This window comes from Aotus nancymaae, unplaced genomic scaffold (assembly GCF_030222135.1).
Source record: "Aotus nancymaae isolate 86718 unplaced genomic scaffold, 86718_ANA_hifiasm-v0.15.2.pri h1tg000007l, whole genome shotgun sequence".
In the NCBI taxonomy this organism is placed as follows: Eukaryota; Metazoa; Chordata; class Mammalia; order Primates; family Aotidae; genus Aotus; species Aotus nancymaae.
In genome coordinates, this window is record NW_026988418.1 from 43,329,035 (window position 1) to 43,617,392 (window position 288,358).

Genomic DNA, 288,358 nt, shown 5'->3' on the forward strand with positions numbered 1-288,358 from the left:
ATAAAATATTTAAACTCAAGTGGCATTTAGATCAGCTATAGGATAAGAAAACCCAGCCTGTAGTAAGTGGCTCCACATCATCCTTATAAATAGCAGTTGATCAACTCTACCATGTCTTTAAAACTAACATGGTATGGGCCAAAGCTGGTGATAAAAAATAAAAATAAAAATAATCTGCTTTCTGTTAAAGCTTTTTTTTTTCCTCTTCAGAACTTAATTCTGAGAAGCATGAATACCAATAAATAAATAAAAAATACTGTTTTTATTTTTAAACTTCGCTTTTTCACTGTAGCTCACTGCAATTTGTGCCACATCAGTTTCAAAGCATCAGTTATAGCAATAGCCACCGGGGACCACACAGCACTGGTTTGGACTAGTACTTTGTACACGGACCAGAAAAGTAAACGAGACCTTAAGCTCACCTTCCTTACTTGTATCAAATTATGACTGGTATACTGATCTTCTATCCCTTTGCTTGTGGCAGGAGACAGCTTAAATAAATAAACTAAAAAAAAAAAAAAAGTTGCAATTTGAATGTCACGTACCTGCTTTACTTATACATCTAAGGTATATTTTTCAAAACACTTTATAGGCATTTTTGACTATACACATAAAGACAACCACTCTTCAACTATTCTGCAGGGTTATTTTGTCCTCAAATATAATTCATTATATAAGGCATAACAAAATCAACTGATTCCAAAAATTGTCTGGTTATTTCACTTAGTGGGAATTGTGAAATTGTTTAAAGGGAAGAGCTTTGTTAATATTAAGTTTAAGAGAATAAGTTATAAAAGAGAAGTTTAAAGCGAATCCACTATTTCCATTATTTGAATAATTTCTTTATTTGATTGTTTTCTCATTAAAGCTTCACAAACTGCTAAGAAATTTACGTCAGTGACAGAATAATTTCAAGTTTCACAATGTCACTCAATTGTTACACAAGCTCTCCAAATAGTAGAATGTTATATTTCTCTTGATCTTTAAGAAATAGATGTGTTTACAAAATTCAGACAGGAAATAAAAAATATTTTTTAAATACTGTTATCTGCAATGTTGATAATAAATACACAGTAAAATACCTGACATCCTAGTCAGAAAAATAGACTCTTCTTTTCGGTAATGCATGAATACATGTGTGATAGCCTGGAAAATGCTTAGGTGAAATACATATTTTCTATGGATTTTTTTAAAAGGGTATCTAAAAAATTAAGCCACTAATTCCAGAGTATAAATAACAGCTGTAAGAATTTGTTTTATGTGTCATATTTAATTGAAAACAATGTGAAATAAAGGTTAAAGAATACCTTTATATTAAAAGTCATCAGAAATAAAAGCAAGTTGGCCAGGTGCTGTGGCTAACACCTGTAATACCAGCACTTTGGGAGGCCAAGGCAGGCGGATCACTTGAGATCAGGAGTTCCAGCCTGGCCAACATGGTGAAAACCCATCTCTACTAAAAATATGAAAATTAGCTGGGTGAGGTGGCACACACCTGTAATCCCAGCTACTCTGGAGGCTGAGGCAGGAGACTCTCTTGAACCCAGAGGCAGAGGTGGCAGTGAGCTGAAATCGCGCCACTGCACTCCAGCTAGGGCAACAGAGTGAGACACCACCTCAAAAACAAAAAAGAAAGAAAGAAAAGAAAAACAAGTTTATTTGTTTAGAAATAATCTACTTTTAATTACTTCTAAAATTTAATATACACATAAATATGTTTTGATGTTATTTTGCCACCAATAAGTATACACTAATCATTTTCATAATGAATTAAGTAAACTAAGTGAAAACTAAATGTTTTCTTAACAAAAAAATCGCTATCATTTAGAAATAAAAGCATTTTACACACAGTGTATGTAAATTGTGTTTCAAATGTTATTTTTTGAAATAATGTAAATACTTATTTGGTATTGTTTTAAAATAAATGATTGCAGATATAAAGAAAAACATGCTGAAAATATCAGCTTCTTGCAAAATCAATTTTTATTGAAAGAAAGGTAGAGGACATTGCTATGCTGATAAAAAAAATAATAGATTTAGTCTCCAAATTCACAGTATAATTTGTAAAGACATTAATGGCTTGATTACTTTAATAGGGTAGAGTTAATGACAGTCTATATTCATTGATGGTATGAGAAAACGGAAGACAGGAAGGACACACAATATACATTCATTATTGTCACTAAGAGAACCAGCATTACCTAGTCGTCACTTTAAAAATAACCGTGTTATTATTATACTTTTGCTACACTGTGATATAATGATCCTCACATATGCAATTTGTACATTAACGTACCTTTTTCCTGCTTGTCAAAGGCAGCAGTTGTATGTGAAATCCAAGCGTGACAGCACTGCTTCTCTGGGGCAGTTCTCTATTAAAGCTTTGTATACAAGCAAAATGCTGTGTGTGTTGAAATATCTGTTGCCCACTTTTGCAGCCAAAATTGTTATATTTGTGATTTGAATGCAGAAATACCCACAGTCACTCTCAAAAGGATTTATTTAATCCATGTCCTGATATCATTAGCACTGACAGGTTTTAGGGTAACACTCAGGGAGATAAACAGTTGTGATATATTTCTTCAAAGAATGTGTGCTGTCAGTGAACGTGTCCATAAGCATCAGGGCATATAAACATTCCTCAAGTGGCTTTACTTATCAAGTATAAAATGACTGGGCTAGGAGAGTACTAGGGTTTTGACAGCCTGTGGTTTGAAATTGAGCGTGACCCTTTGTACTCTTAAACAGAATTTGTCTATTTTTATCTCTCTTGATTCAAAAGGAAGCAGTCAATGCAAGTATTGCAAAGTGAGGGCAATTACAATTATAATTATAAAAATCAATTTTAAATCAACATGCCCGAGCTGCAAAAAACACCTTGGAATAAGGCTCAGATAAATTGGCTTCTTTTCTCATGACTTTTCTGGTACCACTATAGGAGAAGTCTGAAGATGAACCAAGTGACAAGAAGTTTGAAACCGTTTGCTAATTTGTTTTCTAAGCCATATTTCTTGGCTAAGTGAGTATGTATTGCATTACTTCCATGAACATGGTAATCATAAAACTACCTATTATCCTTTAACTAAAGGGTCAGTGGTTTTAAGTCTTGGAGGTAAACTGTTATACTGTTTAAAAATACTCTTCTCTGAGGAAATATAATGTTTTATGGCATATTAAATCATGACTAAATCTAGTCTTAAGGAACTTTCCCAGAGAATTAAATGTAAACATTTTGTGATAAAACTCCCACGATATAATATGAAATAGGTACCTTTAAGAAAATGAAGCTTTTTCCAGCTCAGATTTTTCCCTCTTTCTGATGCAATGTAGTGCATTTGATTAGGTAAGTTCACATTGACAAGCTAAGATAATTAATACAAATAAGTAACTGGTACAATATAAATGTTCTTTTTTAAAAAAAGACATTATTGAAGCAGAATGAATTGCTGAGGTATAATCCTCATAAAATTAAGCAAATACCACAAGTAATGATTGAAGTTTAAAAAAGTCCATGTGTGCAAACAACATAGCTTAGCTGATGATTATTTTGTTCTTTTATTTTATTCAGATTCTATATATTGGATTTTTAAACCAACATGCAACCTAAATTTATAGTAGCTCTCCAATTAAGACTGAATGAATAAATGTAGGCTATCAGGAGAACAAAATTCTAATCTTTATCTCACTTCTTGTAGCTTAAAATTAAGGGACCACGGATCATGATCTTAACCTCTTTCAATTTTTTTATCCATTCAATTTGGTAAGATAAATTTTACTTCCAGGTCCATAGGTCAAAATCTTTGCTCAAAATGAGTTTCTTATATATTTACTATTATACACATGCATATTTATCTCACAAGTGAAAAATCAAACCCGCATCTTTTAAAGCATTTAATTTATTAATGGTGATTAACATTGTTATCTCACGCAATATGTCCTAATTGTCCTCGAAAAGAATATCATCTTTAGTAATGTTTTCCTTTGTCATTATAATTAGGTAGTGACTTCTATCCTTCATCTAATTTGGGCAAAGCTCTCTTCATTCAGTCAATGAAAAGACAAAAAGAGCCAAGAGTTGTGTAGCCAAATCTTTCAAGTGCTTTTATTATAGTATGTATGTTACCCTAAAAATTTTTTGACCACCAAACATTGAAAACCAGAGATTTTTCTCTCATATGCAATTTAAAGACCAAACCACAAATATTCACACAAACTAAGTACACACTTAACATGATCTGACCCTAAATATTCAAATAGGAATCAGGATCTGGGTTCTATTTCTAATCATAGTTTTAACCTTATTATATGCTATTAACTTTCATGATAATGAGACTGTATTAGATGATTCCTGGAATCAACTGTAGGATATTCCCGAGAATGAGTAAGGTCCCTGAGCAGGTCCCTTTTGAGCATGAATTTTTTTGTTAATGTGTTTCATTTAGTACATTATCTAAGCAGGATATTTAGAAAAATTTAATATTTTTATATTTCTAAATTTCCCAATGAAAAATGAAAAGGTTAGACTATTAAAGGTTTCCTTTATTTTTTCTTCAGTATAATTTGGATAGCATGGATTTAATTGTGTTAATATTACTTCTCGTCAATCATCTCTAATCATGAAGATGGTCACTTATGGAAGAAAATAACCATTTAAACACTAGTAATATACACATATATTAGAAAAAAATAACCAAAATTGCCCAATGTAAAGTCGATTTAATTGTGCAAAGCCTATGTTTATGACCTCTATAAAACACATTTGAGCTCACAGAACATATGTCAAATATGTTAAATTAATGTATAATATTGATCATTCCTCTTGTTTCTTTTTAAAGGACAATTTTTAAAAAATTACTAGTTTTTCTTACTTTATTATATGATATCCAGGAAAAGGGTCAAAGCTTTAACTTCATTTTGAAAGAAAAAACACCTTGCGATGAGGAGCAGAAGGGAAAAGGTCATTTTTCCTAAGGCAAGATAACAAGAGTTTAATGGCTGTCAAATTATTTGGAAGGAATGGGAGTTTCACTAAGAATTTGATAGTCAGGATCCCTAACATTTATCTTTTTCCTTTTCTAGTGGCCCTGCCTCAAAAGGAAGATGAAAATGCTAAGAAGAAATGTAAGTGATCTTTACTGGTCTGTGACTTTTGTATAACCATAGCCTCTGGCATGTGGCTGCACTTTGCAATTCTTGTCAAAACAGGTAAGGGAATTGAACATTTATCTGAAAGAACCTGTGTGTGTGTGTGTGTGTGTGTGTGTGTCTGCACATGCATGCATGTGTCCAAATGCACATCTGTTCAGAACCCAAAGGTAAGGCATTTGAAGGAAGAGTAGAGAACCTGGGGAAGTTAGGAAAGAAAAAGATAATTGTGCATTATTTTCATTCTGAGATTATTTGTAATGCATAATCATCCTTCCTTAACTTTCCTTCAGCTATTCTATTAATTTTTCCACAAAACAATTTTTCTTCAAAGAAACATGGTCCTTCAGATAAATTGAAAAATAATTTCCAATCTCTAAAGACTTTCTCACATATGATAGAACATTTTGCTGAGGAGAGATAGTTCTTCAGTCTGTCATGAAAATGAATGAAATTTTATTTCAGATCTTGTAAAAACAGCCCCTGAGAACACAGGATACATTTGAGAAGGGGAATAAGACCCTTTCCCTTTACCGGAGTCATAATCTTTTTGAAAAATAGATCACTTAAAATACAGTCATTAAAAACATTCTGTAAATTACACATTTTACACAGAAAAGGAAACAGGATAGAGAAAGATGTATTTTAATGATAGATTCATTTCCTTGTAGAAAACTACTTAAACATAGTAATAAAAACTGGGAAATTATTTCATCCATATTTCCTTTAACCTTTCAGGGCATCTACTCAAGTTTGTTCAGGGAGAGTCATTTTATACATACATAAGCAGACACTGTCAGATTTAAAATAAAAGATGAAAGGGAAAATCAACTTGAACATCATCAATACTCCCTGCTGTAAAATCCTACTCAATCTATGTTTTTTTTTCTTAGTTCACAGAAATGTTTCATATAAAATATGAAAAAGACAACCTTGCCCTGTGCTTCCACCTGATGGTTGCTCTTTCACATCGATTTCACCTACTTGTTTCATCCCAGAAGCTGTGGGACCAGACCCCAGCACACACTGTCAGCAGCAGCTGCCTCTCAGCCAGCTATGCCTAAGGGGAAACGGTGGGGTGTTTGTGAGCCTAGAAGGGACTAGGTTGGTCTGATTCAAAAATCAAATTCTATAGAGAGGCTGACACCAGCTCTCTATAAAATGTCCTACCTGGCAGCCATCTTGAAGGTGAAAAAGTTTTCCTAGGGAACATGCTTTCTGAGGAAATGAGACTTACATTGACCCATAAAGAAATGGTAACATGCGCCGGGCGCAGTGGCTCATGCCTGTAATCCCAGCACTTTGGGAGGCCGAGGCGGGTGGATCACGAGGTCAAGAGATCGAGACCATCCTGGTCAACATGGTGAAACCCCGTCTCTACTAAAAATTCAAAAAATTAGCTGGGCATGGTGGCGCATGCCTGTAATCCCAGCTACTCAGGAGGCTGAGGCAGGAGAATTGCCTGAACCCAGGAGGCGGAGGCTGCGGTGAGCCGAGATCGCGCCATTGCACTCCAGCCTGGGTAACAAGAGCGAAACTCCGTCTCAAAAAAAAGAAATGGTAACATGCTGAAGTTAGCTCACATTTGATATTTGATCTTTTCATTTTTGTGGGGAGGGCGTACTTTGGAAAATCAGAGGAGGGTCACATACCCCAGTCTGATTGGTGGGAAAGGATCCAAGACTTCCTGGAGGAGGTGACACCTGAATAGCCTAAAGAATGAGTTTTTGTGTTCATCTTCTCATTCTTGGCAGAGCACTCCTTGAGGAAAGAGGTTAATCATAGTTTATATCAAATCGAGTACTTTATTCTACACGTTTACTGAGCTCTTTGCTAGGAGACAAACACTCCCAAGAGCAACTTGGGAACTAGGGAGTGGCAGTCAGGAGGGATAAGAGTGGACAAGGGAAATATGAGGGGAAATCAAGGATGAATCTCATGTTTCTAGTTTAGGTGAATGGGTAGATGGTGGATCAGGGCAGCCATGGGCAGTTGTGCAGGTTGTAGATTCACAGATGCAGAAGGAGGGGTATGGTGAAAAGCCTTAATCTTGACCCCACCATACCCCCACTTTATACATAACGTTGGCATGGACTAGAGTTGAGAGAATTGTTTTGATTTCTTGTAAGCAAACCTGTTATTTCTTGAGTAAACCAAGAAATCTACTTTGTTGCTATATTCACTTGGCTCCTTAATTTTCAGACATTGAAAATCTCTACTGTGAATCATTCATGTGTACTCCACATCTTTCCTGTCTTTAGAATATTTTGACACCTCTACCAGAGGAGATTTTAGGATTTCCTGCTTAAAGAAAGCTTGAAAATTAGGTATGAAGCTGAATTATCAGTTATTAATATTGTTAATTAACAATGGGGTTATTGATATAATAGTATCAAGAACACCTCTTATTATTAAATTCATAACCAAGAATTTTCTTTAGTTTTTAGAATTATTTCAAGCTACAATTTGATCATCTCACAATAGTGGTAATTCCTCCCCACCCTTTTTTTTTTAGATGGAGTCTCTCTCTGTCACCCAAGTTTGAGTGCAGTGACACCATCTCGGCTCACTGAAACCTCCGCCTCCCACGTTCAAGCAATTATCCTGCCTCAGTCTCCCAAGTAGCTAGGACTACAGGCATGAGCCACCACACCTGGTTAATTTTTTGTATTTAGTAGAGACAGGGTTTTGCCATGTTGCCCAGGCTGGTCTTGAACTCCTGAGCTCAGGCAATCCGCCTTCCTTGGCTTCCCAAAGTGTTAGTATTAGAGGTGTCAGCCACCACGCCCAAGCAGATACTTTTTCCTTAGGCTACACTTCTACTGTTGCTTTCTAGAAAATATTGCATGGTTTTTGACTTTAGTGTAGGAAGAGAAAGACTAAAGGTCATTAACTTTAACAGATGGGTATAGCCTAAACAATAACAAACACTCTACATTTTTACCAAAAGCAATTTTACCCACATGTGTAAGGCAAGTAAAGTTTGTGCCAGGTGAAAAGTATGAATGTTAATTTTAATGTTTGCAGTCCTTCTTAGACAAGGTTTGCGTAGGTAGAAATGGAAAGCAAAAACATTCAGTAAATGGCATGTTTATTAGCCAGACAATATAGTTTTCTTGCATTTCTAGTTGAGAGCAAGGATAGGGGTGGGATAGAATGAGGAGGCACAGGTTTAGATTTAAATGTTTTCATTATAAAGTCCAAAGTCACTTTCTTCAGGCATGCAGGCTGTGGATAGCTTCAGTCTCAGCATGCAGGCTGTGGATAGCTCCCTACAGAGTCTTCTTTATTTTCATAAAGATCAACTCACCATCCTGTGCACCAAATAACTTTGCATTTGATAAGTGCTCAGTAATTTCTTGATACATATGGTCGGGAATATAAATTCCAAACCAAGGACTAAATATTGTAAAAAATCCACAGACTAGTAGAAAAATCTAATTATGACTAAATTTACTGGAATTATATTTGGCTAAGTGAAATAAATGTCTCCATTAAAAAAAATTAAAAAGGCATTGTTCTGAATGACACAGAAATGTATTTATCTCTTTCATAAAGGTCTGGAGCTTAGTAGTCTAAGACCAGTATGGTGGCTCTATTCAAGTGCTCAGGAACTTAGGATTCCTTCAAATTCATGCATTCATCATCTTTTGGGTGTGTCCTACCTGCTCATGCTCCAAGCTGGTATCCATACAGGCTGCATATGAAAAGAGAGATAATTTTTTTTCTCAAGAGACCAAGGAGTATAGGTCAGCTTACTGTTAAGAGAGCTTTCTGGAAGTGTCCCCAGAGCATCCTCATTTAAAACACCCCATTTAAGTCGTCAGTCACTTCACCATATCTAGCTGCCAACTGCCAATGATTTTTAAAAGTACAATTATAATGGAAGGATGGGGAACAGGTTTTGGAGGATTAGAGTTCTTGGAGAATCACCAAGGTGTTTCCATCTAATTGATGAAGTAAAATGCATTCTTGAAAGATGCTTTTTGCCACAAAGTATTCTTTATTTTTTTTCTCGACTGAGAGAAGACTATAAGAAAACAATATAGGTGGCATGCTAGCAGAGTTCATAAACAGGAATTTTAAACAAGATTTAAAATCTTAACACCCTGAAATCCTCAGAACACCAGATAAGGCGTGGAGCTGGAGGAGAGGAGAAAGATATGATGACAGAGCAGTAAATGGGCATTTCAGCCAATCACATTTGCCTTATATTCACTGTGGTGCATGTGAAGAGTTCCAGTTTGTAGACAAAAATCCTTTCTTTTAAAGAACTATCTTGACTTTGAAAGTGTTTGAATCCATTTTAGAAATATATTTTAAGTCTTAGGCCAGGTGTCGTGGTGCATGCCTATAATCCCAGCACTTTTGGAGATTGAGGCCAGCAGATCACTTGAGCTCAGAAGTCTGAGACCAGCCTGGCCAACATGCTGAAATGCTGTCTCTACTAAAAATGCAAAAATTAGCCAGGCATGGTGGCTCACACCAGTAATCTCAGCTACTCAGGAGGCTGAAGCAGGAGAATTGCTTGAACCTGGGAGGCAGAGGTTGCAGTCAGCCAAGATTGCACCAGTGCACTCCTGCCTGGGCAACAGAATGATATTCTGTCTCAAAAACCAACCAACCAAACAACAACAACAACTATATATATATATGTGTGTGTATATCTGTATATGTGTGTATATATATGTGTGTGTATATGTGTGTATATATCTCTCTCTCTCTCTTATACCAATTTCATAAACTTTTGAATATCCTGTTCACTTACAGTTCCATAATGTTAAATTAATAATTACATTCTATTACTTTTGTAAAAAATATATGTCTATGTTCAATATAAAGAATTGAGCATTTACCTGTTTACTTTTCTATCCTCCCCCACCAAGACTTGTAGACTCTATTTGAAGTCTCCAATTTACTCCAATATTCCCATTTTGTTCCAGTTTTAAGTTTCATGTTTTAATATTATTTTAGAAAAAAATGGAGTAGGCCTGTATTTCAATATCTTCAACAGTATATTCAGCAGGATACTACCACATATACATTAGCAAAGTATATGGTTAGTATCATTAGAGTGAAAAGTCAACATCTGGCCTCACATTTCATGAAAGCTGTAAACTAAATCACTTTGATCTTCACTTTCTTCACTTTGATTCTCACTGGGTATTTACATCCTCTTATGTTTAAATGACCTCATGAACCCATGAGAGTTTCAATAGCCAGTTAAAACACACAGTATGTTTTTAAAAACCAAACATACTTTAATAAGTCTATTAAAAGCTGATTGCATTTCTCTGACTATAACCAGCATTAATTATCCTTCATCTTTCTTGGGTAAAAATTTATAAGAACAGGAAAGGGCATAACCTCAGTCCATCTCTGTAGTAAAGACTGCAACAACAATAAAACATAATGAAATGTGTTTTGGTAAAATGTGAAAGTTAACATTTGAAGCCTTCCCCAGATACTACATGGCTACAATTTGTTTATACTGATCATAAACAAAATCAATTTAGATACTGATATTTAGCTTGGTTTGTATTTAAAATAATAAAGTTTAAGATAGAAGTAGACACAAAGTAAAAACGAAAAACATACAAAAGTTATTTTATGAAAACTTTTAGTTGCAAATTCATCAATTCTTTACATTTTGTGACATTTGAAGGTGTTTCAGTTTGATTTGCTATTTAATCAAAACAATGAAAAACCTTAAGTATAAATTGAATCAGTAACTAAATTTTGGTACAAATCCTTTCCTTTGCTGAGGTAAAAGAATACAAGCATAACCTGTGAATTTAGTAGCTACAGAGCACAAAGACAATATTAGTGAAATTCTGAAGCTAAAAAAAAAACACCCACAAAAGGAGATCTTTCAGGAAATAATCTAATGCCAATACTGCTATTGTCTATTTATCTAACTATCTATCCCTCTATCATCATTTATCTATCTATCTGTCATCTACCTATCCATTCCAAGCCAGAAATTATTTGAGAGGTCTAAATACTTATGGAGTGCTTGAGGAATTTCTTCAAAAAAGTGAGAAAAAAAAAAAGGAGTAGTCTTTTTAGTATTATGAATTAGACCATTCACAGAAAGAAACATACACGTTTATCATATGTCACAACAAGATTATAACATTGATTTCAGTCAAAATATGTGTAACACAAGTATTACAAATTATATTTTTATAAATAGCTGTTAAAACCCACTAATTTTGGTGTGCTTATGCAGCAGTAGATACCAAACACAGGTATGAGCCACCGAGACCAGCCTTTCTTAATCTGTTGAAGAAGCTAGGTCGTTTGCTTATTGCCTAATCATTTTTTTTAAATTAAGATATGTTTATACTTCATACCTATGTTCATTAATTCAATATGAATTTCAAATATTGATATTTTAATTCTATAATTTATGTTTTATATATTCACTGAAATGATTATATAAAAAGACTATCTCATCTACTATTTTATTTAGCAATACAGTTTATATAAAAAAGATTTGGTTCAGCCAGGTGCAGTGGCTTTATTTCATCTACTATTTTATTTAGTAATACAGTTTATATAAAAAAAACTTGGTTTGGCCAGGCACAGTGGCTCACGCCTGTAATCCCAGCGCTTTGGGAGGCCAAGGCATGTGGATCAACTGTTGTCAGTAGTTCAAGAGCAGCCTGACCAACATGGTGAAACCTGTTTCTACTAAAAATACAAAAATGCCTGCAATCCCAGCTACTAGGGAGGTCGAGGCAGGAGAATGGCTTGAACCCAGGAGGCAGAGGTTGCAGTGAGCAGAGATTGTACCATTGCACTCCAGCCTGGGAAGGACAGAGTGAGACTCTGTCTCCAAAAAAAAAAAAAAAAAAAAAAAAAAGAAAGAAAAAAAGAGGACTTGATTCTCTCCCCCAAAGGTTTGATATATTTACCCAGGTTTTAGATAATGAATTGATTTTCAGTTTATGGAAATCAACTTCTAAGATGTCCCCCAATAATTCTGCTCTCTTTTATTCATCTCCCATTGAATGTGGGCTGGCCCAAATGATTCACTTTTAGTAAAAAGAATATGGCAAAGTAAGTCAGCTACCATGCTATGAACTGCCCTATGGAGAAACCCATGTGGCAAAGAGTCAACAACTAGTGACAACCCAAGGCTTGTCAATAGCCTCATGAGTGAAATTCAGAGTAGACTCTGTCCCAATTGAGCCTGGAATCTGTGAGATAAATAACTCCAAACATGTGTGTGTGCGTGGGGGGTATTTGTTACTTTGTAATACATAACAAATATAATATCCAAAACGGAACTCATGGATTTAAACTGGTTGATGGTTTAAATTTACTAAACACTTTACTTTATTGAAGCTCAGACTGCCTCATTTGGGGAAAATGAGGATCTTTGTTCATGACTCTGTTAATTTTTGATAGTCCTGCTAACCACATTGACAAAATTTGTTCTATGGTAATGTTGTATGTCTCCTGACCCAGACTGGATTCAACCATTCTCTAAGAAGCCCCAATATCTTTCATTCAATGGAAAAATGGCATTTCAAAATCACAATCAATGTTATAAGTACAATTGACCCTAGAACAACATGGGTTTGAATTGTATATGTCTACTTACATGCAGATTTTTTTTTCAATAAATAGAGTTGGTCCTCTGTATCCAGGGTTCTGCATCTGCATCCACCCACAGAAAGTTCGGTATTCATTGGATGTGAAACCCACATAGGAAGGGCTTACTTTTCTACAGGAAGGTTCTGCAGATCCATCTGCAGGACTTGAGTATGCATAGTTGACATACATGGGGGTCCTGGAACAAATGCCCTGAGTATATGGAGTAAACACTCCATAATAGTCATTGTTACTGAGTTGGTTATTGTTTTTAGACCCTTTAGATTAGATATATGAGGATAAAATGCCTTCTGAATTTATACTTGACATCCAATTAAAATTCTGGACTATGGGATTTTACTTTGTCTCTTCTATATTACATGTGTTCTTTTCTTCTATACTGAGAATCTGGTTCTCAGGTACACAAGTTATAACATAACTTGATTATCCTAGAATTACTCAGTTTCTTCATCATGTATTTAATGTCTATATATGACAAATACACAACAAACAAACTTCAGAGTCTCCAGGTTAAATGCTTGGGTGGGAAACCCTGGGAAATGGTACATTGTTCTATCCTCAAGTAGTACACTTATTTAAAACATTTTCAACCAAGGACAATCCATTATTTTAAAATTACATTCAAAGATAAATATTTAAAAGACATACTAAGATGAATATTCAAATTAAAGTTTGTTAAAAGCTTAATATTTCTGTCTTTTCTGAAGAGTGAATTAAAATGCTTTTGTTTAAACCTTTTTGCCTGTACTTTTATGGGCTCAGTGAAAAGAGAGACTTGTAGTCTTTACATAGTCACTTGCCTCTATATAACAACTTGGGAATTTTTAGAAATAGTAGCCAGCATTCTTTTATTTTCCAGAAAGTGTTTCTTGTTTCCCCCTATTATTGCTTGTATAGGTATCTTTCCAAGCTAGATCTCAGCTTTGTATTTCAAAGCAAATCATCCTAGCTTGTTACTGGCCAACCCATTTGTTGATTAATTAACATACCTAGAAAATTTTAGTAATGTAATAATAACAACAACAAATGAAATAAATACTATAAATTGTATTTATCTATTGAGCACATATCATCACTATGTCAAGCATTGTACATTTATTATCACATTTAAACTATATATGTTAGTCTGTTCTCATGCTGCTAATAAATTCATACCTAAGACTTGAGTAATTTATAAAGGAAAAAGGCTTAATTGACTCACAGTTCAGCATGACTGGGGAGGCCTCAGGAAACTTACAGTCATGGCAGACAGGGAAGCAAATACATCCTTCACATGGCAGCAGCAAGAAGAATGAGAGCTGAGCAAAGAGGGAAGCCCCTTATAAAACCAGCAGATCACATGAGAACTTACTATCATGAGAATAGCATGAGGGAACCACCCCTATGATTCAATTACCTCCCACCGAGTACCTTCCACTACACGTAGGGATTATGGGAACTACAATTCAAGATGAGATTGCGTGGGGACACAGCCAAATCATATCACTATATATGCAGTCAGTTCTTGTTATTCATGATCATTATATTCTATAAAGTCACTGTGAACACTAAAATAATGCTGAATCATTGCTCCCAGATGAAATACAGGATTAAGTTCTGTGGAGCTCTTATCACAATATTTTTATCAACTAATCATATATAACCTTCTTTTTGTGTATTCCTGTTTAAAGACCCCTTATTTAATATATATTCTGAACTCATTAATACTGATTTCATGGCCAACAGTACTATAACTCATGCCTGAATGAAGCTTATCTAACACATATTTTCTTCATAGGACACATCATCACAGCCTTCTCGTGCTAGGAGACTTTAGACAAACCTTTAGCAATACATTTTAGGCCATTTTAAATAGTGTAAAAAACCCGACAAAAATAGGGAAAACATGACACTACATAGACAGTAAAAAGGACATTTATTTGCAATATGGGAGCTGAAAACAGAATGCAGAATATCACCTTGTTTGATCTAAACTGGGACTAGATCTAATCTCAGAACGTATGTGTTGGATGACTCAAATTTTTGCTCCTACTCTGTGAATTTCCATAAATAATTGCAAAAGCATCATAAGTATTAATTTTGTGAATAAAAATAAATTTTGGCAAGTAGATAAATTTACAAATATGGAACTTGTGAATAATAAGCAATTCTGTGTGTGTGTGTGTGTGCATATGTGTACATTGTACATACATTCCAATAAAAATGTTTTTAACTGGAAATTTGTTTTACTTGTATGCATAATCTACATTTAGAAGAAAACTTGAATATTAAACTTTTAATTAATTATTTTGTCACAGTTCTATTTTTTCTTAATTCCAAGCTCTATTTTACACTTTATCCAATTTTATTGAATAATCTAATTTTTATTCATCACCAATCCTTCAATTTAAAAAAAAAATCAGTGAATTTTAACCTTATCTTTGTGAGAAACTATGGTGTAGATAATTGGTAGAATTAAATTACAATTTCTTAGACTGGGTCTAGACATCAGAATATTTAAATACTGATTAAGAAGTCCTTTAGATGATTCTAACAAGTAGCTAGGATTAGAAACTAGGTTTAAATACCAACACTGGCATTGTGCTACCTAAGGAAAGTTATAGAATAACTTTTTTATAGTCACTTTTTAAAAAAAATTTTCTTTTTTTTCCTATATTTCTTCTTCTAAAAAAAAGAGATACATATGCAGAACATGCAGGTTTGTTAGATACATATATGTGTGCCATGGTATTTTGCTGCACCTATTGACCCATCCTCTAAGTTCCCTCCCCTCTACCCTCACCCCCAAACAAGCCCTGGTGTGTGCTTTTTCCCTCTCTGTGTCCATGTGATCTCAATGTTTACCTCCCACTTATGAGTGAGAACATGCTGTGTTTGGTTCTTTGTTCCTCTGTTAGTTTCCTGAGAATGATGGCTTCCAGCTTCACCCATGTCCCTGCAAAGGACATGATCTCATTCCTTTTTTATGGCTGCATAGTATTCTGTGGTATGTATGTACCACATTTTCTTTATCCAGTCTGTCATTAATGGGCATTTGGGTTGATTCCAAGTCTTTGCTATTGTAAATCGTGTTGCAATAAACATACATGTGCATATATCTTTATAGTAGAATAATTTATATTCCTTTGGGTATATGCCCAGTAATGGGATTGCTGTGTCAAATGGTATTTCTGGTTCTAGATTCTTGAGGAATCCCCATACTGTCTTCCATAATGGTTGAACTAATTTACATTTTCACCAACAGAGTAAAAGGGTTCCTATTTCTCCCAGCCTTGCCACATCTATTGTTTTCTGACTTTTTAATAATCACCATTCTTGACTGGCATGAGATTGTATCTCATTGTTGTTTTGATTTGTATTTCTATGAGGATCAGGGATGTTGAGTTTTTTTCATATGTTTGTTGGCCTTGTAAATGTCTTCTTTTGAGAAGTGTCTGTTCATATCCTTTGCCCACATTTTGATAGGGTTTTCTTTTTCTTAAATTTGTTTAAGTTTCTTATAAATTCTGGATATGAGACCATAGTTAGATGGGTAGATTGCAAAAATTTTCTCCCATTCTGTAGGTTGCCTGTTCATAGAGCCACTGTTTTCAGATATCAAATGAACATTTTATCTCCTGCCTCATAAAATGTTGTGAGCATTAAATAAGATACTATATATTTAATTTTGGGTCCAGAATGATGCACTCAATAAATAAATACACATTTTTCTCTTTTTGTATTGAAAGCCTGACAGGTCTTTCTTCCTCTGAAAGGAATAAAGATTTAATTTCCACAATTCTTCGTAATGTGAAAATATACCAAGCTTACTCCCTATCTTTACAAAATAATACTCAAGTTACTTTAGATGATATCCAGGATTTACAGATTATTTTTGCAGCCCTATCTCCCACTATATTTCTTCATACACTCTACCCACTATTCAAATTGAACTTATCATAGTTCTCCATAAGTGCCCTATATCTTCTCCTGTACGAGTATTTGTTCAAGATATTTCTATTGCCTGAAATAATCAGGATTCTGTAGCTATTCCTGTGAGATCGCATTTGTAATTTATGCACTATTCAAAAATACCTTATTCCAAAGCCTGTTTTCTTTATCCACTTCTTCAGCATTCTAGAGCCCTAAAACAGAACTAACTCAGTCTCTTTAGCACTTCAGTGAGGTTCTACATGCTTCTTTGCTATGGCACTACCAATTCCTCTTTTATATATCATTTGTCTGTGTCTGTATAAGTTCAGGACTAGAACATACATTCATTGAGAGGGGGCACATGTTTTATGCTTAACATTTGTTCCCATCCTGTTTCTGTGATCATGTTGAAAGAGAGGGAAAGACCGATTTTATTTTTTCCAATTCTTGGCCAGTTGTTAAAGAGAAGAGTTTACTTTCTGCAGTGGTAGAGATCATTATAAGAGAATATCAAGGACAATGAATGGTTCAGGGTTAAATTAATTTTCATCCCCTTCTAAGCATGATATTGTCTTTCCAAAAGAATTTTCCACTCATATCTTGGAGGGACTCTCTTTTTAATAAGGAAGTCCATTTCCATACATAGATATTCAATATGTATTTGTAAAAGGAATTAATGTGTTAATTATGCCCGTTTAACCATAATACGGTAGTTGCTATAATGGGCATGGTACATGACTTATCATGATGACACCTTAATATTTATACTGTCAAACCTGCATTTCTCTATTTAGTGTTAAGAAAATTAATTTATAAAAGAAAAAAATCAGAATCAGATAGATTGTGTCTATTCTTTCGCTTTTATTTATTCAATCTGATGAGTCTTTCACTCAGTAAAAATTAATTTAGTTAGATAGGGCTTGATCTCCATGAAACAAGTAATTTTTCCAAGCTCCTATTATTTTCAAGGATATCATATACTTAAAATAACAGTATGTCCTATTATAATCTCTGAAATATTATGTGTATAAAAACATAAATTCAAAATAGTAATGTTAATCTCACACATATAGCAAATGTTCTTAGAACTAAACAAGTTTTTAAAGGTCTCTCTTTTCAGCCAGCCCTAAGTGCAAAGGATATAATATATTTTTAATATCAATACTTTATAATCTGGAAAAAACAATAGATGATAACGAATGCGGGGAAGATATTTGCGAGTAGGCCTCCAGAATAATGACCTAGGCAATTAATTTAAAAAATAATAAAACATGAGAAAAATATCAGTGACATATTAATAAAATACATATGTGATATTATTTTACATATTGTGTATACATACAAAATTTTTATAAAATGGCTTGTTTAGTTTCTAAACTTATAATTTAGGATATACATTGATATAATTCATCTATGAGTGATAAATGATTTTCTTCTTAAAGCAAACAACACATTAGTCCCACTTGCCATTTAAAAGTTATATTTCTACTAAAAGTAATTTTAATATATCACATTATTTTTAATGCCATGAATTTACTTTTAAATTCCATTTACCAAATATTTTCATTTATGTCATATCTAAATCTAAATTATTGATGTTCAAAATAGTATTGGGTTTAGAACCTGTTTATCTTATTGCCCTTTCCACCCCTTAACTGGCAGACCTCTTCCCTTTAACCTATGACAGGATGGATTGAGGATTAAATGAGATAATGTATGAACAGTGCAAGACTAGTATCGTGTCAAATTATTATATGTTACTATTAAACATTATTAGATGTTACATGTTTATAAAATTTAAATTACAGTAAAAAATTTTGTTTCTCTTCAAAACATTTAATGGTCCAAGAATCAAACATAGAATCAAACATATCTCTGTGTGTGTTTTCAACGATGTATCCTGTAAAGAGCAGTTCTCGTAATAGAGGAGGTGTTTCAGAGAATGAATCAAGTGAACTGTTCCGTCATTATATTGTGACAATCAATAATGCATTTATTTGATGTTTTATACTTCTGATCAATATCCTGCATTGCAGTAAGTGATCAAGCAGTAAGTGTGTGTTTCCAGGTTGTTTGGGGTAAAGGGATCAGTTTTCATATTCCTTACATTTAATGGGGAAATAGAGGGAAGATATTTTCAGAATATAAGAGAAAAATAATGAAGTAGATAGTCACTGAGATTTGTGTTACCACTAGTGTCATGGCCTCATTTAATGGACAGTATCTGAGATAAGATAATGTAATAAAAAAGCAAATTATAAATTTATCTAGCCAAAAAACCAACTGAGGTAAATGCAATGGCAAATGAAGATACTCTGAGGCTGAAATAAGTTTATTTTTTAAATTCAATATATTTATTTTTCTTTTATTTTTTTGTATGGCATGTCATTGTATTTTATTTATAATTTTTTTCAGTGTTCTCTCCCTTCTTTCATGTAACTCTTTTTTTAATACTTCATTATTATTTTCTTTAAGGGTTCTCATAGTTTTTAAACTTGGTTCAGTCAATTTTTCACTTCTTAAAATTTTTACACCATTAAATAAGTAGATGCATGCCTAAGCAACATTGAGTAAGTAAATAAATGTGCAGAGGAGGTTACAGTTCTTATTGTGTGCACTCAGATCAAGGTAGCACATGTGTAATATAAGATGAGTTAATTTAAAGTAAATTAAGAAAATAATTTCTTAGACATAGAATTCCTAAAATTATTATCCACCTGCCTATCATCATAAATGCTAACATATATATATATATATACACATTTTTTTTTGAGACGGAGTTTTGCTCTTGTTGCTCAAACTGGAGTGCAATGGCATGATCTCAGCTCACCACAACCTGCGCCTCGTGCCTCAGCCTCCTGAGTAGCTGAGATTATAGGTGCCCACCACCTTGCCTGGCTAGCTTTTTCTTGCCTGGCTAGCTTTTTTTTTTTTTTTTTTGTATCTTTAGTAGATGCGGGGTTTCACCATGTTGGCCAGGCTGGTCTTCAGCTCCTGACCTCATGATACACCCACCCCAGCTTCCCAAAGTGCTGGGATTATAGGCGTGAGCCACCACACCCGGCCATTTGTATTTTAATGAATGACATTTTTATGCAATCATTAGATACTTGCACACTCATTGACTGAAGCTACCAGGTACTTCACTTCAAGAAAATACGTCTGAGAATTTCACACTTGCACACTCATTGACTGAAGCTACCAGGTACTTGCACTTTGAGAAAATATATCTGAGAATTTCATGTATAGTGTTTCAGGAAGATTTTCTTCCCCATCACTAAGTATTAACCACACTTCAACTTTTGAAATTGTACAAGTGTATATAACCCAGAGAGTTTATACAATTTACTAAAAACAAAACCAACAACCACAAATTTTTTTAATAAATAAAATAATATAAAAATATATGGTGGACAAAATGGCTCAATATATGACTGATCATGATAGCTAACTAGCAGGATTGTTTTGTAGCAACTGTACAAAAGGCAAATCTTTGCCTTTGGCCATCATTCTCTAAAGCCCAATAGTTGTATCAAGAGACTCTGCTGTGAAAATTAATTCATTTAAATGTTCTCGAGAGACATTCCAAAAATCAAAGACAGATGGTCAGTAGTAACATTAATTTTTTCCTAATTATAAAGTTGGCTAATTAATAACAGTAACTAACAACTTTAGTAAAAAACATGACAACTACAATAGTAGGTCTTTCATTGGGCGGTCTCCATGTTCCAGAGATAGTGCTAGGCATTGAGTAAATGGCAACACTGACCTTATTTAATCTTCAGAAAATCTCTATGACATAAAATGCCATGATTCTCATTTTACCAATGTGGAAATTTAGAAATAGAGAGATTAAATTTTTTTCAGAGTAGCAAAGGCAGAGAATATCTGAACCCAGGTTATCTGACCCTAGAACATTGCCACCTCCTCACCTAGTTCCAAGACATATGTATTTATTTTCAATCAAGAAATAACGAATCCACAAGATAGCTAACTTCTACAGGAATCTTGGCCATATTACACACTTTTTAATGTACATGAAAACAGTCTAAAATGTTTCCTTAACAGGTAAATTGAAAATGAATAAAGAGAAACAATACAATTGGGGAACATGAAGTTGATAAATAAATCTACAAAAAACAAAGAGAGGAAAAAAGGGAAAGGAAAAGATAGGGAAGGGAAGGGAAGGAAAAAGGAGGGGAGGGGAGGGGAGGAAAAGTATGGAAGAGAAAAGAAAAGGAAAAATATGTTGCCTGTGGATGAAAATCTAGTGTATTGACCTATGACACTGAATTATCAAACAATATTCTACACCAGAGTTTTTCCAAATGTGGGTTTAAAAAAACACCGCAGAATATAAAGTCTCACTGAGATGTACTAAATCAGAATCTTTGAGTGTTAAAATCAGGACTATACATTTGTAAAAAGCACCCCAGCTAATTCCCTATGTCTTGAATTCAGGTTTCCTTTAACTTTCCAAAATAAATAATTTATTTATTTATTATGAAAAAAAAGCCTACCTTTTATGTAATCCTAGGCCCTTAAAAAATTGGCAATCACCAAAATTTTAATTCATGCCTCACTTGGTAATTTTAAAAATTTTGTGATAAAAATCTGTTGAGGATGCTGGGAAAACCGGATATCCATATGCCATAAATGAAACTAGTCCCCTATCTCACCATGTATAAAAATAAAATCAAAATGTATAAAAGAATAAAACCTAAGACTTCAAACTATGAAATTGCTCCAAGCAAACGTTGGTGAAACTCTCCAAGACATGAGTCTGGGCAAAAATTTCTTGAGTAATACCCCACAAGCACAGGCAACCAAAGAAAAATGGACAAATGGTGTCACATCAAGTTAAAAACTTCTGCACAGCAAAGGAAACAATCAACAAAGTGAAGAGACAACTCACAGAATGGGAAATAATATTTGCAAACTAACCACCTGACAAGAGATTAATAACCAGAATATATAAGGAGCTCAAACTCTACAGGAAAAAAATCAATAACCTGATTAAAAAAGAAGTAAAAGATTTGAATTGATATTTCTCAAAAGAAGACATACAAATGGCAAACAGACATATGAAAAGATGTTCAACATCATTGATTACCAGAGAAATGCAGATCAAAACTAGAATGAGATATCATCTCACTGCAGTTAAAATTGCTTGTATCCAACACACAGGCAGTAACAAATGCTGGTGAGGACGTGGAGGAAAGGGAATCCTCCTACACTATTTGTGGGAAATTTAAATTAGTACAACCACTATGAAGAACAGTTTGAAGGTTCCTATAAAACCTGAAAATAGAGTTACCTTATGATGCAGCAATCTCACTGATGGGTGTATACCCAGAAGAAAGGAAAACAGTGTATTGAAGAGATAGCTGCATTCCTATGTTTGTTGCAGCTTTGTTCACAATAGCCAAGATCTGGAAGCAATCTAAGTGTCCATCAATAGATTAACAGATGTAGATTTAAAAAATGTGGTACATATACACAATGGAATACTATTCAGCCATAAAAAAGAATAAGACTTAGTCATTGGCAACAACATGGATGGAATTGAAGCTCATTATGTTAAGTGAAATAAGCCAGGCACAGAAAGATAAACATTGTATGTTCTCACTTATTTGTGGGATCTATAAATCAAAACAATTTAACTCATGAAGATAGAGAGTGGAAGGATGGTTACCAGAGGCTGGGCAGGGTAGTGGAAGGGTGAGGGGTAGGTGGGGATGGTTAATGAGTAAAAACTTCTTTAGAAGAATGAATAAGGTCTAGTATTTAGTAGCACAACTGGGTGATTATTGTTGGTAATAATTTAATTGTAGATTTTTAAAATAACTAAAATACTATAATTGCATTGTTTGTAATACAAAAGATAAATCCCTGAGGAGATGGATACCCCATTTTTCATGATGTGATTATTAAGCATTGCCTGCCTGTATCAAACCATCTCATGTTCCCCATAAATATATAAACCTAATACATACCCACGAAAATAAATTATATATTTTAAAAAATTGGCCAGGTGTGATGAATCATGGCTGTAATCCTAGCACTTTGGGAGGCCAAGATCAGGAGTCTGAGACCAGCCTGGCCAACATATTGAAACCCTGTCTCTACTAAAAATACAGAAATCAACTGGGTGTGGTGACGCATGCCTGTAATCCCAGCTATTCGGGAGGCTGAGGCAGGAGAATCACTTGAACCCAGTAGGTGGAAGTTGCAGTGAGCCAAGATCACACCACTGTACTCCAGCCTGGACAACAGAAGGAGAATCCATGTCAGGGGGGAAAAGATTGAGGTTATGTGATATAGTAGAAAATACCCAAAATTAAGTTAGAAATACTGTGTTTAAGACACAGCTCTGCTTCCTGCTAGATGCATGACATCAGGAAAGTTAATGTATGTCTGAAACTAATTTTCCTTATATTTGAAGTGACAATAAAGTAACACATTGTTATCGTCAGTATCATAAGCAGCAATGTCGGTTCATATGTCTGCTAACTTTAAAATGTTGTTTAAATATGTGTTATTATTAAAGGAATTTGGAAAATATGTTCACCTTGACATGCATATAATTTTGTTATTTATGGCAACAATTGCACATCAACATAGTAGGGTCCAATTCCTTGAGTCAGTTGTCTAACGAGACTAAGGTTTTCTTTTCTTAATTTCTCTCTAAAATAAAACTATCTTACTTCAAATGGACAGAATATATCCAAAGAAAAAGGAAGAAAAAACTGGCACATTAAAATGGGTGGGGGGACATCAAAGGAATATATTTCAGTTGCGATATAGAGAAAAATTAAAATTGCCTCTAGTTTTTATGCCATATGAAAGAAAAAGGCTGAAATGTTAGTGCCATTTTTCTTTAGCTCCCAAGAGCAGATCTTGCACTGTGCACAGTTTTGTGTGTCCTCTGAAGTCACCAGGAGTTCTGCATAAGGAGTCCTTAGAGGGGAAGGCAGTGACAAGTATCTGACTTTTTGCCACTACCTGTTCCGAATTTTGTGTACAGAATAATGAAAGTCCATTATAAAGTGGGGAATAAGAGACATGATTTACATCTAAATTATACTTGGCTGCATTGCCATAAAAAGATGTAGCAATTCAGCTATATTCTGTTGCAATGACTGACAATATTTTTTCTTTATCACAATCCCTTTGATGCTCATTAGAAATAATAATAGATGGTCACAATAATTTTCCTTTTCATTATTTCATTACTTTGGTAAGAACGTCTGAGTGCTTGCATATTTTGTGATAACACACTTTTCCTTCTTCTGATACATCTCTGTCCCTTCTTTTAGAATACATGAGTATAATTTCATCACTCATTTTATTAAATATGATTTCAATTATCATGTCAATAGTAAAATATAAATTCCTTCATCCTTAAAAGAAATGCTTGTTTCAGCAACATATTTTCCCCCAGAAGTTTAATATTAATGAGAGAACCTGAATTTTTCCACACCAAGCTGACAGATTGTGTCATAGATTTCTATGTCAAATTTTCAAGAAATATAGCACTGGAAGACAGCAGTACATAGCTCAAGGCAATAATAAGTCATAAATGGGCAGCAACAATGTTTGTCTAAGGAGTAGATCAGTGTTGTGCTTTAGAAAACATGACCTTCATTTTTTTCTATCTTCTTGTCAGTCATGAAGAAAGTAAATGTTGACCAGTGATAAAGCAAAAAATAGATAATGCTCTCCATTTTCATACATGCCTTTGGAAAATGCACATATGAAATGATAGAAAATAATAATTCAACTAGTCAATTACCTCTATAGTTGAAAGTCTTTTCTTTATTATATTTTACATGCGTAAGAACCAGTTGGGTTCTTATATATATATTTATATTTTATATATATATTTTATATTTATATTATATATATATTTATGGAGCTATCCAACAACAAACTGATAGTATTACCAATTCAGCAGCAAAAACTTAAATAATATTTTTATTAATTATCAAGCAATTTAATTTTCCATATTTTAATCTGTTTTTATATTAATAATTAATGAAGACTATCATTGTCACTTTTTCACACATTCCTGAATACCTGACCAATAGTATAAAAAATTTTGAAATTCGACAGCTTATTGAATTCAGAGTTTTAATTTCATTATCAAAGTTGAGTCTGTTACCAAATCTGCTTTTTTACTAAATTCTATGAACCATACATTCATTGTGCCTCTAAAAGTTTATGTACAAACACTTTGTACAAGGCTGCTCTATTTTCCTTCCTCAATTACTCTTTTACCATTTACCTGAAGCAACAATTATCTAAATTTCATAATCTACTCTCCAAATGTCATTCTCTGATGTTGATTCATTACCATTCTCTTTGTGAATATGATTTTCCATTTCTACAATTGCACTAATCATTATAATCCTAGAAAGGATCTCTTGTTTGAAGGGAATGTGAAATTTCATTTGTCAAAACCATACTACACAGAAGCAAGACAACTACCAGGCATATGACTTGGCATCCAGAGATATCATTAAGCTTCCCAGGGTTCCCAGGGCTCCCAGGCTTCTAAACTGCAGATTTACTACACTGAGGCCCATACTCATGCTTTGCTGTAATGCAGAATGAGTTTTCCATTACCTTTCTGAAGATGTCACGATGGCATTTAACTACTTAGTAGGTTGCTTCTCTGTGAACTTTGGTGAATTTACTACACCTGAGAAGCTGTCACCTAGTGTAACTACAAGAGGCTTGAGTCATGCAAACTGCACCAAAATAAGAGTGAGTTTCATTTAGTATTCATTATTATCCTGAATCAGAGGACTGTTTGTTTTGCAATAAATGCAACTGTTTAGTAAAGATGGAATTATCTTTAAAATTAGGAAATTTTTCTGCCACAGCTGTGGAATGCAATATATTCTGACCTTTGTAGATAGAACAGATTTTAACATTAAATATAACTGGAATAGAGCTATTCATATATATAGATAGATATCAGACTTATAGAGCTACTTATTTGTATATCTTCAATCTTCATGCACTTGCCCAAAAAGAATATTCACACTAGTTCATGAAAGTAAGGCCCATTATGATAAAGTTTAGTTCTAATTGTCCAAGATATAAAATTCACTCAAATAAATAATGACTTTAAGAAAATATAAACTGTATCAATATAGGGCTTATTAAATTTGCTACAGCAGGTAAAAATTAGTAACTAATGGACGTAGCAAAAAAATCATCTTTACATTCAAAATCAACCCTTAGGCTATTGAATGGGAGGGGAAGGAGATAAAATTATTTACTAAATAGGTTACACTTCATATTATTGCTTTCACAAGTATTGCTAGTAAAGCAAACTCTGATTTCACAACCCTGTGCATATTAATTGATCATTTTGCTTTAATTATAAAATACATTACATTCAAGTAATTCAGATGTCCAAAAGAAAAGCAAATAGGTCTCAAAAAAAGCTTCACCTCAATTAGGAAGCAGAAGGCCTACCAGATGATTTTTTTTCTTTAGAAACAGATAGCAAAAAATATATTAAAAAAGAAAGGAATAACAAAATAGATAATCCATCCATGATCTTACTACCCTGACCATTATATAGTAGACTTTTTGTATCTGTTCATGAGCCAAGAGCTAACTCTGATAACCTTGTTGTGATTAATACCAAAGATCAAAATTCAATCACTATAAATATCTGTTCATGGAGGAGAGAGAGGGACTGGCTAAAACACTTTCCCTCACATAAATATAGTTGGCAATGAAATCTATGTCAAATCATAAATTTATATACAATGTTTCCTTGTTTATAAAGCTTAGCTGCTAAAAAGTACGAAATATGCTGGGTATCTAAAATATGATAGAAATTATAATTAAATATAGACTTGGGCCCTGAGGAGGACCAGAAAGATGATTTTTTTTTTTAAGGAGCAGATTGCTATACTCCTTAGTTATAAGCACTATAGACAGATAACAGAAAGAAAAAAAAACAGTAATTTTTTACCTTCTTTTTAAATACTCAGGAAGATCTCTTTTTGTTTACCTATATTTTGATAGTATTTTATTTTGCAGTTTCATATGTTTTATTATCAAATATACCATTACACTTCAAAAAGTACATTGTTTGGAGTTCATAGTGAGCCCAGCATTTTCTAGATTAGATCAATACTGAAACAAAATATAACAAAAATCAACTAAACCTGGGCATTGATTTGACATCAACCTTATCTTTTGATATTGCTTTCTGTGATCTGTCTGCTTCTAAAAATTCTATGCTTTAATCACCATAAGAAAACATGGGTTGGAAAGACTCATTTAGATTTAAGGAACTTTGGCTTTTAGCAGTCATATTGGTAAAATAAGTACCAAGATTGCCTGTTAATGATTACGTCTATATATGTGAATACTATCATCATTTTTTCTCACTTGAGAAATAATTTAACTTTAACTGAAGAATTGAAGGATTTTTAAATAGATTCCTTTATTTCAAAGCTTAAATGAAACAAGGATAAATAAAAGAGACCGTTATTTAAACAATGCTTTGATGGAAATAATACAGAAACATTCTTTCATGTTGGAAAAATAGTTTAGTATTGAGTCTATTGTGACTCAACATTAATCATTTTCATTTATTTAGTGAATGCTATTTAAGCAGTAAGTCCTAATACCTAAAAGGTTCATAAAAATTCAAAACTTTTTAAAACAATAAATAATTAATTTACTTTTTATCACCATGTGCATGGTATTTTTTTTTTAAATTCCCACTAGAACAACAAAGAAACTAAAATATTGAGTAGCAGAATGATGATTAGAAATCTTTTAAAGAATCAGTGAAAGAAAATAATGTCTTCATTCTCAATCGATAATGCCTGAGTCGTATTTACCTGGACCCAGTAGAAACTTGTTCAATATGCCTCTGACCACAGTTTATGACCAATTTCTTAAAAAAGATAAACACAGTATTAATATCATTGTATTAAACAAATATATTCATAATAATGAAAGGAAAATGTATTACTCATGAATTTACATAATACATTGCTTAATACATTGATATTTGAACACTGTTGTGCCTTAGAAAGGTTTCATTTATCCACTGAAATGAAAACATTCATAATGAGCATAAACTGATACAAATATTTTACAAAAAGGTAAATAGTTCATAACGTCTACATTTTTTGAAATTTAAAGAGGCTATAATAGAAGAACTTTTGGACAAACATAATCTAACTACTTTATTATCTAAATCTTGGTCTTTGATAAAGCTCATTTCAAATGTATGACTCTTTAACACATTCAAGAAGTATTCAGTAAATTGAAATAAGGCAACTGACTCATATGAATCCTGGTGAATTCATTTTGATGACAAAAAAGGGAAATTAGTGGTGAAATTATGTGAAGGATCGATCAACAAGATAGCTGCATTGTCAACAGTGCAATGGTTTTGACCATGAAGACAAATTAGAAGACATTTTTGTTCTTTATTTTCTTATTCCTTAGGTTTCTTGCTAGCTGGTTTGCACTGGAGACATGCTACTAATCATGCATATATGATGTAGACGAATGTATGAGAAAGCCCAGGCCTTACTGGAGTGGTAACCATCATGCTGTTTCCGGTCAATTCTAGAGCTATGCAATGCATAGAGCCCTGAGGGTATTTTAACTTTATAAAATTTTATTTTATTGTTTTATAACTTAGTACTACTAAGTAAGAACAGTACTGTGGCCTCCCTGTTCTGCCCAGGTATTACCATGGTCATATTACAAGAATGATTTTCAAAATATTTAAAAACTTACAGCACTGACACCAACCAATTGGAACAGATATCAGGCTTTTCGCCACATGATACAGATGCTTTACCGGGAGAATATTAAGATATCATAGTGACTCAGGTTGCTCCTTAGGCAAGAAACTGGGAACTTTAGGTGAGAAAATGTGTAAAGGAAACATGAATCTCTCAATTATCTGTCAAAATCAAAAGTCCAAGATAAAGTTTTAATATAAAACAATCAAAGAAAGCAACAACAGAAAGTTATATATTTTCCAGAAGGAAATAATCCCAAATTATTGCCTTATCTCCTGACTGACTTTACAAACACACAATCCATAAATATAGCACAGTGTGTAGATTTTCATAGCCATCACTGGTATCATATGAAATACCATCTTTTTTTTTCTTTGCAAAGTAATAGATTTGCCACTTGGGCCAAGTTCTTTGACTTGGTTACTACAACCATATGTGGAGTCTCTACCTCTTAGGGTACATTTTTAAAGTAGCAAGATTCTCATTCTCCATTCCTTTGAAGGCATCATTTGTTTAGAACATAAGCTAAAACTACTTAAATGAGCAATTTAGAGTTGTAGTTTCAAGTAAAAATGACAAAATTTGATATGGGGTGTCAATTAATAATTCATGCATCTCAAGTACTCTCCAAATCCCTCAGCAGCACTCTGTGAATGTTGTAAATTCAAAACAAAGAATTAAATCGCACTTCTGAAAGCTAATAAGATATCAGGTAAAACACCAACTAATTATAGAATGTGGGACTGACAACACAGTAACAGGTATGGTGTGCTTTTGTAATGTTCAAGTGGCTTTGCTGAAGCATTATTCAAAGTTCTAACAATAATATTAAAAAAAAAGTAACCATGCCCTAAATAGTTTGTTTTTTATTTAAAGATTAATATTTTAATTATACAGGAAATTAAACCTTAGTAGATGAATCACATTTCTTGATGCATAAGAATGTTTTAAAATATTAATTCCAAGCATTTCTTGAAGTTTTAGAGTTATACTAGTCAAAATATGCAACACCAGGTGGCTTAAGGTATTGGTTACTTTCGTCTCCTTACATTGCCAGATAAATGTTATCAAGATTCCCACTCATCTATTTTCTGTCTAAGAGAGACTGAAGTTGCTGAAGCTTCCTTTATATCATGCAAAAGTCTACACTTGAAATGGCTCATATTTATAATCCTCTGGACAGAAAAAGGATTAATTCAGAACGCAGGTGTTAATATGTTTAGACCATACCTATGTCTGTATTTCTATGATACTTACCACATTTATTATTAGTCATTTTATGACTGCTCCTATTAATATGCAACAACACTATCCCAAGATGGGCACCTTTCTCATCACTTCACCCTTGAAAGGACTGACACGGGAAAGAAAGAGGAAACTACCTATCTGCTATTAATGTTTTCTGTTCTTTTAAAAGAATACTCCAGATGCCTGGACTGTCAATCTTACACTTGCCACAATCACTGCATTAGCTTAATAAAAAAGAATAATTTTATTACTATTATTTTTTCATTTTTCCATATATCATTTTGAATATTGATATTACAGCAGTCAAAATAACTGTGAAATGTTTCCCCTGATATCCTGAATCTCATTAGAAAGTGATTTAACCCTCCCTTTACAGACAGACCTGAGTGATAGAGCCTGAATATATCTGGTCAGGCCTTAAACAGCTACATTTACATAACCTAGATAAATAATTGTTGGAAGCAGAGCGTTGTTAATGTGCTATAATTGACTTAGAAGGTTAAGTGACCTCTTAGAAGAATGTGAACTTGTGAATTAAGGAGTTCTTTTACTCTCGTGGGGCAGTTTATTCACAACAAGTAACTGTAAATGAGCCCCCTAGCTAGCAAAACTAGATGTAAAGTACGTAAAACTTCAGAATGCCTAGTACTTCATATAGCAACAACGGAAGTTATGTGTTGAGTTTATTCAGGAGATCTTAATGGATCAAAAAAGAATAAGGAAAGTTTGTTTCAAAAGCTGAATAACTATTTTGGAGTTTTGTATTCATGATAATTATTATAAACAGCAATATTTTTAATGCCATTAAAGTTTTTACACAAAACATGGAAAATTCTGAACTTTTTAAGTGGAAATTCATTATTTCTTCTCTACCAAAATTCAGTTGAAATTTGAAGGTACTCAAATCCCATGTTAAAATATTATTAGAATACAAATAGTCATTCAAGGAAGGAGTTGGCTTTAATTTAGTAAACAGAAATTTAGCACCCACAATGAATTAAATTCTGTGTTATCCACTATGGATACAATGATGAAGAAATTGTGGTTTTGTTTTGTGGGTTTTTTGCCCTCCCATCAAAGAGCTTTCTGTCAAGTGAAAGATTCAGTAACTCAGCAGAGTCAATGCCAAGAAGTAAATGCTGTGTTGTGGTTGTACTAAGGAAATTATGGAAGTCAGGCCCACTTCTTTTCCTCCACACAGACTGGATCAGCATGAGTGATATCACTCTCATGTGCTTTTGTTTTAATGTGGGCCTTTGGGCTGGGAGTTACGGTCTAGTGAGGACTAACTTTTCATTACTCAAGTACAGAGCATATACTTAGCCATGGGTTGAACTGTCATTTCTGTCTGGAGTTTCTAATAATATAATTTACAAAGACAAATTTTTTTTAAAAAAGCCTAATAAATCAAAGAAAGAAGCATGGTTGACTGAGTCAAAGGCTTGGCAATAACAACCACTATGAATAGGAAACTGAATAAAAACATGAAATAACATCTGCTAAAATAATAATAAAAATATATTTATTTCATGTTTAATATGTTTAATAACAGGTCCATGAATTAGATATTGTGTTCAAATCCAGATTCACTGGAAAGAATACAAGAGTTGGATGCAGAGTTGCTAGCTGCTCTTTTCTTTTTTTAACTTTTCTATATTTCCTGTAGGAGGTACAATGAAGAGCATCACACTGCTTGATTGGCATCCTCTAAGACTAGATGATTGGTCTACTGAGGCTGAGGCATCAGGTGGCAGAGCATCAGAAGCATTACTATGACTCTTCTCTTAATATCTGATTTCTGAACCTGCCATTGCTATAATATACTTTATATACTTCCAATGTAGTTCTGTATAGCTCAGTGCTACTTAAAGTATAATCTTGCAACCTCACAAGAGATCTTGTTAGAAATACAAATAATCAAGTCTCACCCCAAACTTAATCAGAATATTTACTATATGGGCCCTGGAACTTGTGTTTTAACAAGCCCTCAAGGTGATTTTGATCCTTAAATATGAGAAGCATGACTATCAAAGGGTATATGGTCCTAAAAATTTATTCTGCCATTCATGAGAGTTCTTGATTTCCACAATTAATCATTCAGTTCCCTATTTCCTAAATTTCTTTTTACATTTTACCTTTTTTTAGACAAATTATTCCAATTCTATTACTCATCTGGCTATCCCACCATGTCAAAAGACTCTCTCTCTATATATATATATATATACACACACACACATATGTATGTATATATATATATACACACACATATGTATGTATATATATATATACACACACATATGTATGTGTGTATATATATACGTGTGTGTGTGTGTGTGTGTATATTTATAGTTTCCGATATTTAAAATAAAGTATCGCTATTTTAATAGGCTTTATATAGTAATATCCTCAGCTGAGTTGTGTCAGATTTGAGTAAGAGTAACACTAAAGTGCTCCAAAACCATTTCTTGTAACTCCTATTCCTTCAAATAAATACATGTGTTGTGCATACACTCACCTGAGAGAAAAAGGTCACCATAAGAAGTGGTTTGGGAGCATGTTAGATATAGTGAACTCCAAGTTTCTCTTCAAAGAATCAGAATGTCAGTATGTTCGGCTCTCTTATTTTTTAATTCTCCATTTTAAAGTTTAACTTCCTTGTAGTTTCAGTAAACAACCTTTTCCGCCAGTTCTAATCAGTAGTTCAGATCTGTTCCCCCAGTTTCCTGCTCCATCCTGACTCATCCTGGTCACCTGCTCCGGTCACCTGCTCTGGTTACCTGCTTTGACCTGAGTCACCCCAGTCACCTGCTCTGACCTGTCCTGTAACCATCCTTCCTGTGAAACTACTCACCCCACCACTTCAGCTCATACCCCTGCTCTCTTTAAAATAGCCAATCAGAATTAGCTTAGACTGTGCAGTCTAACTCTAGCCATTAGGGGAATGACACAGCAGTAGGGGCTACCTGCATCAGGAATAAGCACCTGTTCCCTTCCCTTATCCAAGTGTGTGCTTGCCATTGTTCCATCTGTGGGCCACACTCTTCTATAGAAGTAAATTGCCTTGCTGAGGAAATTTATATTTGAGTGCTACTTCTTTTGTGGCATCACAAATTTACATGTAACACAGCACTCTAGTGTTTCTCTTACCCAAATCTGACCCAATTCAGCTGAGGATATTACTATATAAAGCCTATTAAAAATAGGGATATTTTATTTCAAATATAGGAAACTATATATGGGGGGAGAAAGTCTTTTGATATGGTGGGATAGCCAGATGAGTAATCGAATTGGAATAATTTGTCCCCCAAAAAAGTAAAAAGTAAAAAGAAATTTAGGAAATAGAGAAATGGATGATTAACTGTGGAAAGCAAGAACTTTTAAAAATGGCAGAATAAATTCTTAGGACCACATACCCTAAACACTTTTTTGGAACCAATAGAAGATACAACATTATTCATGTATATAAACACATACCTTTAGAGGCAAATAAACATTACCAAGAAGATAAAGCACCAGTAAATGCTCAAACTTCTGTATGCTTCCTTCAGGAACACAGAAGACTTAAATCACACCAACCAAGAAAAAAAAAAACCCAATGATAATCTAGTTTGACAAGGCAAATCTAGACATACTCTTCATTCATTTAGGAAAGATCTAGGAATCTCTTACTCTGCAGCCAGCACCATGTTAATTTAGACAGAGAAAGCAGTGAAGCAAATAGGAGCAATTCTCTCTTCAATTGTAGAGCCTTGTCACTGAGGCAGACATTGTAACAAAACAAAATAAAAGCAATATCCCTCCTCCCTGCACCGGGAAGATACACACTAGATTATAGACTCTGATGGCAGGGGGACCAGCGTTTGTATTTTGGCTCTATCATTGACTAGCTCTTTAACCTCAGACAAATCACATCTCTAAGCTTCAGTGGCTGTAATAAAAAAGATAATAATAGACCCCACTATTGGATTCATGTATCATGAATCACTATATAGTTCATGGTAAATTGCTGACTCATTGCCTAGCACATAGTAAGTACTCAGTATTAACATTTTATTATATAAGTAGATATACTGTGTTAATTGAAAGAAAAATGCAATATGTTATGAGAATACATAACGAAGGAATCTAATTAAGATTCCATACAAATAGTGCAATCTGATACGAAACTAAACCTACCCAGTTTTCTGAATCCTTGTGCTTTCTGTAAACCATATGGAGTTGAGGCTTCCAGGGACTCTCTGTGTGAGACTGCCAGCTTTGGTTTTTCTAATCTGACAATACCAAGGTAACACTGATCAGTTCACCCTAGTTCTGAAGCAGAATCACAACGTAAAGGACTACGCAACTTACATTGCCAGTATGTTCCCTGGTCTTGTTGGCTGGAAATGTTATTTTCATACAAGCACTTTCATTTTTAGTTGAGCAGCATTGAAACTATCCAGATTCCTTGCTGTTTGGCAAATGTTTTAATTGGTTATGTTTTGCTACCCTGGGCACACTATTAGACAAAATTGCAACAAAAGACATCAATAAAAAGCAGAATGCTTCAGATTGTTAAAATCGTGTATGTTATTAATACTATTAAAATGCTAATTGCTGTTTAGAGAAGATTCAGTTGCAATTCTAAAGGAGGAAATGCTTAGGCTGCAGGATCTGAGGCATGGATTGTTTGTTCCCTAAAGGGGAGAAAATTCACTTTTGTTTAATTTATATGAACAAGAAGGCATTCCAAGGAGGTATGCTGAAGTGACTGTAGACCTCCTAGGGTCAGAGCCACCTTCAGCTTCACCCCCACCCTAGGTGGTCCTTAATTGCCACTACAGACTGCCTGGCTATAACTTATTGTTTGCACTGCACATGACCTTGGATGAAAACTAGAGCGCTATGAATTAATCCCTGTAATATTTTGTGTTTAACATCTGTGTTGTCACCAGCCGTTATTCAGAGGACAAAAAAAAAAATAAAATGCCAGATCCATCTCCTACTACATTTTGTTTCGGTCTATGCTATTGTTTCCCAAGGACTCCCTAAATGGATCACTATAAATGAGTGAATCCATTTATTTTCTTTATTTTCTGAAACAAAAGTCTACAGAATTTAGGGGATAATACCAAAACAAAATAAGACTATTTTTGAAATAACAGGAATCCTCTAGATACCTCAATTTCCTCTATCTATATTGCTATCATCTTTCTTTTCTTTTCTGGTATCTGTTTTAAGAGTGGAGGATTCCAAAGCACATATGTCAAAATAAAATAATTTCACATATCAGTTACAGCTTTATTCATTGATGAAATGTAGTCACCACTGGGAGAAATGTAGCAACAACTTAGCATCCAGAAATAATACAGAACACTGTGCTGCATTAAATGAAAAATACCTGCAAGAGGAAGTGAGTTAATAAAAATTCAATTACTCAAATGGGAACTTTTCCAAGACCCCAGGGTTAACACCTAGATTAAACTCTCACTCTCTCTCTCTCTGTCTCTCTCTCTCAATACACACACGTACACACACACACACACACACACACACACACCTGGCTTTATTAATAGTCACAAATGTTTAAAATACTCATTTTCTTTTTATATAAATGCAAGAGATAAAAGTTACAGCTAAAATAGCTTTTATATCATCAAGCTGAGAACTAGTTTTACACAGGAAGCTAACAATCACAGCAACAATAATCACAAAAATCAGAAAGAAAATGACAAAGTGTGTTGGACACAACACAGAACACTTGAAGGCAGACCCCAACACTAGGCTGTAAAACTAAGTAATAAACAGTCACTGTAGAGGGCAGAGTGACTCACAGAAGAGTTAGATCATTAGTCTTTGATTTCATAGTTCTTCTTTAGATCTTCTCTTAGAGGTTATGGAAAGGAATGATCATCTGTGAGGCTATTTAGGGAATGTGAACATAAAAGAAAATAGAATTGCAGATGGGTATTAAGAGACTATTTTACTCTACTTCAATCATGTGAAAAACAGAGTAATTAGCATGAAGAAAAAAATAAGTAAATATGAGCCTAGAATACATCTTATACAAAACTTGAAATATTTTTATAGCTCTAATGTGTATTGAACTTATGTGGAGAGAATAATTTCAGAAAGGTATCGTATTTAGTTGGGGAGCCATACATACAGACTGGGCTCTCTTTGAAGCTAATTGATTCTGGGAAGCAAAAAGTGAGCAGCATGGAAAAGAAATGGTAGAAGAGAGTTTAGTTGGAGGAGAAAGACATCTGGAGGTTTGGCCCTAGTTAAAAATTCATAGGCAAATCCTGCTGGAAAGAGAGTTAGCAGTTTAATGAATAAATTATTATCTAAACACCAGGAGGTTAAAGGTTAACAGAAAGGACTTCCAAAATGATGTCTTAAGTGCTCCTAACGTGACACATAATGTTTAGTTTGCTGCCATTTTTCTGAATGTTAGTTTTGAATAGACTATTGACAAATTACAGATTTTTTCATATATTGAAATTATATTCCAGATGATTTTGAGATTTACTGGTATAATATTCTCCTCATGAGGTAGGATGGAGGAGAAGGAATAGAGAAAAAATATTCTGCTCTGAAATAAATGTGGTGTTTACTAACAGTATTTGTCAAGGTAATGTGTTGTCTTTAAAATGGGACACCTAGTTTCAATTTATATTATGCTTATTTCTAAGACTTCTATTTTTTGAGTTTTATGATTCTCCTTTCTCTATCATATATTCAGATTATGATCACACGTGGCACTTTCTTGTATGGGGTGGAGAAAGTGGGGAAGGAGGAGACAGATTTATGGTAATATCATATAGTGATCCTGATTAGACTAGAGTTTATGAAAAAAAAGAGATAAAGCATTATTGTGATATTTCTTATACCAAATTACAATTTTCCTTCCCCCAATTATTTTTATATTTAAAAATTGTTTTTTCCTTCTTTTTGTCAAAGGCAGCCTCAATAACAATTACCATATTTCAGTGTTTACATTCTTAAGGCCTTCAATATCATTAATCAATCTTTCCATTTCTTTAGTAGATCACAGGTTTTAAAGGGTGCATTTTAATATAACATTCCCATTATAGGTCTACAATTTAATTAAGAGAATATAATTTTCTTATTACTTTTCTGTGATTATCCATACCCTGCTCCCTCTTCCCAGAATACTCACAGGCTCCATTAGATTCTTACGAAGGACACTTTTTGTTTTCCCTATCATAATTCCCATCATAATGTGTTATCGCGCAGTCACTTTTTTAAAGTATATTTCCTTAGACTTACTTAGATTAAGAAAAGAGCAGTAACTAGGGCTTCTACTTCTTAATGAAAGCTTCCTTAGCTTTACGAACACCAGGCCAGATCTCTGAAGTTACTGCTTGAAAAGACCTGATTCTTAAAGCACTTTTATCCACATTTGACTCTCTTGAGGTATTTGTTTTTTCCACTTCAACTCACTTAATTGTATATGTCCTTAGTCAGACTGCCTAAAGGGAATGACTGTGTCTATCTTGGTCACTTTTTACCCCAGCACTTAACACAGAGTCTCAAATAATGCAGGCAAAAAACAAATACTTGTTATATTAATTCAGACTGTACATAATGTAGAAAGCAGAATCAATCCTCAATGTAATAGATTCTGCTTAATTATAAAGTAATAATTTAAAATAACAATAATAATGAGGATGATAGTTAACATTTATCAAATCTTCCCTAAGTGCCTCGGACTTTTCTAAACGTTTTATATAGATTAAGTACCACAAGTCCAAGAGGTAAGTGCTATTTTAATCTGTACTTTTAGAGGAGAAAACTGATCACAGCAAGTTTGAGGACATAGTCTTCAATCAAACACCTTATAAGGGATAGAGGTGATACTACCTGACACTGTGTTAACACTTTTAAGCCGCTGACATTTTATTTTGAAAGGAACTGCTTAATATATCTAAATTACTAAACCTCCCTTGCTTTCCTTTTACTACCTATCATGAAGTAACTATTTCAATAAGATCTTTATTATGCCTTAATATTCTATATTTCTCTTTCTAATTTTCTTTCCGAGAAGTGAACTGTATACAGATGAACTATCTTAATCACTTTCAAGTTATTATGTATGCCCCTACTCATTTGTTAGAAAACTCTTTTCACTTAATTATCTTTTCTTGCAATAAATTGGTTAAAGCACCATATTATTATACATATTACTTCCTTGATTTCTTCCTGACAAGATTAACCCATGATTATTTTAGAAACCTTCAGATTTGCCCTTGCAAACTTTAACTGCCTCTTATTAATTGGTCCCTTCTACACTCCTTCCTTTCTACCACTGACTTAGTTACCTCCAGTTAGTGAGCAGCTCTTCACAAAGTTATGTGATCTTTGAATCCCTCTGTTTTAGAAGACATGCAGTCTGTTATGCTTTAGTTAGCAGGATTATCCTAGGCTATACCTGCCTTCTTCACTAATATAATTACTACCTCACATTACTTCTGATTATCAATAACTGGCTCTCTTAGCATCTAACATACTGGAAATTCTGTGTGCTTGATCCCATTTTTAACTGTGCCAAGTTTTAATAAAATGTGGTTTATGTGGCAAGGATATTTATTTTTCCTATTTTTAATTAGTTTTACACTTAGTAATTAGCAGATCAAGATGCATTTCACACCCCTTAGAAACCTGTAGTTTCTGCATGGTAGAAGATTTAAATAATGTTGTTATTTAGGGAGATGTATATGTGTTCTAACTGATTTTTTCTCCTCCAAATCATAAAGGCTTTGTAAATCACTCTCAACATTTTATGAAAGTGACTTGCAAAATAAGACAGTTAAATGCAAACTCTTAGCTGTCAGCCATCAATAAAATAGGCTCTATTGGTTGGGGTCACTCAGTTGTACAGTGTCATTTGGAAGTAAACAATCCTTGGAAAGCTTTCTCTAGTATCACCAAAGTTTTGGAGATCCATAAACACATTCCTGATATTGATGCAGACTGTCTATTCGATAGCAAAGTCTTTCATTTGAGACATTGAAGATTTATCTTGTTCTTTAAAACGGTATAGATTGCTTAATTCAGCCAAGATATTTCAAAAGTTGGAAATTATATTTCCTCTATACCTGACCAACAATATATTTGTAATTTTGAGTGAAATTTTGTTTCATACACATGAACTGACAATGTCTCTTCTGATCAGTAAAGAATGCAAAATTGTGTTAACTAAATGCCCAACATGTTAAATCTATTTCTAATTTTCAAAACAATTTAAAATGTCTACTACTTCTAATTCTAAACATGTAAAATGCCATAAAAATGTACATTAAACACTCATTACTACCTCTAAAACCTACCTCCATTTATAGCAACCTGATCCATTTCACTATCATTGCTTTCCCATATTACTAGTATAACTAGTTGCCTTATTATACCCAAGATTTATTCCCTGCAGTCTGTTCTCAACATAGAAGTCAAGTGAGTTCATCCCTTCTTTGCTCAAAACCCTAAGGGCTTCCTATCTGAATTAAAGACAAATTCCTTTTGATAACAAGATCATTTTAATCTATGCTTCTATAACTTCTTTGACTTCACCTTCTTCTAATTTCCTACTTATTTACTCTTCTCCTGTGCCATTGGCTTACATGTACTATTTTTTTACTCCTTTTCTTCTCTTCTTCATCTTTTTTTTCCTACAAATATAGACAAAATTATTTCCCTTGTTTTTCTTTCTGTCTAGAATGTTGCTCCCCTCAGAGAGGTCACTTTCTCTCCCACTAAAAGAGAGAAAAACTTGGAAGTAAGTTGGATTTAGAAGTTGTGAACATGTAATTTTTAATAATCTAGGCTCAAATTATGATGGATATTTCTTAATATATATGATTTTTTCAATATCAGTCAACATGAAAATCTGAAGATAAATGCTTGATGTGATGTATGATGCAAACCATCCTGCTATTTTTTTAGACAGAGTCTCGCTCTGTTGCCCAGGCTGGAGTGCAGTGGCACAGTCTCAGCTCACTGCAACCTCCACCTTTTGGGTTCAAGCAATTCTCCTGTCTCAGCCTCCAGAGTAGTTGGGATTACAGATGCGTGCCACCATGCCTGGCTAAGTTTTGTATTTTTTTTTTTAGACAGAGTCTCACTCTGTTGCCCAGGTTGGAGTGCAGTAGGGCGATCTCAGCTCACTGTAACCTTAGCCTCCTGGGTTCAAGTGATTCTCCTGCCTCAGCCTCCTGAGTAGCTAGGATCATAGGCACAGCTATTTTTGTAGTTTTTGGTAGAGATGGAGTTTCACCATATTGGCCAGGCTGGTCATGAGCCCCTGGCCTCAAGTGATCCACCCCTCTTGGCCTCCCAAAGTGCTGGGAATACAGGAGTGAGCCACTGTGCCTGACCACTAATTTTTGTATTTTGTAATAGAGATGGGGTTTTACCATATTGGCCAAGCTGGTCTTGAACTCCTAACCTCAAGTGATCTGCCCTCCTTGGCCTCCCAAAGTGCTGGATTACAGGCGTGAGCCACTGTGCCCATCCAAGATTATTTTTAACACAATGTATAGTTTCCCTTATAATGATGGTTTTAGAAGCAAGACTTCAATTTGGAACTTGACGGAATAAGAGCAGGAGAGAAAGGGTTCATTCTGCTACTGGAGACTGTAATATTGGTGTGTAATTCTGGACTAACAAATATAGTTGAAATTTCCCAATTCTATAGTTAGTCTTTTGATTCCACATCTTGCATAATCATGGTTGGCTGAGGCAGAAGTTTCCTTGATGGTGAAGTTCTAAGGTGTGGCTTTGTGACTAATTGCCTGTGATAAGTCTCTTTGTCTTTAAAGTAGAACAGATTTTGTTCTCTGTGACACTGCTGACTACAATAGTTGGTGTGTTTTTTGAAGATTTTTCTTAAAGTGCAGAAGATTATATTGTTTGTCTATTAAAATATGACTTAATCTTTGTGTTCTGAACATGATACAGAACTTTAGGAACATGCCAGCATACAAAACATTTTTGTTTAATTATGGCATTTAAACTAAACCTCTACTAAGATAAGATAAATGGAGAAAGTCATGTACTAGTAGAGTAGGAATGTACTAGATTGGTTCAAGTTCATATAGCATAAAGGAGTAGTACCTTTTAGAACCTCTTTGAAACTTTTGAAGAAGGAAGGTCAAAAATGAAGCACTGACAGAAACACATGATAAATAATGTAGGTCCCATGGCTGTATATCACAAGAAAACTAAGCACAACATTAGAAAGAGGAAAATGTGTCAAACGTACTCAGTTAACTAAATTACATTACGATTAAGATGTACTATTGTACTAAAACACAAAACATCAAGTATTTCACAATATGATAAAATCTTTTAGTCCTTGCTATTGACTCAAAAGCAAGTGTTCCTTGCCATTTACAGAAAGATAAATTAAGGAATTTCATGTTTATATAATTCTTATAGAATAAAGGGCATGTCATTATTTCTCAATATTATGAGTATGTCAAACATATCTTCACATATCTGTAAATAAAATCTTGAGCAGGTCATCATTTGGACAATGATTCTATTTATTTTTACAATGGATATGCAAATTTAGTTATACATGCATACATATGAACAAAAAATACATATAAACCAATCATCATCATATCTTCCCTAGGTGTTTAATGGGCATCTATTTGCTTTGAAGTTCATTATGTAATGGAATTTAGATAAAAAAGCAAATGGCTTCTCATTGTAAGCAGCTTGAAGTATGTTTAAGAAAAGAAAATATATATTTTTTATGGTTTACTGGCTTACAATCTACTATCTACCATCAGAAGTAACAGAACATAATTTAGCATCCTGGAAATTATATCCAAAACAGATATTGCAGTAATCTATGATGGGTATATATGATTTAGCAGAGTCACCTGAGACTAAGACATGTGGATTCAATATAAAGTAAGATAAACTTGATATGATCATCAAAAATGTAATGAAGTTTGAATCTGCAATGCTAGAATTATAATATTTAAAACAAAAGATAATTATTTTATTATAGCTAAATAATACATTTAGTTATGAATATTCTATAATACACACACACACACACACACATACACAGAGTGAGAAAGAGAGAGAGAGGGAGGTAGACTCTCCTGGAATATCTTTAGGCAAGAATAATCAGTATAACTAAAATACCTGAAAGCTTGCTTTGCCCTGAAAAAGAAAGACAATGATAGAAAAGATCAGGAAATAGTTGGCAGGTATAAAAGCCATTTGACATATTTAGTCTTGATTCAAAAAAAAGTAACTTTCTCATAGAGATGTCAAGAAGTAATATATACTTAATCAAAGGATACCAAGCTATCTGTCAGAGGAGCTGTTCAAGCAAAATTTATTTGACAAGAGGGTTGAAATGACTCAAAGAAAAGCCTGACCTCTGAAATCTGGTGGACCAAGTGAACTTTAATTTCCCTTTCAACATCAAAATACTATGCTTTTGAAATGCACATTAAAATAAGCACACAAGTCAATAAATGCCAGTCACCAAATAATTTGTAAGTGCTAAGAGAGTTTAGAGATGGGAGAAAAAAGTAACTTCTATGGTGGAAAAAAGCCTCAAAAAAGTAATGGGATTTTAATTGAAACTTCAGCGTGGAAAAAGAAGAGTACATGTTGAACTTTCCAATAAAGGGAAGACATTTGATCAAAGATAGGAAAAACCCAAATATGTGTGAAATTTTCCGGGGAAAAATGATAAAATATTCCATGTGTACAGTTTACACCAATTTTCAAAATTCAAAAGAAACAGCACACATTTTAATCTCATAATGCCCCTATCAGGAAATAATGTTACCTATACTGCAAAAAGAAACAAAAACTTAGGCTGGCGAAACTGAAACTAGAACCTGCATTTTCTAACTTGCTTACACGTGTTTATTCATTCTACTTTATCTTAAATGACATTCCATGGAGCAGAGTGTAATTTGTTCTTCATAGTAGATGTATATATGAGTCATACATCTTGGAACTTGCAAAGAAGTTCTAAATTTTGAGCATTGAGCAATACATATGTATTGTCCCACAATTGAATATGTATTTGCATGGGAAATATGTTTCTTTGAAGATATTCTTTGAATCCAGTGATTTCAAAAATGAATAAATTATATGGCATTATGGCTTTCTTCGTGTTGTATGTACAGCTATTACAAAATCTTCTTGTGTTGAAGTTAAAGCCATTCATATAGTAGTAGTTATTGTTGAACTTTTAAGATGCTATGCTTATTTTGTTATGTGGAAGGAGAAAGTCCAAGCCTTCTATTTATGTTTCATATCCCTGAATCACCCATCCCCTTGTTCTTTTTGCCTGAATAACTATTATTCATCAAATCTTAGTTTAAATGTTACCTCTTCAGAGAAGACTTTCTCAGTTTGTCTTATAGATCTCGTAAGTTTCCCTTCTGTATGTTTCACAGCACTCTATATTTCCCATTTGTGACACAAATGATAATTGTAACTAAATATTTTGCTGAGTTATATTTGTTTTAATATCCAGAGTCCTGAAAGACTAAGTTCTAGGAGAGCAGAAACTTCTTTCCTCTATATCCCCGGCAACAGAGAACAACTTGCATCTGTAGACACTTAACTATTTTTGAAGCAAATGAACAAATGAATGAGTGCTAAAATTGAGTGAACCATTAAAAAAGTAAATGTGCTGATGATCTGTTGGTTAGTAATTATTGTTAACTGTTAAGTTTCATTGTAGCATAATTTCTTATTTTTTTCTTAGTAGCTGTTTCTGTTGAAATTTAGTAAGATCCTATTTTCAAAACAATGACAAAAATTAGTATATTTCCCTCAGCACATCTTTTATAAGGTGACTTAAGAAATTGGGATATCTTGTAGAATATCAGGTACTGTAAGTGATGGAATTATGCAGCAGTCACAGGATGGAATTTTTGAAACATTTTTAGTTGAGTATAAAGAAAAGAAACTGAGAGCCTGCTCCTGACACAGGAATAGGTATTTAGTAAAATAAATATAATTTATACATCACATGGGGCCTTTCACACCTGAAAGGAGAGGCATTAGCTGATAAATAATTAAAGTAATTATGTTTATTTTCATTAGTGTAGTCACTCTTACTTAAGACTTTGGCATAGGCTACCTCTCCATAGGATGAACTTCAGTGAAATCATCTTTAAATGAAATCACAGCACTTTATTAATTTATATACATAAATTATAAAATATATACATATAAGCAGTCCCATCTCTAACAACCTTTTTACTAAATGCTACTTGAAAAATTTTTAATACCATTAACTTTTCCAGTGACAAATGCTCTGATTTTCTTCTTATATGTCCACAAGTCTTCACACAAATTTAACAGGAGTTTCCACAAATAATGAGGAAGGATTCCACCTGCATTCATAAATTTAGTCAGTTTGTCTAGGTGAAAGGAACATATATCACAAATATATAATTTTATTTAAGGTATGTGATTTAGAGACTTGTAATAAACTTAATATGCATTAAAGCAGACAAGAGTAAGCAAAAAAAAAAAAAAAAATGCTTTTCCTAAAGATCCAAAGAGTTTTTGATAACTGTTCAGATGAATAATAATCTCACCAGAGGTGACATTTCACATATAAAGATATTAAGCTACATATTCAAAATATCAACATGATGCACAATACTTCAAGCATATTCAGTAACAAGAGTTTTAAAAAATTCTGAAATACATCTCACCAACAAGTACAGTTATAAATGGAAAAGCACAATTTAAATGGCATTTGAAATTAGTTTTATGCATTCTATCTACTATTATCATTTTATCTCAATACACAGATACCCACAGAGATATATAACTAGGTCATAATACAATCTCCACACTTATTACTAATTAATTATGTGCAAATGGAAAGAGTACCAATGGCAAAAATTTGCCATCCCAACAACACTTGAACCACAGAGGGTTATATCGACGAGTGTTGAATTTGTCAGTTCTCAAATTATAAAAGATGAAGTCACAGACAGTATTCATATTACTGCATCATATCTGCAAAAACTTACTATGATTTATTAATGGTTTAGTCATTGGTCATCATTAACCCTATAGAAAGTCAAAAGTGTCAGTCAATTAATCCCTATTAGAGGACTAACCATGGAAAAAACCCTTGGATGTCTCAATCACCTAACATAATAAATTTTTATGATCACATTTACTTACAGTAAAATATACTCTACCAATATGTAACTAGAATATTAGTGAAATATAATGTTACTATATGAGATATGGATGGCAGACTAATTTATTGAGACATCAAAATTATAGTGGCAAAGCATTTTATGTGTTGTATAATTCTTGTAATGTAGCAGTTTCATTTTTCTTTTGTTTTTTTTTTTTTGAGACAGTCTCACTCTGTCACCAAGGCTGGAGTGCAGTGGCACAATCTTGGCTCCCTGCAACCTCCACCTCCCTGGTTTGAGCAATTTTCGTGCCTCAGCCTCCCGAATAGCTGGGATTACAGTGACCCACCACCATGCCTGACTAATTTTTGTATTTTTAGTAGGGATGGGTTTTTGCCATGTTGGCCAGGCTGGTCTTGAATTCCTGACCTAAGGTGATCCGCCCACCTCGGTCTCCCAAAATGCTGAGATTACAAGTGTGAGCCACTGTGCTGGGTCTGATGTAGCAGTTTCATTTGTTTATTAAATCAGCAGAAGTCTAGGAAAATGGTGATGTTTTCTTAATAAAACCTCTCTGCTACCCACACATGAGGATAAACAGTGTGCAATCGAATTTATTTTGTAATGTCATAATTTGGCTTGTATTGAGAAGACGATATAAAACAAAGGCACTTCTGAGCTCAATACTACACTGTTTGTGATGAAACCAAATATTATTTTTTCTATTTCAGGCAGTTGTTTTCTTGGTAATGCCTATCCTAAGTCATTAAAGCAGTAATTGAAAAATACTTGTTAACTACTATAATTGTAGCTTTTATTATTTATCAAAATAAAGGACTGTTCACACAGTATACCTTGTGTCATTTATTAACAATCGTTACTACACTACAAAGCAATTGAAAATTCTTATTTATTTCCATGAAAAATAATTGTAAATGTATTTATTAATGGAGTTCTAATGGATTTTAAATGAAATAGCACAATATGTAAGAAACTCATATTTGCCCAGTTCATCCCCTGAAAAAGCTAATTGGAATTTCTTGAGCAAACATTATTTTTAAAAATATCAAATCCAAAGTAAATACTACTGTGAAAATAAAAGAAAATAAAAATAAATGACTTTTCTGGAAGACAAAGAAATATGTTCTAATATTTGAAAAATAAATATCAAACACATTACATTGCTCCTGGTTGTAATATATAAAATGTGATCTCAATGTACTGTGAAACCTGAGAAGGTGATTGGCTATTTTAGAGTTTCTAAACTACAATAGGATCTGTGTTTTCTGTAAGTCAATGTCATACATTCTAAATTTGAGAATTTTTTAAGGATAGTACAATGCAGTATAATTAAGTTCAATATGCTATGAATAGCTCAGTATTATATGATAAATACAAGAATTACAGAGTCAAGAGATTTAATGTAAAATTTAAGAGTATTTCCTAATTAATGGATACTTTAAAAGTAAAACTAATTCAACAAAACAAAATGAGATAATAAATGCAAAAGCAGTTTTTAAATTAAAAACAATTTAAAGTTTGACAAAGTAGTAGTCAACTCTTTCTTTCTTTTCCCATGTTTAATTATGAACTATTAGAAGCATTATTAACCACTACAAATTAGTGTAAAAAACAGTGGTATAGGTTAGGAGCTACATTTTTGAATTATGTTTGAAGCAGTTGAAAAGGGTGAAGGATTGTGTGGGAAGTGGTGAGGGTGCTGATGGAATCAGGCCAGGTTTTGCTGGACTCTTGCCTATAGTTATGATTAGATTAATTAAATCTTATTATTGGTACAGAATTTATCTCTTTTAGAAGGAATAAAGAATGTCCTTAAAATTTTACTCAACATTTTACCTATCAAAAGCATCTAGGTTACTCCTATCAAAGTAGACACAACTTTATATCTACACTTAGAGATAGGTGTTGATATGGGGCCACTTACACTGTAATGGGCATTTTAATGTAATTGTTAATTCAAGGAATGGTTATGATCTTAAGTGCAGCAGAGTAGAACAAGACATGCTGAATCAAACATATCTTAGCCAAATTCTCACTCTATCATTAACATGTAGAGTGGTCTTGAAAGTTCTATTAATACGCAATATATTATTCATTAGCATGTCTGTTTTATTCACAGCTGATAATGCCTATAACATACCTTAGTGTCTGACACATGCTAGGTCCTCATTGAAAACTTATTCCTGGCATGCCATAACATAGTTTTATCCTTTAAATCATGCATCGGCTCTACTAATGTTTAATATGAAGCAAAAATGAGAGAAATCTTTGGGAAATAGTCTTCTGTAACTCTGTACTTAACATTTGACCCCTTAAGAGGCTTCAGGGAATCTCTAACAGTGTTATATAAAATTTACATGCTTTGTAAATTTGTACATTCTGTGTAAATTTTCCAGAATTTTATGACTTCATTGTTTATTGAGACACCCTGCTTCAAACCTCTTCCATTAACTTGCTGAACTTTTTTGTGCTTCAGTTACATAAACTTGAAAATTATAGAATTAATGAGAAATTAAATGATGTAATATATGTAAAGTACTTAAACAATGACTGGCATATAATAAAGGTGTCAGAGGCATGTGAACCAAAACAACTTCATGTTGAATAGGAGCTGGGTAAAATGAGGCTGAAACCTACTGGGCTGCATTCCCAGACAGTTAAGGCATCTTATGTCACAGAATGAGATAGAAGGTCAGCACAAGATACAGGACATACAGATTTTGCTGATAAAGGAGGTTGCAATAAAGAAGCCAGCTAAAACCCACCAAAACTAAGATGGCAATGAGAGTGTCCTCTGGTCGTCCGCACTGTTACACTCTCATAGCACCATGACAGTTTACAAATGCCATGGCAATGTCAGGAAGTTACCCTATATCTTCTAAAAAGAGAAGGCATGAATAATCCACCCCCTTGTTTAGCATATCATCAAGAAATAATAGTGAAAAACGAGTAATCAGCAGCTCTTGGGGCTGCTCTGTCTGGGAAGTAAGCATTCTCTTATTCCTTTACTTTCTTAATAAACTTGCTTTTACTTTACTTTACGGACTCATGCTGAATTCTTTGTTGCCCAAGATTGAGATGGAATCTTCCTCTGTCGCCCAGGCTACAGTATAGTGGCACAATCTTGGCTCACTGAAACCTCTGCCTCCCAGGTTCAAGCAATTCTCCTGTACCAGTCTCCAGAGTAGCTGGGATTACAGGTGCCTACCACCACAACTTGCTAATTCTTTTTGTATTTTTAGTAGAAACAGGGTTTCACCATGTTGGCCAGGCTGGTCTCCAACTCCTGACCTTGTGATCTGCGTGCCTTGGCCTTGCAAAGTGCTAGAATTACAGGCGTGAGCCACCAAGCCTGACCCAAGGATCATTTAATCAAGGAGTTCAATCTTATTTAAATTAGTGAGTTTTGTGGTACTTTAACTTAACATTTTTATCCTCCTCTTTCCAACTTCATGGTACTCTTGAAAGCCAACAGTTCACAACTGTGGTGACAATGAGCAGCCTAGCAGCAACTGGAGGTGACTAATAGATTTGTAGCTCTCTTAAATTCCCTGGAAAACCCAGATCTCAGAATTTGCCTTTATTTGGCTGGTCTTATAGATGTCCTAATACAATCAGTTTTTTCCCAAGGGAAAATTGTGAAAAAAGAAAAAAATCAGTAGAAATTGTTTAATATCACAGATGCCTGGGGCAGTGATAGCAGTTGAGGCTAAAAAGAAGCTGAACAAATCTTAAAAGGAAAAGCAGAGAATGAGATTTCCATAGGGAGATTTGAAAAGTTCTGACAAACTCCTGGGAATCTTGAAAGATACATCCATTCATATAGCTGTTCATATACCAAAGACACACCTGAAAAGTTTTTAAGATTTCACCCCTGGGTGACCTTGGGGCTTTGTGAAAGCGAATGGTGCAGGTTAAAGAAGAGTTTAAACAGCCTGCCTGAGCATTGAAGGCATATCCTAATACATTGGAGCCCCTTGCCAAAGGCTAGGACACTTGTTGGCTTTCAGGCATTTAAGAAAATCTCTGTCTAATTAATAGCCAATCACTAAGCTAATTAAACAGAAACTTCAATGGCTACATATTACAAACAATATAAACCATAAAGAAACCATAGCTCAGGAAAGTCATGAAACAAATAGCTACAACAGCAAGCCCTGGATCAAAGAGAGAACTTGATTTCCAGAGATGTCACACAATATTATTTAAGATGTCCAGTTTTTAAAAATACAAGACAGAAATAAACAAGTATGGCCTGTACAGGAAAAAAAGGAGTCTCATGTTAAAAGAAGTAAAGGAAATTATAAAACAGTACCTCACCACATACCATATAGAAAAACTATTATAATGCAATGATTTCTTTAACAAGAATCAAGCACAAATTCTGGTGCTGAGAAGTATAATTGAAATAAAAAATTACTAGAGGGGCTCAGAAGAGCATTTGAGCTGGTAGAAGAAACAATCATAGACTTTAAGATAGGTTAATAACAATTATCCAATTATGGAAAAAGAAAGAAAAATAGTGAAGAGAAATGAGCAGAGCCTCAGAGACCTATGACATATAACATTAAGTATACCAACACACACACAGTAAGAGTTTCAGAAGTTGAGGAGAGAGAGCAAAAAGCAGAAAATACAATTAAAGAAATAATGACCCCAAAACTACACTTGATGAAACATATTAATCTACAAATCCAAAAAGCTCAATAAACTAGAATAAACTTAAAGAGATCCATATCTAGACATGTCATAATCAACCTGTCAAAAGCAAAACACAAAGGTTGAATTTTAAAAGCAGTAAGAGAGAAGAAACTCATCATGTATAAGAAATTATTAGTAAAATGGCAGGTAATTGCTAATTAGAAAAAAAAAAGAAATCCAGGAGGCAGAGGGATGACACATTTGCAGCATCAAATGAAGACATCAACCAAGAAATCTGTATCCAGCAATGTTATTTATGAAAAATGAGGGAGAAATTAAGGCATTCTAAATAAACAAAAACTCAGAGCATTTGTCAGTAGTAGACATGCCCTAGAAAAAATATTAAAGAGAATCCCTCAGGCGGAAATGGAAGATCACTAGATGGTAACTCTGATTTATGTGAAGAAACAAAACGACACAAACAAAATTAACTACATGGACAAATATAAAGACAGCATTAGGCTGCATACAGTGGCTCACTCCTGTAATCCCAGCACTTTGGGAGGCCGAGGCCGGTGGATCACGAGGTCAAGAGTTCAAGACCAGCCTGACCATCATGGTGAAACCCTGTCTCTACTAAAAATACAAAAATTAGCTGTGTATGGTGGCATGTGCCTGTAATCCCAGCTACTCAGAGGCTGAGGCAGGAGAATCACTTTAACCCAGGAGGCAGAGGTTACAATGAGCCAAGATTGCATCACTGCACTCCAGCCTGGGCAACAGAGTGAGTCTCCATCTCAGAAAACAAAACAGAACAAAATAGCATTAATGTGTTTTTATCTGTAACTTTAATATTTGATTTAAAATACAACTTTTAGAATAATAGTTATAATTCTGGGTTAATGGACATATTATGTATAAAGTTGTAATTTATAAAATTAATTCCATAGAGTAGAGGAGAGGAAATTTGGTTACATAAAAAAAATATTTAACAAACTAAAAATAGATGAAAACTTTCTCAACCTAGTAAGGTCATCGATGAAAAATTAACAACTAACATCCTACTTAATGGTGAAACATAAGCTTTCGTTCTAAGGCAAGGAACAAGCCAAGGATACACACTCTTGCCACTTCTATTCATTGTTTTCTGAGGTTGCTAACCAGGGAAATTGGGCAACAAAAATAAATTAAAAGTATCAGATTGAAAATGAAAAAGTACAGCTATCTCTATTTGCAGAGGGCATGATCTTGTAAATTTGAAAATGCTGAGAAATCCACAAAAATAATATTTATTACAGCTAATGAACAAGTTCAGCAATAATGTAAGGTAGAAGAGATATATACAAAAATTAATTATATTTTCAATAATTAGCAGTGAATAATCTAAAAACCAAAATAAGAAAACAACTTCAATTACAACTGCATTAAAAAATAAAATACTTAGAAATAAACTGAACAAAATGAGCGCAAATATTATACAGTGCAAATGACAAAACATTACTGAAAGAAGTTTTATAAAACCCCTAAGTTAATGAAAAGACATTTTTGAGTTCATGAATCAGAAGACTTATTATTATGATGACAATATTCCCCAAATTTATCTACAGATTCAATGCAATCTCTATAAATATTCCAACTGCCATTTTATAGAAATTGACAAGCTGATTCCAACATTCATATGAAAAGGGAAGAGATCCAGAATAGCCAAAATTGTCTTGGAGAAAACAAACAAAAAACAAAGTTGCAGAAGTCACACTTTTTGAAATAAATTTGTAATAACTCTTGAATTCACATTTCAAAATTTATTATAAATTTCCAGTAATGAAGACATTGTGGTATTGGGATAAGAATAGGCACATATAACAATGGAGTAGAACTGAACATTCAGAAACAAATCTTTACACTTACGGTGAAATAATTTTCAGTAAGAGTGCCATGACAATTCAGTAAGGATAAAAATAGTCTTTCCAATAAATTATTTAGAGACAACTGAATATTCACATACAAAAGAATGAAATAGGAACCTTACCTCATACTACATATAAAAATTAGCTCAAAATATACCAATTACCTAAATGTAAGAGGCAAAAACTATGAAACTTTTAATAGAAAACATAGTCATAAATCTCAATGACTTTAGATTAAGCAATGGTTTCTCAGCTGTGACATCAAAAGCACATACAACGAAAAGAAAAATAAAGGATAAATTGAATGTGGTCAAAATTAAAACTGTTGTAGAGAATATTATCAAGAAAAAAATATGGAAAGACAGCTCACAGAATGGAATACAATATTTGTAAATATTCTGATAAGTTCTAGTATTGAGACTATATATATAGAACTGTTATAAATCAAAAACAAAAAGACAAGTAACCAAATTTAAAAATGGGCAAGAAACAGACATTTTTCCAAATAAGATATACAAAGAGCCAAAGATCCCAGAAAGATGTTCACTATAAATAATCTTTATGGAAATGCCAATTACGATCACAGTGTGATAACCCTTCAGACCCATTAATGTTGCTACAATGAAAAAGATGAGGATTTGCCAAAGATGTAGAAAGCTGGAACACTCACACAATGTTTCTGGGAACATAAAATGGTGTAGCTGCTTTGAAAAATAGTTTGTCAATTTCTTAAAAAGTAAAAGAGTTGTGTTACCTAGAAACTCCACTGCTAGATACATATCCAACAGAAATAAAAACATATATACACACAAAAGTTGTATGCAATTGTTTGTAACAACATTATTCACAGTTGCCAAAATCTGAAAACACAAATTGTTTAATTGATGAAAGAATAAACAAAATGTGGTATGTCTATACCATATACTATCACTTAGCTATAAAAAAGAATAAAGTACAGATACATGCTACACATGGATGAACACTGAAACATGATGTAATCTATGTGAAAGAAACCAAACAGAAAAGTCATGTACTATATTATTTATATTATATAAAATGCACAGAATAGGTGAATTTATACAGACAGAAAGTAGGTTATTAGTTTGAAAGGGCTAGAGGGAGGATGCAATGAGGAGTGACTGCTAGTGAGAGTTTCTTTGAGAGGTATCTAATTCCAGAAATTAGATAGTGATAATGGCTGCAATATTATTTCAAAATTAAATATTTTAAAAACACACACACACTTCTATAAGATGTGCTAATATTTTTTTTGTGGCTTCATTACAATAATAAAAATATTAAATAATACGTGCCAGTAATGAGATATATGATGGATATAGATACACATTTTTTAAGCTTCAGTTTATAGTGTAACATAAAAGACATATGAGAGAGAATTATATTAAAATATATCAACAGAAATGCTGATATTATGAAGCAAAGGTACAAGTGACTGTGGAAACTGATGCTAGGGATGACTACAAGGGGCATAACTGTTTCAAGAAACTTAAGAAAATAAATTTGAACACACAGAATGACATATTGAATGAAGGGAGATGAATCTGTAGAATCAGAAAGGACTTGAAGAACCTTAAGATTTTCATATTTATCTGTTGAGCAAAGGGAAAGACAGCCGTTCTAGAATTTTAAGTGGACAGAAGAGATGGAGTACTATGATCATATCCATAAGAATAGAAGGAAGGTGTAAGAAATGCAGACAAGGATAGTAACAGTGAAAGGAGGAAAGCCAAGAAGGAAAACATTGTAGTAATCCCGAAGATAAATGATGGAGACTTGAACTGCTACAATTACAGTGACACTAGAATAGTGGAAAGGTAAATGAATCCAAGAACAATTTAGGTGGCAAAAGGGACAAGACTTAGTGATGGATTACACACGGTATTTGGGAAATGATACAAAGTTCCCGGAAATGTGTCTTGACTTCACAACTGAGTTTGTGGGAAAAGATTTGAGTTCATTTTTTGGACATAATGTTATGGAGACTTACAAATGGCAGGTAATAGGTGTTCAAAATATTTATTAAGAGCTATTATTGAACGAATACCAAAAAGGCAATTGGTTGTAACAGACTGGATCTAGGCCTTGATGTAATAATTTTGGCTGTGGTCAAAGATCCTTTTTTAGTACTTGATTATGAAAACAAAAATATTAAGAAAGCAGACATCCTAATACAGAAGGAAAATCATTTAAAACGAAATAGTTAAGTAAGGAATAAATATGTAGTTTTTTAAAAAGCTGGAGTGTTGTTTTAACATTACTTTCCAAATCCTTCTCACTGATGGGTGGATATCTTACCCAGATATAACTATGAGAAATGTCTCCATCTTGTTCTTAAAGTTTTTTGTTGACCTTCTCGATGTCTCATGATTGTAACATAATAAAAATGTCTGCATATATAGTTGTTCAGTACTAATTGCAGAGAACATCTAATATTTCTGTCTAGACATTTTTAAAGATCACTTGTTAATGGAAGTATTAATGGAGGTGAGGGACTGTGTTAAAGGGACTTCCTGGGGGGGCTGAGGGCGTTGTTTGGGGTGCAGGAATTCTCTGGTTTTCCCCACCTCTGGCCCGGTAGGGCCCTTTGTTTCAGTCTTCCCGCCTCTGGCCAGCTAGGGACCTTTGTTTCACCTTCCTTCCTCTGGCAAACCAGGTAGGGCCTTTGTCTCTGATTTCCCTGCCTCTGGCTCTTGGAGGTGGGGGCTCTGTGACTCAGGCTTATAAAACAGTAGCTAATCCGGTAAAGGAGTCAAAGATCAATCAATCCAGAGGAAGTTTGAAAGAACTCTTCACATTGGACAAGAATATGAATAGGGCAGGAATAACTCAGGGATTAAAAACCTGAATTAAAATGACTAATGCAAGTGATATAATATTGCATATTATTAATGTATCATAATTAGACATTTAATGTATTTTTCATATTTCGCTATTATAGACTGACCTGTAATAAGCCTATGTGTGCATCAATTCTAGCACATTTGTGCCAATATTTCATTATTATAAATTCGTGGGAGACCATTTGCTAACTCAAAAGATATGTGCAATTTAAGTCTTTTGATACATATTAAGAAATTTTGTTTACATATAATGCATAAATTTACTTTCTTTCTGATAATATGTGTCTTCAATCATTTTTTTTTGTAACTAGATGCTGGGTTGAAGATTTGTATTGATTACGAACATTTTAAATTTTTGTGTTTTCCCAGTAAAGTCCTGCATAAATTTTTTTTTTTTTTTTTTTTGAGACGGAGTTTCGCTCTTGTTACCCACGTTGGAGTGCAATGGCGCGATCTCGGCTCACCGCAACCTCCGCCTCCTGGGTTCAGGCAATTCTCCTGCCTCTGCCTCCTGAGTAGCTGGGATTACAGGCACATGCCACCATGCCCAGCTAATTTTTTGTATTTTTAGTAGAGACGGGGTTTCACCATGTTGACCAGGATGGTCTCGATCTCTTGACCTCGTGATCAACCCGCCTCAGCCTCCCAAAGATAAAAATATTTTAAACTTTATATTTCATTTTAGTTTCATACATAATAAAGAATGTCAAATAAATTAGTAATATTGAGTATCATTGATTTATTTTAGTTATTTATATTAGCAGTCTAGTATTTCAAAACTGAGAGCAATGATGTCCACTGATTTGTGATCTGTCCCTTGAAATGCTTGCTCACAAAATTGCCTGAAACTATCTATTTGTCAATTTTTGGACAGTTTTTCAATATTTTATGTCTTAAAAATAACACTGACCAATAAGATATTGTAAAAATTTTAAATTTATTACCATAAAATATTTTAACTATCATATCTTTAACAATGTTTGTACTATCATCTTTAGAATCTGTCATAGTCTGTATTTATCTTTTGACATCAGCTTGCATTTTGTATTTGTTTCTTCAAATAAATAAATTTTGCATTTTTATTGAATGGAATTTTTATAATTTATTATTTTATATTTTATCTTTATTATTTCCTTTTAGGACTTTTTTTTAGCAAAACATGCTTATTCATTTTTCTTGTTTTAGCTTTCTCTAAACACTTTATGCTATTAGTTTCTTCTAATGTATCTTTGATATGAATGTTTTGATAGATATACTTGTTATTTTAGTAGAGCAATATGTTTTTATTTGTCTTTGGCTCAAGAATAACTAGAAAAGTACTTTTTATTTTCCAAGTGGTTTCATTTTTACTTTGCTCTTTTGATGGATATTGTTTTCTTCTTTGTCATTCATTTAAAATTTGGTTTCAAAAATATTTGCTATGCCTATTTTCCTCTTGTAAAGATATATATTCATTTAGCAAGGAAAGGGAAGTTCTTCTCCCAACTCTTAGTTTATTATAAAATTGAAAGTTAATGCTGAACCACTATGTCTTTTATCCCAAATTTTATTTGTGAATTTAAAAATTACAATATACAGTGGAAAGAAAAGAAAGACATTTGACAAAATGACTTTACATGATACTGAGATGGCATTTTTTCAATTGGTGTCTAATGCTTGAAATTGAAGCACCAATAAAAAAATGACTTTAAAATGTTTTAATCTCTCTCATTCAGTAAATTAGTTTGTGATGTAGGAGAGGCATAAATTATAAATTAATAAATTGTCAAATTGATATTAAATAATTTATACAATTTCATGCATACTAAAAATAATCTCTTAATATCTGTACTTCTGTGCCATGAAATCACTGTTCACCAAAAAAAAAAAAGACCTTTGGAATTTTATATTAGGTTTATATTATCCATTTTTTTTTGTATGTGAGGAATTAAGAAGTGAAATACATATTTTGATAAAGTTATCAAAATTCATTCTATTCACACAAGAAACACATTCATTGATTAAATTGTCTCCCTTTAATCTGCCAATTTTCTAAATCAACTTAGAAGTTTCAATTAAAATGTTACCAAATATATATTGCCACTTTCTGGGCTTCATTATTAGAGAACTATATCACTTTAAATAACACTGTAATGAAATGGTAAAACTTTTACTTTATCTTAGAAACATTTTTGAGGACTTTTTATACATTTTTCTGATATGTTAACATTTTTATATTAAAATGGATTATAATTTGAATTATTAAACTAAACTCTCTTGTTAAAGATAATTAAGTCTTTCTTTAAATTTTCTGACATCATGATCATCCACCACTTTGAAGAGACAGTGATAGAGGGGAATTATGTACAGCACGGAGCATATGAGTGATACAAAGGATGAACTTAGACACTTCCGTTGCACAGTACTGTGTCTGGTGCACTCATCCATTTGCAGCAGTTTTATAAGGAACAATTCCAGTGCATCATTGCCAATGTCTTAGACCAAGCAATTAAGAATACAGCTTAGCATATCTTAGTTCAGTTTCCTCAAAGCAGCAGTAGGCAACAAAGTGTGGGGAAATTAGTATCTCTCAGGGTAATCAACCTATGGGACACAGGAATTGTAAATATAAACCTCAGACCTTACATAGAGTAATGAGAAAATTCAAAGTATATTCTACACATTTCCTTAGAAGGTCCCCAGCAGGATTGAGCCCCAGTTATCCCCAGCAGTAAACAGTTCATTAAAATACTCTTTCCTGGTTTTTCTTCTTTCTCTGTTTCACTTTCCTCAATGCCTCTCTTCTATTTCTTGGGATCAATCACCTTCTCAATAAAATCCAGGCCACCAGGTTTTTGTTTTGGGATGGGGTCTGTTTCAGTTGAAAGCCAAACTTTTATTTCACTCAAATATTTTAATGCCTTTGAACTTTAATTGGTGATTTGAGGAAAAAAAACAGTACTCGACTTATATTAGAAAAACAAATACATTTGTCTATGCTAATAACTGAGTAAAAATATTATTAATAATTGTGAGTAAAAATTTTATAAATAATTCTATTGATGGACTCTTTATAAAGCCAACTGTCAATGAAGACTTTTGGAGAAATGAAACACTTCCAGATTCTATATTCTAAATAGTAGTGTATAAATTATAGTCTAACTAAAAGGTTTATCAGTTTTGTTTATATTTTCAAAGAACCAGCTGTTTGTTTCATTAATTTCCTCTTTTTCTATTTTGTATTTCATTTATCTATGTTCTAATCTTTACTATTTTATTCCTTCTGCTAGCTTTGGGTTTGGTTTGTTCTTTTTCTAGTTCTTTCAGATATAGTTAGGCTGTTGATTTGAGATTTTGCTTTTTTATACTGTAAACAGTTGCAGCTACAATTTTCCCTCTCAGCACTGCTTTTCCTGCATCTAATAAGTTTTGGTATGCTGTATTTTCACTTTCATTTGTCTCAAGGTATTTTCTAATTTCCTGTAATTTATTTTCTCACTTATTGGTTTCATATTGTCTTCTTTAGTTTGTACATGCGTGATCCTTTCAATTTTCTTTCTACTATTGATTTCTAATTTCATTCCATTATGATTAGATAAGATACTTTGTTTAATTCTACTCTTATAAAATTCATTAATATTTGTTTTGTGACCTACCTTATGGCTTATTCTAAAGAGTTTTCCATGAGCACTTGAAAAGAATATATATTCCACTGTTGTTGGGTGAAGTGTGCTGTATATTTTGGCTATGTCTATTGGATCTAAAGCATTGTTCAAACTCTTTATTTACCTATTGATAGCATATCTAGTTGTGCTATTCCTTATGGAAAATGGCATATTGAAGTCTCCTAATATTTTATATCTGTCTGTTTCTACTTTCAATTCTGTCAATGTTTGCATTTTATATTTTGGAACTCTGATATTTGGTACATATGTATTTATAATTATTATATTTTCTTGGTGAATTGACTTACATCATTATATACTGTCTTTCTTTGTCTTCTGTAATAGTTTTTGTCTGAAAGTCTATTTTATCTTATGTTGTTATAGTCACTGATGCTCTCCTTGGTCACAATTTCCCACCTCTCACTTTGATCTTATGTATGCCCTAGGATCTGAAGTACGTCACTTGTAATGTAATTGAATATAAGTATGTTCAATAAGCTTATTTTCAATAATTTCACTAGAACAGTCAGTTTTTTGCATAAATAACTGCAAAGCAATCTTTGCTTCAACATCTACCTTTGTTCAGTGTCAAAACTTTGATGAAGATTCATTAGCAGTGCTGTTTCTGTAATTTTATGTATCACTACTCTACAGCTACCACAGGAATCTATGCAGGTGTATAAAATAGTTTATTATTATTTTTTCATTAGATTCCCTACATAATTCCTCCTTCAAGTGGTAATGTTTTAGAAAAATAGCTTAGGGAATGAATTCTTTCTATTTATGCTATTACTCTGGGTTTTTGTATGTCTGTTTTGTTTTGTTGGTTCTATTTCAGTTATAAAATTCACTTGACTTATAAAATGGCTTTACTTATCCACACTGAATTTTTATGAAATAGGAGCGTTTGTCAGAATTACCATAATCTGTAAATGTTTTCTCTCTCTCACCCAACTTAGACATATTTTGATTTTATAACATCTCTTGTTTAACAATATAAATCATCTCAACTGAATATAAGATATACCCTTTTGATTTAGTCCTAATCTCCTGAGATTTGGTCATTTATTTATTTCTAGCTACTACTGGCTGCACAATCATGTGCAAGTCTTAGGGAAATTCTAAAGTATATCATAAGGGCTTTTTTAGCAAAAACAAATCTAATATCATTACATATCCTAAATAAATAAAGCTTTAATTTAAAAAATTGTTGAATGCTGGCTTTCCAAGCACCACTAACATAAACTGTTAATGAATAACACAAGACTTAATTCATCTGTTATGACACTAAAAATAAGATGTCCACTTCTTTTAAGCTATGGCCATATTCTAGATGAGGGGTGGTAAGGTCAGAATTTATTAAGAAAGAATTTAAGATGAGTATTTCAATGCAGGGATTGATTAAGAATTGGTAAGAATTTCCTACCAATTGGTAAGAGTTAGTGGGAACAGCAGAGTGAGTATTTTGAAGTGAAATAATCAAATAATCCTATAACACAACTCTCTCTTAATGCTTTCCATTGAAGAGCTGATGGATTTTTCATAAAATTCCTATAAAGAAAAATCAAACCATTTGCCTAGGCAGGAAACTCATGGAAAAGCAAAGTAATGTTAAAAAAGACAGTGGAAGGGCAGAGTTGTATTAATGTAGACAATAGGTACTGTTTTTATTTGCAGTGTTCAGAATAAATGGTGCAGTAAATGATTTTAGTTCTCACAAAAATGCTGTGTGCCTATCAAACTCATTTTGTTTTTCCTTTGTACACTAGCAAGACAGACAAACTACAATTGTCTCTAGTAAGGTAAGGCTCAGTAGTTAAGATCTGGCCAATGTAATGAGAAATAAATGTACACTGGTCTATAAAATGTCTATTGTTCCTCATCTAGAGGCTGAAAAATAAGGCCTACTGCAGCATTTGGAGGTATGAGTACAATGTGGCAGAGCCCTGAAATTGAAGAAGTTTGAATCCTTGAGTGAATGTACATAGATCAGAGCTCCTATCTCTGCCCCACTGTCTTCCCCAACAATGCCATAACATGTGTCAATCACATATAGTATTCTGATATAAAAATAATATTTAATTACATTAAGTTGCTAAACTGGGGAGATTTATCTGATTAACTGTTGTTTGAATATGGTTTGTCTGTCCCACCAAAACTCATGTTGAAAATTGATCCTCAACATGATGGTGTTGCAAGGTGGGGCCTAAGGGAAAGTGTTTGGATTATGAGAGAGAAACCCTCATAAGGTGCTGTGTTCAGAGTAGTAAGCAAGTTCTCACTCTCAAGATACTGAATAAGTCTGCATGAGAATGGATTGGTTCTCTTGAGAGAGTAGATTGTTATAAACAAAGAACAATCCTCAGTTTTCCCCTCTTCACAAGTGTTCACTTCTGCTTTGATCTTTCCACCATGTTTTGGGGTAACATGAAAGTCCTCACCAGAAGCCAGGGCCTTGCTTTTAAACATTTCAACTTGCAGAACTGTAAGCTAAATAAATGTCTCCTCTTTTTAAATTAATCAAACTAGCAACAAAATGGAATAAGACACTTACCTTAACTTACCATGATCTTTGTACTAAATTAAAATTCTTAAATTGGCTATAATTTTCTCCATAATCTAGCCTCTTCCCTCAGGCTTAACAACTTCCTGGCTATTAATCCTAGCCATTCTAAGCATATTTTTTGTTCATTTATTTTTGTTGTTGTTGTTTTATCTTATTTTCACCTCAATAGCCTGGCGCTACTCCTTAGGCTGAAAGTCTATTTTTTCCTCTGCATTCAGCTATCAGAATTCCAGCTATTGAACAGGTTACAGTATAAACCTTACTTCCTCAGAAAATAGTTTTCTGATCAAATCCATCTGCATTCCAAAATGTTAGATTTCTATCAGACCTTTTGTTATGCTCTAGTCTGTAAAAGTAGTCTTAAAAATAAGTAAATTTTAATAGTGTAATTTTTAATTAAACATATGCCTCATCCACTAAAATGTAAATTGCATAAAGACAAGGACTAATTATATATTTATTATTATTATATTCCCCAGAGTCTGTGACAACCCAAATTACTGACTGAGACAAAAAGTCTTAATTAAGGTTTATTAAGTCAGCTTTAGGGTGTGTCTGGAAAAAACACAAGCCACAGATACATTTGGGGCTATTTTTCTGAAGAGGTTTTCAGGAGGTTTAGCATTTATTCATTTCCTTAAAGGTGGGGGAAGCCGTGTAGGAAGACAGCAATTAGGCAGTAAGGTGAATCAATACATTTCTTAAAGTGGGACTTCAGTTAGTGCCCCCCAGTAAGTCTACATTTTACATAACCTCAAGTAAATGTTTGAAGAGAAAAAAGGAGTAAAGGAAAATTCAGTTATGCAGATGTCTCCAGGTAGGTGGAGGAATGATTGGTCCATCTTGTCTTTGTTCTGCTCCTGGGAAGATAAGCTTGTAATGGACATCATCAGTGTAGATTAAAACAGATTCTAGTTTTAGGAGCTAGATTTACAGTGTCGACCTAAAGTTACAATTGTCAGGCCCTTGTCTATGAGAGGCCTGCAAAGAAATTATTTAGGAATCATCTGTGGGAGCAGTTCTCTGTAGATGCCCCAAGACCTTTTACCTTGTGGGAATCTGGTTGATGCATAATCCTAGTAACAGTTATTCATTTGGAGGAGGGCATTGCATGTCTCAGCTTCCAGGCTTGACCTACTCTTTCGCATAAGGAGTTTAGAAGTCCTGAGATTTTTTAACTTTCCTTTACACCTACGTAATAAATAATTGTGGAAGAAAGAAAGAAAACTGAAAGACTGCTGTAGCTATAGGCCAATTAGCTATGTATCCTACAACACTGAATATACCATTCCTCCATTCTACACTCATATTCTTATCACTATCAGTAAACTTCATTAATATAACAAAATTTATCAACAAGATCTTAGTATCACTCTCCAAATATGTGCCCTAAGAAATACATACATTTGCACACCCAGTTTGATCTGGTAATCTTATTATAAAGAGTTGCTGAGGAGGAGATCTAAGATGGCCGATTAGGAACTCACGATTGCAGCTCCAAGAGAAAGCGCAGAGGGTGAGTGGACGCTGCATTTCCAGACGGATTTTTACTGCCCACAGACCAGGAGATTCACAGGGGGAAGAGCACCACAGGTCGCCAGTGCTGCTGGCTTGAGCAGCGCGGCCACTAGGCCTGCACCCTGAGGCAGGGAGCAGTGGCTCCTTCTGCAGAGTGAGTGCAACTGAGTCCCCTGTAAGCCAGCAAGGGGAGCTGAAACAGGGAGTGAAGCCAGGAGATTCCCTGGGCAAAAATGCGCCACAAATCTCAGAGCCGTCGCTTCAGCTGATGCAATGGCTCACAGGGCAGTGGATTTTTACTGCCCACAGACCAGGAGATTCACAGGCAGAAGAGCCCCACGGGTCGCCAGCGCGGCTGGTTTGACTGGTGCAGCTGCTCGGCCTGCACCCTGAGGCAGGGGCAGTGGCTCCTCCTGCAGAGAGAGTGAGACCGAGTCCCTGGTAAGCCAGCAAGGGGAGCTGAAACAGGGAATCAAGCCAGGAGATTCCTGGGCAAAGAAAGCACCACAGGAAACACAACTGAACCCGGGTTGGTCCAGCTCTGTGGGGGAGGGGCGTCCTCCATTAGGATACACCCTGCAGTTCCTAGGGCAATTTGCCGTAACCAAGGCAACCCGCCACTACAGAGACTCCGTCACTACAGGGGCGGGCCAATATAGCGGAAGCAGTTCTAACTACACCCATATAAACAGGACTGCAGGGAAGTTCACAAGGAAGCTGGGCAGAGCCCACAGCAGCTCAGCGAAGCCTCTGCAGGCTGAGTGTGACTAGGCTGCCACCTTGTGGGCAGGGAAAGCAACAACAAGACAGCAGAAAATCATAAAGCCCTAACTCCCTGGGACAGAACACCGGGAGGGAAGAAAAAGGGGGTTTATGAGTTCTGCTGCTGCAGACTTAAAATTACCAAAATCAGAAAGACAGCAACTACAAAGTCGATAGGCAGATAAATCCACAAAGATGGGAAGAAACCAGCGCAAAAAGGATGAAAACACCCAAAATCAGAACACTTCTCCTCCTACAAGGGAGCACAACTCCCCAACAGCAAGGGAACAAGACTGGATGGAGAATGAGTGTGATGAAATGACAGAATCAGCTTTCAGAAAGTGGATAATAAGAAACTTTCGTGAGCAAAAAGAACATGTTCTAACCCAATGCAAAGAAACTAAGAACCTTGAAAAAAGACTTGATGAAATGCTAACGAGAATGGACAACTTAGAGAAGAATATGAGTGAATTGATGGAGCTGAAAAACACAACACGAGAACTTTGCGAAGCATGTAAAAGTTTCAACAGCCGAATTGACCAAGCAGAAGAAAGGATATCAGAGGTAGAAGATCAACTCAATGAAATAAAATGAGAAGGCAAGATTAGAGAAAACAGGGTAAAAAGGAATGAACAAAGCCAACAAGAAATATGGGACTATGTGAAAAGATCTAATCTACGTTTGATAGGGGTACCTGAATGTGACGAAGAGAATGCATCCAAGCTGGAAAATACTCTCCAGGATATTATCCAGGAAAACTTCCCCAACCTAGCAAGGCAGGCCAATATTCAAGTCCAGGAAATACAGAGAACACCACAAAGATATTCCTCTAGAAGAGCAACACCGAGGCACATAATCATCAGATTCATCAGGGTTGAAATGAAGGAGAAAATACTAAGGGCAGCCAGAGAGAAAGGTCGGGTTACCCACAAAGGGAAGCCCATCAGACTCACAGCAGATCTCTCAGCAGAAACCCTACAGGCCAGAAGAGAGTGGGGGCCGATATTCAACATCCTTAAAGAAAGCAACTTTCAACCCAGAATTTCACATCCAGCCAAACTAAGCTTCATAAGTGAAGGAAAAATAAAATCCTTTGAGAACAAGCAAGAACTCAGAGATTTCATCACCACCAGACCAGCTTTACAAGAGCTCCTGAAGGAGGCACTACACATAGAAAAGAACAACCAGAACCAGCCACTCCAAAAACACATGAAATGGTAAAGAGCATCAACACAATGAAGAATCTGCATCAACCAATGGGCAAAACAGCCAGCTAGAGTCAAAATGACAGGATCGAATTCACACATAACAATATTAACCCTAAATGTAAACGGACTAAATGCCCCAATCAAAAGACACAGACTGGCAAATTGGATAAAAAGCCAAAACCCATCAGTGTGCTGTATCCAGGAAACCCACCTCACATGCAAGGATACACAAAGACTCAAAATAAAGGGATGGAGGAAGATTTACCAAGCAAACGGAGAGCAAAAAAAAGCAGGAGTTGCAATTCTCATATCTGATAAAATAGACATTAAAGCAACAAAGATCAAAAGCGACAAAGAAGGACATTACATAATGGTAAAGGGATCAATGCAACAAGAAAAGCTAATGATCCTAAATATATATGCACCTAATACAGGAGCACCCAAATACATAAGGCAAGTTCTTAAAGAATTACAAAGAGACCTAGACTCCCACACAATAATAGTGGGAGACTTCAACAGCCCATTGTCAATATTAGACAGATCAACATGACAGAAAATTAACAAGGATATCCAGGACTTGAACTCGGACCTGGAACAAGCAAACCTAATAGACATTTACAGAACTCTCCACCCCAAATCCACAGAATATACATTCTTCTCAGCACCACATCACACCTACTCTAAAATTGACCACATAATTGGAAGTAAATCACTCCTCAGCAAATGCAAAAGAACGGAAACCATAACAAACAGTGTCTCAGACCACAGTGCAATCAAGTTAGAACTCAGAATTCAGAAGCCAACCCAGAACCGCACATCCTCATGGAAAATGAACAACTTTCTCCTGAATGTAGACTGGATAAACACTGAAATGAAGGCAGAAATAAAGATGTTCTTCGAAACCAATGAGAACGAAGACACCACATACCAGAATCTCTGGGACACATTTAAAGCAGTCTCTAGAGGAAAATATATAGCAATAAGTGCCCACATGAGAAGAAAGGAGAGATCTAAAATTGACACCCTATCATCAAAATTGAAAGAGCTAGAGGAGCAAGATCAAAAAAACTCAAAACCTAGCAGAAGACAAGAAATAACTAAGATCAAAGCAGAATTGAAGGAGATAGAGACATGAAAAACCCTACAAAAAAATCAATAAATCCAGGAGCTGGTTTTTTGAAAAGATCAACAAAATAGACAGACCATTATCCAGACTAATAAAAAAGAAAAGAGAGAATAACCAAATAGATACAACAAAAAATGATAAAGGGGATATCACCACAGATTCCACAGAAATTCAAACCATCATCAGAGATTATTACAAGCAACTCTATGCACATAAACTAGAAAACCGGGAAGAAATGGACAAATTCCTGGACAGTTGCCTCCTCCCAAGCCTAAACACGGAAGAAGTCAAAACCCTGAATAGACCAATAACAAGGTCTGAAGTCGAGGCAGCAATTAAGAGCCTACCACCCAAAAAAAGCCCAGGTCCAGATGGGTTCACAGCCGAACTCTACCAGACATACAAAGAGGAACTGGTACCATTCCTACTGAAACTATTCCAAATAATCCAAAAAGAGGGAATCCTTCCCAAATCATTATATGAGACCAACATCATCCTAATACCAAAACCCGGCAGGGACTCAACAAAAAAAGAAAACTACAGGCCAATATCCATGATGAACATAGATGCAAAAATCTTCAATAAAATACTGGCAAGCCGATTGCAACAGCACATCAAAAAGCTTATCCACCATGATCAAGTAGGATTCATCCCGGGGATGCAAGGTTGGTTCAATATACGCAAGTCTATAAATGTAATTCACCACAGAAACAGAACCAAAAACAAAAACCACATGATTATCTCAATTGATGCAGAGAAGGCCTTCGACAAAATTCAACAGCCCTTTATGCTAAAAACTCTCAATAAACTAGGTATCAACGGAACGTATCTCAAAATAATAAAAGCTATTTATGACAAATCGACAGCCAATATCATACTGAATGGGCAAAAACTGGAAGCATTCCCTTTGAAATCTGGCACTAGACAAGGATGCCCTCTCTCACCACTCCTATTCAATATAGTACTGGAAGTTCTAGCCAGAGCAATCAGGCAAGAAAAAGAAATAAAGGGTATTCAATTAGGAAAGGAGGAAGTCAAATTGTCTCTATTTGCAGACGACATGATTGTATATCTAGAAGACCCCATCATCTCCGCCCAAAATCTCCTGAAACTGATAAGCAACTTCAGCAAAGTCTCAGGATACAAAATCAATGTGCAAAAATTACAAGCATTTCTATACACCAATAACAGACTTAAAGAGAGCCAAATCAAGAACGAACTGCCATTCACAATTGCTACAAAGAGAATAAAATACCTAGGAATACAACTAATGAGGAACGTAAAGGACCTCTTCAAGGAGAACTACAAACCACTGCTCAACGAAATAAGAGAGGACACAAACAGATGGAGAAACACTCCATGTTCATGGTTAGGAAGAATCAATATCGAGAAAATGGCCATACTGCCCAAAGTAATTTACAGATTCAACACTATCCCCATCAAGCTACCAATGACCTTCTTCACAGAACTGGAAAAAACCACCTTAAACTTCATATGGAACCAAAAGAGAGCCCGCATAGCCAAGTCAATTCTAAGCAAAAAGAACAAAGCGGGAGGCATCACACTACCGGACATCAAACTCTACTACAAGGCTACAGTAATCAAAACAGCATGGTACTGGTACCAAAACAGAGATATAGACCAATGGAACAGAACAGAGGCATCGGAGGCGACACAACATATCTACAACCACCCAATCTTTGACAAACCCGACAAAAACAAGCAATGGGGAAAGGAATCCCTGTTCAGTAAGTGGTGTTGGGAAAACTGGCTAGCCATATACAGAAAGCAGAAACTCGACCCCTTCCTGACACCTTACACTAAAATTGACTCCAGATGGATTAAAGACTTAAACATAAGACCTAACACCATAAAAACCCTAGAAGAAAACCTAGGCAAAAAAATTCAGGACATAGGCGTAGGCAAGGACTTTATGACCAAAACACCAAAAGCATTGGCAACAAAAGCCAAAATAGACAAATGGGACCTGATCAAAGTCCACAGCTTCTGCACGGCAAAAGAAACAGTCAATAGAGTGAATTGGCAACCAACAGAATGGGAAAAAATTTTTGCAGCCTACCCGTCTGACAAAGGGCTGATATCCAGAATTTACAACGAGCTAAAACAGATTTACAAGAAAAAAACAAACAAGCCCATTCAAAAATGGGTGAAGGATATGAACAGGTACTTTACAAAAGAAGACATACATGAGGCCAACAAGCATATGAAAAAATGCTCATCATCACTGGTCATTAGGGAAATGCAAATCAAAACTACATTGAGATACCATCTCACGCCAGTTAGAATGGCGATCATTAAAAAATCTGGAGACAACAGATGCTGGAGAGGATGTGGAGAAATAGGAACACTTTTACACTGTTGGTGGGAGTGTAAATTAGTTCAACCATTGTGGAAGACACTGTGGTGATTCCTCAAGGACCTAGAAATAGAAATTCCATTTGACGCAGCAATCCCATTACTGGGTATATATCCAAAGGATTATAAATCATTCTACTGTAAGGACACATGCACACGAAAGTTCATTGCAGCACAGTTTACAATAGCAAAGACCTGGAACCAACCCAAATGCCCAACAATGATAGACTGGACAGGAAAAATGTGGCACATATACACCATGGAATATAATGCAGCCATCAAAACCAATGAGTTTGCGTCCTTTGTAGGGACATGGATGAACCTGGAAACCATCATTCTCAGCAAACTGACACAAGAACACAAAATTAAACACCACATGTTCTCACTCATAGGTGGGTGTTGAACAATGAGAACACATGGACACAGGGAGGGGAGCACTATACACTGGGGTCTGTTAGTGGGGAGTGGGGGGGACAGAGGTGGGGTGGGGAGTTGGGGAGGGATAGCATGGGGAGAAATGCCAGATATAGGTGAAGGGGTGGAAGGCAGCAAATCACACTGCCACGTATGCACCTATGCAACAACCTTGCATGATTTTCACATGTACCCCAAAACCTAAAATGCAATAAAAAAAAAAAAAAAAGAAAAGAAAGAAAGACTCATTCCTGGAAGATAAGATTGTGAACTAGGAAAATGAACATTAAAAAAAAAAAAAAAAGAGTTGCTAGTATCTTTGGTAATCATATGTCTCATTTTGCTTCAAAAAATCCTTAATTTCTTTTGATAGGTATCAGTGGCATTCCTTTCACTCCGAACAGTGGCTGGTTTGGATAAATTATATGCTTATTCTACTGAGATCTGATTTATAATGTTGTAGATATTTTGAAAAAATTATCTTCTATCAGCCATCTGATATAAACTATGCATTTAGAACCTGCAATGAGCCATAAAATATTGTGAATATATTATTAGCTGACATAGTTAAGCCTTTGGAAAACATCAGAAAAAATTTTAAGCCACATTGTTATCAATCAGTTTCTTAAAACGATAATCATGAAGTATGTATTTTAAAGGTTTGATAAAACTTGCCAAAGGACTAGTTTACCCCCCAGTTGTGGTATACATACTAATAGGATATGGAACAATTATGATAACAATCAATCTAAAGGAGAATTGAGTATTTGTTCTAATATTACTCCTTTGCTGGTGTAAACGTTATCTCAAAACTATACGTTTTCAAACTCAAATGTAACATGAAACACATGACCACTTCTACTTTAAATATCCCATTGTATTTCATAGATATAAAAGATCATCATAATGAAAAAAAGGAATGAGCATAACCGAATTTGGAAGGTTTTAAATACCATAAAATTGATATCTCATATCTAACAGTAAACAAAGCATACAATTAATACTTGAATAAAGCTGCCATACTTCTAAGAATTTTTGAAAAAGTGACCTGAATTCATAGGGATTCCAGTGAAATGATTACATACGAATATGCTTAATGGTGAATTTTTAGGTTTGCTTATTGTGTGGTTTTTCTTTTATTCATTAATATATTTCACTAATGAAAAGTAAGAATGTATATTTTGTGTCCAATATGTACACTATTGAAGATATAAAGAAGAACGCAATCCTATTCTCAAGTTATTGTCATTAAATAATATAGAAGCAAACCCATAAAATGTGTATAGGAGATACTGAGGAGGAGTCTTCTTAGAAGACATAAAATCTAGTTACAAGATTTATCAATTCAAGTAGGAGTTAGAAGATTTTCCATAAGAGTGGTCATGTTAGAAACAAGGCAGAGAACACATGCTTTCAAATCCAGAGAAAACTAGTGGCAATTAGATATAGGGGTAATGCATTGTTGGCCAAAATTCTACCAATATTCTACCTATACAAATGCCTAAGCTCCTTGCCATTTGACTTGGCAGTGATTTCCATGAAAAAGTGGTGTCCCCTTTTCCATATTAACTCTAGCATTAGCCATATGATTTATTTTGCCCAAATATGACAATAACAAACTTGACACAAGTAAAAATTTGAAAGGTGCTTTTTAATTTCCATTTTCTTTCTTGAAACACTGCAAGCAACATGAAAATGAGCTCAAGCCAACTTACTCTGGGATAAAAAGTGGTAAGGAGCAAAGCTGAGTGGTCCCATTTGAGGCCATAATACCAGTCGGTCCCTAGCACGACTGTCGCCTGCTTGTAGCCCCATGTGTGAGCCCACAGCAGATCAGTCAAGTCTGACCCAAGGCAATGGAGTGATTCTGATGACCCACTGGCTTCCCCAAAATAATGAAAGGATATTTTATACCAGTGAGAATTGTGTGTGTGTCTGCATTTGTTTACAGTATTAATTTATCAATAGACAACAGATACATTAGAGTGAAAGAGAGGGAGGAGTCAAAGATAAATGAGAGGTTTTCACATTTGCTAAATGTTGATAATTTCAATCTTTTTAGTAGGTTATCCATATTTTCTAACATGCAAGGAAATACACTGTCCATTATCTCTAGAATGTAAATATCAAAGTTGGATTAATGAATTTGAAGCCAGAACTTTGTTCACTTAGTTTAAATAAGATCTATCATCATATAAACATACTTTTTTTGAGAATAATTTTGTTTGATTATTTACTGCCTACTTGTGAAAAAAAAAGAATAATCAAGGAAATGTAACTGTTTTATTTCTGAAAATAATTTATTTTTTATTAATTGGAATAATTATGTAGCTAAAATCATAGTCAAACAGAATACTCCACCAATCCAAGGAATGTTGTCAATACAAAGTAAAAATAAATAAATAAATTCCTAAATGTTAACCTCTGCAGTAGTACAGCTCTCTCAGGCAATTATATTTAAACTCATCAATAAAGATAAGAATTTTTTATGGAATGTGTTTTTAATTACTATATTATAAATAAATTGAGTTATCAAAATAATAGCATAAGAATCATAGCTTCTAAAGAATTATTTATGGAACAGAAGTATTTGGTAGCTATGTTTTATTTTAGTTTTGGGGGGAGTTCTATTTACCAGTGGAATAATTCAGAGAAAAAACTTTCTTCTTTTCTAATCTATTTGTATGACTGCATATACCATACACACCTTTGTAATTTGTAACCATTATAGATCTCCACTTGGCCGATAAATTGTTTTGTGCATAATTTCCACACTGAATTCACAAAGTATTAAAGTGTCATTCTTTGGCTGCTACAATACTGAAGTATAAATTGGGTATTGAGAGCATTGAGAAATGTCAAATGTAATATAATTCCTTCACAATTAACATAGGTAAACTCTAACCTTCAGTATTATCTTCTTTTATATTGTAATCTTATTCCTAGACCTAAACACCCTGGTGAAAATCAATTAACAAAAATCTAGACTAAAATTAATAATCCTAATTTCCCTTAAAATTTTATATACCTACGGCAAAAAGAAGAATCCTGATACTTCAAATTTTGATCATTTTCCCAAAGATGGGATAATAATTTTTATATGTTAGCTCATGATATTTTAGACAATATTTTTTTAAAAATTTCTTGAGCCCTAGAAAGTTAAACAAATGGAAATAAAGGTCCTCTTCCACTATAGAAGAGCGTTGTTTCTTTCTTGCTTCTTTTTTGAAATTATTTCATTTATTTTGAATTTAAAATTTTCAGATTTGTTTTAAATTTAGGCTTTCAGTATTATCAGGATTTGGAAACTTTGAGCTTAAAATGTAGTGGATAGTGTTAGTAAATAAACTTTCCTTTGCACTTGCGGGAATTGTTAATAAGAATATAAAAGACTATGAATATTAATAATGTCCCAAGTTATCAATGAATGGTCTATTCTAGATATTAGAATAAAATTATTATTAAAATGTCTGAAAATTTGAGGAAATGTTATAATATACTGCTCTACATTTGAGATTTTAAAAATAATATGGTTAGGACCCTGATTCAAATTAAGACCAGTTACTAGCACAAACAGCTAAGAAATTTATGAAAATGTAACTTTATCTACTCCCCAAAGATTACTGGACTATGTGTTATGAAGCAAGATCACAACTATAAAAACTACACTGCCGCCTGAAAAGTTTTCACTTAAGTACAACTTTTGAGTTGAAACTTCTGAGAAACCCGCCTTGAAAGTGAAATTATAGATTGAGAAAAAGCCTGTTTGGATATTATTATTAGAAATAATACTAAACAAAATGAAGGGAATTATTATTTGCTATACTGAGCAAGCAAACAGAACACATAAAAATCAAAACACCTTCTAGAATAATTGACAGATTTGTTAATGTTCTCTCACCACATTCAACACATTCCAGCTCCTTGTAAAAAGCCAGTTCTCTTCCCCAGTGTAATTTGTGGTTCATTAACTTTCAGTTGGCTAGAAGTAAAAAATTACTGGAGGGTCAGGTAGGTTTATACCAGTTTAAGAGAAACAATTATTAAGAAGGAATGGTCCTTAAGGATTTAAGCTTTTATTGTCCAGTAAACCTCCTTGAATTAACTTTCAGTGCAGTTTTAGAATGCATCACATGTCTGTCAAAAGGGAAAAAATAAAGAAATATATAATTTTTTACATAAAAGTGTTTTATGTGAAATCCTAGAAACAACCAAATATTGTACCTGAACCACTGCCATATTTTGACCTTATTAATGACTTTATTTTTTTTCTGCCTGTAAATGTACCTCAGCCTCAAAATCCCAAGGCAGATAAAGTAGTTACAACAAGAGATAACTAATTGTGCAAATTTGTTCTGTTGTTAAATCAATAAAATCAAATTGTAATTTTTGCTTCACAGTTAATAGAATGGTATTGAATAGATATATATGATTACAGGCCTGATAATGCACAGCACTTGATTTTCACACCTACGGCTTAGAGTGTTAATGTTGACTGCTGATAGTTAAAAGATAAATCAAAGTCAAATTATGGAAAAAGGGCAATGGAAGTACTGAATTCAATGAAGTTATACCTGTGGGAGATAGGATCAAATGCAGCCTAGCTAAGATTTAAAGGTCAAATCTGTGTTGCTTCAGTTAAGATCCAGCTGTGAAAAGTGTGATGAATTAGTGGTGAACAAAGGAATAGGGTCTTTTCGTATTGTTGCATTTATCTCCTGGATTACCTTGATTGGCAGAAATACATAAGAGCAAAGATTTCTGAAGCTTTCTCTTTTTCCCTATTGACAAGAACGTGATAAGGAAGATTAAGACCTCTACACCTATGAGTGAACTGATAGTGACAAAAACAAAATTATCTATTTGATAACACGAACCTTTCCAATGGTATATGACAGTTTAGACGTCAACAATTACTGAATTCTTTAAAGCAGTCATTTGACTATTGGCAAGTTCCACGTGAATGTTAGTCAGTGATCAGCAGTGGCATGGAATTATTGTAATCTAACGTTTTCTTTCTAGTTACTAGTTTGAACACATTGATAAGAATATAAATCAAGAAATAAGATTGCAAAAAGAAACTTTCTATGAAAAAAACTATTCTGAAATTGAAATTTTAATATGATTCAATTAGAAAATCAACATTGACACAGAAGGTTAAGTCAATGACAGTCCTTCTTTTACAATAACCAATAAAAATATTCAGTGAATAAATATACTTAACCCACTAATGTAGTTCACTCATTTCTAGATCCATTGAAACAAATGTTAACACCTTGAGGTACTTTAATAATTACTCTTGGTCAGATAGCTTTCCTAAGTGTGTTAATACATTAAACAAGTGGTTTAAAGAAGAAAACCTTTGCTTGTTTTCTCTTTTTAAAGTTTCCCGTGGTATACTAGATAACTTTGCATAGCTATATTCTTCCCGGGTAAACTGAAGTTTGAAGGAAAGGCTTAGCAAAATAAGATAAAATAAGCACACTTAAAAACCGACTGATAACATCACCTTCTATTACTTGGATTAGCAGTTTGTTGCAATTATTCATACATATTACTACTACTAAAATTAAAAGCTATAAATGAGCTATAAATGAGTTTACATTTAGTCATTTAGCATTGCCCAATAAGAATGAACCCAAAACTTGCAAATCACTCTTTTAGAAATACTGAAACAAAATAAAACCTTCTTTAAGTTATAAAGAAGGTTCAAAGCATTTTACTGAATATGTGAACTACCTTTTGTTTTTGACTCAGAATTTATAAAGTAATTGGATGTAATTGAAAGGTAGAGCTTATACTCCAACAATAATAAATTTGTAAAAGTGCTTATTATATGCTAGACACTCAGATAAGGGATTTTCTAAAGATGTATTAGTCTCACAACAAAGCTAAGAGCCAGATACTGTTTTTATTGCCATATACAGTTGGGATTGGGTGACTTATAAAAAGTCATATAATAATTGCATGTTTGAGTTGTATTTGTTTTTCATGTTTGTCACTGTTCATGAGCTCTGCTTTGAACCTAGGTTATTCAAAACTAGGATAAGTAGTTCAAAACTACCCTATCCTAAGCTACTAGTATTTGTTTGGACTTTTAAATGTTAAAGCTGTTAAGAGTATAAAGGCTTTTTTTTTTTCAGTATTTGTCTTCTGTTCTACACATATGGTGATATTACATTTGATCTTAGGCCAGTAACTGAGAAGCAATATTGTAATAATAGTTTCATTACAAATCAGCAATGAATTTAGATTAATTATTACTCATAGTGTTATTTCTTATATTATCACACATTCATTTATTGAATAAAGATGTATTTAGCTTTTACTAGGTATATTTCTGGTACAATAATGTTTAGTTCACTTCTAAGTACATGATATGATAGTGAAAAAGACAGACACATTTCTTACCTTTGAAGAGTTAACATTGTATGGAAAATAGACTAAAACTAACTAAATAAAGAAACTTCCCTAGCAATCTGGTAGAAAAATGTTTATTTTATGCTAGCATATACAGACACTGCATGTTTTCTCATTCAGTACCTTGAGCCATGGTCAATCCTTCTGTAGTTCTCTTCTATGTAGCAATGGATGTAATATGGTAGTAGTGAAGAACTGCAATTGGAGATAGTCCTCAGTACATATCCCAGGTTCATTAGCACCTACTTACTAGGTTTATAAGCTTGAAAAAATTACATAACCACTTTAAATCTCAGTTTTCTTGTTTGTGTAACACAAATCCAAAATTATCAGTTCCATAGGGTTAAGGATGAGGATAATATTAAGGATTTTAATAACTAATGTTAAACACTTAAAGAACATCATGAAACACTTAAATTTTTCTCCTTTATATTAAACTTTTTCATTACATTTAAACAATTTTTCTATCATTTGCGGTTGCTAGGCTTGTTCAAATAGCATTTAATATGCAGCTATTGTATGCCATGCTCTGTACTAAGCACTGGAGATAAAGCTGAAAAAATAATAGTAGGAGGAAGAAACACGTAAGACAAATAATTTCAGTATAATGTAGTAATCTGCTTTCTTTATACAGAAAATGAAATCATTATTTTTTTTTTCTCATTCTTTTCTAGGATTCCACATATAATAGTAACCAGCTAGTAAATAGGACTGATTGTTGTAAAAACAAAAACAAAAACAAACACTCAGCCAGGTATGAGTAAGAGAAATGATCTCCTAGTAAACACATTAACTGGAAGGCAGGTTATATTAAGCTATATTGAACTGTATCTAGAAAATAAAAGGATTCAATTAAATAAATATTTTACTCAGAAAAAATTTTTTAGGAAAAGCTTGTAGCTATGTAGATAGGTTTCAAAGTCTATATATTATCAAAATATTTAAGTTAGAAACATATCAGCATTTTTGTTCTTGAAGTGTTTGGAAGGTTTCAAAAGAAGGCAATGTCCAATAATAAAATGCTCCCTTGAGATTTAATTGTTTATGAGAAAGAAAGACTATTATGGCTAAAGAGTTTCTTGCCTTTTTTATACATAGATATTTTTAAATCCCAAAAACAGAAAACAAAAAAATCAAATACTTCAAAATCTGAGCTTATTGCTTAAATCCTTTCTCAGCTTTTATTTTGAGGTTTGCAGGCTATGCAAAATAAAAAAATGATTTCTTTAGATCAAATTTCTTCCTTGTCTAATACATATATCAGATATTACAGAGAGTTTATAGCACCGGAACCTCAAAATTATAGTAAATATATTGTTTAACAATAGAAAAGAGAATGCATTATGTTTCATCATGCTATTCAACATTTCTTACCTAGATAATTCCTTTGGTTTTACTGTTTCTTATCCTCACGTATGTCATGTTAGTGAACTAACAATTATTTTTTTTATAATGTCAAAACACATGACTCTTATGAATCTAATAGTTGGTATTTACTTTTTAAGGTACAAAGAGTTACAATGTGATCTAAGGCCAAAGATGAAATTAAACTATGAGAATTAGTGTGCAGTTTAGATCATTCTATGTAGCCAAGGGCATGCTTTAAAGCTACATTAGGAAATAAAGAATGATCCCAAGTTTTCCACTGTGAGAACAAAAAACTGAAAAGCAATCCAGATCACATATTTTGAATGTATTAATTGCAGTCTTGCCATTGTGTATAAACATGAGCACTTCAAAACACGGAGCTGCATACAATATAGCTTCACTTTCTTTTTTCTGATATAGATTTATTTCTTAAGTTTAAATTGACTGAGTCTCTCAAATCTAAATGGGTGGTAGAAGTATTTGTCTAATTTACAGTTAAGGGACATTTTTCATCTCAAATATAAGTTGGTTAGATTTTACTCATAGTAAACATTAATTAAATACTTGTTGGGTAGAGCCTGAATATTGAAATTTTCAATAGCGGGAAAAATGACACCAACACCACTGAGTACGTCCTTGAATCTAACGATTGACAGTTCATTGAGTTTTGATCCAAATTACCCATACCTGTGCAGTGGTATCAGGAGATTAGAAAGAGGTTTAGGTTTCTGGGGAAAACCTAAACCCCAGAGCAAGGGACTTTTAAAGAGTGTGCCCTCTTAAATCTAAATTAAAAATAAGAGTTAGGATGAATGCCAAATCAGAATGAGTGTGACAGGTTGATTTTGGAAACAAGAAATTTAAAAATTCATGGCTGGGGAATCAAGGTGGAAATATGTTAGGATCAAATCAGTTTGGGAGTTAGGTGCCACTAAATTTTGAGATTATCTTCAAATACATTTGAATATATTTGTTTAGATCTACAATTTATTATGTTTAGTAGGGTAGGTGGAAATTGTGAAACATTTTTCATTTCCAAGTAATAATAGGTATTCTTGGTACCCTATTTTCTGTTAATGACACTGTCACTTTGATGTGGATTCTTAGTCTTCAAGTTATTTATTCATTTTAATAACAATATATGGTGTCCCATGTATCAAAATTCTTTTAGATTAGGGTTACTGTGCTGAACAAAAAAGATGTCACTGTCTTTATAGTTTCTCCATTCATAATGTGATGACAAAGAAAGTTAAATACATAAATAGGAAACAGTAAGTGTTATGAAGAATAAAGGAAAGAGAGTGACTGAGGTCTTATATTCCAAGGAGATAGGTAATCAGTAACAGCCTCTCTGAGAAGGTTGAAATTGAGAAAAATTGGAATCCAATTAGGAAGCCAGTCATGTGAAGATCTAGAGAATGAATGTTCAGTTAGTGTATGCAATATGTGCAGTCTTCGATAAGTCTTTCAGATATTTTTGCAATCTTTCAAACACATTTCATTTAATCCATTCTGCACACCTCTGCCAAATGAATTTCACTAAAACACAACTCTGGTCGTGTGGCTCACCTGCTCAAAAGCTCTCAGGGGCTCTTCAGTGCCTGAAGAGGAAAGAAAGACATCTTAACTGGTGCTTGTGGCTTCGGTGATCTGTCACAGACACTAATTCTGCCCTTCTTTCTACTCTGACCCTTCATGTGGGTTCACAGCCACAAAAGATTATTGACCATTTCTCAATATAATCTCCTTCCTTTTTCTTACTTTTGTAGAATTTTCATAGCCTTTCTTCTGCAAATCAAAATAACAAATATTATCTAAGGTTTAATTCAAATACCTCTTTTATGAAACTCACAGATACTCAAAGTAATGAATGGTCTCTTTATCCCCTGAACTCTGTCATTTTATATCTGCCTTATTGCTTTTCTCTTATAAAAGGAGAGAAAGTATCCTAGCATTTTTATAGCAAGAGAGGGTAAATAATTCTATAAAGTTAATTCACTTCATGTTTTCTTTGGCATTGTTTGTATATTTGTCTTCATCTCCAAACAGGATTATGAGTGTGTGAAAGAGCATCATGCTATCTATCAGGCACTGAACATCCACTGGGTGGAGGCAAAAATCATGGTGCAACTTAGATGTATTGAAATCAAAGAAGTTCTGACTTTCTCGGTTATAGTGGGGCATATGGTATGTATATAAATTATGTGGAGGTATATATGAATTATGTGGAGGATAGCAACATGGTTATTCTCTCAGAGTCCATGGGACTGAGCCTCTGGCTTGGAGAAGCATACTTTCTTCACTGACATGTGCAAGTGGGATATAGGTTTCATATAATGTGGGGATTACAGTTCAAGGGACAAGAACGACCCAAAATTTGGAAATCAATTAAACAATTTTAACATATACTTTTGTAACAATTACATAAATTATTATCTTCATAGCATGAAAATTGGTTGTAGCCAGGAATATCAGAAAATAAAGAGGAGTCTAAAATATACTTCTGTTCCTGCTAATGGAGACAGAATTTGTTCATACCAAGAATTATCTCTAGTGCAAGATTGCCTGAACCTGAATTTTACCTTTTATTACTTACTAGCTTCATGATTTTAGGTAGGTTATATTATCAGTTTTCTTCAGTTTCTGTATTTATAAAAGATGATGATAATAGTACTTATTAAGCGCTTGTTTTAGTTCAGAGTGGTATAACAGAATACCACAGACTGGATGGTTTATAAACAATGGGAATTTCTCACAGTCCTGGAAGCTAAGAAGTCCAAGATTAATATGCCAGCAGATTTGGTGTCTGATGAGGGCCTGCTCCTTGGTTCATAAATGGTCACTTTCCTGCTGTTTCCTCACATGTCGGAAAGAATGAAGGAGCTCTCTGTGACCCCTTTGATAAGGGCACAGTCCCATTCATCAGGGTACCACCCTGATGGCCTAATCACCTGTGAAGGCTCCAGGTGCTAATACCATCACACTGCATTGGAGATTAGGATTTCAACATGTGAGTTTTGGAAGTATACATTCATTCGTTCATCTATAGCAGTAGAAGGTAGTAGTGTGAATTAAGATTAGTCCTATGAAGTAGTGCAAATAATGATAACAAGTAGTCAATAAACACTTATTTTTATTCTTATACATTCAAAGAATAATTTCAGCACTCATTCTGTGGCATATTTTGTTCACTATTCATAAACCAGTTAGAAAACCCTGTCAAATATAATTATGTCATAGGGTAAGGCATGGACAGTTGAGAAAACAGTAAAAGACAGCAAAGAAGGAACTGAAGATATAAAAGCTCTTTATCTTTGAAAATGTTCCAGGATTCATTTTTCAAAGAACAATAAATAAAACAAGACAGTAACAAATTTCTTAACATGGTGCCTGTCAGGTAGTAATTGCTCAAAACATGTTATATATTGTGGTGGGCAGAAAAATACTTTCCCAAATATGTTTCTATCCTCATCTCTAGACCCTGTCAATATAATGTGTAATAGAGTAAGAGGGATTTAATGATGCAAAGTGGAATTAAGGTTACTAATTGGTTGACCTTGCAATGAGGAGATTATTCTGGATTATCCATATGGGCCCAATATAATCACAAGTTCCCTAATACATGAAAGAGGGAGGCAGAAGAGTAAAAGTCAGTGGTAGAAAGAAATGTAAAAATGCTAAGTCACTGACTTTGGAGATTGAGGAAGAGACCACAAGCTAGCAAATGTAGATGACATCTATGATCTAGAAAAGGCAAGGAAACAAATGCTTCTCCAGAGTCTCCAGAAGAAATGCAACCCTGCTGACATCTTGATTTTAGAACCTGATCTCCAGAACTATAATGTGTGCTGTTTTAAGCCACTGAGTTTGTAGTAATTTGTTATAGCAGCAATAGAAAATGAATACAGATACTGCCATCATCACCTTGTTATTATAATCATTTCAATGGTAAGTATGCTAAAAGTGGAGAGATTGTTTAGTGGTTCTTTGTAACTGAAAAATAATAAAGAAGGAAATATGTTTTTTAAAAAAACAAAAGTCATTACAGTTTACTGTAGGGGGAAAACCTTCCCAAAGGATCATTAGATGCAGAATTTTAAGAATAAGATAATGCTGCCAGGTGAGGTGGCTCACGCCTGTAATCCCAGCACTTTGTGAGGTTGAAGTGGGTGGATCACAAGGTCAGGAGTTCAAGACGAGCCTGACCAACATGGTGAAACCCCATCTCTACTAAAAATACAAAAGTTAGCTGGGCATGGTAGTGTGTGCCTGTTTTCCCAGCTACTCAGGAGGTTGAGGCAGGAGAATGGCTTGAATCTGGGAGGCAGAGGTTGCAGTGAGCTGAGATCATGCCATTGCACTCCAGCCTAGGTGACAGAGCAAAACTCCATATCAAAAAAAAAAAGAAAAAGAATAAGATAATGCAGAAACAAGAAGTAAGATAACGCAAACCCCAGAGGGATATGCAACACAGAGTAATATGTGCAATAATTTCACCTTGGTATATTGTAACATCGGAGGAAGAGGACAGGTTAGACCTCATTTAAAGCTCTAATTCTTGGTTTAATGTAGTTGAGGATATTTCATAATCATGGTTAACTAGAAGAAACTTGAATGAATTCTCTACTGAGAATTTCTTCCAGGAAAAAGCACTGGAGTTGGAACTCTGTCAAACAAAACCATACATAGATAGAGCACTCAGTAGGCTGATGGGACCTATATGTAAACAAACTCTAATAGCAAAAATGGGAGGTGAGCTGTAAGCAATGAAGTGGATTCATGCAGCTGTATATAGTCTGTCCGTCCACTTTCCAGCTGCCAGCCCCTCTGCTATGGCTTTTTTTGTCTTTCTCTCCCTCTCAATATCTCTCTCTCTTTCCCTCTTTCTCTTTCCTGTGTAGATCTTGTTATTCTGTTAATCAACATTGTATTAGGATTTGACTAAGTTAGTTACCTGTATCTGCATTCTTTCTGAACTTTATTTCTAGTAATCAGATAGAACCATGTCAGGCAGACCTGCCAATGCTTTGTGACAAGAAAGTAGTTTCTGAGTGTCTAGGTGGCACCTGGGACTGTAGAAGTATCTAGACTATTAGGCAGAGAGCTACAGAATGTCATCAGAATGTCTAGGGCAGAATATGATTGGGTTCAAAACAGTTCTTGATTTCATTCACTGAGCAATCCAACAAATATATTGATTATAATCATCAATATTTTTAGAATGAATTTAGATTAGATCCTACCATTATTCAACGGTATAAACATCAATCAAATTTTATAAAGTATTTCATTATAATATTTATTCTATGCTGTGTAATAGTCAGAGTCATCTAGAGGGATAGGACTAATAGGGTAGATGTATATATGAAAGGGAGTGTATTAAGGGGTATTGACTCACAAGATCACAAGGTGAAGTCACACAATAGGCTTTCTGCAAGTTGAGGAGCAAGGACCAGTTCAAGTCCCAAAACCTCAAAAGTAGGAAGCTGACGTTGCAGACTTCAGTCTGTGGCTGAAGGGCTGAGAGCTTCTGGCAAACCACTGGTATAGGTCCAACAGTCCAGAAGCTGGAGAACTTGGAGTCTGATGTTTGAGGGCAGGAAGCATCCAGCATGAGAGAAAGATGGAGGTCAGAAGACTCAGCCAGTCTAGTCCTTCCATGCTCCTTTGCCTGCTTTTATCCTAGCCACACTGGCAGCTGATTAGATGGTGCCCACCCAGTTTGAGGGTTGGTCTGCCTCTCCCAGTGCACTGACTCAAATGTTAATCTCCTTTGTTGATACCCTCAGAGGCACACCCAGGAACAATATTTTGCATCCTTCAGTCCAATCAAGTTGACAGTATTAACCACCATAAGTCCATCTCTTATCAACGTAAACCCACATACATCTCCTGAGATCATACATAATCTTCAAATAAAGACACTAATAAGGTCATAATTATGCCTAACATAATACAGCTATCCTTCCTACAACTGGAAATGCACCAGTCCCCCACCGAAATGCTATTACATAAAGTTAACAACACTTAAATGCTGATATTAATTCAATAAATTTTATGTCACATCATAAAGGAAAAAGAAAATAAAATGAAGATGTTTTCTTAGTACAAATGTATAAGTGCACAAAAATGTTCTTAACAAAATATGGAGGAAATACTGACAATTACAGTCTTAATTTCTGCAACTGGTCACGTGACTGTAGCTGGTATTGATTACTACTGTCTTCTACTACCCATTCTGCATTCCCTTTGCCTTCAGCAAGCATCTCAGCAGGTTATATATATATATTTTTTCCTGGTAGAGTGACCCAAACCTTCATTCCTGAAGGGTTTATTTAGGTCATTTGTAGTCCTGCCTGGATTGGGCTGTCATAGTTTCCCATTGACCTTAATCACAGGGCATGGTAATGTTAAGAGACGCCCTAATGGATCTCCTGTATTCCATGCATTCTCTTCCTTACCTCTGTTGTGGAGTACATTCGTTTCATCTTAATAGTCCAGGTCAATCACCCCAGCCAACACTGGAACTCCCTTCTTAGCCTGTGGCTTACAGGTAGAAGGAGCCCAAAGTGTCCAGGTGGCAATCTTAACTTTCAGTTTAATGGAATCATTGTTGTGTTTCCTGATGGCAGTGTTCCTCCCTCTGGAACTGAGACCTCTAGGCCAGCAGAATATGACATCACAGGAACAGGAAGCCAAAATTTTGCTAGTGGGTCACTAGGGGTGATGGTGAGTGGTGCCACTTTCACTTACAGCCTTTCATTCCTGGAACCATGAATCTTGGTTATGGGAGAAACAGTTACATATATTGAACGTGATTCAGAGCATACATTTCTTCTGGAAAACTTTGCCCCAGCCCTGCAAAGTATTGTCACCTAGTTGGTGTTGTAATTGTAACTTCAAAAGGCCATTCTACCATTCTGTCAATCCAGCTGCTTCAGGGTGATGGGGAAGATGGTAAGATCAGTGGATTTCACGAGCATGAGCCCACTGTTGCACTTCCTTAGCCATATAGTGAGTACCTTGTTCAGAAGCAATGCTGTGTGGAATATCATGACATGGATAAGGCATTCTGTGAGTCCACAGATGGTAGTCTTGGCAGAAGCACTGCATGCAGGATAGGCAAACCCATATCTATCGTGTCTATTCCAGTGCTGACAAACTGTTGCCCTTTCCATGATGGAAGAGGTCCAATATAACCAACCTGTCACCAAGTAGCTGGCTGATCACACCCAGGAATGGTGCAGTATCGAGGGCTCAGTGTTGTTCTCTGCTGTTGGCAAATCCGGCACTCAGCAGTGGCTATATTCAGGTCAGCCTTGGTTAGTGGAAGCCCATGTCACTGAGCCCATGCGTAACCTCCATCCCTGCCACCATGGCCACTTTATTGATGGGCCCATTGGACAATTACAGGGGTGGCTGGGGAAAGAGGCTGAGTGGTGTCCATAGGACAAGTCACCTTCACAGACACACCCAGGAACAATACTTTGCATCCATCAATCCAATCAAGTTGACACTCAACATTAATCATCACATGCTGACACTAATGTTTTATAATCACCATTTTTTCCTTTCTCTATCAAGTTGTGTGTATTTTCTTCACTATTTTTTCTTGTTCTTAAGTATCCCATGTGGTTTTAAAAATAAACCATTTTTAATTGAGTATTAGACTTGGTAAGAATTTTCTGGAAAATTGCCATTTAATGCATATGCATAAGACCAAGATAGTCTTTACTAATTCTCAGTGAAGCATCTTTCTTAATTAAACTAAATTTACTCCTCAGAGATTAATTTGTATACCTAGCAAAATTTTACCTCAATCAAATGGAGAGCTTTTCAATAAAATAAATTGATTTATTTTATTTGCAAGGTATATTTTGGCTCAGAATATATGTGGCTAATATTATTTCTTTGATACTGTGAAATGATTTCATTTAAAAACATTATAGGTAAGAGCCTATGGCCTTCTGCCTCAGAATATACCTTAGGCATGTAATAATCGACCAATAAATACAGCCTATTGTGTCTTAAAGCTGTATTTCCAATTTGTTGTAAACAATTCCTTTCCTAGGATTTGCTATGAGCAATTTAATATTTTATCTTTCTCTATCACTAACTTAATCTCAGTTTGACTTCTGTTCTTTCTCTAGGAGACTGTTAACCAGTAGTTTAGTCTTTACATTCTGTTTTGCTTTGTTTTTGTTTTGTTTTAGTATTAGATTGCAATGATTTCTCACAATGAATGTTTCTGATTCTTGTTGCCTCATTTGGTTTCCTTTAATGCCCAGGCTAAAATATTTATTATCTATCATATAATTGGATTGTTGCTGTATTGTTTTCTACTTTACAAATTATAGGTGATTAATTTTCATTTGTTTATATCTAAATTCTAGAAAACGAAAGATTATGACTGAAAACCTTAACATTTTATGAAAAATATATTAATCAGATTTATTTTAAAATTTAAATTTAATTAATTTTATTTTAATCACATTTGCTTATTCATGTTAATCAAATAGAATTATATAAACACATATAAAATTGTATGTTTGTATTGCATTTGAGTACACATGCGCTTTGTAAGAAGTTGCTCATTCAAAAGATATTTATTGATAACATCCCATTTTTCAAACATGAATTCTGTCTTGAGTAAGTTTACAGTTCACTAAAAAAGATAAATTAGCATTGTTATTTTTCCATTTAGGTAACCACATATAGGTAGCTTAGGCTATAGAGTCAGAGTGCCTGTGTTTATATTCTTGTTTTATTTGTTTCTAGATACATCACCTAAGGCAACTTACAGTAGTTTATTTATCTATAAAAGGGATATAATTATACTACTTGTCTTATAGAGTTATTTGGACAACAAAATATATTATTAATAATAATAGTCAAAGTAATAATGATAGATAGCACTTATTTATTTCTCATTAACTACTAGGCAGTGTTTTAAATACCTTTCTCAAAGTGAGAAATTAAGTAGATTGCTCCAACTCATGCAAATACTTCAAGAGGCAGAGCAGAAGATTGAGCCTCAAATTATCTACTTCCAAGGGCACTTGAACATTTCTCATCTCATATCTATGATATATTTTATATATATACATATGATATATTTTATATACATATATACACACAATAAAATCATTGTTAATTTGTTATTTGTATATATACATATACATAATATATACATATATGTATTCTCTAAAGGGAATTGTTTTTGCTTTGAATGATAATGATGTTAATGGTAATATAATGATGCATAGTTAAAAATGACATTCTCAACTCTGTTTTCTAACTTTATCAACTACATAAGTAAATATGTAGCGAGAGTGCTTTCTGTTATATTTTGTTTTTGCTGTTTTAGCTTTTCCTTTTGGTTTTGAAACACTCAATACTAGAATGAATGCAAACTGTAAGGGACCTGCTCCTTATTTTTCAAATTAAAACTTTAATTGAATTCGGTACTTGATTGACTATTGTTAAACATTTGTTCTGACTAGCAATATTATATTTTCAAGACTAATAAAAAGAATAAAATGTCACATAAAAATATTTGTTTTGTAAAAATAGTAATTATTTTTCTGCCAACTTATATTTTCTACTTCACTGGGCAATTTTTAAGTGGCTTGCTATATTAGAGAGTAAATTTTTTATAAAGTATTGTTAAGAAGGAAATTTCGAAACTTTATGATAATTTCAAAAAAAAAAGAAAGTTTTTCAGCAACCCATATTTTTAGATTGTATATTGAGTAAGCTGGTTATACAGTTGTGGAGAACTGATTCCAGGACCCTGCTTGGATACCAAAATTCAAAGATGCTCAAGTCTCCTATATAAAATGGTATATTATTTGTATATAAGCTATTCATATTCACATACTTTAGATTATCTCTAGATTATTTATAATATAAAGTACAATGTAAATACCATGTAAATAGCTGTTATATTGTATTTCTTTTGCATTGTGGTTATTGTCAATTTGTTGTTTTTATTTTATTATTCCTAATATTTTTGAACTATTGTTGGTTGAATTTATGTATACAAAGGTCTATCTGTGATATATTAAGTTACATTTTGCCTTAAGCTGCCTCCATAAATGGAAACTTTAACTTAATATGTAAACAAACAGCATCCTAACTTGAGTAACAACTTGTATCGAGTAGTTGAGTCTCAGCCAATCATAGCAGCCAAACGTACAGCCAATCACAGGCGTCCAACTGCTTAGACATGTCCAAAACTGGTAAAAGCCCAGCTCTAACCAGTAAGACTGTTTCTGTCTGTCACTTTCTTTTTCTGTCTGTATCTATCTTTTTCTGTCACTTTCTTTTTCTATATGTATCTATCTTTTTCCGTCTGTCACTTTCTTTTTCTATCTGTATCTATCTTTTTCTATGCTCTGTCCTCATTGCTGGGTAGAGATTTCTGAAGCGTCACTAGTCAAGGGTGCTTCCTAATTCATGAATAGTTTCTTTGCTAAAATAATTTTCACCAAATTTAATTTATCTAAAGTTTTCCTTTTAACATATACAATGGGAAAAAAAGGGCTATCTACACTCAACAAAAACCAGAGAGGTTTAGTTTTTAGAGCATTTCTTTTTTTCACTTCCGCCTCAGAAGACAATAGAAAAGGACAAGTAAACATTTCATTAAAAAGCTATCACTTGTTCCCTAAATTCAACACTACTGAAGTATAAATCCTATTGCAATAGGCTTTGCCAAAGACATGCAGATAGTCTAAAACTTCCTTTTTCTATGAAATGTATTACTTTTGTAACATCTTCAGAGAAACAAAATTTTATTTATTTCTCTTCTTAGAGACCCTACACTTGGAGAATATATTCTGTTCAACAAAAGCAGTAAGAAAACAAGAGACTCACTATCAAAAGAGAGAGAGAAAAAAATAGCCAAAGATTACATGTGAAACAGATAGAGGAAAATATAGTGGGCATATTGTGTTTAATTTTTAACTAAAAATACGTGAATGTGTCAATCTATTTTTTATATCTCCATTTTGGAATGCAAATTTTTTTTAATTTTTACTCAATACTGAGGCACAAAATGCTATAAAATTTTCATAAAGTTGTTTTGAAGTTTTAAAAAGTATCAATGGCACTATTCAAATGTTTAATGAGCATTAAACAGTACTCGTTTGCAATTGTTTTGTATTTCTAATAGATTTAACATGTAAGGTACTTAGAGTTATGATTCTTCCAGACATATTATTTTCTCTATGCAATGCCTTTGGTTTTGAAACATTGTTTCCCATTAATAAAAATGGGAAACTTTTTGTTTCCCAAAAGATGTGACATTTTGAAATGAGGAATGAATATCAGCTTTAAATAAATTGCATATAATTTATAATTTCCAATCTGGCATTTAAATAGGGATCCACAATTCAAAATATGTTCTCATTACGTGGTTTAGGTTTCAGGTATAAGCCATTGTTCATAATCTTGCAACTCCATTAAAATGTCTTGTTTCCATCCTAAATATTAGAACAGATCCTGAAGATATGATGTAAAACATATGTCGTTAATTAGCTAAGCAATAATGCTACATTGTTTAGTTGAAATGAAGGTGTATTTCATTTTGGAAATGCTGAAATTGTCTGTTAAAATACTGTAGCTTGTTTTTTATAATGGTTACTAAATAAGCATTTCTCTGATACAGATTTTTCTTTATAAAGACAATTTTATCGAATATTGTTAATACCTGACATTTATAAACTTCAGGCCACCAACTGCCTTGGATTGTTAATTGGAACTCTTCGTTACTCAAATGTGTTGTTCATATTCCATGTTCCTGTGCTCTTAAAAATACTTATGTTTTTATATATTTCCAAGTTGGTTAAACAAAAATAAAATTATTGAAAGGCCCATGGCACAAAAGATCATATGACTTAAAAGGTAGTCAGTGATTTATGACACTGTTACCGCCCATCATTGAGTAAATGAGGCTTGAAACTGACTAATGTTTCTCTTCAGTTTGTTTGTTGGAAACATTTATAACTTCCTCCAGGGATTTTTCACTGCTATATTTTCAAGTAGTGAAGAAAAAAAACACTGAACTGTTTTTGTTTTTAATTACATTTGAGAAAATATTTTTGACAATATTACTGATAATAGTTTTGGTTTAGTAAAGTTCTTTTACATATTTTGGACAACATGTGTCGATAAAGGCAAACAGCATCAATAATAAAATCTATTTTAAAACAGCAACATTTCTTCAAATGATCAGTTTATTGTTTACTATTTTGCTCTGCCTGTGTCAAATCATAAAAAGTAAGTTAGATTCTCCACATTTCTTCTTAGAAACAGTTCAAGCCTACTGAAATAAAGACACATAGATGACATTATAGTTTTAGCTGTTCTACAAAGTGGTAAATAGGATGGATATGAACTTTTAAAAGTTGTATTACTTCTAAAGGAAAATAATATGTATGAAATAACTTTGATGTTTTTGCTATGATAGTAAGAGATATCTTAATGCACATTCTCAACTTCTGTTTGGTCTTGTTTCATTCAAGTATTATGCTAAAGAGCAGGACTTCATATTTTTTCCAAAATTGATCCTAAACTGTGGTCATGCCTTGATCTTACTGTTCAGGGTAATGGAAATTCATTTACATTAATTTCAGAGGTAAATAATTTATTCTTTGCAAAACTTATAAAGGACAAAAATTCCAGTTCAAGGATTAAGGATAAGAAGAGTTAAGGAAGATGAATTCTAAATATAGCAGCAATGCTTATCTCTCAGCTTCAGTCTTTTAAGAGCCTGAAATAAAATTCAAATGATAATGCACAAAATTTACTTAAAATTCATCAAATCTTTGAGAATTCAAAGTACTGTTATTCTGGAGAACATGTAGCAGAACAGTAGTTACGACTGCAACTCCTGACAGATTTTTATTTGAATCAACCTTTGTTACTTTAGGTATGTGATCATGAGTAAGTTACTGTTTCTGAGGCTGAGTTTAATTTCTAAATCAGGATTATAATAATGGTAGCTATGTTTTTGTTTACTCTCAAGGAAAAATAAAATACAATACATAAGGCATTAGCACAGTGGCAGGCACAATTAAGTTATTAATAAACTGGTGTTCTAAATATATAATAGCATATTGTTTAAGAGCTTGAGCTCTGTTTTCAGGTAAATTTTATTTTCCATCTACGATTTGTTATTGGCTAAGAGCCCTGGGGAAAGTTCTTCAAAATTTTCATATTTAATTTTCCTCATAATGGAAATACAGATAGTAATAGTACCTGCATTAAAGATATGTTTGTATGCGATAATACAAGTAATGCACTTCTATGCCTGGCACATATTAAGTTCTTACCAAAAGTTAGTTAAATTATTCCTGCTGCCACTGTAAGCTATTGAAATGTATGTTTCTTATTTGAGGATACATTAAAGTGTGTTAGAGTGAAAAATATGTTTAACAGGTTTGGCTAGAAGCTGGACTTGCCTACATCTGGAATACTGGAAAAGCAAGAGAAGATATTCTGTGTTGGCTTATTCTTGTGCCTTCAATGAGCCTTGGTGACACTGTTGGTTTCAGCACCAGCACAACACAGAGGTATCAAAACACCATGTCTGCCCTCCTCTGCAAAACAACAACAACAACAACAACAACAATAGATGAAAATGCTAGAATTGTGTGGCCATCAAGGAAAACAGCTCAATGGTGTATGTAAACACCCCTTAAGAAATCTACAGACTATCTAGGGAGAAATGGTTGGAAGTCATGCAATATTGTACAACAAGCAAAATCAGAGAAACACTGTTTTGTGTTTGTTTTAACCCTAGAATAGCCTAGTACACATGAATTAAACTGCTTTTCATAATTATTGTTTCTTCCACTTTTTTTTTCCTTCTGTAAATCTTACAGTCATTTCATATTTGTTTTTAAAACTAGTCCTGATTTCCTCCTCAGGATCATTCACATGTGATGTTCTATGTGGGAAGAGTTGAATGCATTCCAGACCAAAACATTTCATCACCTTTAAGAATGCCAGCAGTGGCACCAACATTTCTGGTTTGCTGCCATGTGGCACAGATGTCTATACAAGCACTAGCAACTCAGGGTGATGAAATGCCACAGTCAGCTTTCCTCCTAAATAAACAATTCCAAGTGGGTGAACAAATAGCATGCTGTTTTAAAAAAGAGATTGCCTCCTTTATTCTATCATTGTTTACATGAGAAAAGCATAAAAATGATATGAAAAACCTGCTCACAATCTGACTCAAAATGACTCAATACCAGACCCAATACATAAGAATAATGGATTAAAGGCACAGCTAAACTTAAATCAAAGAAAGAGAACTATCAAGTGCCAGAAATAAAAGGAAATGCAAAATTTGAAGAATAAACAAAGCATGACTCTGAGGGATCCCAGTGATGCCTGAATCGCACATCAGCTTTAATGATTAGCCTGAAGATTTAACATTTGCTTCTGGAATGAGTTCAGACTCTAGGCTCTAGATATAAGCCTTGCACAGCAGTGAGGACAGTTTTCATCTACCCAGGTTGGTGAGAAAATACATAAAAAATTAAGCTTACTTTTACTCATGTATAGGATATACATTACTCTGGAAGGACAATGTAGAAACCCAAAGGCAAAATAGAATGTAGTTTGGAAACACTGAAAGACATAAGACCCTGGGCAGGGTACCGACCAAACACACCTCATATGGACAATTTCACAGCAAAGGATTTGATGGAAAACAATGCCACTCAAATGAACTTATATGACATTTCACAAAACACAATAGTTAATGAAGTAGACTTAATAAAAAGGCTTTCAGAAAAGTATGCTTAAAATTACCCAGGAGTAAAAGAAAGAAATGAAAAGCATAAGATTAGCTGCCCATAGAAAAAATAGGGCAACTTAATAAAGAATAAAAAAAGAAACTCTAGAAATGAAAAAAAATTAAATTTAGAACAATGGAATTACATTTAAAAACAAAAAAGAATACAGTTGAAGGGTTTATTTAATATGATAAAGCAGCTGAGAAAAATATTGAATAATTTAAATGTAGACCTGAGAAAATAATCTGGAATGCAATAAAGAGAAATAAAGAGCTGCAAAATATAAAAGATAAAATGAACGTGGTATATATAATGGGAAGGGCTTTCATGTCAATAGGCATTTCAGAAGGAAAAAGTGAAGAAAATGGTAAATAAGTAGAGTTTAAAGTGACAATAATAGAGGACTATTTCCTTTTCATGAGTTAAAAAAAATACATGGGTTCTCACTCATGGACATAGAGAATAGAAGAATGGTTTCCAGAAGCTGGAAAGGGGAGGGGTTGGGGGAGGGATGGGAGGAAGGTGGGGATAATTAATGGATACCAAAAAGAATAGAAAGAATGAATACGAACTACTATCTAATAGCACAATAGGGTGACTATAGTCAATAATAATTATATATTATAAAATAACATGAAGAATGTAATTGGATTGTTTGTAACTCAAAGGACAAATTTTTGAGGGGATGGATATCCTATTTTCCATGATGTGCTTATTTCACATTGCATACCTATATCAAAATATCTCATATACCCCATAAATATGTACACTTCCTATGTACCCACAAAAATTTTTTAAATAATTTTTAAAAAAAAAGAAATCCATGATATAACAGACTGAAAAATTCTACCAAATCCTGGCCATAATTGAAAATGTCAAAAATATTCCACTTCCTAAAATATAAAGGTAAAATTGCAAGACCTCAAAAACTTTAAAAATCTACCAAAAGATAAAAAAGATTTCTTATAGAAAAACAATAATTAGAACTATAGCATAGATCTCATTTGGAAAATAAAAATCAGAAGATGGTATATAATTTTAACATACTGAGGTAAAGGAAATGCCAATTTTAACAAATGATCACAAACCATCCCTTAGAAAATTACTAAAGAATTTACTTTGAGAAATAGATAGTTGAATTCAAAAGAAAGTAGTTTTATGCAAGAAGTAGTAGTAAACAAGAAAACTATTAAAATACAGGTATGTTTAAATAAAAAGTAACTGAAAATTTTGTAATCATGACCAATCGGGTGCTTAAATACAAAATGAAAGTAAAATTAGATTATAGGAAAACTAAGACGGGGCATGAGGGAGGTTTAAAGTGAACTAATATCCCAATATTATTCAAAAAGAAGTTAAAACAAACTATATTTTGGTAAATTAAGCATATATGTCAACATTTAAGAGTAATCAATATAAGATTAGAAATAAAATGCAAATCTTTTAAAGTTCAATAGGGGACAATGGGGAAAATTAACAATAGGTTAGTCCAAAAACATCAGCAAAGTAATCAGGAGGATCAAATATTCCAGTTATCATCATACACTAAAATTAATGTAACCATTCTAATATGCATTGGAAATATCTAATAATGTTTAAAATATGCATAATTAATGACTCAATATACTAATTCTCTATATGTATTACAGAAACCTTTGCTATGAATACTGTCATAAAGATATTTATTTCTACATTGTTTATTTTATTTATTTTTGTTAGTTTACTTTTTTGAGACAGTCTCTTTCTGTCACCTGGGCTGGAGTGCAGTGATGTAATCTCAGCTCACTGCAACCTCTGCCTCCTAGGTTCAAGCAATTCTCCTGCCTCAGCACCACCGCATCCTGCTAATTTTTTGTATTTTTAGTAGAGATGGGATTTCATCATGTTGGCCAGCCTGGTCTCAAATCCTGACCTCAAGTGATCCACCTGCCCTGGCCTTTCAAACTGCTGGGATTACAGGTGTGAGCCACCACATCCAGCCATTTTTTCTTATAGAAAGAAATGGAAACAACATAAATACTTATCAGGACAGAAATGTATAAAGTGTGGTATATTGCTATGTTAAAATATAGCAATTAAAATGAATAAATTTAATCTGTGAATATAAACCTACAGCTATATCTGAAAATATAAGTTTGAGTTAGCCATAATGTACTGGTTTTCTATGCTGCCATAAAACTTGCCATAAAACTTACCATATACTTAGACAGTAAATGAGATAAATGTATTATGTTATAGTTCTTTGGCTCAGGAATTTGACATAGATCATAGGCTAAGATTAACATGGTGTTAAGGTGTCTTCCTTTCTTTAGGTCCTAGAGGTGAATCTCCTTCTCGCTCACTCAGGCATTGAAAAAATCCAGTTCTATGTGATCATAGGTCTGAGTTGTCTAATTCCTTGCTGCCTATCAGCCTGGGGGCTCTTGTGAGTGTTTAGTGGCCTCTCTGGTCTTCGCACATAGTGTCTGCATTGCAGAACCTGTCAAACACTGCTGAATCCTTCTCACATTACTACATAAATCTCATTATTTTGCCTTCTATCACTGCATCTCTCAGACTGCAGCCAGTAACATTCTCTAAATTTAAGAACTCATGTGATTATATTGTGACCACCAGAATAAGTCTGGATAATCTCCCCATTTCAAAGTCTGTAACCTAATCACCACTGCAAAATCCCTTTCGTGCTATATAGTAACATATCCATAGGTTCCACCAAATAGGAAATGGACATCTTTGGGGGCCATTATTCTGCCTACCCAAGTTCAACCTCTGGCCTTCAAAGATTCATGCCCATCCCAAATATAATTACCCCATTCCAAGGTTCCCCACATCTCAACCTATTATAGCATCAACTAAAACTTCAACAATCTCAATGAAATTTCATCACCTAAAAGCCTGAAATATTCTTATCTAAGTCATCTAAGTTAGGTATGGGTGAATTGCAGTATAATCTATCATTAGATACAATTTCTTTCCACATGTGGGCCTATGAAACTGCAAACATATCAAACAATTTTGAAATTGCCTGAGCCACACAAATTTCATTAAGAATAATCCTCTGCAGCTTGTATGTCTGCCCTCTGGTTTTAAGGATCTGCCTTCAGAATCACCTTTTTTCATGAAAGGTAGCAGGTCTTTGCAGCTGAGTAGATTTATCAACCTGTTCCTTGCTGTAAGAATATTGGAAATTTAATGTCTTTGATTTATTTGATATTTCTTTGTTTATTTCAGTCCAAGTTGGCAGTGTTCCTTCTGATATAAAAGTTTCAAGAATCTTGTAGGTCTCTCATGTATGTCACAAAGATTCATTCCATTAGATACAAGACTTAGTCACAGATTTGCCCTAATTTAGTATAATAGTATCTGTAAAAAAGTCAATATATTATTAAGCAATGTTATATTATTCCTGGATAATAGATTCGCAGTGAAATAACATTGGCAAGAAGTATACACATTGAATTTATAATAGAATTATATTTGTGATAGATGTTTGGATGGGAAAGAGAAAAATGAATGGTATTTTTTAAAGGTCTTTACTTTTATCTGAGTCTTTAAAAAAATTTACTATTTAGGGCCAGGCGTGGTGGCTTATGCCTGTAATCCCAGCACTTTGAAAAGTGGAGGCTGGCAAATCACTTGAGGTCAGGAGTTTAAGATCAGCCTGGCCAACATGGTGAAAACCTGTCTCTACTAAAAACACAAAAAATTAGCTGGGCATGGTGGTGGGCGCCTATAATCCCAGCTACTCAGGAGACTGAGACAGGAGAATCACTTGAACCAGGGAGGTGGAGGTTGCAGTGAGCCAAGATCACACCATTGCACGCTAGGCTGAGCAACAAGAACAAAACTCTGTCTCAAAAAAATGTACTATTCATTTGGAGGCAAAAACATCATATGTTAACATTTGTTAATTCTGAATGGTAGATATCCAGCTGTTAGCTACATTGGTCTTAGTTATGCCTTGTAATTAAAAAAAATTATAACAACTAAATATATGAAAAGATAATACTTCAGGGAGTTGTTTTGATAAATGGATTTTAGCAACAGCCCTACAAACATTCTCAGCTGAACATTCAGCAGCTTAACAGTGGGCTTTCTGGAGCAAGCCAAGGCCCCTAAAGGTGCCATTTTGCAGAAACAGATGGGCAGATAGGTACTGCCCAAACATTTAGCATATGCTTCTCTGCAGAGATCAGAAATGCTCTCTAGGTGTCATTTTTGCATGGCCTTAGTTAAAGAAGTAGACAATGGTTATTAATCTCCCAGAATGTCATAATTTGTCCTATATGAATTTGTCTAATGTAACTGTTCCAGAACTTTTTTAAACTTTTTAAGAAGCCGGATACACTAACCCTTGAACTTGCTTTTAATTAGGTTTAATTATTCATATTTTCTTTGTTAGATAGGTGATATTAATTTTAAAATTTAATTCATAAATCAATTAAAATATCTATTAATAAATGTGCAAATTATATTAACAGAATATCTTTATTTCTATTCATTAAAAAAATAGATTTAAAGAAACCCCACATGTTTCTAATATTGTCATCATGATACGCTCTCCCTATTACTGGTGATGACAGTGATGGAGTTCACTCTCATAGTCTCCATGATTTCTGTTTGAGAAAAGAGAAGTACCAAATGTGTATCAACAGCAGTTCTCAGTCACGGAAACGTTCCTCTCATTAGCCCAAATCTGAGAGTTGGGAAGAGGCATTTTCAGGAAACTGGCCAGTGTAATTCTCATTTAGTTAAAAAAATAACATAAACTGTAATTCTTCATAGTATTTCTATGTCTATCTTTTCTATTTTGCTGTTCTCTCATTAATAATGAGTGTGAAATGTAGTGACTGTTCTTAATTAAAGAGGGAAAGGAACTGTAGGCTTACTCAATGCAATTTAAGAATATGTCATTTATTATATTATATAGAGATCTATTCAATGTATATAGAGATGTGTTATTTGATAGGAAAATTATATAGAATGTGTTTTATTAAACCAGCATCATCCAATTCCTAAAAAAAAAAATGAAATTCCTTAATGCTTTTTCAGTTCACAAAATTTCTGAGAAACAGGTCATGAATGGCAATCCAGCACAATCCTATACAAAAATAACATTGTGCTATTTAACAAGCTAATCCCATTAACATTCTGGCTTCTTAAACAGTTCCAAATGTGAAAAAGCTAGGCAGAAGTCCACAGAATGAAAAGACAAATGCAGGTGAAATTGCAAAGAAACTGGAATGCATAATGTGGCAAGTTTATACTAATAATTTATGACTTTGCCTCCCTAGAAAATACATACTAGAAACCTTTTAAGACAAATGAATTTCTTGCAATTATTGTTATCCAACTAGTCTACATTTACAACTTTGTGATATTTTTGTTAAATAAATATTTGAAAGCATTTAAAAATGTTTTGATTGGTTGAGTATTCATACTTTTATTGATTTCCAGTTTTATGACAGTCTGCTTATATATGTAATTTTCTGCTGTTTAAAAATTCTTATTCCATGATTTTCATCATTTCTAATTCTAGGAGATTAGTAAGTCATACTTTCATTAAGAGCTCAATTGTAGTATATAGAAATGCTGGAATTTAACTAGAAAGTTCTACAGTATTTGGAAACCTTAAATAATCCAGCAAAGAAACAATATTGATAATATTTATAACATACATTTAAACAAACATTTTATTCGTTTCACCCCAACTACTAAAGACATCTTATATAAAAAGATACAATAACCAGTATTAATCCACATTAATTCTATTCATTAAGAATTCCATAAATAAAGCTTATTTTAGTAACACCTGAAAATATAACTAAAATTCTGTAAGAGAAAATAGTATTACAAGAGTCAATGAGTTTTCCAGATATGCACTATCACAATATTTAAGATTACATTTGGATTTGATTTTCCCTTTAAATTTAAGAATAAATTATAAAAAAGGCCTAAATTCAATTAAGGTTACATATATATCAAGCATCAGTTGTTTCCTTTGATAGATGTTTTCTGATTGCCAACTGTCTTACTAAACAAATCTGCTTTTTCACTTCATGAACACACCACTTACTACTTTGTTGTGAGTGGGACACATTGATTTTCTTTTAGACTATTCATAGTTTCCATTACTCCTAATATTAATAATATTACTAATATTTATCAGCTGTAGTAACAAGCTCCAAATATCAATAATTATGACAAAAACATTTATGTCTTTCTCATGTTGTATTCATCATGGTTGGCTACTGGTCTTCTCCAATTCTTTTTATTTGACTCTCACAGTAAGAAATTCTTATCTAGAACATTCCACCCTCAAGTTTAAGGCAAGGAAACATTTGCTAGAAAGGGTGATGGCATGAAGATTCCAATATATGCCTTTTGGAGAACATGTGCATATAATTTTGTGGGACATATACTATGGGGTAGAATTGTTGAGTCACAGGGTCGATATATAGACTCAGTCTTAATAGATACTGCCAAATAGTTGCATGAGTGGCTGTAATATTTTACACCCTGCTAACTCTGCATGAGTTTCCAAATTCTCACCTACATGTGACAGTTTTCATCTTTCTAAATTGTTTTCATGGAAGTGTAATAACGCATTCTGATTTTAATTTGTATTTCCCTAATGATTATTAATGTGAAGTAACTTTTCAGATATTTATTGGCCTAACCTTTGTGAAGTGTACATTCAAATATTTTGCACTTAAATAAATTGTGTTGGATGATTTTATCTTATTGATTCATAGTAGTTTTAGTATATTATTTGTCTTTTGTTGTACACGTGCATTCATAATGTTTTCTCATATTCGGTGAATTGCCTTTTCATTCTTGCAAGGATGTGTTTTAATAAACAGAGGTTTCCAATTGTAAAGCAGTCTCATTAACCAATTTTTCATCATATTTAGTAATCTCATGTCATGATTAAGAAATACTTGCTTTCCCTATCACAAAGATGTTTTTCAGTGTTTCCTTCTAGAACTTTGTTTTACTTTTAACTTTTACATCTGAAATATATCTGAAATTGATTTTCGTGTATGGTATGAGGTAGGGGTTAAAAAAAAATCCATATGGATATCTAATTTATCATGGACAATTCATTGAAAAAATTATTATTTTCCCCACTTCAGTGGAGTAGTCTTTTTCTCATAAATTAGGTGACTATATATACTCTGTTTTTGGATTTTCTATTTGTTCTAGTGATCTATTTTTCTATTGTAAAAATTGACTCCACACTGTATTAATAATCACAAATATGTTTGGCATGTCTTATCCAGTATTTTAAATATTTTATGTGCCAATTTCCTACTGCTGCTGTAACAAAATACCACAAATGTACTAGCTTAAAATAACAGTTTTGAGAGTGACATCAGTAAGATGACAGAGCAAAAATTGTAGCCCCTTTCCCTCACAGAAATACTGATTTAACAACAGCATATGAACCAAAATACCTTGATGAGAATTCCGTAATCTAGTTAAGAATTTGCAGTACTGTAGGCGAGAACAAATTGAAAACAGCATCACTAAAATGTGTAAGAAGAGCAATGTCACATTACCCACCTCAGCCCGTTCCCCATGGTGAAACAGCTCAGTGCTAAGAGAGAATGCCCTAGTAGTGACTACTCCACAGGTCAGGAGTTGGGACGGTCATGTGTCCAGCCTCCTGCCTATTACAGCACTGCCTTAGGGACTAGTTTTTGTCTCAGCTCACTTGAAGCACTGACCAAACTAGCATAGTTCAGATGCCTGTGGGCCACTGAGAACAAAGAGAGCAACAGTGGCTTACTGTGGCTGGCATAGCTTTGCGCAACTGAGAGAAGGAACAACACAGGAGCCTACCCAGGGAAAGAGGATGAGGAGCAGAGTTTGCATCCGATATTTCACTTTTGTCAGGGATTTTTCCTTGGGATGAAAACATGGTTCAACATACAAAAATAAATCAATGTGAGAATTGGAAAAAATGGCAGATAGAAGGCAGTACTAACTTGCAGGTCCTACTTGCATGAACAGAGCAGCCTGTGGAAACTCACATTATGAACTTTTGCTCCAAGAACTATCACAGGAACATACTAGAAAAGCCGAGAGAATTGACAGGAATTGGATTGCTAAAGGACGTGGATTGCTGTTGCAGGCTCTGGGAGACAGCTAAAAGGCTGTGAGTGCTCAAAGTGTGAAAGTGTGAAAAGAGGATTGTCCACCCCTGAACACACATTGTCACTGGGGAACCTGAATGTCCAGATCATGGAAGAAGGATTTGATCTTATCTGGAGCTGAGATGAGTTTAGAGAGCCAAGCAAAAATACAGGGGTAGAGAAAGTGGGAAGAGCAGTGCAGGCACTCTTAGTTGCCAGGGAAGCCATTTCTGTCTTTGTCTCACATGGTTCCTTGGAGAGGGCTGCAAGTAGAATTCGAGAAAGATCACGAAGAGAAGGAAACTTCCAGTTGAACTTAGTAACCATTTTGGCAGAACATGAAGTTTCCTGGACAGAACCCAGAAAAGGGGGCAAACCAGTTTTGCAGACATGAGCAGAGAAGCCATGGGAGACATGTACCCTGAAATCCCTGATTGCTCTCTCAGTGGGGAGGCTGGTAGCCTAAAGCAAGATCTCAGCCCTGCTGACTGATGCCTTGAAATAACTCTGTGCTGCTGATGGGAGGATGGGGAGGTGGGGGCGAAGATGAGAGTGAGACCATTCCTTCCAGCTGCATGGGAGCTGGCGGAGGCCTGTAACTGCTGGCTGTTCCCCATTTTCCTGGTGATCTGCATGGTGCAGCAGAGGCAGCCATAATCCCCCTGGGAACATAATTGACCTAAGAACCACATCCCCTTTCCCCATAGCAGCCATGGCAAGCTCCACCCAAAAAGAGTCTGAGCTCAGACGTGCCTAAACTTGCCCAACCTGATGGTCTTTTTCTACCTGCCCTGGTAGCTGAAGACAAAGGAAACAAGCTTTTGGAAGCTCTATGGCCCTGCCCACCACCTGATAAACCCAAATACTTATTCAGGCAACCCTAGGGTACAAGCTTATATCCTCCCTATGCTATTCCAGCTAACAGTCTCTTGAATGTGCCACCTCCTGACTGGCCAACCAATACAAAACTAGCACATTAAACACAGATACAACAAAGGACCCTCACAGAGTCTACTTTGCTCCCCTGCTACCTCTACCATAGCAGGTGTTGGTATCCATGGCTGAGAGACCTGAAGATGGATCACATCATGGGACTCTTTACAGACACTGAGCAGTACCAGTCCAGAACTGGGTAGTTCCACTGGGTGGGTAGTTCCAGAAGAGAAATAACAATCACTGCAGTTTGGCTTTCAGGAAGCCACAATTTAGGGGAATGGGAAGACCACATCAAGGGAGCACCCCATGGGACAAAAGAATCTGAACAGCAGCCCTTGAGCCCCGGATCTTCCCTCTGACATAGTCTACCTGAATGAGAAGGAACCAGAAAAGCAATTCTGGTAATATGACAAAATGGCATTCATTTGTTCTTTAATACCCCAAAAGATCATACTAGCTCACCAGCAATGAATTGAACCAAGAAGAAATCTCTGAATTCCAAGAAAAAGAATTCAGAATGTCAATTATTAAGCTACTTAAGGAAAGCACCAGAGAAAGGTTAATATTAACTTAAAGAAATTTTTTAAATATTACAAGATATGGATGGAAAATTCTTCAGAGTAATAGACAGCATAAGTAAAAAAAAAAATCACAACTTCTGAAAATGAAAGATGTACTTGGAGAAGCACAAAATACACTTAAAATTTCAACAATTGAATTAAATGAGTAGAAGAAAGTAATTCAGAGCCTGAAAACAGGGCTTTTGAATTAACCCAATCCAACAAAGACAAAGGAAAAAGAACAACAACAACAAAAAATGAACAAAGCCTGCAAGAAGTTTGGAATTATGTTAAAAAAAAAACAAACTCTAAGAATAATTGGTGCTCCCAAGAAAGAAGAGAAATCCAACAGTTTAGAAAACATATCTAAAGAAATAATTGAGGAAAACTTCCCTGGCTTTGCTAGAGATCTGGACATCTAAATACAAGAAGCTAAAAGAACTCCTGGGAAATTAATTACAAAATTATCATTGCCTATGCACACAGTCATCAGCTTATCTAAAGTCAAGACAAAGGACAGAATCTTAAAAGCTGTGAGACAAAAGCATCATGTAACCTATAACTGCAGATGAGGTTTAGTAGATTTCTTGGCAGAAATCCTACAAGCTAGAAGGAATTGGGGTTCTATCTTTATTAGCCTCATTAAACAAAACAATTATCAGCCGAGAATTTTGTATCTAGCAGAACTAAGCTTCATAAATGAAGAAAAAATAGTCTTTTTCAGACAAACAAATGCTGATAGAATTTTCCACTACTAAAGTGGCACTGAAAGAACTGCCAAACAGACCTCTAAATCTCGAAACAAATCCTCAAAATACACCAAAATAAGAGCTTCTTAAAGCACAAATCTCATAGGACCTATAAAACAACAACACAATGGAAAAAAAAACACACAAGGTATTCAGGCAACAAATAGCGTAATGAACAGAATAGTATCTCACATCTCAATACTAACATTGAATGTAAATGGCCTAAATTCTCCACTTAAAAGATACAGAATGGCAGAATTGATAAGAATTCACCAGTCAAGCATGTGCTGTCGTCAAGAGACTAACCTGACACATAAAGACTCACATAAACTTAAAGTAAAGGGATGGAAAAAATATTCCATGCAAATGGATGTTAAAAGCAAGCAGGAGTAGCTATTCTTATATCAGACAAAACAAACTTTAAAGCAGCAACAGTTAAAAGAGATAAAGAGGGACATTATATAATGATAAAAGTACTTGTTGAACAGGAAAATTATCACAATCCTAAATATTATGCACCTAACACTTGAGCTTCCAAAATTTATAAAACAATTATTACTAGACCTAAAAAATGAGATAGATACCAACACAATAATAGTGAAGGATTTCAATACTCTACTGAAAGCACTAGGCAGGTAATCAAGACAGAAACTCAACAGCAAAACAATGAACTATATCCTAGAACAAATGGACTTAACAGATATTTACAGAACCTTCTACACAACAACTGCAGAATATATATTCTATTCATCAGCACATGGAACATTCTCCAAGGTAGACTTACGAAAGGGCACAAAACAAGTCTTAATAAATTTAAGAAAATAAAAATTGTATCAAGTACTATCTCAGACACAGTAGAATATAATTGGAAATCAACTCCAAAAGGAAACCTCAAAACCATCCAAATACATGTAAATAAAATTACTTGCTCCAGAATAATTGTTGGGTTAACAATTAAATCAAGATTGAAATTTAAAAATTCTTTGAACTATATGATAATAGTGACACAACCTATCAAAGCATCTGGGATACAGCAAGGGTGGTGCTAAGAGGAAAGTTGACAGCATTAAATACCTATATCAAATAGTCTGAAAGAGACAAATTAAGGTCACACCTCGAGGAACTAGGGAAACAAGAACAAACCAAACTCAAACCCAGTAGAAAAAAAGAAATAACAAAGATCAGAGCAGAACTAAATGAAATTGAAACAAACAAAACAATACAAAATATAAATGAAACAAAAAGCTGGTTCTTTGAAAAGAGAAGTAAAACTGATAGACCATTAGTGAGATTAACCAAGAAGAGAGAAGATCCAAATAAGCTCAATTATAAATTAAATGGGAGATAGCACAACTGATACTACAGAAATACAAAAGATTATTCAAGGCCAATGTAAACACCTTTATATGCACAAACTAGAAAACCTAGAGGACATAAATAAATTCCTGGAAATATACAACTTTTCTAAATTAAACCAGAAAGAAATAGAAACTCTGAACAAGGCCTGGTGCTGTGGCTCATGCCTGTATTGCCAGCACTTTAAGAGGCAGAGGTGGGCAGATCACTTGAGGTCAGGAGTTTGAGAGCAGCCTGGCCAACATTGTGAAACCTGTCTCTACTAAAAATACAAAAATTAGCCGTGCAGGGTGATGCGTGCTTGTAATCCTAGCTACTTGGGAGGCTGAGGCAGGAGAATCACTTGAACCCAGGGACCAGAGGTTGCAGTGAGCAGAGACCATGCCATTGCACTCCAACCTGGGCTTCATAGTGAGACTTCACATCAAAAAAAAAAAAAAAAGAGAAGAAAAAAGAAAGAAAGAAACTCTGAACAGAGCAATAACAAACAGTGAGTAAAAATGACAACTGAAAAATTGTCAACAACAAAAAAATCCCAGGACAAGATGGATTCACAGCTGAATTCTATCAGACATTCAAATAATTGGTACCTATCCTATTGACACTATTTCAAAAAATAGAGAAAGAAGAAATCCTCCCTAAAGTATTCTATGAAGCCAGTATCACCCTAATATGAAAACCAAAAATGTATATAACTGAAAAAAAAATACTACAAACCAATATCTCTGATGAACATATAGGCAAAAATCCTCAACAAAATACTAGCTAACTAAATCCAACAGTGTATCAAAAAGATAATCCACCATGATCAAGTGGGTTTTATACCAGGGATGCAGGGATGATTTAATATATGCAAGTCAATAAATGTAATATACCACATAAACAGAATTAAAAACAAAAATCACATCATCATCTCAACAGCCACAGAAAAAGCATTAAATAAAATCCAGCATTGCTTTATGATTAAAACCCTCTGCAAAATTGCATAGAAGGGACATATCTTCATAAAAGCCATCCATGACAAACCCACAGCCAACATTATACTGAACAGGGAAAAGATGAAAGCATCCTGCATGAGAACTAGACCAAGACAAGGATGCCCACTTTTACCACTTCTGTTCAACATAGTACTAGAAGTCCTAGACAGAGCAATTCGACAAGAGAAAGAAAGAAATTGCATCTAAATTGGTAAACAGGAAGTCAAAGTGTCTCTGTTTGTTGATGATATGACTGTATACCTAGAAAACCCTAAAGACTCATCAAAAAAAGCTTCCAGAACTGATGAATAAATTCAGCAAAGTTTCAGGATACAAAATTAATGTACACAAATGAGTAGAACTGGTATACACCAACAGTGACGGCGCTAAGAATCAAATCAAGAAATCAACCTCTTTTATAATAGCTCCAAAAAATAAAAATAATACTTAGGAATATATCTAACCAAGAAAGTAAAAGATCTCTACAAGGAAAACTACAAAACACTGCTGAAAGAAATCATAGAAGACACGAACAAATGGAAACACATTCCATGCTCACGGATGGGTAGAATTAATATTGGGAAAATGAACATACTTCCAAAAGCAATCTATAAATTCAATGCAATTACCATCAAAATACTACCATCATTTTTCACAGAACTAGAAAAAATAATCCTACAATTCATATGGAACCAAAAGAGAGCCCACATAGCCAAAGCAAGACTCAGCAAGAAGAACGAATCTGGAGGCATCACATTACCTGACTTCAAACTATACTATAAGGCCATAACCACCCAAATAGCATAGTACTGATATAAAAATAGGCATGTAGACCATTGGAACAGAATACATAATGCTTAAAAAAAGCCAAATATTTACAGCCAATTGACCTTTGACAAAGCAAACGAAAGCATAAAGTGGGGAAAGGATACCTATTCAACAGATGGTGCTGGGATAATTGGCAAACCACATGTGGAAAATAAAACTGGATCCTCATTTCTCACCTTATATAAAAATCAACTTAAGACTGATAAAAGACTTAAGTCTAACACCTAAAACCATGAAAATCCTAGAAAATAATATTGGGGAAAACTTTTGCAGACATTGGCTTAGGTAAAGGCTTCATGACCAAGAACTCAAATGCAACAAAAACAAATATAAATAAATGGGATTTAATAAAAACAAAAAAGCTCCACACAGCAAAAGAAACAATCAGCAGAGTAAACAGACACCCCACAGAGTGGGAGAAAATCTTCACAATATATACATCTGACAAAAAACTAATATCCGGAATCTACAATGAACTCAAATAAATCAGCAAGAAAAAATACAAACGATCTCATTAAAAAGTGGAATAAGGACATAAATAGACAATTCTCAAAAGAAGATATACAAACAATCAAACACACATATGAAAAAATGCTCAACATCACTAATGATCAGGAAAATGCAAATCCAAACTACAATGTGATAATCTCTTACTGCTGCAAGAATGGCAATAATAAAAAAAATCAATAAATAAGAGATGTTGCTGGGGATGTGGTGAAAAGAATACTTTTACACTGCTGGTGGGAATGTAAACTAGTACAACCACTATGGAAAACAGTGTGGAGATTCCTTAAAGAGCCAAAAGTAGATCTACCATTTGATTAGTAGCATCAATTCCACCACTGGGTATCTACCCAGAGGAAAAGAAGTCATTATACAAAAAAGCTGTTAGTTTGGTGCAAAAGTAATTGTGGTTTTGGCCACTATTTTAATAGTAAAAACCACAATTACTTTTGCACCACCCTAATACTTGCACATGCATGTTTATAGCACCTCAATTCACGTTGCAAATATATGGAACCAGCCCAAATACCTAACAATGTATGGATAAAGATATGTGATACACACACACACACACCCCATGGAATACTACTCAGTCATAAAAAGGAATGAAATAATCAAATAATAACATTCACATCTGGATGAGTTGGAGACCATTATTCAAAGTGAAGTAACTCAGGAATGGAAAACCAAGCATCATAGGTTCTCACTTATAAGTGGGAGCTAAGCTATAAGGATGCAGAGACATAAGAATAATTCAATAGACTTTGGGGACTTGGAAAAGGTGAGAGGGCAGTGAAGGATAAAAGACTACACATTGGCACAGTGCACACTGCTCAGGTGATGGGTGCACCAAAATCTCAGCAATCACCACTGAATAACTTACTCATGTAACCAAACACCACCTGTTCCCCTAAAACCTACTGAAATTAAAAAATTTCAGACAATAGCTAAATAAAAATCAACTTCCATTAAATAAATAAATGTGATACATCATATTAAGGAAATGAAGGATAAATATCACATGGTCACTCCAATAGATGCGGAAAAGTTGTTTGACAAGATTCAATACCCTTTATGGTATTAAAAAAAAAAAAAAAACCTCAACAAATTAGAAAGAGAAGGAAACTACTTCATCCTAATAAAGGCTATGAAAAATTCATAGCTAATTTCAAAAGTGAAAAACCAAAAGCTTTTATTCTAAGACCAGAAACAAGGCAAAAATGTCCACTCTAGCAACTTCTATTCAACATAGAATATAGGAAGTCCTGGCCAGAGCAATAGTCAACAAAAGGAAATAAAAGACATCCAAATCAGAAAGGAACCAATAAAATAATATATTTAGAGATGACATAGTCTTATACATAGAATCTCTAATGATTTCATTAAAATTAACCTGTTAGAACTAATAAGTAAATTCAGTAAAATTTTCATAGACAAAATCAACTCACAAAACAGTTTTGTTTGTATACACTTGCAACTAACTGAAAAGAAAATTTGAAAATCTATCCCATTCACAATAATATAAAAATAATTAAATACTTAGGAATGAAAATAGGGAGATGAACAAATTGAAAACAACAGAACATCATGTAAAAAAAGACAGATAAATGTGAAGCTATCCCATGTTCATATCACCTGTTTTATAGAAATATAAAAAATTCTAAACTTTATATAGAACACAAAGAACTCTGAATAGACAAACCAATCTTGAGAAAGAAAAAAAAAAGCTGTATCTTTCACACTTCCTGATTTCCAAATATGTCAGAAAGCTACAGTAATCAAAACAGTATGGTACTGGCATAAAAGCAAGCATATAGACCAATGGAGCAGAAGAGAGTCTAAAATTAAAAACATGCATAAATGATCAATTGATCTTCAACAGGATTGCCAAAAATACACACTAGGAAAAGGATTATATCTTCAAAAAATTGTGTTAGAAACTGGATGTACAAATGCAAAGAAATACAATTGTCATTAACTATATTAAAAATAAACTCAAATTAATTAAATACTCAAACCTAATACCTGAAACTGTAGAACTAAAAGAAAATGTATGGGAAAAGTTTTATTTAATTGTTCTTGGCAATGATTTCCTGAATGTGACACCAAAAGTAGAGGCAACACAACTAAATATAAATAAGTGCAACTACATCTAACTAAAAATCTTCTTTATATTCAGCAAGGAAAACAATCACTAGAGTTGAAAGGCAACCTACAGAATGGGAAAAAATTTGCAAACCACATATCTCATAAAGGATTAATTTCCAGAATATATAAGAAACTCTTACAATTCAATACCAAAAACAAATAATCAAATTAACAAATGAATATAGAACTTAAAAAGACTTTTCTTCAAAGACAACATACAAATGGCCAGGCCAGACACAGTGGCTCACACCTGTAATCCCAGCAGGTTGGGAGGCCGAGGTGGGTGGATGGGAGTTCAAGACCAGCTTGGTCAAAATGGCGAAACTCTGTCTCTACGAAAAATACAAAAATTAGCCAGATGTGGTGGTGGGCACCTGTAATCCCAGATGCTTGGGAAGCTGAGGCAGGAACTCACTTGAAGCTGGGAGGTGGAGGTTGCAGTGAGCCAAGATCATGCCATTGCACTCCAACCTGGGCAACAAGAGTGAAACTCTGTCTCGAAAACAAATAAGTGGCTAATAGGTATATAAAAATGATCAACATTGCTATGTTAGTCCATTTTTGCATTGCTATAAAGAAACACTTGAGGCCGGGTAGTTTATAAAGAAAAGAGATTTAATTGGGTCATGGTTTTGCAGGCTGTACAGGAAGCATGGTGCTGACACATGCTTCAGATGAGGACTCCAGGAGCATTTACTCATGTGGAAGGTGAAGTGAGAGCTGGAATATCAAATGGCAAGAGAGGTACAAAGATACAGATAAGTGGGAAGTCCCAAACTCTTTTAAACGATCAGATTGTGCATGAACTAACTGAGCAAGAACTCACTTATCACCAAGGGGATGGTGCTAAACCATTCATAAATTCATAAAATATCTGCCCCCATTATCCAATCACCTTCCACTAGGCCCCATATCCAACAGTGAAAATCACATTTCAGCATATCTGGAAGGGACAAACATTCAAACCATATCAATCACTAATCAGCAAGAAAATGGAAAGAAAAGCCACAGTGAGCTATCATCCCACCCCTGTGATGGTGGTCATTAACAGAAACAAAAAAGGAAATATAAAATGTTGGCAAAGCTGTGAAGAAAAGTGAAACCTGTGACCTCTTGCTAGGAATTAAAACGGTGCAGTCATTATGGAAAACACTATGAAGATTCCTCCAACACTTAAAAGTAGAACTACCATATTGTTCCACCAACCCCATTCCTAGGTATTTATCCAAAAACAAACAAAAATAACCAATGAAATCAGTGTCTCAAAGGCACTGTTTGCAGTCTCATGTTCATTGCACTATTATTCACAATTGCTAAGATGTGGAAGGAACATAAATGTGTATTGAGATATGAATGAATAAATAAAATTTGATATATACATAAAATGTAATATTTTAACCTTAGAAAAGAAATAAATACTATCATATGTGACAACATGGATGAACCTTGGGGACATTATGCTAAGTGAAATAGGCCAGCCACAGAAGGACAAATTCTGTATGATGTCACTTTTATTTGAGGTATCTAAAGTAGTCAAACTCATAGAGGCAGAAAATAAATTGTGGTTTCCAGGGCCTAGGGAGAGAAGGGAATGGAGTGTTCATGTTTTGTAGGTATAAAGTTTCAGTTATGCAAAGTAAAAGAAAGTCATAGATATCTGCTGTGCAATATTGTGCTTATAGTTAATACTGTGCTCTACACTTAAAAGCTTGTTAAGAGAGGAGATTTCATGTTATGCATTATGATAGTTAATTTTAGGTGTCAGCTTGATTGGATTAAGAAACACCTAGATAACTGGTAAAGCATACTTTCGGATATGTCTGTGAGAGTATTTCTGGTGGAGAATAGCATGTGAGTCATTGGACTGAGACGAGAATATTCACCGTCAATGTAGGTGGACACCATTCAATTGACTGGGGGCCTGAATGAAACAACAAGACAAAGGCATGGCAAATTCTCTTTCTTTCTCTCATAGTTAGGATGTTCTTTTCCTGCTCTTGGACATTAGAACTCCATATTCTCTGGCTTTTGAACTTTAGGACTTGGAGGAGCATCCTCATTTCCTTCCTTGAGTACTTAGGTCTTTGGCCACAGACTGAGAACTACACCATCAGCTGACCTGGTTTCATGGCTTGTAGACTTGAACTGAGTTCTCCAGTTTGCAGACAAGGCTGTCTGCATGGGCCTTCTCAGCTTCCATAATTACATAAGCCAATTCCTTTAATAAATCCTCTCTCTCTCTCTCTCTCTGTCTCTATCTCTATCTATCTATCTATCTATCTATCTATCTATCTATCTATCTATCTGTCTATCTATATCGGTCTGTCTGTCTGTCTATCCTATTGGTTCAGTCTCTCTAGAGAGCCCTGACAAATATATTTGTTTTTCACCACAATAAAAAAAAAATTTAAAAACATGAAGTTATTATTTTTATAGTTTTGAGAGTCAGAAGTCTGAAATGGGGTTCAGACCATTTTAATGTGTTGAATTAAAATGAACACATCAGCAGAACTGTGTTCCATCTGGAAGCTCTTAGGAAGGACCTGTTTTCTCATCTTTTTCAGCTTCTAGAGGCCATCTGCATTACATGACTTGTGACCCCTTTCTCCATCTTCAACTCAAGCATCATTATATCTCTCTCTTTCTCTGACACTCTTTGCTTCCCTGTTAGATCCCTTGTAATTACATTGGATCCACTCAAACATAATTTTCTCATCTTAAAATCCTTAATACTATCTTCATAGTCTCTATTGCACAAAAGATATGATATTAAAAGGCAGGGATTAGGTAATAAAGAACTTTGGGGAGAGGGCATTATTTGGTTTACCTCAGTCTACTCTCTAACCTTCAAAGAATCTGTTTATCAAAATGTTAATATGCATACTTTCATCCCACCTCAACATACCCAATGTCTCAAAATGTTACAATATCAACTAGAAGTCCATTTTTTCATATAAATGGCATCAGCTGAAAAGACCTTATCAATTTGAAATAATCAAAAGCATCAGAATTTAGTTTTAAAGAGTTTATTCAAGCAAAAGTTTGGGAATGGCCAATCCAGGAGACACAGACTCCTGAAAAATGGGTCAGTGTTCTGATGTTAAAAGTTAATCTTGCTAATATAGGCAGAAAAAATAATAAGATTGCAACATTTTCTATACAAGGCTAGTTTATGTGTTATAAGTTATTTAGCTACAGCTTGTTTTCTTTTTCATACAGCTTGTTTTCTTTATAGCTAATTTTCATTTTCTTTCTGATTTAAAAGAGTATATTTAACATTCCATTGTAAGGCAATATAATAGCCATGACATCTTTATGTGAGAAAGGTAAGAGGAAATTTACTCTATAATAAAGACCAACAACGAAGTGGGAAGGGGTCTTCCCTGGTGCCCTTTAGTTATTTACATTTTATAAAACAAAGTAAGGAAGGAAGAAGGCTAATCTATTAGAGCTGCCTAGGTTACAGGTGGCTGTCATGTGACTCAAACACCATAATCATATTCTTTTAAACCTAAAAATAATTTAGAGTTCCAACAGCTTGGATTTTGAATTACTTATTTTTACAACTCATGTCTCAACATATAAATTAGATATTGATGAGTATTTGAATGAATCCATCCTGGGGAAAATTTTTTCTTTACTTTTGGACCTACTAACCTCAAGAAACAAGTTATCTTTCCTGCAAAATACAATGGTGAGATCAGCATAAAATCACAGTTGTAAACACTTTCATTCAAAAAGGGAGAAAATTGAAGGAACCGTAACTCACTGGTTCCAGCAATTTTAAAATCTAGTCAGGCATTAGGTTTAAGGCCAGCAGAAAAATCCTTTGTAGCTTGTTGGCTCTATCCTCTGGGATTGCATTAAATCTACAGATTAACATAGTAAAATTTGACATGACATCTTTACTATATTAGCTTCTTTTCTTTCAATAATTTTCAGTTTTCCAGGTAGAGGCCTTGAACATATTTTGTTAGATTTATTTCTTGGTGTGTGGTGGGTTTTAATTCAATTGTAAGTAATATATTTTAACATTTTTATTTTCTATGTGTTGCAGTTACATAAACATGCAATTGTGCTTTCATGGTGATCAGTATACTTAATAAACTTACTTAACAAATCTTGTAGCTTTTCTAGAGATATTTTTATATTTTCTACATTACTATGGTTTGAATGTCTCTTCCTGAACTCATGTTGAAATGTCATTGTAAGAGTATTAAGAAGTAGGACCTTTATATGATACTCAGGTCTTGTGGGTATCACCTTCATTAATACATTAATGTTATTCATCATTGAAGCAGTGGGTTTCTTATGAAAGTATGAGTTTGAGCCCCCTCTTGCTCTTCTTCTGTATTGCCCACTCTTTGCCCTTCCACTCTTTTCATCATAAGACAAAGCATCAAGAAGGTCCTTGCTAGATGCTGGCACCTTGATATTGTGCTTTCTATCTTTCAGAACTGCCAGTCAATACATTTCTATTTGTTATAAATGAATAAATTAATATTTATTTAATATAGTCTATGATATTTTGCTATAACAGCACAAAATGGGCTAAGACAGAAAACTAGTATCAGAGGAATGAGTCTTGCTATAACAAATACCTGAAAATTTGGAAGCAGCTTTGGAACTGAATAATGGGCAGAGACTGGAAGAGTCTGGAGGAGCAGTCTAGAAAAAGCCTGGGTTACCATGAACAAAGAAGTGTTATGGGTGATTTGGGTGAAGGCTCAGAAGAAGAGAGGAACTATAAAGAAAGATGGAACTTCTTACAGATTACTTAAGTGGTTGTGATCAGAATGCTGATAGAAATATAGATGTTAAAGGCCACCGTGATGAGGTCTTAGATGAAAATGAGGAATATTTTACTGGACACTGGAGTAAAGGCCATCCTTGTTATGAAGTGGCAAAGGACTTGGCTGAACTGTGTCCATGACCTAGGGCCTTAAGGAAGGCAGAACTTAAGGGCAATGAACGAGCATATATGGTGGAAGATGTGAAAATGCCACATGAGAGTAAGAGTATAGCTATATAAATGCAGTTATCACTTTATGGGATAGAAAATACTAGAGCAAAATTAGTTTTGGTGGGGTAAGGGAAATTATGAGTTTGTTTTGAGTCATATGAATTTGATGTCACTGCTAAGCCTTCTGCTCGAGAAGTAAAGAAAATAGCTGGATATGAAGCAAGTTTTTAAAATGTCTAACATTTGAGAACTATGTTTGGTGACCACTAACATTGAAATGAAATCAGTTCTCTGGGAGTAGAAGGTGTTACCTAAGAAAGGAATGCAAAAAGAAAAGAGAAGAGGTTCTCAGAGTCAGACCTGAGATGTTTAGCATTCAGAAATAGGAAAGATGAGAATGATTCAGTTAAAACCTGAAGAGATCAATAACTGAAATAAAACAGAAAGTTGTCGAAGAATTACCTCCCCAAAGGGTTTAAATTATAATGGTTCTATGGATTAGTCTTTCCATATTTTTGAGAAGCAAAGGATGTATTCGACTTCCAAATATGCAGAAACAAATATTATAAAGTGATTTATAATAGATGTAAATACTAGATTGCCAAAAAAAATTGCCACTGGTAATATGTGTCATAACATTTACTATTGAGTAAATCCTAGACTCTTGATTTACTCTGTATTAACAATAGAAGAGATGAAGTGTAATTATAGTTAATGCTGAACCTCAAACTTAAGCAAGTAGTGGCAGTTCCAGATTTAGAATCTAGCAATTCCAGCACTCAGTCTAGTACTGTTTTCACCATACCATCCAATCTACATTCATAAAGTGTTTCAATAAAAATGTTTCCTTTGTGCTAAAAACATCAGATAATATTTAATTTATACATTAGGAAATTTGTTAGAAAGTTTAAAAAAACTGTCTTCAGTTGATTTAGAAATTTGTTTTGATTTTTTTTTAACACAAAAGGAACTACCATTTGTTAGAACTAATGAGTTCCTTTAATCATATGTACTGATAACTCATAGAAAACTTGAAAGCAAGCCTGATGCAGATGATTTCACAGAGAATAGCCAGAATGATTTTAAAGCTACAGTTGTATTCCCTATAGTTAAATTAGGAATCTAGATGTCATTCTTAGATTAGTTTTATTAAGATAGGTACCAGCTCTCCTTTGTACTTCGGGTAAAATTTGACTGTGAATCCAACTGGCCCTGGGCACATTTTTTGTTGTTGAAAGATTTTAAATTATTAATCCAATTTTATTACTCAGTATTGGTCTGTTCAGGATTTTTATTTATTCCTTGTCCAATATTGGGAGGTTTAATTTTCCAGGAATTTATTTCCTGTAGGTTTTCTAGTTTGTACACATAGAGATGTTCATAGTAATCTCTGATGATTATTGGCTTTTCTGTGGTATCAGTTGTAATACCACTTTTGACATTTCTAACTGTGCTTATTGAATATTCTTTTTTTTTCTTGGTTAAAGTAGCTAGCAGTCTATTTTGTTTATCTTGTCAAATAACCAACTTTTGTTTTATTGATCCTTTGTTTCATTTTTGGTCTCAATTTTATTTAGTTCTGCTCTGATCTTTGTTACAGTTTTTCTTCTCTTGGCTTTGGGTATGGTTTATTCTTGATTTTCTAGTTTCTTGAGATGTGACATTATGTCGTTAATATGAAACCTGTCTGCCTTTTTTTATGTAGGCACTTAATGCTATAAACTTTCCTCTTAAAACTACTTTTGCTGTATACCAGAAGTTTGGGTATGCTGTATCTCTGTTTTTATTTATTTTATAGACATGTTGCTTTCTGCCTTAATTTTCTTGTTTTCCAAAAAGTCATTAAATAGCAATTTGTTTAGTTTCTAAAAACTTGTGTTGTTCTGAGAGTTTCTCTTGGTGCTGATTTCTAATTTTATTCCACTGTGGTCTGGAAAGATATTTGATATGATTTCAATTCTTAAAAAAATCTATTGAGACTTGCTTTTTGGCGAAACATTTGATCAATTTTGGAGAATGTTCCATGTAGAGATGAGAAAAATGTATATTCTGCAGTTTCTTGGTAGAACGTTCTGTAAATGTTTATTAGGTCAATTGGATCGAAAGTTTAGTTTAAGTCTAGAGTTTATTTTTTAACTTTCTGCCTTAATGACCTGTCTAGTGTTACTGTTGGATTTTTGAAGTCTCCCACTCTTATTGCATTGCTATCAATCTCTTTTTGTAGGTCTAGTAGTATTTGTTTTATAAATTTGGGTGCTCCAATACATTTAGAATAGTTAAAACTTCTTGTTGTATTGAAGATTTTATCACTATATAATGCCTTTTTGTTTTGTTTTAACTGTTGTTGGTTTAAAATCTCTTTTATCTAATATAACAATGGCTACTTATGCTCAATTTTGCGTTCCATTTGCCTGATGTTTTTGCAACCCCTACTTTGTATCTGTAGGTTTTATTAAACACAGGTGGATCTCCTGTAGGCAGCAAATGGTTGAGTCTTGTTTTTTAATCCAATTTGGCAGTCTCTCTTTTAAGTGGAATATTTACGCCTTCACAGTCAAGGTTAATTTTGCTATTTAAGGGTTTATGCCTTTCATAGTTTTGTTAGCTACTTGCCCTGGAGTCTCAACCATTGAATTCTTTATTGGGTTTGTGAGCTATCTACTTATGTGTGCATTTATGATAGAGTGTATTGTCCTCCTTCATTTCCATGGTTAGAATTCCTTTGAGCATTTTTTTGTAGGACCAGTCTAGTGGTGATGAATTCTTTTGGTGTTTGCTGGTCTAGAAAAGACTTTATTTCTCCTTCATTTATGAATCTGTGTTTGGTAGGATATATAATTCTTGACTGACATGTTTTTCCTTTAAGAAGGGTAAAAATAGGACCTGATTCTTCTTTAGTTTGTAAGGTGTCTACTGATAGTCTGAGGGAGTTTTCTTTATAGGTGAGTTGATGTTTCTCTCTACCTGCCTTTAAGATTTGTTCTTTCATATTGACCTTGGATAGTCTCATGACTATATACCTTGGTGATCTTTATCTTGTATAGTATCTTCCAGGTATTCTCCAAATTTTTTATATCTGTTTTTTATATTTTTGTTGTTGTTGTTGCATGATCATGTTAATTAAAAAGAGCAATTTTTGAGTTCTAAAATTCTTTATTTTCCTTAGGCTAGCCTATTGTTGAAGCTTTCAGCTGTGTTTCAAAATTCCTTCAGTTAATTTTTTATTTATAGAAGATCTCTTTGTTTTCATTAAATATGCCTATCTCATCTTTCATCTCCTGAATTGTTTTTTGTGGTTTCTTTCTGTTGGCTTTCAACTTTCTTTTGGATCTCACTGCTTCCTTACAATCCATATAGGAGGGGTTCCTCCCTAACTCATTATATGAAACCAGTATTACCTTGATACTGAAAATCCGGCAAGATCACAACAACAACAACAAAGAAAACTATAGGCCAATATTCCTGATGAACATAGATGCAAAAATCCTTAACAAAATCCCAGCAAACAAAATAAAACAGAACATCAAAAATATAATTATTCATGATCAAGTGCATTTTATTCCAGGGATGCAAAGATGTTTCTTCTTTGGAAATTAACAAATGTGGTTCACTGCATCAGCAGATTTAAAAATAAAAACTATAAATAATAAATGCAGAAAAAGCATTTGATAAAATTTCACATCTCTTCATGATAAAGCCTCAACAATCTAGGCATTGAAGGAAACTACCTCAAAATAGTAAAAGCCATATATGACAAACCAATAGCCAGCATCATATTGAATCAGGAAAAGTTAAAAGAATTCCCTCTAAGAACAAGACAAAGATGTCAACTGTCACCACTCCTATTCAACATAATACTGGAATTCCCAGCCAGAGCAATAGGCAAGATACAGAGAAATACAAGACATCCTATTTAGAAAAGAAGGAATCAAATTATCTCTGTTGGCTGATGGCATAATCATATACCTAGAAAATTCTAAAGACTCCTCTCAAAGGCTCCTAGACTTTGTAAACAGCTTTAGTAAAGTTGCAAAATACAAAATTAACATATGAAAAAGAGTAGTATTTCTATAACAATAATGTTCAAGTTGTGAACCAAATGAATGCAATCCCATTTACAACAACCACACAAAATAAAACCTCTGGGAATACATTTAACCAAGGAGGTGAAAGATCTAAACAAGGATAACTACAAAACGTTGATGAAAGAAATTACAGATGACACAAACAAATGGAAAAACAACCCACGTTCATGGATATCAATATTATATCCATGTTCAAGAATCAATATCATTATAATGATCACACTAACCAAAGCAATCTGCAGATTCAACAGAGTTTCCATCAGTGTGCTAACATCATTCTTCACAAAATTAGATAAAATCCTTCTAAAGGTTGTAAAGAATAATAATAATAATAAATAGCCTGAATAAAGAAAAGAAAGAAAATCTAAGCAAAAACAACAAAGCTGGGGACATCATCTTACCTGACTTCAAATTATACTACAAGGCTATGGCAACTAAAACAGCAAGGTACTGGTACAAAAATATACACATAGTTCAATGGAACAGAGTAAAGAACCAAGAAATAAAGCCATATACTAAAATCAACTAATCTTTCATAAAGTCAGTAAAAATAAACAATGGAGAAAGGACACTTTATACAACAAATGATGCTTGGAAAATTGGCTAGTCGTATGTAGAGGACTAATACTGGATTTCTATTTTTCATTATATACAAAAATTAACTCAAGATGCATTAAAGTCCCACATGTAACACCTGCAATTATAAAAATACTAGAAGAAACCCGAGGAAAACCTCTTCTGGATATTGGCCTAGGCAAATAATTTATAACTTAAACACCAAAAGCAAATACAACAAAACCAAATATAGACAAATGGGTCTTAATTGAACTAAAAAGCTTTTGAAGAACAAAACAAATAATCAATAAAGTAAATAAACAACCTACAAAATGGGAGAAAATATTTGCAAATTATGTCTCTGACAATGGACTAATATTTAGAATCTACAATGACTCAACTGACAAGAACAAAAATCCTGTTAAAAAGTGGGAAAAGAACATTAACAGATATTTCTCAAAAGAAGTTATACAAGTGGGCGAAAACATGAAAAAATACTCAATATCACTAATTATCAAATAAATGAAATATGATTTTGCACCAGTCAGAATGGCTATCACTAAAAAGTCACAAAATAACTGATCTTGTCAGTTATTTTGGATGCAATAACAAATAGAAAGGATGCAAAGAAAAGAAAATGTTTATGCACTGTTAATGGGAATATATGTTAATATAACCTCTATTAAACATAGCATTGAGATTTCCCAAATAAGTAAAATATAGCACTAACATTCAATCCAACAATCCCACTATTGCATATCTACCCAAAGGAAAATAAATTGTATAAAGGAAACACCTGTAGTCATATGTTCATTGCTGCACTATTCACAGTAGCAAGTCATAGAATCAACTTAAATGTCCACCAACAGTTGACTGGATAAAGAAAATGCCGTACATATACTCTGTGGAATATTACATAGCCATAAAAAATGAAATTATGTCCTTTCTAGTAACATAGATAGAAATGGAGGCCATCATACTATGTGAAATCACTCAGAAACAGAAAATCAAACACTGCATGTTCTCACTTATAAGTGGCACTAAATAATGTATACACACGGACATAAGGATAAAAATAATAGACACCGAGGACTCCAAAAGTGGGGAGGTGGGAGGGAGTAAGGGTTAAAAAGTTACATACTGGGTACACTGTTTACTATTTGGTTTATGGCTACAATAAGAGCCCAAACCTCTCCATTATGCAATATATCCATGTAACAAATCTGCACATGTACTCCCTGACTCTAACATAAAATTAAAATAATAAAACACAATTTTTAAGGGGAAGTGAAATAGTGGTCTTAGCTTTGAACAAAACTGAGAATAAAAAGGGATTTTCTGCAATGCCGAAATGCTTAGAAATGAACTACTGAGAAGTCACTGGGGGAAAGAATGAATTCACTTTTCCATTTATATGAATCTAAAATCATTTCCATTTTATCAAGTCAATCTTTTTATAAAGATATGTGATATGGTAGACATCCCGGTACTATAGTTAAGACACTTAAACTTTCTTATTATTTAAAGAATAATAAGTTGACCTTGGCACAATGGATGAACATAAAAATAACTATGCTTTCACACTGAAAAGCATTAAGAATAATGAATTAAAATCGCAACATAAGCAACCGATATTTTTTCAAATGAGCACCATAAAATTCAAAAACACATATTTAGCATTAAAAATACCTTTAGTTATCAATATACATGTGTTTCTAGTCCAAAAAAAGTCCCTGATTAATGCACCAATTGCTATGGTCTTAGATGTGTGTGTGTGTGTGTGTGTGTGTGTTTTTAACTTTCCACAAAAAATTGAAGGGCTTATTTTAACGTTTTATTTAATGCTATTGCTTCTTTATGCTCCAGAGAGATTTAAAGTGCAATCAAGTCTCTTATTCAATTCAAGCTATTGTGGGGAACCACAGAAGCTCAATTAAAACATCAGCTTTCTATTAATCAGCTGTCTAGTAATTACCACACCTTGTCTATTGTATCCTGTTCACTTCCACAACTTTCTCTCAATAGATTCAAGTACTTGTAAGTAGCCCTTCTAATAGAAAGAGCCTGGATGTACTTTTCAGGAAGGAGTATGCTGAAGTGGAACTGCTTTAAAAGGAAAGAGTAACACTTTTAAGTAATAACCTTGCTAATTAATGCTGAATTCCAGAAGAAATCCTATTCTTACCCAAGTACTTTTGACATCCACATTAATACTAAATGAGCCCATCAGAATTAATGTCTTTGCAATAAATATCAAAGGAGTTGAGAATGATTAGGCTATTATTGTAAAGTGTTACATGGAAAGAGAAAAAAGACAGAGGCCTAAAAGAGTAGTGATTTGTTTCTGAGATTGGAGCTAGTGGAATCCATATTTATCAAATAAAATAAAGATGGAAATACACAGAATATTTCATGCACAATTCAGTACAATTTTAAGTTTAAAATAAGTTGGTCTAAAAGTGGTAATGTCTACATTTCATAAAAACTGTTAATACCTTACTTCTGCTGTCAACCTTATGTGTTACATCTGTATATTCATATATAAGGAAAATCTGTAGAAACAGATTTCTCTTACATACACATTTAAAGTTCCATTCTTAAAACAATGCTACTGTGGTCACCTTAATTTATGATCCACATAATAATCTAAATAATAAAATCTTCAAATATCTACAGGATGTTCTAATTTAGTGATTTTCAAACTCTTTCAAAACACTAGTGTTTTCTAAAGAGCCATGCCAGGATACAAAATGAAAAGTAAAGGCCATGGGGAGAGAATATTTCCTCTATCTCTTACCACACCCGCTTGGAGCAGAGTGGCTCCATTGTTTATCTGCTGTACGTTTTATGATTCTGTATAAAACTTTATTGGTAAATAAGCTTGAAAACAAATTTTTAAATTTGAAAAGCATTCTTTAGATAGAAAGTCCTAAGGTAAATTATTTGTTATTTTGTCTTCTTACAGACACAGACATTCTCGTAATCTTATGTCAGGTCTCAGCAAAAATTGAGTCATGGCATTCAGACATTTTTAAACTCCTCATGTCTCGGTTACTCGACACTTAACTAAGACACTTCTTTACCTTCAGGTGAACCATCTTCCTTCCATTCTTTTGCCAGTGAACTTTTGGAAATGCAGCCCTGATGATGTTACTACATTGCAATGCTTCAATTCTTCAGTTGCTTCCCATGCACATAGAATGAGTCTAAACTTCTTACAACATATTTTATCTTTTACCCTAATTCAAATTAAAAACTCACAACACATGTTTAATGACTATATTATACTAATGTATATTTTCATTTTCAGTAATGCTGCTTACTTTGTTTAGAATATTTTTCATCTTGACCATTCAGTAGAGATATGCATATAAAAACAAGCAAGGGAATCACTTCTGAGATAGCACTTAATATAATTGGCAATGCCCTCCTTTTGTTCCTCCTGATATAGATTGTATATATTTCTACTCATACTATTAACATACTTCTATGTATCTATTTCTATAGTATCACATTCTACGGCACTTAGACTATGTGTGCTCTCCGTTCTAGTTACTCAAGGCAGAGTTTGAGCCTTATTTGTCCCATGTTCAGTCAGTACTTTCTGTAGAAAACTTCTATTGGAATCAGCTGGAGATTAAAAATATACAATTGTGTGTACCACTCTGACCTGTCAATCACAATTTTTGGATCAGAAAAATAGTGTTTATACCATAATCCTGAATTTTCAAGAGGCAAAGCAGGTGTTTTTCCACCAACAAAAGTTTGAGAATTACTGCTAATTGCCTATAAGAGTATTTGTAATATAACAAGTGTTTAATTAAGGAATGTGCATTTATTAAATTAGCAGAAGCAACCTCTGCAATAAACCTTGACTATTTACTCTTAGTGACAAATGGCCTTATTCTTGTTGAGACTGAATTTCATCTGCCTAGTTCTAGGTAAAAAGACACATGATTTCTGAATAATATGTTCTGTTATTACTGTTAGGTAGCCTACTACAGCACAACTACTGTGTCATCTAATAGAGCTCATCAAGTTTCCAAAAATAAAAATAGATTAATTTATAGTTTTGATTCTACCAATTTTTATGATGGTTCAAATTTGTTTCAAAATAAGCCAATCATTTTATTTCTCTTTTGCAGAATATCCCACACTCTAAAGCAATAGTACTATTAAATTTAGCTTCCATGGCTAAAGACTGATAGTGTTCTCCACAGAAAACTGACTGGACTTGACCAGTAGAACATCTTGTCACTGGTAAATATAACTTTCCTCTCTTGTTCAGCAACAAGGGATTTCATAAGTCTATGTCTATCAAAAAAATGGGATATATTAGTTCATTTTCATGCTGCTGATAAAGACATGCCCGAGACTGGGCAATTTACAAATAAAGAGGTTTAATTGGACTTACGGTTCCATGTGGCTGGGGAAGCCTCACAATCATGGCAGAAGGCAAGGAAGAGCAAGTCATGTCTTACATAGATATCAGCAACTAAAAAGAGAGCTTGCGCAGGGCAACACCTCTTTTTAAAACCATCAGACCTCGTGAGACTTACTCACTATCCCAATAACAGCATGGGAAAGACTTACCCATGATTCAATTACCTCTCACCAGGTCCCTCCCACAACACGTGGGAATTCAGATTTGGGTGGGGACACAGCCAATCCATATATCATGGGACAAAGAGATGTTTTGCTCCCTAAATAAAGGCATTTCCCAAAGAGCTTATTTTTTTCCTTCTATTTTTTCCTTAATAAATTTACCCTTGTTCCTATATTAATAATTATTCTTAACTAATCTTTATTTTGCTTGTAAATCTAGCCCAAACATTCTATTTTCCTATTGTCCTTATCTTTAGAGGCTAATGAAACACTTACATTCAGATATTTTCCACCACAATAAAGGCTGTGGATACTAAAACCAGACTTAACCATTTAGTTATGAAAATAGTTTTGACTTTTATTCTCTTTTATAGGTTGTATTCTCAGCAACCCAGTCATAAAAACTACAACTCATCAGAAATTCTTCTTTCCTTTTGCCTTCATCTAAGAATTTCCAGATTCCAAAGCATCTGTCATCCCTTAATTTCCATTTTCACTACCATCACTACTTCTGCCCATCCAGCTGGAGAACTCTGACTGCCTGCCAAAGGGTCTTCTTGCTTCCTGTTTTATTCTAGACAAACTTGTGCAACAGTAAACTGCCAAATTAAGCTTCTCAAATATAACTCTTTTGAAATCACTTGACTGCTCAAAATCTTACAGTTATTCTTCAGGTCCTACTTCATTTTTACATGTCTGTGATACTTCTATGAGATAATATTCTAAATTTATATTCTACCACTCTTCTAAACATACCCTCAACTCTGGTCAAGTTATGTAAATTATTATACCTACCCTATCCCCTCCATTCTTCCCATTAGCCATAAGCAGCATATTCTACTTCTCTTCAGGTTTCTATTCAACTGCCTAACCAAACACACCAATAGATAAGTAGGAAAATGGCTTTCAATGTGGAATATGGAGGTTTCATCAGAAGTGGGTAGGAGGGGCTTAGCTCTTTTATAAAACAACCTGATTTATAGAAAACAATGCTAGACCTTAATATTTAACCTTGCCTATCTCTAAAATTCCAGTAAGCTCTACAATATTCTGTAATATTACAAATTAGCAACTACCCAGCAGTATGCTTGCAGCACAGTCCAACCTTCAGTCTTCACTGCTTTTGAGAGTACGGTTATAAGTTTCCACCTAAGAAGCAAAAATCCTAAAAATTTCCCTAAACAATATCAATAGATTATTTGGTTTTTATATACATTCATTCTGATGCCAAACAATATGGCTTCAGAGTGAACAAAGCTGAATACAAATATACTTGCCTGAGAAGTTCCCCAAACTAAACTGGCCTCAACATATGTTGCCAGTTAAGTTCCTTCTGTCCATCATTGCTCATTCCTATTAAATAGCCAGTCTTTACTATGGGTAATAGTACTACAATTCAAGTAAATGGAAACGACTTAAGGGAATCACATTTCTCTCTGGTTCCCACGTTCTTCTTTCAAGAGGGAACGGCTGCTACTAAAGGAGTTGATCAAACTAAAGGGGAACAGAGATCCAACCCAAGTAGTTGTTGTAGAATACTGCTCCTTATCTGTTTCAAGCCAATTGAATATGTTTGTTTTTTCTTTTAAGGAATGGTTCTCGTTATTAGGGACTAATAGTTGTTTTAAGATATAGGCCCAAACGATCTAATAAGTAATATTGCTGTACTCTCCCTGCCCTCCAGCACCACCCCCGCCCCACATCAAAAATTCTGCTTAGGTGAAAAGTGACATTTAAGTTAGATACAAAGGATAACACAGGCCAAGTACATTCTAGGCAGAGTTATTAAATGAGGGGACATATTCACAGAAGACAGATCTTTAGTGTGTGTTCTAGCAATGTATCAAAATGTCATCATGTTAGGGTCGTAAACAAATGGGATGCCTCCCTATTGTGACAGTTTATAATTTGATACTTTGGATTTCATTTAGACAAAAATTTTAGAAGATCAAGAGACAAAGGTAGACCAAACCATTGCACATAGTTATCCCGTAACAAAGATGTGTAAACCAATACTGATATCATCTGCATTGTCCCAGACTTGGCATAGTGTGCTTGCTCGTGGTTGAAGGAAGACCTTAGGAATTTTACCTACAGTCTAAAGCCCAGGATTCATGAGAAGATTTCCAGAAAGCTTTAGGATCTTTTGTAATACTTTCATTGAGTCACTAATTATGATATATCCACAGAAATATTCAGTCAAAAATGATTTTGGTTGGTAGGTCCAGGAAACAAAATAATTGATGAATTATATCTTAATCAATGTCATAAATCTAAAAGTAAGGATATGAACAAAACAGCAGATAATTTATTGATTTTTTTTTTATTTTAATTCAATTTAATTTTTTTAATTAATTTTTTTATTGCATTTTAGGTTTTGGGGTACATGTGAAGAACATGCAAGATTGTTGCATAGGTGCATATGTGGCAGTGTGATTTGCTGCCTTCCTCCCCTTCACCTATATGTGGCATTTCTCCCCATGCTATGTCTCCCCAGCTCCCCACCCTCTGCTGTCCCTCCCCTATTTCCCCCCAACAGTCCCCAGTGTACAGTGCTCCCCTCCCTGTGTCCATGTGTTCTCATTGTTCAACACCCGCCTATGAGTGAGAACATGTGGTGTTTGATTTTGTGTTCTTGTGCTAAGATATTTGAAAATTTTAAAATAGACACAATATTAATACCAAAAAGATATTTTAAATTTCTAAAAATTAAAAGCAGAAGAGAGAAAAATTTATAAGAACATTAAAAAAGACGTGTCCAGGCAATTTACAGAGTTAACTTGGTAACCTAAGAAACAGATGAAGTTAAGCTTAAATTTATTGGCATCATTCTCATTAATAGTAAGAAATGCAAATTGAAGCTAAAATAATAAATAGTTTTACAGTTGTTATATTGGCAAAAAACTGAAAACAAAATAATGCCAAAGGTTGAAGGTGATATGTACATGAATTGCAGGTGGGCGTATGGATTATTGCAGCCCTTCTGGAGAGCAATCTGGCACCAGTACACAAGTTAAGTGTACGTATATTTATAGCAGTTTTACTATTGGATATGTTACACCCCTCATCAAACAGGCAACTATTTTCTCGCAAATTCATAAAGAGACATATACAAAGTTGTTCATACAGTGTTATTTTTTCAAGGAATTGAGAAAGACCTGGGTGTCCATTACTGAGAGACTTAAGGAGTAAAATGTAGGGGAGGTACACCATGAGCTATTATGCAAGGACTGGAAATAATGAATTGGGTTTATACATGACAACATAAGAAAACCACACTGTGAGCGCCTGCCATTTTACCTTATTTTCAAATTAGCAGGTTAGTTTGCAACAGTTTCCTGTAAGCTGGCAGAAAATATGAGACTCCTCAGTAAGAGACAAGGATTTGTTCATAACGATGAAGCAAGTAGCATGAGTTTCATGTTCACACCTATTTCCTCTGCCTCTCCAGTCCCACAGAAGCGATACTGGTGGGACTACATGGAAGCTGCATACCCAGTGTGTCTGTATTAAAAACTGGCAACCCAAAGGTAAAGAAATGTCAGTCTTTCATAATAGGTTGCAAAAAATCCTGCCCCAATTTTAACCTGGAAGAAAATATTGTCTTTTATTATACTGGACAGAAATTAATGGGATTGCTAGGTCCGAGCTATCCTTCTGCTATTTCAGAAAAAGACAATATTCTAAAGTCTATTCAGACATTTTTGACAAGATGAGTCCATACCTTGCAACATAATCTTGAGGTCGGGGGTTATTACTTTCAGGAAGGGTCTCCTGCAGCAGCTGCCAAGTCAGGAGAAGGCCTTAGAATTCTCACCAGCAGAGTCTATGAAGGAATGTCAGATAAGACCAGGTCCTTGCTGCTTTTGTGATCTTCCACATATGTGCATTTTCATTTCCTCAACCACCTTTCACTTTCTGTCAGTTTGTTTCAGGTTTAGGATCATATTGGGCAATAGAAGGTGTATCTTATTGAGAGAATGTGTTCTCTTTCCGGGTCCACAAGGGGGCGTAGTTTTAAGGGCAAGAACTTCCCAATATCATGCCTGCCTCCCATCTCTCTCCATCTGGGAGATTTAACAGTTTATGTTTAAATTTCATGGGCATGGGGAAGAACCAAAAGTCAATCACCCCAGTGGAAGTTCTAAGGAACTCCTTTCATTGGCCAGGGGTCTTAGAGAAGGTGGGGGTTCCTCCCAGGTTAAAAGTCCCCTTCTTCCACACCCCTTTGGGCTCCATGTTTGGGTGCCCTTCCATGAACACGCCCTTCATGGAAGCCGTCTTTCTCTCTCTTGGATTTCCCCTCTGCAGTCCCCTTCCACATTCCTCGTGGAAGTTTTCTCTCTTCTCCTTTTTTTCTTTTTTCTCTAGCTAAATAAAATCACTTTCTGCAAAAACTCTGTTTGAGGTTTGGTATTTACTTTTACAAGTGTACAGCTCACCATCTGTGGTCCCTTCTCTTTCTTGAGAGGGTGGAGACCAAGAACCTACAACATTCTCTCTGGGGAGCTGTGACTCCCCAGCAGCCCCAAACCCGGTTACATTATCACCTCAATCTATTACCTATATGTTTATTGCTTAGAGGGAGGAAAAAACTTCACTGTGGGTTCAGTGCTACTTGACACGAGTGACTCCATTTTGAGGCATTAGGACCGTAAATCATTATGATATATCAAAGGATATAGATGAAGAGATATGTAGGACTAGGTATGGGAGGAGGGGCACCAAACTTCCACGTGCTCTCCAAGGTTGCCACTCTCTAAAAACCTCCACGTGTTCAGCTTTTCATAAACTCTTGAGCCTTTTATGGAGACTTCATTGGATAAGCATTATTGAATCATGGACAACCATGTATAAATGTGATTGGACAAAAAGAGTATGATCTAATACTGATAAACTGAGAGAAGGAACTTAACAAGGCCTGTCTGTTCAGATTTTTCTCAGTCTCTCTGTGCAGTATTCCTTCCTCCTGGGCATGGGGCAGAACCCCTTCTGAAATTGTATCTAAAATCTTATGACCTACAATCGGACAAGGTAGGTCAGAGAATTTCTTTATGACCATCTCCAAGACAGAAAGGCAGGAGAAGATCAGAGAACATTTTTAGTTTCTATGGCCTGCCCTGGGGAGAAAAAGGAGCAGGTGAAAGGAGGGCAGGAGATTTGCTTCTGAGGTCTAAAGCATCCTGACATTATAACAAAATACTGTCTTTCATCTTTATCACTCTGAAGCTGTTCCAAATCTGCTTCAGGTACCAATGTCAAAAGGACAAAACTTTAACAAAAGATATGCTCATTGTTTTAGTCACTTAGGAAGTAACAAGGGCTATGGGAGTTATAAGCCAGGAACTATGGATAAAATCATATATATCTGAGTATCTATATAAAGACATATATGTGTATATATAAAATATCACAATAATAAAGCTCAAAAAGCAGGAAAAGATGAGAAAAGAAAGAGCAGAATAAATAGAAAGATGATAGATTTAACTCACCTAAAATTAATGATTACAATAATGTAAATGATCTAAATATTTCAGTTGAAGGGCAGAGAACTCAGATTGGATAGTGTCACACTGGATGATCTCAGACGATATACCATGTAGAAGAAATCCATTTCAGTTCATGCATGAGCTCGAAGTCAGCAGAACCTTCATTTCAGTATCTCAGCCTCTCACTACCTTAGTGAGATCATATAGCATAGTGGAGAGCAAGAGTTGAATTAAAGCCATATGCTAATAAGCAGAAGAGAGCTATTATGTCAATGTACTATGAATAGAGTCATTTTATCTAACAGTACTAATTTACTCTTATATTCATTAGTACCCTTATCTATTTAAGTTAGGCTGAATAAAGATCTTCCAAAGATGTTCAAATGTTAATCCCTAGAACTTATGACTATGTTACCTTACTTGGTGGAAGAGACTTTTCACATGTTATCAAATTCAGAATTTTGAGATGGAGAGATTATCCTGGATTATTTGCTTGGGCTCAGTGTAATCACCAATGTTCTTATGAAAGGAAGGCAGGAGAATTACATTTAGTAGTAGGAGACATAATGATGAAATCAAGAGATTAAAGTGATCAAGACAGTGATCATGAACCAAAGAACGCAAACAGCCTCAAGAAACTACAAAAGGCAAATAAATGGATTCTCCCATCCGTCAGAGCCTACAGAAGAAAATAACTCTACTGACACTTTGGTTTCCACTCAGTAAGAATTCTTTTGGACTTTTGACCTCCAGAAATGTAAAATGATAAATCTGTGTTGTTTCAAGTAACTAAGCATAATCCAGTGACTGCTTTCAAGGAGGTCATGGTCTAATATTTATCCTTGTTTAGCTTTAAGAGCTTGTAGAATTTTATACCCAACACAATTTCTTTGCAAACAAAACAATCAATCAAGCATGCAGTCAGTATCTCTAATTGGATTTAGAAAATAATGGTAGTGTTAAAATGGCACAGAAAGAACTAGATTTGTCTTTTTTTTTTTTTGCTATATACTAGTGTTACAAAATTAATTAACTTCTTAAAGTCTTAATATACTTATCTGTTATTTCAGAATAAAAATATCTGCTGCACCATGTAAATGATTTTTTAAAAGCCATTACAATGTACTCCAGACTATAGTTTCATATTTCATCTAATCTTAGATCTGAGACTTTGACGGTTACTCTACAAGCTATAATGTATAAGTTAATAGTGTTTTCAACTGCATGTTACACAAACTCCCAAAAGGGTAGATGAAATACATTGGAGTTTATGTTTCTCACATAGTAAAAATTGTAGAACTAGGTAGGTCTTAGCACTACTTCAACTGATCACAGATACAATCAGGGAACCAGGCCCTTTCTATTTTTCTGCGAGACCATCATTAATTTACCGGCTTTCTCATGCTTGTCACCTTGTGGTTGTGAAATGAGTGCTCTAGGATCAGACAGCACGTCGTCATATCTATATTTAATATAGAATTATATCGGGAAGCACAGTGCCAGCTGCAGCTGTCCCCTTTTATTAGTAAAGTAAAAGACTCACAGAAAAATATGCCATTACACCTCTTTAGAGATACTTGGTAAAATAGACAGCAAAGTTGACAAATTGATAATGCGATGATCATTTTGGTTTAGACCACTTTACTTAGGCATGGACATCATGCTATGTTGAACAATAATGGAATCTTGTTAGCAAGGAAGAAGCTATTAATAATCAGAGGATAGGTAGTTTACAAGGCCTGCCACATATATCAATGAAGTCAATTCAAGAACGGTGGTGAAAGATACAGACTGGATGTGGAGTTGAGTAATATTGATATGGAAGGGGAGAAGGGAAGTGCTGGGAAGGGAATGGTGTGATGCTCCACCCCCAGCCTGTGCCCATGGACCTCGGTGAGAAGAGGCCTTCCTGCTTTCATGCCCAAATGCTGCATTTCTCAAGGCCACCCTGGCCTGCCACACCCCCATCCTGTGCCTAAAAACCCCCGACACCCTAGCAGGCAGTCACACAAGCAGCTAGACATTGTGAAGAACACATCGGCAGAAGAAGACACAAGCAGCTGGATGTTGAAAGGACACTGCAGGGTGCACACCTGCTGAAGAGCACATGACAGACGCTGGCATACTGGCAGGCCATCGGCTGGTGGAACGAGGCAGAGTTTAGCCAGAGCAGTCAGAGGAGAGCCCAGGGCTGCCTACAGGCTTGACTCCAGGGTAAAACCCATCTCCCTTCTAGCTCTCCATCTGCTGAGAGCTACTCCCGCTCAATAAAATCTTGAACTCATTCTCCAAGCTCACATGTGATTTGATTCTTCTGGTACACTAAGGCAAGAACCTTGAGATACAGAAAGCCCTCTGTCTTTGCAATAAGGTAGCAGTTCTAATTGAGCTAACACAAGCCACCTATAGACGGATAAACTAAAAAAGCACCCTGTAACACACACCCATGGGCTTTCAGCTGTACACATTCACCCCTAGACACTGCTGGGTTCGGAGTCCCACAGCCTGCCTGTCTGTATGTTCCCCTAGAGGTCTGAGCAATGAAGCACTGAAGAAGCAAGCCACACCCCCAACACATTCCCTTTGAGCGGACAAGGGAATCTTTCCAGTTTCAATATCGATTAAATAACTAGACAATTTAAACAATTCTGCCAAATGTGTGTGTGTGTGTTTGTGTGTGTGTGTATGAGAAAGAGAGAGTGTGTGTGTGTGAAAAACAAAATATTTGCAAATGTTACTTCTCTCTTAATCTTGTGACTGCATTATTACTGTCTTCTGGTTGAAATTAGTCATCCTACAACAACAGGTAAGTGCTCAGCGTGTCTGCTCTCTGAAGAAATGTGGGGAAAAGTATCCAAATTTGTACTATGTACATCTGAGACAGCAAGGTGCGGCAGGGTCCCTGGAGAAACTCCAACCAGCCTGCCCACTGGGGTGGAGCTTCAGGAAGTTTATGACACTTGCAGCAGGGAGAAGCCTGGCCCCTCTTACTTGGGGACCTGATTCAAGGGGGACCTGGATTCAAGCTGTGGGTTGGAAGCACGGGAGCATGGGGCTCTATGTAAAACTTCACAGAAAAATATGCCCTTACCCCTCTTTAGAGATACTTGGTAAAATAGCAAAGTTGACAAATTGGCAATGTGACTGTCATTTTAGTTTAGACTATTTACCCAGGTATGGACATAATGCTATTTAGAATAATAACAGAATCTTGTTAGCAAGGAAGAAGCCATTAATAATCAAATGATATGGAGTTTACTAGGCCTGCCACGTATATCGATGAAGTTAATTCAAGAACTATGGAGAAAGCTGCAGTCATTTTGGTCTGTGGAGACTCCCTCTTTCCCCCTTTTCTTCCTTTTCATCCAATAAAACCCTGCTTTACTCACCCTCTCCAGTCACCTGCAGGCCTAAATTTTCGTGGCTATGGAATGGACAAGAACTCTGTCTTCAGCTGAACTAAGGAAAAGTCTTGCAACATTTTTGGTGCACAACGTGGGGGCTTGAGAAGTGGAGAAAGAGAGAAAGAGCAAGGGGAGAGGGGGTAGGGGGAGGGGGAAGAGGGGAGAGAGGGGAGAGGAGGGGAGGGGGAAGGGGGAGGGGAGAGGGGAGAGGGGAGAGGGGAGAGGGGAGAGGGGAGAGGGGAGAGGGGAGAGGGAGACAGAGAGAGAGAGAGAGAGAGACAGCTTCCAGGCTGCCATGGGAGGGGATCCAGAGAAGGAATCTGTATAGGAAGGGAGCAGCGGGAGTTTTAACCCTTGAGTTATTCCTTCATTCGTGTTCTTGTCCAATAAGAGAAGTTCTTTCAAACTTTCTCTGGAGTGATTGATCTTTGACTCTGATACCGGATTGGCTGCTTGGTCCACAACAGTGCCCCCTCCTCCCAGAGCTTTCAGCGGGCTTTTTGGACAAAGGAGCCGACATGGATTTCTCTACCTAGACCACGCATGGGAAACCCAGACAAAAAACTACGTTCCCAGATGGAGGTGTGGAGCTGAGAAACTCCTGCCTTTGAAACCACGCCCCTTGAGGACCCAGGAAGAGTTCCTCAAAATCTGGACTCAAAACCTCTCACTGTTGTTTCTAAGCCTTTTCATCCTCAGACTTCTGAGGGTGAGAGAAACCATGCCGCCAACTCCCATCACTCCCCAGCCTTTTCATGGCCTTGTCTTTCCTTTTTCAGGACCAACTGGTGAGTCCCAGCTCCCAGCAGCTTCCCACTCCCTGCGGGGGCTGGGATGCATGGCCCAAGAGCCGAGTACATCCGGTGGCTGGTTCACAGCCAGGCACTGCTGAAACCTTCCCTTTCCCTGGCCAAAGGGGTTCAGCTCCATTGGACAATAATTAGCTTTTCTCCTGGTGGAATAACCACTTGCCTAGGAATAAGAGGTTCTTCCCCAGGTATTTTTAAATTGTTCTTTCTTCTTTCCCCTTCTCCACCTTGTCGGGAGCTAACTTTTAAAGTTTTTTTTTTTTAGAAGATGTTTTACTAGGCCAGCCCTCACCTCACCTTGCTGCCCACCCAACTATCACTGTTTGTATGCTCTGCAAAATTTTGCTTGTGAAATCCAGTCTTCATCTTGTTTTATATCCTGAATGCATGGCTGGTAACCCTTGGCAAGACTTTTAGAAACCCTGTCTTAGGGGATGAGCCACCTCAGGCTCCATATCTGCACATTTTCCTAGCCCTGTCTCTTAAAATGTCCCACCTAGCAACTGGGTTTTCCCCTGCCTGTCTCTGTGTGTACTGTGTGTAATGTCTGTCAAAATATCTCTAATTAATTTGGCCTAAAGAAAGACAAACACTTGGATCAAATATTTTTTAAAGGGAAGTTAAAAACTGTGGAACCTTTCAGTTCACATGACTTTAATCTTTTACACCGCATGTTCTCACTCATGCGGAGTGTTGAACAATGAGAACACATGGACACAGGGAGGGGAGCACTACACACTGGGGTCTATCGGGGGGAAATAGGGAGGGACAGCGGGGGGTGGGAAGTTGGGGAGTGATAACATGGGGAGAAATGCCAGATATAGGTGATGGGGAGGAAGGCAGCAAACCACATTGCCATGTATGTACCTATGCAACAATCTTGCATGTTCTTCACATGCACCCCAAAACCTAAAATGCAATAAAATATATATGTATATATTTAAAAAAAAAAAACAAAAACAACAATAACAAAAAGAAATAAAAACAGCCTGAAAGATTATTGGTAAAACGCAGGTCAGATACAAGGTTTGCTGAGTGTTTTGAAGGTGCAAACTGCTTTTCGGGTTTTGAGAACTATTTGATTTGCCGGCTTCACAATTGGTAGGGCCTGGGGCCAAATGGAACTAACCATGCCCTTAATTAAGAAGGCAAACCTTGCCAGCACTTAGCACATAATTAAAGCAACTTACCAAATTTTACCTTAAAGTTAAAAATTGCTAGGAGTTAATTGAAACTACAAGAAATAGATTTACATGCAAGGTGTGTAAGAACAGTAAAATGTGTTTTTTAGTAAAAGGTTATAAGAAGGCAGGGAAATGTAAACTTTTGCCTAGGGTTAAAGGATTGTTTTGACTTAGGAAAAAGCTGAAGGTTCAAAGAAGCAGTGGAAGAATTGTGGAAATTCATCTTGCAGAAGAGGTTCTCTATGTGAACATATAAACTAAATTCAAAAAGGAGTATTATATGGTTTTTCTGTAAACTGAGCATTGAAATAAAAGCACAACAAAGTTTCCTTAAGACGCTAATCTGCTCTTTGGCAAAATCCGTAAAGCGTTAATAAAAGGTTTTCACTTCTTTAAAATTTCCGAGTCATCATTTTGGCAAAATAAATAACTTATGGTAATCTGGAATTCTATTTCATAACATCGAGTGTTTATTGAACACATTTGACAGTCTTCCCCAAATCAAATTTCAGTTTCAAAATTGTCTTCCCTGGCACCTGACTTTTCAAATATTTCAGAGGGCCCCTGAAGTATCCAAAAAGGAGAGGTAAAGAGGATTATTTGACATGATTAGGTACATGGGATTGCCAAAATGATGCTCAATCTTCTTTAGGTTATATCTTTGTGAGTAATGCTAATATATGTTCCAAACTTTATAGGATTTCTCAAATTCTAATGTCTGAGTATACGTTATCAATCATAATTAAGGTTGTTATGTTTAAGTCATTGTAAACCACATAGATAACCAAACTTCTTTGTCAATTGTGTTTCTAACTACAACTACCCTGGATATTTTGCTATTCACAGAAAAATTGTTGTCTTATTTTAATCCTTTTCAAAAAAATGGTTTATGATAAGCTGTAGAACTCAAACAGGTGCTGTCAAATACAGACTTCTGGTAACTTTGGAGATTGTGACATTGAAGTAAAATGTACAGGACTCATGAAGAGCTAAAATGTACACGAGTATCAAGCAAAACAAGAGTTAAGTAAATGGACTGAATTCACAAAACTGAAGCAATCTTTTTAATCTTCGCTTAGAATATTGCTGATCCCTTTTTTTTTTTTGTTTTTCAGAGTCAAGGAAACTTATTTTAAACTATTTACTTAAACTATTTATGGCCTTTAATAATTAAGTAAAGTATACTCCTGGGATCAAAATTTGGAGCATGTTTGTTTTTCTCTGCCTGGTTCCTCTAAAATTTAGAAACTGTCTGTGACTATTCTTAACTTATGGCAATATAATTGTTTATATCAGTGCAAGAAGAATCCATTTTTTCTTTGCTACAGGACACAAGTGGAGAATCTGGTAATTTTATCAAGGCTTTGACTGGGAGGGTATGCTCCCCCTTAAGGAGTCAATCTTGACTTGTAAAGCCAATAAAAGCCCAGTGAGGGCTTGCCTACACAGTCCCTGTAGAGGGTTCCTGACCTGTATTCAGTAAACAATGTCACTTTCTAACAGGTCCAGGACTTCCATGTTTTTCTTGGGACCTTCAGAGGAGAGGATCACCCAACTCACAGGTGTTTGAGGATACTAACCCATGGCTGGGCTCAGCTTTAAAAGGTCTTATAAGATTCTTCATGGAACAGAATTTCATCAAAGCCAATCCAAAAGGCCTATGTAGAAATAATTATTCTTGCTGCACTTTATGCAAATAATCAGGCCAAGCATAAAACTAAAGTCTATTTTGTAAACCACTCAGTCCTTTGATAATTTATTTTTTAACAAACATGACGACTGGAGAGAAATTATGTTTCAAAACTTATATATTTGTCATTAAATCCTAAACTCACTAGTTGTTTTTAAGTTTTCACCCACATTTTAGACTAACCCTGCTTGTTCCTGTGAACCAACCAGCAATCACTGGCTGCAGCTCAGAAAGAACAAAAGCGATGGGTAATGTAGAAATCTGTATCCATATTCCAATTCTGAGCAATTATCCTGCAAATCCTGCCAAGTGATAGAATAAATAGGGAATAAATAGTACCCGTCACCCGAAGGTTTCCTTTTTGAGAAAGTAAAACCAAGGGAACCGACCAAAGCCAAGACCATGCACCCAAACCCTAGCAAGCATAAGGGTAGCTAACAGTTATCTAGATGTGTCACAAGACACTCTTTCCTCTTCCTTGTTGGAGGAGGACTTAGTTCCACAGTTTCACCTTAGCATTTGGCTTTTAATAAGGAGTCCATGTAACTCCTCAAGACACATTTTTGTCCCAAACTCAATTCCAAGCTTCAGGTCAAAGCCCCAGGCAGGTGAACATGGCTGATTCATGCAGATTAAGCCAACCCCAAGCCTCTTGTTTCATGGATAAAGGCCACATTAATATCGATGGCATAAATGAGGTCTACGGAACTCTAAGGCTACTGACAGACAGTATGTGGGAAAAAGAAACAAGTGAGAGCAGATGATTCCTATTCTCTAGGCTCCCTTGCTTCTTGGGTTCAAGTCACTTTGACACCCATGGCAGCACCTGCCAAGGTTGCTGGAACTTGGGAGGCAAGGACAAAAAGAGGACGCTCTTCTCTCTCCCCCTCACTTAACCCTGGGTATCTGCTAGGAAGAGAAGGAAACCAGGGATGCCTGCTCCCCTCTTCCTAGATAGATAGCCATTCATCTTCAGTCTGTACCCCTTTTGAATGCATCCCGAACCCATGGGACTCCTTTGAAAAAATGCCTTGTTTTTATTCCTTTCTCCTCCTCTGTTCTCTCTTCACTAATAGGTAACTATGACTCAGTACTATGGGACACTCCCTTCAGATGCATTCTCCAAACTGGAAAGAGCTAAGTTCCCAAATCTTAAACTGGTTGGCTTAGAATAGGGCTCAGGGGAAAGGAACCTAGAGGCCTGACAAGCCAGCAACAAGGTAAGGTTTTTTTAACCAGCTGGGCTTTAGGTCTCCCTCTCCCAGTGCAAACTGGTAAAAGGATTCAGAAAATTTGAGCTGTCCTTACCACTCCCCTTGTTTCATTTCATTTCCTAATAACCCCATCTGTTCTTGCCTACAGGTCATCAAATCCCAGTTATGCAACTGGAACTTTTGACAATAGCCTCATCTGCTGGGAACCCTTAGATTGGCCTCTGAAAGAGCTCTGACTCCAGTTACCAAAACAACACCCCCTGTCAGCAGGAAGCAGTTAAGATTGGTTTTCGTCCTTGTCCTTATGCTAACGGCAGTTAGATGTACTTCCTTAGAGCAGGGAATGAGACAGCCAGGTGGGATGGGGTCCCTGGAGAAATGGACTGCCCACTGATGTGGAGCTTCTTGAAGGTTCCACGACATTTGCATCAGGGAGGATCCTGGCCCCGGCTCTTCCTGTGTGGAACCTGGGATTCAAGCTATAGGAAGCACTCCAGCATGGAAACTCAAGCCTTGCAAAGATTCCCTGTTTCCCCCATTTTTTCTTTTTCATCTAATAAAATCTTGATTTATTCACCCTCTACAACTGTCTGCAAGCCTAAATTTACATCTCCATGGGACGGACAAGAACCCTGTCTTTAGCTAAACTAAGGAAAAGTCATGAAACACATCCAGTAGTATCTACCTTCTAAGAAAGTAAGAGTCTACTGAGGATGGCTTAAAAACTAATGTTGATTTTATACTTTTGTGAGAGGTTGTATTCAGTTTTCCTAATATAGTAAGTTTCATAAGTTTTGTCCTTTTTGGAGCATCCATTATTTTATTATCTCTTGGTCCTCCAAAAGTAAAATTCAAAGAAGTTTCTAAAATTTCCTCTGATAATGCTGTCATACTCCAAGAAACATTATGGCTGTTTTTTAAAATCAACTTGCACTCTGCTTGCTAGCAGTTTGATGGTCATTGTGAAAGTACATTTCTGTATATATGATGTATAGTAATTGTATTATTTGTTAAATAAGATATGATGCATAGTAATTATCTTATTTGTTAAATCCCAAATAATTGTTCTCCAAATTTAGATACCTATTCAAAGTCATTGGACAATAGTCTATCAACTGAAACTAAATGAAAGCAATTTGAATTTTTATTTTTGTCTCTCTTACAAAATTCATAGATGCGTTGATTACAAATATTTTCAATTCCCATCTTAAGACTCTCTCTAAAAATCTCGAAAACTCTATTGTTTACTAAGTCCACTTTACCTTTTGGTACTCTAGCCCATTTCTGCGATGTTTCTAGATCTATGTTTTCTAATTGTTCTTTTTAGTTCCAAATCATAGATTTTCATCTCTTCTGGTTTTTGTTCTTACATATTAACCTTGAACTTCATAATAATATCCTAGAGAAACAGCGCTTGACCAATCCTTCATAGAATAATGAGACAATTGCAGGGATTGTGTTTGGAGGGTAAAGGAAGTACCTACTACATGAGAAGATGCTGTGCATTAATATCTAAGGATCTTATAATGCATGATAACACTCTATTTTCTTAATTATGTTAAATAAACAAAAAGCTCTGACTGGTGTTTTACCAAAACAACACTCCCTGTCAGTAGGAAGCAGTTAAGATTGGTCTTCATCCTTATCCTTATGCTAACGGCAATTAGATGTACTTCTTTTTTTTTTTTTTTTGCATTTTAGGTTTTAGGGTACATGTGAAGAACATGCAAGATTGTTGCATAGGTGCATACGTGGCAGTGTGATTTGCTGCCTTCCTCCCCTTCACCTATATGTGGCATTTCTCCCCATGCTATCTCTCCCCAACTCCCCACCCCCCACCATCCCTCCCCTATTTCCCCCCAACAGACCCCAGTGTATAGTGCTCCCCTCCCTGTGTCCATGTGTTCTCATTGTTCAACACCCACCTATGAGTGAGAACATGTGGTGTTTGATTTTGTGTTCTTGTGTCAGTTTGCTGAGAATGATGCTTTCCAGGTTCATCCATGTCCCTACAAAGGACGCGAACTCATCATTTTTGATGGCTGCATAATATTCCATGGTGTATATGTGCCACATTTTCCCTGTCCAGTCTATCATCGATGGGCATTTGGGTTGGTTCCAGGTCTTTGCTATTGTAAACTGTGCTGCAATGAACATTCTTATGCATGTGTCCTTATAGTAGAACGATTTATAATCCTTTGGATCTATACCCAGTAATGGGATTGCTGGGTCAAATGGAATTTCTATTTCTAGGTCCTCGAGGAATTGCCACACTGTCTTCCACAATGGTTGAACTAATTTACACTCCCACCAACAGTGTAAAAGTGTTCCTATTTCTCCACATCCTCTCCAGCATCTGTTGTCTCCAGAATTTTTAATGATCGCCATTCTAACTGGCGTGAGATGGTATCTCAATGTAGTTTTTTAGAGCGGGGGAATGCGACAGCCAGGTGGGATGAGGTCCCAGAGAAACTCCATCCAGCCTGCCCACTGAGTTGGAGCCTCTGGAAGGTTTCAGGATGTTTGGTATATAAGTATACAAAGTCTTCAGACCTAATAGGAAATGAAGGTATAAGAAAAAATCAAATAAGAGGACATAAAAATGAAACCAATAGTGGGGAAGTGAAAAGGAAGAGATGCAGTTTAATGGACATAAAGTCTCAGTCATGCAAAATAAAAACAGTTCTAGAGATTTACAGTACAATATGGTGCTTATAGTTGACGAGACTCTATTATATGCTTAAAAATTTGCTAAGAGGGTAGTTCTCATGCTGTGTGTTTTTTAACCACAATAAAAAAAAAACCACTGTGACATGAAAAAGGGTCGAGGAATAAAGATTTGGATCAACTATTTACACACCATTTCAAAACAATAGAAATAAAAACTTAGGAAAAAGATGGAAATCACTAGTCAAAGAAGCTAAGTTAGCTCCTTTGCTGAAAGCTTGTTTGCCTGCAGCAAACAAGGAACTAAACCCTGGATATCAGAAAGCTACAGATATTTGTTTGGGACAGTGATGTTTAATGTATTAAGGGTGACTGATCAAAGAAACCCGTGTAAACATACACAGCCTGAGGTTTCCCAGAATTGTTCAGTGCCTATGGTATTCTCTCTGTTTCACAATGATTGTGCATATGATATATTATGGTTTTTGTTAAATCTCAAAATAACTTTTTGGAAACAATACTTGATAAAATTTTAGGTATTCCAAGGAGTTCGAGTAATGTTAGTTTCATAAAACTATCTAGGAGAATATATAAAAGATGCCTATATTAATGTTCTATATATAGCATCATATCAGAGAATATCAGGGTTGAAAGTGACTCTGAAAGTAATTGAAGATAACCACCTGTCTGATGCTTGAACAGTCTTTACAATATCACAGACAAGGTTATGGAAACAAGTTTTTGCTATTAAATAAGAAAGAAAACTTCATGAAATTATAAATTAAATTCTAATTTATATGTTGAATTTTCTCATAACCTGAATTATGTAAGTGTAAATTAGTTCTAATTGTTAAACAAGTAAACAAAAATAATTAAAAGTGAATGTGAAATCTCAAGAAGAATTCATATCTGATGATACCATTACTCACGAAATGCAACTACCATTTGTATAAAAATATTAAAATTTCAACGAATAATGTATTCAATCATATTTCAATTTTCATACATAATATTTGATAAAAATTAAAATAGTAAGCTCATAATATAATTATTTGATATGCCAAAAATAGAGTCTCATAACAAAATAATAAGAGTGAGGGAGTAAAAATGGTTCAGTGATGCTGATTAAAGTGTAACTGCTTTTCAGAGAGGAGGAAATGAAACCAGGATGTTTTGAAGAAACAATGTTGAGTTTTGCATAAATAAAGAAGTAGAATGAAATTGAAAAGTATTGTGTATGTTTATTGCTGGAGAGTTTCTACAATATGCTACTGCAGTCCATATGCATATCAGTTAGGATTTTTGGCTTTTGGCTCTGGAAAATGTGAGAAATATAGGCAATTACTCTCTGAAGAAAGGAACTCTTTTATTATCCATCTGTTATTAATGCCTAGCAGGGCAAGGCGACTTCTATTAAGTGAGCAGCCAGTAATGCTTTATTAACATATCTTTACTAAAGATCAATCTTTGGAAATATTGTCACATATAGCATTAAACCAAAACCGTACACTTCAGACATTTTATTTTTCACTTAAACAGAAACTATATTAAGCTTATTCATTACTATATGCTAGCCAGTTTGCAAAGACATCTCTCTGCTTGTCCATAAATAAGCAAAATTGATGACTTAATTTTTATTTTAAAACTCTTCATTGTTGACAACTACTATTTTTTAAGCAAAGTCATTAGGGGTGTGTGTGTGTGTGTGTATGTGTGTGTGTGTGTAAATTTGAGAGGAGTTGGGGAAAATAATGCAATTACTATATAAAGTGATAATTTAAAGATTGAGGCATAAAGATTAAGTAGCTCAAGATAATGTATTCACTCTGTATTTGCTTAGCTCTCATCTATTGTTCTATAGTTGTTCTACATCTAAGCACTTGAACTTTCTACAAAGTTGTGAAATAATCAATGTCTTATTAGCAATGAATAAACCTCATAGACATTTTTCAGAAACACTAATTAGGCAAAATAACATCTAGCAATTGTGATATTCTACTACTGCATGCTTCCTTTTTTTTTTTTTTTTTGGTCTCCCCTCCACTCTCCTTTTTTTGGAGACAAAGAAATTTCTTCAGTTTTTTAGAGTACGCTTTTGGCAGGAAAATTTTTAAAGATACTGGTTTTGTTCCCAGGCCTGCCACTGGCATGCTGTGTGACGCCCTTATACTCTCTTCACCTCAGTTTCTCCGATTACTGAAATAAAATTGTAATGGTGGCCACTTTAAAATCTCACAGGGTTGCTCTGAGAAATAATGAGAATAGTGTGGAGTAGTTTGACAGAATGAGGCAAGAATCTTAAACATTAAAGAGAATTCAATATAGATGTTTTAATAAGAAAAATGTTTCTCTTAAGCAGTTGCATAGCAGTGTACTGTCTGATTTCATTAGCTATTTCTCACTAAAGCCTATTAGGGAAATTTGGTTATTCAGTCCATTTAGAAAAGAAAGGAAATTTAAATATTCATGGAAAGAGAGAGTATGTACAGGACCCTTGAAAACAAAGCATTATGAACAAAATTGAAATTTTCAAATGGTTTAGGCTGGTATCTTTGTAATTCAAACTTGCTTTATTATCAGACATTTTTAGCAACTTGAAATTTTACTGTAATATTTAAAATTCTTCAGAGAAATTCCAGGAAGCTCAGAAACTTCTCAGTACCATATGTAAATATAAAGAGCAAGACATAACAAATTTTATAATAAAATATTTTATGTCTCAAATTCTGAGTATCAAAGTTGACTCTTGTTAATGAAATGTTTAAATGGAATGATTATAGGAATGAATACTGGAAATTCTTGTCCTGTTTTCTTCATCTTTTTTTTTTTTTTCCTATTTCTTCCCAGAATCATCTTTTTTTTTTTTTTTTCCTATTTCTTCCCAGAACCATGATTGAGTGATTGGGTATATATTCATTTCATGTCATACAGTCTAACAGATCGTTTTTATTTATTTATTTATTCTGGGAAACTACTTAGTACATAGTAAAGTATTGTCTCCCTCTATAAATATAAAACCTGGGTTATAGTAGAACTTTGAAAAGACATCAACTCTGAAATAACATACATGTTTGTCTTGGATTTTTAAAATTGAAAGAAATTGCTGCTTTACCACTCACATAATTTTTTATGACTAAAGCTATTTTAAAAATTAGACTATTACTTATTTTCACAAACTCTAACCTGAGAGAGTTTTAGATACTTGGGTCAGGAATATCTAGGTCATACCTCCTCCACTACTCAGCCCAATTTTTGCTTAAAATTTTCCAAAGAGGGTCAAGAATGATAGAGGCCATAAGATACTTCCAGGAATGTATAAAAACTGGGCAAAACCGGGCAAGGTATACAAAATCACCTGTGCAACACTTTTTGTTGTGCTTAATTTTTTTCAAAGCTATTTCTATGTGACACTTTGTAATATTGTCATCCTTTCTAAAAGAAATGTGACCTACAGAAAGAAGTTATAAAAATTTTCTCATACATTACTTCTCTCTGAGATTTCAAATGCAACTTCATGATGACCTTCATAGAATAAAAGTGTTCCTATTTGTACTTTACTGTTTTTATTGTTATAGTAATGATGGTGGTATATTGCTTTCTAAAAGAAACATAATAAAACAGGTTAAAAAAAGTCTCACTAGCATAAAACTTTCTTTTCCTGCATGTACACTTCCAAGCAACTAAAAATAATGGTTCCAAACTAATTCAAAATATCTATGGAGAGATGGAGAGTACAAATGACTTTGTCATAATTTGAGAAGGAAATGGAGCATTGTTTGCCATCACATCGGGTGACACACAAGTGAACAAGGCTAATGTTCCTCCGATAATAAAATAGAAATATTTGTCAGTAGGTTTGACATACAGCTACTACCTACAGGAACATTAACTTGATATTTTTCTTAAACTAATATGCTGTTTTAAACAGCATATCCAATGACCGATGGTTTTATATCTTTCTAAAGTGTGCTGGAGCCAATACATTAAACCTTTGTTTAATAACAAAGGTTTTTTTCTTTTCTTCTTTTCTCTTCTTTCCTTCTTTCTTTTCTTTCTTTCCTTTTTCTTTCTTTTCTTTTCTTTCTTTCTTTTTTTTTTTCTGACAAGTTCTGACTCTATCATCCAGGCTGGAGTGCAGCGGCACCATCTCTGCTCACTGCAACCTCCACCTCCCCAGCTCAAGTCATTTTCCTATCTTAGCCTCCCTAGTAGCTGGAACTACAGGCATGCACCACCAGGTTAGGTTAATTTTCCTATTTTTTGTAGAGATGGGGTTTCACCATGTGGCCTAGAGTGGTCTCGAACTCATGAGCTCAAGCGGTTCACCTGCCTCAGCCTCCCAAAGTGCTGGGATTACAAGTGTGAGCCACTACTCTTGGCCTGTACATCTCTAAAGGCGTTAATTTTCCCTCAGTTGCAAAAAAATCATAAATTTAAAATCATGTTGGCTAGCTTCTCTAACTCTTCTATCAAATCAATTACTAAGAATTGTACACTTTTCTCAGATAAGTCATCTTTTAAATATCTCATCCTTTCTATTCTCCCTGCCATTGTTCTAGTTCAGAGCCTCATTACCTTGTATCTAGAATACATTCATAGACTTTCCTACTACCATAGTCTTGCCTTCATAGGTGTTCTTTGGAAGATAATCTTGTAAGGCACAATATTTGACCAAGCTCAAAATAATTAAATGTTCTCCTTTGTTTATAAGATAAGTCAAATACTTTAGACTGATTTGCAGTTCTTGCCACAATCAGGGTTCAGGGAACTATTCATTTATTACTAGAATAAAAAATGTATCTCAAATCATGTCTGTGTTCTTTACCACATCCCCCTACATCCTTAGACTTAATCATTCTCCAGGGCCACCATTCAACACACAGCTTAAATACCATATTCCCGGTGAAGCATCACTCCAACAACTGATCTGTAAGTTAGTTCATCTCCTTTTAAGTCTTCATCATTCTTACCACTCATTTGGCACTTAAATTTTCCATTTGGTGGGCTGTTACTTAAAATTTAGTAAACCTTCTTAATCTCCCTGAGGAGACTCTAACATCCTGGAGAAAAATACTCCTTTCTTTTGTATATTAAATTCTACAAAGGACCTTTGGTAGGTTTTAATAAACATTATTATAAAACATATAAAAGAGCATAGATTAAAGCAATAAGAAAAGTGGCAACAGATGACAAACCTTGGCCGCTGTCTGAATCTGCTTTGAACCCTAATAACATCAACTAACTCACTAGTGATGACTATCTTCATGCTGATGTAATAGTGTAATTCCTGTTAGTAAACTGAAAATATACACTTGAAATAAAATTTACTTCTCCAGATGTAATTCCAATGTTGTAGTTCATTTTATCATAGATCTTCTACTTGGCTCATTCTCCCTTCTTACCCTAGAAAGATGGACCCATTAAATCCCACAAAGTTCTCAAGATAATTTGGTAGCATATATGTAATAACTTCCATCTCAATAGCTCAAAACATAACATCTAATTCTTGTTAGAACAAAAACCTAACAATTAAAAATCCAAAGTTAAAACCAGGTGAGAGAATATTTAACAGAATGCCTAGATTGCCTAGTAATACACTTCAGAGGCTTAAAAAAAAAGAGGTCACCTAGCTATGTAGAGCTTTGCATTATAATGACAGATTTAACTTCCTTTAACAAAGGAAACTTTTTGAGTTTACATATGGAACGAAAATAATAAACTACTATTAAGAAGTATAGTATGTACAAAACACAAGGGGAATCATTAACAGAGCCTTCCACTTAAAATAGTTTGGTAAAGTTACATACTACAGTTTCCACTAACTGACATGTTGTGAAGTCTAGCTCTTATTATCATAAATGTTTTGAAAGTATAATGCTACCTTTGTAGAGGCAACTCTGCTTATGAGATATTGGAACAAGTTGATTCATAAGGCACAGAAAACGATAACCAACCGTCTAGAATAAAACATACAAAACATCCCCCAATATTATGCAAAACTCTTACTGATGAGGATGACTCTTCATTCCTATCTTATATTACTCTCCTAGGTCTCTATTCCTTTTAGAGAAAAGAAAATAGACTTCTACACAAATGTCTCCTTAGGGCTTATGAAACTTTTGGGAGAGGGAAGGAGGGAAGAAGGAACTGTTCATAAACATAATGGGGATCACTTGGCAATTACTATATCTACTTGTCCAGAATCCAATTGTCTAATTTTAGAATTGCCAAGCTAATATCTACTTCAGATAAGAATTAGAAACAAGCAACCACCACACAGTTATGATCCTGCTTTCTTTGCCCTTTCTCCCTGCTCCTCTACATGTAACCTTTCACATATTTATTTTGCCATCCACATTCTTTTTGAAGTATGTTGTTAAACCTAAGACCTCATAAAGTAAATCCTTAGAGTTATGAAAAAAGAAAGTGAGGTCATTTTAAAGTTGTGTGAGGTCATTGTAAAGTTGGCTAATTTACAATCTGAACATTTTTGCATTTTTCTCATGTTAAAGAAATTTTAAAAACCTATCAATAGATTTCTTTGTGGCTTTTACTAGTGAAGTTGTATTTTTTTTTCTACCCATGGTAGGTGTTGAATAATTTGAATGGGAATTTGAAGGTTCATGGCTTTCAAACCAGCAGGAGTTAAGGCTTAATTGCTTAGAAATACATTTTCATGGCCGATACCAGTAACAGAAAAATGTCTGTATGTCAAGAGGCTCTGTACTAATCAGTTAACTATAACATGTGCCACCCCACACCTAGGGCCAATGTAACTGTTAACAGCTTGAAGTTATTAAAAATGTACCAATGGAGAACTTTTTTATACTTTTTTCACTGATGTGCTTCTTCACTCTAAATAAAGGAATAGAGAAATTTTATACTTAACTACTGTCAGAGAAAAGGAAAGTGCATTCACCTAGTTTGAGCTTCAAAACATTATATCCAACAGTGTTCATTAAGGTAACACTTTGAAAGTCACTCAATTGCTAATATGCTCTCTCTGCATCAACTCAGAGGCTGCCTATTAGATCTAGTTACACTCCAGAGACAGGGATTTGATTTCCAGCTCTAGAGATCAGGTCGAAAATTGCAATAACAATTAGTAATTAGTAGTTAGATCTCAATTTACCACATTAGAAGGTCACTTCTCTGAAGCATTTGGTCTCATGAGAGGGAAGGAATATGGGAGACCATCAATTGTTGACACTTTGAAATCAAGTAAAGAATCTAAGATACTCCTTGAAATTCTTAGGCATTTTAAGTGTAAATGTCTTAACATCTCATTTTTATAGAACTAATTCATGGATTTATGTCTAAATCCTAGACTTTGCAGCAACTCATACTGTGTAACAAAATAACACTCATTTTTAATAAGATATAAATTTGTCATCTTTAAAATGGTGATCTCCCTGTGAATCTGGACACAAGATAAAATATGAATACTATTTTAAACACCTCCCACTATCCTCCTAAAATATTATTAAATAATTGAAACTGTTAAATAGTATAATATCAAATAGAGTCATGTTTTATGGTATGAATGTGACTAGTGTCTGAAAATTTGCAAAGTAAAAATCTCAGTTCACAAATTAAGATATATGGAAAATGCAATTTCTTCTGCTATATAGTCTATGTCCCTAAGAATATATTTGACCTTAGTAATTGTTTGAACTTCTACCCAGTCCTCCACTTGACAACATGTTCAAGATTTCTGGATCTTACAAAGCATCAAAACAATTGGGTCATGTGTTGCAGTCTCTGTTCATCAGTCAACAGTCTACCAACTTGGCCATGAAGATCTTCCATTCACCTGTCTGTGCCTGTTCATCAGGTCTGGGATACTTGCTGACTTCATATAGTGTCCTACAGTATATGACACAGTGTAGGACACTATATGAGACAGAATCATTGGTGCTTCTGTTACTACATCCTAAGATGTCATCTGGAGTGTATCTTTCTGGGATCTCACTTCCTTCACCAGAAAATTGTCAGAAAATAGGACCCCAGCTCCTATCACTCCAGAGCATATATAACTCTCTCCTCTTGACAGCCAAGAGAATGTCTTTTGAGCCTGAGGGAACCCTTTCTCCTTCCTGTTTCACCTAAGATGTCTATCTTTTTAATATACTAAAATTATGAGAAGACAAATTACAGGACATTTTATAGATTACTACTGCATTCAGATTCACCACATACCTCTTTTGAGGCACTAAAGCACAGAGCTAACCAACTATCTTAGTGGAGTGAAAAGAAAAGAAAAAAACTTACAAGCAGAAGAATTAAACATAATACCCCAAAGTATTATCCAGTCATATTTATATAATCAACATTTTGAGAAGTCAAGACATGGGTTATCTGAAATGTTTTCATAATTATTTTGAAAATGTTAAAAACAACATGAATTATTTCTAGTATCAGCTAAGTACTAGAAATTTTAAAGGCAAACATTAATCTTATACATATAAAATGCAGGTATTATTAAAGATTTAAGGAAGAATTTTACTACTAAAATCTTTCCCAGCAAGTCTACAAGTTTCATAAAAAGAATAGTAAAGTTCTAGCAGGAAAGGATAGTGTATCTTTATGGAGTGAAAAATTGCATTGGTTAAGAACTTTGGGGTGTGAGAAATAAAAGCTTTCCTTAGGTTACTTAAGTATTGGAGTTTTAATACTCCATTTTAAAGATCACCAGAATTTTCATATTACAGGAGCTTGTGATGGGATATCTGATTGGAAAGAAGAGCTAAGTAAGTGGTCTCATATTTGCCTTTTATAACATAGACATTGCTCTTACTTACATTGTATGAACTCTTTAATCCCACTGATAGAGCAGAAAATTAATAACAACATATATTAGTATGTTTACATCTGATATGGTTTGGCTGTGTCGCCACCCAAATCTCACCTTGAATTGTATCTTCCAGAATTCCCATGTGTTGTGGGAGAAACCCAGGAGAAGGTAATTGAATCATGGGGGCCGGTCTTTCCCATGCTATTCTCCTGATAGTGAATAACTCTCATGAAATCTGATGGGTTTATCAGAGGTTTCTGCTTTTGCTTCTGCCTCATTTTTCTTTTGCTGCCGCAATGTAAGAACTTCCTTTTGCCTCCCACTATGATTCTGAGGCCTCCCCAGCCATCTGGAACTGTAAGTTCAATTAAACCTCTTTTCTTCCCAGTGTTGGGTATGTCTTTATCAGCAGCATGAATATGGACTAATACAACATCCAAATAGAATAAGAGAAACAAGTAGATGACTTTTTGAAGAAAAACAGGTGTAAAACTGAAACAGAATCAATAGCACAAAGACAACAAGAGAAAAAAAACCATTTTAATTTCAGTTGCTCTCCATAATATAAAATTGAAAGTAAAAATCTGCTTCTTTACAAAAAGAGTATGTTATGTTTTGTATATATTTGAAAATAAAGTCAATTAGCTTTAGCGTTAGCCTTAAGGAAGTACCATACAAGCCATGCCAAACAAGGTGACCCAGGACACTCCTTCACCTTCTACATTGTGATGCCACATATATAATATGTAGAGGCCTGATGTTGATATGGAAATAATTAGCAATGTGGGCCACACAGAGATGATACCGAGAAAGCATACAGAGAGACACTAAGACAAAAGCTAGATGTAGTTAAAAGGTGGACATAAAGGCATGGTTTTGAGTTTTACATAAATATCTAAATCCAAATATATACATTTGACAACTCTGGATATACCATAAATGATTTGCTTTGATGGCTGGATTTGGACAAGTCAATATGTTTATAATTCATGTCATTATAATTCCATTTTGCGTTACCTATCTGCATAGTTGCATAGAAGAAACTATAGACTGGGAAAATAAGCATCACCTTTTCTTTCTCATTTCCTGAAATTACAGTGATCCAAATAGTCATAGCACTTCCCTGGCCATAAGCCCTGGAGTTTAGGCCTATTCAGATAGAAGTTTAATAGTGAACAGTGTCATCAGGACACAGCAATCGTTCTGGAAATCCAATAGCAGCTTAATATACTGACAATTTTCTGTTAGTATATCAGCCAGAAAATTACATTCTCAAGCAATTAAACCTTATCTCCTGCTGGTTTTGAAGTCATGAACCATCAAATTTCCTATTTTTGTTAATCAGCCTCTATTCTTGGTCCAAACAGCTATGAGTGCAGACAGGATGATTTGGTAGAGAAAGTATGTAAAGAGCTGACTAGACAACTTGTTCCAATCCTGTGACTTTAGGCAAGACCATTTTCCTCAGAAGCAGTTCAGGACATTTCTAGAACCTGAAGCATAGTGGATTCCTTTGCTGTATGCGAATCTACAGTAAAGAAATCTTAAAGGCTTATCAGTTGAGAAACAAATCTCATTTTATAATAATCATTGCAAAGTGACCTTAGTATTTATGAACAAACTTTAAAACAAAATTAAAGCGTAAAATGCATAAAACAAAAAATTAAACTTTAATATCAAATTTCTTTTGGAGGTATATAAATAATGTCTACTTTATTTGATATATTATTGATCAAAGTGCAAATTATGTAGAAATTGTATATTAAACTTTTAATATGTATGGTTTGTGCACTGAATAAATACTGGACTTTAGACACTACCAAGGGTTATCTTTAACACTGAAACTGTAGCACTGCCAAAAGTATATTCTTTCTCTTCAATGAAAAGCACACCCCATCCAAAAAAATCCATAATAGTTACCCTACTGTGGCTAGAGTACCCAATGAGAACTTTCAGAAATAAGTATTATATTTTTCCATTATTTTTTAATTTGTGATTCTCCATGGTGTTTTCTGTTGGCTCCAACTTCTATCAGTGTGCACATCCTGGCAATGACTGACAGAGGCTGCTTTCAATAGTCTTATTAGCAACAACATTTCTTGGTTGAATTCCCATATGTAGTCTAGCTATTGGTCAGCTCTTAGCAGCCTCAGAGGCCATGGAGACAACAATTCTCATTCATTGCCCTGTCAGCTTACTCAGGTAAGTTTATTCATGTCTTAATGTATACTTTTAAATTATCCTTGAGATTTGCTCTTTGAACCATGGATTGTTTAGAAGTGTGTTGTTTAGCTCCCAAGTGTGTAGAAGATGGAGTAGACCCACTTTTTCCTATTCCTCTTGTAGGTATAACTGAAAATCAAGACATTATATATATATATAAAAAAAAGAAAGTTATATAAAGTGAAGATAAGAAGGCAGATTTGCTGTGGACCTTGGGACCAAGGAAACAGCAGAGTGGTGATTTTACTCTGTTTTCCTCTTTCCTCTTCCTACATCCCAGACTTAGAGCAGAAGAAGTTGGCACCAATGCATGCAGACAAAAAACAAAAACAAACAAACAAACAAAAGCAAACACACGCATGCACACACACACACACACACAGAGCCCACCATCATCATCAAAAGTATGCACTCTCTCTCTCTAACCAAATAACTAAGAAATGGGCAACCCAGAATAACAAAACTTTTAGACCACTCTACTTCAGTCAAACACCGCAGAAAAAAATATGACTTCCCCATCACCCATGACAGCAAAGGCTGAGTGGTGAGCTGAGATTTTGAAACTCTTCTGGCTATAATAAGGTACTCCAGTACCCTCTCCAATGTGGTGTCATATAAAGGTCTCAAGTATTACTGGAGGCTAACTGAGGAACCTAGACTTTCACACACATAGGGAAGAAATAAGGGAATACACCCACTTCTTCTGTTGGGGTGGTGTCAATGAAAGCCAGCTAAAATGCTGAAGATATAGCAATAAGCAAGATAGGTTATGACTTTTTTTTTGTCTTCTGAAGTGAATATTCTAGTGGAGATCTGGGTCCAAATGTCTGTAATATTAGGTTAATGTATGTTAAAGAATGACTGTGTCTCTTGCTACAAATGTATAAACCAAAAGTAGTGCCTATAGCTAGAAACAGGCAACTGAACAAAAAATGTCTCATGTGCCAAGATGAAGAAGCAAGGCAAGAGGCAAGTACTGTAGACTAAAACAACTTAGAAGACTATGAGATGTCCACATGTCTTAATAAGGAGTGATGACTATCCACATAGAAAATATTTCATTTCATTATGCTTAGGAACATATATGATGATGGAGTTCACACGTAGCATAAGGCAAAAGAAAACAAACCTGTCAAAGATGCAGAGCAGATGAACAAGGAATGAGTGATGCTAATGACTGATATATTCTGATTTATAGTTAATTTAGATGAGCTGACTCTTCCCATAATTCTAACAGATTTAACTATGGCATAGATTTTCTTGTGGATGAGGTTTATGGTAACCATGGCTAGTCAATGTTGGGAAATAAGGATAAACAGGATGAAACATCTTAACATTTTGAACTATAGAAAAATCATAGTACATTTTTTCATTAAATCTTGATATAAGATGTGTCTCTTTAAGATCCCAACCATGAGAATTTATTATACAATTAGTTCGAATGTAAAGCAGAATCAGCACATGGATTATGAGAATGATATTAAATGAAGATAACAAGATTATGTAATTGGGTTTTGAGTCATTAAAAAACAATAGTAAAATTTATTTTACATTCTGATATTATAATTTTTTTAAAGCCTGATCTATATCAAAGATAGACATTTGGAGCTACACATATGAGCCAATTTTAGAATATCTCACTTCCTTCATTTTCTCTTTAGTCTTTTTTACTGGTAATAAAAAAAGCATCAAACACTTTGGCTAGTATTACTTGTTCATAGCAAGTTGGAAAACACCTCTTATAGTAACTTTGAAAGTAAGAAAGTCTGTTTAATTTTGATGGAATATTCATTAGTTATGTTGATCCTGCAAATGTTAATGTCAAAGAGATAAAATGTATGAATAATAATATTTTCTGTGATCTTGAAAAAAGAAATGGTTTTAACATGATAGAGATACATGTTAATATATTATCACAACATTGAAAAAGTTCTGTAAACAGTATGAATTAAAAGTCAGATATTTACAATTAAAAATAGAAGACAAAAGATCAGATTTGGAAAGGGTTTGTTGAACAGCATTGCCATTTTTGTAGCACACAGAAAGGCTAGTGTTCAATTTGGTACCGTACCTTGGGACACTTACATTCATTAATAGACATTGAGGAGAATGGATTCTCATTACAAATTTTTCAAATTATGTAACATAACTGAAAAACAACATTCAATTATTATGCCAGGTCCTGACACTCCAACGTTTTTGTCTTTTTATATTTTTCACAGCTGGTGAAGAATGCCTATCTTGCCAATGTTGACTAATATATATTTGTTTCTAAATCAGTGGACATTTGTACTGGAAAGGGTTCAAAATACCTTCATCCTGTTCATTGTTACCTTATGCCTGTGAAATTTTACTGTGCCACTCTGTAATAAAACTCCTGTCACTTGACTATTTTGTTCAGAAACCTGCAGTGATTATCTACCTGCCTTCGAAATGAAGTTCATTAACTTTGGCCTACCAAGTCAAGCACATGGTATTCCTAGTGGCCATCTTCTTAACACAGATATCTTCTACTATCCTCCACCCACTCCTCATCAACATCTGATTCTCCTAACTTTCAAGCATATCTTGCATGTATGCTTTTCTCCACATGTATTAAGTCTGTTCTCATGCTGCTAATAAAGAAATATCTGAGACTGGGTAATTTATAAAGAAAAAGAGGTTTAATGGACTCATAGTTCCACATAGCTGGGAAGGCCTCACAATCATGGTGGAAGGCAAAGGAGGAACAAAGTCAGGTCTTACAGGGCAGCAGGCAAGAGAGCATATGCAGGGGAACTGCTCTTTATAAAACCATCAGATCCCATAAGACTTACTCACTATTATGAGAACAGCATGGGAAAAACACACCTCCAGGATTCAATTACCTCCCACTGGGTATCTCCACAAAACCTGGGGATTATGGGAGCTATAATTAAAGATGAGATTTGGGTGGAGGCACAGCCAAACCACATCACCAGCTACTCCCGTTCCCCATCTTTACTGTCTTCTCCAAATTAATACCACTTACCAAAGCCTGGCTCAAATGTCACTGTCTCCAGGTACCTTCCTGCGTTTTCTCATGAGTTTTTTTTTCCTCTGTGCTTCCAGTGTCTTTGTTCCCATTACCATGATATCTCAGTATATTTAGTCTTGTATTAGAACTTTATTTCAAACTTGCCTTTCTTCCCATTATTATTAGGGCTTGTATTGTGTTTATCTTTCTATAAATTGTATTACCTTTCATATTGCAACTTTCCTATTGTACTTTTAAGTAAAATAATATTTTATTGTTGGTCAAAATCAATAATTCATTGAAATATACCAAATGAATGCATACACAATATACATATAGGTTTTATTAGATCTCTGAATATAGCAGACCCAGACCCAGTCGCAGTGTAATTTTTTGCAATATGAATTGCAGTTCATATTACATAGATCATTCACTATCAAAACGAGTCTGTTGATTTGTGTTGACTTTTAGAAACCAAGAATTTGCATATATTAGATATTGAGGTTTAAACAAAAATTCTTAATAGGGAATTAAGACAGGATATTTGTAAGTGTTCCATGCCTAAACAGGACTATGCTATGTCAATATATATTTTCTAAGTAAGCATAAAAACAGGAAGAGGAACCTGATATACAGGCATTTTAGACTCATAATTTAGCCTTAGGACAAGGTTCTGAGGTAAACACAAAGTTAAATGCCTCTAAGAGGTACGTAGGTGACAGAGATTTGGTATGCAATTTGAGTTATGATGGGTAACCTGCTAACAAAGGGAATACATTGAGTTTTGCCATGAACTAATATGGACCAATAGTACCAACTTAATCTTATTTTTTGCATTATTTGTCAATTTTTAATATGACTTTTCACATAAAACTCTGGGTTTTTACTTTCTCTTAAAACAATCTAAATATTAAAAGAATCTCATAATTAATTGGCAGTCTGTGACTTCTGTTCAAAATTCCTATAAAAGATTAAAATGAGAGAGACAAGCAAAATTAAATGTAGCAGTTGGAGAGAAGTGGAAAAGCCAGTATACTGATTTTGAAGTACAGGTTGAAGATCATGAGTGATTTGTGAAAATTTAAATACAGAATAATAGCAGATATAGTCTAAGCAATGACATGAGATAACTATATTGACATGAAAGGTTGATTTCTGACTTTTGAGAGCTGATCTGTGTTAGCTTTGTGAACATTGTATAAACATTTTCTCAGTCTTCTGAATAAAGCTTAATTGTATCGTTATTTCAGATGAAGAAACTGAGACACAGAATTAAGCAACTTCTCTGAGATCCTTGCATAGCAGGAAATTTTTAAACCCAGCTCTTCTGTACTAGAATTTTAGTGTTCCTAGTAAACACACTAATCTATCTCCAATTATTTGCACCTAAAATCAGGTATATGTATATTTAGCTACCATTTGCCCTTCACAGGACTCATTATCTCTGGGGGTTTATGATTAACTTATTTCTGGAACAGAGAATCGAGTGACTACTAGCTAGATGCTGGCAACTCAACTGAAGTGGTTTGAAGAAGCTTACCAGGAACTAGCCAGTGCCCCAGTTGCCATCTCTGAAATATCCCTAAGACACCTGCCAGGCAACAGACTGGAGGGCTTATTACTGTGCTGTTTGTACAGTTAAGAAGAACGATAGTGCCAAAAGCCCAGTCTGAAACAGCCTATCTAAGGATTAAAAAAGAAAGAGCAAACTTGAAAGATGTACATTGAGTAAATATGTAAGATTGATTTGGCAATCAGTCCAATGTGTACAATAAAAGAAAAAAGATGAGTCCGTATTTTGCATGACGTTTCTCTCTTAGGATTTTACTGAGAATAGAAAGAATGATTAGAAGGGAAAATGATAAGTGCTAGTATTTTTGCGTCAACAGAAATAGGTCAATAAAAGATACAATATGCAATTTTGTTATATGGTGAAGATTCTGCCCATATTGATGCTAGTTGAATCATTGTTAAATCATTGTTATCAATTTCCAGTATAATTAGAGCTTTCCAAAAATTATTCATCTATCATATTTTATTTTTAATCATTAAAGGTTTTTTTTTAATCTGAAGGCTAAAGTTTGTCTTTTATTCTCTTGACAAAACATTGACAAGCTGAGAAAAACACACACTGAGTGCTTTTGATGGGCAAATATGCGTCATGCTGCGCTGGACGAGTAACCTATGAGTGAATTTTGGCCATTTTGTTTTGAGCTGTCAGATAAATTTCTCTTGGGCATCTTTCCTATTGCTGTGCATCTGAGCAAAATAATATTTTATTGTTGGTCATAATTAATAATTCATTGAAATATACCAAATGAATGCACTCAAAATACGGATGTAAATCTTATTAGATCTCTGAATATAGCAGTCCCAGTCACAGTGTGATTTTTGCAATATGAATTGCAGTTGTATGTTAGATCATTTTCTCTCAGAACAAGTTGAGAATTATAATATTTAAAAAAATGACAAATTACTTTCTGCTTATAAATGAGAAAACAGATTTGTAAAATGTGAAATGAGCCATTCTGGCAAAGTAGAATTTGAGCTTCAAGTGTAAACACTTGAGTTAATGGCTGGGGTTTCTCAATCTCAGAAGCTCTGGTGCATGGGGAGGGTGAAGCAGAGGTTATGGGAGCTCTTCAGCATTTTACTGCATCCTTACAGGATTTAATTAGGCAGATTACCTGTTATGCATGGTGTAGTGTGCTGAACACTTTTAAACTGGTATATCCTCAAGGCAAATGGAAGGCAAAGTCAGAAGGAATTACATTCTACACAAATAACTTAGAGTATTTTATTAGTGGTCCTCATAGAAACAGAATCTTCCTTGCCAATGCACCATTTAATGTTTAACTCAATTGAGTACCAAAGAATTGGTTAAATGTTGAATGGCCATCTAGATTTATGGATCCAACCTTACCTCCCTTTCAGTATTTTTTTTTCTAGTAACAGCATTGGAGCTTTGAAATAAAACAAAATACCTTTAGTTTATAACACTATGTGCTTTGTTCTAAATTACCAGATAATAGCACCAGTATAATTATTTACAAGAAAGATAAATCTGCTTTTTGAAAAACAATACTATTGTATAATTAGAACTTCAAAAAGTAAAACTGCTTAAAGTACACTAATGAACAGTACTGTTTACTAATCACTTCAGGATGCAAATGTTAACTTGTTAGGTATATGCTAAATTCCTGAATCTACTTAATCACTTTATTCGCCTAACCACCTACAGGGAAGGGTCACTATGTCAAGCAATCCTGAATGGTATTTTGTGTGAATTGGGAACAAAGCTTTTAAAGGCCAGAGGTTTAGGAACATAAACCAGATGTGCTCATTTTAAAAAGTCTACTTATTTTGTGGGGGAGAAAGGTCAGCCTCTTAGATCTTTTAAAAATCTTACTGTCAAACACATTCCAGGGAAACTAAGCATTTTACTCTTCTTAGAGTGCTGCTTCACTGACTTTTTTTTTGATAAAATATTTGCTCTGATCTGTGTTGTACATGAGTCTATTCTACATTTAGAGTACAATAACCTTTCCTTACTCTTTTAAAAACTCCTGCAATATGTCAGAATATTTATTTAGACTTTTATTCCACATAAATGATGTTGAATTATTTTTAAAAATTAGAATTCTAAACACAAATGTCTGATTTAAATGCTAAGTCTTAATTGTTTGCCAAGTACAAATCTAGGTCACAAATTGGCTGTTAAAAAGAATAATTTATAAAGATATATTTATATAAAAGTGAATGCCTTTCCTCTTTAGGGTGACAATACACATGATGACTAGTACTCACTTTCACTATAATTTGGTTTTAAAAGAATCTATTGAAATCCATGCTTCAATATTTCTGTAGAATATAAATTACATTAAATTTTTGTTTAGACTATTTTTATATTATTCAGCTAATTCTTTGTATAGAAATAGGTATTTTTATGATGATAGTCCAGATTTATGTTTTCCTAACTTTTGAAACAAATTATTCCAGTATTTCAGTTGTCACTGGTGCCATCTAATCTTACCTACAAAAGCAGAGTTGGGTATATTCAGCAATACATACCTGGATATCTTATAGCCTTGGAATGAGTCCTGCATATTAGCTATATGATCTTGGGTAAAATTTTAAATTATTTAATTTCTTCAGCTACAAAATGGAGATGATGACAACAATATCTGTTTAATTTGGTCAATATAATTAAATAAGAAAATATATGATATGCTAACAAAGTGCCTGGCACAACAGTACTGAGTACGTTGCAAACATTTTCAAAATTTTAGCTACTCCATCCAATCACATAACAAGTTAAGCAGTATTTCAGCCTAAGAAATGGCTGTAGAGTTTGAAAAGTGATGGGCTTATCTTTTTGTTCTGACTCTGATTCCAGGCAAAATCCTAAAAATATCTTAGTCTTTTAAAAACCTATATTAAAGCAAATATATTAAATGCTTATATTAAAACAGGTTCTTTGAATTATTATGAAAATATGAGATGGCATTTGAAATGACCTAGCACCATTTCTCAATAAAGTTATTTAAATTTTAATTTGTAATGCTTTATCAATATTATAGCTAGTCTCAGTTTAAATTCAGGTTATTTTTAACTATAGTAAATAATTTTAAAATAACCTGAATTTAAACCCAGATTAGATTACATCGGCACCATTGGATTCGGTGTTCTGGCAGAACCTATGAGTCGCTTCCTGACATCTGTTTCTCCCTTTCTCAGTACTAGAGTTCCTGATTTTTAGCTAGCCACACATCTGGAATAAACATTATATTTCACAGCCTCAGTACCCTGTTTACTAGCAGAGAAATTAATGTTGAACCTCTAATACAACACCATAACTTAGAAAAAACATCTACCTCCTGGCAAAATGTTGCTTATGTGTATTCTTTCAATAATAGAATAAGTAACAATTTGCCCATAGTGAAATACACACTTATTCTGCATACAGATGTGTCTTATTTGCCTACAGTGATTCTACAAACAACATTCCTGAGTTTACTACATTCTTTCTTCATACTAATATATCCACATTCCTTCTGACCAAGAATCTTGCTTTAGAGCAAAAGAAGTAGAGCAAGGGGATAATTGTTACAGCACTGAAGGGTCATATCATGTACTCCATCATCCAGAGTTTGGGAGGCTTTTAAGAGAGTGGAAGACTATATGTGCTGCTCAGTAATGTTGCTAACTAAAAAATAGCCTGATGTGTACATACGGATTAACTTCTTAACCAATAAGCATAATGGTGGTTTGTTTTGTTTTGTTTTGTTTTTGTCACAGCTGAAATACATGAGTCTGGGAGGTAAGAATGGGGGTAGGGGGTTCACCTCTCATTATTCCACTTTATGACTCATTTACCAAATGCAGCTTTCAATCCCTGTGACCTTAACCACTCCTGATTTGGAGATCTTAGTACTCAAGGAAGAAATTCTTCCATCAAGGAACACAATGATGGCTCAATTGGAGTCAGACTTGAGCCTGCCACCTGGCCATTCCAGGTTTCTCATGATATTTATTCAATATTTACAAAGAATTTTACAGGGTGAGTGAGTGTGATTGATCCTCATTAATCAGGGGAAATAAGGTGACCATTGTTCATTAGGGACATAGGAAAGATCTGGAACCCAGTGCATTCCTTTGTGTGCCTAATAGAACTGCCATATTCCTTGCAAATAATAATAATAATAATGGCAAAATATAGCACTTCAATATAAGGAGGTCTTCTAAGAACTCAGACCATTCAGATATTAATGTTTGAATCACTCATTCAAATAAAAAGTCTTGTTTGGCCTTGGATGAGAAGCAAGTAGAAAACGGACCTGAAAGAGCAGGACCAAAATCATAAATACCACCTAAGATATCACTACCAGCTGTATAAATGAGGTCTTCAGTAGCTAACGTATTGTTCCTTGTTCTGTTATGTGTATATTTTTATCAGCTAACTTCACTTTTTTTCCTTCATCTCATCCTTTTGCCTATAATTTTATCTTCAGTGTGGGTGGTGGTTAACTTTATAATTTCATCCTTGGTTCAGGGTTGTGACAGAATTAGAAGATAAATGATCACACAGAGATGAAAACAGTGCTTGACAGAGCTCATTTTAATTTATAGAGGGATATCGCATAATGTTAGCTGCCATCATATTGTGGTTCCAAATGCTCTTGTTTGAAAGCTTAAATTTGGGATGAAGGGTTTGTATGGATGACAATATTTCCAGCAGAGAATTTGCAGGTACTGTGCATTGGCTCCACATAACCTCCATTCCAAACTCTTGTTGGTGTTCTATCTTGTACTGAAGAGGCTAGAAAATCCAACCTATATTTCCCAATCTTCTCTTCTCAGGAGTTCTGCTGTACTTCATTTCTGCCAAACACATTTTGTAAGTTTTAGATTTGAAATGGAGTTATGGCAAGAGATGCAGAACCTGATGCAACTGTTTTTGATGATAAAGTTTGTAGCAGAAACATCAAGGATCCTAACTAGATGACTCCCTGCCATGGTGTGGGAAGAATTCCCCACTGGGGCAAAGACGGGGAGCTCTGTGTTCTGCTCCTTCCAGATTCAGAGGCTTCTTATAATCATGGGAGCAGCTTCCCTGCTGATATCAGAGGCACTGTGATCAAAGGGTCTGGGGGAAATATTTGTCCTCTCTGAGCTTGATCAACTCACTCAATCTTGTAATAATTCTATCTGGTCAAACTATAATTTAATTAACTTCATCATAACAACTATTTATTCTGCATCTGCCTCATGAAATTGATATTAGTACAAAGATGAAGATGATGTGACTCCTTTGTTCCAGGAACTCATACTCTTATAGCAAGAGATAGTTAATGATGCAAATCAGACTGCAATATAATAGAATTAAAAATTACATGCTATAGGAACATTGCAAGGGAATCAAGTAATTCTATTTGTTATTGGATAAGTTTCCATACATTTTGGACCCTAATTAGAGTAAACTGAGCAGAATTTTAACAAAGAATTTGGGTGGCAGAAGAGTGGTTCCTCAGTATTTCAGGCTGAGGTATTGGAATTCAGTGGTTGGGCTAAGCAACTGTCAGACAAATACAGATGAATAGTGAGTTTTTCTATTACTGGAAAACCCAAAGTGTGAGCGTGAATGGGAGATCTAGGGGAATAAATCTAGAAACATAGGCTGGAGATCAGATTGCATTGAGACTTAAATGCAATGGGAGTTCACATTTTGTTTTGTTTTGTGGGGGTGGAAGGTTTTGTTTTGTTTTGTTTTTGGTTTATTTTGTAGACAACAAAAATTACAAAGCTCAGTTGCAGAAAGAAAATTATGGAGTTAGCATATAGATTAAATTAAATGTGAAAAGGAGTTGAGTGTGAGGAGACTAATTAGGACATTATCACAATAGGAAGGGATATAACCAAGGCAATAATGTGGGAATGAAGACGAGCAGACAGACTATATAAATACCATGGAACAAAAATGAACAGGGCTTGGTTTCCTATTGAATGTGAAAGTTGATGACATATTTGGACTTGAAAATGGCTTTTTGAATCTTTGGAGGCATGGTGATGCTGGTGGCTGCAATGGGTAGCACAGGGGCAGGGCCATGTGGGTCTGACTGGAAATTTATAGCGTTCTATTCTGATTTGTTGCACTAGAAATTCTTATAGTTTATAAAATCTAATCTGAGATGCCCTGCAGATTGTTAAAGTCTCCAGGTTAAAATTTAAGCCAAGATTATAGAAGCAGATTTCAGAACCATATTTAGGAACTCGAGGTGGTATTAAGTAATGCCAATCCCCACCACCATTGCTGTTTGTCACAGTGGGCCTCATACTGCACCAGCAATTTTTGCCTTAGGAATGACATCCGCGTAGCTTCTAAATTGTTAAAAATTAAAGAATAGACGTTAATAAGTAGGAACAAAGTATTTTTTTTAGCTCATTGAGTTGCTCTTGGGGATTCCTACTCTATATTGGTTGAAATTTTTGAGGAAGTTAGAAAACATTTAGTTATTTCTGTTAATATAAATCTTTTTACTTAATACTTGATGAGGTTTGGAAAACTCAAAGTATTAAATATCAAAAAGTCTTAATTAAAAATTTTTATGAGCAATCTTTTTCTCCCAAACATGTTCCTCATTCTAAATGAGTCAACAGATTTCAGCAAACTTACAAAATTGGTAGGATTTTTGAAGTAGTAATAGACTCAGATTGCCATATGCATTTAAATCGCTTCTTCCAATTTGGTTATGCTAGAGAGTAAATCTTTTTACAACCCATCCGCTTTAGAGATTCCCATCTTTTTCTCTTCCTCTTCATTTCTTGATAAAATAGACTGAGATTCTGTTTCTCAGTGGCTCCTTTATATGCATTCCAAAGAAAATACAGTCAAACAAGAACCAAAATTTTGAAGACAAAATTATGTCTGATGGGATACTAACATGAGTTAAAAATAAATATTGAAATTTCTATTCAAAATGAAATTTGATCTACATAACTTATTGTGGAAAAAAAGAGGATAGTTTCAAACTGTTGACTTCCATTTTTGAAGATTTTGATAGTTTTTTAAATGTGTGTAGCAGTTCAAAAGATAAACAAACACACATACACAACTGCTGCCTGTGATATAATTCCAATCAAAAGAAATTGCAAAGAAAGAAAAATAACAAATGTTATTAAAAAATAAAATATGATAATACAAATCATGGTGTGGGTGTGGCTTTAATTAAATGCCAGTATGTACAGAATATTAGCAAAGTACTTTGTGTTAGAGGAACAAAGTCAGAGAAATCTATTTAGTGTCTTGAAAACAAAGACGTTTAGAGCAGGAACTTTTTGCAAAGGCAACATAGCTCAAGCCCCTCATTTCATTCATGAGGAAGCTTAACGCTAGACAGGCAAAGTGATTGCCCATGGTTTTATGGCTGTTAGTGTCAGAAGGAAGAAATAAGAGTGAATATGCTACTTGAGAACTTATAATAATCTATACAGGTCAGTATTTATCGCTTGCTTTTCTCTCTTAATTTCAAAAAAAAAAAAATCAACTGAGAGTTAGAAACTTGTGATAGAGTCAAAATTTAATGACTTTATTTCTCTGAGCCATAATTGGAAATACCTATATATAAAAGTGTCAATTCCTGAACATTCTCTGCCAATATGGAAGATGGTTTCCATATAAATAATGTGCTTTGGAGACCAGCACAAAATGTATAGTCCCATGGTTTCCAAACTTTGTGCTAGGTGCCTTGGGTGCTACAAGAAACTCAAAGAACCACTGTAAGGAATTTTTAAATGTTGAAATATTCTTCTATTCAATCTCTGTCAAATACCATGCAAACTGCTAGTTAAAGGTAGTTCAAACTTTCAACATTAGATTGTTAACATTATTTGTAGTGGTGTCGTGTATTTACAAATCTAGGATTTTGGCAATTGCTGTGATAAAAAACAAGTCTCATGCAAAAAACAATGTGTCACAGGAAATTAAAATGGTGGTATTTGATCAAATTATACTGTTTGAGTATGTAGTACTCAGTAGGCATAGGCAGCCCATTTGTTTGTAATTGTAGTTATCTAAAACAAAATAAGAGATTTTCTTTTAATTTCTGTGCATTTTTTTCAAATGCTTATTAAGTTGTTCTAATTTAATTACTTAATAAATGAAACAAGTACCTATTTTGTCTTCAGGGTGCATGAAACAGTTATTGAAACATCAAGAGTACCATCAACCTAGAAAATCTAGGGACCACATAGGTGCCATTCTTTTCTAATTTGGACAGATCAAGTGACCACCTGCAAGTGAAGATGGAGAAAATTTGACATAAAAACAGTGTTCTGTGAAGAAATACAGAGAAAGAATAAATGCTTCTTAACACCAAAAGTGGACTTTTATCCCAAACACATATTTTCACAAGATAATTTAAAATAACTTTAGCTAGCTTTTATTGTATATTTTTGCAACCCAGTTCTGCCATGTGCAAGTTAACCACAATTTTCTCATTTATGTCATAACAGCCTACTTCATGGAATAATTGAAAAAGATGATTAAAAAATAATCTACATAAAATGCTGAATATTCTGCATGACACCTAGAAAACACTAAAATATTGTTAGTTACTACTTTATTATTCACAGTGACACGTTTCTTAACCAAGGCAATGATGTATGTTATAAACAATAAAGTAGAAGGAACTACAAAGATTCTTTCACTCAGTTAAATTTGTTTAATCTTACTGTGATTTAATTAAAATTTACTAACAAGTCAGAAATCCTGGTACTGTTTGTGGCATAAAGGGAGATGGACCAATAAATGCAATATTGTTTGACATGAATAAGCTGCAAGATACACACAGCCAACTGCCATTCTTCCATTACCTGAATCCTGTGACATTTTGTTGCCTCATCCTGGCTCCATTCATTATACAGCCACAGTTATCCAGAAACATCCCTTACAGCAACTTTTTCCATTTTTTGTTGTTTTCAAAGCTAAGTTTGTTGTCATTTAAAAGAATGAATTCTCCTTTGGAATTTTTGTTTTGTAATCTGTTTAAAAAATTCTACTGAACATTGAAAAATTTCTAAAGCTAAATCATCCAGCTTCTGACTTTAAGGCCACATCACAGAAAGCAATAAAAACTTTGGGGAATATGGAGCTCCATTACCTGCAACTTATATCTAGAAAGATACTTTATAAGCTAAAACTAAAGAAATGAGCATCAAAATAATTTTTAGAACTCTCAATTCTACTTGTCTATACTTCTTGCTATTTTCTTCTTTCTGGCTTTTGCTACTGCTTTGTTTTAATGTTCAGTCAAGTAATAGTCTCTAAAACCATGGAAGATAAAATTAAGAGTAGTAAATTAAGAAAAAGATCTCTTTAGCTATTCTTTCCTGCGGTCAGGACATTCCTTTAGAGACCTTAATCTTTGTTTTCAAATGCCTGCCAATTCATAAGATAATCCTTGAAACAATCAATTCACCCATCAGCACATTTCAGTGCATGCTGAGAATTTTAAAAGTATTGACAATTTTAGCCTATATTTACTTGTAAGCACTTGTATTTTTTTAGTCATGTTTTAATGTAAAATAAATGTGATCTCATGTCTGCCTTTGAGGAGCTTATTTGCCAGTAGAAGCTGGAGGTTAGGTCACAAGAAACTGACTTACCACAAAACATGTTCACACACACACACACACACACACACACACAGAGCAATAAGAAAATCCTGAGCAAAGTGTTTAGTAAACTCAACTAATGATTTATAAGGAAGATAAATCAATGAGAAGCAGAAGTTTGGTAAGTATGAAGAACTGTTCAGGTTACCTGTGTAATTGTAAAATGGGTATATGGGACAGAACTATTGGCCAGAATACCTCCACGTATTTCTGATGTAGAAATATGCTTTAGTTATTCATGTGAGCAGCCATGCATAGTAACAATAGCTTTTTTTTGGTAATATGGAAAGCAACACAAGTATACCAGAGGATTTCCAGATGCAGGACCAGCACACTGCATGCTGTATATGACACAGTAACACATAGTCATTTCCTGAAAACCCTCTCTAATCTGAGAAGCACAATTTATGTCAATACAGAAAAAGGAAAGAGCATCACTTCAGAATGACAGTATGTGACATGGGTGCAGTTAGTGTGGCTCCTTCATATATGGCTTGAGAATAATGTGGTGACTTCTCTGGAAATTAATTTGCCAAACTGTTGCAGGGGAATTTAAATAGCTACTTCTATTAACCTAATAATTCTGTGTCTATGAATCTTTTCTTATGGAAACAACCAGAAATTTAGAAAAATAAAAAAAAATGACTTCAGATGTTCATTACGGCATTTGTAGTTTAAAAATACATAGCCTTTTAAATATTATGAAAAGCATTATAAGGAAGACTAGCTTATTCTTATATAGCATTAATTATATGACAAGAACTGAGTACTTTGCATTTATTATTTCATTTAATTTTTACAACTCAAAGAAGTAGGCACTTGTATTATTTAGGGTTCTCCAGAAAAACAAAATCATTAAGATACACATGTAAACACACACACACACACACACACACACACACACGCGGAGATTGACCATAAAAACTTAACTTGCACAGTTATGAAGGCTGACAACTCTAAAATCTGCAGTGAGAGCCAGTAGGCTGAAGACCCAGGAAAGCCAATATTGCAGACCCAGTACAAAGACATTCTGTGGGAGGGGATTCCCCTTCGATTGGGGTGGCCTGTTTGTTTTATTCTTTTTAGTTCTACAGCTGATTATATAAGGCCCATTCACATCTTGGAGGTCAATCTGCTTTCTCAAAGTTCACTGATATAAATGTTAATCTCATCCAAAATGCCCTTCAAGTGGACACATAACATTAGCCATCACAGCATTATAATTACCCCCATGGCATATATCTAAGAACAGAGGCTCATAGAACTTGAGTTTATGCAAGGTTATGCAGCTAAAAGGAGCAAAGCCAGGAATAAAGTTTAGGTTGGTAGCCTCCAGAGTCTAAATTCTAAATTTTACCAGAAGTATCTATACAGAATGTAAAGAAATGCCTGTGATATAAAACTACATAAATAAAAATAAATGTTTTAAAGTCAAGATAATAGCTTGCATAGTCAGCATTACCTTATGATACTAAAAAAATACATAAAAGAAAGACTGAAAAAAATTATGTGAATAGGTATTAATATATTACAATGATCATTTTTCTGATTCCTTATAGCTTTACTCAAGTTTTTAATCACTCTCATGTGAATAATTTTTAGTTCTTTAGAAAGTCTGTCTAAACTTCAAAATTATAATAAAGTATAAATCCGATATTTAAAAAAACCTCACCTGGACACCTATTGCTGTGGACTACAGATTTGACGTACCTCAAACATTCATGGTGTCTCTAAAGATAGTTATAATCCTATATTGGCTCTAGATGTGAGAGAGTAGTCAAATGTGTTTAAAGTAAAGTAAAATTAATTTAGACTTTTTGAAATAAATGGAACTAAAATGTCAGAAACTTTACATAAAATATTAAAATGTTAAGCATAGCAATAAGAGTCCTAATAAAAAACTTGGAAATTTTCATATTTATTACTAAATTGGATCATTTGAAGAGCCAGAAATAATGAAGAGCAGGGTAGTTCCCTGTATGTGTATCTCATCTACTGGATGACTTAACATGCAGAATATAACTTTGGACAGTTTGGAGGAATAGAGAAGAGATGGAAATACCAGATATGAAAAGAGCCAGGCAAAGGAGCATGTTTAGGATAGGCCTCGGAATCGGAACTGAGATAGAAAGATACTGGAAAAAGAAAAGTTGGAAAGGAAGTCAGTGGAAATCAGTAGGAAATAGAATGTGCTTTGGAGGTGCCTTGGAACCTACTATGATAAATAAATTCCAGGATAGCCCTATCTAGTGGTTATCTAAGTGAAAGAGGTCAAAACAGTCAGAAAGCAAAGTCCATTTTTTTATGACAATAGTGAATTTACTTTCCTAAAGTCTATACAGTCCCACATGCATTCATTACAATGATCTATCAGCAGCAAATCTTCTAACATATATGATAATGTAAGATTTTAAAATGTTAGTACAAATTAATATAACAGCATAGTCTTTTTCATAGGTAAACTTTTTCCTGCATAATTTTAATTGGCAATACCCAATCATTCTCATAGAAACATTTTTGAAAGAGCAGAAGCAGCAGTTAAACATGCCATTTTAATAATTGACAGTAACTCAGGAAAAGAAAACTCTGTTTCTTGTGTGTGTGAAAACGAAATGCTTACTTTAATCAGTATGGCAAGTTTAGCTGATTCAGCAATAGCTTTACAATCTCCTCGTCACTTTAGTCTCAGAATACATCTTATCTTAGACAGTTTTGTTTGGATGTTGCAAAAACCTTACTGTGTTAGTATTTATATATGAATAATTAATGGCATAATAGAGAAGGATGGATTTAATTACATAGTCATTGAATAAATAAGAATAAAGAAAATTAGCTTAATACAATTTGATTTTAAAAACATAATAAGAGCTAGTTTTTTAAATTTGCTCAATGGCTTTATGGAAAATGCTTCTTTTAATTTTTTGTGCAATCTAATTTAATTGTTATGCTGAAATAGCTGAAAGACAAAAACCTCATAGAATATCCTTTATGAAATTGTATGATTTCATTTAAACTCAGGTTTTATACACTATGAATTACATGGTTGGGATTAAGCTTACCAGTAATTATTAAAAATCCTTATTTAGCACTGATTTTGACTTTATGTAATTGTAACTGAATACAGCTTAGACAACTTATATTCTGAGAGGAGCAAGGGTGAAATATGCAAAGAAAACCCAAATGAAATCATAAAGGACTCTGAGACAAGAAGCATAGGAAGCAGAACCTTGGTGGTTGGTCATTTGTCTGGCTGCATTGGCAATTCAAGTATGACAACCACTGAGTAGCCTGAAAAATGTTTAAATGGACTCACTTTTGTAATCATGTAACTTGCCTTCCTAACTGCATTATATTTGTTTCATTTCCTTTCTAAGGAATAAAGTATGGATATTTGAAAATCAGTATCATAAATTTTGTATATTATATGCAATAAGTGTCCAATACCACTTACTTTGACTTTTGTGTGATTTTTTTGGTCACTCCTCTCCCACTCTGGCATACTTTTTACTGATTTTATCATTATAAGAGCATTGTCTGTGATTATAACACATCTTACCTATCTTGATAATGGTGTTGGTTGTCCTATTATAAAGTATCAGTAGTTGAGAGGAAAAAAAAATCAGAGCAACATTAACAACAACCAAGAAAAGAAAACCAAAATCCTACTGAGAATATGTCCCAGCAGAAGGAAAATTATCTAACAAATTAAATGCAAAAGTTCATGCAAAATGCACGGTTCAACAAGAAGGAATTTTATTTCCCTCTGAAATGAAATATATGAAATTTGAAATCCACTGCCAATCATTTCTAATAAACTATTTAAAGTTACATGGTGGAAAGAACAAAAAAGCTGAATTCAATTCTATTTTGGATTATACATATTTTTTAAATCAATGTACTGTGAAACATTACCTTGAAAAGTGAAGACACAGCTACTATGTAAGCATCCAAAGCAATCCCTGCAGACACTTTAGTTATATCGTTGAATATGGGCTAATCCTTTGATCTAAAACTATCAAAAATTCCTGTTGAAAATTTGATTTTCCTTACTGATTTGGACTGATGTTAATGTTTTATCTAAAGCAAAGGAATGTTGTAGTTCTGCACATAGACACAAAAAATTTACCAACAAGCTTGTTTTGAATTTCCCTTCAAACATCAGAGACTAATATGCATCTCTCTTTTTATCTATCTAAATTGTGGATTATTTGCTCTCTGTAAAATAATACCATCCTCAAAAATAAGTGTTTATTTGCAAGATTATAATACAGCCTAAGGCATCCACTTCTAAGTTCACATCAATTTTAGATCTTTGTCTTTAAGAGATACTCTACTGCCCATTTAGAATTGGCTCTAACCACCCCCTCCTCAGAGTCCTGAAGCCTCTTAATGAAGTAAGCTGTTTACATCTACCATTACTTTGTTGCTGAAGAGCTTTCTCTGTCACATAAAAATCCATAAACTCTATATCTGCAAACACAGAACTTTCAGATGCTACAAGTATAAGGCTGCTATTGTTTAAACTTTATTCTAGAATTTATCAATAATATTGTTGTACCATAAAATTTAATTCAAGACGGCATTCTCAGAATTTGAGCAATATATCTGCATTTTAGTGGATGTGGTTTGCAGAGATATTCCATTCCATTTACTCAATATGTTCCTCTGCTCTCCAGGCCTAAATTGTAGATGTTATGTTACTAACAACTTCATAAAAATCCTTAAAGAGTGGAAATGACATTTGTGATTGAAACATAAATGAGAAAGGTTATGATTACATGGTGACAAATATAGCTTATAATTGAGCTCTGACTACTATTTTCTTTCTTTCCTTACAGACATATAGAAAGATTCTAAACATATCATTCTGGAAAATCCATTTGTAAAATTAAAATGACTAAATATCTTCTAATTAGGTACAGTTATCATAAGTTAAATTGTTTTGTCATCTGAGTAAACAATACTCTTGGGTAAAACTCAGATCCCAAACCTTAAAAGTAATTTTAAAGTAACTTATGAAGAGCAATTATAATATAAGTTTTGACCATACTGGTGTGTCAAGTTCTTCTTATATCTTTCCATATCCATCCCAAATTCATTTCTTACCACAAGTTATTCTCAGGGATAAAAAAGTTTGAATTTTTATGTATCATTTTAACCTGGCCAATATTTTAAAGCTTCTTAGAGAAACAAAATCAGAAGACTAGAAAAAGAGAAAAAAATATAAAATTTCTCACTGTTATAATTTTCTTAAACATAATTTGAATGTTCTATCACTTCAGAATGAATAAGTCATAATCATGTACTAATTTGATAAATCCACACAATACATCTCTTTTGGGAGCTAGAGAGGCAAAACTAGTGAAAGCACTTGTAAATTCGTAACTAGAAGTAATAAATATGTTTTGAATGAATAATGACATGAAACGTGTTAACCCTCTGGAAACATATCATAAACCAGAACATAATAACATGCTAGGAAGTAAATCTCCAAATGACATTCAGTAGTAAATAACAAGTAGAGTTTGAGTTTAGCTTAGAATGACTGGACAGTTTCAGATTGGCCACCCTAACTAATGAAGGTGCAGAAAATTCTTATTGTTTTTATGTAACACATAAGAATGCATAGATACGAAATGTCTGCTCATAAGTTCCTACATTTCCCTATTTTTTGAAAATTATATTACCTTAATTCATTTGGTAAGTATCTGCAGAGATTATAGCTTTCTGATATTAGTCCATATGAATTAATGGCCAACTCATAGATTTATTTATACATTTCTACTTTGGTCCTAAGACAGACATGAATTTATGCAATTTTCCCACATTCTTCCCCTTTTACACAGTTGTTATCCAATTACACCCACTAGCCTTCTGATTAATACAATGCAGTTGACTTACTAAAGCATAGCCAAGGGAGAGATGGATTAATATGTCAACTAAAATTGACAATTGGATGTCTTGTGCCAGTTTGATATAATTCCATGGGGTTTTAGAACTGCTAGGTCAATCATTTTTAGTCAGTAAAAAAAAAATGCTTCACTAAAGATGTATAATTGCTTTCTATTTTGAAGATTCCTGCATACTGATAAAATGCTTATGATAAAGGCTAAAAAGTTTGATATTATCCCAATGTGTTATTTACATATTTTTCAACCTAATATTATGTAGTGAATCTACTCTATTCCTACATTTGTTCATTTTCTAGTATGGAAAGAGACAGGGGAAGGGAAATACTGTAAATATATCAGTATAAAATGCCCCTTATAGAGTATTACGAATTTCACTGGACCATATGTCTTTAAGCAGACATTGAGGATTCTGACTGCCTTTCACTCAAAATTACCATAGTGGGGAAACAATTCAAAATAAAAAATAAAATATTAGTAGCCCTCTTGACAAAGAAATCATAAAAGAAACTTACCTATAATATTTTCAGACTAATTCATTTGGAGGCTGTTGTTTCCATTTCTACAGTTAACTTACTCAGACAATTAGATGGAGAAAGCATACTACAAAAATGATTATGAAAGTCAATGAATTTTTGACTGTATGAAACAATATAAGTAGATAAACAAATATCTACTTATGCATTTAATAGAAAATGTTAAAATATACAAGCTAATCAGAGAGTATTTTACAAAGGTAAGTGGATATATATAGAATTTGTCTATGGTACAAACTACTACTGGTGACCAGAAATAAATTTTGGAAAATTAAATATGGATTTTTCTCAAACTTATACAGGAGGCTGAATTCAGGGGAAGCTTCATTTGCTAGTTTCTATTCTCATTAAAGAGAGGCATCGGCATGTTCAAGTTCTGAGGTTAAGGCATTGTATACACAGCTTCAGAAATCATTTCCAGTCATATTTTTTCAAAGAGTACATTTAAAGAAAGCATCTAGGAGCAATGACAGTCTAAATTGTTCCTACAGAGAGATCTAATTATTTGCAGAAGGATGGCTGAGGAAACTAGCACAAATGAAAATGAAAATGAAGGGTTTGAACAGCCTTCATGGTTTGCTGCCTCCATTATGTGTTCATTCTATCATCAGATGGTCAACATATTCACAGAGAACATGGTTGAACAGTTGGTTTTGACAAAATTGTAGATTGCCCCTTCTAGCTGCCTTCTAATTTGTCTTCTGAGATAAACATGAAGAATATAACTGTAAAGAATAAGCTCTAATTATGATCAGGGAAAATTATTCCTCAACTTGAAGTATAAGTATAAAAAGTCTTCTTTTTCCAAATACCCATTATTTGCTCCAAATATTAATTTGGCTGTAACTTTTCTTCATGCACATAATCTTTTTTCTTCATTGAAAAAATAAAATATTGCTTCTGTGCAAGAGATTAAAAAAATCTGCCCTTGGATTTTCAGTATATTGTAGCAAGAAATTTTTCTCCTTTCTTCTCTTCCTTATTTTTCTTACTTTTCTTTATTATTAAAAAAGACACATTCCCCAAAAAGGTTGTTCAGGGCTTATGAGAAACTTAAAACACTGTATTTTAGATTAAGCTATGGTTACTGTTTTCTTGCCAAATAACGATTCCAACTGAATCAATCTTATCAATACCTCTAACATAAAAATGCACTGTTTAAAATTCCATCCCTAATAAATATTAACTTTATTCATTTGGACATATATTTTTTCTTTCATCAAAGAATGATTGAGTAATTTGAGTCAAGTATTCTGCCCAGGAGTGGGGAACAATGATGAATTCACCATTTCTAAAAGTAGCTCACATTTCTGCCGGGATAAGGACATGTTCACATAGACACAATACAATCTGATATACGTCATATTAAAGCCTACTATAGGGTAGTAAGAAATAGTTAAATAGTAAAAGCAGAGGCTGCTGTAGCCAGAGGGGTGTAAAATAGTGTTTCTCCACAAGGATCTGCCTCATGGAGAATCCTCACTCTGGGAGTTATTTTTTCCTCTGAAAAATAGCACAATTTTCTCTGCCGGAAGAGTGGCAAATAGCAGCAAAAAATAAACTAAAAGTAGCTGTCCACCTAAAGATACAAGTATTCGGAGACATAAATACAGCTAAAAACTAAAGCAGAATGCCTCAGAGTCCTGCAAATGGTTATAACCTTCATAATCTGATGAAAACAAACTAGCATTTTGCAATGCAGCATAGGAAGGTAACTCCCGTTATATGCAGTGACTGGAAACTATGCATTTAACCCCTGGCAGTAGTGATGCAGAAACTGAGAATAATCTTTAATTAGCAATACCCTAAATCTTTTAAAAAGATTATCCCAGTTTAGGTAAGTGTGGAATAAGTATCTCATGAAATTAAAAAAAAAAAAAACAAAAACAGGGGTAGAGGAGACTATTGATTGTTGATTGCTAAGGAAAAGAAATACTCCAAATTAGATGAAAGACAATTTCTTCAGTCACACAGGCTAAGAGTTTCAAAGATTAAGTGAGGGGGAATTGGAAAACTGAATAAGAACTCTGCTACTTAATATTTATGGTTTGCTACACATAATCATACTTAAATAAGTCATATACGCAACTTTTGTTTCATATTATGTGATTAATCAATCTCCTTTTATACTTAATTTTTTCTGACTTATGACTCTTATCATTCTTAAGAATAGGGAGCAGAACAAGATAGACCCTAGGTTTTGGTGTCTCAAAAGGGGAAAGACATATATCCAAGAAAGTATACTGAAGCATCTTTTGGCTATTGAATACAGTCTAAATATTAATAAAAACAATAAATAAGTAATCTATAGCTCTCCTATGGAGACATTAGAGGTTTACGATATAAGGGATAAGACAGGCTATAAAGATATAGGGCAGATCTGGCTGTTCTGATGTACAAAAAGAATTACAACTGATAAAATAAAGCTGCATATTAAAAAATATGATTTTTCTAAAAAATTCCAACTAGCTTTCTATATCTGAGACTATGTGTAGCAAAAAGAGGTCTGACAGAATGTACATCAAGCTGTTTAAAATATTTACTTCTGAACCAAGAAACTAGATGAATTGAATAATTTTTACTTTATATATTTTCTACATATCTTTATCATGTACAACTTTAATGTTCGAATTCTTCCTACAGAAACATATGGTTTCTGAAATTTAAGAGCTATTTACCAAAAACATCAGTAAAATGAAGTATTCAGAATGAGTGAAATAGATATGAGGAATCTCCTAAAGAATATTACTTAACCATGGTTATTCTTGTTGGCTGAGCTATTCCCATACTCATTAAAGATAAGCCACAGGGAGTGTGAACATACAAATAAGAGAGTCACCAAGTTGGAAAAGTTAGCTGAGAGGTGAAACAGGACAGGTGAGAGGAGGGTCAGGAAATAGGGGAAGAATTCTCAGAGGAGAAAACTTTTTAGAAGGGAGTTAGAGTTTCAGTTGAGCTTACTATGCAGGGTTGGTTGGAAAACACATTCCAGGATGATTCCATCGTACTAAAAAAGGGCATGGAAGTGTGAAACTTCATATTGTGTTCAGAGAATGATGAACAATATTGCTGTTTAATAGGGTGGGTGGGGACATAGTCAAAACAATAGCTTTTTCCCATAGGAAAAGCTATTGGGATCAGACTATAAATGTGTGAAGGGTCCTGGGTGCCATGCTGTAGACTTTGAAAGTTTTTAAGCAAGGCAGAAAATCTCAGACTTACCTGTTTGAAGATTACATTATTGGCAAGCAGGAAGAAGAACTAGAGCAAGGGAATGTTCCTAGATTTTAAAACATTTTTATTTCAAGATGAGGAGGCCTTTTTGGGGGAGATGTTCAGTAAAGGATGGAGGCATTATGTCCCAGGCTTGGATAAAAATGTTTTTAAACATATGTTTTGTCATTAATATCATAGAGCATATGTTCAAATCCTATATACAGCACATTCTTGGCTTGTCACCAAAAATTATTTATTAAGCTCCCACCTGCATATGAAATTATAGCAGGACTAAATCCCCTGCAAATGTCAAATATATGTTTTAATTTGAATGTTGCGTGATACACACAAAGCATTGCAACTTCCCTTCCACCCCCACCAATACTGTCTTGCATCCCAGTAATTCAACTCCATATACATTCAAAGAAACCATTTAGTTTTAAGAATTTGCTATACAATTCAATTCAGTTAAGAATGCATCTTGTGGAGTCAAGGATGGGAAGATGTCTAATAAATAGAGAATACATATCTGAGTTTGAAGAAAGTTAGAATGTACGTGATGATGGGAAAATAACTTATATAAGTAAAATCATTGGTTCCTAGGGCAACATTTCAGCATGTGTGTAATGAAGAAGTGTAAACTGTGAAAATACTAAAGAGATTCTTGGTTAGGAAAAGATCACCAGGAGGTGGTTAGTTAGAGAAAGTGGTGAGTTTCTTTTATTCTTTCTTTTAAAATGTGTCAAAAAGTGTTAACAATTTTCAAAAGCAGAAAATCTAGAATATCCTTTCAATTATTAACCAGATATGTAGCTCAATGTGACCTTACATAATTACTAAGCTTTAGCATTGAATACTTAGTATCATTTAGAAACAGAAAAATATTTTGAACCTTATGCAGTTTAGCTTAAACCTAATAAATTTTCTGTATTTAAAACAGCATAATTCCAAATACATTTCTTTTGATTCTCTTTCACTGTCCTTTTATCAACCTGCCTTAAGATTATTTTAAAATTATTTTTTTCTTAAAATCATGGCAGAATGAGAGTTAGAATGGTGGCAGACATGAAATATACCATGCAGAGAGGTATACAAAAGCATTATTTCCAATTGTATCATGCCACTTATGTCTTATCTCCTCTTTCACCTATTTTATTGAGTATTCTTCACTTTGTTGACCTACTATTCATGATTAATGTATAATGTTATATATACATTTAAGAAGTATACTATTATGGTCCCAAAATACACCTGTGCCTACAAGGTTCCTGCAGGTTAATGTCTTCTGTTAGGGAAAATGGCCTCATTTGCATTGACTTTTAATAAGCTCCTGCAGGCAAACACCTGAAGCCAATCATCTGCAGATACCTGCCTGCAGGAATAGGCGTGATACTAGACAGCCTGCAGACTCTATATCTGTGGTGTTTAGTCATATATGTGGTGTATACCGTAAAGTATAACTCATTGAACCAACGGACTGCGATTGCAAGTCCTTAATGGAAACTGGCCTTTATTTGGAATGGATTAATTTCTATCGCACTCAATAATAGAAATAAAGTGGATGATGGAAAAGGAGCTTGGTCTCAAAAAAAATATTAGTACTAGGATATAAATAAATTATAAATATAGAATCAAAGTAAAAGCAAATCGAAAGATAGTTGAGGTGTCTATAGCAAATAGAGGGAATTTAGAGAAAAGAAACAAAATATCTGATTTACAGAAGAATACATTATCATTGTTTTCCAAGAATACTAGTAAATTTAAGTGTTGCTTTGTACCATTTATATTTTTTCCATAATAATATTTCAAAATTTTCTAGGCCAAGTTACAAAAAATTTATTCAAGTATCTATTAATTCCACAAATACGTTTGAGTGCTATTATGTGTTAAACTCAGGGAGGGACATTTTTGATACAAAAATAAATAATTAAGAAACCTATTAGGTAGATGTAAGCAATAACAGTAAAATAAACACAGTGCAATGTGGCTGGCTACTATGATAGACCTATTTTGAGGGTAGGTCAGTGGTGGAAGTGATTACTTCTGTGCCAGCTCCTTTTCTTGCCAATTTCTATATGATTTAGGGTCCAGTGATTTACTCCTTGAACTTCCCCTCTCTCCAATATGCTCTTTCTAGGTCCTCAATTGACTCCTTGGCTTCTCAAGGCCATCAATACATTGATGACTCTCAACCTCCAAATGTGTGTGTTCAACTATCAACTTGACATTTCCTCCTGGATGCTTAGTAGGTGTCTGAAACTTTTCATAACTAAAACAACCTTTAATATATGACCCCTCACTCCCATTACCACATACATGCAACCGGCTCCTATCTTAATTGGCTGCATTCACCTGGTTTCTCAGGCCAAAAATTTAAGAGATTTTTTTTTGCTTTTTTCTTCCTCATATGCTCATGTTCAATATATCAGCAAATACTATAGCCTAGATCTTTAAAATTTGTCTTGAATTTGTCTAGTTTTTAGAATATCTACTGCTCTCACTTCAGTTTAAGCTTTCATCATTTTTCACCTACCCACTTCAATAACCTTCCAACCGATGTTGGGCTTCTCTTCCCGACCCTTTAATCTAGCCCCACCTTGGCAGTCAAGTAATCTTAAAACAGATCTTGTGACTTCACATTTCAACCTTTGCAACCCTTTCTGGTCACACAAAGTTAAACTCAACACCATGGCCCTCCAGTGCCCTCTTCCTCTGGCTTCTGGCTCATTCTAAACTGTGCTCTCATTTCTATCCTCTTCACCACATCTACCTTTTACTACTTTTGTGTTTTTGTGCTAACTTGGAGGCTTAACTTTTGCTGTTCCATCTGCCAGGCATGCTCTGCTCATGGCTGTCCTATAACTCACTCTCTCATTCCACTGAGAAATTTCCCAAAGTGTCCCCTCCACAGACAGACATGGATCTCTGACTGCCTAAGACAACCCACTCACATTCTATATCCTGTATTACTTTTCTTCATGTAACTAACACAGCCTTGGCTTTAATAGCATATATTTATTTTGTATTTTATTGCCTCTTCCAGAGACATTAAGCTTCATAAGGGTAAGGATTTGGTTCTTTCTTATTTTCACTGCTGTTTCCCCAAGCCTAGAAATGTGCTTGGAATACAGTGAGCACCCACTAAGCATTTTTGGAACAGACGAATGAAAGAGGAGTTGATTCCTGAGTTTATTATGAAGGAGGAATAAAAATATTGAGTGGGTGAATGACATTCCAGAAATGCCCTGTAAGTAAGTGCCTGGAGGTGTAAACAGCACAGAGCATTCATGAATGGTTAATAGGTCTCAGTGGGTAGAGAATTTCTGGAATCATCACAGAGATTCAGATAATCATGCCACTTTTATTTATACATGGACTCTGGATCAACTAAAAATAAGCAACTGAGTAGAATAAAAACTTGATTGTGACCCTTTATAAAGTTTCACATTATTTCCACGATCTATAAAATAACCATAATTAAAGGACAAGAAAAATGATTCTATCAAACCATTAAGTGCTCTCTTTCAAGTGTTCATAAGTTGTCTCTAAATGTCACTGACAGTATCATGATGCATATATGAAGGTGGAACTAAAATCCTCGGGTGTTTCAGATAATCCTTGTGCCAACAAAATAGAAGCTTAGCCAGACACTCATATTTAAGACTCGTCACATTCTGTGGCTTAGTCTCTTCATCTCTCTGACTGCATGGAAGCTTACCTCAAACAGAGCCACCTGATGTTGTCTTGTTACATGCCAGGTGAATCTGTCTACTGCTGTCAAATTTGGGACTGTGGCTAGTTATGTTGCAACGTGTTAACATTTCTTCTGTCTACTCAGTTGGAGTCTTCACAGCAACTCCTCTGTCCTCAATTATTTGGAATTCTATAGTCATCCAATTCTCAGTGTTAAAACAAACAGTATATGGAGTATAGAGTGCTCTATTCATCACAAGGTGTGAATCATTTTATCTTCCTTCTTAGTTTTATATGTGGTTTATAAATAAATTTTGTGTAGCAGTTTGGAAACAAGAGAACAAGATCTATTAAATAATTGTAGTTTGATAATTATCTGGATACTTGTGGGGTTTTTTTTATGTTTAGAGGAATACCCTTATAGAGTAATGTGGCTATGTAGAATCCTATCCACAAACCCATAGTTTAACAAGATTAAAATTAACGTGTCATAATGAGTTCTAAGGAAGAAACATTCCTAAAAGACTCGGATGTTTAGAAAAACTTAATTTTGAGAATTGTGAACACAGAACAGAAAACTTACCTTTCTCATTTTCTACTAGAAATCTAGCACCTACTCTGTCTTAAAGCTTTTCATAAATATTTTAGTTCATTGGTTAATCTCAGCTCTCCCTATTAGTCAGTCAGCAGATGGAAGGTAGGGCTTTGTCTGAAGTTTACACAATCAATAGCACTATTTAACATAAACCTTTGTGATGATGTAAATATTTTATAAATTCTATTGTCCTGTATAGTAGCCACTAGATAGGTATGGCTAGTGTGAGCAGGAAATGTAGCTAGTGCAATGGAGGGCCTAAATTTTTAATTTAAAAAAATGGTGTTTCAACTTAAATAGCCACATATGACTAGTGGTTTACGGTACTGGTCAGTACAGATCTACAGTATTCAAAGTAATATAATCTTGTATCTTTTAGTGTAGAATGTGTATATTTTAAATTATCACTAAATCCTTTTATTTGAAACACACACACACACACACACACACACACACACACACACAAAGTACTGAGACCCTTTGTAATTGGAAAAAAATTTAATTTTCCTAAAAGATTTGCTTAAATTTCCTGTTAACAATATTCTTTGGTTTTCATAGAATCTATTGAAATGAAAATCATAAATTTTTAAGTTGGTACAAAATGAAGTCATTAATAAAATCATTAAACTGTCAAAATTCCTAAGTTATAAAGCATTGAGCAAAACAACATATGTCTAATATCTTCTCTTTTTATTGTGTGTATGAAGCGGATGGCAAGAAAGATTATCTATGTTTTTCCTTCATGACCAAAAGAGAAAATTCTCACAGATATGTGAATAGATGTGTTACTATTTTCTTCCATAAATTGATTCATTTTAGGAAGAAGAGAAAGAGGAAAGGAATGTTTTTAAACTATATTCCAATTTTCACTAAACTGTATATGAAGACAGTACATTTATTAAGTTGCTAGAGATTTTCTCACAGTGTCTATTGCAGCTGTATAAACTGGCCCCCTCCTCTTCCCATTGACAAGTTCATTTTAAACAAAGTTATGACCTGCTCTCCCTGAGCTCTCTCTGCCCTTTGCTGTAAAATTCCAGTTTACCTCCGTTTTAAACCCAGGGTCACAAAGAATTTTTATTGGAAAGCTAAGTAAAACCAAAAGTGCCTATTAACTGCTTTGAATGCCACTTTGCACAAAGTACTAATCAAGATTTTCTGAGATCACACTGGGGAGCTTTATTTTGTTTCATGTATGTAGCAATAGTTTGATGAATTTCATCTTAATGGGTAAAAGACAAAGAACACATAAGCTGTGTGTAAGAAGTGGTGGCAGAATATTTATTTTATTATTGTTTAACCAGATATTTAATAGTCACACAACATACAACTTTCCTGTAGTGTGTGACACTTAGCACCACCCTTTATGAATAAATGTTAATGAGAACTGTGGATTTTTGTTTTATTTTGCTAAGGGTGAAATCTCTACATTGACCTCTAAATACAGTTGTTTGGAATCCTTTTCTTAGACAAAAATAGTTGATTTTTAAAATAAGGTATACACACATGCGCTTTTTATGCAGCAAAACTTACTGTGGATCAGTGACATTTAAAATAGCTAAACAAAGTATTCTCCCATATTTCATCCTGATACTTTGTTCATTGCCAAGCATATAATTTCTACTAACACCTTAATGTGTATGAGCCACCAAGCTCTAGCATTGGTCTTCTCACTGAGTTCTAGTCTAACATTTCACCAGACTAGGATGTCCTCGAGTTCATTTGTAAGGCCCCAGTAGAATGCTTATGGTTAGGGATCAATGCATACAAGAATTAATGACCGAATTTTCAACTGACTTCTGGAAAACTACAACTGTAATCATCACCTTTTTACATCTTTTCATTTTTCATTTGCTTCTTTCCCTTTTTAATATTTGTTACTGTTTGTTACTGTGTTGCTTTCCTCTAGTTACATTCGTGAGAATCTTGAAGTCACTTTCTAGATTCTATGGCTGTCTTTATCTTTGCCAAATAGATGTCAAATTCTCTCCATCTTTAACAGAATTGACTCACAAATTCCAATGATCCTTTCATGACATTCCCATGGTTGGTATCCTATACTAGGCCTTCATTAATGCTATGAACTGAACTGTGTTCCCCTAAAATTCATATGTTGAAACTCTAACCCCCAGTGTAATTATATTTGGAGATGGGGTGTATAGGAGGTAATCAAGGTTACCTCTTTCCTCCTCCACCCGTGTGCACACAGAAAAAGAGACCATGTGAACACACAGGGAAATTGTGGCTGCCTGCACACCAGAAACTAACCAACCATGTTGGCATTTTGATCTCAGACTCCCAGGCTCCAGAATTATGAGAAAATCAATGTCTGCCACTTAGGCCACCCAGCCTGGGGTGCTTTGTTACCGCTGCCCTAGATAAGATAATTATCTTTTGCATAAAGTTTAATTACTGGGATTATAACTAGGCCTCTTTAGACCAATCTATTTAGGATACTGCGATCAGATATTCCAAGGCACAGAACTGACTATGTTACTCTTTTACTGAAATGTGCTTATTATAGTCTCATTTTTATATGATATAGTAATGATAGTGAATAAATCATTGATTATTACATGCCATGCATGAAGCACTCAACTTGCATCATGGCATTTAATATTCATAAGTATATGACATATGCAATATACTTAACCCTCCATTTGTAGATATTCCATAATTTACCTGATATCACAGAGCTAACTAATGATAGATCCAGAATATAAACTCAGGCTTTTCTAATGCAAAGATCACAGGTCAAGCACTAATTGCATATAGTTTTTCTTGACTTGTTGTGCAAGGGATGGGAAAACTCAATAGAAGACTATTGCAATATCCCAGTTGGTAGAGGGAATAAATATTAGTGAACAAAACCCAAAGACACATCACAGGCAAAAATCAACTGGGTCTGGAGATACATTTTAAGTCATGGAATATAACATGGTCTACCACAATTTTAATGAAAGTTTCAACTTCATAATAACTTACAAGTGTGTATTTACTTGATTTCTGTCAAATATATCAAGTAGTATGCTTTTTTAAAAGAAATTATAAAGCCACACTTCATTTGATAGATATCCTGATTTCTTTAGAATTCATCCAAAAAATGTGACTGTGTTTTTTTTAAATATCTACCCTGACTTTATCCTTTGTTTGTTATCAGTAAGCACCTATCACCTTTAGATTTATTTAGTTGGCATTTTAATGTTTAGAAGATGTTCTTTTCTAGTTAGGTAGTTAGAATCTTATTCATCTACTTTCCACTGAATCTCAATAAGTGTCTTTCTTATAACCAGTGCTTGATGAATGTTGATATGACTCACAGAAGATAATAAAAATCTTTGGTTATTTGCAAAATTTATTACTTAAAAACTGTATACGGATATTTCCTATAAAGGAGGAAATTAACTTTTAAATGAGGTCAAAAGAGTAGGTCCCTGATAGGATTAGTATTCTTGAAAGAAAAGATACCAGAGAGCTCATGTGCATCATAAATTTGTTTATAAAGTCATGAAAAAATGCTTTAATACATACTTTTTAATCAAAATTATTAATTTGGTCTTAAATAAATGAGTGCCCATAAGGAATTTACTAGAGTTTAGGTGTTTATTCTTTCAACTTGTTTAATCTTAGAAATATCCTATTAACATGTTTAGTAATGTCCTTCCAAACTTTTCAAAGAACAGCTATTTCCAACTGAAATTCAAACTATTACACATGTTTTTATGGTAAAATATCATTGAAATGAAAAGATATATACACAATTTAGACATCCTACCAGCCATATACCTTTATGGGTGTAAGAGATAATGAATAGTCACATGAAAATAGAAATAAAGCTAGAGTCCATTTTATCATTCTTTGTAAAAGAATTTTTTTAATGTTTTCAATACTTCTCTGAAACTAAGACTTCAAATTTTACTCTATTTTATAGCATGAATATTGTTAAATGGGAACTGTAAAATGACTGATCAAAAAGTCAAAATAAACAGCTAATTTCTTCAAGGAACACTTATAAACAATTATTAGTTCCCAATGTATGCTCACCTTTCAAGAAAAGAAATTTTCCTCCAATGAACTCTTTTGTTGATAAATCTCAGAACTGATAAACTTTAAGCTGGACAGGAGAGAAATATCCACATTTCTTTTTGATGGGTATTACTTCTACCTTCTGAAACTCATAGCAGAGATTTGTGTTTTAAACAATGACTGAAAGATATCCACTTTTAGTTGTGTTACTAGAAAATCTACAATGTTGACTAGAAAACTACTTATATTCAGAGTACTGAGGTATTGTACATAGATGTAATTATTGACGAAACTTTTCTGAAGCCAGAAATAATAGTCCATATCTCCCACTGCTGCCAGTAAGTGACACAGCTATTAGAAGACATATCAGGTTCATTAAGCAGTCTAATTCTGCTAAAAGCTTTAGATAGAGACCAGGCTTAACACACATACTTAAAATAAGAAAACTAATTTGGACTTGAAGAGCTCAAAAGAACTAGTGAGATCTCCTGTCCACTTTTTCTCCTCAGAGCCAAAAATATATCTTTCTTTATTTGGATTAGAATTATACGGATCTTGCATGCCTTTTTATCCTCAGCCCTGGTATAGTATATAGAGCCTTATGGATTTAAAAGAAAACAAAAAGCTAAATGAACAAACAAAACTAATGAGATGATATTAGAAGAAGAGAGGGAAATAGAGGGGCTCATAATCTAATATGTGTCACAAAACACCTCTACTCCCAATTGGACATTAACCATACTTAGCATATTATAATCTCCTAGATGTCCTCTGGTAAGTAATGATAATAGTAAAGAAACATTTGGTTGAGTCCAGCCATTCTTTTGCTGGCAATAAAAAATAAAATAATTCCCATATTGCTTTCAGGCCTTGATTCAGCTGTTCCCCCCACTGTATTAGCTCATTTTCATAATGCTATAAAGAATTACCTGAGATGGGGTAATTTATAAAGAAAAGAGGTTTAATTGACTCATACTTCCACATGGCTTGGGAGTTCTCAGGAAACTTAAAATAGTGATGGAAGGCAAAGGGAAAGTAAGGCATATCTAACATAGCAGCAGGAGAAAGAGAGTGAGGTGGGAGGTGCTACACTTTTAAACCATCAGACTTCATGAGAACTTACAATCACAAGAACAGCATGGGGGAAGTCTGTCCCCATGATCCAATCACTTCCCTCCAGGTCCCTCCCCTGACACATGGGGATTACAATTTGACATGACATTTGGGTAACACAGAGCTGAATGATATCAATCTGCCCTGGTCTCTCACAAATCTTATATCTTTTTCACATTGAAAAACCAAACATGCCTTCCCAACAGACCCCCCAAAATCTTAACTAATTGCAGCATTAACTGAAAAGTCCATGTCTGAAGTCTCATCTGAGACAATTCCCTTCTGCCTATGAACCTGTAAAATCAAAAACAAGTTAATTACTTCCAAGATACAATGGTGATATAGGCATTGGGTAGAAGCTTCCACTCAAAAAGGGAGAAATTGGCCAAAACAAGAAAGCTACAGACCCCATACAAGTTCAAAACCTAACAGGGCAGCCATTAAATCTTAAAGCTCCAACATCTCCTTAGACTCCATGTCTCACATCCAGGGAACATTGATGCAAGGGCTCCCACGGGCTTGAGCAGCTCTGCACCTGTGGCTCTGCAGGGCACAGCCCCTATAGCTACTTTCACTGGTTGTGTGCCTGCAACTTTTCCAGGTGCACAGTGCAAGCTGTCAGTGGATCTACCATTCTGGGGTCAGGAGGATAGCAGCCATCTTTTCACAGCTCCACTAGGCAGTGTCCTAGTGGGGACTCTGTGTGGTAGCTCCAAATCCACATTTCCTCTCTGCTCTACCCTAACAGAGGTTCTCCATGAGTGCTCCACCCTTGAAGCTGACTTCTGCCCGAACATCCAGGTATTTCCATACATCCTCTGAGATCTTGGTGGTGGTTCTCAAACCACAATTCTTGCCTTCTGTGCACCTGTAGGACCAGGAATATGTGGAAGCTGCCAGGTTTGGGGATTGCATCCTCTGAAGCAACAGCTCATGTTATACCTTGGTCCTTTTTAGCCATATCTGGAGCTGGAGTAGCTGGGATGCAGGGCACCAAATCCTGAGGCTGCATCTGGCCCATGAAATCATTTTTCCCCCTTAGGCCTCCAGGCCTGTGATGGGAGGGGCTGCTGTTAAGATCTATGACATGCCCTGGAGACATTTTCCCCATTGTCTTGCTGATTACCATTCAGCTTCTTTCTGCAAATGGCCTGAATTTCTCCCCAGAAAACATTTTTTTTTTCTACCACAAGGTTAGGCTGCAAATTTTCCAAACTTTTATGCTCTGCTTCTCTTTTAAACATAAGTTTCAATTTCGGACCATCTCTTTCTTCACACATATAAGCCTACACTTTTCAAAAAACCCATGTCACTTCTTGAATGCCTTGCTGCTTAGAAATTTCTTCTGCCAGATACTCTAAATTATCTCTCTCAAGTTCAAAATCCCACAGATCTATAGGGTAGGGGCAAAATGCTACTAGTTCCTTTGTTAAAACATAGCAAAAGTGGCATTAACTCCACTTTCCGGTAAGTTCCTCATCTCCATCTGAGATCACCTCTGCCTGGACTTCATCCTTCATATCACTGTTAGCATTTTGGTCAAAACCACTCAACAAGTGTCTAGGAAGTTCCACACTTTCCCACATCTTCCTTCCTTCTTCTGGGCCCTCCAAACTGTTCCAAACTCTGCCTTTTACCCATTTCCAATGTTATTCCCACATTTTCAGATGTCTTTACAGCAGTGCCCCATTATGAATATCAATTTTCTGTTTTAGTCTTTTTTCACACTGCTATAAAGAACTACTTGAAACTGTGTAATTTATTTTAAAAAAAGAAGTTTAATTGACTCACAGTTTCACATGGCCTCAGGAAACTTACAATTGTGGTGGAAGGAAAAGGGGAAGAAAGGCATGTCTTACACAGCAGCAAGGGAGAGAGAGCAAAGGGGAAAGTGCCAGACTTTAAAACCATCAGATCTCATAACTCACTCACTATGATGAGAACAGCACAAGGAAACTCTGATCCCATGATCCAATCACCTCACTTCAGCTTCCTTCCCCGACACGTGGGGATTAAAATTCAACATGAGATCTGAATGGGGACACAGAGCCAAACCCTATCACCTCCCTCTGAAGTCCTTTTCTTTGTCTTTCTCACTCATTTAAATCCAACTCATTTTTCAGGTTCAGGTCTTGGTTTTTAAGGTAAATCTTCACTGGTTATAATATTGTAATCTTTCTCTCTTATGAAATTATTGAAATGACATTTTTAGGACAACATTAGCATATTAATTTATATAAGCACATGAATATGCATTATCATTTATCATTTAAGAATTTTGTGTACTAGAACAATTATCTTCTTAAAGATAGAAGTCTGAGGTTTCCAGAGTCTATGGGTTTCTGAGGTTTGCTCAGAATAACATATCTAACAACAACAACACAATAGCTGTCAGTTATTGAGTGTTTACAACTTGGCTAGAAGTTGCATATATTAAGAAATCTGCAGATGTTATACTATTTAATCTACATATCAACCCTGTGAGATAGTATGTCAATTTTCTATTACTGCACAACATATTTGGTGTTTAATAATACTCATTTACCATCTTACAGTTTGGAGGCTCAGAATTCTTGGCTGGCTCACCTAGAAACTTTGTTTATGGCCTCACAAGGCCAAAATCAAGTATCACCCAGGTTAGGCTCTTACCTGGGGCTCTGAGGAAGAATTCACTTCTGAGATCATTCAAGTCTGAATGAATTCAGTTTCTTGTGGTTGATTACCTTTTCTTACCGGCTATCAGCTGAGTGCTACTCCCACCTCTCACATTCCTTTACATATGGCTTCATCCATCTTCAAAACCAGCAATGGTACATCAAATCCCTCCATGCTTAGAATCTCTGATTTCTTTTTCTGTTATCAGCTGGAGAAAACTGCATTTATAATCTCATGTGAATAGACTAAGCCCAACCATATAATCTTCCTTTTGCCATATAACTTAACATAATTGAAAGAGTGATATCTCGTTATATTCACAGGTCCAGTCACATGCAGCGAAGACATTATACAAGAGTGAGAGTGATCAGGGATCATTCTTAGAGTTTTGCCCAACGTACATCATTATTGCCATTTTTCAGGTAAGGAAACTTAGGCACAAGATAGAGCCAGAACATGAACACTTTAAATACTGTTTTGTGCTGTTTCAATTAAATCATGCTTTAATTTCACTGTTTAAGCTCTACTTCTATAAATATTGCCTTATATTTCCCTCTACTTACAAGCTTCCCTAGATCATTATAAAGGTCTCTGGAACATCTGTTGAAGTGAACAGCCCTTGTTACCTAGGATAAATGTGTTAATTTCCTCTTTAACATCTTTCTGCTTTCTAAACACCAAAGATAGAATCAACTCTTAGACCATCCTGCTTGTTTGATGAAACTATAAGCATTTATAGATGTTTTTAGAATAACTTTTATCTTCTGCATATTTAAACAAAGCCTGTTATAAAAAAGGAAGAAAAGTTAAACTAACATTACCCTGAGCTAGATTATAGAGATCACTATACAACTCAGGCAGTATAATTTCAAACCCCAAAAATTCATTTTTGCCAATAGCACTTCTGATTTATTTGAAAATGTCATTTACTCAAACAAAATTAAAATGCAATCAAAACTTATTTGGAATACACTTGATAAATATGAGTCAGGCTCAGTATAGAATGTAGAGATAAGACATTGAGTGAGGCATGATACTGACTGAGAGAGATTTATAGTAATTAACGTGACACATGAACATATGCTCTGTGCCTTTTCTCCTTACTCTTCACATATATTCACGAACTACGTCTGAATTAAAGCCTTTGAATGTTGTGTAACCAGCTAGAGGATATTGAGTAAAGTATTTAACCTCTGTAGGTCTTGTTTTTCTTACCTATAAATTATAACTGGATAGAATAGAGGTTATCTTCACAAATCTCCCATTTATGGCCAGAAATATGATAAATTCTAGGTGAAAGTTGAGAAAAAAAAAAGAGAGCTGAGAAATATTGTGTTAACCACACATCTCATATCTTCATTAAAGCATTATAATAGAATATATAACATTTCTTCAAGTGAATGAATAATAAAATAGCTATTCAAGCTATTCATAGCTTTGTCAGCTTTTAAATCTAGCATAAACTGTTGTCATAGACAGAAGGGGTAAAAATATGGTGACCCCCCCCACCCCGCCCCAGTCACAACTCAACTCCTAGATTGATTCTGTTTGGCCACCTAGGGTTTCTTTTGTTTTTTTGTTTTGTTTTCTTAAGAAACAATTCAATTTCTTTTGGGTAAGATGTGGTTTTTGGATTCCTATACTCCCCAAGGTGTCTAGTCCGCTCTGCTCATTTAAATAACCTGTATGGCCATGCCATCATTGAGTTTGGAATGCATGATTAAATTAAAACAATTTTGGCTAGAGATTAGGAAGATTTTATTATTGTTGACAATATAAGCACTGAAAAAGCTTTTTTTAAAAAAAATTTTAGAGATGAGGTATCACTATGTTGCCCAGGTTGGTCTTGAATGCCTGAGCTCAAGTGATCCTTCCATCTTGGCTTTCAAGAGTGTTGGGATTACAGGCATGAGCCACCATGCCTGGCCTGAGATTTTTAAAGAAAATAATAGCATTGCATTTTTTTGGAGTACTTCCAATAAGGATAGACATTAAACTGAAAAATGATTTCCAGAAGAAAAATTATTAAATTAATGCTTTAAAGCTTTCAGCTTAACATTCAATAACAAATAATAAATAATAAATACACCTTTATATAAACTAACAAAATGTGTTTCATGGGTAATTTCAAACCCTTCTACATTCCTCGAATGACAGTCCAACAAGTGATTATGGTGGAAGCTAATGCAAAATAGTACTACTCACTATAAATTTGATAAGATATGTTTAAAACAGAAGTGTTCAGTCCACTGAAATTGTAAAGAATAATCATGATCTTCAAAGTTATAAAACAAGAATTTATATTTTATTTACTCAGTTTTACTCACTTTCGTCATCTGTTCTTCAAAACCTTTTCCATTATACTGTTGCTTTACTTTGAAGTGGGGTTTGTGACCCACGTGAAGTAATTATTACCATGGCAAGTATCCAGATTGCTAGATATTGGAAACCAAAACATCATGTATGAGAGGATCAGTCCCTGAACCCCTTTATCATTCACATTGAAATCAATAATATACTATTTAGCTACTGTAGTTTATAAAACCATCTGGCTTGATCTGTTTTGAACAAAGAAACTCATTTTTTTCTTCCTAATTTCTCCCTTGCTACAACAGAGTTATGTTAAGATCACATCAACATATCCTTTATAAATTCATTACAGAAATAGATAGAGCCCTAGCTAAAGACTCAAAAGGCAGGGTGCTGCTTCAAATCTAGTGGGATTTAAACGTGGTTAGGAGGGAAGAAGGCCAGAGTAGTGAGGTGTCAACAAAGATCGCTGATGATTTCTTTAGCTATGAGGTAATGGTACCCATCAGGGTCTTTGTCCAAATCTTCTGAGTGATATTGACAATGTTAGAGAGTTTTATTTGAAACTGAAAAGATAAACTACACAGAAAAGCAGCACAAAGTGGTTTTGGTTGACATTGTTTCTTTAGATCCATTATAAGTCTGAGTTTGTACACCTATATATAAGAAGAAAACTGTGAACGATATGATGGTAACACATTTCAGAATACAGTGTGGGGAAAGTAATCACATGAGTTCATATGACATGTCCTTGACGAAATGTACTGTGCTTTTAAAAAAAAATTACCTTTGGCCGGGCGCGGTGGCTCAAGCCTGTAATCCCAGCACTTTGGGAGGCCGAGGCGGGTGGATCACGAGGTCAAGAGATCGAGACCATCCTGGTCAACATGGTGAAACCCCGTCTCTACTGATACAAAAAATTAGCTGGGCACGGTGGCGCGTGACTGTAATCCCAGCTACTCAGGAGGCTGAGGCAGGAGAATTGCCTGAACCCAGGAGGCGGAGGTTGCGGTGAGCCGAGATCGCGCCATTGCGCTCCAGCCTGGGTATCAAGAGCGAAACTCCGTCTCAAAAAAAAAAAAAAAAAAAAAAAAAAAAAAAAATTACCTTTAAGCAAAGATATAATACTAAAGATTATTTTGACAACTCCAGTTGCATAGCATCTACTGATGTGGATATAGTTACAATCAGATCTGTAAGACTGAAATTTACTGAAGAACATACTGGCCTTCTGTTATCCCTAAAACTATTCTAAAGTAATATATAGATGATTGTCACATTAAAAATTTCTTTATGCATTTTTAATAATATTTATAAAATATATATATAGAACAAATTCTCTCCAGCTTCACTAAAAAGTCTCTCATTTCTATAAAACACCTATGTCTAAAAAGTATCTGTTTTATGAACCTTTTGTTTTTTTTTCAAATTCTTCACACATATATCTTAGGGTATTTTTGTGTATTTTTTTTTAATTATAGTCAACTCTACTTTCTATGGAATCTTGATCTTAAATTATTTGTTAGCTTATTTCAGCCTGCTTAAATAACATATTTTTAATGCTGCATACGTGAACATTTTTTTTAAGTTCTACAAATACTAAACCTAAGAGAGAGTAGAACATTCTTCCTCAATGGAATACTTGTTATAAATGTATACACATAAATTTTAATGAGTACTTAAAATACAAACACATTTAACACTTCAATTAAATATTGATTTTATTTTCTGTCCAAAAAAGTCACCGCTAAAAGTAGATACATGCTTCATTCATTGCACATATTGCTCACTCAACTTACGTGATTGAATGAAGTTTTAATTTTACCATGTTATAAATGATACATGGTGATAAAAGCGGGGTGACAAGTATTGCCAAAGCAATCTTTGTTTTGCTCTATAAACATATTATCAGTTGAGTCTGAATCAATTTAAGATATCATTATAAGGCATAAATATTATAATATTCTCAATTGTTCATGCAGAATTGTAATAATGTCAAACTGTTGTGAGCTAGACGAAAAGGTAAAGAACTATCATTTATGTCAGTGGTTTTGACTAAACACCAGCCTGTGGGATAATTTTTTAAGTGGCCTGCTTTGCCTTATACATTGAGCACAGAGAAATGACTTTGCAACTCAGAAAATACTAGAGTCGATCCTCCATGTCACATTACATGTCACATCATAGTACCCAGCAGAACTCTTTCAGTCACACTGAATAATTCATTAAAGAACTAGAGGCACAACTTAATTCCATTTAACAAACCTGTGCTGAGATTTTAATATGAACAAATTAAGGGAATTGTTGCACTGTTGAGAATAAGTTGTAGACAGCTTGGCTTCCACTTAGGTGGGACAGAGAGGAAAAGGGTTTATGCCTTTACTGTGGTTTCCAAGGTGATTATCTGACCATATTTTCCAATATTCTCAAGGTGCTGGATTGCCAGCTCTAAACATCACTGAAAATAACCTATTTTCTTCTTTTCTTATTTTGTTAGAAGAGTCTTTTCTAATCCCCTCAACACTCTCCGTGATACACTTATTAAAGGTAGACAATGGAATAAACCTTACAGAGTGCTTTATTATCTGGATTTGCCTTGGCCTTTTGCCCTTCAGAATATTAAAAGGGCTTCCAATCAAGATCATAATGTTTCAAATCACATTTAGAGACAATTTGGTAGGGCGGCTTTGAAGAGAAGAGGTAGGCTGATCAGCAGTTTTCCAAATATCCATAGCAATTGCTTATTAAAATTTAATGTATCAATTTTGTATTTGAAATCTTGTCCCTCAATATTCTTCCTTCTGTCAAACTCTTTACAAATCCAGGAAGAGACATTCTTGTTTCAAACCTCTGTCCTATTCCCTTCATCTAAAATTTTCTCCTACTTCTATGTCTTCTAAAATCTAGATATCCACATTTATAAAGCATGACCTAATTTCTATCTTTTATGCCAAACCACCCTTATCTTTGATGAGCTCCCTTTGGCACCAGGCTAAATTGGTGTATATCTTAGCACTCCTTTTCTGAGTCCAAAATGCAGATCTGATCATGTCATTCCCCTTGACATACTTTATATGTTTTCCATTAACTTGCTCTTGTCTGTTTTGGAAGCTGTGTCTTGTGTTTCTAATTTGTGACAATGAGTGAAGACATAAATGAAACATACATCAGATAAAATTACTACGTATAGAACTAATATAGGATGATATAAGCAGTGAGTGGTTATAACTCATCCTGAGTGAGTAGCTCTAAGATGTCTCCCAAGGATCCCCACCTCCTAGTATTCATACCCTTATACAACGCCCCTCCTTGAATGTGAGCTGGACTTACTGACTCAGTTCTAATAAACAGGTCAGGGTACAGCAAAACTGATGGGATAACACTTCTGAGGTTAGGTTGTAAAAAGACTGTGGCTCTGCCTTGGGCTCCCTCTTTTGTTCTTTTGCTATGCTCACTTTTAGGGGAGCCAGCTAGGAAGAGGCATACATGGCAAGGTCTCTGGCCAACAACCAGTGAGGACCTGAAACCTAACAACAGTCACATGAGTGAGCTTGTAAGAGGATTCTTCTCCAGCCAAATACTGAGATGACTGTGGTCCTGACCAACAGCGTGGTTGTAGTTTTGAGAGACACTGACCCAAGGGCATTCAGTTAGCTGTGCCTGGATTACTGATGCATAGAAAATACAGATAGTGTTTGTTATTTTAGCCTGCTTTGTTTTTGAGTGTTTGTTACACAGCAATAGATAACAAATTCATATTTGGGTACCTGATATTGGAATGCTAACATAACAAATATCGAAAATGTGAGAGCACCTTTAGACTGGGCAGTGGGTATTGAGGAAAGTTTTAATAAAAGAGTAAAATGCCTTGAACACACTGTTCATAGAATTGTAGACGTTGAGAATCCTGCAGGTGAGGGCTTGCATAAAAGTGAGGTAAATCTTATTGAACACTTAAGGAAGGCAGATACTTAGTATGTGTTGGCAAAATATGTAGCAACATTGCTGTGAGAAATTATGCATAATATAGAAAGTATACCTAAAGAACTGTGATGAGTGATGTGGTTAAGGACATTTTCAAAATACATGTTGAAGATGCCACCTGGTTTCTTCTTGCTACTTCTAGTAATATGCCAGATGAGAGAGCTAGATGGGAGGACTAGTAAACAAAAAAGAGCCGGGACTTGATGGTTCTGAAGATTCTTAGCCTCTCTACACAGCAAGTTATTCTAAAACTGAAGAAATGGCTTCTGACCTAACGTGAAATCCATGGTACTGACAGACAATGATGATGTAATGATGAAGCTGATGATGTGACTCTGAAACTTTTGTTAAGACCTCAGAAAGATCAAAAGTTTTGCTCAGTGTACTACTCAGTCACACAAAAGGCCTTAGAGAGACTAAATATGTGCCTCACAGATTCTTTCCATTAAGCAATAGGGTCACTAGAATTTTTTTAAAAATTTTTACTTTAACTTCTGGGATACATGTGCTGAACATGCAGGTTTGTTACACAGGTATACATGTGCCATGGTGGTTTGCTGCACCTATCAACCTATCATCTAGGTTTTAGGTATTGCCCTAATGCCCTCCCTTGCATTTACCCCCGCCCCCAACAGGACCCAGTGTGTTATGTTCCTCTTCTTGTGTTTTCATTGTTCAACTCCCACTTATGAGTGAGAACATGCAATGTTTGGTTTTCTATTCCTGTGGTAGTTTGCTGAGTGTGATGGTTTCCAGCTTCATCCATGTCTCTGCAAAAGACATGAACTTATTCATTTTTATGGCTGGGTAGTATTCCATGGTGTATATGAACCACATTTTCTTTATCCAGTCTGTCACTGATGGGCATTTGGATTGGTTCTAAGTCTTTGCTATTGTAAATAGTGCGGCAATAAACATACATGTGCATGTGTCTTTACAGTAGAATGATTTACAGTCCTTTGGGTATATACCCATTAATAGGATTGCTGGGTCAAATGGAATTTCTGTTTCTAGATCCTTGAAGAATCACCACACTGTCTTCCACAATGGTTGAACTAAGTTTAAGGGCATTGTTCTTCAGTCATCTTATAATATTGGGGTTCAGAGTGCCCTCAGCTCCCCTGAGAGGACTTTTCTCCAGGTTCTTGGTCTCCTGCTCTCTTAAGAATGAGAGTGGGGACCACGGTGCAGTGTGCAGTCAATGTTGGACTCAAAACTGTAGAAAGTGATTTATTTAGAGAGAGAAAAAGAAGGAGAGAGAAACAGCTAACTCTCATACTGAGTAAGAGAAAGAAAAGCCGCTCTCACACTGAGTAAGAAGGGTTCCCAGAGGGGCAAAACCAGAGAAGAAAAGCTCCTCTCACACTGAGTGAGAGAATCCAGAAAGATGGAATCCAGGAGAGGAAAGCAGCTTCCACACTGAGTGGAAGGGAATAGAGAGAGATGGAGTTTAGGAGGGGAAGACAGGCTTCCACAAGAGAGTGTGGAAGGGGACTCCAGAGGGGAAATCCAGGATAGAGGGAAAACAGCTTCCACAAGCGTGTTCGTACAAGGGTATGCAAACACGGAGTCCAAAGGAGTGTGGAAGAAGGGGATTTTTAACCTGGGAGGAACCCCCACCTTCTCTACGACCCCAGGCCAATGAAAGGAGTTCCTTAGAACTTCTGCTGGAGTGACTGACTCTTCGTTTATTCCTGTGCCTAGGAAATTTAAACATAAACCATTAAATCTCCCAGATGGAGAGAGATGGGAGGGGGACATGGCACTGGGAAGTTCTTGCCCTTAAAACTATACTCCCTTGTGGACCTGGAAAAAGAACACATTCCCTCAATCTTAGGAGCCCAAAATAGAAGAGGGCTTACTTAGAAGAAATCTGCAGGAGTGATTTTTTTAGTAAACTCCAGTGAAATACACAAGCGGCCCAGAAAGTTTTTCAAAGAATTACAGCAGCAGAAAAATTACCAGCATGGAGGAAAGAGACAGAGTTAGTACAAAAGGAAAAGAGGCAGTTAGACTTTTACAACTACTGGCAAGAAGTGGACTGAGAAAGCTACTCATCTGAAAACATATTCCACCTTCCATGGAAAAGGAAGAATACTCACAAGATAGAGCTAGAAACCTGAAGAATTATTTTTCAGGCCTCGAAATTAATTAATCAAGAAACTTCCAACATTTATATCTGCTGGATTTCAGAAGTCCTATACTAGTGACTTCTCTATGTCTTGTTTTTAAAGAGGATCTGTAGTGATTATCCTATGCCTGTCTCACCACTGCATTTTATATGTGTGTGGGTGGGGAAAGCAGATATTGCCTCCATAGTTTCATAGTTCTATGGATCAAGGAGAAGCATACTTACCTAGCTATACTTAACAAGCTATGCTCTGGGGGCCCCATCCATATCTAGATCTGATTTAAATCATGAAATTCTAGATTTTCAACTCCTGTTAGGGTAGAATTAGACTTCTGAAAATTTTAGGATGATGTGTGTTTTGCACGGGAGGGGACATGAATCACTGGAGACCGATATTGGCAGTCTTTAAGATGGTTGATCCCCACTTTCTGGTGTTCCCATCCTTGTGTAATTCCTTCTCGTTGTGTGTTTCTTAAACTTACTGACTAGTTTCTAATGAATAAAATACAACAGAAGTGCTGAGTTGTAACTTCTGAAATTTGTTTATAAAAGGAACATGATTTCTATCTCTGGCAGCTTTTCTCCCTCTCTTGCTGGCTCACTCTGAAGAAAACCAATTGCCATGTCATAAGCAGCCCTATGAAGAGGGCCACATATCAAAAAACAATATTAATCAGTGCCTAAAGGCTGTCAACAGACATATAAGTGAGCTAGGAAGTGAATCCTCCCCCAGTGGAGCTTTGGGATCACTGTGGCATTGACTGATACTTTGATTGTAAGTCAGAGGTATCGACTAAGCCATTCTAAGTTATTCCTGACCCACAGAACTTTTGATATAATAAATGTTTGTGGTTTTAAATCACTAAGTTATAGAATAATTTGTTGCACAGAAATAGATCAATAATGGAGCTTACCTGAGAAAATGTTTAAGCTGAGACATACATTATAAGGAGACATCTAAGCACACACACCAAGTGAAGAGCATTCTAGACAGTGCTTATGGCTGATGTAAATATACTCAAGTACTCACAGCACATGGTATTCAGAACCAGAAAGAAGGCCTATATGGTTTATATGCAGTGGAAGAAAGTAAAAGTGGTATAAAGTGAGATTGAATAAGTCGGGAGAGGACAATTTATTTAAAGTTGCAAAGGCCATGGCCACATATTTGGATTTATTCCAAGTTTGGTGGAAAGTCAGTGATAGATTATCTGCAGTCAAGGAATATGTCTTAAAATTTTTACTCTTGCAGTTTTTAGAGGATACATTGTATAGAGAGGGATGCAAGGAGAAGGGGGACAGTTGATATAGAGATTCTTTAGAAAGCTATCACGTTAGTCCTGGAGAAAGTAATGGAAACTCAGAGTGAAGTGTTGGCAAAGATATTAAAAGATTTGAAATGGATTTTGGAGGTCATGCCAGGAGATCTTACCTATAGAGTGGATGAGCAGAATGAATACATAAAATTCTTGGCTAGAACTGTTAGATGAAGTATATCTCACATACTCAACAGAATTGCAAGTACTTTATAGTTGCAAGCTTTGTATTATACATCCTTCAAAGTCACACAATTCCTAGTATAGAATTGTTAGTTATATAATAATACTTATATATGGATTAAATATATCTCATTTATTCTGATAGTCCTGGGTTTAAAAAAATACCTTCTCTGAGCTTCTGTGAGCTAACATTTCTACCCTCAAAATAAAAAGTAGTAGCTAAAAACAGAACAATTACTAATGCACTTTTTTAATGGAAAGAATTAAAAAGTAACTAGAGAGATATAACAAAGGTAGAGAAAGGAAAAACTGATTATGTGTATATTGGTTGGCTCCCTTAATGAGAGTTCAGTTTTAACAATTTCTTTTGACACTGTCTGGCTTCTCAAATTTGATATTTCACCCATAAGTGCTTACTGGTTCAATTAATATATTGTTAGGACTGCAGTTTCACAAAAATGCCAGGTGTTACAGATGAGCCTGGATAAAATAAAATTAATGTGTCCCAAAAGGCCACTGACTTTGTCTTAATCTCCATATAGAGCAATTTCTTTTCTCATGCTTTTCTTCAACTATTTTCAATCAAATACAGAATCTATATTTTATAGCTTTCAGAAATTTCCACTTAAATCCATATGTGACATTTGCCTGTAATAATAATTAGCATGAGGATTTCAACATGGACTATAGGAGAGAAAAACATTTGCTACTGTGCTGGTTGAGCACTTAATCATAAACTTTCAAAGATTCCAATAGAATTTACATATGCTACCATTTTGCAGTGTGAGCTTGAGTATTTTCATATATCTCCATTTCATTTGGTGTCATCTCTTCCTGGTAATCTTCACTCAGCTGCTTCTCATCAAGCCTTAGATTGCAGGTTAGAGACATCACTTAGTCTGTTTCCTATTTATAGATTTTGCAATTTTGACAAATCAGAAGCAAACTTTGTTTTCTGTCTCATCTTTAAAATAGTTCCCCAAAATTCTTACATTTATTTCTTAAATGATATCATTTGAAATTTGTAATTTATTATTTCTAGCATAAGAGTACATTATAATATCAAACTTCTTTTGAAAACTAATCTACTTATTAAACAGAGATGACTTTCTATTGCATTTAATTATTAACTTTTAATATCTCCATTAGGTTTCAAAATATGCAATGTATCTCCATACAGGAATTCCTTTAATTTTTGTATTAAAATGTAATTTAGTATAGTTTTCAGCATTTTATTAACTGTATGAAATCATGCAAAAAAGTGAACTTGAATTACTTCTATTAATTTTTTTAAGTAATCACAAAAGTTTAAGACAGGTAGTATCAAAAATCTAGAGCAGTATCATGGCAATACAATTACCGAGAAACATTAAATGTAAGCTCAAATCAACATCATGATGTTATACCTAAGTAGTGTTTTGCAGAAGGTAAAGTTGGGTTATTCTTAATGACTTTTAAATGCTGCATCCTCATACCAATGTATTTACCAAAGAAGAATCCAGAATTAGGTGAGTTCTTGGATCCATTGTAAGGGAATTTAATTATTGCAGCTATTCCTAATTCATTAATTTATTCATTCCATAGCATTTGGAAACATCTATGATATATTAAGAAGTTTTGAAATAAGCTGAAAGATATAAATATGCATGAGCTTTAAAAACTTATATTAATAAACATAATAAAAATATAAATCCTCAACAAAGGAAATGTGAAATTGTGATGAACTACAGAAAGTAGAGAGAAGCTCCTATGGTGGGATAGAGAGGGCACTGAGTTATAAATCAGGGAGATAGATTCAGATCTCAGGCATTTTCTCTTGCTATTTATATCATATTTTTTCTGAGTCTCCATTAACATATCTATAAAATTAATTTAAAAATCTGTAAGTTATCAATAAGCAGTGCTATCTTTATTGGCTAGATATTTTATTTACAATATATTTAATAACCCTATCAAAAATGTGTGTATTACCATCCACATTTTGCATATATATGAAGAGACAGTAGGCTATATCACCTTCTTATCTTAACAACTTTGCTTATCTGGTTCATCTAATTTTCCACTATAAAATAGATCACTAAAAACTTTAGTTGGTTGAGTTGCCCATACGTTACATTATCAAGTATTCTCACTTGGGCAGGGTCTTCTGTAACTTTAAAATAGCCCTTTGTGTAAGGAACTATCTCAAAGGAAATTAGGATTTCCTTACACAAAGGAAATATCTTCCTTTGAGATAGATACATATATTATATATACATAAAATATATATTATATGTTTTAATATATAATATATATTATATATATATTTTATAGATTTTATTTATATTATATATTTTCTCTCTATATATATTTTATATATGTATATATTAAAATATATAATATATATTTGTGTTATATATAATATATAACATAAATATATAAATATATAGCTATTATAAAATAATATATATAATATATATAATATTTTATATATTATATATAACATAAATATATAAATATATAAATATATAAATTTATAAATATATATACTTATATATAAACATATAAATTTATAAATATATAAATATATATATATTATGTGTATATTGGTTGGCTCCCTTAATGAGAGTTCAGTTTTAACAATTTAACAAATATATTTTATATATATAAAGATATATTTTATATATAAAGATATAAAAAATATAAGATAGATACATATATTATATATATTATATTTTAATATATAATATATTTTTATATATGTATCTATTTTATCTATTTTATATATTTTTTATATTTTTATATTTTTTATATTTTTTATATATTTTATATATAAGATATAAAAAATATAAGATAGATACATGTATACATAAAATATATATATTATGTATTTTGATATATAATATATATATTTTATATATATATATATTTTATTCTTATTCTTTACCAATGTTGGTAATGGTTATATTTCTAGTTCCTACCATGGTTGTTAAACTCATCCTGCAGATAGCCTACCTTGATTCTTCTGTTCCCAAAGTTAATTAACTATGATTTCTTAATCTTTTGTTGTTAGGTCTTATTTTCAAACCTTTAAGCCATGAATTATTTAGTACCAACATCTCCATATATTTTTAACTTTGAAATACCTAACTAAAACGAATCTGTTAAGTCTAATCTTTCCAATGGAAAATTCATCATGACGGTTGTATTTTACCCTGAATACAAAAAACTCCAGTTCACATTTATACATGTTCACTTTTAGATCACAAGTCTAAAATGATTTTTTATAATATTTTGTTCAAATTTTTATTTTTTTCAGGAGAACAGTATACTTATTAAAGTCCTATTGTTCATTTTGACAACTTTTACAAGAGAGTAAGAAACATAGTGAATGTTGACTATACCCTCATAATTTATCATTTTCATTACTTTCTTGTGGATCTCACCCATAATTCAGATTTTCTTTCTAAACTAAAATATACTTTAAATATATCAAAACTCATTTATTTAATTATAAAAATATGATTTATATTTTATAAATCAAATAGAGTATGTAAAATATTTACCTTCAATTTTATAGCCTTTCTATGAAAAATTAAAATTTAATAAAGCTATTTATTAGATCCTTTTAGATCTAATGATGGGATCTACTAAAAATTAATAAAATGCATTTTCCTCTAAGTTATATCCCTATTAGTATTGACTGATTGGTTAAAATATTCCTATATCTGAGCTATGATTTAGTCACAAAAATTCACTAAAATTGACAGCTACAACAACAAATCCTTACCTGTTTTTCCTTAGGGAGATTCTACCAATGTGCCTGAAAAATAGGTCCCACAGGCAAATATGCTTGGCAAATGCTGCCTGTTCTGTAGCTCCCCCTAGGAAATTTATAACATGAATTTGGACAGCCAAGGCTCTAAGACATTCTAGAGTATAGAAACTTGTTTTGCTTTGTTTAACATACCAATCTCATTTAATTTGAACAAAGAACACTGTTTTTATACTCCACCATGCCAATATGGTGAACTAACAGGCCATCAGACACAGTATACTGAGAACCTGAATACCTCATTTTCTTCACACACGCTACATGACTTAGAGAGGCCTAATTTTCAGAGGAATTGTTTTAAACAACATGATGGGGTGTTTTTCAGAAAATAATCTCAAATTTGTTATCACAGTGTGATATGGAGGACTATGGTACATAGTAAATAAATTTGACTAATAGAATCTCTATGCTATTTAGAGAAATCATGGTAGAGATTGAAGATGTGACTAGTAATCCTTTCTAGAATACGTTGGCAAGTCTTACGTCATTTGTCCCTAAGCTTTATGGGTAGACAGTGTCACAAATCATTCCACTTGGCTACTAGAAAAATGACATTTTTCTAGTGGCCATGTGTCTTGTCTAGTTCTGAAAGGTGTGTTTTTCAGGGAACATGAAATTGAAGGTTTCACAAAACTGAGAAACTGCAGATTAGCAGTTGTGTGAAGTACTAAACTGACAAAAATCTCATTTAGGAAAAGTAGATAATAACAATAATTGCTACTATTTGCTTAGTGTTATCCATGTGCTAGACAGTGTTCCAACCAGGTACTAGTCGAGGAAAAAGTGAGAAACTTTGATTTGGGTTGATATTGCTAAAGTGCCATACTGTATTAACTTCATACCATGGCCCTTATTTGTAACTTGCTCTTCAGAATAATAATCTTACCTTTAATAAAATTAAAAATACTAAGTAATTCAGTACCCACCACTGTTTGAAGATATAATGATTGGGGGTGAGGAGGAAAAGTTATATTTTTAAACCAATTTTTTTTCTGCATTAGATATTTCTTTCATTTACTTCAAACCACAAACTATGTAGACTTGACATATTGCATTTTATTTTGAGAGAAACAGTACCCAGTGTCACAATAGCATTATGGGAATTAAGGAGGATTTATCTCTTTTTCTCCCTGCCAAGAACTGTTTGAAGCCTACAACCATCTTGAGCTAATAACTAAAAGAAGATTCCTCTAGGATATCTCATTATTCCTTCCATCTTCTCCTATTTGTATCACTAACCATTTGTTATATTTGCTAATGGGATTTCTTTCAGAAAATTTTCTGAAGTACAGTTGTTCCAAAATGCTACAGTTTTTATTATTTTCAGCTATTTTAAAGTTTTTTGAAACTTCACCACATCAGTCATAAGGGGCTGAAGTCTCACTTCTGGCAAACATCTATCTATGTGAGACCACAGTTCTGGAAAACATTCTGCCTTTCTGATTTTAAATTAATATGCTAAATATTACTGAGTTTACTTTGGGTGATGTTCTTAATGTCAGATGAAGAGTAATAGGCTTCTTTCACATTAAGCATTAAATCTTAAGCCTAGATTTGTAACTATACAAACCATCAATTGGCCACTTTAACCTGAAGATAAGCACTAATTAAGAAGTTGATGGTCCCCTCCTAAGCCCTGAACATGATCTCAGTTATAACTTGACCTCACCACTTTTTAATGGGGTTGCCAGGGACAGTCATTTATTGTCTGTCAGTTTCTGTTCTCTTATTCAAAAATGAGGCTGTTACTTGCCATGTATATCTGAGAGTTGATGTGAAGGTTGATTTGATAGGGCTTTGTGAACTCTCAGTGCTTTGTTAACTCAAAAGAAGTTTACACAAAGGTATTGGCTATAATGAATGGTCATCTTTCTTCAAATAACAAATTTTAAAAGTAACAATACTAGGAAGTGGCAGAGGACTTTATAAAGTTTAGTCCCAAGGACTCTAACACAGCTCCAGCAGAAAGTCTAAAGACTTCATATGACCTATAAAAAGAAAATACATCCTAGATTTTCTTAAAATAAATAAAAGCAATAGGAAAATTCAAACATTATCAATTTGATAATTTGCATGCATTTTCTTAGAATATATGTCTTTTTAATGTTAAAAGTTATAAACATCGCAATCTTCACAGAATTGAGAATCATGTAGCAAACTATCTTCACCTTAAGTCAAAACCACAAAAATTTCCATCTGCTGGATATCATCCATGATTAGTCTCTTTCCTACAGTTTCTGATATAGGGCTTCAGAAATTTGGGAATATCAACTGAAAGTGAGAATTATGTAAAATGCTACTATTCTGGACAGCTTTTGTCATTCTATGAAAAACTTCTTTTGAAAAAAAACTAAAATATATTTTTCTCCAAGGTGATTTAACTTAAATAAGAAAAGTTAACTATTAGCGGGAGACCATGAAAAATTGTTTGGGAGAATGGTATTTTTATTAGTTGTAATCTCTAAAGACTTGTAAAGATTTTCAACAACTTAGTTGATTCCCACTGATATTTTTTTTCTGATTTATCTATCCAATTTAGATAGAATATTTGTCTGCTCCAGCTCCCATAATGAAATATTATAGATTGGGTCACCTAAACAACAGAAATTTATTTTCTCAATGTGCTGGAGGCTGAAACTCTAAGATCAGAGTGTCAACACGGTTGATTTCTGGAGAGGGCTCTCTTTCTGTCTTATAGGCAGTAACCTTATCCCTGTGTGTTCACATGATTTCTTTTACATGCACACAATGAGAGAGAGAAAGAGTATGCTCTTGGTGTCTCTTCTACAAAGACACTAATCCTATCAGATCAAGGATTCATGTTTATGACCTCATTTAACCTGAATTACTTCTTAGAGACCAGGTTCCTAAATAAAGTCACTGTGAGCTAGGGTTTCAACATGTAAATTTGGACAGAAGACAAACATTCAGTTCATAACAAATATATATTCAACACTACACCCTACTTTTTATTTTCTTCTGAACATGCTTTCATTCAGCCTTCTATTCATCTAGGCCATCAATCAATCTACCATATTCTAGGCATTTTGCTAGCTCCTAGGGACAAAAACAAAAAAGCAAGTCATGAATCCTTAAGAAATCCATCTTCAGTGATAATGACTTGTACACAAAGGTGAAAGCTATGAAAATTCTCTCCCTTGAATTGAAAATTGAAAACATAATTCATGACATAGGTGTATTCTATGATAAGACAGAATTAAATCATCCACAGTAGGGTTTATAAAATTAATGCAGACTTAATACTTCTATCCAGGACACAGTAATAGTCTCCTGCCTGAAACAAACAAAAATCAAGGAAAATATATCAAACAATGGTTTGACAGGCAATACAAGATGGTTATCCCAGAAAAAATGGGAAACAGTCAGGTGAACCTATGATTTCCTATTGTATTGCTTCAAGGGAATGTCCAGATCATGGTACAGGGAGGAAAAACTCAGGCAGAACCTGGCAGGCTATCTGGGTTCTATTGATGCAGTTGAGAATCTGGAAAGGACAAGGTAGCAAGAGATCACAGGACAAACTACTGAGGGGAGACACTGCTGCAGAGAGGAAGAAGGCCAGAGAATTACAGATTTCCCCTGTGTATTCACCAGAATACTGATTAGCTCATGGGTGTGAGGAAATTATCCAATGTTGGAGAAAAACAATCCAAAAGGATTAAATGGAATATCCAGTGCTCACACAGGGCATTGAAAATAGCCTCTCTTTCTGTCAGGCAAACTAGAAAACCTCATAATTCACAGGGCATCATATAGGATAGTCAGGAATATGCACATAGAATACTCAGTAGTGGACATATTTAGCCCTAAGTATTAGGTGGGACATAGCTCTGTTGCAATCTAACAAATTTTGGAAGTGAAACCCTAGAGTATTGAACAGTTTCCAAATAATTTACCTGTATCCTAAAACAATACACAAGAATACATATAGGAATTCAAAAATATTCAGCACTCGAAATCGTACAATGTACAATGACTAGAATCCAGAGAAATGTTAACAGGCATGCAAAGCAAGAAAACATAACATTCTATGATGAAGAGATAATCAGTCAATCAAACAACTCAGAACAGACACAATTGTTAGAATTAGTAGACAATGAAATTAAGAGTCACTATACTATATTCCGAGTGTTAAAAAATTCAAGTAGAGAATAAAAGATATTTTGAAAGATCTAAATCAAACTTTTACAGATAATAATTAAAATGAATGAGAGAAAAAATAAGCCAGATGAGATTAATGACTGCTATGGCTTGAATGTATCCCTTAAATTCATGTGCTAGAAACTTAATTCCCAATGCAACAATGTGGAGAGGTGTGACTTTTAAGAGGTGGCTAGATCACTTTTTAATGAATAGATTAATGTCATTATTGCAGGAATGGGCTTCTGATAATAAGAATGAGTTTGGCCCCCTATCCCTATTTTATGCACCCTCTCTTGCTTTTTTATCATCTGCCATGGAGCCATGGGATGATGTATCAAGAAAGCCATCATAAGAGGCTGGCACCTCGATGTTAGACTTCCCCTCCTCCAGAATCATGAGAAATAAATCAGTTTTCTTTATAATTTCCCAGTCTCTGTTATTCTATTATAGCAACACTAAATAGATTAAGGTAATTTCAGATTAAACATTGACTAGAGAAAGAGTAATAAGCTTGGTGTAAAAATAGAATCTATCCAAATGAAACACATGGAGAAAAAAAACACAATTAAAACAATGAAAAGAGGGTCAGTGAGCTATAGAACAATTTCATACAGCCTAATTATGTGTAATTGAAAACACTGAAGGAATGAGGTTAAAGAAATAATGGTCTAAAATATTATTTTGATTTCAAAAATTAGAAAACCCACATATCCAAGAAGCCAAATGAACCTCAAGTACACACACAGAAATACACACACACACACACACACACACGCACCATGAAGGGGACTAAGACATATCTAAAATCTAATTTGTCAAAAACCAAAAACAGTGATAACAAGCAAACCTTAAAAGTAAAGAGGCAGAGAGGATATACTCTCTACAGAGTATGACAGAAGATTTGTTGTCTTGTGGACATGATGCAAATAAGAAAATAGTAGAGAAACATCCTTCAAATATGAAAAGAAAACTATATCAATGTAGAATTATAAACCCAAAAATAACCTCTTCAAAATAAAGGCAAAATAGAGAATTGTTGACATACAAAAACTGAAAGAATTCATGGCCAGAAGACTAAAACAAGAAGCATAAAGAAAGTCCTTCAGGAGAAGAAAATGATTCCAGATAGAAAGTGTATCTATACAAAGTATGTAACCCATAAACAGAAATCAAAGAGAAATTTAAAATATTTTGAATAGAATTAAATGAAATGAAAATACCAGGTACCAAAATCTGAATGGTGTTAATAAAGCAGTAGCTGGTGGGGAGGGGTGGATGTATAGCCTTCAATTTTTATATTAGGAGAAAATAGATGTCCTGCATCAATGACCTGATTCTACCTTTAAAAATAAAGAGCAGCAAATAAAAATCAAAGTAAGCAGAAGAAAGAAGAAAAATGAAAGAAATATAACAGAAAACAATTGAGAAAATCAATGAAAACAAACTTTTTCTTTGAGAAAATCAAAAAGTCAACAAACCTTCAGCTAGGCTGACCAAGAGAAATAGAGAGAAGACACAAATTGCTAATGTGTGGACTGAGAAAGTGATGCTACTACAGATTCTACAAATATTAAAAGGTCACTAATGGAATATTACGTAAAAATTTTATGCTAGTAGATTTGACAACTTAGATAAAATGGCTAGATTTCTTGAAAGACACAGTTTACAAATTTATTCTTAGAAAAATAGGCAGTCTAAATAACCTCCTAGCTACTAAAGAATCTGAATACACACTTATAATCTTTCTACAAAGAAAACTCTAGGCCCCAGTGGTTTAATTGGAAAATTCTACAATATACAGAATAAACAAATTTTATCAGTTATCTAAAAACTCTTCCAGAAAACTGCTTGTATATAGCACTTTCCAGTTTATTCTATGAGGCTAGCATTATCCTAATACCAAAACCTGGAAACACATTATAACAATGCATTGAACCAACAGAGAATTGAAAAATTAAAACAAAATATTAGCAAAGCAAATGCAATATATTAAAAGAATAATTCATTATAACAAAGTGGAATTTATCCCAAGAATGAAAGTTTTATTTAACATTCAGAAATCACCATACCCACAAACTAAAATTTTACACCATATGATCATCTCAAAAGAAGCGAGAAACATCTGACAAAATCTAATTATACGCCTTATACAAACTCTTAAAAACCAGGAACATAGGGGAACTTCTTAAACCTGAAAAAAGGCATCTATGAAAAACCTGCAGTTACAGCATGCTTAATAGTAAGAGACTGTTTTCATATCGTTGAATATTGGGGGTTCTTTATACATTCTAGAAATGAGTTCTAGTTCTTTTTTACCCTGTACATTATGGCAAGAAATAAAGAAATAAAATACATCCAGTTTAGAAAAAAAAAAAAAAAGTTTCTTTATTCAAAAGTAACATGATCATCTAAACAGAAAATTTCAAAGACTCTACAAAAAAAGCTAACAGAACTAATAAATCAGTTTAGCAAGACTTCAGGGTACAAAATCAATATAAAAACTAATTGTATTTTTATATCTTAGGAATAAATAATCAAAGAATGTTTAAATGTCATTTGCCTTAATATAAAATATTTAAACATAAATCTGACAAACTGTGTGCAAGATCTGAACAATGAAACTTTCAGAACATTCCTGAGAAATTAAGGAAGGCCTAAACAAATGAATATTGTTTTATGGGTTAAAAAGACTCTATTGTTAAGATGTTAATGTCCTCTAATGTAATTATGTGTGATACCAGTGAAAACCCTGGCAGTTGTTCTTTTTCTTGTTGTTTTTGTCAAACTTGACATCACCTTATGCTAAAGTTTATGTGGAAATTCAAATGAGCTAGAAAAATCCAAACAACTTTGAAAAAGGAACAAATAAAACAGGGGAACTAATACACCCTGATTTGAAGACTCATTATAAAGCTAAAATAAATGTAGTACTGGCTTTAGACAGATAAATAGAGCAATGGTGTAAAAGAGTGTCCAGAAATAGACCCATGTGTATATGAAAAACCATTTTGGACACATGTGCAAAAGAAATTCAGTAGAGAAAGGATGATCATTTCAAAACATATTGCTGCAAATATTGTATGTCCATATGCAAAAAGAAAAAAATTGAACTCTGATTACTACTTTGTAATAGCATATAGAAAACTCAATTCAAAATGGACCATAGAGGTAAATATAAAATCTGAAACTGTAAAACTTTCAGAAAAAAATTAAGAGAAAAAATTTTACCTTGAATTGTGCACATATTTCTTAGATATGATGTCAAAAGTACATTCCAGAAAAAAATGATAAATTAGTGTTCATCAAAATAAAAAAAAAAAACACTACTTCAAAAGTCACCATTAAAGTGAAGGAAAAGACAAGCCACAGACTGAAAGAAAACATTTCCAAATTATGTATCTGACAAAGAACTAATTTCTAGAATACATCCAAAACTCTCTATGTTCAGCAATAAGAAAACGACTCAATACAAATGCTCAAAATGTTAGAATAGACCCTTCACCAAAGATATACAGATGAAAGGCTCAGGAGATGATGTTCAACCTTGTTAATCATTATGGAAATGCAAATTAGATGCATAATTAGAAAGTACTACACAATCATTAGAATAGCTGAAATTAAAGACTGGCCATGCCAAATGTTGGTAAGGATGTAGAGGAACCACAATTCTCTTAAAGCTGGTGCAACTGGAAAATAGTACAATTGCTTTGGAAAACGGTTTTGTAGTTTCTTACTGCAAACCTACAGTATCAGATATCCAGCCATTCCACATCTAAGTAATTATCCCAGGGAAATGAAAATGTATGTCAACACGCCAGTGAATGTTCATAGCTTTATTTGTAATAGCCAAAAATTGGAAACAACCCAAATTTTCATCAAAATGAGTTATTCCCATGTTACTCCCATACAAATGGTGTTTCTATGCAATAAAACACTTCTCAGCAATAGAAAGAAATGAACAGATGATGTGTATGAGGACATGGATGAGTCTCAAAATAATTAGGCTGAGTGAAAAAAGCTATCAAAATTGAGTACATACCTGAATGATTCCAATTTCATTACATTTTAGAAAATGCAGACAAATATATATTGGCAGAAATAATATTAGTAGCTGCCTGGGGATGGGATGGAGAGGAAAGGAGTTAGATAAAAGGATTAGATAGACACAAGAAAACTAGGATCTTACCTTGGTTATATAAATGATTTCATGGTTATATACTACCTATGTCATAACATCAAATTTACCCCATATATATTTTATTGAATTTCAACTATATGGTAAAAAGTTATTAAATTTAAAAATATAATCATAAAATCCTAATTGTTTATATATTTTTGCTTTAACAAATCTCATTTATTCTATTTGTTCTATAAACAAGATGTTCAACCAACATCTAGATTTATACTCATTTCACTGCAGGTATGCTTTTCTTAGAATAGTCATTTCTATTTTAGTTTGCAGAAAATCAAAAAAAAGGGCACACTAAATCTTACGCATTAAAAAAATCTTAAATATGTGTTTAACTTAATATTTTTAAAATATTGGTAATTTTCCAGGTTTCTATTATATAGTAATTTCACTTCATCTTTAAAAACTATTTTTGACTTATCAGTATACCCAACCACTACTATTACTTTGCTTGTAAAACATTTCAAATGTTGAATTCAGCTATTTTTGCCTTTTACAAATCTCACCATTGCAGGGCTAGCAATTTCCAGTTTGACAACAATGCCCAAAGCTCCTTGATGGCAGTATCTATGGTTTACTTGTCACACGGCCTTAATATCAACATAGTCCTACTACGTAATCAGTATGTATTTATTAAGTAAATGGATAATTTAATATATATGGCCTTATTGTGTGATTCACAAAACCCTATGGAGTAATAAACAATTATTGTAACTTAAAATATGGCATCTCATATTAAAGGGCATCTTCCAAATATGGTCTGACTGAAGCAACATCAGTAAAATTCCCATTTATCCAAAACAGCCTGAGATCTGGATGGATATGTAATAGTTATACAATCTGAAAACTGATCTTGTGATATGAGTTGGTGTTTGTTTGTTTAGTTACTTCAGACATCATATTGTTTATTTAGCTTTTGTTACTTTCTGATTGAAGAAGAGTTTGTGATCTAGAAAAATGTTCCTTATAGAAGGCTTCAAATTATTGGTTATAGTACATAGACTTCTGTTTCAAGAGAAAAGCATCTAAAAGTTTTTAAAACATTTACAAAATTTAAAGTTTCTATGTTGCAATTAAATTTGCTATTAACTAAGCAACATAGAAAATAAAGGTGCCCCCAAAAAGGAGATTATTGGTTTTTAATACTATCTGTAGCATGTTATCTATCTCCAAAGTCTATAGCTCTTATTTGTGTGGATGTCTTAGCATGTGAAATGAACTCTTTCAAGTAGTGGAATACAAAAGTGAGGACTAGGGTGAAAGGTAAATTAGATGGAGCAGTTAGACTATGGATTAATGTTACTCCCAGATGGGGAGCTAACTCGTACCCCACGCAAACTATCAGTGTTGTTTTGATAGGCAATGCCCTTGAGCGGCTCCATGACAACAGTAAGAAAGAGAAGAGTTGTATCTAGCTTAGGTTTATAGGGATGAGCTGGAACCTAACAAAATAGGACCCCAAGAAATGGCTGTGATTACATTTCTTTTGCGAATTCTTTTTGTTGTTGTTTGACATTTCAGATATTGAACTTTATTGCAAGTCCCAAATTTATGTCAAAGAATGAGGACATAAGAATTCACAAATGATGTTGAACAGAAAAGGTATGAAAATGCAAATGATAATGTTATGTTGATACCTTGTCAAAACTGAGTTTCAGTGTCTTCTTATAAAGGTAGATTATTGGAGAAGTAATGAAATGAAATTTTTATTACTCTGCCCAGAGAGAAAGATCTTTAATATTTAAACCCACCAAATTAATACTTATTATAGAAGAATAAAGCAATTAGGCCAGAACTATAGTACTACAACCTCAACATTTGAATAAAAGTCAGATCTATGGTAGATGTAAAGATGATAATAAGGAGGGTTATGGTATATGAAAATATTTAAGCCCAGCAATGAGCATAGAGATCCTAGAGAATACAGGAAGATGTAACAGAAATGAAGAGATAATGTTTCTTGCAGCTTAGGAACTTTTCTCTTATATTGTCCATTTTATGTTCATTCAGTGATGACTAGAGTATAGCGAGCAGCCAAGCTGAAAACCGTGTGAACTTACATAGTAATATGACAGAAGAGTCCATTTAAAAAGGGAAGAAATAAAGTTTGTTATTTTCTGAATTTAACAAAAACTATATGTTCTGTATTTAGAAAATAATTGACAATTACAGAGAAAAATGTGCCACTATCACTTCTCTACTAGTTCAAAATGCAATTCATTTCATTTCATGGACAAGGCAACCAGAGGCTAAACAAAACTGCTTGTATTCATGTCCACGATAACATGTGAAAGCTTCCTTAATACTTAATTCAATTCTTAATTTCCCAAATAAATTTCTATGAGGAGGCATTAAATATAATTATATATAATGTATATGTACATACATATTTAATTGCATGTGAAATATTAATGTATTCATTAATTTGTTAATATTAATTCAAGTGTAGACAGGAATGAGTTCCCTTCTGGAGGTTCTATGGGAGGATTCCTCTCCTTGTTCTTGCAGGTGGTTAGCAGAATTCAGTTCTTTTTCCTAATAGGACTGGGATCCTGTTTTCCTTCTGGCTATCTGAGGGCTTTTACTGGCTTCTAAAGGCCACCTGCCATCCTTGGTTCACAGTCCAATTCCTTCAGCGGAGCCAGTAGGTAAGTGCCTCTCATACTTCAAATTGCTCTTTCTTCTTTTCTCTCATCTCTCTGATCCGCTCTTCTGCTTTCCTGTCTCACTTTTAAGGTCTGATGTGATTACATTGGACCTGACTGGATAATCCAAAATAATCTCCCTATTTTAAGATCAGCTTATTAGCAACCTTAATTCTATCTCTAATATTAATTCTTTATGTATATATGTATGGGTTTGTGTACATGACATTGACCACTTGGTAAGGATTCAATGAGATGCTATGAGCAAAAACATTGAGTCTATAAAATGAGAATTTCAATCTTTCTTCGTTGTACTGAGAAGGGTAACCAGACTTTTTAAAAATTATTTTTACTAAAGGCACTGTAAAATATCTCAAGATGCAGCATAAAGTCCAGTGCTTTGACTTCCCATAAGATTTTTAAAATTTGGATGAGTTGCTGAAAGTATAAATGGTATCTCTTTTTCTGAATAAATTTAAACAGCTGGCAGAATGACATTTTACCCCTTTGAAAATTTTAAATGTAAACACTTTGTTTAGTATATTGTCTAAATATAATTCAGCATCATTTAAAAACATAAAATTCTGTTATTGTGATATTAATCATCTGTAATTTTTTTGTAATATTGCAGATTATGTATTTTTCTTAATTCACAATGAAAACAAAGACTACTCAATATTAGATTTTATGTATAGAAATATTGTCATTTCATTATTAAATCTACTCTAAAAAGGAAATTCAGTTAAATAAAGGAATTTTTAAATGTTTTCATCATTTTCCTTTTATCTGAGAGTCTTCAATCTTTTTTCCTTCAGAAAGCTGAGAATTTGGACAGAGTAGCTAACTTCAGTCCATATTTAAGTTCAAGTCTGAAACATCATACCTTATCAAGAAAACTCTTAGCAAAAATCTTTAGTTGTAACGTAACAGGCAGACACTTGATATTTTGAAACCAATTTTTAAGCTTGGGGTTTTTCAACATTTCTCACATATCAATCAGTCTAACATCTCCTCTTTCTCTTTCTGTTCACATTGTTCTTTCTCTTTTCCTCATCCAATTTCTTGTTGCTTTATCGGTTTTCTGCATTTAAGAGCTGCTTCCTGAATGAAATTTGAAGGATGACCACATTTTGTGTTATCTAAACTATATCATAAGTATTTTAATTTGTATTTCTCTACCAAATGAAAAAATGATGCAATGACTGTCTTAATTCATAGTGATACACCATGTATTTGTAAATAAACATTTTTGAAATAATACAAATGAAGACATAATATAATGTCATAGTATGATGGATTTAAACACAATTAAATTTGATTTTTAAAATTTGACAAAGTGAATAGTTGCTCATAATTGTGTTGGAAGTATTAAACATTAAATATGGTGATCTCAGGCAATTTGGTGGAAAGATCTTTTTCAGATCTTCACAAACCACCTTATTAACATAAACGATTATGCCAGGTCTTATATCTATGGCAGTCTAGATACACTTGATGTAAGACAAACAAAATCCAACTGAAATTTTTGGATTATTGGCAATAATGTACTCAGTTTTAGAATTAAAAAATGAAAGTTCATAACACTGTTTCAGACTATTATAAAGATTTCTCAGTTCATATAATTTTTTATTATTTTAAACATTGTTATTTATAAGTTGTGAAGTAATTAAGCAATTGTAATGAATTAGCTACAGCAAGATCAATTTAATATTTTGATGAACAGAAGTAGAACATTTTAGAGTGACATCTATAGAATTACAAATCCAGTGGCATAGAATCATAGAATAGCCTATGGTATTTTTAAAAGTCCAACCAATATTTTTTGAAAGAAAAGCTGAATATTTCACTTTATTTTCGAAAACTTTTGTCATGAGATATTGGTTATCCTCAGTTACACACTTTTTCATCTTTTACTTTGAATCACTTTTAACTCTCTTAATTTTCCGGGATATAATGCAATTGCAGGATGGTTGGAATAATGTAGTTGATCTTGCTACAGTGGTTATTTTATTTTTCAGGACAGATAAAATACTCTTGCACTATCATTATAACATAGTTGATTCTAAGTGACTTTTTTTCATATTTCAGTATGTCTGAAATTAGAATGTATATTACAAAGTCTGTAAAGCAGATGAATGTCATGATGTTATAGCTGTCATTTTTTTTGTGTGCATGTGCCTCAAAACTTATAAAACTAGGATCAGCAACTCGGAAGAAAATTATGGCAATAACACTACAGCTCTACTTAAGAGAAACACAAAGAATGATACTATGCAGACAAAAATTTTGTAACTCCAAAAAGTAACTCAGGAGTGTCAGATTCTGCATATGAAGAAATTTTAGAAACATTTTAATTTTTGTCTTGTGCCCATGTTTGATATACATCTTCTACTTGGAAATAACTATAATTTACTGAATTTATTTATTTATTTATTTAGAGACAAATCTTGCTCTTTTGCCCAGGCTGGAGTACAGTGGTGCGATCTTTGCTCACTGCAACCTCTGCCTCCAAGGTTCAAGTGATTCTCCTGCCTCTGCCTCCTAAGTAGCTGGGACTACAGGCTCATGCCACCATGTCTGGCTAATTTATTATATTTTTAGTAGAGACAGGGTTTCACCATGTTAGCCAGGATGGCCTCCATCTCCTGACCTTGTGATCTGCCAGCCTCAGCCTCCCAAAATGCTGGGATTACAGGCATGAGCCACCGTGCCTGGACAATTCAGTGAATCTTAAAGTGTTGTGAAGTGACTTGGCTTTTTAAGGTTTTATAATTGACCCTAATAATTGTGCATATTTATGGCATACATAGCGATGTTGTGATACATATATGCATAGTGATTGGATCAGGGTTATTATCATGGCTCTCATTCAAATACATATTATCTCTTTGGTTTGGAAACATCCAATATCCTCCTTCTAGCTATTTGAAACTATATACTGTTGTTAACTACAGTCATTCTATAGTGCTATAGAAGAATATAATTTATTTTTCCTATCTAGCTGTAATTTTGTATCTCATAACAAATCTCTCCCCATCTCCTCTTTTCCCCTATCCTTCCTGACCTCTCATATCCTCCATTCTACTTTTGACTTCCATGAGAACAACTTTATCTGGCTTCCACATGTGAGTGACAATATGCATTGTTTAGCTTTCTGTTTCTGGCTTATTTCATTTAACACAATGTCCCCCAGTTCTATCCATGTTGTCATGAATGATAGGATTTAATCTTTTTTTATAGCTGAATAGTATTCAATTTTCTGTATATGACACAGTTTATTCATCTGTTGTTGGACACCTAGATTGATTCCATATCTAGGATATTGTGAATAGCACTTCAAAGCACATGGGAGTGCAAATGTCTCTTTGATATACTGATTTCCCTTTTTTTTTTTTTTTTGGATAAATGCCCAGTAGTGGGATTGCTGGATCATATGGTAGTTCTATTTGTAGTTTTTTTGAGAAACCTCCATAATGTTCTCCATAGTAACTGTACTAGTTTATATTCCCACCAACAGTGCAAAAGAGTTCTCTTTTCTCTACATCCTCACCAGCATTTTTTGTTTTGCGTTATTAACAGGCATTCTAACTGGGGTAACATGATACCTCATTGTGGTTTCGTGTTTCCCTGATAATTAGTAATGGTTTTTTTAAAAAAACTAATTTCTTGGCCATTTGTATGTCTTCTTTTGATATTTGTCCCCCTTTTGTTCCCCCCCTTTTTTTTATGAGACAAAATCTCACTCTGTCACCCAGGCTGGAGTGCAATGGCATGATCTCAGGTCACTGCAACCTCCTTCTCCTGGGTTCAAGGGATTCTCATGTCTTGGACTCCCAAGTATTAGGATTACAGGGGTGTGCCACCACATCCAGCTAATTTTTGTATTTTTAGTAGAAATGGGATTTCATCATGTTGGCCAGGCTGGTCTGGAACCCCTAACCTCAAATGATCTGCTGGCCTCAGCCTCCCAAAGTGTTGGGATCATAGGTGTGAGCCACCACCTCTGGCCTGCTCCTGCCCATTTTTAAATAGGATAGTTTCTCCTTCCCTGCCTCCCTCCCTCCCTCCCTCCCTCCCTTCCTTCATTCTTTCCTCCCTCCTTTCCTTCTTTTCTGTTGCGATGTTCAAATATCTTGTATATTCCAAATATTAATCCCCTGTTGGATGAATAAGTTTACAAATATTTTCTTCCATTATGTTGGCTTTCTTTTCACTTTGTTGATTATTTCACTTGCTGTGCAGATGTTTTCTAGTTTGATATAATCCCATTTGTTTATTTTTGCTTTTGTTGCTTATGCTTTTGAGGTCTTATTCATATAATCTCTTCCCAGACCAATGTCTTAAAATGTTTTCCCAGTATTTCCTTCTAGTAGCTTGATAGTCTTGGGTCTTACATTTAGGTCTTTAATTCATTTTGAGTTAATTTTTGTCTAGGATGAGATGTCCATTTTACCCAGATCATTTATTGAAGAGTCTCTCTTTTCCCCAATATATGTTCTTGGTGCCTTTGTCAAAAATCAGTTGGCTGTAGATGTGTGAATTTATTTCTGCATTCTCTATTCTGTTCCATCAGTCTATGTGACCATTTTTATGCCAGCACCACGTTTTTGTTACTAGAGTTTTGTAGTATACGTCAAAGTCTGATAGTGTCATTACTTCAGGCGTGTTCTTTTTGTTTAAGATTGTTTTGACTATTCAGGGTCTTTTGTGGTAACATACAAATTTTAGAATTTTTTTCTCTTTCTGTAAAGAATGTCATTGGTATTTGATAAGAATTGTATTGAATCTGTAGATTGCTTGGCTAGTATGGTTATTTTAACAATTATAATTATTTGGATTAATAAGTATAGGATTTTTTTATTTATTTGTATCTTCAATTGCTTTCATAAGAGCTTTTTAGTTTATTTTGTAGTGATCTTTCACCTCCTAGGTTAAATTTATTTCTAGGTTTTTTTTTTATAGCTATTGTAAGTGGGATTTACATCTTAATTTCTTTTTCACATAGTTTGTGGTTTGGGTATAGGAACACTATTGATTTTCTTATGTTAATTTGGTATCCTGCAACTTTCCTGCATTTTTTCTACCAGTTCTAGTGCTCTATTGGTGGAGACTTGAGGTTTTTCTACATGTAAGATTATGTCATCAGCAAATAGGGACGGTTTGAACTTTATGTTTTCCCATTTAAATGCTCTTGTTTTGCTTAATTTCTCTAGCTAGGAATTCCAGTACTATGTTGAATAAGAGTGGTGAGAGAGAGAGAAAGAAAGAAAGAAAGAGAAAAAGAAACAAAGAAAGAAAAAAGAAAGAGAGAAGGAATGAGAGGAAAGAAAAGAAAGAGGAGAGAGAGAGGAAAGAGGAAGAAAAAGAAAAAGAGGGAGGAAGGGAAGGGGGAGGGGGAGGGGGAGGGGGAAGGGAAGGGGAGGGGGAAGGGAAGGGGAGGGGAGGGGAGGGGAGGGGAGGGGAGGGGAGGGGATAAGCTGTTTTTCAGGTCAGAGGCATATGCCTGTTCTGGGCCAATCAACTTGGGGCTGGTACTGGGGTTTTAGGTCTGTTACTCTGGCCAAGATCACATGTACATGGTTGCTTGACTGGCCTGGGGGCATACCTGCCAGGGACAACCCATAGGGATGTTCCAGGACATGGGCACATAGCTGCTCACCTGGCCTGGGAGTATGTCTGCTGGGGTGGCCCATATGGATGCTTCTCAGGTGCAGGAGGTGGGTGCAGTGCTGCTCAGTTTGCCTGGAGGCTGACATGCCAGAGGCAGCTCTAGGGCTGTTTCTTGGGCCCAGCAGACACATAGCTGCTTGACTGGTGTTGGATTGCCTACCAGGAACAGCTTGTGGCGCTGTTTCTCACTCCAAGGTTGTGGGTGCACAGATGCTTGGTTGGCCTGGGGTGGGTCAGCCAAGGGGGTCATCATAGCTGTTTCTCAAGCCCTAAAGCAGGTGCAGGGCCATTGGGCAGGCCAGGGGCTTAGCTGTAGTGGGATGGGTACCATGGTTATTTCTTAGGCCCTGGGTAAAAGTGCATTGCCACTCCACCAACTGGAGAGCATGGCAGCTGCTCAGAGACTTGAGGGCCACTCCTGCACAGAGAAGAGTTTGAAGTGGTTTAGTTGGCTAAGGGCAGGTTCACAATGGTCAGCACTGCCAGACGGTTCCTCTGGCTGGAAGTAAGGGGAGTGGTAGTTTGTTTCCTTATTGTGCACAACCAGAGTCACAGCTGATCCTGGGCCGAGGCTCTGTAGTGCGGAGGTTGTGGCATTCAACTTCCAGTGTGGACTTGGCATAATGAAGATAGTGCCCCAGAGCTGGAAAGGGGCAGGGGCTCTTGCCCTCCCCGCTGAGGAGGGCACACTTTTTTCTCACAACAGGAAGTAACTCCTGATGCCAGGCAAATTCAATCCATGTGGGGAAGTTGGTGCTGCAGAGGCTGAATACCTCCACTCTGTCCCCTGAACTTCCTGTCAGCAGAGGTGCCTCTCCACTTCCTAAATGCATTCTAACAGTCCGCCTTTGACACTGTAGATAAATCTTTTCTGTTTATTCATTACCTTGGTCCTTTCTTCTTGGGGGATAGATGCCAGGAATCTCTAGGTGTCATTTTGCTGACATCAAGAATATCCTAACCAATTTATTTTGCTTATTTTCCTTTATCAGTATGCACAGTTTTGACACATAATTAAAATGTCCACATAAGTCTTGATCATTTTGATTTCAAAATAATCAAATAAAAATTACATAAGAAATTATGTTATGATTTAATTGACAATGATTTTAAAATAGCACATGAAATAATTTTAGACTCAATTGTTATAATAATTTACTCAGAAAATTTAAGGGAAGGTCCACACTGTTCATGATTTATGAAAATGTTGAAAAGTGACATTTACCCACTCAAAAATTGAATATCCCATATAGAGTTAGCAGATATATTGTTTTGCTTTATTTCTTCTGTACTCGTTACTTCCTAAGGAGTAAATGTAAAACTTTAGGTAACTATTTACAAGGCAATTTACAAATGCTTTTGACATTGAAATTGAACTACAAGGTTATTTTAAAACTTGTACCCTCTCTGTAAAAATAAATTATACTATAGAGAGGAAAAGGTTAATGAGACAAATGTAAAATGCACTTAAACTTCTATTTCACTTGTCAGTTCATTTGTTCCATCTCATCAGACTTGCTGTGGCATGACAATTTTGAAATTCTCATTTTGATGCAGAAAAATTTACAAAGGAGTAACAACAAATTTCTTTACACAGAAATAAAACATATTTTTCCTGATGTCATGATATTCAAGAATTCAGTGAAAATGTGTAGAAATTACAAAGAAAAATAAAATGCAAACATACAAATCACGTATCTCAACCTGTTTGGTCTAACATAAAATCAGTGTTTGTGTTTTCATTACATTTCAAATTAAAAAAAAAAAGATACCCTTGTTTTCAATTGTGTAATGTAAAGTAGCAACAGAAATTCTAGGGATTAAAAAAAAAAAAAAGAAAAGGAAAATCTGGAGGAATAAATAACAGTCAACATCCAAACCCAAAAAGAAGCAGATAAACTGGCATTTCAATTATCCACATATTACACATCTTTTTTCTTTATTCACATCACCAAGAGTTGTGAGGCTGGAATACTCCCAAGTATGGTTTTGACAGTAGCTCACCAACTTTTCCAGTGTAAAAATTTGCTTATTTGATGAAGTTTTACTGTTGTGTTTGTTTAAAAGAAATGTTATATATGCATTATGAAGTGTCTGCAGGTGTAATTTCTGTACATGGTTGTAGAGGTTGCCAAAGTGGAAGACAATGAATACTCATTATCTATTGGAGAAGTGGAAAATTGATAAGCTTTCAATAAACATGTCTCACTATATTTCTTACAACAACATGCTTACTTCCAAGCAGAGTATAGAAAAATAAATCTTCAGAACATGGTAATCTTAGAATAAGTCCAATTTACCACATTAGCAGAAAGAGACAGCAGGACTACAATATTCAGAAAGGAAGTACTTAAAAATACTTGAGGCATATACATATAACTTATAGTTTCATAGTTGATTATGGGCAAGTGACTCCTACAGCACATTTATCTATATATGTACAGCACATCACCATATGCTGCTCTAGATACCTGAAGGCAGAGTAAGAGAAAATCTTCTTGTTGTAGTTAATATGATTAATAGTAATAGTTCCATCAATTTTTAATTTCAGTAAACTTAATCTAGGATTCAGGCACTCAACAAATACGTTTTAAATGTCTTCTACATCCTAAGTTTTAAGATACACATTTATTTTAGAAATACATTCTATTTTGATTTTTTTTTCCAAATTCTACTATTTTATGAGTACTTCTTAAATTAGAAAATCATAGAGCATTTTTTAGAAGAAGAAAAAACTTACCTTGAAACGATATCTTTCTCTTAATTTTTCAGGATAAATTTACAGATGCAATTTTGACTCATAATTTTAAATCAAGAGAGCTTATTATGTCTGCTGTCCAAAATGTATGTAGTAAACTACTAGAGTTACATTCATAGCTTAGAATGGGAATGGATATCAAGAGCTTAATAGAATTAAGGACAGCTCAGTCAGTAAGTGTCTTTAAAGTGTTTATGAGAATTTCTCTTGAGCCCTTAATTTTTCAATTTTAAACTGCCTTCAGCATTTAGCTAGGGCATTTACAAGTGGGAGTAGGCCTTGGAAAACAGTTTTGCTCCAGGCTTAGAAGTAGCCAGGAATAGCCACAATGGAGAAATATATGTTGGATCTGTACTGGCATTTCTAGGATACCATTGCTTTTAGACAGTCTCATTTTTTTTGTTCTGTTTACCTTCGACTAATGAATATTAATAAAACTCCATTGCATCAAAGGCTTTGCATTCGAACTTAAAACTATTTATAAACAAAACATATAGCTCAAGAAGTTTGTTTTCAACATCTTCTATTATACAGCTGTCCTTCCACTCACCAGCACCATCCCAATATCCGGAGGCCTACCTTGTAAATTACCTTCCAAAATCCCCCAATGTCACTCTGTACCCTCTTCCTTCTGTTCTCTCATTGACTCTTTAACAAGTGTTCCTGAGAACCTACTAAATGCCAGATATTGTGTTTATAGCTTATAATACAAATATAAAGAAAACATGATCACCAGTCTTGAGGAAGAGAGTACTTCATAGACTGGTGGTTACAATATATTATATTTAGAACAATGACCTTGATATACACAAAACTAAAATGAAAGTACAAAAGAAGAGTAGCAAGAATGACTTGAACAGTCAGGGATCGTTTCTTTGAAAAGGCTACACCTGAACTTACTCTGATGGATGATTTTCCAAGGCAAAAGAGGAAAGAAAATTTCAGACAGATAATGTTATATAAAAAGGCACAGAGATTACACAGCATGTGTGTGGAATGCTAGACACTTTCAAAAGTGGAAATAGGAGGTGGTGGAACTCCAAATGAAACCCCTGATCCCCCTTTCGTACCTCTGACTGCTATGCCGTCAAGGCTTTCCATTGGTCACTTCCAATTAGTCCCAAACCTTATGGGAGCCCTGTTCACACAGGCAAGGCTCCTAGGATCAACAGAGAGAAAGGAGGGATGCAGAATGAATCTGTTAATAGCAATAGTTCCATTGACTATTGAATGGAAATGGTGAAAATGGAAGATAAATGACAGTCTACCTCTTTGTCCTTTAGCTCCTACACTTGTCTTTCTTCCTCATGTGCCCCAGAGAAGGAATGTACAAAATACCCTCAGCTTTCCTATCAGGTTGGCATGTCATGGTGTCAGTTCAGTCACACTCATACTTCAAACTGAAAATGTTAGCTAATGTTTCTGTTCTTTTTTTCAAAGATATCAAGAAAAAGTGGGGAGAAAATTGATAGCATATATTTATTTTTTCTAGTTCTCGTCTCTGTAACTGGACATAAGGCAAGCCTCAGTAGGTATACCTGTATTTGTCCTCCTCTAATTCTATGTTTCTTTTACTCTCTACCCAGCATTACAAATGGATGGGTTTATTTACTGATGGAATTATGCAATTTTTAATTCTCACAAAATTTAAGTGCTTTGTGATCTTGCCTTATTTTTCCTTTTTTCCATTGATCTAATTATTACACAATGAAGTACTAAAACTTCAGTAAGCCCAGTAAAGCCCTTCAGTTCTGTGACTTTCTTGCTTACATTGTATAGAAGCAACCCATTTTCACTAGGTAATTGAGCTCAATCAGGCTAACAATATAATGAACTCTTTCTCTCCCTGTTCAGCAGCTTGCAGCATCAAAAATGATAATGGAGCAGTCTCAGCTTCCAATTTATTCAAACAAGTACTGTGTTCTACCATGAACACTAAAGCCTCGGAGTGGCTATAGTATACGATCATGAGATGGAAGCAAAAATTCTTTGTCTTAGTTTGCTTGGGGTCTCATAAAAAATACCAAGACTGAGGGGCTTCAACAGCAGAAATCTATTTTCTCATAGTTATGAAAGCTGGATGTCTAGGATCAGGGTACCAGCACTTTTGGGTTCTGGTGAGGGTTCTCTCTCTGGCTTTCAGAAAGATGACTTCTTGCTTTGTGCTCACATGGCCTTTCCTCAGTGAGAGAGAGAGTGTGTGTGTGTGTGTATATACACAGAGAGATATCTTTCCCTTCCTCTTCCTACAAACCATCAATCCTATCAAATTAGAGCCCCACCCCTATGAACTCTTTTAACAATAATTACCTCCTAAAAGCGCGATCTCCAAATACAGTCAGATTGGGTGGTAGGGCTTCAAAATATACATTTTGAGGGGCCACAATTCATAATGTCCCTTAATATAGTTATTGTATATAATAGTGAGATACAGTCTACTTTACCTCTGTGCATTAATTCCTAAATTCATGAATTATAAGGAAGGAGACACCATATCTTGGTCTTTGATTTCATGTATATGCTCCATCCTATAGGAAAGCTCCATGGCATTGCAGGTGGTACCTTAATTGAGCCTTCAGCAGGCCATTCCAATGTTTTATCTAGCTACATGCTACGGAAGGTAAAGCACATTTTATGTGAAAATATATCTTTTTCATGAGGATAACTTCTCTCCTTCATTATGGAAAGTATTAGCACTTCCATCAAATGGCTGGCTGCTCAGCCAGGGATACAGTTCTATATCAGAGGCTCGACATTGGCCTGTGCTGTTGGCAGACTGGGCAATAAGCGGTAGTAGTATTCCAACCAGCCATTGTAAGAAGTCTGTATTGTTGAACTAACACATAGCCACCATTTTTACCAGTTTGTAAATGGGCCTATTGAGCAAGCAAGGGGCTAGGGAATGGGAGGAGAAAACTGACTGGCAACCAGAGGAAGGCCTGTGATGTCAAATGAATTACTGAAAAGTTCCCCTGCAGTAAACATTTCTTGAGACTATTTTCATGGGAATATCCTCACATTCTGTTCATTCAGAAAGATCCATTCACATTTCCATGATTTCAGCCTCTTTGTTACAATTCTTCTAGTCCTGTTCTTTTTAGCCAATCTGTCTTGGTCCATTTGATATGCTATAAAAAAATACTATGGACTGTGTAGCTTTTAAACAACAGAAAATGATTTTGTCCAGTCCAGAGGCTAAGAGGTCCAATCTGCACCAACAGATTTGTTGTCAAGTGAGGGCCTGTTCCTATTAGACACCTTCTAGCTGTGTTCTCACATAGTGGAAGGGTCAAGGCAGCTGTCTGAGGCCTCTTTTATAAGGGCACTAATGCCATTCATGAGGGCTCTACCCTCGTTATCTAATCATCTCCTGTCTTAGATCATTTTGTGCTACTATAACAGAACACCTGAAAGTGGGTAATTTACAAAGAATAGAAATTTATTTCTCATAGGTCTGAAGGCAAAAAGTTGATGATCAATATTCCAGCAAATGGTGCCTGGTGAGGGCCTTCTTGTTGCATCCTCACATGATGGATGATAGATGGGTGAGCAAGCAAGCTAGGCAAACATTAAATGAAGCCTCTTCCTTAATCCCATTAATGAGGGTTTCTCCCTCATTAATTAGTATGGCCTAATCACCTCTTAAAAATCTCACTTCTTCATACCATCACATTGGCAACACCTTAATTTTGGAGAAGAAATATTGAAAACATAGCACCTGTCAAAAGTCCCACCTCCTAATGCCATCAGATGGGTGATTAGGTTTTCAATATAGGAAGAATTATTTCTTCATCATTGGCTTCTTCTTTTGCTTTCCTTCTCTCCCCTTCCTTTCCTTTACCCCCAAATAAAGATGTAGGAATAAAGAACACATTCCAGGGAAGTCTGAGTCATGTGGTTATGAATCTATACTTTGCAGACATGCTTGACACAGCATGAAATGCTGTACTGAACATTCACTTTTTTTATTCTTTACATTAAATAGCATCCTTTTTAATGGGAAGTTCAAGTCACATAGTAACACGATGCCCCATGTCCAAGTGTTCAGACTCAGGTAGAAGAAATCTAAAGTCTGCTTTTGAAATGGAGGATAGTTGTTGCCGTAATAGAATCCCCCATAGGAATCTGTCAGAAGATCCATTCAGTATTTCAATCTTCTATCCATATTTTCTACTTTATTTGGTTTGCTGAGTATGAGATCCAAGTCCAGGGCTACTTGTATGGCAGCTTTAGAGTAGTATAGAACCTTTACTTCTTTGTGTCCAAGTTAAAATTGTCTTTTAGATTGCATAGCAAAATATTTGAAGCTGCATACTTAGGTGTGATGTATATTATCTCCAAAACTCAGAATTTCTTCAAACAAGTATGTGTCACTTGTTTTGTGGGCTGTAAATGGCTCCACAACCTATCTCTTATTTTCCAGGGGCTCTTTCAACATGGACAAGAGCACTGTGTTCCCAGAAGTCTCACTGATTTGGCAGGTGGCATTTGGAGTTAATCTCCCAGTGTCTACCAATCATGTGTCTAAGTCAATTAAAACATTTTTCTATGCCCTACCTGGTATATCCAGTTAGCATAATATCATCAAAATAATAAAGCCAAATGCGATATTTTGTATAATCCTAAAAATATCGAAATTTTGCTGGTCTATTATGATATCAGAAAAAAAATAAATCCTTAGGTAAGATAGTGAAAATGTACTTTTATCATGGCTATAAAAAGGAAAATAGTTAATTATGTTTACTAATAGAAATTAAAGAGAAAAATGCTCTATTAAAAGCTGCATGCTACATAGGAGTAGGCAGAGCGAGATAGCTCAATAGAACTCTCCAGGAATTCCCCCCTCACACACACACACAAAGGAACACCAAATTGAACAACTATCCACACAAAAATGCCTTCATAGTACCAAAAATTAGGTTAAGCAATTATAGTACCTGGTTTTAACCTTATATCAAAGAAAGAGGCATCTAAGAAAGTAGAAAAGACAGTCTTAAATTGCCTAAGTCACCCCTCTCCCATCTGCTAGCTGCAGCCACATGTATTGAGAGAGAATCTCAGTGCATAAGGGAGGAAGAGCAAAGTTGTTGTAACCAAGCTAGTTGTAAGGAAAAGTGCCACACTCTGAGACTGAATCAGGAGTCTTTTTTTGCTGGTGACTGAGAGTCAGCTCACGCTCAAAAGTCTCTCAGCCCTGAAGAAGGGGCTTGATTCCTTTTTATACTTTGCTTAGAGAAGGAGGGTGACAAAGCGGAATTTTACAGAAGAAGAAGAAGCAAGTTAGATAAAGAAGCTGGTAACCAGGAGGCAAGAGGTTACCAGGATTGTTGGTTACCAAGGCGGGTAGCAGGGGGGACTTTCCATATAATCAATCACCAAGGGGGGTAGGTTATTCACAATAGCAGGTAGACTCACCAAGCAGGATGTAGTTACAACAGTTATAAGGTACTGGGTACAGTGCAACCCAGCTGTGCACCCGAAGGAGAAATGGTGGGGAGGGAAAGGCTAAGACAGAGTTTGTCAGGCTTACATCTAAGATGGAGTCTGTTAGGCTATCATAAAGTGATTATGGGACTTTGCATTAGAACTCAGTGATGCTCTGTCATAGTGAAAAGCAAAACAGGATGGAATTCTGCTGGTAACCATTTGCTGAGAGCATTTAAACCACCCTTTGCTAGAGGAGAATCATCCATACCAGTATGGGGACCTGAGTTCTGCAAAACTTTGTTACCCAGGGTTAAAGTGCTCTGGAGTCCTAAAGAAAGTTGAAAGGCAGTGTAGTCCACAAGGCCTGCCATTCCTTGGCAAATCCAGGTGCTGTGCTGGGCTCAGAGCCAGTGGACTTGTCATGCACATTACGCAGTGAAACATGAAGTAGAGCATCCAAAGGAGTGCTTAGCTCCTGGATGACATTTCTAGACTCACCATGGGCTAGAAGGGAACTCATTGCCCTAAAGAGAAAGACTCAATTCTGGCAGAATTCATCATCTGCTGATTAAAGAACTCTGGGTCTTGAAAACACATCAGCAGTAGCCAGGAAATAGTCACAATAGACTTTGGGCAAGACATACTACTGTGCTGAATTCAGATGTGATCCAGCACAGTTCCAATGGTGGTGGCCACAGAAGTGCTTGCAGCACCCCTTTTATAACCCCAGGCAGCTCAACACAAAAACACTTTGTTTGCTTGGGGAAAAGTAAGATGACAGAACAAGAGTCCCTGCCTGGTAATACAAGGAATTTTCCCTGATCTTACCCAAGACCACCAAGGCAGTGCCTGAATGAGTCTGCTAGAGTCACAGTGTTATTGAGATTGCATTGCCCCCTAACGCACATATGGCTGCAGATGAACAACTGCTTAGATCACAATACTCAATCTCCTTGGACAGGTACAAACAAGCCCCATTGGAAAGATTAGAATAACTCTTTGATACTCAGACACTGACTAACATCCAAGAGCATCAGGACCATCCAGGAAAACATTACCTGAACCAAATGAACTAAATAAGGCAAGAGTGACCAATTACAGAGTGACAGAGATATGTGAACTTTCAGAAGATACCATCTCATTCTGGTTAGAATGATGATCATTAAAAAATCTGGAGACAGATGCTGGAGAGGATGTGGAGAAATAGGAACACTTTTACACTGTTGGTGGGAGTGCAAATTAGTTCAACCATTGTGGAAGACAGTGTAGTGATTCCTCAAAGCCCTAGAAATAGAAATTCGGTTTGACCCAGCAATCCCATTACTGGGTATATATCCAAAGGATTCTAAGTCATTCTATTATACAGACACATGCACACGTATGTTCATTGCATCACTACTTATAATAGCAAAGACCTGGCACCAACCCAAATGCCCACTGATGATAGACTGGACAAGGAAAATGTGGCACAGATACACCATGGAATACTATGCAGCCATAAAAAATGATGAGTTCGTGTCCTTTGTAGGGACATGGATGAATCTGGAAACCATCATTCTCAGCAAACTGACACAAGAACAGAAAATCAAATGTTCTCACTCATAGGCAGGTGTTGAACAATGAGAACACATGGACACAGGGAGGGGGGCATCACACATTGGAATCTGTTGGGGCACTAGGGGAGGGACAGTGGGGTGTGGGGAGGTTGGGGAGGGATAACATGGGGAGACATGCCAGATATAGGTGATGGGGGGATGAAGGCAGCAAACCACCTTGCCATGTATGTACCTATGCAACAATCCTGCATAATCTGCACATGTATCCCAGTACAATTAAAAAAGAAAAAAGGATATTTCAAAATAGCTATTTTAAGCAAGTTCAATGAAATCCAAGATAATACAGTGAGGAAATTCAGAATCCTATCAGAGAAATATAACAAAGAGATTCAAATAACTTGAAAGAATCAGGGAGCAATTTTAGAGGTGAAAAATTCAATGGACAAACTGAAGAATGCATCAGAGTCTTTTAATAGCAGAATTGATCAACCAGAATAAAATATTAGAGAGCTTGAAGACAGGCTACTTGAAAATTTACAGTCAGAAGAGACAAAAGAAAAAAGAACAAAAAACAATGATGCATACTTACAGATCTAGAAAATACCCAACTCTAAGAGTTATTGGCCTTAAAGAGGAGGTAAAGAATGAGAAAGGAGTAGAAAGTTTATTCAAAAGGATAATCACAAAGAAATTCCCAAACTTAAAGCAAAATATCAGTATCCAAGTGTAAGAAAGTTGTAGAACACCAAGCAGATTTAACTCATAGAAGACATCCTCAAGGCATTCAATAATCAAAGTCCTAAAGGTCAAGGATAAAGAATGGATCTTAAGAACAGCAACAGAAAAATTAAAAAACAAAACAAAAACCAACAACATATGTTGGAGCTCCAATACATCTGGCAGCAGACTTCTCAGTGGAAACCTTGTAGGTCAGGAGAGAATGGGGTGATATAAAGTACTCAAATAAAAATATTTATATTATATCTAGCACAAATATCCTTCAAACGTGAAGGATAAATACTTTTTCTGACAAACAAAAGCTAAGGAATATTGTCACCACTATATCTGTCCTAAAAGAAATGCTAAAGGAAATTCTTCAATCCGAAATAAAAAGACATTAAGAACCAATACAAAAATTATCTGAAGGTACAAAACTCACTGGTAATAGTAAATACACAGACAAATACAGCATATTATAACACAGTAATCGTCTTATGTAAACTACTCATAACTTGAGTAGAAAGATTAAAATATGAATCTATCAAAACTAATAACTATAAACACTTTCCTTTCTAAGACATAAACAATATAATAACAAATAGGTACAATTTTAATTTTCTTGAATTTTTTAATTCTTGTTTGTAGTCTAACATATGGTCTGTCTTTGAGAATAATCCATGTGCTGGAGAAGAATGTGTATTCTTTAGCCATTACACAAAATACTCTTTAATGATTTATTAGGTTCATTTGTTCTATAGTTCTCATTAAGTCTGAAGTTTCTTTGTTGATTTTCTGTCTGAGTGATTTGTCCAGTACTGAAAGTGGGGTGTTGACATCTCCAGTTACTATTGTATTGGGGTCTATATCTCTCAATAGCTCTAATATTTGACACATGTCTGGGTGCTCCAGTGTTGGGTATATATGTATTTACAATTGTTGTATCATCTTGCTCCATTGACACTATTATTATTATTATTATTATTTAGAAAGGTTCTCACTGTCACCCAGGCTAAAGTGCAGTGGTGCAATCTCAGCTCACTGCAGCCTTGACCTCCCAGCCTTAAGCAATCCTCCCACCTCTGCCTCCTGAGTAGCTGAAACTACAGGGTGCCACCACACCCTGCTAACTTTTGTATTTTTAGTAGAGATTGAGTTTTGTCATGTTGCACAGGCTAATCTTGAACTCCTGGGCTCAATAGATTCATCTGCCTTGGCCTACCAAAGTGCTGGAAATATAGGTGTAAGCTTCAACATCTGGCCAGTTTTAAGCATCTTGAGATTGGGATGTTTATGGGGCATCCATTCAGTACTGTCCATTAAACAAGAGTTTTTTCAGAAATGACATTCTTTATATCTTTTTATATTTTTTGTCTTAAAATCTACTTTGTCTGATGTAAGTATAGCTACTCCTGTTTTTTTTTTTTGGCTTCCATTTGCATGAAATTATATCAAGTATCTTTTCTGAACATAATGGAATAAAATTAGAGATCAATAACAAGAGAAAATTTGGAAACTACATGAAAAATAATCAATTTGCTCATGAATGACCAGTAGGTCAATCAAGAAATTAGGAAAATAGAAAATTTTCTTGAAACAAACAATAATAAAAACACAACATACCAAAACCTATGAAATAAGTGAATGCAGTATTAAGAGTGAAGTTTATAGCAGTAAGCACTTACATCAAAAAAAACAGAAAAGATCTTCGAATAAACAACTCAATAATACATGTTAAGGAACTAGAAAAGCAAGAGCAAATGAAACTCAAAATTAGTTAAAGAAATAATAAAGAGTAGAGCAGAAATAAATGAAATTGAAAGTTAAAAAATACAAAGGATCAACAAAATGAAAAGGTGGTTTTTGAAAAGATAAACAAAATCAACAACTCTTTAGCCAGGATAATTATGAAAAACTATGAGCAAAAACCCAAATAAATAAAATAAGGATGAAAAAGGAGACATTACAACTGATACTGCAGAAATTTAAGGCTCATTACAGGCTACTGTTAGCAACTGTATGCCAATAAATTGGAAAATTTAGAAGAAATAAATTCCTAGATACATACAATCTACCAAGATTGAACCATGAAGAAATTTAAAAATGAACAGACTGATAACAAGTAACAATATTAAAGCCATAATAAAATCTTCCAGCAAACAAAAGACTGGGAACCTCTGCCTTCACTATTCTATTCTACCAAATATTTAAAGAAAAGTTAATACCAATCCTACTCAAACAATTTCTAAAAATAGAGGAGAGGGGAATACTTCTAAACACATTTTATGAGGTCAAAAGTACCCTGATCCCCAAACTGGACAAAGATACAAGAAAAAAAGAAAACTATTACTAATAAATATTGATGTAAAAATTCTCAACAAAATAATAGCAAACTGAACTCAACAACTCATTAAAAACATTATTCATTTTGACTAAGTGGGATTCATTGCAGGGATACAAGGATGGTTTGACCTATGCAGATCAATCAATGTGATAACAGAATTAAAGGCAAAAACCATATGATCATGTCAATTGATGCTGAAAAAACATTTGATAAAATTCATTATGCATTCATGATAAAAACCCTAAAAAAATTGGATATTGAAGAAATATGTAACACAATAAAACACCCACAGCTTTTAAACTGTGAATTGTGAAAAAGTGAAAGGCTTTCCTCTAAGATCTGAAGCAAAATCTTACTTTGAAAATAATGCTTACTTTGAAAGTGATCTCCACACTTCTTTTTTGAAAGTAAGAATGCTTGCATTTATCACTGTTATTTAACATAGTACTGGAAGTCCTAGAAAGAACAATCAGACAAAAAAAGAAATAAAAGACATGCAAATTAAAGACAAAGAAGTCAAATTATCCTTGTTTGCAGATAATATAATCTTATATTTGGAAAAACCTAAAGACTCCACAAGAAAACTGTTAGAACTGATAAATTCAGAAAAGTTGCAGGGTACAAAATCAACAACAAAAATCGGTAGCATTTCTATTTATTTGCCAACAGCAAACAGCCTGGAAAAAAATCAAGAAATTAATGTCATTTACAGTACCTACAAACAAAATAAAATACCTAGGAATAAACTTAATCAAAAAAGTGAAAAATCTCTAAAATGAAAACTATAAAACATTGACACAATAAATTGAAGAGGAAACCAAAAAATGGAAAGCTAGTCCATGTTCTTGCATTGGAAAAATATTGTTAAAATGGTCACACTACCCAAAGCAATCTTCAGATTCAATGTAATCCCTTTCAAAACACCAATGACATTCTTCACTGAAATAGAAAAAAATAATCCTACAATTTATATGGAAGCACAAAAAAAAAAAAAAAAAATGAGAATAGTCAAAGCCATCCTGAACAAAAAGAACAGAAGTGGAGGAATCACATTACCTGACTGTAGGTACTATACTATAGCTACGGAACTATAGTACTCAAAATAGCATGGAACTGGTATAAAATCATATATATAAAACAATAGAACAGATTAAAGAACCCTGAAATAATTTCATACATCTATAGTGTATTAGTCTCTTCTCATGCTGCTAATAAAGACATATCTGAGACTGGGTAATTTATAAAGGAAAGAGGTTTAATGGACTCAGAGTTCCACATGGCTGGGGAGGTCTCACAATCACAGCAGAAGGTGAAGGAAGAGCAATGCAAGTCTTACATAGAGGCAAGAGAGAATGTACAGGGGAACTCCCCTTTATAAAACTATCAGCCCTCACGAGACTTATTCACTATCATGAGAACAGCATGGGAAAAACTCGTCCCCGTGATTCAATTACCTCCCACCACATCCCTCCCATAACATGGGAATTATGGGAGCTACAATTCAAGATGAGATTTGGGTGGGAACACAGTCAAACCATATCATACAGTGTTTTCTTATTTTCAACAAAGGTGCCAAGAATATATATTGGGAGAAGGAACACTCTCTTTAATAAATGGTTCTGAGAAAACTGGATATTCATATGCAGAAGAAGGAGACTAGAACATTGGTTTTGGCAAATATTTCTTGAGTAATACCCCAAAAGCAGAGGCAACCAAAGTAAAAATGGACAAATGGAAATCACATCTAATGAAAAACTTCTGTACAGCAAAGGAAGTAATAACAAAGTGAAAAAACAAGTCACAGAATGGGAGAAAATATTCACAAATTATTCATCTGACAAGGGATTTATAATCAGAATATATAAAGAACTCAAGCCACTCAATAGAAAAAAAAAATAGTAATCCAATTTAAAAATGGGCAAAACATCTGAATAGACATTTCTCAAAAGAAGACATACAAATGGCAAACAGTTTTGTGAAAAGGCACTTAACATCACTCATCATCAGAGAAACGCAAATAAAAACTACAATGAGTTATTATCTCACCCCAGTAAAAATGGCTTTTATCCAAAGACAGGCAATAATGAATGCTAACATGGATGTGGATAAAAAGAAATCCTCTTACGTTGTTGGTAGGAATATGAATTACTACTTCCACTCTGAAGAACAGTGTGGAGGTTCCTCATAAAACTAAAGACAGAACTACCATATATATGATCCAGAAATCCGATTAATGTTCATTTATCTAAAGGAAATGAAATCAGTATCTTGAAGAAATATCTGCACTCCCATATTTGATGCAGCACTGTTCACAATAGGCAAGATTCAGAAGCAATCTAAGTGTTCATCAACAAATGATTGAATAAAGAAAATGGGGTACATATACACAATGAAGTACTATTTGGCCATAAAAAAGAATGAGATGCTGTCATTTGCAACAACATGGATGTAACTGAAATGAATTATGTTAAGTGAAATAAGCCAGGCACAGAAAGACAAACTTTGCATGTTCTCACCTGTTTGTGGGATCTAAAAATTAAGACAATTGAATTCATGGAGATAGAGTGGAATGATTGTTCATCTCCATAAATTCATGCAGATAGAGAGTGGATTGAGCCTGGGAAGGGTAATGAGGATCTGATCGTGGTGGGGAGTGGAAATGGTTAATGGATACAAAAGTATATTAGATAGAATGAATAAGATCTAGTATTTGATAGCACAACAAGATAACCACAGTCAACAATAATTTATTGCACATCTAAAAATAGCTGAAAGACTATGATTAGAATGCTTGTAAAACAAAGAAAAGATGAATGCTTAAGGTGACAAATATCCCATTTTTCCTGAGGTGATTATTAAATATTTTATGCCTGTATCAAAGTATCTAATGTACCCCATAAATATATATACCTACTATGTACCTATAAAAATGAAAAAGAAAAAAAAAGCTGCATGCTGAGGCCAGTTGCCATACTAACTTGCTTCAATCAGATACAATAATTATATGTAGCTATTTTTGGCTTTACTCTTTTACAAATATCCAATCATGCTTCAGTATGCATCTATCTGCCTTTTGTGCTGGCCAAATAGGAGAGTTAATTGGGAATGTAGTAGGAATCATTACTCCTGGTTTTTTTTTTTTCAACTATTTCATGGTGAAGCTAATCTCTAAAATTTCTCTAGGAACATAATCTTGCCTTTAGTATGTTATGGGGAGGTAGAATGTTCCAGTAGATTCTACTAGATTATTTCTACCATAAGAGAGCACATTCTACCAGTCAAAGAAAGAATATATTTTGTTATTTATTAAATATAACTATTTTCACTGTTTATTCTGAGACTGAGAAAATAGTCACCATGAGTTTGACTTGGGCCGAGATTCCATTTATCTTCCGATCTTAATAAACCCCAATCTCCAGTTTGTCTCAAGTCCTGAGCATTAGTATCAGTCTAAAGCCAGTGTATAAAAAATCCTAGTGCTGAGTTTTACTCTTTCTCTGCTATACAGTCACCCTCATAAATTCTGCTAGTCTCTCTGAGAGAAATTATTTTTAAAAAATTCACTGTGGCTGGATTGAAGAAGAATGTTTCCTTATAGACATCTGGCTTTCTCCATTAAAAAAAATAGCTTGAATTCTGTGAAACAGATTTTATCTAGAACTTGAGTAAGAGACCATAAATACCCTATATCAACTTGAATTGTGCTTTCTGTTCACCAGACCTAGAATTTTCCCACTTAACATATTACAAACAGCCTCCTAATAGTCCCCTCACCTATTTAATTCCTAGAGATCCTTTGGTCAATTAGCTTGGGAGAGTAGTCTGATTGTGCTGTCTCTCTAAAGTGTATTATGATGATTGTGCTTATCTTTGTGCTAACAGGTAAGTACCTTTATTACTCTAGGATCTCAAGATTCCACTGTTCTCATGGAAACGGGGGCACTCAATTCCATAGCAGAATTTTTTTCTAGGCTGCAAAAGGACAGTCACCTTTCTAAGAAGGCTTAGAGAAACAAGTATCCCTCAGGCTTCCCTAGAGTTGAAGTTAAGGACTGGTTAAGCAGATAGCACGTAATACATTCATTCCAACATTTTCTAAGCCTTCAGGCAACTTTCCTGTTCAGTGTGCCCTGCAAATTCCAGCATCTCAATTTCATTGACTATAGGTCTGCCTTCAATTCTTCATCCAAGAAAACTATTACTATTTACTTTCAGTGTGCTTAAACCAACATAAATCCTGGATGCTGAGTGAGTATATTTATTTCAATAAATTAAACCCATATTGGTCTTATATTCCATGCTCCTGGACCTAACAATCTTAGAATCCCTTTCATGCTCTCTGGACTTTTATTGATGGTGATCGGCAAGATACTACATCTCTTTCAGCAGATAGGCTATTTCATTTCAGGTTAGTATTTATACTTCTCCATTTGAAATCTGCTGGCATCTAATTCTTCTTATCGGCCTGCAGGACATATAAGCTGGTGGAAGTGAGTCCTGAGAACAACTGAAATTCCATTGAGAGGCAACCGTTCCAGTTTATATATAAAGAAGCTGCATCTATTAACAAAGTTTTAGGTGTATATGGGAATTCAAATTCCTCAGCTTTATCTGTTTCTTCTCTAAGGTGCTCATCCCACACTTCATTCTTCCACTCTTTCCCAACCAGGACCTTTTCTTAGAATAAAGATCTAGTAGAATTGTACATTTCATAAGTTTTGTTCTGTGATTATAATCAGGCTCTGTGCTTGACCCTATGTTATTAGGACATAAGAAACTCCTTTAGAATTGCTTTTAAAAATTAAATTTCCATCTGAACACTGCAATTGGTATCTAAGACGATTGGCATTTTGTTTCCTCATTGCTCTTGGGACCCTCAGTGGAATTATCCCTATTTCAAACCTTATAAGCACTATTGTTACTATATAGACACTTGGTCACAAAACCATGTCTTCTGTCAGCCCTTTCTAATGTGTCTTTTCTGGTGTTCATTTTTTGTAACTGAGATGGCAACACTTGTCTATTACCATCCTTACCCTGGATGAGGCTATAAGGTTATACATGTGCTTCTAAATATGTAAAGAACCGAATCCCAGAATCTTAACTTTATGGTTTCTTCCTGGAAGGGCTACTCCTGGTACCAATCACTCTTTTAGTCAGAAAACAGATGGCACACCCTAATGAGGTAACTAAGGAAAGATTAATGTGGACACCATTTTTGGTAAGTAAATCAACAGGGACTATGAAGCTCCTCAGGGCTACCAGGCAGTGGTAACTTGTTATTATCTTTAGGTTTAAAGTGGCAAGAGAAAGGAACAATTACTACATTTTGGAGAGAGCTATGGCTTTAGGAAAAGACTACCCACTAGAAATATAATCCGTGCCAACTTGCAGCCTGGCAGAAGTCAATTGGTGGACTAAAATGTCAAACCTCTCTACCTGTCCCCCAGCTGATCTCCTGCTGGTGCCTCCCAATGGCTGTGACCCAGTATATTATAAAGAACATAGTTCACAACCTTTTCCAGTTATTGATGAATAGTATTTGATATTTTCTTTCTGATACTCTACATTCTCCCGTTTTTCCTTACACAGCTGATGACTCTTGATTTCACTGAGAAAACCAAAGCTTTTGGAAAACAACATTCATAGAGTCCCAAGACCATATTGACATGTTTAGCAGTATCTGTAACCAGACCATAGGCCTCCATTCCTGTTGCCCATAGATCAATTTCCATGTTTCTCTATAATCCACAACTCCTGAACTAGATGTCTTTAATCTGCTCAAGCATATCTCTCCAGCTCTTCTCCCCTATTTCTTCCATATCATCAATGTTTCTTTTCAGTTGTATCATTGTCATCAACCCATTGACATATTTTTCTCATCGTAAAAATTCCTGATCACCCTTCTCTTTCTAGATACTATCACACGTCTTTTCTCCTTTTTATAGGAAATCTCCACGACTGTAATCTTACTTTTAGAGACTCACCTACTCTTATCTTTTAAGCCCTCCTAAGCCAGGCCTTCACTCTAAAGTTGTTCTTATGAAGAGCAATAATGACCCACCTTGTTGACTGCAATGCTTAACTGCAGTAAACTTGTCCCATCAGCAACAGTTGGTATAGTCGGTTACACACTCCTTAAATATTTTAACTTGGATACCACATTGGTTTTCTAACTTTATCTGCGGCTATTCCTTTTTGGTGTCCTTTGCTTCTTTTTTATCTAGGTCAGGTGCCACCCAAAGGAGTTTTATTAATAAAGGATATAAGTTAACATGACATAAATATGAAATTTAGGCTAAAACCCTATCCCAAATATCCTCAATATTATCTAGTCTCTAAAGAAAGATTGTATTTGGGCAAGGACGTATTAATGTCTTAAAATCTTATGCAGTATTTTATGTGAAATTTGCTATACCACCTCCCACTCTACTAGATGACATTTCTAAAATACAATTTGCAACACTGTCTAGGGATAAAATCCTGTGTATGAAACTTAGGCACTACCCTAAATTAATGCTTTGTTCTCGCTTGTGACTTTATGTTACTCGATAAATCTAGTGATGTGTTAAAGTCAACTCATATTTATTTGAGAGAGCCAATTTTTAAATTTTTGGATATTTTATCAGCAAGTTGCTATAGCACCGGTAGCACAAAACTGGCTATTAGGAGACTATTTACACTATGGGAATTGAAAAATAGTGCAAATTAGAAATTCTGTCTCCAGAGATGCAGATGTTAAAAACTTACTATTGCCTGAATTATCTGCGACAATGTTTTGACAAAATCTTGAAATTAAATTGCATTATGATGCCTGTGCGATCAAGTAAGTTCCATGTGAATAGGAAGCTGGTATGTTTTCTTTATCTTTGCATTCCCATAGACCATCACAGTGTTTTGTATATAGCATATTTCAATACATATTTTTGCATTAATGAATGTACATACATCTTTGGATTATATCATAATATAACCCATGGGCTATACCATGATAACCAAAATATGTTGTGTTTTTCTAATAAATACACAGTATCAAAGTTGCTAATTATTCTAAGCCCTGAAAACATTTTTTAAAGTCTCAAGACATTAATACATGCCTTAAAGTTTCAATAACAATCTCCATGTAGTGATATTATAAATAAATAGAAGATTTAAAGAATGATCTCACTTTTTAACAGACACAGAGTATTTGAAATATGGCATCTCTTTACTGTGCATTAAATTGTTCCACTGTAATTTTGAGCAACAATTATAGATGCCATTTCAAAAGTATTTTAGATATGGGGAAGTCATATAATCAGGTCTTCTTTATTATTTTCTTTTATACATCCTAACACTACAGTTCTGAGAGGATGTCAGCTATCCAGAACTCTCATATTTAAATTGTTTTTCTTCTTTCCTGTTTTCTTTAAACATTTTTGTTCTCTAGACAGGCAGATTAAGGACCAGTGAAAGAAACTATTATAATTTCTTTGTCCATTTTCTCCGGAATTGCTTTTCCTTTTCTCTTTCCAACTTTGTCTAATGGATCCACTGAATATTTAAATATAATCCTAGTGGAATAAAAATATTAAGTAAAAGAAATTGAAATTATAGAAAATATAAATTTAGTCATCACATTCAATTATTGTAAGCTTTTCTCCCTGGCATTTGGAATAAAACAAGGATGCATATTATCATCACTCCTATTTAATATTTTATTCATTCTATAACTAGCCAGTATGATAAAGCAAGGGGGAAAGGGAGAGGGACAGCATAAGGTTTAGAAAAAAGAAATAGAACTTGTGTTATCTGAAGACATGATTGTTTACATTAAAAGTTCAGAAGAATAAAGTTAAATTTTAGATTCAATAAATGATTTTAGCAAGGAGACTGTATATAGAGCCAAACATAATTAAATTATATTTATGTATACTAGCAGAACACATAAAATCACAGTTAAAAATATATTACAGTGACAGCAAAATATATCAAATGCTTAAATAAATATAACAAAAGGTATGCAATGACTCTATTTTTAAAAGTAGGAAAGAGTAGAAGAGATACTAAAAAAAGATTTAAAAATAAACATCCATGGAGTGGAATCTCAAAATTATAAATATGTCAATTCTTCCCAAATTAATTTATAGATTAAGTGCAGCTTCAATTAAAATAGCAAAATACCAGTGTGTGTGTGTGTGTGTGTAAACTGACAGATTCTAACACCTATATGAAAACAAAAAGTGATAAAATTACTCAAAGCAATCCTGAAGAAAGTAAACAAAGCTATAAAACTTACTTCACATATCAATATCTAATATAAAGTTGTAGTAATTTGAACAATAGGATACTGACTCAACAATAGACTAGTTTACAATGAGAATAGAATAAAAAGTTAAGAAATAGACCCACATATAAATGCTCACCTGATTTATGACAAAGGTGACACTGTGGTTCTTTGAGGAATGAATAATCTTTTCAATAAGCTGTACTGGGTCCATTATACGGCAAAACAAAATGTATATGGATTCCTACCTCATACTTTATGAAAAATCAATTAAAGATTGATAGATGATCAAAATATGAAAGGTAAATCAATAAAGCTTTCAGGGAGATGAATAGAAGAAAATTTTGTAAGGTGAATTGGAAAAAATTTCTCAAATTGGACACAAAATGTGTTAATCATAAAAGAAAAAATAATAAATTAGATGATGCTAAATTAAGAACTAATCTAAAGTCATCTTTCTTTTTGAAGTCATCTTCAATAGCATAAAGAATTTCATAGATTGAAAGATATTCACTATATAACTGACTAAGGACAAATTTCTAGGACACATCAAATTCTTCAATAAGTCAGTAAGAAAAACATAGTATCCAACAGAAATGGGTAGAAATTTGGACAAACATTTCAGAAAAGAGGATATACAGATTACCAATATACATAAAAATGTTTACCTTCATTATGTATTAGGAAATTTTAAATTAAATAATAATGTGATACCATAAAATACACAAAAAAATGGTTAAAGTAAAAATGATGGAAAAGGTAAAGTGTTAGAAAAGACATGGAGTTCTTGAGACTTATAAACTACTGGTGAGTGTACAAATCGGTGAAATCATTTTTTAAGTCTGCAGGACAGAATCAACCAAAGTTAAAATTACGTATACCTGAGAAGATTGTAATTCTATTTCCATATGTATACCTACACAAAAGGCATTTGTCTTCCCAAGATACGTATTGGAATGCTCATAGCAGCAATTAATGATAATTCCTTACAAATGGCAATCACCCAAATGCCTATCATCAAATAAAGTGTATTATATTCACACAATGGAATGCCGCCCCACAAAAATGAGAATGGATGATTTTCAACTATATAGAAAAAAATGGATAAATCTAACAAACATAATGTTGAGCAAATGCAGTCAGAAAGAAAAGAAGCATACAGGAAAATGTCCTACGTATAAAATGCAAAAGCTTGCAAAACAAATCTATGCTGCTAGAAGCCAGAGTAAGGAGTTACTCTCACAGAGGAAGTGACTGGAAGGAAAAGAACTGGGGCTTCTGTGGTGTTGGATGACCTGAGGAATTTGTTTTGGTTTTTTATTTATCTCAGAGCTGATCAGACCCGGGTGTTTATCTGTGAAAATCCATCAAGCTGTACCCTCATGATATGTGATGCTTTCTACATGGTTACTGAACTTCAATGAAAAGTTTTTAAAAAGAGTATGAGAGATTTTATTTTTCTCACCGGTGTTCATGATTTTTATTGTATACCATATCTCTCTTTTATGCTATTTTATTTTTTTCTCTTTGAATAAGAAGGCTTTGTTTTCATTAAAAAACAAAATTCCAATCCAAGCTGTGCCCCATTATACACATCTTGTATTATATAACATGAGGGAAGGATTATTTAATTTCTGTTATTTTCATTACTGGAATAAAAACCAGAAGGTTCAGTTTTAAAATTTTTTAATTTGAACCACCCATAGCAAGAAAGCAGACCCAACATGTGTACCCCAAATCAATCCAGTCACCAGTATTTTCAGTATAGTAAGAACATACTGTCTTTTATTCTAATGAAAAAATGCATTAATTTTTCTAATTCTACAGCCTTTAAAAATCTTCTTAAATATTTAAAGCAAAGACCCATCTTGGAAAACAGTATGTATATTTCTTTAATGGAAATTTTATGCTAAATTTCTCATAACCAAGTGAACCTTTTTTGAAAGAAGGGAAAAATCATCATATTCAAAAGAGAGAAGACATATAAACATATCAGTACAGATGTTCCCCAACTTATGACAGTTTAACTTAATGATTTTTTTTAGCTTTATGATGGTGCAAAATCATCTAAATGAACTTTGAATCTTGATCTTTTGCCATGTGGGTGATATGTAGCACAAGAGATATTCAACATTTTATTATAAAATAGGCTTTGTGTTAAATAGTCTTGACTAACTATAGGCTAATGTAACCATTGTGGTAATGTTTAAGCCAGGCTAAGTTAAACTATGATATACAGCAGGTTATATGTATTAAATGCATTTTTGACTTAAGATATTTCCAACTTAAGATGGGTTTTCCAGCGTGTAACCCCACTGTAAATACAGGGTCACCTATATATGATGCATTATGAATACTGAGATTAGGATTTTCATAGTGATTTTTATTTAAAATTCTCATCGGCTCTTGTTCCCATGGACTACAAGTGTTCAATGCTTACAGTACTGAAATCTCACTTTTTGCATTTATAAGGAAATTATTGTTCTGGTGTGTAAACTAGGAGGTTTGTTAGGTTAGATGACAGGGAATCACTGAGTTACCTCTCTTTAATAATAAAGACATATCATTATGTTCTTACTTTATAAACTTATCAATATTTTCTATACTTCATATTACATTTTAAACACATATACTTCTTTACATATACACACAGAAATATATATACACCAAATAAAATAACACTATCCTAATTGTCTTAACATGTTTTTTAACACAGATTCACCCACATTTCTAACTCATATTATATTACTTGTAATTATGAAACTGTGTGCAATAGTTCACATATGAGTATAGAAACTTGGGATGCTCAGACACAAGAGGAATTGACACCTTCTTGAGGGCTCTTTTCCGGGGACTTTATTGTGTCGTAAGAAAGACTGGTTGCAGGACAAGTGTCTGGAGAAAGCATTATTTGTAATGCAAGTCTGGAGGAAGAGAATAATAGCCACTGTGGAAAATATATAAATCACAGTCAGGATCCTCCTTTTATATTCCTCATGGAAAAAAAAGACTAAAGCTTCCAGAGGAATGGCAACAAAAACTATTGAGGCCAACAAATATATGAAAAAATGCTCATCATCACCAGTCATTAGAGAAATGCAAATCAAAACTACATTGAGATACCATCTCATGCCAGTTAGAATGGCGATCATTAAAAAATCTGGAGACAACAGATGCTGGAGAGGATGTGGAGAAATAGGAACACTTTTACACTGTTGGTGGGGGTGTAAATTAGTTCAACCATTGTGGAAGACAGTATGGCGATTCCTCAAGGACCTAGAAATAGAAATTCCATTTGACCCAGCAATCCCATTACTGGGTATAGATCCAAAGGATTATAAATCGTTCTACTATAAGGACACATGCACACGAATGTTCATTGCAGCACAGTTTACAATAGCAAAGACCTGGAACCAACCCAAATGCCCATCGATGATAGACTGGACAGGAAAAATGTGGCACATATACACCATGGAATATTATGCAGCCATCAAAAACGATGAGTTCGCATCCTTTGTAGGGACATGGATGAACCTGGAAACCATCATTCTCAGCAAACTGACACAAGAACACAAAATCAAACACCGCATGTTCTCACTCACAGACGGGTGTTGAACAATGGGAACACATGGACACAGGGAGGGGAGCACTATACACTGGGGTCTGTTCGGGGGAGTGGGGGGACAGCAGGGGTTGGGGAGTTGAGGAGAGATAGCATGGGGAGAAATGCCACATATAGGTGAAGGGGAGGAAGGCAGAAAATCACACTGCCACGTATGCACCTATGCAACAATCTTGCATGTTTTTCACATGTACCCCAAAACCTAAAATGCAATAAAAAAAAAGAAAAAAGAAAAGAGTACTTTGAGAGTGAGTACATTTTTTATAAAAGAGTTAAAAAAAAAAAAAATCACCCTTGCACCATAGATAAAAACTCACTACAGCTAAAGGAAGAGAACCTGAAAAATACCCTCTACTTCTGAGGTAAAGGCAGAAACGCACTTTGAGCCTAGGCTGTAAGAGTTCTTCTACAGCTGGATGCGGAATAGGCTCACTGACAAGTCATTTGAGAACCAGGGACATTACACCTGCCTAACACCGAGGTTGAACCAGAACAGTTGAAATTTTGTCCACCATTCACTACTACCAGCACAGCAAGTGTCACGTAATGAGTAATAGCCATTTAATCTGGAAAAAATATCAACGGAGAAGAGACTTTCCCTGAAGTACAGGTGCAATGAGGAGACCCAAAGCTAAAGGTAGAATAAGCAACATAAAATTTTCTGTAAGATCAGTTGTCAACCTAAACACAAAGAAATTCAAGAGGCATTTGCAGCCTGTGGTGCACTGAAGGCAGTCATATCAACAACAAACCAAGTCTAGAAAACCTAATCATATTTCTGATTAACTTTACTCAGTCATGGACACTAAAGACTTAGAAAAAAGATGTTGTGTGCATTTCTAGGAATAAATATTATTTGCCTCAGTTTCTACTAGTCTAATAAGATACTGACTTTTATTAAAAAATTAAAAGACGTAAAGCAGCAAGAAAAACAAGACATGTTCCAGAAGAGAAAAAGCAATCAACAGAACCAGACTTAGATATGAGAATGCTTTGGGAACTACTAGGCATGGAATTTAAAATAAATACAGCTAATAAATCGAAGGCTGTAGAGGAAATGGTAAGCAACATGCACTGTCAGATGCTCAACTACAAGAAAGGATATGTGGAAATGCTACAGATGAAACACAGTAACAGAAGTGAAGGGTGTCTCTGATGGTCTTCTCAGTAGGTGACAGGAACAAGAAAAGAACAACGGAATTGGAGATACATCAACAGAAATTTCACAAATAGCAAAAGAAAAGTTATACTGAAAAACGAAAATTAAAACCAACCAAACAAAATACCTAGGACAAAACAGAGCAGCCAAGGACTGTGGGGCGATATGAGTCTAACATGCATGCAAATGATCAATTGAAGGAGAAGAGTGAAAGAAGGCGGCAGAAGAAATACTCAAAAATGAGAATGTACAATAAGTTTGTTTAATTAATGAAAAATAAAAGCACAGTTTTAATAAGTTTGGAGGACACCAAGAAGGAAAACAAAACAAACAGAAAAAAGCAATATATATCTTACTCAAATAGCTACAAATGTAAGACAAAATCTTGAAGGCAGCCACAAACATAATACATTATATACAGAGAAACAAAGGTAAAATTTGCATCTGAATTTTTGTCAAAAACTATGAAAGTGAAAATGCAGAGGAGTAACATCTTGATATGCTAAAAACAAATTAAAAATTTTCAACTCAAAATTCTAGACCTGTGACACCTTTCAAAAATGAAAGAGAATAAAATATTTTTTTTTTCATATGTGGAAAAGTAGAGTTCTTTACCTGCAAATCTAAATACAAGAAGTTTTAATGGAAGTTCTTCAGACATAAAAAATGTAATACCAGGCTAAACCCTGTATCTACACAAAGAACAAAAGCATATTAAAAATAGAATAATAAAGATAAATATATAATTTTTTCTTCTTGTAATTGCTCTAGTAAATGCTTAGAATGAAAATTAAAGCAGTGTACCATTATTTATGGCATATGTAGGAGTTAAATGCATAATAAAATAGCACAAAAAACAGAATAAAATTGGGAGGATACTGTGGTAAAACACTTTCTCAAAAGACATACAAACGACTTAGAAACAAGTTTATGAAGAAATGCTCAACATCACTAGTCATCAGATTAATGCACATTAAAATCACAATGAGATACATTTCATACTAGTTAAAATAGTTTGTATCAAAAAGACAGGCAAGTACAGATGCTGGTGAAGATGTGGGGAGAGGGGAATGTACATTAGTATGGCCACTATGGAGAACAGTATGGAGGTTCCTCAAAAAAAACACTAAAAATAAAACTACCATATAATCTAGCAATTCCACTGCTGTGTATATAGCCAGAAGAAAGAAAATATATTGAGGCGATATCTGCATTTCCATGTTTATTGCAGCACTGTTCACAATAGCCAAATTATGGAAACAACCTAAGTGCTCATCAACAGATGAATAGATACGGAAAATGTTATATAGTATTATTCAACCACAACAAAGCATGAAATACTGTCATTTTCAGCAACATGGATGAAACTGGAGGTCATTATGTTAAGTGAAATAAGCCAGATACAGAAAGACAAATATTGTATGTTCTCACTCATATGTGAAAGCTGAAAAAAGTGAATTTCATGAAAATTAGAGAGTAGGTTGGTGATTACTGGAATCTAGGAAGGGGAGGAGGGAGGGAGAGATGAAAGGTAAATATAATACAAATGTGTTTATTACCACTGAGCTGTAAACTTTCAAATGGTGAAGATGGTAAATTTTATATGTAGATTTTACCAAAATAAAAAATTAGAAAGTTAAATCATAAAATATTTAATTAAATAATTAATATATAATATATAAAAATTTGGGGCTGGGAGCAGTAGTTCATGCCTGTAATTCCAGTGCTTTGGGAAGCTGAGGTGGAAGGAAGCTTGAAGCCAGGAGTTTAAGACCAGCCTGGGCAACATAGTAAGACCTATCTCAACAAAAAAGTTAAATTAAAAAAAAAAAGTCATGGTGGCATGCACCTGTAGTCCTATCTACTTGGGAGGCTGAGGCAGGAGGATACCTTGAGCACAAGAGTTTGAGGATACAGTGAGCTGTGGTTACATCACTGCAATTCAGCCTGGACAACAGAGTGAGGCCCTGTCTCTATAAAAAAAAGAAAAGAGAAGAAAAACCAGGGATGCTACTAAAGCAGTATTAAGAAAAAGTATTTATGTTAATACAACCAAGTGTTGTTTAATGAGGGGGATACTTTCTGAGAAACGCATTTGTATTAGTCTGTTCTCACACTGCTAATAAAGACATATTGACATATTTGAGACTGTGCAATTTGTAAAGGAAAGAAGTTTAATGGACTCACAGTTCCACATGTCTGGGGAGGCCTCACAATCATAGTGGAAGGCAAAGAAGGAGCAGTGCATGTCTTACATGGTGGAGGCAAGAGAGCCTGTGCAGGGGAACTGCCTTTTATAAAACCATCAGATCTTGTGAGAGTTATTCACAATCACAAGAACAGGACAGGAAAAACCCACCCCCCATAATTCAGTTACCTCCCACTGAGTCCCTCCCATGATGCATAGGGACTATGGGAGCTACAATTGAAGATAAGATTTGGGTGGAACACAGACAAACCATATCAGCATCATCAGGTGATTTCCTCATTGTGCAAACATCATAGAATTTACTTAAATAAGCTTGGTGGTATAGATTATTATACACCTAGGCTACATGGTATAGCCTATTTCTAGGTTACAAATCTGTAAACCATGGTACTGTACTGAATACTGTAGGTAATTATAACACAATGGTAATTATTTGTTTATCTAAACATATCTAAGCACAGGAAATGATGCAGTCAAAATGTGGAATAAAAGATACATAATGATATATAGGGTGTTTTTGATGAATGAAGCTGTAAGGATTGGAAATTGCTCTGGGTGAGTCAGTGACTAAGTAGTGAGTGAATGTGGAGGCCTAGGACATTATTGTACACTACTATGAACTTTAAAAACACTGTACGCTTAGGCTGTACAAAATTTATTTTTAAATTTCTGATTTCTTCAGTAATTAGTCTTAGCTTATTGTAACTTTTATTTTATAAACTTTTAATTTTTAAATATTTGATTCTTTTGTAATAACACTTAGAATACACATTGTACAAACACATTTTCTATTTATATCTTCATTTCATAAGCTTTTTTCTGTTTTTGAAATTTTGTATATATGGTTTTTTACTTTTTAAACGTTTTTGTCAAAAACTAAGACATAAACACATACATTAGGCTAGCCCTACACAAGGTCAGGATCATCAGTTTCACTTTCTTCCACCTCCACTTCTTATCTCACTGGAAAGTCCTCTGGGGCAATAACACAAATGGAGTTATCTTCTATGACAACAGTGCCTTCTAACATACTTCCTGAAAGACCTGCCTGTTACTCTTTAATGATAAAATTTTTATGTGCCGAAGGGTACACTCTGAAATAATGATTAGAAGTATAGTATAGTAAATACACAAACTGGTAACATAGTAGTTTATCAAATATTATGTACTATATATACGCTATACTTTTACAGGGCTAGCAGCCCAGTAGGTCTGCTTACACCAGCATCACCACAAACACATGAGTAATGCATTGTGCTGTGATGTTACAAGAGATATAACATCACTAGGCAATAGGAATTTTTTAGTTCTATTATAATCTTTGGGACCACTGATGTATTATATGTAATCTGTTGTTGACCTAAAACGTCATTATGTGGTACATGACTGTATTCAAAAGGAAGGTAGATAATAAATTAGCTGAGATTCAGAAACAAGAACAAAAAAAGAGCAATTCAATGTAAAGCAGACAGACCGTTAAAAAAAAAAAATTACAATAATCAGAAATTAGAGAAATGAGGAACAAAAATAATAAAATTGACCAAATGAAAACCTGGTTCTCTGTGAAGATCAATTGGATTAATGAAATTCTAGCTAGACCGAACAAAATTAAAAGGAGGTATGGGTGGGAGAAAGGGGACAGGGCAGGAGACACAAATTCCAAATTTAAGAAAAGAAAAAGGGGACATCACTTCACTACACATACTCTACAAAAAGCAAAATGGACCATGGAATTCTACAGCAACTTATATCCACAAAGTTGACAATTTATATAAAATAGACAAATTCCTTGAAAAACACTAACTGCTAAAGTTCAGTTTAGAAGAAACAGACAATCTAACTTTTTGTATCTATTAAAGACATTGTATTTACAATTGGAAACACTAAAAAAATTAAAATTTCTGATCCAAGTAGCTTTAGCAGTGAATTGTAGCAAATATTTAAGGATGCGGTAATTCCAATTATACACAAATCCTTCCAGAATATAAAGAGGAGTTAATACTTATCAACTCATTATATGGGGCTAGCATTACTCCAATACCTAAACCAAAGGTATTAAAGACAAAGATGAGAAAGAGAAGCAAAAGTCCTATATCTCTCATGTATATGAGGGGAAAACTTGTAAACAAAATACTAGCAAATTGAATACAACAATCTTTAAAAACAATAAAACATTATAACTGCATAGGGTTTAGCCCAGGAATGCTACATTCATTTAACTTAGTAAAGCAATCAAGATAATTCACCATATGAACAGACAAAAGATGAAAAAAAATCATATAATCATTTCAATATCGGCAATGAGAAAAAAGCACTAGACAAATTTCGGCACACATGTATGATAAAAAGTCTAAGTAAACTAGGAAGAGAAGCAAACATCTCCAAATCAATAAGGGAGATCTATAAAACATCTACAAGCTGACATCATACTTAATGCTCAGGGACCCAAGATCAAAAACAAAGCACAAATATTTGCTCTACCAGTCTTATTCAACATCACATCAGAGGCTGTATGAGTTCAAGAAAGTAATAAAAAGAATATATATATAAATTAGAATGGAAGATTGCCTATGAGGAAATTTCTATGGAATCTACAAAAACAAAACAAACAAATGAAATGTATATTAGAGCTAGCAGTAAGTTTAGCAATGCTACAGCACACAAAGTCAATATACAAAATAAATATATTTCTTATTTTATTTTTTATTTGCATAAATATAAGGGGTACAAGTGAGGTTTTTTTATATGAATATATTGTGCAGTGATGAAGTCTGGGCTTTTAGTGCAACCATCATCTAAATAATGTACATTGTACCATTGAGTAACTCCTCACGCCTCACCCCTTACCCACCCCCCTACCATCCTGAGTCTTCAATGGCTATTAGTCCATGCATACACATTATTTAGCTACCACTTATAAGTAAGAATATGTGGTATTTGATTTTCTGTTTCTGAGTTATTCCACTTGAGGCAATAACTTCCAGTCCCATCCATGTTGCTGCAAAAGACATGATTTCATTCTTTCTTATGGCTGAATAGTATACAAATATATTTTATATATAGCACATTTTCTTTATCTAGTCATTTGTTTATGGACACAGGTTGATTCCATATTTGTTATTGTGAATAGTGCTGCAATAAAGTATAGACATGATCAATTGAAAATTCAAATTTACAGTTAAGAACAAAATACAGGAAATAGTGATGTATAAAACTAATATATGTCTGATCTCTATGCTGATTAAACAAAATACTGATTAAAGACATAAAAAACACCTAATGGAGGGTTTCATTATGAATTGGAATACTCAATATATTCAATATGTGAGTTATTAAACTGTTCTTTAGATTTGGCACAATTCCAATCCAAATTTGAACAGTTTTTTTTTTTTTGCATAGAAATTGATAAGCTGTTCTGAATTATATATGAAAATGAAGAGACCTAGAAAAACAAAAAATAAGAACAAAGTTGAAGGACTCATACTACCAAAAATGTGGACCTATTATAAAGTTACAGAAATCAAGACCATATTTTATTGGAGAAAGGATAAACCCATAGATCAATGGAACAGAATTGAGAGTCTAAAAACCAAGCCACACATATAGAGTCACTCTTTTGACAAAGTTACAACAGCAATTCAATGGAGAATGGGTAGTCTTCAATGAAAAATGTTAAAAAAGTATGAATTCATATCCAAAAAAGTAATCATTATTTCTACTTCATGTCATACACAAAACTTAACTCAAAATCTATCACTGACCTAAACATAATACATAAAATCACAAAACATCTAGAAGAAAACAAAGAAGAATACTTCTGTGAGCCTTGTTAAGGTAAGATATTTTTGGATACAACACCAAAAGAATGAATCAAAACAAAAAATATGAATAAATTGGACTTCATAAAAATTAACATCTGCTTTTTGAAAGACACTATTAAATTGAAAGTGACAGACTAAAAGAAACTAAGTTCAAAGCACATATAAAATCACATATCTAGAATATATAAACATCTTCTAAAACTTAGTAAGAAGGGTAACAACTAAAAATTAAATGAGTAAATAAAATTCTAACTCACCCACAAAAGAATGGCAAATCAGGACATGAAAAGATGCCAACCCCATTAACCATTAGGGAAATGCAAATTAGCATTGCAACTAGATACCACAACAGACCTATTTGACACCAGCAAGAGCTGACAAAGAGGTAGAACAACTTGAATTCTCATATATTGCTTATATGAAATGACAAATTGTGAAAACAGTTTGACATTTTCTTAGAAATTTAAACTTACACTTACTATATGACTCAACAGTCCTACACATAGGTTTCACCCAAGTAAAAGGAAAACCTTTGTTCCCACAAAAACCTTTATGTAAATATTTAAAGCAGATCTGCTCATAATTGTTCCAACCTAGAAACAATCTAAATGTCTCTCAATTGAAGAATAGATGAACAAACCATAGTACATCTAGAAAATGGAATTCTACTGAGACGTATAGAGGAACAAACTACTGATAAACCCAACAATATAGATGATTCTAAAGTGCATTATGCAATTTACAAGAAGACTCCAAATGCCACATATTAAATAGTTCCCTTTATACTACTATCTGGAAGAGGCTCAACTATAGGGACAGATTATAGATCAGTGTTGCCCACAGGCTAAGGATGAGATAGGAAGTTGACTACAAAGGGACTCAGGGAAAATTCTGGGGTGCAATGGAAATATTCTATATCTTTATCTTGATGATGGTGACACAAATATATGAATTTGTCAAAAGTTATACAGTTGGACATTAAAAAGGTTATTTTCCTGTATTTAAATTATATATTTTTTACAACAGGATAAATTTTTTTATTCACCAAGGCATTTCCTGACATATCCCCATTTAAATTACTCACCTAAAAAAAAAAATAGCTTAATCAAAATTAGGAGTAAAACAACTTGGTATTAAATCAAATCTAGGATTTTTTTCACCTATTTCTTTGCTAAGTGAGATAATTTATAAGTAAAAAGTTTGGATTTTTAAAATAAAATATATTAGATGAAGTCAGTATGAATAAAAACAGGGAAATGCTGTTATAAAGTAAAACTTCAATAATACATCATGTAACTGGAGTATCTTATAAGTACCTATACATTTCCTCACCACATATACGCATTCAGGTAACTGTTTTACAAGAATGAAAGCAAAGGGTTTATTCTTAACTTGCTAAATAGACCCACTTTTTCAGTGACACTATGACAATTAAAAGTGCATTAAAATCCCATGACTGTAGCATTTACAAAAATTACAATAAACATACTGTAATTTTGCATAGCATGTGCATTTATCTGACCATAATTTTGATCAGATGTATTACTATAGATAATACAAAACATGAAGGGAAAACATCTCTGGTTTATTTTTCTAAGAATGAATTTTATAAATTAAAGTGTTATGTTTTAATTACAGAATAAATTGCAGATTATAACCCAAGATATTGGAAGATTAGAATGAAAAAGATAAAAGTGTTTAACAGTAAGATACAACTGAGAACTTTTAAGCCATGAATATTTTTGAATCTCTCAAAGAGGTATAGAAAAGACGAAGCCTTTAAATACAAGCTTTCATTACTAAAAAAACCACCGGGAGCTATTGGAAGAAGACACACATATGTTACTTAATAGTCCTTTAGGAACTAACATGTTTGTATCTCCTTTTTGGTTTCTCTACCTGATTCGTCAGTACATAGTTAGCTATGTATTGTAGCTATCTTTTTGCATCAGCTATTTCAAACACTTTGGTTGTCACAAATTCACCAGATAATTGGTCTTTCTGCCTTAATTGATTTGAAATACATGTCATTTAAAAAGTAAAGGACAATGGATTCAATTTTCTAATGACAAAAAAATGTTTTCAAAGGTTGAGTTGATGGGGTTTGGATGAGACAAATGAGCTATTAAAGTCCTTTAAACAATTCATTAGTCACTAACGGTTTTAGGGACATCTGTGGATGACACTGAAATTGATCAATTTTAGGTGCAACTTCACTGTTGGGAAATTCAACCACCAAATCATTCAGAAATTTAAATGAGGTTAATGCTTGCATGTCTGCATCTTTGTAGAACACAGCCCCTGATTTTTAGTCTTTATGCAAGAAGAATAAAAGGGTAAGGCAAGAAGAAAACATGTAATCTTTCATTTTAATTGAAGCTTTGAATTTGTAAATTTTAACATATACTAGTTAATTTTGCACAATTTTTCTGAATTTAAAGACTATAGACACTTTTTAATAATATAAAGCTATAGTACATAAAGGGAAAAATATAAAAATTTCATCCTTCTAAACCTATGGGTAAAAATAATGCACGCCTCATTTCTTATCTAAATGACATTAATTTAGACTTAGTCCCCAGTCCATATTGCTGGAGAAAATTCTGCCTTAAGCCATTTTAAAAGTGTCCATCCTCCAGTGATGGCAAAACACTTGGGCCACATCCAAAGCCAACATACTGGGGATGCCCTCTCTTCATCTGTCTTTCATTCTCTATATTGTCTGGATTTCATGATTATTATTATCCCAGTTGATACGTTCCCTTTAGGCCTGATAGCAATGTATTTGTCATGCCACAGTACTGGGGCTCTTCTCCCTGAAGCTTTGCTGTCTCCCTGACAAGTTGTTAGGAAGTAAAATTCTGGAGTCAGCCAGACCTGGGTTTGACCCTTCACTCTGCTGCTTATTAGTGACTAGATCTTGAACAAGTGGCTTAATCATTCTGAACCTCAATTTCTTTAGCTCTAATATAGATAATAAAGAAAACTACCAGACTGACTGAGCCCTGAATAAGATAATGTGGTGGCACTGAAATAAGATAATGTATACAAATGACCTAACATGCTGTCAAGCACATTGATATGAATTTTAGCTATCTGGTAGCTACATGTATATTTGCTGACAATTACTCTCTCCTTGATCAAACCTTAGTCAGGCTCCTCCAAGGCCTCTTCTCAACTATGCTTCAATCTTGGGCTTTAGTGTCCATCTTTATCTGGACTTCATTGCCCAGTTTCAGTAAGAATTATGCTAAGTCAGTTTAGAGGGAATTCCCCACATTTGATATCTGATCCTCAATATCTAATGAAATTCCACATCCCGTACCCTCAATATCTGATCACTCTGACCTGTCTTCAGCAAATATTCAATTCTCATCCTCTATGTCTCCTCTTAATCATTTTCCATCCCACCTCTACCACTACCACAAACCTGCTCCATTGCTATTCATCCCCACTTTTCCTTGTTGTATTTGTAATTAAGCCCAATTCTATATTGAGATATCTCTTTCTCTATTGAAATAACTCCTGAATAAAGTTCATTTTTACTGTTTTAACTACTGTCCAGCTCCGGCTTTTCTTATTATCAGCATTAGTTCTTAGAAGATACTGACATAGATCATTGTAAAACAAAGTAAGTAAAAACGCAAAGCTTGCCACAAACCTTTATTTTATAATGAGTAATTTTCTTCACCATGAGTAAATAGCATCTTTATACAGCACCTGTAATGTAATGAGGAAATGTAATGGGATAACTGGAGTAGAGACACTGTCCATTCTCTCAAAGATTTCATAATGTAAGCAGAGACAAACATACATACACTAAACAATTGTGTGTGGTTGTGCATTTTAAATATTGTACATAGAGTGCTAATGGGATATTCTTGTAGGAATTTCAAGCATAATGTTCAAAATAGTAATAAGGTCTGAGATTAGAGCTTATAAAAGCAAGAATTGCTTTTTTATATTTTAGAGCATAAAAGCAAGAATTGAAGTCCATAGAGCAAGAAAATAAAGGTTCTCCTCATTTTTCAGACTGTGAGCTTGGTAAACATTCACAAGGCAGATTTCAGAAGGACAAATAGAATTAGCAAAGTAGGTAACGAGTGGTCACAAATATAGAAAGGCAACACAGACAATAAAAGGTGTAAGAATAAGTTAAATCAAGTATCAAACACATCATAGAGGTCACATATAATAAATACAAAAAGAAAAAGCAACTGTGGATTTGGGGTTGAGTTGCTTAGAGAGCCAACTCCTTTTTCCTTCAGTGTTGTTAGCTCCAGGCTGATAAATGGGTTATATTTTTAAGGAAACATTGACTGAGTTCCTACTTAAGCTAATAAAAATATAGTAATAATAATGAGACAATAGTAATAGCTTATCTGCTCCCTAAAGTCCTCAGAGATGATATTTCATAGGGTAAGTGGAAAGTAGAGGTTCAAGGGTTTCATTCTCTTTCAGAAATTCAATCTCCTAACCTAGATTCAATCAATATGCTTCTAAGAAGCTACTCCATTTGGAAGAACAACAGATATTATCACCACTGAACTAAAAGATTGTTTGGATTTGACAGAACTTTCTGTGTCCCAATACCCATCCTAAGAGAAAGAAGATTCTACTACAGCTACAAAATTCAGCCTTTTGGGTGCTGCTTTGTTGGAGGTTATACCAAGATACTCAATTCCTGGAAGGATCCCTAAATACAGAAAACAAGATGGCTTTCAGGTTTTTTCTAAACTCAGTAGATTATGCAGCCACTCAACTGGTTCTTTGGAGCAGCTATTATGGAAATTAAAATGCCATTTTAAAAACTAGATAAGTCCCTAGTAGAGCTGCCTTTCATCCCCTATGCCATCTTGCTTCTCTATGCAAAAAAAAAACCCTCTTATGGATAATGTTCCTTACACTGGGAATAGCCAAACCAATGAATGGCTTTCACAGTTGATTAAATGCTAAAGTGAAGCTTTCTGATAACCATGAGAACTGACTATTGTAAGTGTACTCCAGTGTCATGAATATTACTGCTAATACATGATAAGATTTTTAAGGACATAATAAAGTGTAATAAAGAATAGATCACTTTCTTCCCTTTTGAGATTTGGAAAGAGCTATCTTCTTTTCCTTGGCCCTTTACAATTGATGGGAAAACGAAAGTCCTCTTACAGTGAGTAACTTGGTCAGGGAGGTAATATAATTAGATTAATAGCTTAAAGGAGTGGACTGTGTAGCATGCCATGATGAGATTAAAGATATTTTAATATCAAAAAGGGCTTTGTGGCTTGTTGAAGAGAATACAATTTAACCTTTGAGGGCTGGTATTGACAGAAACTTTTGTTGATTAGTAAGAATGTATGCCTCTTTCTCTACATTACTTAGCTGGGGAAATTGTGAAAACAGTGCTTTATAGAACTGACAGTGCACTAAAATAAAAATGCAATAACTAGAAGGGGAAGTTATTAAGGTGAAATGAACTACTGCACTTTGAACATATATTCAAATTATTTCATATATTTGGTTCTTTAAAAATTCAATTGCACTTATTAAAATGTTAATTCTATATATTTAAACAAATATGTATTGAAATATATTGGGTTTACAATAGTCATGGGTTATTTTTAAAAACTGGGTAATGAGCTACTATATAAACTAAAATAAATTGTGAATGCTTTACTTTCTTTATATAGATGACATAAACTGCCTGTGTCATATTTATGTTGGCAATGATATTGATGATCATTATTTATATCTACCAAACACTATCAAGCATTGTATTTATTAGTATTTTATGTATCCTATGTTATATATATATTATACACACACACACATATATATGTATTTTACGTATTTTTAAGTATATATGTAATGGATATTTGTAAAGGACTGATAATTTAATTAAGAAGAAGACACTATTTACAAAAGGCTATAGTAGTACTTGATAAGTTTTTAGTAGTCCAGCATCTGCTCTCCTTCTTTAATAACTTTCTTTTCTGTTGGAAGTGACGTGTTCTTTACTTGAATTGTTGAAGGTGACCAGAAGAGCCTGATATCTCTGTTTTATATTCCAGAGGAGCTCAGGCAAAGAGTTCTCTCCCAGCATTTTTGAAGTCGACCTAGCCAAAATAGGACAAACAAGTTCCCTTCGAAGTATTTATTGTAGCTCAGCAGCAGCAGCAGCAGCAGCAGTCATGGGAAAGGCTCAATTAACTTCAGGATATTTGTTGAACTCCCTGCTGTCTGAGTCTTCCCATCCGAGCCCCTTTGATTCCTGCTCATCCCCCAAGATTTGTCTCCCAGGTGGCTGTCAATTATGTAAGGGTCCCTAATATTCTTTCATTAAATTTCCTCTTGCTAAGGTGAACTCAACAAAAAGGATCTTAAACCAAGGTAAACACAAATATGATTACATCGCTGAAAGTAAAGCTCTTTATAATATTGTTTATGTTTTATTTTTCTTATATTGATGAAATGGATAGCAGGAACTGTTTTTGCCAGTAACAATGATATTGAAAAAAATAATCTACATATATTGAAGTCTCATTTTCCAATATCATATCTCATAATAATCCTAAGAGGCCAATCATAATTTTGTCATCCTTTTAGAAAGAGAAAAACTGTGATTAAAAACTTACTGTTATATTTAAATTTCAGGGAGGGGACCCATTACTAAGAACTGAAGCTTTCAGAAAACTGTAAGCATTTACAGACAAAGGAAGGAAAAAGATACGGTAGAATAGGCAAGGTGCAGAGTATTCATAAAATATTTTAAAAATCAGGTTTCTGGAAGGACATATCCAACAACTCTACAAGTCACGTAGATTATACATTGCCAATGTCCTTGGGGTTACCTATGAGCAAACTTAATTGACCAAACCGACATAAATTATTACAATGCAGACATATAGGACTGGCCTAACTCTTCATAATGATCACTACAAAGAATGCATTCTACTAGAAGTTATTTAGAAAACAGTGACATCACAGGAGATAGAAAAGTAACTGAAGTTTCTAATCGATCAACAGATCAACACGTTCCCACAGTTATGATTTGAGCTCTAGTATTTCTCTGCCCAGAACCCCATATTACTGGGTGGATGTAACTACATAGGCATGTTAGACACAAGCTGCCAAGGGAGGTTTCCTATTTATCTCACTTTGATTCTGACCAAGGCTTCTCTCTTTCCCAATGCTCCCCACTCTCAACAAGAATAGCCATCATCCATCTGGTTGCTTAAAAAATAATACTTTTAAGTTCCTCTTTTGTTACACCAGCAAGCAGAGAGTTCTGTAGACATTGCCATCTGAGATGTATCCAGATTATACCACTTCTCCCCATCACAACTGTTTCCACCCCACATGATCTCTTTGAGTAAACTGCTACCACAGGTCTCAAAGTGAACTAATCTCCTGATTCCATTCTTGTCCTATCTGACCCATTTGCCCACAACAGCAAGAGTGAGATTGCCCTAATCACGTGAATCGGGTCATGGCAATCCCGTTTAAAACCCTCCAACAACTTCCTGTTGCATTTAGAATAAAATACAACCTTTTCATCAGGTTCAGGGAGACCTTTCTGATCTGGCTTCTGCATACATTGCCAACATCACCTGACACCACTTTTCTCCTCTGCTCTGGCTGCGTTGGCTGCCCTTCAGTTCCTAGAGCATGGCGAGCTCATTCCCCTCTTAGGACTTTTCTCCTTCAGTTATAAATGGATGGCATATTTTTGAGATTCACGGCTCAGCCTCAAAATCATATTCTCATAGGTGTCTACTCTGTACCTCACAGCAGAGCAGCTGCTCACTAGCATAACAACACAATTAAATCCCTCCATAAGACATATCCCTACCTGATATTGTGGCTGTTTATTGTTTTTTCTTATCTAAGTCATCTTCCAAGATATTAGCTTCATTAGAATAATCCCCTGGTTTATCCTGTTTACCTTTACACATCAGCACCTAGTACATTTCCTGACATATGGCTGGTGCTCAGTGAATATCTGTCAAGTCAACGAAAAAATGAAGGAAGAAAGAAAAAACTAATACTTATTAAGTGCCAGCAATATTTAAGTAAGCTAAATAACTCTGAGTGACAAAGTACAAGACAACCTTTATACCTATATTGTCAGAGATTATCTGAGATAATTCAGGGCTCTTTTAATATTAATAATAAAATTTTATTATCAATTAAAATTTAAGATTTTTACCTAAAGCTTTTTAACTGTTTTCTGAAAATCAATAAGACTCTTATTTTTCAGATATATATAAACTCTACAGAGTAGGTGGGATATAAGTAAGCTTTCTAGTTGGCAGAGGAAAGTACTATTCTCCCACTCTCATCAACAAACTGGGTGTTTTGCACAGAAACCAAAGCAACTTTCTCAAAGGACCACACTGCTTAATAGCAGAAGGCAATGTATGGAGTTGCTACAGGGGGTTAAAAAATGTGGTCCAGAAGGTGTTTGGTTTTTTGACCTTTCTCTACAGATAATGTAGCAGCCTGAATGCCTGGAGTGTGATGGCAAAGACAAAAAACAGTTTTGCTTTCTGACCCCTGGCCCCTGAAGACAGATTTCTAGGTTCTGAAACAATGGCCCAAACACTGACTGTAAATTTGCAAGCTTCTGCAGCTGGTATATAACACCCTGTTGCTGCTTCATACAGACAGTGGGTCTTAGATTTACTATTACTGCCTTCTTTAGCTTTTAGGTTTTTCTCCTTTAGATTTTTTCTTCTTTGCACTCAATATTTTTATATTTCCATTGTATTACCTTGGTTACTTTTACCATTATGTTTTTTTAATCTCTTAGTCATTCTGTGTTTTTTAAAATAACATATTTGATTGCCTTATCTGTTTCAATGTATCTTAAAACTTTATAGCCTGCTTTGTCTTTTCTCAGTAACTTATTTTTCTATTTATCTTTTTTTCTTATACTTAGCTTTGCATACATCATTTATCTAGTCTTTTCCCTAAAACTTTCACCAGTATAAGCTTTATCTTGTGGTGTTTACTTATACTTTTAGCTCTTTTCCTGTCTCTCATCCTTAATAAATTTGTCTTTTATTACAATTTGTTCTATTTTTATTCTCTTAAATATTTTCAATTTAAAATGTATTTTGTCAAATGTTCTTAACTTGTGTTTATGTATTTTAATTGGATTTCTTTTAATTACTCTTAAATATATTTATGTGAGCAGAAGTTACACATAGGCCACTCAATTAAGGAGACTCTCTGCTCTAAGCAAGGTCAGTCAGTCATTTTTTACTTTTCATTTAACCTTTAATGGTTCCTCCTGGCCCCTGTGAAACTGAATCTTCATTTACAACAACGAACATGTGATTCTAAATCATTACATTGGATAATAAAAGGTAGAATTTTGCAAATTCCATTGCCAGTATTAACACTAATACCTTGGAATAAAGCAATGTATCCACATTTGAAACAAGTTCTTTCTCCCTCAGAATGACCTGGGGAATGAGAAGGGAGACACTGATTATTAACAATGCAATGTACTGGGCCTCACTACTTAATACTGTACTAGAATATTGGGAATGTAAGCCTTGAACTTGCCTTTAATAAGCTTCCCTGGGTGATTTTTTTTTTTAATTACACTGAACTTTAACAACCAGTGTCCTAAATAGTTCATCTCCTTTATGTAAAAATGTCAACATAAAACTTATCATTTCTATCCAAAATAACCACTGGACACCAGGCATATAATAAAAACAGAATAAAAACATATTTGATTAATCACTCTCCAGATTGAATGGTATTATTAAACAATTAATCAGTTCTTTTAAGGTTCTAGTACTGTGGCTAAAAAGAAGGCAGAAAAGAAAAATGAGGATCTATAGCTCTTCTCTTGCTTTATTCCAACTTGTATCACTATTACTTAACTGGTTCATTTTAGTTCCAGAATGTGTCCTGTCCATGGTACTCCCTCTGTAGGTTTGCAGTTATATGTAACATTATCAACATCACTATAACTAAGTTAAACTTACATGGCGAGGTTGCACTTGCTCATACCTTGCCACCTGATATAGACTGTGGGCTGCTCCAGGGCGGCTTTTATGTTTCTGTTCTTAGAGTCTGGTACTAGTGACAGTGTCTGGAATTGAGTAGATGCTCCAAGAAAATGTTTTCGAACAAACAAATAATTGTTTATTTAAACAGAAATGTGTTTCTTCATATCTTGACTTGGGTTTCCAATATAATAGAAGTAGTAAATAGTAGTTTTTATTCTTTCTTCAACTGTAAAACCTGTTTATATATGGAGCCTCTGACTGATACTCTTCTGGTCTTTACATAATCATTAGATAATGAAAATAATTAATTCTGGAGAATCAACAACACAATCAGAAATGGCAAGATGGAAACTCTATTTAAAGATAGTCTGCATAGAACGAGGACTTCCTGGTGGATAATTGCTGTGATCATTTAAATTATTGCCCAATAAGTATTTACACTTCTCTGCAGATGGAGTATATTTCCTCATCCCACGATGTTAGGCCAGACTATATAATTCATTTAAGCCAATGAATTTTTAGTGGACATGACACAAGTAGAAGCTTTAAATACATGTGTGTGGTTTTGTTCACTCTGTTCTAGTGCCTTGCCTTGAAAATGACATGCCCAAGGAAGCTGCTGTGCCTCTGGGTCACAGAATGAGCAAACAAAGATGAGGCCTGAACTGAACCACAGCCTGGATCCAAGTGTAACCAACACACAGCCTGAAGCAGGACTGTCCAAGCAAGCCCCATCTACATCAGCGGAACCACTGTCACTCCACAGACTTTGTGGCAATGAAAATACATTCTGGTTTCAAAAACTGAGTTTTTGGGTGGTTTTCTATGCAGCAAGTTATGGCACCAGGTTTTTGATATGACTCTTCTGGGATGAATTCACTGAATACAAAAAGAAACATTTTGATAAACTTATTTAGAGTTATGATATAATGTTAAGGATATTAATCTGTTTTCTCGCTTAAAGTCCAATGTATTTTCAACCATGGACAATAATGTAGCTTTCTTCTATAACTGTTACCTTTTGTATCTATTCATAACCCTTTTGTGGTCTTGTGGAATTGTTAATCAGGCGTTGGAAATAAAAAAGAGGTTAAGAGTATTAAATTAGTGCTACTTAAATTTTAGCTTTTCTCTGTATATTAATCCAGATTCCTATACTCAGCAAAATTCCCTTTTTTTCCCTGCATGAATCCCTTCCACTAGGAACTTTCCTCTATTGAAATTAAAATAGTACTTTTAGAAAGTACTTTATGTTTAGCAGTTAGTCATATCCTTTTTTTAGATCATCTTCTAGATGTACCATTGGTAAATTTTGCTTCTCTTAGAAAGTACTTTGTGTATAGCAATTAGTCATGTCCTCTTTTAGATCATCTTCTAGATATATCATTGGTAAATTTTGCTTCTCTAACAATATGGTCAACATTTGAGGTCATCCTTTAATTTCTTTATGCCCTTCCACAATCTCTAAAATAAACCTAAACACAAAATAGGCATTTCATAAACAGAATGACCAGATTTGGCCAGATACCACGATTTTCCTCAGACATTCTCATTTATGCCTTTTGTTCCAGGATACTATTAATATCCTTGTTAATTCTTAAAATGTCCCATCTTAGACAGTAAATTATTTTTTCAATCCATTAATAAATAACTGTCAAATTACAAAAATTACCCTTAGAAAAACTTATCTATATACTATCTACCATCCCAACAGAATTAAATTTATAAACGTAAGCCAACAAGTGTTAATATAAATGTAAATGTATCTTCTTGTCATGAATTCTTATATTTAGTCTAATAACTAAAGAAAAGCAGCGACTAAACATCTATTTGGCTTCTGCCTTTTAAAGGACAGTGTCTGATCTGATATTCATGTCTGGTTTTTCTTATAATGTGATATGCTGATGTTCTAAATCTTTGTTTGTATAGCAGTGACTCGCAGCATATTTCAAGCCTATTTATACTTTATTTATATTTCAAAGACATCAGCCCAAAGTAGAGTGAGTTCAGCACAGTATACAAAATAAAATGCTTGTGGTTAAGCATTTATCAATGCCTTTGGAGTCAAAGAAGTCAATGAAAAGTGCTGTAAGCAGAGATGTATTAAAACCTGAAGAAAAACATTATAATAAAAAGTAAATTTTTGTTATTCTTTTCCTACAGTTTATAGTACTTATATTTTTCATGGATTTAGGACCATGAGTTTTAAAGGACCGTTGGGTATAGTGAGCACAGACTTTGGAATCATGAAGATGTGTGTTTAAAACCATGTTAGCTATTTACTGACTAGGTAACCTTGAAAATCTCTGGCAGTGTCAGCTGTTTTATTTGTATCATGGAGAAGGTTATGTCCACTTTATTAGACTATTGCAAATAATGAAAAAAATAGAAAATGCAGTGCTTGATACATGTGATTTTTCAAAAATTAACATTTTTCTCAGTTACTAACCCTTATTCCTAACATCTAAGAATTACTGGAAGCCTGAAGGTTTATTTTAGGAGTTTCTCTGTTGCTGCTTTCACTCCAGATTTCGCATCTCCAAAGGGCTGTTGCTCTGCTGGTGTTATAAGTCTGTTTTCTTTTCCCATCTATTTATATATTCATTGGGAAACAATTCACTGGTCTGAGCTCTTTAATGACTTAAGAAGTGTGTGTGGATAAATGCGAAGTGCAGTAAGGGTGGAACTGGAAGTCCTGTGTTAAGGCTAGCTCCTGCCCAGAGGGCACATAATATCTTACTATTGTGTGCTGCTGTTCCTACCGCTGCTGGAGGGGAACTATAACTATAGATCAGGATAGTCTATGACAGAGTGTATGAGGGAACTGAGTGCTGAGTTCATACTTCTATAACTTAATGCATTCAACAAAACCTGGAAAAATCACAGCAGAACAGCTGCATACATGACAAACAGACACACAGGCTGTGCTGACTCTTTGACCAGGACCCAGGGCCACTTCAGTGTGTTTTGACAGATCAATCTGAGGCCTTTTATAAACCAATTCTCCCCATCAAGCTAAAAGCAAATGACCGAGATCTTTAAGATTTTGAAGGAAGACAGGCATGCCTTCATTCCTTATTTCTTAGTCCTATGGGGCATGTGATAAATAAGCAATTGCTGTCATAATGTCATAAGCAGCAGTTTGTTCTTTCTGCAGTCTTTGAAGGGCTTTTGCTTTAAACCATTGGAGGAGTGTATGTAATGAAAAAGCAGTAAGAAATATATGAATTATACCAGGCCACAGATAAATTTTTATCTTTGTAAAAATTATTTTATGTGAAATAACTGTAGCCTAAATATATCTACCCAGGATTTACAAAAATATCCAGCTAATTTAATATATAACTAAATCTTTCCCTAGCTTTGAGTTGCTTACTCCGGATTTGTAGCAATGGTGAATCTTGTGGAAATCCAACATGAATTGGACTGCACTCAAAATGTGTGATTTTAAAAATCCAGCAATGTGCTAGAACTAGAAAATAGTTATAAAGTGTTCCCAAAAAAGACACAGAAGACATCTTTCAGCACAAAATATCTAAAAGAAAAGGAAATAATTATTTTCAAACTTTAAATCAAATGTTCTTCCAAGTCAAATAAAATATGTGTTGGATACTTTTTTTAGACAAAGCTTAGGTTTATGAATAGAGCTAAAATATTTTTAAGAAGCACAGCTTAGTCTCATACAGTTATTGAATACTTAAAATTCTTCATAAATCTTAAGGATATCAGTTGTCAGGATGTCTGTGCTAGTCTATGGGTTTTCAGTTTTTGTTCCCTTTAATAGCTTAGAAAGAAAGATACGAACTATGAGAATTGTTAAAGCAACAAAAAAGTCTCTCTGTGTTTTCTTTTGAGGGGAAAGGTAATTTGTTAAGAAACCTCCTTGACAGGATGATGGAACATACTTCTTTTGTTTTTTTCCCACTGTGTAGAGCCATGAGAATCAAATGAAAGCTAGGCTTACTGTAACACATTGACTGACAATTAGATTTTAAAACCCCAGGAAATAGGATCTCATAATGGTACCTAATGGGATTCTGAAATAAAGTCTACTGCTCTCAGGTATCATCAGGTAGTGAAATTAAAAGAAAAGCACAGAAACTCAATTATTGCTAGAATCAGCCCGTTAAGTTGGTTGCTGTCACAACTAGAAGATTCTTTAACTCCATGGCAATACTGCACATTTTTGGTTTCTTGTGCCGTTAGATGTTATTATGCCTCATAAAGTTAATAAACGTGAATCAGATTCTTTACACATGAAATCTTTTTGAGGCTTATTTTATATGTATCCTCACAAAGTATAGCAATTTTATTAATATATAAAGCTAACAGAATTTGATGCAGCAGTAAATATCTGGAATGTGATGGCTTAATTATACCACTATTATTAGAATGTCATAATTTTAAGTATTGCAGTAATGTCCCATTTTTATAAATTTCATGTGAATTGCATCTAATGAGATAATACTCAGATATTGATAAAAGAGTACAGAAAGTAACCACTGAGTGTAACCTAGACATTCAATGATAACAATAATGTAAATGCAAATAATGAAAATCATGGCTTATTTTACTATTAAATCTAATGCTATGACAAAAAAAATTAATGCTTGACTTTTGTTGTTTGATTAAAATTTTTCCCTTAGCATACATTTCCAAGTTTTCCACAGTCCATTATTAATGATATTCCAAAACTAATTAGTGGAATAAAAAATGTATTATTTGGAATATGAATCCAGCCACTAGAGAGAAAAATGTTAGGAGCTCATTAATCTAAAGTCTTTTCAAATGCATTTTTAAGTGAAAGTGACTTTGTTAATCATAATATCCTAATAATCATTTCATACATATACATAAATACACACACACACACACACACACACACACACACACAGAGAGAGAGAGGGAGAGATAGAGAGACAGAGAAAGACAGAGAAAGAATTTTTTTTTGAAGTTCTAAAAACATAATGTCAAAAGAAAAGCTGATCCTTTCTACAAAGGAAAGAAGGCAAGACTGATTATTGATAAACATAAAAGGACATGTGCCTTGAGACCCCCTGCAGTAGAGTTTCATCCCTTACATCTGTCTGTGCTTGGTTTGTCCCTCAGTAATAGCTGAATTTCCTTTAGTTGCGGAAAGAGGTACACTGGTCAAACTCCCTCAAAAGACGTCCTCATTCTTTTTCACAGAAGCAAGTGGATGCAAATAGAGAGGATAAGAAAAAACTCAGTGGATTTAGGAGAATCAAGTTACACCCATGACACATGCCCTAACTTTAAAATATAGATCATTTGAGCCTATTTAATTTCAAGTTATTATTAATTCTTTATTCAAGAGACCAAAACTTAATGAGCTTTCACTGAATTCTGGGAAGCAGAGAATTCAAAAAGATATGTTTTTCCAGACATGAGAATAGAAAATCAAAAGAATTAATTGAAACAGTTTGGTTTTATTATTAAAAGTCAGAAATGCTAAGCACAGAAAAAGATTGACAAAAAATAGCATAAAATTAAGAATATTAGAATGTATGTAAAGAAATACTAGGTGATATAATCACCTAGTATTCTGTCATTTTCAAAATACTAGGTGGTTATAGCAAATAAAAGTATGAAAAATTGGAAACGTTAAATTTTTGAAACAGTCAAAACTTTTTTTTCTAGCAGAAAAAAGGCATAACAAAGCAAACAGCACAAAACAAAGGGATTAGCAGGACAATTAAACTCTGGTGGTTGGATTCTACCATCATCATATTGATAATAAAAAGCCATGAAGAATTACTTTATGAGTATTAATTCAAGAGAGGCTCGAGAGCAAGAGAAAGGGGAGAAATAAAGTTCATTAAAAAGCTGCAATCGGGTATCACAGCTTTTTATTTCAGGTTGAATGGTGAAGATACTAAAGGCAGTAGAGTGTGATGGTTATTCACAAGGACTTAGGAGTCAGATAGACCTGAGTTTGAGCCGTGCCTTTGCTACTTATAGTCTAAGTGGTCACTGGAAATCTCATTTTCTTCATTTGTAAAATGAAGTTAATAACAATACTTGTTTCATACAGTTGTTCTGAGGATAAAATTAAATAGTGCTTGGCACATAGCATATGCTAAGCAAATTGTAGCTATTGTTATTAATAAGTCACGGGGACACAGAAAGTGAAAACTACATGGCTCCTGCTTGAGATTGTGTGGTTTCTGTGATCTTCCCTATGATGTCCAGCTGAGAAACTGAGTAAAGGCTGAAATCACCAAGATATGCTTACAGAGTTACCACACTCTGAACCCTGGCTCAGTACTGTGTGCCTGCACGAAAGCGCCTTCAGCTCCTCAAACTGGTAAGCTGCATATGCCTGGATGGGTAGAGTTCTAATTCAGACAAAGGTTCCATATTGTCTCAGTCCAGTTCACCAGCTGTCCTTCCCAATTGCAGTGTTGACTATAGCAATGTTTCTTAACGTGGTAAACAGCTCTACATCTTAAGTCGAAGAAGTGATCCATTTCTGATTTACAAACTACCATGGATTTCTATGTACTGTTTTTTATTTACTAGCACACAGCCGAGACTTTAGTTTCCTCTTAAATCATCTAGTTTTGTAGTTTTCATCCAACACTTACCTGATCACCTACTCTTTTACAGCAGCAACTGATTGCAGTCAGTTTTTATATCTCACTCTTTATGAATGAAATCAAATCTGGGTTAATCACAGAGCAGGAGTGGAGTGATAAGAAGGTAATGAGGTGGTTTAGGAAGTTTGGAACTTTTGTTACAAGAAATCATTTTATTTCATAGACAATGGTGGTCTATTATTTGTGTCAAGAATGGCAAAAGGTCTCAGATTTTAACCCAACTTGCATGTTACAAAGTTGACCTGCCATAGTTTCATGGATACTGGTCAAAGAAACAAGATTCCTAGGTCAGAAGTAAAATACACAATTTATTACCTCAATAGCAGTAATGAGGGTAACAGCCTTGTTGTGTTGGTTCCCTGAGCCCCAGCTCTCAAAGGGAGGTGTAAAGATGGACAGATGTTTACCTGCACATACAGTAGATCTTATTATAGGAGAAGAATGCTAAGCATAGGGAACCCAGATCTTTTATAATGAGCAGTAAGAATGCCAAACCTCCTTTTGCTTCATAGGAAGAAACTGTCTCTGTCATCTAAGGCTTTACTTTATACAAACATTCTTGAAATGATACTTCAGAACAAAGGACAGTAAGTGCCTCTACTGGAAAGATATACAGAAACAGGAGATCCCCATGGAGAGTTACCTCTCAATGACACAGAAGACTGTGGAAGACTTCCCCAAGGGAAATATCACTATTATTCATTAGCTATTGAGCTTATTTATATAAACCTGAGGCATTAAAATGTGATTTTAATAAGGGATTGACAATCTTTCTAAAAATAAATTCAGAGTGTTTATATATCCTTTCAGAGAAAAGAAACATTAAATACAATTGTTCTAAAGATGAGAAGTAAACAGCCTGAAATTCTAAGCAAGCCCAACTCTTTGCAACCCCTTTTTAGCCTCTTCTTCTTCACATAGATAAAAAATACATAGGCTGATTTCCTTTTGTTTTTTTTTTAAATAATCACTTTTAAAACAATTTCCATATAGCTAGAGATACTGTCTATAAAACGAATAGCAAAAAGATATTTTAAAATAAAGAGAAAAACAAAACCAATAATTTTTTACTTAATCTCCATAGTTAAAACATAACCAAAACTCAGTAAGATAAATGAGATAATTAAAGTTATAGAAGTTAATTAAAATTGAATAATTTTCACAAATACACAGAATGAAAAGGAAAAAGCAAAGAGAAAATAAATTCTGTAATAGTAAGTAGAGAAATAAGATTAATGATGTTGTAACACACTTGAGATATTGATCCTTTCCTTTTATCAGACTTCAACAGAAAAAAATGGAGAAAAGAAATGTAAACAATTAATAGATAATAAAGAATGAAAAAAAAAATGCCGCTGCCCTTTTCCTTGCTGGGCAAGTATGAGAAATGTTGAAAATCATTTATAAATGAGCAGACTTACTGTACTTGAATCCAAGAACACTGAGGAATGTTGAGCACAGTTAATGAACTACTCTCTTTTATATAATCATAAAGAAGTTAATAGGCATCAATGATTAGGAGGGATAAGTAATATGGAGTAGAGAACCTTTAAAAGAGAGGTGAATAATTGACAGGTCCAGTAGATCTCTTCTCTGGTGTGTAACTGACCGAAAGGAAAGAACTGTTTGATGACAAATGAATAACCTGGAGAAAGTGAGCATTCAGAGTAGGAAGTAAGACAAAATTAAAAATAAATTGTGTAAGTATAAGTAATTAATACTGAAATAGGTAGAATGTACTTTAAATTGTAGGTAAATAGATATTAAAGGCGAAGGCACATAATGAAAGAAAAATTTTTTAAATGACACAAAATTGTAACAATAGCAGGAAGAAAGTTAAGCCTACCAGGAAAAAAAAGCTTTTGACATAGAAAGAAAGCAATCAAAACAATCCTTATTTAGCTCAACAGACTTGACAGAACATCAAAGGTGACTGAGTGGACCTTTGGAGCTGGCTTGCACTGTTTGGAAGGGCCAATTGTTAAACATCAGATAATTTGCAAGATGGATGTTAAAATGTTTGGGGTTTCATATTTGCCATAGTAAGAGCATTTACAACATGAAAATCGGCAATGATAAAGCCAGGATAATTTTTTTTTCCTTTCTTAAGCCACTATTGCAGCTGCTACAAGAGAGGACTTATTTTGGACAGATTCTGAAGGATTAACCAACAACAAAGTCAAGGTTGAACTTATTACATCCTTTGGCTTCTGTCTTCTCTATTTAAAAACAAGCTTCAAAATCAAAAGGCATTAATCATATTTTGTTAAACAGAGAATTACAGTCTAAGTTAATAAAGCTTGATCTAACAGAAATTTTTAAATATGGGTTTTTTCTTGATTATATGAGCAATGCATTCTCAGTGTCATGAATACAAAACATTAAAAAGTTAAAAATTTAAGAACATCTATAATTCTATAACAGAGATACACATTGTTAATATTTTAATGTATTATACTTGTCTTGAAAAATTTGTGTATGTGTGTATACACACACATGCATATATATGTATATATATATTCTGTTTTGCAACTTGCTTTTTATAATATTATACCTTAGCTGCATAGAATTGTATTGAGATTTTAACCATTCCTTTATTGTAGGTTATTTACAATATTTTATATCTTTACCTATAATTATAAATAAAACTCCAATAAGCATCTTCAAACATTTATCACTGCATTCTTGCTTATTGCCACAAGACAGCTTTCCAGAAGAGGAATCACTGCGACTAAGGGAATGAACATTATTGTTAAGTCTCTTCCATATACTAAACCATTGCTTGGCAGAAAGTTGGTTTGAACGTTTACTTCCTTCATCAGTGTGCATGAATGCTCATCTCCCCACAGCTGCCTAGCATGGATTATTATCATTTTTAGGAAATGGGATCAAGGAGTCAGCATCTATAAAGGTTTTCTGAGACTGAGGCCAGGAATACTCTACCAGTAAAAGCTGTCTGTCCCTGGGAGTAATACATCACCTAGCCAGGTCTCAAACTGTCTGAAGTCCATTAGAAAACAATAAGTTGGAAATTTTCCTCAGATGCTCCAGATGAGCCAGAGATCTCTTCTCTTCAATGGCATTTATATTTTTAGTCCAATTTGTCTCTAGCTGAGGCAGGTTGTCTAAACTCAGCACTGCAGCTAATCTCAAACTCAGCATGAACTTAACAAATGTTTGGTAGTAGGCATAGTGGTGTTGTTATCTATCTTTTGTAGGTAATTAAAGGGGTCATGTTTACTGATCAGCCCAGGCAGTTCCTATTTCTTACCTTTATATTATCATCTGCAAGTTGAGATTTGACCAGATTCCAGTACTTGCTGAACTCTCACAGCTGGAAAAATTGGTATTGTTTTAATTTGCACTTATTAAAAGTAAGATTAAACATAATGACTAAGTTTAATTTATAGCTATGCGTGTTTACTCTTCTTGGAGTTGCCTATTAACTTTTTCCTATTTTTCTTCCTGGGGAAAGGGGAAAATTAAGTGTAACTCTCACTTGATATACAATGAGTCAAGTCTTACAGATTTTGCTTTTCCATTACTCTCAGATGTGTCTGCACTTCTCCTTATCCAACGTTACTTGCTCCATCATCTCTCTTAGACTGCAGACTGGTTTCACTGCTTGCAAGCCTGTTGCTCATTGCTCCAAGAGTCATTGTTCTAAAATACTTCAAAAAGAGAAAACACTAATCATCTCATTCTGATCTGGTTTCTCTTTTCCCCTAGACCCATCCATGCATTTCATGCTACAAAATTTTTCAACTCTATCCAGTTCTTCAATGTCCCAGAGTTTTCTTCTACTCTGCACCTTTGTTTCTTTCTTTTTAAAGTACACGGAACCAAACAGGATACTACAGTGAATACTGGAAAAAGACAAAATGAAATATTTATCTACTTTCCACATCTATTGGATTATTGATTCCTACTGATTCAAACTGATTTATATTGACCTTTTAATAAATGAAACCCTTACATACTTTTACAGAAGTTACTGTGATTTTTTTTTTTTATTCTTTATTTGTAGAATTGGCTTTAGGGTCCATTTGCAAAGTATTTGATTCACTCCTGTTAAATCTCACCTTAAAAAACACAGATTGGAAAAAGCAAAAAGGACTTGGTACAATGTAAAATAATCAAGAACTAATAGCCAACCAAGGGTGCCATATTACCATAAAAAATATAGATAGAAATACTATCTCCTAAAACAATGTTGGTCCATGGACCATGTGTAATTGACCACAATAAGATAAGTAAAGACATTGAGAGCAAGCATTTAGAATCTTTTGTGATAATTTGGCATTTATATGACATCTAATCCAATATATAATTTTGTGTTACTTAAACCTAACAATAAAAAGTTGGGATTTGTAAAAACTGTATATACATCCTCTGTGATTCGTTTTTGGGTCCCGGATGTGATATCATTTTGTGTGTCAGTTACAAACCTGGTAAGGAGGCCCTCTAAATACTCACCAACTTCATTAATAAACAAAGAGAGGGAGAGGACCAAGATATCGGACTCAAAGCAGCTAGTGTGTGCCACTGTCATAGACAGGAGAAAGAGTGGTGAGTAAACATCAGCTCTTCAACTCAATCTTCCAACCAGACATGCTGGGATTCATCAAGGTAGCAACATGACTCATGGAAAATAGAGTAGAAGGAGACAAGATGAACACCCACCCAGGACTGGTGTGGGTCAGAAGTCTTCCCACTGCAGGGAAATGAGTGAGAGGCCCCAGGAACCCATACTCTGGCACTCTGCCAAAAACCTTTGCAACCCTGGCCTCAGGAGATTCCCTGTAGCACTCTTGTTGCTTCTAGACAGATGAAGACAGCCACAAAAAGTCTGGACAGAGCTACCCTCAGGCACACACTGAGTCTGGGGGTCCTTGGACTCCTGGGCATCCTGGTGCCAATGGCTGCAGCTCCAGCAATAGATGAGGCCAGGCTCTTTCAGGGACCCCCAGGATAGCGGCTGAATCCACGGGGCTGAGGAGCAGATGGATTACAGGCCTCATCTACACTGCACCTCACTAGACAAGGCCCACTGGCCTGGGACCCTAGCCTGGCCATCCCAGGCCCTCCTAAGCTCTCTGCTGGTAGCAGCCCTGCACTTCCTTAGGATGGAGAAACCAAAGGGAGGAGACAGGCCTGCCAGTTTTGCTGCTTTGCAGCTTCCACCCCTACTGCTCTCAGGCTCAGGAGGGAGCAAAATGATTAATGACTAACATGGGTCCCCAGCACAGTGCAGCTGCCTTACGAGAAAGCGGCCAGACTGTTTTCCACGCAGGCCCACGACCCCGCACTTCTCAGTGGACAAGGCCTCCTGACCTGGGACCCCAGACACCCCACTGCTACCTGGGCTACCTGGTGGTCAGCAGCTCTGCGCTTCCCTCGGACCGAGCTCCCAGTGGTGGCAGGCAGGCCCATCATTTTTGCTACTCTGCAGCTTCAGCCCCTACTGCCCTGAGTCTTGGGAGGGAGAAAAGTGATTAAGAGCTAAAGTGGGTCCCTAGCAAGCATAGCTGCCTTACAGAAAAGTAGCAAGATAGTATTCCATGTGGATTCCTGCCCCTTTTACTTCACTGGGCAGGGTCTTTTGACCTGGGACCCCAGCATAATCATCCTGCTGCTACTTAAACACTTCAGTTCGTAGAGGTTCTGCATTTCTCAGCAAAGGAAATGGCCAGAGAAAACCTACCACCACTTTCCCATTGTAGCTGGAGTGGAACCACCCTTACCACCCATGGGCTGGGAAAGGAACAGAGGGCCTGGCTATGTCACTGGCACCTCCAATACACCACAGCAACAATACAGAGAGGAGGCCAGTTTCTCTTCCCTGTGAGTCTCCATCCCCTATTCTTCACCAGGTAGGGCTCCTGGCTCAGGACCACAGAGCAGCTGCCCCACTCCCATCTGAGCATTCCCACTGGTAGTGGCTCTGTGCATCCCTGGTGTGGCACTCCGAGAGGTAACCAACAAACCCTCTACCCCTGCCACTTCAGCAGGGGTAGGAACTGGGGTAGGAAAAAAGAGTCTTGTTGTCCTTGAACTGGGGTAGGAAAAAAGAGTCTGAGGGTTCTACTCATGCCTCCAGCACACTGCAGTTGCCATATGGAAATGAGCCCAGTCTCTCCTCCCTGTGAGCCTCTGACTCCCTGCTCTTCACCAAACAGGGCCCCTGGCTCAGGCCTGCAAAGCAGCCACCACACTCCCTGGTGGAACATTCCCCTGGTAGCAGCTCTGCATTTCTCTGGGGCGGAGCTCCCAGAGGCAACTGAAAGCCCCTTTGCCACTGCCACTGCACTGGTACTGCCCTTGCTGACCTCAGACTGGGGAAGGAACAAAGACCCTGAGTTCTTTGCTGAGACAGACCACCACCAGACTGGAGTCACCCTAAATAGAAGAGGCCAGCCTATCATCCCTGTGAGCCCCCAACTCCCCTCCTCATCACTAAGCAGGGCATCTCAGCTTGAGCCCACAATGCAGTCACTCCAGCCCAGACTGATCATTCTGATTGGTAGTGGCTCTGTGTTTCTACGGGGTGGCGTCCCAATAAACAAGTGAAAGGTCCTCTGCCATTGCCACTGCCAAGGTCATGGCCCCTGCCGCCCCCAAACTGGGGAGGAAGCCTGAGTTCACCCCAGGGGTGTTGTGTGTAGACCAGGAGTGCCAAACTGAAATTGCAGTAAGAACTCCAATGGGAGAGGAACCCACATCATCAGACAACTAAAAGGAAGCATGACTGCAATTGTGAGGAAATATAGAAAAACCATATGGCTGAACAAGAGTATATCTACTGGCCATTACACCTAAGAACCATCTACTGAATCACAGCCCAAACATCAACACCAAAAATACTTGGCTAATGTACCCCCTCAGTGAAACCAAGGGTAATAATTCAGCTTCAAATAAAGACCCCGCACAAAGCCTCAGCCCTCTGAAAACATCCAGAAATGAAGACAACTGACTATACTCAAATCACACCACAGTTAAAGGAACATCAGCCCATACAGATGAGAATAAATCAGCAAAGTCTCTGGCAACTCAGAAATCAGAATGTCTTCTTTTTTCCAAACAACTGTACTAGTTCCCCAACAATGGTTCTTAACCAGGCTTAAATGGCTGGAATAACAAACATAGAATTCAAAATATGGAAAAGAATGAAGATCATTGAGATTCAGAAGAAAGTTGAAACCCAATTCAAGGAATCTAAGGACTACAATAAAATGATATAGGAGCTGAAAGATGAAATAGCCACTTTAAGAAAAATACTAGCTCATCTGATACAGTTGAAAACCTCAGTGTAAGAATTACATAATGCAATCACAAGTATTAACAACAAAACAGACCAAGCTGAGGAAAGAATCTCAGAGCTTAAAACTGGTTTGCCAAACTAATCAATCAGACAATCAATCAATCAATCGATCGATCAACCAAACTGAAATGTGGGATTATGTAAATATGGGATTATGTAAAGTGGCCAAATCTAAGACTCATTGGTATCCTTGGAAGACAGTGAGAGAAAATAAGCAACTTGGAAAACATATTTGAGGATATCATTTATAAAAATGTCCCCAACATTTTTCCAGAGGTCAACATTCAAACCCAGAAAATGAAGAGAACCCTTGCAAGATACTATACAAGATGACCATCCCCAAGACACATAGTTATCAGATTCTCCAAGGTTAACAAGAAAGAAAAAATGTTAAAGACAGCTAGAGAGAAAGGGCAGGTCAACTACAAAGGAACAGGCAACTACAAACCCCACCAGGCAAAAGCAGACATTTCAGCAGAAACCACACAAGCCAGAAGAGTTTGAGGGCCTATATTCAGTATTCCTAAATAAAATTCCAACAAAGCATTTTATATATACCCAAACTAAGCTTTATAAGTGAAGGAGAAATAAGATCCTTTTCAGATAAACAAGTGCCAAAAATTCATTACCACCAGACCTGCTTTACAAGAGGTTCTTAATGGAGTGTGGAATATGGAAATGAAAGATTGTTACTGGTCATCACACACAAACACACAAAAATAATTAGGTACATAAAGTATTGACACTATCAAGTAACCACACAATCAAATCTGCATAATAACCAGTTAACAACACAATGACAGGATCAATATTAACTGTGAATGTAAACAGGCTAAATGCCCCAATTAAAAGACACAAAGTGGAAAAGTCTGTTCAAGAAATAAGATCCAAATCTGTGCTGTCTTTAAGAGGCCCATCTCACATGCAATGACACCTATAGGCTTAAAATAAAGAAATATAGAAAACTCTACCAGGCAGACAGAAAAGCAGGGGTTACTATTCTAATTTTAGATAAAACAGATGTTAAACCAGCAATGATCAAAAAAGACAAAGAAAGGCATTACATAATGGTAAAGGGTTCAATTCAACAAGATTTAACTATCCTAAATACATGTGGACCTAGGAGAACAGGAGCATCTAGATTTATTTTTTTAAAAAAGTTTTTAGAGCCCAACAAAGGGGGGTTTCCTTTGTTGGGCTCTAAAAAACTTCCACTATAATACAATGATAGTGGAAGAATTCAACACCTCAGTGACAGTATTAGAAAAATGATCAAAGCCAAAAGCTAACAAAGATATTCAGGACCTGAACTCAATACTTGATCAAATGGACCTAACAAATATCTACAGAATGCTATGTCCCCAAACAGCAGAATACACATTATTCTCATTGCTACATGGCACATACTCTAAAATTGCACACATAATCAGTCATGAAACAATTCTAAGATAATTCAAAAAAAATCGAAATTATACCAACCACACTCCCTCCTGGATCACAGCACAATACAAATAGAAAGCAATATCAAGATCATTTATAACCATACAACTACATGGAATTAAACAGCCTACTCCAAATGACTTTAAAGTAAACAATGAAATTGAGGCAGTAATCAAGAAATTCCCTGAAACTAATGAAAACAAAGACACAACATACCAGAATCTCTGAGACACAGCTGAGGCAGTGTTAAGGTGAAAGTCTACGGTGCTAAGTGCCCACATCAAAAAGTGAGAAAAATCTCAAAATAAAAATCTAACATCACAGGTGGGGGAACTAGAAAAACAAGAGCAAATCTAACCTCAAAGCTAGTAAAAGAAATAACCAAAATCAGACCTGAATTTAAAGAAATTGAGACCAGAAAAAAACAAAGAAAAGATCAACGAAACCAGAAGTTGGTTAGTTGAAAGAATAAATAAGATACAGAGACTACTAGCTAGACTAACAAAAGAAGACAGAAGATCCAAACACAATCATAAATGACAAAGTGGACATTACCACTGACCTCACAGAAATACACACCCACACACACACACACAAAAAAAAAATCATCAGAGACTATTAGAACACCTCTATGCATACACACTAGAAAACCTAGAAGAAATGGAAACATTGCTGGAAAACTACACCTCAAAACTGAACTAGGAAGAAATTCAACTCTTAGCAGACTGATAATAAGTTCTGAATTGTCATCCTCAATAAAAAGCCTACCAACAAGAAAAAGACCAAGTCCAGATGGATTAACAGATAAATTCTACTAGACATATAAGGAAGAACTGGTACCATTTCTACTAAAAGCATTTAAAAAATTGAAGAGGATGGACTCCTCTTGAACTCAGTTTACAAAGGCAGCATCATCCTGATACCAAAACCTGTAAAAGACACAAGAACAACAAAAACTTTAGGCAAATATTGTTGATGAACATAGATGCAAAAATCCTGGACAATATACTAGTCAACAAAATCCAGTAGCACATCAAAAAGCTAATCAACCACAATCAAGTTTGCATTATCTCTGGGATCCAAGGTTGGTTCAACATATGCAAATCAATAAATGTGATTAATCTCATAAGCAAAACCACATTATTAATCAAAAACCACATTATTATCTCAAAAGATATATAAAAGGCTTTGAAAAAATTCAGTATCACCTCATATTAAAAACCCTTAACATTGCTTCTTGGCCTTTTGGCTAAGATCAAGTGTAAAAACCCTTAACAAACTAAGCATTGAAGAAACATATCTCAAAATAATAAAAGCCATCTATGACAAACCCACAGCCAACATCAAACTGAATGGGTAAAACCTGGAAGCATTCTCCCTTGAGAACCAGAAGAAGACAAAGAAGCCCACTCTCACCACTCCCATTCAACATAGTACTGGAAGTCTTAGCCAGAACAGTCAGTCAAGAGAAAGAGATAAAAGTCATTCAAATAGGAAGAGAGGAAGTCAAACTGCCCCTATTTGCATACAATATGATTTTTTACCTAGAAAACCCTACAGTACATGCCCCAAAACTCCTTGATCTGATAAACAACTTCAGCAAATATTGTGCTACAAAATCAATGTACACAAATCAGCAGCATTTCTATACACCAATAGTGTCCAAGCTGAGGGTCAAATTTAGAATGAAATCTCATTCACAATTGCCATAGAAAAAGATAAAATGAGGTGGCTGGCAAGATGGTCAAACAGAAACAGCTCCAATCTGCAGCTCCCAGCGAGATCAATGTAGAAGTTATGTGATTTCTGCATTTCCAACTGAGGTAACCAGCTCATCTCATTAGAACTGGTTAGACAGGGGGTGTAGCTCATGGAAGGCAAGCTGAAGCAGGGTGGAACATTACCTCACCTGGGAAGCATAAGAGGTCAGCGAACTCCCCCACTTAGCCAATGGAAGCTGTGAGGGAATGTGCCATGAAGAACAGTGTATTCCAGCCCAGATCCTACACTTCCCTAACAGTCTTTGCAACCCAGAGACCAGAGTATTTCCTCAGGTGCTTACAACACCAGGTCCCTGGGTTTCAAGCACAAAACTGGGCAGCCATTTGGGCAAACACACAGCTACCTGCAGGAGTTTTATTTTCCACACCCCAGTGGTGCCTGGATCACCAGAGAGACAAAACCATTTACTTCCCTGGAAAGGGGGCTGAAGCCAGGGAGCCAAGTGGTCTAGCTCAGTGGACCCCACCCCCAAGGAGTCCAGCAAGCTAAGATCCACTGGCTAGAAATTCTAATTGCCAGCATAGTAGTCTGAAGTTGACCTTGGATGATTGATCTTGGTGGGGGGAGGGGTGTCTGCCATTACTGAGGCTGAGTAGTTGGTTCTCCCCTCACAGTGTAAACAAAGCTGCTGAGAAGTTTTAACTGGGTGAAGCCCACCACAGCTCAGCAAAGCCAGTGTAGCCAGACTGCCTCTCTAGATACCTCCTCTCTGGGCAGGGCATCTCTGAAAGAAAGGCAGCAGCCTCAGTCAGTCAGGGACTTAGAGATAAAACTCCTATCTCCCTGGCACAGAGCACCTGGGGGAAGGGGCAGCTGTGGGTGCAGCTTCAGCAGATTTAAATGTTCCTGCATGCCAGCTCTGAAGAGAGCAGTGGATCTCCCAGCACAGGGCTTTGAGCTCTGCTAAGGGATAAACTGCCTCCTCAAGTGGGTCCCTGACCCCCAGGCCTTCTGACTGAGAGACACCTTCCAGCAGAGGTCGACAGAAACCTCATTCAGGAGGGCTCTGGCTGGCATCTGGCAGGTACCTCTCTGGAATAAACTTCCAGAGCAAGGAACAGGCAGCTATCTTTGCTGTTCTACAATCTCCACTACTGATACCCAGGCAAACAGGGTTGGAGTGGAACTTCAACAAACTCCAGCAGACCCGCAGGAGAGGGGCCTGTTAGAAGGAAAACTAACAAATAGAAAGGAATTGCATCAACATCAACAAAAAGGACATCCACACAAAAATCCCATCCAGAGGTCACCAACAACAAAGACCAAAGGTAGATAAATCCATGAAGATGAGGAAAAACCAGTGCAAAAAGGCTGAAAATTCCAAACACCAGAATGCTTCTTCTCCTTCCAAGGATCAGAACTCCTCACCAGCAAGGGAACAAAACTAGATGGAAAATGAGTTTGACAAATTGACAGAAGTAGGTTTCAGAAGGTGGGTAATAACGAACTCCACCAAGCCAAAGGAGCATGTTCTAACCCAATGCAAGGAAGCTAATAACCTTGAAAAAAGGTTAAAGGAATTGCTAACTAGAATAACCAGTTAAGAGAAGAATATAAATAACTGGATGGAGCTGAAAAACACAACACGAGAACTTCGTGGAGCATACACAAATATCAGTAGCCGAACTGATTAAGCAGAAGAAAGGATATCAGAGATTGAAGATCAACTTAATGAAATAAAGTATGAAGACAATATTAGAGAAAAAGGAATAAAAAGGAATGAACAAAGCCTTCAAGAAATATGGGACTATGGGAAAAGACCGAAACTGCATTTCATTGGTATACCTGAAAGTGATGGAGAGAATGGAACCGAGTTGGAAAACACTCTTTAGGATATTTTCCAGGAGAATTTCCCCAACCTAGCAAGAGAGGCCAACAATTAAATTCAGGAAATACAGAGAACATCATGAAGATATTCATCAAGAAGAGCAACCCCAAGACACATAATTATCAGATTCACCACCACTCCACTGTCAATATTAGACAGAACAATGAGACAGAAAATTAACAAGGATATTCAGGACTTAAATTCAGCTCTGGAACAAGTAAACTTAATAGACATCTACAGCACTCTTCACCCCAAATCAACAGAATATGCATTCTTCTCAGCACCACATTACACTTATTTTAAAATTCACCTCATAATTGGAAGTAAAACACACCTCAACAAATGCAAAGAAACAGAAATCATAGCAAACAGTCTCTCAGACCACAGTGCAATCTAATTAGAACTCAGGATTAAGAAACTCACTCAAAACTGCACAACTACATGGAAACTGAGCAATGTGCTCCTGAATGACTACTGAGTAATAACAAAATTAAGGTAGAAATAAAAAAGTTCTTTGAAACCGATGAAAACAAAGACACAATGTACCAGAATATCTGGGACTCAGCAAATGCAGTGCTTAGAAAGAAATTTATACCACTAAATGCCCACAGGAGAAAGCAGGAAAGATCTAAAATCAACACCCTAACATTACAATTAAAAGAACTAGAGAAGCAAGAGCAAACAAATTCAAAAGCTAGTAGAAGCCAAGAAATAACTAAGATGAGAGCAGAACTGAAGGAAATAAAGGCACAAAAAGAAAGAAAAAAAAAAGCCTTCAAAAACATCAATGAGTCTAGGAGTTGGTTTTTTGAAAAGATTGACAAAATAGATAGACCACTAGTCAGATTAATAAACAAGAAAAGAGATAAGAATCAAATAGACACAATAAAAAAATGATAAGGGGATATCATCACTGATGCCACAGAAATACAAACTACCATCAGAGAATACTATAAACACTTTTATGCAAATAAACTAGAAAATCTAGAAGAAATGGATACATTCCTGAACACTTATACCCTCCCAAGACTAAACTAGGAAGAAATCAAATCCCTGAATAGACCAATAACAAGTTCTGAAATTAAGGCAGTAATTAATAGCCTACCAACCAAATAAAGTCTTGGACCAGATGGATTCACAGATGAATTCTACCAGAGGTACAAAGAGGAGATGGTAGCATTCCTTCTGAAACTACTCCAAACAATAGAAAAAGAGGGATTCCTCCCTAACTCATTTTATGAGGCCAACATTATCCTGATACCAAAACCTGGCAGATACACATCAAAAAAGAAAATTTCAGGCCAATATGTCTGATGAACATCGATGCAATAATCCTCAATAAAATACTGGCAAACTGAATCCAGCAGCACATCAAAAAGCTTATCCACCACAATCAAGTCAGCTTTATCCGTGGGATTCAAGGCTGGTTTAACATATGCAAATGAATAAACATAATCCATCACATAAACAGAACCAATGACAAAAAACACATGATTATCTCAATAGATGCAGAAAAGACCTTCGATAAATTAAATGGCCCCTCATGCTAAAAACTCTCAATAAACTAGGTATTGATGAAAAGTATCTCAAAATAATAAGAGCTATTTATGACAAACCCACAGCCAGTATCATAACAAATGGGCAAAAGCCAGAAGCATTCCCTTTGAAAACTGGCATAAGACAAGGATGTTCTCTTTCACCACTCCTATTCAACATAGGAATGGAAGTTCTGGCCAGGGCAATCAAGCAAGAGAAAGATATAAAGTGTATTCAAATAGGAAGAGAGGAAGTCAAATTGTCTCTGTTTACAGATGACATGATTACATATTTAGAAAATCTCATCATCTCAGCCCAAAATCTCCTTAACCTAATAAGCAACTTCAGTGAAGTCTCCGGACACAAAATCAATGGGCAAACATCACAAGCATTCCTACACACCAATAATAGACAAGCAGAGAGCCAAATCATGAGTGAACTCCCATTCACAATTGCTATAAAGAGAATAAAATACCTAGGAATACAACTTACAAGGGATGTAAAGGACCTCTTCAAAAAGAACTACAAACCATTGCTCAAGGAAATGAGAGAGGACAAACAAATGGAAAAACTCATGGACAGGAAATGCTCATGGAAAGGAAAAAACAGTATCATGGAAATGGCCATACTGCCCAAAGTAATTTATAGATTCAAGGCTACCCCCATCAAACTCCCATTGATGTTCTTCACAGAATTAGAAAAAACTACTTTAAATTTCATACAGAATCAAAAAAGAACCTGTATAGCCAAGACAATCCTAAGCAAAAAGAACAAAGCTGGAGGCATCACACTACCTGACTTTATACATAAGGCTATAGTAACCAGAAAAGCATGATACTAATATCAAAACAGATATATAGACCAATGGAATAGAACAGAGGCCTCGGAAATAATGCCACACATCTATAACCATCTGAACTTTGACAAATCTAATAAAAACAAGCAATAAGAAAGGATTCCCTATTTAGTAAATGGTGTTGGGAAAACAGGCTAGCCATATGCAGAAAACTGAAACTAGACCCCTTCCTTACACCTTATACAAAAATTAACTCAAGGTGGATTAAAGACTTAAACGTAAGACCTAAAACCATACAAACTCTGGAAGAAAACCTAGGCAATACCATTCAGGACATAGGCATGGGCAAAGACTTCATGACTAAAACACCAAAAGCAATGGCAACAAAAGCCAAATTTGACAAATGGGATCTAATTAAACTAAAGAGCTTCTTCAGAGCAAAAGAAACTATCATTAGAGTGAATAGGCAACCTACAGAAAGAAGAAAATTTTTGCAATCTATCCATCTGACAAAGGACTAATATTCAGAATCTATCAGGAACTGAAACAAATTTACAAGAAAAAAAAAATAAAACAAGCAATGCCATCAAAAAGTAGGCAAAGGATATGAACAGACACTTCTGAAAAGAAGACATTTATGCAGCCAACAAACATCTGAGAAAAAGCTCATTATCACTGATCATTAGAGAAATGCAAATCAAAACCATGATGAGATACCATCTCATGCCAGTTAGATTAATGATCATTAAAAAGTCAGGAAACAACAGATGCTGGAGAGGATGTGGAGAAATTGGAACGTTTTTACACTGTTGGTGGGACTGTAAATTAGTTCAACCATTGTGGAAGACAGTGTGGCGACTCCTCAAGGATCTAGAACCATTTGACCCAGCAATCCCATTACTAGGTGTATACTAAACATTCTACTCTAAGGACACATGCACATGTATGTTTATTGCAGCACTATTTATAATAACTAGGACTTGGAACCAACCCAAATGCCCATCAATGATAGACTGGATAAAGAAAATGTGGCACATAAACACCATGGAATATTATGCAGCCATAAAAAGGATGAGTCCATGTCCTTTTCAGGGACATGGATAAAGCTGGAAACCATCATTCTCAACAAACTACACAGGAACAGAAAACAAAACACCACGTGTTCTCATTTATAAGTGGGTGTTGAATAATAAGAACACATGGACACAGAGAGGGGAACATCACACACTGGGGCCTGCTGGGGGTGGGGGGACTGGGGAAGTATTGTATTAGCAGAAATACCTAATGTAGGTGACGGGTTGATGGGTGCAGCAAACCACCGTGGCATGAGTGTACTTATGTAACAAACCTGCATTGTTCTACTGCATGCCAGCCTGATGACAAAAAAACAAAACAAAAAAACAAACAAATCTTCCTGTTCTGCACATGCATTCCAGAATTTAAAATATAATAATAATAAAAAAGGTAAATACATGGGAATACAGCTACCTGGGAAGGTGAATGATCTTTACAACAAGAATTACCAAAAAACTGCAGCAAAAAATTAAAGATGATGTAAACAAATGGAAAAACATTCCATGCTCATGGATTAAAAAAAATCAATATTGTTAAAATGGCTATGTTGCCTCCAAAAACTTACAGACTCAATGTTATACCTATCAAATTACCAATAACATTCTTCACAGAATTAGAAAAAACTATTTTAAAATTCATATGGAACCAAAAAAGAGCCTGAATAACCAAAGCAATCCTAAGCAAAAAGAACTAAGCTGGAGGTATTACATTACTTGTCACTGAACTGTAATACAGGCTATAACCAAAACAGCATGGTACTCGTACAAAAGCAGACACATAGGCCAATTGAACAGAATAAAGAGCCCAGAAAAAGTGGCCCACCTACAAGCATCTGATCTTCAACATAGTTGATAAAAAGCACTGGAGAAAGGAATCCCTATTCAATAAATAGTGCTGGGATAATTGGCTAGTCATAGGCAGAAGATCGAAACTGGACCCCTTCTTTACATCATATAAAAAAATCAAGTCAAGATGGATTAAAGACTTGAATGTAAAACCTAAATCTACAAAAACCCTTGAAGAGAACCTAGGAAATACCATTCTAGACGTGGACCCTGGCAAAGATTTTATGCCGAAGATGCCAAAAGCAATTACAACACAAGCAAAAATTGACCAATATGACTTAGTTGAACTAAAGTAGTTGAACTAAAGTGCTTCTGCACAGCAAAAGAAACTATCAACAGAGTAGAACAGACAACCCATCTCACATCAGCCCAAACTGACTATTGCCAAAAAAGTCCAAAAATAACATATGCCAGTGAGGCTGCTGAGAAAAGGGAATGCTTATTGACTGTTGATGGGAATGTAAATTAGTGTAGCCACTGTGGAAAGCAGTTTGTCAATTTCTCAAAAAACTTAAAACAGAAATACCATTCAACCCAGAAATTTCATTATTAGGTCCAAACCCAAAGGAATACAAATCATTCTAACATAAAGACACATGGATCCACATGTTCATTGCAGCACTATTCACAATAGCAAGACTTTGAATCAAATTAAATGTCCATCGGTGGTGTACTAGGTAAATAAACTGCAGTCCATATACACCATGGAATACTATGCAGCCATAAAAAGCATGAGATAATGTCCTTTGCAACACAGATGAAGCTGGAGGCCATGACATTAAGTGAAATAACACAGTAACAGAAAATCAAACACCACATATTCTCACTTATAAATGGAAGCTAAACACAATCACAAAGAAGGAAACAGTAGACACTAGGGTCTATTTGAGGGTGGAGGTTGGGAGGAAGGTGAGGTTGAAAAAACTACCTATTGTATACTGTATTTATAACCTGGGTGATGAAATATGTACACCAAACCCATGCAACACACAATATATCTATAGAACCAACCTGCACATATACTCCTGAAACTAAAATAAAAGTAAAAAAAAAAGATGACCCAGATAAGTCATATTATATTCATGGTAAATCACTAGAATCTTTCTATACTGACATTAATATACTATCAGTATTTTATATTTAGTTAGCTACTAGGTCTAATTATGCTCCCTTTCCTCCCCAAGTTTTCCATCAGTATATTATTTTTAAAGGTCAAATTCTGGGCTGAAATTATATTCACACATATGCCAGGCCATCATGCTATTTATTTTCTTTTCTTCTCCACAGGGCAAGTTCTATGAAATTGCACAATATTCTTAATTAGTGTCTATTAATATAGCAAAATGTATGAATACTAAGTTTGATGTGAAGATTTTAATATTATTTTTCTGGATATTCAACTATCATTCTTTGAATAATTTCTTCCAGATTGTTTATAATCTCTGGTATCTTCAAATTTTTAATGTCTTTATAACAGACCCATTCACTTTAAGATTTGCTATACATTTTAACTACTTTTTTGTAGTTGTATTTGTTTGTGCTCTTTGGTTTTTTAACCTCCATTGGAACAGGGATTAAGACTAATTCTCTAATCCAAATATATCTAGAGAAACTGTAGTTTCTAGACCTGGAATAGTGAGTAACACATATTTGATGTTTGATTGGATGTGCTTATCTCAATAAAATATTTATGTTTCTTTCCCACTGGAAAAGGTAGTTGGGGATTGTGGTCCTGTGGTATATTTGCAGTCACTGTATAAGCACAATCTTAACTGTGAATCTGTGCCATTGACAGTCCTGGTAACTGAACTTGTGGATACCTTATCCACTCTTTCAAAAAGTGAGGAAAGACTTATTTTAGTAAGTGTGAGAGAGAAAGGTAGAAAGATAGGCAATCCAGTTCAATATTGATGAAGAGATGGATGTGATATAACAGAAAACTTAAAAGTCTACTAGTTTCCAAATAAAACATGTGGCTACCAGTGGTAGAAACAGGGAAGAAAATTAAGTGGATTTTGATTTCCCAAAATTATTAAAGTTTAAACTATTGCTCTAGATTCATAACACAAAACAATTTATTTAATAATTTAGTGGTTCACTTTGAGTAAATAAGTCTTCATTCTGAGATTTTAGAGGTAAGAACATCTTTAGCATCAAGTGTAAGAACAATATTGCACTTCATAGACATTAGACAAACTCAGGATTTAGATCTTAGGTTTGTAACACTTCAAATGCCTGCAGTTGGCACTTTGATAAAATAGGCAGCATCAGAACTACGATAGTAGTTTTTGAGATATAATATATGCTGTAGAGTTAGAATGTAACATATTAACTGTGGGAGCTTATATTTGATGAAGAAAGATCAAATGTTTGTAGTTCTTTATTATCTTAAAATATTGTATGTATCAAAATTTGGCCCTAGGCCATCTGTTAAACTGGAAGTGACTAGCCCTGGGCTTGTTATATTATTAATGCTATAATATCTAGAATTATTACTCCAATACATAGGATAAATTGGTTTAATTTATAAAGACAAATTAAGTGTTACTATGCTATGAATATACTAGAAACTAGTATTAATGAAGTGTAACATAAGCCAAGGATATTATATTATATAGAGATAGTTGCTTGAAATTTTTAAAAATTTTTATGTTTTTTTTTTGAGATGGAGTCTAGCTCTGTTGCCAGGCTGGAGTGCAGTGGCACCATCTCGCTCACTACAACCTCTGACTCCCTGGTTCAAGGGATTCTCTTACCTTGGCCTCCCAAGTAGCTGGGATTACATGCACATGCCATAGCTAATTTTTGTATTTTTAGTAGAGATAGAGTTGGCCAGGATGGTCTTGATTTCCTGACCTCGTGATCTGCCCATCTCAGCCTCCCAAAGTGCTGGGATTACAGGCATGAGCCTCCACACTGGGCCTTTTAAATGTTTTAATAAAGAACATGATTTATTTTTTAAAAGTCTACCTGAAAACATTTACAGCATGACTCACGAATAATTAAAAAGTTGATTGACATTGTTAGCTTATACGTTTTGTGTTATGCTTGCATTCTAGCATTTTTTACATTACAATATTTCAAATTATTTTCAGTTGTTTTTCTGAGCAATCCTGACTGACAGTAACCCTAATCTTGGCTCTCTCCCATTATTTATTCCTAGTACCTGTTTGCTTCATTGATGCCAGAGTGCCTTTCTGAATTGCAAATTTGATCATCTTACTTTATTCCTTGAAAGCTTCTACAACAACCCATTGCCTACACAGTCAACTCTAATTTAGCATTCACTGCTTTCACAGACTGCCACTCATTTTCTGTCCCAAGCTAGGACTACTCCTTGATGTAATAAATTAAATAGACACACAATCCACCACATCAGGGTCTTCGGTTTGCTTGGAAATTACATTTCCATATGCTTTCGTACAAGCTGTTGTTAACTCCCTTAAATATCCTCTTCTAATCCTACCTTGTAGGAAAGTTCAATTCCTTCAAAGCACAAGTGACAACTTCAAAAGTTAAACCTCCCTTGACTTCTTCTTCCACTTCAAATTAGTATTAATGACTGACCTTTTATCACTCTGAACTACCACAAAACTGCGTATCTTAATATTTTCAGTTCATGGTTGACCATAGGTAACTAAAATCATGGAAAGTGAAATCATGGATGATGGGGGACAACAGCATTCTCATAGTGGTCACCTGCTGCTCCCTGTGTTTATCACAGGGCTTAGTGTGCTGAGGGGTTTTCTGTGTTTATGTTCCACTCTGTTTTATAAGACCCTGAACATCTGCACTACAGAGATGGGTCTCACTGCATGCTTTCATAGTTCTACATTAGTAGACTAATAGCATCTGTTGCTCTGTGTGAGGCTTTTGGTAGGGTATAGGGGTTAGATTCTTAGTTCTCTTGGTTGAACTTCAGTATTAGGCAGGTTCTGTACACCTGAACTACAAGGGTGGGACTTCCTTTTTATTCCTTCTTCTCTCCTCTATTAGGGTTCTTCAGAGAAACAGAACCAATAGGAAAGGGAGAGAGATATTGATTATAGGAATTGGCTCATGCAATTATGGAGGCTGACAAGTTTCATGATCTGCCATTGGCAAGATGGAGAATGAGAAAAGTTGATAATATAAGTCAATCCAATTCCAAAAGCTTGAAAACCAAGGATGCAGTGTGTGTCCACGATTGAGTCCAAATGACAGATCCACGAGCAGCAATCTCAGATAGCAGAGGGAAATATGCATGCCCCAATTCAAACAGAGAGAGCAAATTTGCCCCCTCTCTGTTTTTTTGTTCCATTCATTCCTACAACAGATTGAATGATCCCTTTTCACATTGCTAAGGATGGTCTTAACTCAGTCTAATGACCTAAATGTGAATTGTCTTTAGTCCTTTTTTGTGATACCACAACAGAATACACGAGATGTGGTAATTTATAAAGAACTGAAATGTATTTCTCATAGTTCTGAAAGCTGGGAAGTCCAAGATCAAGGTGTCAGCTGGTTCAGTTGTCTGGTGAGAGCTGCCCTTGGCTTCCAAGATGGCATTTTGATGCTACATCCTTTGGAGCGAATACAGGCTATATTCTCACACAGAAGAAGGCAGAAAGGCAAAAGAAATAAGCTTCATCCATCAAGCCTTTTATAAAGGAACCTAATCTCATTAATAAGGGAAAACACTACATGGCCTAATTTCCTCTTAAAGATCCCACTCCTTAATACTATCCCATTGACAATATCTGAATTTTGGAGGAGGCACATTCAAGTTATAGTACTAACATCTTCCAGAAACACTCTCACAGACACATCCAAAAATGATGTTTGATCAGCTATCTGGGCATGATTTAGCCCAGTCAAGTTGACACATACGATGAACCATTACAAAACCCCACCTCAACAGCCAAATTTTGTCTTGTATCTGTGGGTCGTCTTGGGTAGTAGAAAATTTCCTATCCTTCCTTCAGTAGTAGCATCCATCCACTTATATCAGTACCAGATGTTGTGCCTAAGTGAGTTTCCTGTCTTTTTACTAGGGACGGATGTATTCCACTTCTACCTCTTCCTTAACAGCAGAACACTTTTGCCTGAGACCAGTGGCAGGAAGTTTTCCTGTTCATTCACAGTAGTTGAATATGGTTGATGCTACTTGGTGCAATAGTTGTGAGACAAAAAAAATTCTACTCCCGCCTCAGAGGGACACAGTTTTGCTTCATATGAAGAAGGGTGTGGGGAAGTGCACAGGGTTCTGTACCTGTCTGCCACTAAGGGAAACTTTCTCAGTTCTCTAGTTCTATCCTTCTCTGTCAAGATTACTGGGTGAAGGACCACAGAAAAGGGACTGGATGAAAGGAGACTTTTTGTGTGTGTCTGGGGCTCCTAGGGATTCTAAACTTTTATAAGAGTTTTCATTTGGTTTTTAACAATTAGTTAAGGTTTTAACCATTTTCTTATTACCCACTTTTATTGTGGTTGCCTCTTCCTCCCATATTCTGCCAAAGGCAAAATTGGCCGGTATATCCTATCTCCTCAGAGGGACTTAGAATTTAGTTTTCCCGGTTATCTTGTTACCTCGAAATTCTGATGTTTTCAATAAAAGGTAAGATTTTATATATTATCCAGACTTTATGTAGTTAGGATTGGAGAAATGTATTCCTGAGTTTGTATACATTCTATGTGGAAGCAGAAGTCATAACACACACAGAGTATTGCCATTTATGATTTTTGACTCCAAAATATATTATACAAATCTTTATAGGCAGAACTGGATTTGATACTTTGATTTTAATGACTGCATTGTAGTGCATAAATCGGAAATGTAAACTAAGCTTTTTACATTAACATATTCACCTAATAAAGAAATTAAAGAATTTATTATCTAATGGTAAAATGCTACATTAAAGTTAACTTTAAGCCACTAGAAAAGGTAAAAAGGTTGACTTAAAAAAAAAAGTTCAGTTACTAAAAGAAAAAAGAATTATATTAAATTTGCAGAATCAAAAGTATCCCAAGGTAAAGAATATTTATAATATCTAAGGTAGGAGGTACAGATTATAGGAAATCTTTATGTTTATGTCACTTGTTACACTAGAATTGATGAACATAGAAAATTACAAATAAAATATATTTTGAAAACAGTATCAAATTTAATGATTACATATTTTATTCTATTACTGGCAGTGAATTCATACAGTTCTACAGCAACCTCAATTCTTGCCTCATCAGAAGAAAGAATTCCACTGAGGGGCATAAGGCAGAAGGAGAGTCCAAGGCAAGTTTTAGAGCAAGAGCAAAAGTTTATTTAAAAAAACTCTGAGTGGAAGTGGAAGGAAGTAAAGTACATTTGGAAGAGGATCAAGCAAGCAACTTGAGAAAGGTCAACTATGCTGTTTGACCTCTGACTTAGGGTTTTATATGTTGGCACACTTGCAGGGTCTTGCATCCCTTTCCCCCTGATTCTTCCCTTGGGGTAGGCTGCTCACATGCACAGTGGCTTGCTAGCACTCAGGAGGTGAGCTTGTGCAGTGTATTTACTGGAGTTGTATCCATGCACACTTCAGACATTCTTTCCTTACCAGTTGAATGGCCCTGGAAGTTCATGTACCAATTAAATTCCACCATTTTGCCTCTTAACACACAGGCTTGAGCCCACTTATCTAACTCCTGAGATCTTATCAGGAAGCTGCTGATCACCAGTTTTAGGGTTTTTTCTATCTATTGAGAGGCTGCTTTTCCCTGGCACTGGCTGCAACCAGTTATTATTTTAGAGAGAGAGTGTGACAACTGCCTAACCATCACCTGATGGTTGCCTGATATCACTGGTTGGGGTTGGGAGAGGGGCCTCTCCTGCCCTGCTTATGTCTGACTAGCTACCTACTGTAACAATGCTAGGCTCTTTGCTAAGACTTGGAAGCATAACATTTTTAAATCTTTTTTTCTGTATTTAGAGCTTATGTACAAGGATATACATCACAGACATTAAAGAAGAGCTTTATTAAGGCATGGCATTGGAGTTTAGTTTTAAAGAATGAGTAGGCATTTGTCACATATAGAAGGAAAGATTACAGTCTTAAAAATGGTCACAATGCAAGCAAGTGTGAAAAAAATTTCCCTAATTGAGGAGACATCTTGAAGCAGTAACATCTACATATTTGTCACATTTTTAATGTATTTTTGCTATTAATATAAAATCTGGAAGCCCACTACTCCCAGTGCTAGTGGATAAATGACTAGACTAAGACTCACAAAAACATGGTTTTTAACAGCTTTCAAGGGAGCTACATAAAATAATCAGGGCACATAAAAGCAGCAATATCTTACATGCTCATATAGTGTATTGCTCACATGTCTGTGACTTTTAAGTAAAGAAAACTAGTAAGTGATTTTTATCAGAGTAAAATAGCTGATAGTTGCTAGGCTCTAATGATATAACAAACCTGAAAATCTCAATAATTCTAAGAGTGTCGATGAGGTTAACACAGACCACTTGTTTAGCTCTCATCTAAAGGGTAGCTAAGGGATCTAGGCTGGTCTACCATCTTACAGCCTTTTACTTCCAGTCTAGGAGACTTAAGAGCTTGCACATAAAAAAGACACACCCATACTTGATAGCCTTGGAATGGAAGTGCTAAAACACTTCTGCCTACCTGCCACTGATCAGACCCAGAAACATCTCCCCCATTTGATGCCTGGGTGCTGAGAAATGTAGTTTCATTCTGTTCCCCAGAAAATGAAACAGTTTGGTGAACTCAGTATATTTTTTTCTATAACCACCAATTCTAAAAGAGTCTATAAATAGAGTGGTTATATAAATAAAGCATACAAAATAGTAAAAAAAAAAAAAAAAAAAAAGTAAATAACTTAGGAACATTCATAATTCTACTTTGAGAGAAGTCATTATTAATATTTCTGTATTTTTCTTCCAATGCTTTTTCTGAGCATATATTTTTCTATTATATTCTATGAAAAGTTTGGGGTAGCTTTTTATTTAACATTTCTTATTATATGATATGTGACTGAATATATTACACACATGTAATTTCATGGCTTCATAATATCACAGCATATGTATATACCATCATTTACTTAACTGTTCTTATCATTACTTGTTTCCACTGTTTAGTTATTTCAAAATAAATCTCCCTATAGAAATATTTAGATGAATTTCAGATTTTGCCCTGGAGATCAATTCAGAAAAATGAAATTATTCTTTTAAAGCACATGGATATTCTTAAGGGCATGTAAAATTATTTCAATATTGTCTTTTAGAATTTTCCATTTCATAATCCCACCAGCAGTAAAGGAGACAGTGCATCTTGCAAACTTCTCATTAGTTCTGACTCAGGAACTTGATACTTAGAACTAAAATCATCCTAGCCAAGATTACAGAGCAAATAAAAACACAAGCAAGAAGAAAATGAAAATATGAACTCTTTTCCTGTGTAATGAGCATGAATTTGATTTTCCTAATATAGATGTTCTCCTATGATCTCATTGCTCTTCAC

The 288,358-nt window shown here is 34.6% G+C and overlaps 1 long non-coding RNA gene across 1 annotated transcript; it reads left to right on the plus strand.

Moving 5' to 3' along the window:
* The first annotated feature begins 36,152 nt into the window (after positions 1–36,152).
* Positions 36,153–144,196, plus strand: LOC135272883 (uncharacterized). Its single transcript, XR_010340828.1, has 4 exons — positions 36,153–36,339; positions 40,868–40,914; positions 141,648–141,777; positions 143,971–144,196. It is a non-coding gene; the product is annotated as an uncharacterized LOC135272883 (long non-coding RNA).
* The last annotated feature ends 144,162 nt before the right edge of the window (positions 144,197–288,358 follow it).